General features: G+C 45.1%; 2 protein-coding genes across 6 annotated transcripts; both read right to left on the reverse strand.

The window, feature by feature from the left end:
• Positions 1 to 71,606: 71,606 nt before the first annotated feature.
• Positions 71,607 to 202,926, reverse strand: LOC137350555 (meiosis-specific coiled-coil domain-containing protein MEIOC-like). Of its 5 annotated transcripts, XM_068015214.1 has the most exons (9): positions 202,844 to 202,926; positions 172,442 to 172,507; positions 137,348 to 137,476; positions 125,518 to 125,687; positions 118,889 to 118,990; positions 100,810 to 102,634; positions 93,307 to 93,441; positions 81,437 to 81,617; positions 71,607 to 80,895 (listed from the first exon to the last, which is right to left on the reverse strand). In XM_068015214.1, exons 4-9 carry the CDS (start codon positions 125,664 to 125,666, stop codon positions 80,609 to 80,611), a joined length of 2,679 nt encoding a protein of 892 aa, XP_067871315.1. In that variant the 5' UTR covers positions 125,667 to 125,687; positions 137,348 to 137,476; positions 172,442 to 172,507; positions 202,844 to 202,926; the 3' UTR covers positions 71,607 to 80,608. The 5 variants fall into 5 exon arrangements, 4 of the variants coding, with proteins under 4 accessions (XP_067871315.1, XP_067871318.1, XP_067871326.1 ...); XM_068015217.1 differs by lacking the exons at positions 172,442 to 172,507; positions 202,844 to 202,926 and adding an exon at positions 172,320 to 172,426; XR_010969455.1 differs by lacking the exons at positions 71,607 to 80,895; positions 81,437 to 81,617; positions 202,844 to 202,926 and adding an exon at positions 99,747 to 99,943 and having other exon boundaries at positions 93,356 to 93,441; positions 172,442 to 172,552.
• Positions 202,927 to 224,260: 21,334 nt separating this feature from the next.
• On the reverse strand, positions 224,261 to 232,671 carry iba57 (iron-sulfur cluster assembly factor IBA57). The gene is made up of 3 exons (XM_068015226.1): positions 232,229 to 232,671; positions 226,623 to 226,969; positions 224,261 to 224,683 (listed from the first exon to the last, which is right to left on the reverse strand). Exons 1-3 carry the CDS (start codon positions 232,549 to 232,551, stop codon positions 224,286 to 224,288), a joined length of 1,068 nt encoding a protein of 355 aa, XP_067871327.1. The 5' UTR covers positions 232,552 to 232,671; the 3' UTR covers positions 224,261 to 224,285.
• Positions 232,672 to 249,074: the final 16,403 nt, after the last annotated feature.

Consider the following 249,074-nt stretch of genomic DNA (forward strand, 5'->3'; position numbering starts at 1 on the left):
AAAACTTTACTGTTAGACAATCACGAGTAGATTAAATTGTAAATGCTTGAAACACAGGAATATTGAGAAGTAAAGTTAATATACATAATAGTGAAGTTATACTGCAGGTTTGCGTGATATAATTTTTTCAGCAGCTCAATTTTATAATGTGGAGTTATCCTGCCCACTTAACATTATTCTCTAATCATAGGGATGTGCTCACTGTCCATCAAGAGATAATTCCACCCCTTGCAGCCCAATTCATCAAATCAGGGAAGGTTACCTGTGAAATAGGAGGAAATAGAAATATAGACTGTTGATCATTGCATTGTTTAACTTTGTTACGGTCACGTGGTGAGGGATGTCAGTGGTTCCCACTGTTCAATTCCCACCTGACCGCAGCAAGTATTTTTGTTATTAGGGTTTAACCCCTTTTTGTATTTTATTTGTCGAATAAACAGGCAGTGACAGGTTTTCTTGTAGGTTTAAAAACAGAAGATTAATTATTTATTGAGCAATAGGCCTTATCCTGAAATTGTCGCAGCCGCATCCACTCACATATTCACTCGTGCACACACACAAGAGATAGAGAGGAAAAGGGGTAAGTGGTTTGAGGTGAGGTATGGTTTCAGGGTTCATGGTAAACCTGTTGAATTTTCTCAGAGGTCAGTTTCTCTTTAGTTGCAGGCCTGGGGTGTTTGTAGATTTCCGTTGAAAGTTCAGTTTGAAGACAGGCGATCACTTGCAATTCTCTGCTGCTGAAGTTGAAATGTAGAATTCACAGCAGGGCGCCTTCCTTCTTGGCTTTCTGGATTTTCTCTCAGCTGGACAAGCTTTGGTGATGCTTTTTCCTGGGTCTCCAGAGAGCTAATTTTTAAGCTAGAAGTCTTTCACATCTTGCTTCCATTGGGAGATACAGATCTTTCTCCTTGTGACCAACAATGGCCCATGCTGTGACTACTTAACACCTTTGTTTCAGAAGAACCCTATCATTGCAGCAGCTTTTTCGGGAGCAGAGAGTGCGAGCAAGTGAGCTGCTGGGAAGGTCAGTTTAAAGTAAACTTAATTTCGTTTTGTTTTCGGCGGAGACCAGGGGGCTGCTGGGTAAGTAAAACCCTATATATTTGGGCCGTTTAAAATAACTTGCGTTTCATTGCAGCAGCTTTTTCGGGAGCAGAGAGTGCGAGCGAGTGAGCTGCTGGGAAGGTCAGTTTAAAGTAAACTGAATTTCCTTTTGTTTTCGGCGGAGACCAGGGGGCTGCTGGGTAAGTAAAACCCTATATATTTGGGCCGTTTCTGAACCCGAGACACTACAGCTGTAGCGTCTCCCACCCGCCCTCCTCCTCTAACCAAAAAAAAAGGACTCGGTGGTGTGTAGATAAGGTAAGGCTTTTTCTATTTCTCTTTTTTGTTTTATTGTGTTATTGGTTAAAAACTTTTCGTTCCTTTTATATTTAACTAAGTTTAAGCTTAAGATTAAAAATGGCAGGAGATCTCAGACCCGTGACATGCTCCTCTTGCTCAATTGGCCTAGTTCTCATTTGAAGAATTCACCTGTTTTTGTTTTGTTTCATCATTATCTCTATCTCTCTCGTCATCCAAGGAGCCTTGTTTTTGGTTTCCCTACCTTATGCCCTTGTTGAAATGTACCTAGTCTGTACCTGAAGCAGCTCTTCCTTAAAGGAGCATCATTCCATTACAGTTTTTCCTGTCAGTTTTTGGTTCCATTTTACCCTGGCTATATTCCTTTTCATTGCATTGAAAGTAGCCCTGTTCCAATCTAGACATTCTACGTTATATCATTCCTTGTTTTGCTGCATTACAAGTCTAAACCTTATCATACAATGACTACTCTTTGCTTTTTGCAGCGGCGACAGGGAGAGCGACGTGGCAGCTGGGTAAGTGAGTTTACAACTTATATAAACTTACCTCGTTGTTTTGGCGGTTTCTTTTTGCAGCGGCGACAGGGAGAGCGAGGTGGCAGCTGGGTAAGTAAGTCCTATATATTTGGGCAGCGGCTGAACCCAAGACACCTGTAGTGTCTCCCACCCGCCCTCCTCCTCTAACCAAAAAAAAAAGGACTCTGTGGTGTGCAGATAAGGTAAGGCTTTTTCTATTTATTTTTTTTTCCTGTGATTGGTGGAAACTTTTCGTTCCTTTTTCGTTTATCTAAGTTAAGACTAACTTAAGCTTAAGATTGAAAATGGCAGGAGATCTCAGACTCGTGTTATGCTCCTCTTGCTCAATGTGGGAGCTCAGGGACATGGCTGATGTCCCTGACTCCTTCACGTGCTGGAGGTGTGTCCAGCTGCAGCTCTTGTTAGACCGCATGACGGCTCTGGAGCTGCGGATGGACTCACTTTGGAGCATCCGCGATGCTGAGGAGGTCGTGGATAGCACATTTAGCGAATTGGTCACACCGCAGATTAGGATTGCTGAGGGTGAAAGGGAATGGGTGACCAAAAGGCAGAGAAAGAGCAGGAAGGCAGCGCAGGTGTCCCCTGCGGTCATCTCCCTCCACAACAGGTATACCGTTTTGGATACTGTTGAGGGAGATGGCTCACCAGGGGAAGGCAGCAGTAGCCAGGTTCATGGCACCGTGGCTGGCTCTGCTGTTCAGAAGGGCGGGAAAAAGAGTGGAAGGGCTATAGTCATAGGGGATTCGATTGTAAGGGGAGTAGATAGGCGGTTCTGTGGTCGAAAACGAGACTCCCAAATGGTATGTAGCCTCCCAGGTGCACGGGTCAGGGATGTCTCAGATCGGCTGCAGAACATTCTGAAGGGAGAGAGTGAACAGCCAGTTGTCGTTGTGCACATAGGCACCAATGATATAGGTAAAAAACGGGATGAGGTCCTACAAGCAGAATTTAGGGAGTTAGGAGCCAAGTTAAAAAGTAGGACCTCAGAGGTAGTAATCTCAGGATTGCTACCAGTGCCACGTGATAGTCAGAGTAGAAATGAAAGAATAGTCAGGATGAATGCGTGGCTTGAGAGATGGTGCAGGAGGGAGGGGTTCAGATTTTTGGGACATTGGGACCGGTTCTGGGGGAGGTGGGACTATTACATATTGGACGGTCTACACCTGGGCCAGACTGGAACCAATGTCCTTGGGGGTGCTTTTGCTAACGCTGTTGGGGAGGGTTTAAACTAATGTGGCAGGGGGATGGGAACCAAATGAGGTCAGTGGAGAGTAAGGATGTAATAACTAAAGCCTGTAAGGAACTAGATAATGAATTCAGCGTGACTAAGGGAAAGAGTAGGCAGGGAGCAGATGATGAAAGCAAAGGGACTGGTGGTCTGAGGTGTATTTGTTTTAATGCAAGAAGTGTAATAGGTAAGGCAGATGAACTTAGGGCTTGGATTAGTACCTGGGAGTATGATGTTATTGCTATTACTGAGACTTGGTTAAGGGAAGGGCATGGTTGGCAACTAAATATCCCAGGATACCGAAGCTTCAGGCGGGATAGAGAGGGAGGTAAAAGGGGTGGAGGAGTTGCATTACTGGTCAAAGAGGATATCACAGCTGTGCTGAAGGAAGGCACTATGGAGGACTCGAGCTGTGAGGCAATATGGGCAGAACTCAGAAATAGGAAGGGTGTGGTAACAATGTTGGGGCTGTACTACAGGCCTCCCAACAGCGAGCGTGAGATAGAGGTACAAATATGTAAACAGATTATGGAAAGCTGTAGGAGCAACAGGGTGGTGGTGATAGGAGATTTTAATTTTCCCAACATTGACTGGGATTCACTTAGTGTTAGAGGTCTAGATGGAGCAGAATTTGTAGGGAGCATCCAGGAGGGTTTTCTAGAGCAGTATGTAAATAGTCCAACTCGAGAAGGGGCCATACTGGACCTGGTGTTGGGGAAGGAGCCTGGCCAGGTGGTTGACGTTTCAGTAGGGGACTACTTTGGGAATAGTGATCACAATTCCGTAAGTTTTCGAATACTCATGGACAAAGACGAGAGTGGTCCTAAAGGAAGAGTGCTAAATTGGGGGAAGGCCAACTATACCAAAATTCGGCAGGAGCTGGGGAATGTAGATTGGGAGCAGCTGTTTGAAGGTAAATCCACATTTGATATGTGGGAGGCTTTTAAAGAGAGGTTGATTAGCGTGCAGGAGAGACATGTTCCTGTGAAAATGAGGGGTAGAAATGGCAAGATTAGGGAACCATGGATGACAGGTGAAATTGTGAGACTAGCTAAGAGGAAAAAGGAAGCATACATAAGATCTAGGAGGCTGAAGAAAGACGAAGCTTTGAAAGAATATCGGGATTGTAGGAGCAATCTGAAACGAGGAATTGAGGGCTAAAAGGGGTCATGAAATATCTTTAGCAAACAGGGTTAAGGAAAATCCCAAAGCCTTTTATTCATATATAAGCAGCAAGAGGGTAACTAGAGAAAGGAATGGCCCACTCAAGGACAAAGGAGGAAAGTTATGCGTGGAGTCAGAGAAAATGGGTGAGATTCTAAACGAGTACTTTGCATCGGTATTCACCGAGGAGAGGGACATGACGGATGTTGAGGTTAGGGACAGATGATTGCTTACTCTAGGTCAAGTCGGCATAAGGAGGGAGGAAGTGTTGGGTATTCTAAAAGGCATTAAGGTGGACAAGTCCCCAGGTCCGGATGGGATCTATCCCAGGTTACTGTGGGAAGCGAGAGAGGAAATAGTTGGGGCCTTAACAGATATCTTTGCAACATCCTTAAACACGGGTGAGGTCCCGGAGGACTGGAGAATTGCTAATGTTGTCCCCTTGTTTAAGAAGGGTAGCAGGGATAATCCAGGTAATTATAGACCGGTGAGCCTGACGTCAGTGGTAGGGAAGCTGCTGGAGAAGATACTGAGGGATAGGATCTATTCCCATCTGGAAGAAAATGGGCTTATCAGTGATAGGCAACATGGTTTTGTGCAGGGAAGGTCATGTCTTACCAACTTAATAGAATTCTTTGAGGAAGTGACAAAGTTGATTGATGAGGGAAGGGCTGTAGATGTCGTATGCATGGACTTCAGTAAGGCGTTTGATAAGGTTCCCCATGGTAGGCTGATGGAGAAAGTGAAGGCGCATGGAGTCCAAGGTGTACTAGCTAGATGGATAAAGAACTGGCTGGGCAACAGGAGACAGAGAGTAACAGTGGAAGGGAGTTTCTCAAAATGGAGACGTGTGACCAGTGGTGTTCCACAGGGATCCGTGCTGGGACCACTGTTGTTTGTGATATACATAAATGATTTGGAGGAAAGTATAGGTGGTCTGATTAGCAAGTTTGCAGACGACACTAAGATTGGTGGAGTAGCAGATAGTGAAGGGGACTGTTAGAGAATACAGCAGAATATAGATAGACTGGAGAGTTGGGCAGAGAAATGGCAGATGGAGTTCAATCAGGGCAAATGCGAGGTGATGCATTTTGGAAGATCCAATTCAAGAGTGAACTATGCAGTAAATGGAAAAGTCCTGGGGAAAATTGATGTACAGAGAGATTTGGGTGTTCAGGTCCATTGTTCCCTGAAGGTGGCAACGCAGGTCAATAGAGTGGTCAAGAAGGCATACGGCATGCTTTCCTTCATCGGACGGGGTATTGAGTACAAGAGTTGGCAGGTCATGTTATAGTTGTATAGGACTTTTGTTCGGCCACATTTGGAATACTGCGTGCAGTTCTGGTCGCCACATTACCAAAAGGATGTGGATGCTTTGGAGAGGGTGCAGAGGAGGTTCACCAGGATGTTGCCTGGTATGGAGGGCGCTAGCTATGAAGAGAGGTTGAGTAGATTAGGATTATTTTCATTAGAAAGACGGAGGTTGAGGGGGGACCTGATTGAGGTGTACAAAATCATGAGAGGTATAGACAGGGTGGATAGCAAGAAGCTTTTTCCCAGAGTGGGGGATTCAATTACAAGGGGACACGAGTTCAAAGTGAAAGGGGAAAATTTTAGGGGGGATATGCGTGGAAAGTTCTTTACGCAGAGGGTGGTGGGTGCATGGCACGCATTGCCAGCGGAGGTGGTAGACGCGGGCACGATGGCGTCTTTTAAGATGTATCTAGACAGATACATGAATGGGCAGGAAGCAAAGAGATACAGACCCTTCGAAAATAGGCGACAGGTTTAGATAGAGGATTTGGATCGGCGTAGGCTTGGAGGGCCGAAGGGCCTGTTCCTGTGCTGTAATTTTCTTTGTTCTTTAATTCAAAAATGTCTCTTGATGGGTTCAGGATAGGTGTAATTGACACCTCTTAGCTTTGGAATGTAATTTTCTGTCCTTTCCAGATTGTAGATGGCCATTTTGAAACACATTGTCCACTTTTTAAAAGAAAAGTCAATTTTAATAACTTCAGGTTGAGTTCTTGTATTTTCAATCTCTGCACTTTACGTGAGCATAACAACTTCAACAACTGGATATTAATGCCATTCATTAGAAGGCATTTGTCTTTTAAATTAGTGTAGGACCTAGCTGAAATGTGAATGAATAAAAATCCTCAATTTGTAGGACATGCAAAAAGTTACCATGCAATGTTTCAAGGAGAAAGCCATCTCCCATTTCTCAGGACAGCTACAGAGCAATGGGAAATAAATGCAATCTTGCCGGTCACCTCCATGTCCTGAGAACAAAAAAGATAATCACGGAACACTTGAGCAATTTTGAAGGGACACTTTTGGCACCTGGATGAGTTTTGGAATTATCTGCAGTATAATCTGATTAGGGTCTTGAAGATCATGGTGTACTGCGTGAAGCACAACTTCACCTTACAAAGATGCCTCCCTGAACCATATGCTATTCGTTGGGTGAAGAGCACTTGAGCCAGATGCAGGAAGATGTGTGTACATCAATTAGTATTCTGCCATTAGGTTGAACACTGCTACTCAGATCGTAGCTGCTCATTTATCCAGCTTCTTTTATTTCTTCTTAGAATCAGTTTTCCTACCAACAAAATAGCTTCTCTCAAACCAGGATAAGCAAATTATTTTGTCTGTTTTCATTTGCTCTATTACTTTGTCAAAGGCATAGGCCAAGTCTTACAGTGTTGACCAGTGACACAATTTGGCTTCAAGACCTTTGCCTCCCACACCAAATAAGTAGGCCTTACATCAGATACTGTAATTCTGTTTACTGCTACTGAGTCAGTCAGTAGATTGTTAAACTATAAATTCTGAGGCTGCTAGGTACTTAGGAATGGTTTTTGTTATTCTCTGTTTCAATGTTTGAAATTCCAACTTAAATAATTAGATAGAATGGTACCATAGAATCATATTTACTGAAGGAGACCATCAACCCATTGTGCCTGTGCCAGCTCTTTAAAAGATCTATCGAATGTGTCCACGCCTCTGCTCTTTCCCCAAAGCCCTGCAATTATTTCCTTTTCAAGTATATATCCAATTTCCTTTTAAGAGTTACTATTGAACCCACTTCTCCACCACAGTGCATTCCAGATCATGTCAACTCTTGCATAAAAAACTCTCATCTCCCACACGAAAGCAAAATACAACAGATCCTGGAAATCTGAAGTAAAAACAAAAAGTCAGGCAGAAAAGTCAATGACTTTCCAAAAGAACCTTTCTCCCCATCTCCCTGGTTCTTTTACCAATCTGTGTGCTTTGGATCCAGGCCTACCTGTCAGTGGAAACAGTCTTCACTATTTACTGTATCAAAACCCCTTATAGTTATCTTAGGTAGATTGTAACATTCAGTTTACAAAACTGCCACCATCATTAAATCATACGTATCAATAATTATTTCCAAACAACATATACTCTAATTGACTCCATCATTAAGAGTGTCACATTTTGGTATTCTGGATGTGCAAGGTCATAGAGTCATTTACTTCATGGAAGGAGGCCATGCTGACTCTCCTTTGAGCAATCCAGTCAGTCCCACTCCCCTGCTCGATCCCCGTAGCCCTACAGTTTATTTTCTTCAAGTCCCCATCCAATTTCTTTCTGAAATCATTGATTGTATCCACATCCACCGCCCTCATGGGCAGAGTTACCACTCACTGTGTAAAAAGGTTCTTCCTCATATACCCCCTGCATCTTCTGTCCAAAACCTTCAATCTCTGTCCCCTAGTCATTGTACCATCAGTTAGTGGGAACAGTTTTTCCTTGTTTAGCTTATCTAAGCCTGTCATGACCTTCTCCACCTCTATCAAATCTGCCTTCAATCTCCTTTGCTTGAGGGAGAAAAAACCCAGCTTTTCCAATCTAACCTTGTAACAAAAATTCCCCATCCCTGGAACCATTCTGGTAAATCTCCTCTGCACCCTCTCAAGGACCCCCATATCCTCCCTAAAGTCTGGTGACCAGAACTGGATGCAATACCATAGTTGGAGCCTAACCAGAGCTTTATAAAGGTTCAACATAACTTCCATGCTTTTGTACTCAATGCCTCTATTTATGAAGCCCAAGATCACATATGCTTTGCTAACTACTCACTCAATATGTCCTGCCACAATCAATGATTGATGCACATGTACCACAGGTCCCTTTGTTCCTGCACACACTTTAGAACTGCACTATTAAGTCTATATTACCTCACCCTATCCCTTCTGCCAAAATGCATAACCTCACAGTTCTCAGTATTAAATTCCATCTACCACTTGTCTGCCCATTCTACTAGACTATGTCCTGTTGCAGGAGGTTTAAATCATCCTCACCATCTGCCACTCCTCCAAGTTTGGTATCATTGGCAAATTTTGAAATTCTACTCTAGATTCCAAGATCCAAGTCATTTATATATACCAAAAAAAAGCAGTGGCCCCAGCACTGATCCTTGGGAAGCACCACTGTCTACCATCCTCCTGTCTGAAAAACAACCATTTACCACAACACATTTCTTGTTTTTATTTCAGATTTCCAGCATCTGCAGTATTTTGTTTTTATTATTCATTTACCACAACTCGCTGTTTTCTGTCCTTAAGCCAATTTTTTTGACCAATTGGTCACTGAGCCCCTATTCCATGAAGTTCAATTTTGTTAACCAACCTTTTACGTGGTATTTTATCAAACACTTTCTTAAAATCCATATAAACAATATCCACTGCATTCCCTGAATCAACCTCTGTTACTTGGTCAAAAAATCAATTAGATTAGTCAAGCATGAACTGCCTTTTACAAATCCGTGTTGGCTATTCTTAATCAACTCAAACCTCTCCAAGTGCCTGTTGATTATTTTCCCTGATTATTGTTTCTAAAACCTTACCCACCACTAATGTTAAACTAACTAGCCTGTAGTTGCCAGGACCGTCCTTATACTTTTTCTTGGATAAGAGTGTTACATTTGCCACTCTCCCATCCTCTAGCATCTGCCCCATATCGAGGGAAAATTGGAAGATTATGGCAAACCCTTCCGCTATCTCCACCCTCACTTCCTTTAGTAACCTGGGATGCAAGTCATCCAGACCAGGAGAGTATCTATTCTCAGCACCGCCAGCCATTCCAATACCTCCTCCCTCTTAAATTTTACCTTCTCAATTGCCTCTACTCTCTCTGCTTCTACTAATATTTTGTCAGATTCTTCTTCCTTAGTAAACACCGATACAGAGTACCCATTAAGTATTCTAACCTTGCCTTGTGCCTCGAAACATATATTACCCTTTTTGTCTCTAATAGGCCCCAATCCATCTCTTACTATCTGCTTACTGTTTACATGCCTGTAGAAGATTTTTATGTTAACTGCCATTTTATTCTCATATTCTCTCTTTGTCAGTCTTGTTTACCTCTTCACCTCCCCTGTCAACTTATTGTATTTGGCCTAGTTCTCATTTGAAGAATTCACCTGTTTTTGTTTTGTTTCATCATTATCTCTATCTCTCTCGTCATCCAAGGAGCCTTGTTTTTGGTTTCCCTACCTTATGCCCTTGTTGAAATGTACCTAGCCTGTACCTGAAGCAGCTCTTCCTTAAAGGAGCATCATTCCATTACAGTTTTTCCTGTCAGTTTTTGGTTCCATTTTACCCTGGCTATATTCCTTTTCATTGCATTGAAAGTAGCCCTGTTCCAATCTAGACATTCTACGTTATATCATTCCTTGTTTTGCTGCATTACAAGTCTAAACCTTATCATACAATGACTACTCTTTGCTTTTTGCAGCGGCGACAGGGAGAGCGACGTGGCAGCTGGGTAAGTGAGTTTACAACTTATATAAACTTACCTTGTTGTTTTGGCGGTTTCTTTTTGCAGCGGCGACAGGGAGAGCGAGGTGGCAGCTGGGTAAGTAAGTCCTATATATTTGGGCAGCGGCTGAACCCAAGACACCTGTAGTGTCTCCCACCCGCCCTCCTCCTCTAACCAAAAAAAAAAGGACTCTGTGGTGTGCAGATAAGGTAAGGCTTTTTCTATTTATTTTTTTTTCCTGTGATTGGTGAAAACTTTTCGTTCCTTTTTCGCTTATCTAAGTTAAGACTAACTTAAGCTTAAGATTGAAAATGGCAGGAGATCTCAGACTCGTGTTATGCTCCTCTTGCTCAATGTGGGAGCTCAGGGACATGGCTGATGTCCCTGACTCCTTCACGTGCTGGAAGTGTGTCCAGCTGCAGCTCTTGTTAGACCGCATGACGGCTCTGGAGCTGCGGATGGACTCACTTTGAAGCATCCGCGATGCTGAGGAGGTCGTGGATAGCACGTTTAGCGAATTGGTCACACCGCAGATTAGGATTGCTGAGGGTGAAAGGGAATGGGTGACCAAAAGGCAGAGAAAGAGCAGGAAGGCAGCGCAGGTGTCCCCTGCGGTCATTTCCCTCCAAAACAGGTATACCGTTTTGGATACTGTTGAGGGAGATGGCTCACCAGGGGAAGGCAGCAGTCGCCAGGTTCATGGCACCGTAGCTGGCTCTGCTGTTCGGAAGGGCGGGAAAAAGAGTGGAAGGGCTATAGTTATCGGGGATTCGATTGTAAGGGGAGTAGATAGGCGGTTCTGTGGTCGAAAACGAGACTCCCGAATGGTATGTTGCCTCCCAGGTGCACGGGTCAGGGATGTCTCAGATCGGCTGCAGAACATTCTGAAAGGGGAGGGTGAACAGCCAGTTGTCGTTGTGCACATAGGCACCAATGATATAGGTAAAAAACGGGATGAGGTCCTACAAGCAGAATTTAGGGAGTTAGGAGCCAAGTTAAAATGTAGGACCTCAGAGGTAGTAATCTCAGGATTGCTACCAGTGCCACGTGATAGTCAGAGTAGAAATGAAAGAATAGTCAGGATGAATGCGTGGCTTGAGAGATGGTGCAGGAGGGAGGGGTTCAGATTTTTGGGACATTGGGACCGGTTCTGGGGGAGGTGGGACTATTACAAATTGGATGGTCTACACCTGGGCCGGACTGGAACCAATGTCCTTGGGGGTGCTTTTGCTAACGCTGTTGGGGAGGGTTTAAACTAATGTGGCAGGGGGATGGGAACCAAATGAGGAGGTCAGTGGACAGTAAGGATGTAGTAACTAAAGCCTGTAAGGAACTAGATAATGAAGTCAGCGTGACTAAGGAAAAGAGTAGACAGGGAGCAGATGATGAACGCAAAGGGACTGGTGGTCTGAGGTGCATTTGTTTTAATGCAAGAAGTGTAGTAGGTAAGGCAGATGAACTTAGGGCCTGGATTAGTACCTGGGAGTATGATGTTATTGCTATTACTGAGACTTGGTTGAGGGAAGGGCATGATTGGCAGCTAAATATCCCAGGATATCGATGCTTCCGGCGGGATAGAGAGGGAGGTAAAGGGGTGGAGGAGTTGCAGTACTGGTCAAAGAGGATATCACAGCTGTGCTGAAGGAGGGCACTATGGAGAACTCGAGCAGTGAGGCAATATGGGCAGAACTCAGAAATAGGAAGGGTGTGGTAACAATGTCGGGGCTGTACTACAGGCCTCCCAACAGCGAGCGTGAGATAGAGGTACAAATATGTAAACAGATTATGGAAAGATGTAGGAGCAACAGGGTGGTGGTGATAGGAGATTTTAATTTTCCCAACATTGACTGGGATTCACTTAGTGTTAGAGGTCCAGATGGAGCAGAATTTGTAAGGAGCATCCAGGAGGGTTTTCTAGAGCAGTATGTAAATAGTCCAACTCGGGAAGGGGCCATACTGGACCTGGTGTTGGGGAATGAGCCTGGCCAGGTGGTTGACGTTTCAGTAGGGGACTACTTTGGGAATAGTGATCACAATTCCGTACGTTTTAGAATACTCATGGACAAAGACGAGAGTGGTCCCAAAGGAAGAGTGCTAAATTGGGGGAAGGCCAACTATACCAAAATTCGGCAGGAGCTGGGGAATGTAGATTGGGAGCAGCTGTTTGAAGGTAAATCCACATTTGATATGTGGGAGGCTTTTAAAGAGAGGTTGATTAGCGTGCAGGAGAGACATGTTCCTGTGAAAATGAGGGTTAGAAATGGCAAGATTAGGGAACCATGGATGACAGGTGAAATTGTGAGACTAGCTAAGAGGAAAAAGGAAGCATACATAAGGTCTAGGCGGCTGAAGAAAGACGAAGCTTTGAAAGAATATCGGGAATGTAGGACCAATCTGAAACGAGGAATTGAGAGGGCTAAAAGGGGTCATGAAATATCTTTAGCAAACAGGGTTAAGGAAAATCCCAAAGCCTTTTATTCATATATAAGGAGCAAGAGGGTAACTAGAGAAAGGATTGGCCCACTCAAGGACAAAGGAGGAAAGTTATGCGTGGAGTCAGAGAAAATGGGTGAGATTCTAAATGAGTACTTTGCATCGGTATTCACCGAGGAGAGGGACATGACGGATGTTGAGGTTAGGGACAGATGTTTGATTACTCTAGTCAAGTCGGCATAAGGAGGGAGGAAGTGTTGGGTATTCTAAAAGGCATTAAGGTGGACAAGTCCCCAGGTCCGGATGGGATCTATCCCAGGTTACTGAGGGAAGCGAGAGAGGAAATAGCTGGGGCCTTAACAGATATCTTTGCAGCATCCTTAAACACGGGTGAGGTCCCGGAGGACTGGAGAATTGCTAATGTTGTCCCCTTGTTTAAGAAGGGTAGCAGGGAAAATCCAGGTAATTATAGACCGGTGAGCCTGACGTCAGTGGTAGGGAAGCTGCTAGAGAAGATACTGAGGGATAGGATCTATTCCCATTTGGAAGAAAATGGGCTTATCAGTGATAGGCAACATGGTTTTGTGCAGGGAAGGTCATGTCTTACCAACTTAATAGAATTCTTTGAGGAAGTGACAAAGTTGATTGATGAGGGAAGGGCTGTAGATGTCATATACATGGACTTCAGTAAGGCGTTTGATAAGGTTCCCCATGGTAGGCTGATGGAGAAAGTGAAGTCGCATGGGGTCCAGGGTGTACTAGCTAGATGGATAAAGAACTGGCTGGGCAACAGGAGACAGAGTAGCAGTGGAAGGGAGTTTCTCAAAATGGAGACGTGTGACCAGTGGTGTTCCACAGGGATCCGTGCTGGGACCACTGTTGTTTGTGATATACATCAATGATTTGGAGGAAAGTATAGGTGGTCTGATTAGCAAGTTTGCAGACGACACTAAGATTGGTGGAGTAGCAGATAGTGAAGGGGACTGTCAGAGAATACAGCAGAATATAAATAGATTGGAGAGTTGGGCATAAAAATGGCAGATGGAGTTCAATCAGGGCAAATGCGAGGTGATGCATTTTGGAAGATCCAATTCAAGAGTGAATTATACAGTAAATGGAAAAGTCCTGGGAAAAATTGATGTACAGAGAGATTTGGGTGTTCAGGTCCATTGTTCCCTGAAGGTGGCAACGCAGGTCAATAGAGTGGTCAAGAAGGCATATGGCATGCTTTCCTTCATCGGACGGGGTATTGAGTAGAAGGGTTGGCAGGTCATGTTACAGTTGTATAAGACTTTGGTTCGGCCACATTTGGAATACTGCGTGCAGTTCTGGTCGCCACATTACCAAAAGGATGTAGATGCTTTGGAGAGGGTGCAGAGGAGGTTCACCAGGATGTTGCCTGGTATGGAGGGCGCTAGCTATGAAGAGAGGTTGAGCAGATTAGGATTATTTTCATTAGAAAGACGGAGGTTGAGGGGGGACCTGATTGAGATGTACAAAATCATGAGAGGTATAGACAGGGTGGATAGCAAGAAGCTATTTCCCAGAGTGGGGGATTCAATTACTAGGGGTCACGAGTTCAAATTGAGAGGAGAAAAGTTTAGGGGGGATATGCGTGGAAAGTTCTTTACGCAGAGGGTGGTGGGTGCCTGGAACGCGTTGCCAGCGGAGGTGGTAGACGCGGGCACAATAGCGTCTTTTAAGATGTATCTAGACAGATACATGAATGGGCAGGAAGCAAAGAGATACAGACCCTTAGAAAATAGGCGACATGTTTAGAGAGAGGATCTGGATCGGCGCAGGCTTGGAGGGCCGAAGGGCCTGTTCCTGTGCTGTAATTTTCTTTGATCTTACCAAAGTGCTTCCCCAGAGACACTTAGTCCACCTAATTTCCCAGCACTAGATCCAGTAATTCCTCCTTTCCAGATAGACCGAGAACATACTGATCAAGCAAGTTCTCCTGAATACAATCCAGAAATTCCTTGCCCTCCTTTACTCTAAAATTATCCCAATCGATATTTGGGTAATTAAAGTCCCCCAATATTACCACTCTATAGTTCTTGCACATCTCTGTGATTTCCTTGCCGATTTGCTCCTCTATCTCTCACTATTTTGAGGTCTATAGAATACGCCTAGTTGGATGATCATGCCCTTTTTGCTCCCCAACTGTAACCAAATGGATTCTGACTTGCTGCCTCAAGGACATCCCCTCGTCCCAAAACTGCATTGTCTTCCTTAATCACTACTGCCACCCCACATCCCTTTTTTCATTCTCTATCTTTTCTGAACACTTTATATTTCTGTATATTAAGCACCCAGTCCTCACCATTTGTAAGCCACGTTTGCGTTATTGTCACCACATCATATTTGTGCTTGTAGCTCACATGCACTGTAATCCTGTCTTTGCATTCTTTGTAACGCTTCTCAGTCTTCAATCTAATATGGCACTACTCCCTTCTCTAGTACTGTCCAACACTCTCAAAATTTGCACCTTATTCCTCTTTTCTACTTTTATATGCTGGTGCCCAGCCACCTGCCAATTTAAACCCGTCCCTTTTGAATAGGTGCTTTCTGCCCCAGAACTGGTCCCAATGCCCCAAGAATCTGAATCTCTCACTCCTGCAACATGCCTCAAACCACGCATTGATTCTCCCTATCTTCCTATTTCTACTCTCGCCAGTGCATGGCATGGGAGTAATCTAGAGATTACTCCCTTCGAGGTCCCACTCTTCAACTTCCTCACTAGCTCCTGAAAATCTGACCACAGGACCTCAATATCTGACCTTGTATGCCATTGGTACCAATGTGGACCACAACTTCTGTTTCACTCCCTTCTCCCTGCAGAATATCCTGCACCCTCTCCATGATGTCTTTTACCCTGGCACCAAGGAGGTAACACACCATGTGGGACTCACGATGACAGTTACATAAATGTCTGTCTATCCCCCTGACTATGGAATCTCCTATAACAACTGAATTTCTAAATACTGCTGCTCCCTCCTGTAGAGTACCTTGCTTATTGTGCCATGGTCTGGACTGCCCTCGTTCAGGGTATCTTAACTCCCAGCAGTCTCCAATGCTGGGTACCTATTTGAGAATGGCACACACCCCGAAGACTCCTGCACCTCCTTCCTCTTCCTAGACTTCCGGATGGCCACCCACCTTGTATCCTGAACTATTCCTGTCTGTGGTGTGATCATTTCCTGGAAAGTACGATCCAGGAAACTTTCCTGCTCCATGTGACTCCAATTGCCCCTCAAGCTCGGAAATCCTGAGCTTGAGCTGAAGCAGCTGGAGACACATCCTATACATGTGGTCGCCCAAGACATGTGAAGTGTCCTGGAGTTCTCGCATGGTACAGGAATTGTAAGCAGCAGTAACCGCTGCTCATCCACGATCTATAAAAGAAAATTATTCCCTCTTTTAGAATATATTTGGTGCCTTGTTTAAACTATTAATCTTAATTAATGCCTCTAGACGTGCTCTGTGCTACTACTCTTATTAATTCACTTCCTGTTATGCTCACCTGAGCTCCTAATTTGAAAGACTGCCCTAATTTAGAGACAGAAAAAGAGAAATACTCACCAACCAATCACTTACCTGCTTTACTGTGATGTCACTCCTTCATTTTTTTTTCTTCTTGGTTTCCTCTCGCAGTGCTCTCTCTCCGCCATTGCTTTATTCCTGCAGTGCTCTTGGACCTTCCACTGTTCTCGCAGTGTGCTCTCTCTCTCACTCTCTCTACCACTTCCCGCCACCACTGCTTTATTCTCACTGTGCTGTCAGACCTTTAGCTGTTCTCACAGTACTCTCTCTCTCCGTCTGCTGCTGCTTTATCCCCGCAGTGCTCCCAAACATTCTGCTGTTCTCGCAGTGCTCTCTCTCTCTCTCTCCGCCACTGCTTTATCCCCACTGTACTCTCAGACCTTCTACGTTCTCACAGTGCTCTCCCTAGGTGTTGGACTATTTGTAGTCTCTTCTCTTTGGCCTCCTTGTCTCGAGAGACAGTGGGTAAGTGCCTGGAGGCGGTCAGTGGTTTGTGGAGCAGCGCCTGGAGTGGCCTTAAAGGCCAATTCTAGAGTGACAGACTCTTCCACAGGCGCTGCAGATAAAATTGGTTGTCGGGGCTGTTACACAGTTAGCTCTCCCCTTGCGCTTCTGTCTTTTTCCCTGTCAACTGCTAAGTCTCTTCGACTCGCCACTCTTTAGCCCCACCTTTATGGCTGTCCGCCAGCTCTGGTGATCACTGGCAACAGACTCGCATGACTTGTGGTCCATGTCACAGAACCTCATGTTGCGTTTGCAGACATCTTTAAAGCGGAGACATGGACGGCCGGTGGGTCTGATACCAGTGGTGAGCTCACTGTACAATGTGTCCTTGGGGATCCTGCCAGCTTCCATGTGGCTCACATGGCCAAGCCATCTCAAGTGCCACTGGCTCAGAAGGGTGTATATACTGGGGATGTTGGCCGCCTCAAGGACTTCTGTGTTGGAGATACAGTCCTGCCATCTGATGCCAAGGATTCTCCGGAGGCAGCGAAGATGGAATGAATTGAGACGTCGCTCTTGGCTGATATACGTTGTCCAGGCTTCGCTGTCATAGAGCAAGATATTTAGGACACAGGCTTGATACACTCGGACTTTTGTGTTCCATGTCAGTGCGCCATTTTCCCACACTCTCTTGGCCAGTCTGGACATGGCAGCGGACGCCTTTCCCATGCTTGTTGATTTCTGCATTGAGAGACAGGTTACTGGTGATAGTTGAGCCTAGGTAGGTGAACTCTTGAACCAATTCCAGAGCGTGGTCGCAGATATTGATGTATGGAGCATTTCTGACGTCCTGTCCCATGATGTTCATTTTCTTGAGGCTGATGGTTAGGCCAAATTCGTTACAGGCAGCCGCAATCCTGTTGATGAGTCTCTCCAGACACTCTTCAGTGTGGGATGTTAATGCAGCATCGTCAGCAAAGAGGAGTTCCCTGATGAGGACTTTCCATACTTTGGCCTTCGCTCCAAGATGGGCAAGGTTGAACAACCTGCCACCTGATCTTGTGTAGAGGAAAATTCCTTCTCCTGAAGACTTGAACGCATGTGAGAGCAGCAGGGAGAAGAAGATCATAAACAGTGTAGGTGCAAGAGCACAGCCCTGTTTGTAGTAACATTTTTGTAGTAAATTACTATAGTAATATTTGTAGTAATTTAGTAATATTTGTAGTAAAATGCCAATATTACATTAATTCAGATCACAAAAGGTCAAATCCTTGCAGATTCTGGAAAACGTGGTCTAGGAGTGTCCTTGATTGTTTGAGACAATGAAGGTTTGTTAAAAACATCCCAGTAAACATCTTGGAAAGCTCTGACCATTTCAGCCCAGCATTCTTGGAGCCCTGCAATGTCTCAAATAATGAAGAATTTTAATCTGTATTTTCCAGAAGTTGTTTCTTGATTTGAGCTGAGTGAGTTGAATTTAATGTAGTATTTAAATTTTTGCCAGCTGTGGCTCCAGCAGCAGCCTTCAGGTAAGTCCTGGAAGTAATGGTGGTGGAGGGGGGCATCAAGGGAAAGCGACTTTTTTATTCATTCATGGGATGTGAGGGTCACTGGCAAGGCGATGTATTTCAAAGTCAGGATGTTGTGTGACTCTGAGGGGAACTTAGAGGTGGTGGTATTCCCATGCACCTGCTGCCCTTGTCCTTCTAGGTGGTAAAGTTCGTGGGTTCATAAGTGCTGTTGAAGAAACAATTGCTGCAGTGCATCTTGTAGGTGGTACACACTGCAGCCATGATGTGCCAGTAGTGGAGGGAGTGAATGTTTAAGGTGGTGGATTGGGTGCCAGTCAAGCGGACTGCTCTGTCCTAATAGTGTCAAGCTTCTTGAGTATTGCTGGAGCTGCAATCATCCAGGCAAGTGAAGAGTATTCAACAACATTCCTGATGTGCCTTGTAGATGGTGGAAAGGCTTTGGGGAGTAAGGAGTTGAGTCACTCATCACAGAATACACAGCCTCTGACCTGCTCTTGTAGTCACATTATTTATGTGCCTGATGCAGTTATGTTTCTGATCAAAGATGACCCCCAGGATGTTTATGGTGAGGGATTCAGCGATGGTAATGACATACAATGTTCAAAAGAGGTTAGACACTCTCGTTGGAGACGGTCATTGTATGGTACAAATAATACTTACCACTTATCAGCTCAAGCCTGAATGTAATCCAGATCTTGCTGCATGCGGGCTTAGACTGCTTCATTATCTTAGAAGTTGCAAATGGAACTGAGCAATGTGCGAACATCCCCACTTATGATGGGGGGAAGGTCATTGACGAAGCAGCTCAATATGGTTGGCCTAGGACACTGTCCTGAGGAGCTCCTGCAGCAATGTCCTGGGGTAGAGATGATTGGCCTCCAACAATCACAGCCCATCTTCCTTTGCTCTAGGTATTATTTCAGCCAGTGGGAGTTTTCCCAATTCCCATTGACTTCAATTTTATCCAGGCTCCTTGATACCACACTCAGTGTGCTTTGATGTCAAAGACAGTCACATAGCTTTTGCTGTTTCTTGATATCATGTGGAATGAATGAAAACTGGCTATTGCGATGAGGGGGATCTCAGAAGGAGGCCAAGATGAACATCCCTGTGGCACCATTTTTTTTATTTCATTCTTTCACAGGATGTGGGCGTTGCTGGTTAGGTCAGCATTTATTGCCCATCCTTAATTGCCCTTGAGAAGGTGGTGGTGAGCTGCCTTGTTGACCCGCTGCAGTCCATGTGGTGTAGATACACCCACAGTGCTGATAGGAAGGAAGTTCTAGGATTTTGGCCCAGTGACAGAATGATGATATGGTTCCAAATCAGGATGGTGTGTGGCTTGGAGGGGAACTTGCAGATGGTGGTGTTCCTATGTGTCTGCTCCCTTGTCCTTCTAGGTAGTGGACGGGATGCCAATCGAGCGAGTTGCTTTATCCCTGATGATGTAAAGCTTCTTGAGTGTTGTTGGAGCTGCACTGATCCTGGCAAGTGGAGAGTATTCCATCACACTCCTGACTTGTGCCTTGAAGATGGTGGACAGGCTTTGGGGAGTCAAGAGGTGAGTTACTTGCTGCAGAATTCCCAGCCTCTGACCTGCTCTTGTAGCCACAGTATGTATATGGCTAGTCCTATTCAGTTTATGGTCAATGGTAACCCCCAGGATGTTGATAGTGGGGGATTCAGCGATGGTAATGCCATTTAATGTCAAGGGAAGATGGTTGGATTGTCTCTTGTTGGAGATCATCATTGCCTGCCACTTGTGTGGCGCGAATATAACTTGCCACTTATCAGACCAAGCCTGAATGATGTCCAGGTCTCGCTGCAGATGGACACAGACTGCCTCAGTATCTGAGGAGTTGCAAATGGTGCTGAGCATTGTGCAATCATCAGCGAACACCTCCATCTCTAACCTTTTGATGGAGGGAAGGTCATTGATGAAGCAGCTGAAGATGGTTGGGCCTAGGACACTACCCTGAGGAACTCCTGCAGTAATATCCCAGGACTGAGATGATTGACCTCCAACAACCACAACCACCTTCCTTTGTGCTAGGTATGACTCCAACCAGTGGAGAGTTTTCCCCTGATTCCATTGACTGCAGTTTTGCTAGGGCGCCTTGATGCCATATTTGGTCAAATCCTGCCTTGATGTCAGGGGCAGTCACTCTCACCTCACCATTGGCTGAATATGGTTGCCTTGCCGTTGCATTAGTGTAGGGCTTTGCCATCATTGAGGATGGGGATGTTCCAAGAGCCTTCTCGTTCCATCAGTTGTTGAATTGTCCATCACCATTTAAAACTGGATGTAACAGCACTGCAGAGCTTTGATCTGATCCATTGGTTGTGGGATAGAATCATAGAATTATACAGCACAGAAACAGGCCCTTCGGCCCATCGTGTCTGTGCCGGCCATCAAGCACCTATCTATTCTAATCCCATTTTCCAGAACTTGGCCCATAGCCTTGTATGCTATGGTGTTTCAAGCATTCACTTCTTAAATGTTGTGAGGTTTCCTGCCTCTACCACCCCTTTAGGCAGTGTGTTCCAGATTCCAACCGCCCTCTGGATGAAAAACTTTTTCCTCAAATTCCCTCTAACCTCCTGCCCCTTACCTTAAATCTATGCCCCATGGTTATTGACCCGTCCACTAAGGGAAAATGTTTCTTCCTATCTATCCTATCAATGCCCCTCATAATTTTGTATACCTCAATCAGGTCCCCCCTCAGCCTTCTCTGCTTTAAGGAAAACAACCCTAGTCTATCCAGTCTCTCTTCATAGCTGAAATGCTCCAGCCCAGGCAACATCCTGGTGAATCTCCTCTGCACCCTCTCCAGTGCAATCACATCCTTCCTATAGTGTGGTGACCAGAACTCTACATCTGTGGCCTAACTAGCATTTTATCTCGCTCCATCATAACTCCCTGCTCTTATATTCTATGCCTCAACTAATAAAGACAAGTATCCCATATGCCGTCCTAACCACCTTTTCTCTCTGTGCTGCTGCCTTCAATGATCTATGGACAATTACACCAAGGTCCCTTTGATCCTCTGTACTACCTAGGGTCCTACCATCCATTGTATATTCCCTCAACTTGTTAAGACCTCCCAAAATGCATCACCTCACACTTCTCAGGATTAAATTCCATTTGCCACTGCTCCGCCTATCTTACCAGCCCATCTATAACTGGCCTGTAATTAACTGGTTTATCCCTGCGACCATTCTTGAATAATGGTACCACATTCGCTGCCCTCCAGTCCTCTAGTACCGCTCCTATGGCCAGAGAGGATTTGAAAATTTGTGTCAGAGCCCCTGCTATCTCCTCCCTTGCCTCACATAACAGCCTGGGATACATCTCATCTGGGCCTGGGGATTTATTCACTTTTAAGCCCGCTAAAACAGCTAATAGCTTCCTCCCTTTCAATGCTAATTTATTCAAGTATATCTCTACACCTACATCGTCCTTCTCCATAGTGAACACAGCTTATCTTTGTAGCATGCTGCTTCTGCTGTTTATTTTATCATACTTGTCGTCCTGATTTGTAGCTTTACCAGGTTGGCAACTCATTTTTACATACATCTGATGCTGCTGCTGCATGCTCACTCCTCACTGAACCAGGGTTGGTCCCCTGGCTTGATGGTAATGGTAGAGTCAGTATATGCCAGACCATGAAATTACAGATTGTGCTGGAATACAATTCTGCTGCTGCTGATGGCCACAGCACTTCATGGATTCCCAGTTTTGAGCTGGTAGGTCTGTTCTGAATTTATCCCATTTAGCACGGCGGTAGTGCCACACAACACGATAGAGGGTGGCCTCATTCTGAGGGCAGAACATCGTCTCCACGAGGACTGTGTGTTGGTCACTCCAACTAATGATGTTAGGGAGAGATGTATCTGCAGCGGGTAAATTGGTGAAGCCAAGGTCAAGTAGGGTTTTTCCTCATGTTGAATCTCTCACCAGGAGCAGGCAAGCCCAGTCTGGCAGATATGTCCTTCAGGATTCAGCTAGCTCAATCAGCATCAGTGCTTACAAGCCACTCTTGGTAATGGGCATTGAAATTCTCCACGCAGAGTACATTCTGTGACCTTGCTATTCTCAGTGCTTCTCCCAATTGGCGTTCAACATGGAGGAGTATGATTCATCAGCTGAGGGAGAGCAGTAGGTGGCAATCAGCAGTAGGTTTCATTGCCCATGTTTTACCTGATGCCTTGAGACTTCATGGGTTCCAGAGCTAATTTTGAGGACGCCCAGGGAAACTCCCCACTGTCTATGCCACTGTGCCGCCATTACTGGTGGGTCTGTCCTATTGGTGAGACAGAACATAACCAGGGATAATGATGGAGGAATATAGGACGTTGGTAGAAAGGTATGATTCTGTAAGTATGATTAGATCAGCCTGATGCTTGACAAGTCTGAGCAACAGGACTCCCAATTTTGGTATGTCCCCAGATATTAATGAGTAGGACTTTGCATGGTCGTTTGGGTGGATGTGCCTTTGTCATGTCTGAAGCCAATTTCTAGGTCAATGCCAGATGGTCCGTCTGATTTTATTCCCATTATAGTTTTTCGTAGCAGTTTGATGCAACTGAGTGGCTCACTCAGCCATTTCAGAGGGCAGTTAAGGGTCAGACACATTGCTGTGGGTTTGGAGTCACATATAAGCCAGACTGGGTAAGGACAGCAAATTTCTTTCCCTAAAGAATATTACTGATAAATTAATGCCAAACATTAGTGCAATGTCTTACACTAAATGCTAGTCGATATTTGTTAAGCAAATATACACATAAAATAATTTTACTTTTATTGTGTGCAAGGAGTCTTCTACTTAAAAAAAACTTGAACTGGGCTTAAAATAACCTAAGCAATGAACATATGAACTAGGAGCAGAAGTAGGCCACTCAGCCCCTTGAGCCTGCTCTGCCATTCAATAAGATCATTGCTGATCTGTAACCTCAACTTCACATTCCCACCTACCTTGATAACCTTTCACCCCCTTGCTTATCAAGAATCTATCTACCTCTGTCTTAAAAATATTTAAAGACTCTACTTGCACTGATCTTTGAGGAAGAGCGTTCCAGAGACTAACAAACCTCTGAGAGAAAAAGTTTCTCATCTCTGTCTTAAATGGGTGACCCCTTACTTTTAAATAGTCACCCCTAGTTCTAGATTCTCCTGCAAAGGGGAACATCCTTCATCTTTTCCACATCTACCGTGTCAAGACCCCTCAGGATCTTTATGGTTCAATCAAGTCTCCTCTTCTAAATTCCAGCGGATACAAGCCTAGCCTGTCCAACCTTTCCTCATAAGACAATCCACCCATTCCAGCTATTAGTCTAGTAAACCTTCTCTGTACTGCCCCCAATGCATTTACATCCTTCCTGAAATAAGGAGACCAATACTGTACACAGTACTCCAGATGTGGCCATACCAATGCCCCGTATAACTGAAGCATAACATCCCTGCTTCTGTATTCAATTCCCCTCGCAATAAATGATAACATTCTATTAGCTTTCCTAATTACTTGCTGAACCTGCATTTTAACATTTTGCGATTCTTGCACTGAGACACCCAGATCCTTCTGCATCTCAGAACTCTGCAATCTCTCACCATTTAGATAATATGCTATTTTATTCTTCCTGGCAAAATGGACAATTTCACATTTTCCCACGTTATACTCCATTTGCCAGAACTTTGCCCACTCACTTAACCTATCTATATCCCTTTGTAGCCTCCTTATCTCCTCCTCACAACTTACCTTCCTACCTATCTTTGTGTCATCAGCAAATTCAGCAACCAGACTGTCAGTCCCTTCATGGGAGTCATTTATATAAACTGTAAAAAGTTGAGGCCCCAGCACTGTTCCCTGCGGCACACCACTCTTGCCAACTAGAAAATTACCCATTTATGCCCACTCTGTTTCCTGTTAGCTAACCAATCTTCTGTCCATGCCAATATGTTATCCCTACACCATGAGCTTTTATTTTCTGCAATAAACTTTGGTGTGGCACCTTATCAAATGCCTTCTGCAAATTTAAGTACAATACATCCACTGGTTCCCCTTTATCCACAGCGCATGTTACTTCTTCAAAGAACTCCAATAAATTGGTTAAACATGGTTTCCCTTTCAAAAAACTGTGTTGATTCCGCTTGATTATTTTGAATTTTTCCAAGTGCTCTACTATAATGTCTTTAATAATAGCTTCTAACATTTTCCCTAAGACAGATGTTAAGCTAACTGGCCTGTAGTTTCCTGCTTTCTGTCTCCCTCCCTTTTTGAATAAAGGAGTTACATTGGTTATTTTCCAATCTAATGGAACCTTCCCCAAATCTAGGGAATTTTGGAAAGAACTGCTCTCTTGATCAGCTTATTATTAGTTTAACAAGGAAAGAGACAGTAATGAAAGGAGCAAGCAGTAAATATTAGGGTAGGGGAACATCTTGGACACAACAATCACATCAGAATTAAATTTCATACAAAAACTGAAAAGAGAAAGAACTGTCAAAGATGGCATGTCGACTGGAAGAAGCAAATTTCAGTAAATTAAATGTGAGTTGGCCTAATATGGAAATAAAAATTAACAAATAAGATAGTACAGCAACATCAGAAAGTTTCAAACAGGACATGAGTGGGGTGCAGGCTCAAGATACTGCCACAGGAATTAAAGGGTGTGCAGAAACAGCTGGAGATCAACAGAGAAATTAAATTGAGAAAGAGGACTAATAATAATATAAAAGCAAACCAAGAGAAATGTAGAAAATAGAAAGGAAAAACAATTAGAAAAGAAGATTGGAGGAATGACTAGTGGGTAACACAAAAGGAGTTAGTGAAAAATTTCATAATCACATAAAATATAGCAATTGCTAGATTAGGGGTCGCCAACACGTTGATCGCGAGCTACTGGTAGCTCACGCAGCCTTTGAGTAGCTCACATAAAGCTCCTGACAATGCAGTCTGATTTCCGACGTCATCCTGCCAACATTAATCTGCACACAGATGTCACCATGCAAACTGACGATACAACAGGACAAGTGGGCAACCAGAAGGGGTTGAGTGAGGGGGGGAGCGAGCGGAGGGGGAGCAAGTGGAGGGGGGAGTGAACGGAGTGGAGGAACGAGCAGGGAAGGGTGTGAGCGGGAGTGCGGAGGAGTGGGGTGGTTCGTAATATTATTCCTTTATCAGGAGTCGTTCTCACTTTCGAAAAGGTTGGCTACCCTTGTGCTAGATGAAAAAATCCAAGATTCATCTAGTTCACCTTCTACCACCCTGATGGTTGTATGATGCAACAATAATGGAGTTATTAATGATGACAACAAAAATCAAAATAGTTTAATTTTAATCTACATATAGACTGGAAAAATCAGATGGGCAGAGGTAGCCTAGATGAGGAGTTCATAGAATGTTTTCAGGATAGTTTCTTAGAACAGCATGTTCTGGAGCCAACCAGAAACCAGGCTATATTAGACCTGGTATTGTGCAACGAGATAGGATTAATTCATGACTTCATTGTAAATATGCTCCTAGGCAGCAGCGATCAGAATATGATTGTATTTTACATTTAGTTTGAGGGAGAGAAAAGTGGGTCCAAGACTAGTATTTTAAACTTAAGTAAGGGCAATTATGAGAGCATGAAAGCAGAGCTAGCAAAGGTGAACTGGCAAATCAGGTTAAGGTATAGGTCAATAGAAATGCAATGGCAGACATTTAAGAGGATATTTCAGAATTTTTTTTTTTATTCATTCATGGGATGTGGGTGTCGCTGGCCAGGCCAGCATTTATTGCCCACCCCTAATTGTCCTTGAGAAGGTGGTGGTGAGCTGCCTTCTTGAACCGCAGCATTCCATTTGGGGTAGATACACCCACAGTGCTGTTAGGAAGGGAGTTCCAGGATTTTGACCCAGCGACAATGAAGGAACGGCGATATAGTTCCAAGTCAGGATGGTGTGTGATTTGGAGGGGAACTTGCAGGTGGTGGTGTTCCCATGTATTTGCTGCCCTTGTCCTTCTAGTTGGTAGAGGTTGCGGGTTTGGAAGGTGCTGTCTAAGGAGCCTTAGTGCATTGCTGCAGTGCATCTTTAGATGGTACACACTGCTGCCACTGTGCGTTGGTGGTGCAGGGAGTGAAAGTTTGTAGATCGGGTGCCAATCAAGCGGGCTGCTTTGTCTTGGATGGTGTCGAGCTTCTTGAGTGTTGTTGGAGCTGCACCCATCCAGGCAAGTGGAGAGTATTCCATCACACTCCTGACTTGTGCCTTGTAGATGGTGGACAGGCTTTGGGGAGTCAGGAGGTGAGTTACTCGCCTCAGGATTCCTAGCCTCTGACCTGCTCTTGTAGCCACGGTATTTATATGGCTACTCCAGTTCAGTTTCTGGTCAATTGTAGCCCCTAGGATGCTGATAGTGGGGGATTCAGCGATGGTAATGCCGTTGAATGTCAAGGGGAGATGGTTAGATTCTCTCTTGTTGGAGATGGTCATTGCCTGGCACTTGTGTGGCGCAAATGTTACTTGCCACTTATCAGCCCAAGCCTGGATATTGTCCAGGTCTTGCTGCATTTCTACACGGACTGCTTCAGTATCTGAGGAGTCACGAATGGTGCTGAACACTGTGCAATCATCAGCGAACATCCCCACTTCTGACCTTATGATTGAAGGAAGGTCATTGATGAAGCAGCTGAAGATGGTTGGGCCTAGGACACTACCCTGAGGAACTCCTGCAGTGATGTCCTGGAGCTCAGATGATTGACCTCCAACAACATTGCAGCAGCTTTTTCGGGAGCAGAGAGTGAGTGAGTGAGCAGCTGGGAAGGTCAGTTTGAAAGTAAATTTAATTTCCTTTTGTTTTTTCGGCGGAGGCCAGGGGGCTGCTGGGTAAGTAAAACACTATATATTTGGGCGGTTTAAAATAACTTTCCTTTCATTGCAGCAGCTTTTTCGGGAGCAGAGAGTGAGCGAGTGAGCAGCTGGGAAGGTCAGTTTGAAAGTAAATTTAATTTCCTTTTGTTTTTCGGCGGAGGCCAGGGGGCTGCTGGGTAAGTAAAACACTATATATTTGGGCGGTTTCTGAACCCGAGACACCACACTTGTCGTGTCTCCCACCCGCCCTCCTCCTCTAACCAAAAAAAAAAAGGACTCGGTGGGGTGTTTATAAGGTAAGGCTTTTTCGATTTCTCTGGTTTTATTGTGATTGGTAAAAACTTTTCGTTCCTTTTTCATTTAACTAAGTTAAGCTTAAGATTAAAAATGGCAGGAGATCTCAGACCCGTGTCATGCTCCTCTTGCTCAATGTGGGAGCTCAGGGACACGGCTGATGTCCCTGACTCCTTCACGTGCAGGAAGTGTGTCCAACTGCAGCTCTTGTTAGACCGCATGACGGCTCTCGAGCTGCGGATGGACTCACTTTGGAGCATGCGCGATGCTGAGGAGGTCGTGGATAGCACGTTTAGTGAATTGGTCACATCGCAGATTAGGATTGCTGAGGGAGAAAGGGAATGGGTGACCAAAAGGCAGAGAAAGAGCAGGAAGGCAGCGCAGGAGTCCCCTGCGGTCATCTCCCTCCAAAACAAGTATACCGTTTTGGATACTGTTTGGGGGAGATGGCTCACCAGGGGAAGGCAGCAGTAGCCAGGTCCATGGCACCGTGGCTGGCTCTGCTGTTCAGAAGGGCGGGAAAAAGAGTGGAAGGGCTATAGTCGTAGGGGATTCGATTGTAAGGGGAGTAGATAGGCGGTTCTGTGGTCCAAAACGAGGCTCCCGAATGGTATGTTGCCTCCCAGGTGCACGGGTCAGGGATGTCTCAGATCGGCTGCAGAACATTCTAAAGGGGGAGGGTGAACAGCCAGTTGTCATTGTGCACATAGGCACTAATGATATAGGTAAAAAACGGGATGAGGTCCTACAAGCAGAGTTTAGGGAGTTAGGAGCCAAGTTAAAAAGTAGGACCTCAGAGGTAGTAATCTCAGGATTACTACCAGTGCCACGTGATAGTCAGAGTAAAAATGAAAGAATAGTCAGGATGAATGCGTGGCTTGAGAGATGGTGCAGGAAGGAGGGGTTCAGATTTTTGGGACATTGGGACCGGTTCTGGGGGAGGTGGGACGATTACAAATTGGACGGTCTACACCTGGGCCGGACTGGAACCAATGTCCTTGGAGGTGCCTTTGCTAACGCTGTTGGGGAGGGTTTAAACTAATGTGGCAGGGGGATGGGAACCAATTGAGGTCAGTTGACAGTAAGGAGGTAGTAACAAAAGCCTGTAAGGAACTAGATAATGAAGTCAGTGTGACTAAGGGGAAGAACAGGCAGGGAGCAGATGATGAATATAAAGGGACTGGTGGTCTGAGGTGCATTTGTTTTAATGCAAGAAGTGTAGTAGGTAAGGCAGATGAACTTAGGGCTTGGATTAGTACCTGGGAGTATGATGTTATTGCTATTACTGAGACTTGGTTGAGGGAAGGGCATGATTGGCAACTAAATATCCCAGGATATCGATGCATCAGGCGGGATAGAGAGGGAGGTAAAAGGGGTGGAGGAGTTGCATTACTGGTCAAAGAGGATATCACAGCTGTGCTGAAGGAGGGCACTATGGAGGACTCGAGCAGTGAGGCAATATGGACAGAACTCAGAAATAGGAAGGGTGCGGTAACAATGTTGGGGCTGTACTACAGGCCTCCCAACAGCGAGCGTGAGATAGAGGTACAAATATGTAAACAGATTATGGAAAGATGTAGGAGCAACAGGGTGGTGGTGATAGGAGATTTTAATTTTCCCAACATTGACTGGGATTCGCTTAGTGTTCGAGGTCCAGATGGAGCAGAATTTGTAAGGAGCATCCAGGAAGGTTTTCTAGAGCAGTATGTAAATAGTCCAACTCGGGAAGGGGCCATACTGGACCTGGTGTTGGGGAATGAGCCCGGCCAGGTTGTTGAAGTTTCAGTAGGGGACTACTTTGGGAATAGTGATCACAATTCCGTAAGCTTTAAAATACTCATGGACAAAGACGAGAGTGGTCCTAAAGGAAGAGTGCTAAATTGGGGGAAGGCCAACTATACCAAAATTCGGCAGGAGCTGGGAAATGTAGATTGGGAGCAGCTGTTTGAAGGTAAGTCCACATGTGATATGTGGGAGGCTTTTAAAGAGAGGTTGATTAGCGTTCAGGAGAGACATGTTCCTGTGAAAATGAGGGATAGAAATGGCAAGATTAGGGAACCATGGATGACAGGTGAAATTGTGAGACTAGCTAAGAGGAAAAAGGAAGCATACATAAGGTGTAGGCGGCTGATGAAAGACGAAGCTTTGAAAGAATATCAGGAATGTAGGACCAATCGGAAACGAGGAATTAAGAGGGCTAAAAGGGGACATCAAATATCTTTAGCAAACAGGGTTAAGGAAAATCCCAAAGCCTTTTATTCATATATAAGGAGAAAGAGGGTAACTAGAGAAAGGATTGGCCCACTAAAGGACAAAGGAGGAATGTTATGCTTGGACTCAGAGAAAATGGGTGAGATTCTAAACGAGTACTTTGCATCGGTATTCACCGAGGAGAGGGACATGACGGATGTTGAGGTTAGGAACAGATGTTTGATTACTCTAGGTCAAGTCGGCATAAGGAGGGAGGAAGTGTTGGGTATTCTAAAGGGCATTAAGGTGGACAAGTCCCCAGGTCCGGATGGGATCTATCCCAGGTTACTGAGGGAAGCGAGAGAGGAAATAGCTGGGGCCTTAACAGATATCTTTGCAGCATCCTTAAACACGGGTGAGGTCCCGGAGGACTGGAGAATTGCTAATGTTGTCCCCTTGTTTAAGAAGGGTAGCAGGGATAATCCAGGTAATTATAGACCGGTGAGCCTGACGTCAGTGGTAGGGAAGCTGCTGGAGAAGATACTGAGGGATAGGATCTATTCCCATTTAGAAGAAAATGGGCTCATCAGTGATAGGCAACATGGTTTTGTGCAGGGAAGGTCATGTCTTACCAACTTAATAGAATTCTTTGAGGAAGTGACAAAGTTGATTGATGAGGGAAGGGCTGTAGATGTCATATACATGGACTTCAGTAAGGCGTTTGATAAGGTTCCCCATGGTAGGCTGATGGAGAAAGTGAAGTCGCATGGGGTCCAGGGTGTACTAGCCAGATGGATAAAGAACTGGCTGGGCAACAGGAGACAGAGAGTAGCAGTAGAGGGGAGTTTCTCAAAATGGAGACGTGTGACCAGTGGTGTTCCACAGGGATCCGTGCTGGGACCACTGTTGTTTGTGATATACATTAATGATTTGGAGGAAAGTATAGGTGGACTGATTAGCAAGTTTGCAGACGACACTAAGATTGGTGGAGTAGCAGATAGTGAAGGGGACTGTCAGAGAATACAGCAGAATATAGATAGATTAGAGAGTTGGGCAGAGAAATGGCAGATGGAGTTCAATCAGGGCAAATGCGAGGTGATGCATTTTGGAAGATCCAATTCAAGAGTGAACTATACAGTGAATGGAAAAGTCCTGGGGAAAATTGATGTCCAGAGAGATTTGGGTGTTCAGGTCCACTGTTCCCTGAAGGTGGCAACGCAGGTAAATAGAGTGGTCAAGAAGGCATACGGCATGCTTTCCTTCATCGGACGGGGCATTGAGTACAAGAGCTGGCAGGTCATGTTACAGTTATATAGGACATTGGTTCGGCCACATTTGGAATACTGCGTACAGTTCTGGTCGCCACATTATCAAAAGGATGTGGATGCTTTGGAGAGGGTGCAGAGGAGGTTCACCAGGATGTTGCCTGGTATGGAGGGCGCTAGCTATGAAGAGAGGTTGAGCAGATTAGGATTATTTTCATTAGAAAGACGGAGGTTGAGGGGGGACCTGATTGAGGTGTACAAAATCATGAGAGGTATAGACAGGGTGGACAGCAAGAGGCTTTTTCCCAGAGTGGGGGTTTCAATTACTAGAGGACACGAGTTCAAAGTGAAAGGGGAAATGTTTAGGGGGGATATGCGTGGAAAGTTCTTTACGCAGAGGGTGATGGGCACCTGGAACGCGTTGCCAGCGGAGGTGGTAGACGCGGGCACGATGGAGTCTTTTAAGATGTATCTAGACAGATACATGAATGGGCAGGAAGAAAAGAGATACAGAACCTTAGAAAATAGGCGACATGTTTAGAGAGAGGATCTGGATCGGCGCAGGCTTGGAGGGCCGAAGGGCCTGTTCCTGTGCTGTAATTATCTTTGTTCTTTGTTCTAACCACAACCATCTTCCTTTGAGCTAGATATGATTCCAGCCAGCAGAGTGTTTTCCCCCTGATTCCCATTGACCTCAGTTTTGCTAGGGCTCCTTGATGTCGGTTAAATGCTGCCTTAATGTCAAGGGCAGTCAATCTCACCTCACCTCTTGAGTTCAGCTCTTTTGTCCATGTTTGAACCAAGGCTGTAATGAGATCAGGAGCTGAGTGGCCCTGGCAGAACCCAAACTGAGCTTCACTGAGCAGGTTATTGCTAAGCAAGTGCCGCTTGATGGCACTGTTGATGACACCTTCCATCACTTTACTCATGATTGAGAATAGGCTGATGGGGCGTTAATTGGCCGGGTTGGACTTGTCCTGCTTTTTGTGTACAGGACATATCTGGGCAATTTTCCACATTGCAGGGTAGATGCCAGTGTTGTAGCTGTACTGGAACAGCTTGGCCAGGGGCGCGGCAAGTTCTAGAGCACAGGTCTTCAATACTATTGCCGGAATATTGTCAGGGCCCATAGCTTTTGCAGTATCCAGTGCCTTCAGTCATTTCTTGATATCACGTGGAGTGAATCGAATTGGCTGAAGTCTGGCATCTGTGATGCTGGGAACTTCAGGAGGAGGCCGAGATGGATCATCAACTCGGCACTTCTGGCTGAAGATTGTTGCAAATGCTTCTGCCTTATCTTTCGCACTGATGTGCTAGGCTCCCCCATCATTGAGGATGGGGATATTTGTGGAGCCACCTCCTCCAGTTAGTTGTTTAATTGTCCACCACCATTCACGGCTGGATGTGGCAGGACTGCAGAGCTTAGATCTGATCCGTTGGTCATGGGATCGCTTAGCTCTGTCTATTGCATGCTGCTTACGCAGTTTGGCATGCAAGTAGTTCTGTGTTGTAGCTTCACCGGGTTGACACCTCATTTTGAGGTATGCCTGGTGCTGCTCCTGGCATGCCCTCCTGCACTCTTCATTGAACCAGGGTTGGTCTCCTGGCTTGATGGTAATGGTAGAGTGGGGGATATGCCGGGCCATGAGGTTACAGATTGTGGTTGAGTACAATTCTGCTGCTGCTGATGGCCCACAGTGCCTCATGGATGCCCAGTTTTGCACTGCTCGATCTGTTCGAAATCTATCCCATTTAGCACGGTGATAGTGCCACACAACACGATGGACGGTATCCTCAATGTGAAGGCGGTACTTCGTCTCCACAAGGACTGTGCGGTGGTCACTCCTACCAATACTGGTTCATGGACAGAAGCATCTGCGGCAGACAGATTGGTGAGGATGAGGTCTAGTATGTTTTCCCCTCGTGTTGGTTCCCCCACCACCTGCTGCAGACCCAGTCTAGCAGCTATGTCCTTTAGGACTCAGCCAGCTCAGTCAGTTGTGGTGCTGCCGAGCCACTCTTGGTGATGGACATTGAAGTCCCCCACCCAGAGTACATTTTGTGTCCTTACCACCCTCAGTGCTTCCTCCAAGTGGTGTTCAACATGGCGGAGTACTGAGTCATCAGCTGAGGGAGGGCGGTAGGTGGTAATCAGTAGGAGGTTACCTTGTCCATGTTTCACCTGATGCCATGAGACCTCATGGGGTCCGGAGTCGATGTTGAGGACTCCCAGGGCTACTCCCTCCCAACTGTCTACCACTGTGCCACCACCTCTGGTGGGTCTGTCCTGTCGGTGGGACAGGACATACCCGGGGATCGTGATTGCAGTGTCTGGGACATTGTCTGTAGGGTATGATTCCGTGAGTATGACTATGTCAGGCTGTTGCTTGACTAGTCTGTGGGACAGCTCTCCCAACTTTGGCACAAGCCCCCAGATGTTAGTAAGGAGGACTTTGCAGGGTCCACAGGGCTGGGTTTGCCGTTGTCGTTTCCGGTGCCTAGGTCGATGCCGGGTGGTCCGTCCGGTTTCATTCCTTTTTATTGCCTTCATAGCAGTTAGGCACAACTGAGTGGCTTGCTAGGCCATTTCAGAGGGCATGTAGGAGTTAACCACATTGCTGTGGGTCTGGAGTCACATGTCGGCCAGACCAGGTAAGGACAGCAGATTTCCTTCCCTAAAGGACATTAGTGAACCAGATAGGATTTTACAACAATTTACAATGGTTTCATGGCCATCATTAGACTAGCTTTTAATTCCAGATTTATTAATTAAATTCAAATTCCACCTTCTGCTGCGGTGGGATTTGAACCCATGCCCCCAGAAAAATACCCTGGGTCTCTGGGTTACTAGTCCAGTGACAATACCATTACGCCATCGCCTACCCGGAATACACAGAATAGATACATTTCAATGAGAATGAAAAATGCCAAGGGTTGGACCTGCCTTCCATGTTTAACTAAAACAGTTGAAGATAGTATCAAACTTAAAGAGAAAGCCTATAATTGCACAAAGATGGGAGGCAGGTCAGAAGATGGGACAGAATATAAAGAACAGCAAAGAATGACTAAAAGATTGATAAGTAAGGAAAAATTAGAGTACAAGAGAAAGCTAGCTAGAAATATAAAGACAGATGGTAAGAGTTTCTATAGATATTTAAAAAAGAAAAATTAACATAGTGAGCACTGATCCTATAGAAAGTGAGTCTGGGGAATTAATGAGGGAAAATAAGGAGATGGCAGTTGAATTGAACAGTTGTTTTTCATTGGTCTTCACCATAAAGGATGCAGGTGTCATGCAGGCCCCCATCTGCCAAGACTGAGGCACACATTTGTAAACCGTGGCGCGGAGTCAACTCCCCCTTGGCCCCTTTATTCCCTTCACCCACTTGATCCTGGCCGTCACATGGGACTAAGTCCTCTTAATTCAGGCTCAGGCTGAGTGTTCTGGATATCGGGGTTACAGGAGATCCACCCTCCACCTAACCTTAGTACAAAGAGGAGGAAACTCAGTCCTTTCTTTAACTACCAATTTACTTTATTCACGTTGTTGTACAATGTAAGAATAAGGCTTATACACTTGGTAAGACAAAAGCATGCAACTCAAACTGGGTTATACAGTTAATAACAAAGCTAGCTAGAATTGATAAGCACACCCACTAGGTTCCTCTGACCTTTCCCTAACCTAGTCACAGAAAACAAAGGATAATACCCGAATTAGGGGAGAGCTGACGGTGGCCAGGCGTTCCGTTCTCTCTCTCTTTTACGTCGCCGCCACGTTGCTCACGTAGGGTCTTCCACTTCCGCGATGGTTGGTCTCCGGAGTGTCTCGCTGGCTCTATGCCTGAGATTCTCCATACTTATTCTCTTTCTTATCTCTTCAAGCTGTGCTGTTTCTTTCCGGTTGGTTTAGGCCTGCTCACCTCGTTCATATCTCCTCCTTATTGGCCCCAGACCAAAGACCCCGGTATCACACCGTGTCCAAATAAGGCTCTATTCCTGTGATCTCTCCCTTGTCTTGTCACATAAATTAATTAGTTCAAACTAGTTTTTACCAGCACAGGCCAGTGTCTGAGCTCAGGTTACTTTAGTTCATGAACTATCCAGCAGTTTGCAACAGATTCTGTACTTCTTGCAGCCCCTGGCCAACACATTATTTCGCCACATAAACATGAAAACTTAAAATTGTGGCTGGGAAGAAAAGAGGGCCTATCACATGGAATTTCCAAGACCCTGACTGGAAAGACATTTGCATGCTGGCAGACAGCGTTGGAACAAAGGACCCAGTCCCTGATTCTCCAATATACAGAAGACCTGGTCAGGCCAGTTTAGTCACATGACTAACTGGCTGTTTGAATTTGAACTTGTTGACAGAAAGAAACGCAGAAAGATGTTCGCTCCTGGACTGGAAAAGACCTCTCTACTGTCTGCTCTCATCTCATTCTCACCAGCTTCAGAAACCACTGAAGACAGGTAAACTCAAAGAGAAAAAAGTCTCCTACGTGAAAAAAGTTTGAGAAGAATACTGGGCCCCAACGAAAAGTAAGAGCTGTCTACAATCAAAGAGTCTACGGCAAGCTGGAAACTCAGTAACAGTAACAAGAACCGCACCCCCCCCCCCCCCCCCCACCCCCGAGACTGCCTCAAACTTCTCTACTTTATTTTTCTTCTGCTCTTCTCTGTCCCTATTTGTATGTGCGTATTGCACATGCATGCTAGCGTATTTGTAGGTGGTAACTGAATTAGAGTTTAAGTTTAATAAAATTTCACTTTTCTTCTTTAAACCTAAGGAAGCCTGTTTATGATCATTTCTTTGTCTTATAATTGGAAAGTGGTGAACAAGGATTCACCAAGGGGGAGCTCAAAACACAGTGTGTTTAAAAATTAAACCCTGTTACAATAAGACCAGATGAAGAAATTAAAAGACCTCTAGAATACCTTTCTCACCTAGTGTACAGAAATTTGGGTGCTAGCAGCTGGAATTTTACCCACAGCCGAACAAGAAAAATTGGAAGTGGGAAGCCAAATTGTTCCCAATCAAAAAAAAGAGCAAGATTAATACAGGTTTTCTTGTGGCTGTGTGTGATTGAATACTAACATGACTGCTACTAAAGCAAGTAGGTCTCCAAGCCAGGGTGAAGTAACTTGGGATAAGTTAAAAGCACTGTCTATGGAGGAGTTGAGAAAAATGGCTGAGCAGTATGGGATCACTGTACGTGGCAAGGCTAGGAAGTCTGAACTCCTAAGGCCATAGAGGAACCTTGAATTTGAGGAATGAGAGAGGGAGAAAGAGAAAGCCTTCCAGAAGGAATGGGAAGAGAAAGCGAGAGCCTTCCCAAAGGAACATGAAGAGGAAGAAAGACAGGAGATGGAAACAGAGAGGAGAGAGAGAAAGAAAGAATATTCCAGAAAGAATCTGCAGAGAGAGTGCCGAGGTGGCGTGAGCTAAGTAGCGGACGACAGGGTAGCCCCAGTGAAAACATAGCCAATATGGAGGAGCAGAATTCAGGGCTCAGTACAAAATTGCTGAAACTCGCCCAGCTAATTCCAAAATTCAATGAGGAAGATGTGGAAGTGTTTTTTGTGTCTTTTGAGAAACTGGCAAGGCAGCTAAAATAGCCAGCTGAGACCTGATCTCTCTTATTGCAAAGCAAACTAACCGGAAAAGCCCATGAGGTTTATTCCTTGTTGCCAGATGAGAGTTCATCAAGCTATGAACTGACCAAAAATGCTATCCTCGGGGCATATGAATTAGTACCCGAAGCCCACCGCCAAATGTTTAGAATCCTCAAAAAGCAAGCTAATCAAACTTATCTGGACTTTGAACGAAGTAAGCAGCTGGCTTTTGACCTTAGAATACACTCAGCTCTGAGACTCTCAGAGAAGTAATTCGTTAGAGGAATTTAAAAACTCTCTCCTATTCTCAATAAAGACCCATGTAGAGGAGCAGTGGGTTCAGGGAGCCCGGCAAGCAGCCGTTCTGGTCAATGAGTTTGATTTAATTTATAAGTCGGTTTCCCAGGGGAGAATCTTTCCTAATCACCCCAACAAATCCAAAAAAGACAAAGGGTGAGAAGGTGATATCCGCTCAGGCAATCCTGGAAGAGAAAGGAAAGCAGGAGACACAGGGGGCCCTCCTCCAGCCAAAAATGAAGGTGCTGTGATCAACAGTGAGACTCAGAGACCTGTGTGCTTCCATTGTAATAAGGCAGGGCATTTAAAAGCTGACAGCTGGAATCTAAAGGGGAAACTGGTAGGGTTAATCAGGGCACACCCACTCAGTGAAGATGGGACCCTGATGCAAAGCACAGCAGAACAATCTGTGGCTTTAACTGCAGTAAGAGTGTAACTCAGGAAGCTTACTACTGCCAGTGCAGGAAAAGTTAATAGGATTCCTGAAGGTTCTCAGGGTTTTGTGTTTGGAGGGAAAGTAACCCCATACCCCTCAAGTGGGGCCAGCAAGCCCATAGTGATTTGCAGAGACACAGGGGTGACTGGATCCCTTTTACTGGGAAAAGGCCTGACCTTTCCTCCAGAGAGTGCAGTGACACCAAAATGGTGGTGAATGGTATTGGAGGGCAGTGTATGCCTGTACCTGTACACCGGGTGCACCTGGAGTGCGACCTAGTTTCGGGATTGGTGACCGTAGGGATTGTCTCTAGTTTGCCTGTAGATGGAGTTGACCTGCTTCTAGGTAATGATCTGACGGGTGAAGGTGGTAGCCACCCCCCAGTAGTGAAAGAAAGACCGCAGGAGGTCAGAGAGACAGGGCAGTGGCAGGAGACGGTCTTCTGTAGTTTCCCTGAATGTGTAGTGGATCAGGCCATGATCAAACCAGCTCCCCCAGAGGAGACTGCATTGACACTGCAGGCAGAAGACTGCCTGTCCGAGACTTTATTTGGAAAATTAGGAGACCCAGGGAATGAATTAAATGTATTTTCCCTAGCTGAGGCTCAGCGAGCCGACCCAGTATTGCAAGAGTTAGCACAGGCTGCCCAGTCTGAAAGTGAAGCAGAGGGAGCTCCTGACTGCTAATATTTAAAGAATGAGGTACTGATGAGGAAAGGGAGTTCTCCTCACAGACCTGAGAGCAAGGAGTGGACAGTAGTTCACCAGTTAGTGGTGCCACAGAGGTAGCGGGGAGAAATATTAAGAAGGGCCCACAAGACTACAGTGACTGTACATGCCGGTATACGAAGACCAAAGCCCGCATAAGACAGCAGTTTGACTGGCCAAAACTCCACAAAGATGTGGTGGAGGACTGCAGGAGTTGCCACATGTGCCAGGTTGAGGGGAAACACCAACCTACAGTGAAACCTGCACCCCTAAATCCTGTACCAGTGTTAGGAGGACCCTCCAGCAGAGGGCTGGTGAACTGTAAGGGATGCCCGCCGAGAACAAAAGGGGACAGGCAGGCACACGGCTGGCAGAAGTTTAGAAAGAGAAGGGGAAATAGCGACCAAGAGGGCAAGTTAAAGGAAGTCCAGGAGGAATCCTAGATGAAAACCTCTACTGTCCAGTCAACCAACCCTGGAAAATGTGAAAAGTTAGACCCCATATCCTCCTATGTAAATACAGACTCTAGAAGCACCCCACCAGAGTTGCTAACAGCATTTACTGGAACCTGCAGAGACAAAGAGAGACCTCTAGGGGGCACAGAAACCATGAGGGTGATGCCTCACCTCGTCGAAGTGTCATAGGAAAGTGCAGTCAAATCTGCACAAATACCTGCAGGTAGGAATGTCCCAGAGAATAAAGGGGATATTAACAAAGAATCCTCCCCCACAGTCAGAGGAAAAGGGAATCACTCATCCCCTGAAGTCAGAAAGCTGTTCGCTCCTGGAATGCAAAAGATGTTTCTCCTGTTTGCTCTCATCTCATTCTCACCAGCTTCGGAAACCACTGAAGACCCATAAACTCAAAGAGATAAAAGTCTCCTATGTGAACAAGGTTTAAGAAGAATACTGGGCCCCAACCAAAAGTAAGAACTGTCTATAATCAAAGACTCTACAGTGAGCTGGAAAAACAGTAACAAGAACCCCCTTCCCCCCGAGACTGCCTGAAACCTCTCTACTTTATTTTTCTTCTGCTCTTTTCTGTCCCTATTTGCATGTGCGTATTGCATTTGCAAGTGCATATTGCATATACATGCTTGTATGGGGCGTGGTGTATACTCATAGGTGATAACCGAATTAGAGTTTAAGTTTAATAAAATTTCACTTTTCTTCTTTAAACCTAAGAAAGCCTGTTTATGCTCATTTCTTTGTCTTATAATTGGAAAGTGGTGAACTAGAATTCACCAAGGGGGAGCTCAAAACACAGTTTGTATAAAAATTAAACCCTGTTACAATAAGACCAGGTGAAGACAGTAAAAGACCCATAGATGCCTCCCGCCCCCCCCCCCCCCCCCCGGGTCGTAACACAATTAACATCCCGGAAATAGCTGTAAATCAGGAAATGGAAAGGAGTGAGGAACTCAAGAAAATTACAATCACCAGGGATGTAGTACTGAGCAAATTGTTGGAGCTGCGGGCTGACAAGTCCTCGGGTCCTGATGGACTTCGTCCTAGGGTCTAAAGGAAGTGACTAGTGAGATAGTTGATGCGTTGGTTTTAATTTTCCAAAATTCCCTAGATTCGGGGAAGGTTCCATTAGATTGGAAAATAGCCAATGTCACTCCTTTATTCAAAAAGGGAGGGAGACAGAAAGCAGGAAACTACAGGCCAGTTAGCGTAACATCTGTCTTAGGGAAAATGTTAGAAGCTATTACTAAAGATGTTATAGCAGGGCACTTAGAAAAATTCAAAGTAATCAGGCAGTCAATATGGTTTTGTGAAAGGGAAATCATGTTTAACCAATTTATTGGAGTTCTTTGAAGAAGTAATGTGCTGTGGATAAAGGTGGATGTACTGTACTTGGATTTGCAGAAGGCATTTGATAAGGTGCCACATCAAAGTTTATTGCTGAAAATAAAAGCTCATGGTGTAGGGGGTAACATTTTGGCATAGATAGAAGATTTATCTGGCTAACAGGAAACAGAGAGTGGGCATAAATGGGTCATTTTCTGGTTGGCAAGATGTAACAAGTGGTGTGCCACAGGGATCAGTGCTGGGTCCTCAATATTTTACAATTTATATAAATGACTTGGATGAAGGGACCGAAGGTATGGTTTGCTGATGACACAAAGATAAGAAAGTAAGTTGTAAGGAGGACATAAGGAGGCTACAAAGGGATATAGTTAGGTTAGGTGAGTGGGCAAAGATCTGGCAAATGGAGTATAATGTGGGAAACTGTCAAATTGTCCATTTTGGCAGGAAGAATAAAAAAGCATATTATCTAAATGGTGAGAGATTGCAGAGCTGTGAGATGCAGAGGGTTCTGCGTGTCCTCGTGCATGAATCGCAAAAGGTTAGTATGCAGGTACAGTAATTAATTAGGAAAGCTAATAGAATGTTATCATTTATTGCGAGGGGAATTGAATACAAAAGTAGGGCATTTATGCTTCAGTTATACAGGGCATTGGGGAGAGCACATCTGGAGTACTCTGTACAGTATTGGTCTCCTTATTTAAGGAAGGATGTAAATGCACTGGAAGCAGTTCAGAGAGGTTAAATAGACTTAATGCCTGGAATGGGCAGGTTGTCTTATGAGGAAAGGTTGGACAGGCTAGGCTGGTATCCGCTGGAGTTTTGAAGAATACGAGGCGACTTGATTGAAAGTGGCTTACTCCTGCTCCTAATTCATATGTTCATATGTAAAGCAAGGATAGGGTTGATTACATAATGAAGGAAAGGGCAGGATTGGACACTAAATATTCCTGGATACAAGATGTTCAGAAACGACAGGGAAGAAAAAGAGGAACTGAGGCACTATTGATTAAGAAGAATATTGCAGTGCTCAAAGGTGAGGTGCCCTGAAGGGGTCAAGACAAGAATCTATTTAGCTTGAGTTAAGAAACAATACAGGTGCCACTACACTACTGGATGTATTCTGTAGGCCACCAACTAGTGGGTAAGATACAAAGGAGTAAATTTGCCAGGAAGTTAGAGAGAGGTGCATGAACTATGGAGTAGTGATAATAGGGGCTAATACAGACCATAGATAATAGTGTAAAGAGAGAGGAAGAATTTCTGAAGTGTGTTCAGGAAAACTTCCTTGATAGTACTTCTTCAACCCAACAATGAAAGAAGCTTTCCTGGATCTGGTTCTGGGGAAGAGGTGAGAACATTTACCTGGGCCATATCCCAACGGGGATCATTGTATCATAAGGTTTAGATTAGCTGTGGAAAAGAATAAGGAGCAATCTAGTGGGTTGAGAACAGATATGGCCCAGGTAAACTGGAGTCAAAGATTGGCAGGCAAAACCGTAACGGAATAACGGGCTGCCTTTAAATAGGAGATGGTTCAGGTACAGTTGAGGTGTATTCCCATGAGGAGGAAAGGTAGGACAAACAAAGCCAAAGCTCTCTGGATGATGAAGGAGGTATAGTGTAAGATGAAGCAGAAAAAGTGGGTGTATGACAGATGTCAGGTTGATAATATAAATGAGAACCAGGCTAAAGTTAAATTCAGAGGGGAAGTGAAAGGTAAATAAGGGGAACAAAGAGAGTATGAGAATAGACTGGCAGCTAACATAAAAGGGAATCCAAAGTCTTCTATAGGCATATAAATAGTAGACATATAGTAAGAAGAGGAGTGGGGCCAAATTAGGAGACCTGCACATGGGGGAAGAGGGCATGGCTGAGGTACTAAATGAGTATTTTGCATCTATCTTTATCAAGGCAGAAGATATTATCAAAGTCACAGTAAAAGAGGAGGTACTGGAAAGGCTGACCTGGCTGTACTTAAAGTAGATAAGTCATCAGGTCTGCATGGAATGTATCTGAGGATGCTGAGGGAAGTAAGGGTGGAAATTGTGGATGTACTGGCCATAATCTTCCAATCCTCCTTAGAGGACTGGAGTTAATGATAAACCCAGCAACTAAAGGCCAGTCCGTTTAACATTTGTGTTGGGGAAGCGTTTAGAAACAATAATTAAGGACAAAATTAACAGTCACCTAGACAAGTGTGGGCTAATTAAGGAAAGCCAGCACAGATGTGTTAAACGCAAATAGTGTTTAACTAACTTGATTGAGTTTTTGTAATGGGGTAACAGAGAGGGTTGATGAGGGAAATGCAGTTAATATAGTGTATATTTCAAAAGGCAATAGAAAAGCTGTCATATAATAGGCTTGTCAGCAAAGTTGAAGCACATGGAATAAAAGGTGTAGTGGCAGCATGGATATGAATCTGGCTAAAGTATAGGAAACAGGGTAATGACGAACGGTTGCTTCTTGGACTGGAGGAAAGTATACAGTGGTGTTCCCCAGGAGTCCATACTAGAACTACTGCTTTTTGTCATATATATTAAGACGTGGACTTCAGTGCACAGGACAATTTCAAAATTTGCAGATAATACAAAACTTGGAAGTGTCGTCAACAGTGACGAGAATAGTGATAAACTTTAAGAGGGCACAGACAGGCTTGTGGAATGGGCGAACATGTGGCAGATGAACTTTCATGCAGAGAAGTGAGAAGTGATACATTTTGGTTGGAATAAAAAGAAGAGGCAATATAAGATAAAGGGTACAATTCTAAAGGGAGTACAGGAACAGACACACCTGGGGATATACGGGCACAAATCATTGAAGGTGGCACTGCAGTTTGAGAAAGCGGTTAAAAAGTGTCAGGAACCTGGACTTTATAAGTAGAGGCATAGAGTACAAAAGAAAGGAAGTAATGATGAACCTTTATAAAACATTGGTTTGGCCACAACTGGAATATTATTTCCAATTTTGGGCACTTTAGGAAAGATTTGAAGGTCATAGAGAGGGTGCAGAAAAAATATACTAGAATGGTTCCAGGGATGAGGGATTTCGATTGCGTGGATAGATTGGAAAAGCTGGGGCTGTTCTCCTTAGCATAGAGAAGGTTGAGAGGAGATTTGATAGAGGTATTCAAAATCATGAGGAGTCTAGACAGAGTAAATATAAATAAACTGTTCCCCACACCTGGTCCAATTTTTTATTTCATGCCCATTTCTGCAACTCTTATCCTTTCTTTCCTTTAATTATCTTTGTCTTTTCTGGCAGATGTGGTTATTTACCTTTTTTCCCTTACCTGCTGATGCCAGCCTTTCTTTTCTTCCTGTCAGCTCTGTGCCTCATGTGCCATACTCCTCACAAACACTGAAAGCCATCTTTTCTGCTTGAATTTTCATCTGAAAAAAATTCACAGCTCTGATCCATTAAGCTGTCTTATTTTAAATTTGGCAAATATTTCTCAATAATTTCCATTAGCTCAAAAGTTTGGACTACAAGCTAAAAGGGGAAGACTCTGTATGGTTGCTTTTCTGACCCATTCTCAAAAAAGGAGGGAAAACATTTAAATAAAATTGCATTTTTATAAGATTATATCTCTTCTAAGCAGGAATTTTGAATGCAGTGATCAAAAATACTGGCTTTTACAAAGACTGGCTTTATTGACCAATTGGTGTCAGCCCACAGTCTCCAAATAAATCTAATGAATTTTTTTTTTCTTTCATTCACTCATGGGATGTGGGTGTCGCTGGCTAGGCCAGCATTTATTGCCCATCCCTAATTGCCCTTGAGAAGGTGGTGGTGAGCTGCCTTCTTGAACCGCTGCAGTCCATGTGAGGTAGGTACATTCCCAGTGCTATTAGGAAGGGAGTTCCAGGATTTTGACCCAGCGACAGTGAAGGAACAGTGATATAGTTCCAAATCAAGATGGTGTGTGACTTGGAGGGGAGCTTGTAGGTGGGTGGTGCTCCCATGAATTTGCTGCCCTTGTCCTTCTAGTTGATAGAGGTCGGGGGTTTGGAAGATGCTGTCTAAGAAGCCTTGGTGCGTTCTACAGCTGTAGAATTTCTGTTGACCTGATATGGAGTGCACTCTCTTTTCGCCATAGGTGCATTCTTCACTTAGCCAATTCCAGAAAGTTTAGGGACAAGTTGGCAAAGCCAAGGCTTAGGAAGCTTGAAGTATGAACTGAGATTCTGCTGAATTAAAACCATTCAGTTTATTACCAGCATTGGTAAGCTTCTCACTGCTTGTCCAGCTAGGACCAGACCAACCAGTAAAGTACCTGCTTGAAGAGTTGAACTGAGTTGAAAGAAACATACGAATTAGGAGCAGGAGTAGGCCGCTCGACCCCCTCGAGCCTGCTCCGCCATTCAATAAGTTCATGGCTGAACTGATTACTCCACATTTCCACCTACCTCTGATAACCTTCCACCCCCTTGCTTATCAAGAATCTATCTACCTCTGCCTTAAAAATATTCAAAGACTCTGCTTCCATTGCCTTTTGAGGAAGAGAATTCCAAAGACTCACAACCCTCTGAGAGAAAACATTTCTCCTCATCTCTGTCTTAAATGGGCAACCCTTATTTTTAAACAGTGACCCCTTGTTCGAGATTCTCCCACAAGGGGAAACATCCTTTCCACATCCACCCTGTCAATCTTATATGTTTCAATCAAGTCGCCGCTTAATCTTCTAAATTCCAGCGGATACAAACCTAATCTGACCAATCTTTCCTCGTAAGACAGCCCACCCATTCCAGGTATTAGTCTAGTAAATCTTCTCTGTACTACCTCCAACTGCCTTTACATCCTTCCCTAATTAAGGAGACCAATACTGTACACTGTACTCCAGATGTGGTCTCACCAATGCCCTGTATTAGAGCATGGCTACCCGACCAAGACCCGACAACGTGTCGGGTCCCATCACTCTTTCAGGTCTGGCATTCGGGCTCGGCTTGGTTCTGGCTGGGTTGGACACACTCTATCACCACCTTCGGTACTTGGCTCCAATCTTAATGTACTTTTTAAACAACCTTTCAAGTCCAGGTACAGTTTTTGTTGCTTACCTGCACAGGCTTAATAAGTGAAAAACGGAAGCTAGGTTAACTGAACATTCTGGTGGTTGGGTCGGGTCGGGTTGGGCGCGGGACAAAATGAAAGGACTCGAGCCCGGTCGGGCTCGGGAGATGTGGTTCTGTCGGGCTCGAATCGGGTTTCATTTGCCGACCCGAGCCGGCCTTTACCCTGTATAACTGAAGCATAACCTCGCTACTTTTATATTCAATTCCCCTCATGATAAATGATATTTCTAATTACGTGCTGTACCTGCATACTAACCTTTTGCAATTCATGCACTAGGACACCCAGATCCCTCTGCATCTCAGAGCTCTGCAATCTCTCACCATTTAGGTAATATGCTTTCTTTTTATTCTTCCTTCCAAAGTGGACAATTTCACACTTTCCCACATTATACTCCATTTACCAGGTCTTTGCCCACTCACTTAACCTATCTATATCCCTTTGTAGCCTCCTTATGTCCTCCTCACAACTTATTTTCCTACCTATCTTTGTGTAAGATTCAGCAACCATACCTTCGGTCCCTTCATCTGAGTCATCTATATAAATTGTAAAAAGTTGAGGCCCCAGCACAGATCCCTGTGGCACACCACTCGTTACATCTTGCCAACCAGAAAATGACCCATTTATGCCTAATCTCTGTTTCCTGTTGGCTAACCAATCTTCTATCCATGCCAGTATGTTACCCCCTACACCATGAGTTTTATTTTCTGCAATAACCTTTGATGTGGCACCTTATCAAATGCCTTCTGGTAATCTAAGTACAGTACATCCACCAGTTCTCCTTTATCCACAGCACATGTAAATCCCTCAAAGAACTCCAATAAATTGGTTAAACATGATTTCCCTTTCACAAAACCATGTTGACTCTGCCTGTTTACCTTGAATTTTTCTAAATGCTATAACATTATATTTTATTTATATTTAGAGATACAGCACTGAAACAGGCCCTTCAGCCCACTGAGTCTGTGCCGACCATCAACCACCCATTTATACTAATCCTACACTGATCCCATATTCCTACCACATCCCCACCTGTCCCTATGTTCCCCTACCTATACTAGGGGCAATTTATAATGGCCAATTTACCTATCAACCTACAAGTCTTTGGCTGTGGGAGGAAACTGGATCACCCGGCGAAAGCCCACGCAGACACAGGGAGAACTTGCAAACTCTGCACAGGCAGTACCCAGAATTGAACCCGGGTTGCTGGAACTGTGAGGCTGCGGTACTAACCACTGTGCCACCCAAATCTTTAGTAAGAACTTCTAATATTTTCCCTAAGACAGATGTTAAACTAACTGGCCTGTAGTTTCCTGCTTTCTGTCCCCCCTCCCTTGCCAGAAATGCCTGGAACGTTAACTCCAAGTATGTTCCTGACAAATTCCATCTCACACATCATTGATGAAAACATTGACTACCATCAGTGGACAGTGGAAAATTGTACCTCTTTCAAGAGCTATAGAGTCATGCTCCCTCTGTGGGGGAGTCTAGAACTAGAGGCACAGTTTAAAAATTAGGGGTCTCCCATTTAAGACTGATATGAGGAGAATTTATTTCTCTTAGAGGGTCGTTAGTCTGTAGAATTCTCTTTCCCAGAGAGTGGAGGCTGGGTCATTGAATATATTCATGGCTGAGTTAGATTTTTGATCGACAAGAGAGTCAAGGGTTATTGGGGGGGGGTGGTGGGAGGTGCAGACAAGAAAGTGGGGTTGAGGCCACAATCAGATCAGCCATGATCTTAACCAAATGGAAGAGCTGGCTCGAGGGGCTGAGTGGCCTACTCCTGCTCCTAATTCTTGCATGTTCAATCAGTTTCTACAATACAATCTTGGAGCTAGAGTATACATCCCAGATGAAATTAACTCTCATAGCTTCCAGGTTCAAGAGGGCTGATTAAGACACTAGTTGGAAAGTCTGTCAAAAACTAATGAAATGTAGGTGGGTTTTCTTTGAACCTTAAAATGCTGATCTGAAAAATGCTACAATGTCATCCAGCTGAGAGCAATATCCAGCCTGTTCCTTTCTCAATATTCAGTATGTCCCGAAACAGCCTAAAGAATCTGATATTCTGAAATTCCTTTGTAGTTCTCAGACCATTGGGGTGGAATTTTATAAGATTAGTCCCTTAGAGGGTGAGACTGGGGAATTAATAATGGGAAACGAGGAAATGGCAGAGGCTTTGACAAGTATTTTGTATCCATCCTTACAGCAAGACACAAAAATCATCCCAAGAATAGTAGAAAATCAGAAGGAAAAAGAGGGAGGAATTTAAAACAATCACTATCACGAGAAAATAAGTAAAGGGAAATTTTTTTTTTATTCATTCATGGGATGTGAATGTCACAGGCTAGGCCAGGATTTATTGCCCATCCCGAATTGCCTTTGTGAAGGTGGTGGTGAGCTGCCTTCCTGAACCGCTGCAGTCCATGTGAGGTAGGTACACCCACAGCGCTGTTAGGAAGGGAGTTCCAGGATTTTGACCCAACAACAATGAAGGAATGGCGATACAGTTCCAAGTCAGGATGGTGTGTGGCTTGGAGGGGAACTTGCAGGTGGTGGTGTTCCCATGCATCTGCTGCCCTTCTCCTTCTAGTTGGTATAGGTCGCAGGTTTGGAAGGTGCTGTCGAAGGAACCTTGATGAGTTGCTGCAGTGCATCTTGTAGATGGTAAACAATGCTACCACTGTGCGTCGGTGGTGGAGGGAGTGAATGTTTGTGGATGGGGTACCAATCAAGCGGGCTGCTTTGTCCTGGATGGTGTCAAGCTTCTTGAGTGTTGTTGGAGCTGCATCCATCCAGGCAAGTGGACAGAATTCCATCACATTCCTGACTTGTGCCTTGTAGATGGTGTACAGGTATTGGGGAGTCATGAGGTGAGTTACTTGCCGCAGGATTCCTAGCCTCTAACTTGCTCTTGTAGCCACGGTATTTATATGGCTACTCCAGTTCAGTTTCTGGTCAATGGTAATCCCAGGATGTTGATAATGGGGGATTCAGCAATCGTAATGCCATTGAATGTCAAGGGGAGATGGTTGAATTCTCTCTTGTTGGAGATGGTCATTGTCTGGCACTTGTGTGGCGCGAATGTTCTTCTTCTTCTTTGGCCTCCTTGTCTCGAGAGTCAATGGGTAAGCGCCTGGAGGTGGTCAGTGGTTTGTGAAGCAGCGCCTGAAGTGGCTATAAAGTCCAATTCTAGAGTGACAGACTCTTCCACAGGTGCTGCAGATAAAATTGGTTGTCGGGGCTGTTACACAGTTGGCTCTCCCCTTGCACTTCTGTCTTTTTTCCTGCCAACTGCTAAGTCTCTTCGACTTGCCACACTTTAGCCCCGCCTTTATGGCTGTCCGCCAGCTCTGGCGTTAACTGGCAACTGACTCGCATGACTTGTGATCAACGTCACAGGACGTCATGTCGCGTTTGCAGACGTCTTTAAAGCGGAGACATGGACGGCCGGTGGGTCTGATACCAGTGACGATTCAGCGACGGTAATGCCATTGAATGTCAAGGGGAGATGGTTAGATTCTCTCTTGTTGGAGATGGTCATTGCCTGGCACTTGTGTGGTGCAAATGTTACTTGCCACTTACCAGCCCAAGCCTGGATATTGTCCAAGTCATGCTGCATTTCTACACGGACTGCTTCAGTATCTGAAGAGTCACGAATGGTGCTGAACATTGTGCAATCATCAGCAAATATCCCCACTTTTGACATTATGATTGAAGGAAGGTCATTGATGAAGCAGCTGAAGATGGTTGGGTCTAGGACAAAGAGTCCTTTGGGTCTGCAAAGAGATGTAGATAGATTAAGTGACTGGGAAAAAATTTGGCAGATGGAATATAATGTGGGAAAAGTGAGGTTGTCGACTTTGGCAGGAAGAATGGGAAAGCAGAATATTATTTAAATGGAGAGAGACTGCAGAATTCTGCAGTATAGAGGGACCTGGGTGTCCTTGTCCATGAATCACAAAAGTCAGCATACAGGTACAGCAAGTAATTAGGAAGGCAAATGGAATGTAGGCCTCTGTTGCAAGGGGGGTGGAGTATAAAAGTAGACAAGTCTTGCTACAACTGTACAGGGCATTGGTGAGCCCGCACTTAAGAGTAGTGTGTATATTTAGGGAGGGACTTACTTGCATTGGAAGCGGTTCAGAGAAGGTTCGCTAGGCTGATTCCTGGGATGAGGGGTTTGTCTTATGACGAAAGGTTGAGCCTATACTCATTGGAGTTTAGAACATTGAGAGGTGATCTCATTGAAACGCATAAGATTCTGAGGGGGCTAGACAGGGTAGATCGGGGTATCCAACCTTTTTGTTTGAAAGGCCACATTTTTGTCCTACATAGGGGACTGGTGAGCAAATTTCAGAAAGTAAACGACATTAGAAATGTATTTTACTATTAATCAAAGCAACAAAAATATGCACTTTTGTGAACAAGCTTTAAATGAGAAGACTAATTTATTCTTACTTTCTCATCACTATTTTGAATACTGATTCGTTGAGATACCAGGCATTGTTCTTGCTTTCATAAGTAGTCAATGTTTGCCCGCACACTTGATGTAGCGATCTGGATAGATCCATCTGTCAGACGTGATCTTGATCTTGCCGTGACGCTTTTCATTCTCTCCAGCCCCCGCTCTTTCTCTCTTCCCCCCCCCCCCCCCCCCCCTCCCTCCACACCCCCTGCAACCCATCTCTTTCTGTGTCTATCGCTCTCCCTCTGCTCCCTGGGCCAGTGCTGGTTTAAAGGGCTGCCTCACTCTCTCTCTGTGCTCTCTCAGCGCAACTCCACTCCGCACCTCTGGCTGTGTGTTGGCCTGTTTCCTGCTTTCCTCTCAGCCTCCCTCTCCCCCGCAGCAGCTGTTTTCATTCACTCGCTCATTCCCTGAACTGCCCGAAACAGCAGGGGTGGATGATGCCAGTGCGCCTGTGCTGCACGCCACCAATCAGCACTCACCCACCTGGGCAGCCCACTATCAGTCACACAGGATTGACAGGCTGGATAGAAACCCTTGCTGGGCTGGATTCTGGCCCATAGGCTGTATGTTGGACAATCCTGGGATAAATGGCGAGTATGTTTCCCCTTGTGGGGGTAATCTAGAACTAGGAGGCACAGTTTCAAAATAAGGGGTCTTCTATTTAAGATGGAGGTGAGGAGGAATTTCTTCTGTCAGAGGGTCGTTTGTGTTTAGAATACCTCTTCCCCAGCAAGCAGTGGAGGTTGTCATTGAACGTATTTAAGGCTGAGTTGGACATGTTTTTCATTGACAAGGGAGTCCAAGGTTATGGGGTGGGGGGCAGGCAGGAAAGGAGTTAATGCCACAATCAGATCAGCCAGCTATTTATTTTCTTTTAGAGATACAGCACTGAAACAGGCCCTTCGGCCCACCAAGTCTGTGCCGACCAACAACCACCCATTTATACTAATCCTATATTCCCTACCACATCTCCACCATTCTCCTACCTACACAGATTTAATCGAGATAAAAAAAGAGAATCTCTAATATCTTGAAAGAAGTAAACTCATAACAGATGTAGTTTTAGTTTTTAGTTTTAGTTTTAGAGATACAGCACTGAAACAGGCCCTTCGGCCCACCGAGTCTGTGCCGACCATCAACCACCCATTTATACTAATCCTACACTAATCCCATATTCCTACCACATCCCCACCTGTCCCTATATTTCCCTACCACCTATCTATATAGGGGCAATTTACAATGGCCAATTTACCTATCAACCTGCAAGTCTTTGGCTGTGGGAGGAAACCAGAGCACCCGGCGAAAACCCACGTGGTCACAGGGAGAACTTGCAAACTCCGCTCAGGCAGTACCCAGAACTGAACGTGGGTCGCTGGAGCTGTGAGGCTGCGGTGCTAAACACTGCGCCACTGTGCCGCCCAAAGGGTGAGTGCCTCTTATTGAATGACGAGCAGGCTCGATGGGCCGAATGGCCTACTCCTGTTCCTATTTCTTATGTTCTTATGAGACCAATGGAAGTGGGGCTGCAGACAGAAACAGGAGGGAAAATCCAACAGGTTGCCATGAGATGGGCAGACCAACACGTTCCTGTCTCCGGGCGATCTTGCCAGAGGCAGGTGAGCAACGGAAGCAGCTACCTGCCTGGCAGTGGCTTGTAGCCCATTAGTGGCAATTAACTGGCCACTTGCAGGCAGATTATGGATGCTACCAGCATCTTGTAGGCACAGACGGACCCCATGCTGCAGGCAGCCTTCTGGTGGCAAACCCCAGGACCAGTGAGGCCTCCATTATTTAAGCCTGCCCTCAGAGCTGCGTCTGCCATTGGGCTACAGATGCAGCCACAGGCCATCCTATGGAGGAGGTCCTCTTAATTGGCCACCTTCACGAAGATTGTGCAAGCAGGCAGCCAGGCACCACTAGCAGGGTCAGGACGCACTTTCAGTCCCGACCTCAGAAAATCTTCAACGGTGGTAAGATTCCACCCTTGGATAGAAATCAAAAATACAGGATGTAACATTGAGGCTATGCATGTCTCAAACAGAATCCTATTCAGCCACAAAAAGCAAGTCACTTTTCACAAAAATCATTGTAGACATTCCCCACTGATGCTTTAATTAGTTAGCATATCACTCACAAACTGCCCTACCATTAATAAGTAACAGAGTTCACTTCCTAGACATGGAGGCAGAGGGCATGGCTGAGTACTGAATGACTAATTTGCATAATAAAATCAAAATACTGCGGATGCTGGAAATCTGAAATAAAAACAAAGTGCTGGGAATACTCAGCAGGTCTGGCAGCATCTGTGGAGAGAGAAGCAGAGTTAACGTTTCAGGTCAGTGACCCTTCTTCAGAACTGGCAGATATAAGAAATGTAAAAGATTTTAAGCAAGTAAAGCGGGGTGGGCAAGAGATAACAAAAGAGAAGGTATTGATAGGACAAGGTCACAGAATAGCTGACCAGAGGTCATGGAGCAAAGGCAAACAATATGTTAATGGTGTGCTGAAAGACAAAGCATTAGTACAGATAGGGTGTTAATGGACTGAAAACTGAACAGCCACAAGCACAAACATGATAAAAGAGTGGGTAGGCACAGTAGAAACAAACTAAAATAAAATAAACACAAAAAAATAGAAAAAAGAAAAAATAACTAAAGATAAAAGTTAAATGGGGGGCCCATCTTGCTCTGAAATTATTGAACTCAATGTTTGTTTGCACTGGCGTGCTGACTTGGGTTGCATTAGAGTGCTAAAGTGGGAGTTTTGTGACTGAGGTAATTAAGGGTTAGTTTTATCTTAAATCTAATCTGTCTTTTATTTAGCAAATTAACTTAACAGTTGCTGTTTGGGTTGGAGAAGGTGAGTTTTAGACCAGCTTTAAACAGAGTTCACTCAGGCTCTGCTTGCAGCTGCACTTTGTTAATTAGATAATTGGCTTAACCAGTTTTCAGGGGCTAGAGTCAGACAGCATAAAAGTGGGCCATCTTACAGTGCTGACTTTGTTTGCAATGGAGTGCTGACTTGGGTTGCATTAGAGTGCTTAAGTGGGAGTTTTGTGACTGAGGGAGTTCAGTGAGGAGGGAGCGAGGAGCTCCTTTCATTTCCTACCTGTCCTCAAAGAGCGAGGGGATATGAGTGTTTCCAAAGAGCACAGCTGACTGGTGAGTAAGTCCTGGTGGGTATTTTTCAAGCTAGATTGAATTGTAAGTCATTGTTTTAGCAAGACTAAGTTGATTTATTTTTTATTATAATAGTCTTCTAAAGTTTTAAATTTAAAGGGTTTAGTCATGGCAGGAGAGCTTAAAGCCGTGGTTTGCTCCTCTTGCTGCATGTGGAAATCCGGGAACATTTCTAGTCCCCGGGACCAGCATGTGTGCAGTAAGTGTGTCCAGCTGCAGCTCCTGGAAGCTCGGGTTTCAGAGCTGGAACGGCGGCTGGAAACACCATGGAGCATCCACGAGTCTGAGAGCATCGTGGATAGCACGTTTAGAGAGGTGGTCGCACCGCAGCTGAAGGGACTTGAGGAAGGAAGGGTATGGGTGACTACCAGGCAGTCCAAGAGAATCAGGCAGGTAGTTCAGGAGTCCCCTGGGGTCCCACTTGCAAATCTGTATTCCATTTTGGAGGCTGATGAGGCTGGTTCCTCCCGGGAGTGCGGACAGAGCCAAACTTCTGGCACCACAAACAGCCTGTCTGCACAGGAAAGGGGAAAGAGAGGAAGAGCAATAGTAATAGGGGATTCTATAGTCAGGGCCTAGAGAATCAATGGCATCACTGAGTTCTGATTTGGTTGGCTGTATGTCCAGCTCATCCATGACTGGTAGAGGCTGGGCTGCATTGAGGGCAGTCTGAGTGACAGCATTCTCCCTGGAGTACAGTTCTAGGTAGTGCTCAACCCAGCGGTCCATTTGTTTGTGTTGGTCAGTGATTATGTCCCCTGATTTAGATTTGAGGGGGGCGATCTTCTTGATGGTTGGCCCAAGAGCTCTCTTCATGCCATCATACATTCCTCTGATGTTTCCGGTGTCTGAGGCCAGCTGAATATGACTGCAGATGTGTTGCCAGTAGTCGTTTGCGCAGCGCCTGGCTGTTCTTTGTGCAGTGCTTCTGGCTGCTTTAAGTGCTGCGGATGTTAAATCGCTGGGGGCTTTCTTGTAGTTCAACAGTGCAATGCGCTTAGCGGCTATGACAGGTTCCAGCTCTTCATTACGAGATTGAAACCAGTCTGCATTTCTCTTTGCACTTTTGCCGTAGGTGGTCAAAGCTGACTCATAGATGGCGCCTCTGATGTGCGCCCACTTGGTCTCAGCATCCCCTGTGGGAGTGTTTTCAAGGGCTGTTACAAGTGAATTTAGAAATTTTTGTAACAGCTGTGGATGAGAAATTCTGCTCGTGTTGATGCGCGGGTGGCCCTTCTGCTTGGAATGATGCAACTTCTTTGGTTTGAGTCTAACCTTGCTGCACACCAGGGAGTGGTCGGTGTCGCAGTCTGCACTGTGGAAGCTGCGTGTGATTTGAACACTGTTTAAGGCGGCTCGCCTTGTGACAATGAGGTCTAGCTGGTGCCAACGACGCGATCTTGGGTGCCTCCATGAAACCTGGTGACAGGGTTTAATGTGAAAGAGCGAGTTGGTGATGCAGAGGTTATGATAGGTACACAACTCAAGCAGTCTCTGCCCGTTCTCATTCATCCTTCCAACGCCATAGCGCCCAAGGCAGGAGGGCCACGAGTCATGGTCGGCCCCAACCCTGGCATTAAAGTCCCCCAGCAGGAATAGGTGTTCGGTGTTGGGGATGCTGCTAATGATGTTATGGAGTTGCTCGTAGAACTGGTCTTTAGCTTCAGGTGGGGAGCAGAGTGTTGGAGCATAGATGCTGAGTAGGTGTACTGGACCAGAGGTGGTGAGCAGTCGGATGGACAGTATGCGTTCCGAGCCATTTGAGGGAGGCTCTATCATGCTGAGCAAGGAGTTTCTGATGGCGAAGCCCACTCCATGCTGTCTTGGTTCTTCAGGATCCCTGCCCTGCCAGAAGAAGGTGTAGTCTTGCTCTGCTAGAGATCCACTCGCGGGGAGGCGAGTCTCCTGAAGTGCTGCAATATCTACATTGAGTCTACTGAGCTCGTTGTTAATGATGGCGGTCGTCCGAGAATCATTGATTTGTGTAAGGTCTTCCGACAGGCCAGGACACATAGTTCTGACGTCCAGCTTGCAAAGCGAAGGGCTGGTGCCTTCTTTCCTTTTTTCGTGTTGTTTGGTGCGGTGTATCAGTCCACCTTTTGGGCAATGACCCTGAGTTCCAAGCACCCATTGAAGCAGGTAGACTGTGGCGGGACAGAACCTTATTGACCGGGGGCTGCCCGGCTAGCCAGCGGAAAAGCCCCTGGGAAGGACAGCATTACCCCTGAAATAATCAAGAGTGCCAAGCCTGCTATACTCTCAGCACTACATGAACTGCTGTGCCTGTGCTGGGACGAGGGAGCAGTACCACAGGACATGCGCGATGCCAATATCATCACCCTCTATAAAAACAAAGGTGACCGCGGTGACTGCAACAACTACCGTGGAATCTCCCTGCTCAGCATAGTGGGGAAAGTCTTTGCTCGAGTCGCTCTGAACAGGCTCCAGAAGCTGGCCGAGCACGTCTACCCTGAGGCACAGTGTGGCTTTCGTGCAGAGAGATCGACCGTTGACATGCTGTTCTCCCTTCGTCAGATACAGGAGAAATGCCGTGAACAACAGATGCCCCTCTACATTGCTTTCATTGATCTCACCAAAGCCTTTGACCTCGTCAGCAGACGTGGTCTCTTCAGACTACGAGAAAAGATCGGATGCCCACCAAAGCTACTAAGTATCATCACCTCATTCCATGACAATATGAAAAGCACAATTCAACATGGTGGCTCCTCATCAGAACCCTTTTCCTATCCTGAGTGGCATGAAACAGGGCTGTGTTCTCGCACCCACACTTTTTGGGATTTTCTTCTCCCTACTGCTTTCACGTGCGTTCAAGTCCTCTGAAGAAGGAATTTTCCTCCACAAAAGATCAGGGGGCAGGTTGTTCAACCTTGCCTGTCTAAGAGCGAAGTCCAAAGTACGGAAAGTCCTCATCAGGGAACTCCTCTTTGCTGACGATGCTGCTTTAACATCTCACACTGAAGAGTGCCTGCAGAGTCTCATCGACAGGTTTGCGGCTGCCTGCAATGAATTTGGCCTAACCATCAGCCTCAAGAAAACGAACATCATGGGGCAGGACGTCAGAAATGCTCCAGCCATCAATATTGGCGACCACGCTCTGGAAGTGGTTCAAGAGTTCACCTACCTAGGCTCAACTATCACCAGTAACCTGTCTTTAGATGCAGAAATCAACAAGCGCATGGGTAAGGCTTCCACTGCTATGTCCAGACTGGCCAAGAGAGTGTGGGAAAATGGCGCACTGACACGGAACACAAAAGTCCGAGTGTATCAAGCCTGTGTCCTCAGTACCTTGCTCTATGGCAGCGAGGCCTGGACAACATATGTCAGCGAAGAGCGACGTCTCAATTCATTCCATCTTCGGTGCCTCCGGAGAATACTTGGCATCAGGTGGCAGGACCGTATCTCCAACACAGAAGTCCTCGAGGCGGCCAACATCCCCAGCTTGTACACCCTACTGAGTCAGCGGCGCTTGCGATGGCTTGGCCATGTGAGCCACATGGAAGCTGGCAGGATCCCCAAGGACACATTGTACAGTGAGCTCGCCACTGGTATCAGACATTGATCACAAGTCGTGGGAGTCAGTTGCCAGTGTTCGCCAGAGCTGGCGGGCAGCCATAAAGACAGGGCTAAAATGTGGCGAGTCGAAGAGACTTAGTAGTTGGCAGGAAAAAAGACAGAGGCGCAAGGGGAGAGCCAACTGTGCAACAGCCCCGACAAACAAATTTCTCTGCAGCACCTGTGGAAGAGCCTGTCACTCTAGAATTGGCCTTTATAGCCACTCCAGGCGCTGCTTCACAAACCACTGACCACCTCCAGGCGCATATCCATTGTCTCTCGAGATAAGGAGGCCCAAAACAAAAAAAAAAGAATAGTCAGGGGAACAGATAGGCGCTACTGTGGCCATCAACGTGACTCCAGGATGGTGTGTTGCCTCCCTGGTGCCAGGGTCCGGGATGTCACTGAACGGCTGCAGGGCATTCTGAAGGGGGAGGGTGATAAGGCAGAGGTCATGGTACATGTTGGTACCAATGACATAGGTAGAAAGAGGGAATGAGGTCTTGCATCAAGAATTCAGGGAGTTAGGCAGTAGACTAAAAAGCAGGACCTCTCAGGTTGTAATCTCTAGATTACTCCCAGTGTCACGTGCTAGTGAGTATAGAAATAGGAGAATAGCACTGATGAATGCGTGGCTTAAGAGTTGGTGCAGGAGGGAGGGTTTTAGATTCCTGGACCACTGGGACCGTTTCTGGTGAAGGTGGGACCTGTACAAGCGGGGCGGTCTACATCTGAACCAGAGGGGGACTAACATCCTTGCTGGCGGGTTTGCTAGTGCTGTTGGGAGGAGTTTAAACTAATTTGGCAGGGGGAGGGGACACAGACTCCTAGCAGAATAGGGACACAGCTAAACACAGGAAAACAAACAAGTCAGAGGGAATACAGCGGAAGTAAGTTTCAAGGGAGTAAGACCAGGATGGAAGGCCTCTACTTTAATGCCAGGAGTATTACAGGTAAAACGGATGAGTTAAGGGCAAGGATTGGCACGTGGAATTGTGGTATAGTAGCCATCACGGAGACATGGCTGAGGGAGGGGCAGGATTGGCAGCTCAATATCCCGGGATATAGAATCTTCAGGCGAGACAGAGGAGGGGGTAAAAGAGGAGGGGGCACTGCAATATTAGTTGAGTCAGTTACTGCAGTAAGGAGAGATGATATCTTGGAGGGGGCATCAAATGAAGCTTTATGGGTAGAGTTTAGGAATAAAAAAGGGACAGCCACATTGCTAGGTGTTTATTATAGACCCCCAGATAGTCAGCGGGAAATTGAGGAGCAAATATGTGCACACTTCGCAGAGGTGTATAAAAATAATAATAGGGTAATTATATTAGGTGATTTCAGCTTTCCCAACATTAATTGGGATAGTCATCGTGTTAAGGGCTTAGATGGAGTGGAGTTCTTAAAATGTATACAGGAGAACTTTTAGCTCAATATGCAGAGGATCCAACAAGAGAGGGTGCAGTGCTGGACCTAATTCTAGGGAATGAAGCCGGACAGGTGGTTGATGTGGTGGTGGGGGAGCATTTTGGTGATAGCGACCACAACATGGTACAATTTAAGCTTGTTATGGAGAAAGAAATAGACAAGTTGCAAAAAAAGGTTTTGGATTGGGGGAGAGCGAATTTTAGTAAAATAAGGCAGGATCTGGCCAAGGTAGACTGGAAAGAGTAACTTGTCGGGAAATCTACAGAAGAGTAATGGGGGGCATTCAAAAAGGAAATGGGGAGGGTATAGGCCCAACATGTTCACTCTAGGGTAACAGGTAGGAGCAACAAGCCCAGAGAACCATGGATGACCAGAAACATTCAGGGTACGATGAGAAGGAAAAGAGAGGCTTTTAGCAAATACAAGGAGAGCAAATCAACGGAAGCATTAGTGGAGTACAGAAAGTGTAGGATGGAGCTTTATTTATTTTATTTTTATTTTATTATTTAGAGATACAGCACTGAAACAGGCCCTTCGGCCCACCGAGTCTGTGCCGAACAAGAACCACCCATTTATACTAACCCTACAGTAATTCCATATTCCCTACCACCTATCTACACTAGGGACAATTTACAATGGCCAATTTACCTACCACCTGCAAGTCTTTGGCTGTAGGAGGAAACTGGAGCACCCGGTGAAAACCCACGCGGTCACAGGGAGAACTTGCAAACTCCGCACAGGCAGTACCCAGAATTGAACCAGGGACCCTGGAGCTGTGAGGCTGCGGTGCTAACCACTGCGCCACTGAGCCACCCCTAAGAAATTGCTTAAGAAAGCAATTAGGAGAGCAAAGAGGGGATTTGAGAAATCTCTGGCTGGTAAAAGTAGGGAAAATCCCAAGATAATCTATAAGTATATCAATGGGAAGAAGATAACCAGGGAAAGAGTAGGACCCATTAGGGACCAAGGGGGAAGTCTGTGGGTGGAACCAGAGGACATTGGTCGGGTGTTGAATGAATACTTCACATCTGTCTTCACCCAAGAGAATGAGGATGTAGATATGGAACTCAGAGAGAGAGACTGTGAGGTTCTTGAGCAAATTGTCATAGGGACTGACAAGGTATTGGAGGTTTTGGAAGGCTTAAAAGTAGACAAATCTCCAGGTCCGGACGATTTGTGTCCCAGGATGCTGTGGGAGGTGAGGGTGGAGATTGCAGGGGCTCTGACCCTAATTTTTAATTCCTCTCTGGCCACGGGGGAAGTGCCAGAGGACTAGAGAACAGCTAATGTGGTCCCACTATTTAAGAAAGGTTGTAGAGATAAGCCAGGGAACAATAGACCAGTGAGTCTCACGTCAGTGGTAGGGAAACTATTGGAGAAAATTCTGAAGGAGAGAATCTATCTCCACTTGGAGAGGCAAAATTTGATTAGGAATAGTCAGCATGGCTTTGTCAGAGGAAGGTCATGTCTAACAAATTTGATTGAATTCTTTGAGCATGTGACCAGGTGTGTAGATGAGGGTAGTGCAGTTGATGTAGTTTACATGGATTTCAGCAAAGCCTTTGACAAGGTCCCACTTAGGAGACTTATCAAGAAAGCAAATGCACATGGGATACAGGGTAACTTGATAAGGTGGATTCAAAATTGGCTTAGCTGTAGGAGACAGAGAGTGATGACAGACGGCTGTTTTAGCGACTGGAAGCCAGTGTCCAGTGGCGTACCACAGGGATCTGTGCTGGGTCCCCTATTGTTTGTCATTTATATAAACGACATCGATGACTATGTGGCGGAGTGGGGGGGGGGGGGGGGGGAGGGGGGTAGGATCAGTAAGTTCGCAGATGACACAAAGATTGGCCGAGTGGTTAACAGTGAGGTGGAGTGTCTTAGGTTACAGGAAGATATAGACAGGATGGTCAAATGGGCAGAAAAGTGGCAGATGCAATTTAACCCTGAAAAGTGTGAGGTGATAAACTTTGGAAGGAGGAATGTGACACGGAAGTATTCAATGAATGGCCTGACACTGGGAAGTTCCGAGGAACAAAGAGACCTTGGCGTGTTTGTCCATAGATCTCTGAAGGCAGAAGGGCAGGTTAATAGGGTGGTGAAAAAGGCATATGGGACACTTGCCTTTATCAATCGAGGCATAGATTACAAAAGCAGGGAGGTCATGTTGGAGTTGTATAGAACTTTGGTAAGGCCACAGCTGGAGTACTGTGTGCAATTCTGGTCGCCACATTATAGGAAGGATGTGATTGCACTGGAGGGGGTGCAGAGGCGATTCACCAGGATGTTGCCTGGGATGGAACATTTAAGCTATGAAGAGAGGTTGGATAGGCTTGGGTTGTTTTCACTGGAGCGGAGAAGACTGAGGGGTGACCTGATCGAGGTGTACATGATTATGAGGGGCATGGACAGGGTGGATAGGGAGCAGCTGTTCCCCTTAGTTGAAGGGTCAGTTACGAGGGGACACAAGTTTAAGGTGAAGGGCAGGAGGTTTAAGGGGGATTTGAGGAAGAACCTTTTTACCCAGAGGGTGGTGACGGTCTGGAATGCACTGCCTGGGAGGGTGGTAGAGGCGGGTTGCCTCACATCCTTTAAAAAGTACCTGGATGAGCACTTGGCACGTCATAACATTCAAGGCTATGGGCCAAGTGCTGGCAAATGGAATTAGGTAGTCAGGTCAGGTGTCTTTAATGCATCGGTGCAGACTTGATGGGCTGAAGGGCCTCTTCTGCACTGTATTATTCTGTGATTCTGTGAATGTTCAGTCCGGCAGTCTGTAGTGTGCCTAATCAGTAAATGACATGCTGTTCTTTGAGCTTGCGTTGATGTTCACTGGAACACTGCAGTAATCCCAGGACAAAGACGTAAGCATGAGGGCAGGGGGGAGTGTTGAAATGGCCAGCAACCGGAAGCTCAGGGTCCTGCTTTCGGACTGAGCGGAGGTGTTCTGCAATGCGGTCACCCAGACTCCGTTTGGTCTCCCCAATGTAGAGGAGACCACACTGTGAGCAGCGAATACAGTATACTACATTGAAAGAACTACAAGTAAATTGCTTCTTCACCTGAAAGGAGTGTTTGGGGCCTGGGATAGTGAGGAGCGAGGAGGTAAACGGGCAGATATTACACCTCCTGCGCTTGCAGGGGAAGGTGCCGTGGGAAGGGGACGAGGATGAGTTGACCAGGGTGTCGGGGAGGGAACAATCCCTTCGGAATGCTGACAGGGGATGTCTTTGGTCGTGGCATCACGCTGGAGGTGGTGGAAATGGCAGAGGATGATCCTTTGGATATGGAGGCTGATGGGGTAGAAAGTGAGGACAAAGGGAACCCTGTCGCGGTTCTGGGAGGGAGGAGAAGGGGTGAGGGAAATACTCAGTGGAGGAAAAAGGAAGACATATCAGAAGCGCTATCATGGAAGGTAGCATCATCAGAGCAGATGCGTCGGAGACGGAGAAACTGGGAGAATGGAATGGAGTCCTTACAGGAGGCAAGGTGTGAAGAAGTGTAGCTGAGGTAGCTGTGAAAGTCGGTGGGCTTATAATGAATATTAGTAGACAGTCTATCCCCAGAGGTGGAGACAGAAGTCGAGGAAGGGAAGGGAAGTGTTGGAGATGGACCATGTGAAGGTGAGAGAAGGGTGGAAATTAGAAGCAAAGTTGATAAAGTTTTCTAGATCGGGGCGGGAGCAGGAAACGGCACCGATACAGTCATCAATGTACCGGAAAAAGAGTTGGGGAAGAGGGCCTGAGTAGGACTGGAACAAGGAATGTTCGACATAGCCCACAAAAAGACAGGCATAACTAGGATCCATGCGGGTACTCACAGCAACACCTTTTACTTGAAGGAAGTGAGTGGAGTTGAAGGAGAAGTTGTTCAAAGTGAGAACAAGTTCAGCAAGGCGGAGGAACGTGGTGGTGGATGGGGACTGTTGGGCCTCTGCTCAAGGAAGAAGTGGAGAGTCCTCAGACTGTCCTGGTGGGGAATGCAGGTGTAGAGAGATTGGACGTCCATTGTGAAGAGGAGGCGGTTGGGGCCAGGAAACTGGAAATTGTCAAAATGACGTAGGGCGTCATAAGAGTCCTGGACGTAGGTAGGAAGAGACTGAACCAGCAGAGAAAAGATAGTCAAGATAGGAAGAAATAAGTTCAGTGGGGCAACTACAGGCTGACACAATGGATCTGCTGGGACAGTCCTGTTTGTGGATTTTGGGAAGGAGGTCCAGTCATAGTCATAGAGTTTTGCAGCACAGAAACAGGCCCTTCGGCCCAACGCACCTGCACCGACCTTCAAGCACCCGTCCTAAGTAATCTCATGTCCCCGCACATAGCCTGTAGCCATGTAGGTTATGGCATTTCAAGTGCTCATCTAAATACTTCTTGAATATTGTGAGTGCTCCTGCCTCTAACACTCCTTCAGGCAGTGTTCCAGATTCCAACCACCTTCTGGGTGAAAAGATTTTTCCTCAAATCCCCTCTAAACCTCCTGCCCCTTATCTTAAATCTATGCCTCCCCCCCCCCTAGTTATTGACCTCTCCGCTAAGCGAAGAAGTTTCTTCCTATCTATCCTATCAATGCCCCTCATAATTTTGTATACCCCAATCAGGTCCCTCCTCAGCCTTCTCCGCTCCAAGGAAAACAACCCCAGCCTATCCAGTCTGTCTTCATAACTGAAATGCTCCAGCCCAGGCAACATCCTGGTGAATCTCCTCTGGCCCTCTGTACTTCCTAGGGTCCTACCATCCATTGTATATTCCATTGCCTTGTTAGACCTCCCAAAGTGCAGCATCTCACGCTTCTCAGGATTAAACTCCATTTGCCACTGCTCCGCCGATCTTACCAGCTCATCTATATCGTCCTGTAGTCTAAGGTTTTCCTCCTCACTATTTACGACACCACCAATTTTCATGTCGTCTGCAAACTTACTGATCATATCTCCTATGTTCTTTGGCCTCCTTATCTCGAGAGACAATGGGTAAGTGCCTGGAGGTGGTCAGTGGTGTGTGGAGCAGCGCCTGGAGTGGCTATAAAGGCCAATTCTAGAGTGACAGGCTCTTCCACAGGTGCTGCAGAAAAATTTTCTTGTCGGGGCTGTTACACAGTTGGCTCTCCCCTTGCGCCTCTGTCTTTTTTCCAGCCAACTGCTAAGTCTCTTCGACTCGCCACACTTTAGCCCCACCTTTATGGCTGCCCGCTAGCTCTGGCGAACGCTGGCAACTAACTCCCACGATTTGTGATCAATGTCACAGGACTTCATGTCGCCTTTGCAGATGTCTTTAAAGCGGAGACATGGACGGCCAGTGGGTCTGATCCCAGTGGCGAGCTCGCTGTACAATGTGTCTTTGGGGATCCTGCCATCTTCCACGCGGCTCACATGGCCAAGCCATCTCAAGCGCCGCTGACTCAGTAGGGTGTATAAGCTGGGGATGTTGGCCGCCTCGAGGACTTCTGTGTTTGAGATACGGTCCTGCCACCTGATGCTAAGTATTCTCCGGAGGCACCGAAGATGGAATGAATTGAGACGTCGCTCTTGGCTGACATACGTTGTCCAGGCCTCGCTGCCATAGAGCAAGATACTGAAGACACAGGCCTGATACACTCGGACTTTTGTGTTCCGTGTCAGTGCGCCATTTTCCCACACTCTCTTGGCCAGTCTGGACATAGCAGTGGAAGCCTTTCCCATGCGCTTGTTGATTTCTGCATCTAGAGACAGGTTACTGGTGATAGTTGAGCCTAGGTAGGTGAACTCTTGAACCACTTCCAGAGCGTGGTCGCCAATATTGATGGCTGGAGCATTTCTGACGTCCTGCCCCATGATGTTCGTTTTCTTGAGGCTAATGGTTAGGCCAAATTCATTGCAGGCAGCCGCAAACCTGTCGATGAGACTCTGCAGGCACTCTTCAGTGTGAGATGTTAAAGCAGCATCGTCAGCAAAGAGGAGTTCCCTAATGAGGACTGTCCGTACTTTGGACTTCGCTCTTATATATCCTATATTCACGTCTAAATCATTAATGTACACGACCAACAGTAAGGGTCCCAGCACCGATTCCTGCAGTACCCCACTGGTCACAGGCCTCCATTCACAAAAACAACCCTCGACCATCACCCTCTGCCTCCTTCCACTAAGCCAATTTTGAATCCAATTTGCCAAATTACCCTGGATCCCATGGGCCTTTACTTTCTTAACCAATCTCCCATGCGGACCTTATCAAAAGCCTTACTGAAGTCCATGTCGACTACATCAACTGCTTTACCCTCATCTACACATCTAGTCACCTCCTCAAAAAATTCAATCAAATTTGTTAGACACGATTTCCCCTGGACAAAGCCATGCTGACTATCCCTGATTAATCCCTGCCTATCCAAGTGGAGATTAATCCTGTCTCAGAATTTTTTCCAATAATTTCCCTACCACTGATGTTAGACTCACCAGCCCATAATTACCTGGCTTATCCCTGCTACCCTTCTTGAATAATGGTATCACATTCGCTGTCCTCCAATCCTCTGGTACCACTCCTGTGGCTAGAGAGGATCTGAAAAATTGTCTCCTCCTTTGCCTCACATAGCAGCCTGGGATACATTTCATCTGGTTCTGGGGATTTATCCACCTTTAAGCCTGCTAATACTTCCTCCTTTTCAATGCTAATTTGATCAAGTATATCACAATCCCCATCCCTGATCACTAACACCTACATCATCCTTCTCCATAGTGAACACAGATAAAAAGTATCATTTGAAGCCTCACCTATGTCCTCTGGCTCCACACACAGATTGCCTCTTTGATCCCCAATGGGCCCCACTTTTTCCCTGGTTATCCTCTTGCCCCTAACATACTTATAAAACGCCTTGGGATTCTCCTTTATCTTGCCCACCAATGTTTTTTCATGCCACCTCTTCGCTCTCCTAATTACTTTTTAAGTACTCCCCTACACTTTCCTCAAGGGCCTCTGCTGTTTTCAGCACTCGGAATCTGCCATATGCCTCCTTGTTTTTTCCTTATCCAATCCTCTATATTCCTTGACATCTCGTGTTCCCTTGACCTGTTGGTCCTACCCTTCACCTTTACAGGAAGGAACATGCTGCACCTGAACCCTCACAATTTCCCTTCTAAATGACTCCCACTGGTCTGATGTAGACTTTCCTATAAGAAGCTGCTCCCAGTTCACTTTGGCCAGATCCTGTTTTATCATATTGAAATCTGCCTTCCCCCAATTCAGTACTCTTATTTCCGGTCCTTTTCCATAAGTACCTTAAATCTTACAGAGTTATGGTCACTATCCCCGAACTGCTCCCCCACTGCCACTTCTACCACTTGTCTGGCTTCATTCCCTAGGATTAAGTCCCGTACCGCCCCTCCTCTTGTAGAACTCTCTATGTACTGGCTCAAAAAGCTCTCCTGAATGCACTTGAAGAATTCCGCCCCATTTGAGCATGTTGCACTAATACTATCCCCTCTATTATAGGGGAAGTTAAAATCCCCTACTATTATTACCCTATTATTTTTGCACCTCTCTGAGATTTGCCTCCATATCTGCTCCTCTACCACTGCCTGACTGTTGGAGGCCTGTAGTACACTCCCAGCCAAGTAATAGCCCCCTTTTTGTTTTTACGTTCTACCCATATAGCCTCATTTGAGGAACCTTCTAAGATATCATCCCTCCTTACTGCAGTAATTGTCTCTTTAATCAACAGTGCAATCTCACCTCCTCTTTTACCATCTCCCCTATCACGTCTGAAGTATCTATATCCTGGGATACTGAGCTGCCAGTCCTGCCCTTCCCTCAACCATGTCTCAGTGATAGCAATAATATCATATTCTCATGTGTTAATCAACGCCTTCAATTCATCTGCCTTACTAGTCAGACTTCTTGCGTTAAAAGAGATACAATCCAGCCTTGCATTATTTGCCTGAGCCTTAACAGGTCTACATTTACTCTGTCCTCTGGACTGACTTAGCTTTACATTTATATTTAGCTGTGCATCACCCCCTACTGTGCTTCCACTCTGTATCCCACCCTCCTGCCGAATTAGTTTAAACCGCCCAACTCCCCCACCCCCACTACAGCACTAGTAAACCTCCCAGCAAGGATGCTGGTCCCGTTCTGGTTCAGGTGCTATCCGTCCATCTTATACAGATCCCACCTTCGCCAGAAACTGGCCCAGTTATCCAAGAATCTAAAGCCCTCCCTCCTGCACCATCTCTCCACCCATGCATTCATCTGCTCTAACCTCCTATTCATATACTCACTAGTTCGTGGCACTGGAAGAAACCCAGAGATTACAACTATTGAGATCCTACTTTTTAGATCTGCTGCCTAGCTCCCTAAATTCTTTTTGCAGGACCTCATCCTTCTTTCTACATATGTCATTGGTACCAACGTGGACCACGACCTCTGGCTGTGCAACCCCACCCTCCAGAATACTTTGTAGCCAGTGATATCCAAGACCCTCGCACCAGGGAGGCAACATACCATCCTGGAATCACGTCTGTGACCACAGAAACGCCTATCTGTTCCTCTAACCATCGAATCCCCTACCACTATTGCTCTCTTGTCCCTTTTTCTCCATCCCAGCATAGCTGAGTTAGCCATGACATTCCGGTCATGACTCTCAGTGCACTCTCCAGAGGAACCCTCTCTCATTGGTACTCAGAACTGAATACTGGTTAGAAAGTGGATGTCCTCTGGGGACTCCTGCACTACCTGCCCTGACTTCTTTGTCCGTCCGGCAGCCACCCAGTCACCTGTGCTTGCCTAGGCACCTGGCTTGACTACCTCCTGAAATGTGCCGTCCACATAGTCCTCCACCTCGCAGATGCGCCAGTAACTCCAGCTGCCGCTCGAGCTCCAAAACCCGAAGCTCAAGCTTCTGCAACCGGAGACATTTTCTGCAGACATGTTCGCCAAGGTCACATGGCACGTCCACGACTTCCCACATTGCACAGGAGGTACATTCTGCTTGGCCAAGCTGCCCTGCCATTACTTACTTTTACAATGAAAAAAAAACTTGCGAGTGTAAATAACTTAGCAGCTATTTACAATCAACTTTTATCCCCTGCACCTTTGAGGCTGAGAAAGAAAAAGAGCAAAGAGCACCTTCCAACGCCCCCAGCCAATGAAAATACCCACACTTACAGCCTCACTCTATGCAAACAGCACTAGTATAGCCAGTAAATACTAAAAATTTACAGGTAGCTATCCTAGGGCTTTAATTTAAAAGGAACCTTTTTTTTAACTCCAATCAATCTCAATTATTCCCAGGCAATAACAGCTGCCGCCCACCAACCAATCAGCGCACAGATGTCACTATTCGTTTTTTTTTACACTAAATCCAAACAGAGCGTGCGCAGAAACAGTCAGAGAGTCTGCTGCTGCCCCGGATATCAGGTAGGTGAAGGGCCTTGAGCCCCATTCTTTACTTATCGGTTTTCAGCCCTGTTCCTTTCAGGTCCGCCGCTGCCCTGGTAGAAGCAGGCCGTCTGGGGTTGCGGGACTATGAAGTTGGAAGTTGTCGAGGGAAGATCTCCAGAGGAGATGAGGTCAGTGACAGTCCTGTGGACAGACTAATTTGCATGTCTTTACCAAGAAGTGGCTCCCGAAGTCATGGTGAAAAGGAGGTAGTTGAGGCACTGGATGGGCTAAAAATTGATAAACAGGAGGTATTAGAAAGACAGGTTATACTTAAAGTGGATTTGTCACCATGAACGATCGGATGTATCTGAGGATGTTGAGGGAGGTAAGGGAGGAAATTGCAGAGACACTGGCCACAATCTTCTAATCCACCTTAGATGCAGAGGTGGTGCCAAAAAACAGAAGAATTGCAAAAAAGGGTGTAAGCCAGTTATTGTAACCTTGGAGGTGCAGAAGTAGAAACATACAAATTAGGAGCAGGAGTAGGCCACTCAGCTGAGTATCCGGAACAAAATTAAGTCACTTGGACAAGTGTTGATTAAATTAAGGAAAGCCAGCATGGATTTGTTAAAAGCAAACTGTATTTAACTAACTTGATTGCATTTTTTTAAGGGTTGCTATGGGCAATACAGTTAATATTGTGTATGTAAACTACTACCAAAAGGCATTTGCTAAAGTGCCATGTAATAGGCTTGTCATCAAAGTTGAAGCCCATGGAATAAATGGGCCAGTGGCAGCATGAATACAAACTGGTTAAACGACAGGAAACAGCACAGTGGTGAACAGTTGTTTTAAGGACTGGAGGGAAGTATACAGTGGAGTTCTCAAGGGATTTTTAAAAAAATTCATTCATGGGATGTAAGCGTCGCTGGCCAGGCCAGCATTTATTGCCCATCCCTTAATTGCCCTTGAGAAGGTGGTGGTGAGCTGCCTTCTTGAACCGCTGCAGTCCATGTGGGGTAGGTACACCCATAGTGCTGTTAGGAAGGGAGTTCCAGAATTTTGACCCAGCAACAGTGAAGGAACGGCGATATAGTTCCAAGTCAGGATGGTGTGTCACTTGGAGGGGAACTTGCAGGTGGTGTTCCCATGTATATGCTGCTCTTGTCCTTCTAGTTGGTAGAGGTCGCGGGTTTGGAAGGTGCTGTCTAAGGAGCCTTGGTGCATTGCATCTTGTAGATGGTGTACACTGCTGCCACTGTGCGTCGGTGGTGAAGGGAGTGAATGTTTGTAGATGGGGTGCCAATCAAGCGGGTTGCTTTGTCCTGGATGGTGTCGAGCTTCTTGAGTATTGTTGGAGCTGCATCCATCCAGGCAAGTGGAGAGTATTCCATCACACTCCTGACCTGTGCCTTGTAGATGGTGGACAGGCTTTGGGGAGTCAGGAGGTGAGTTACTCCCCTCAGGATTCCAAGCCTCTGACCTGCTCTTGTAGCCATGGTATTTATATAGCTACTCCAGTTCAGTTTCTGGTCAATGGTAGCCCCTAGGATGTTGATAGTGGGGGATTCAGCGATGGTAATGCCATTGATTGTCAAGGGGAGATGGTTAGATTCTGGTAATGCCATTGATTGTCAAGGGGAGATGGTTAGATTCTCTCTTGTTGGAGATGGTCATTGTGTGGCGCGAATGGTACTTGGCACTTATCAGTCCAAGCCTGGATATTGTCCAGGTCTTGCTGCATTTCTACACAGACTGCTTCAGTATCTGAGGAGTCACGAATGGTGCTGAACATTGTGCAATCATCAGCGAACATCCGCACTTCTGACCTTATGATTGAAGGAAGGTCATTGATGAAGCAGCTGAAGATAGTTGGGCCTAGGACACTACCCTGAGGAACTCCTGCAGTGATGTCCTGGAGCTCAGATGATTGACCTCCAACAACCATCTTCCTTTCCGCTAGGTATGACTCCAACCATGGGAGGGTTTTCCCCGATTCCCATTGACCTCAGTTTTGCTAGGGCTCCTTGATGCCATGCTCGGTCAAATGCTGCCTTGATGTCAAGGGCAGTCATTCTCACCTCACTTCTTGAGTTCAGCTCTTTTGTCCATGTTTGAACCAAGGCTGTAATGAGGGCAGGAGCTGAGTGGCCCTGGCGGAACCCAAACTGAGCGTCACTGAGCAGGTTATTGCTAAGCAAGTGCCGCTTGATGGCACTGTTGATGACACCTTCCATCACTTTACTTATGATTGAGAGTAGGCTAATGGGGCGGTAGTTGGCCGGGTTGGATTTGTCCTGCTTTTTGTGTACAGGAATACCTGGGCAATTTTCCACATTGCCGGGTAGATGCTAGTGTTGTAGCTGTACTGGAACAGCTTGGCTACAGGCACGGCAAGTTCTGGACCACAGGTCTTCAGGACTATTGCCGGAATATTGTCAGGGCCCATAGCTTTTGCAGTATCCAGTGCCTTCAGTCGTTTCTTGATATCACGTGGAGTGAATCGAATTGGCTGAAGTCTGGCATCTGTGATGCTGGGGACTTCAGGAGGAGGCCGAGATGGATCAAACTCAGCACTTCTGGCTGAAGATTGCTGCAAATGCTTCAGACTGATCTTTCGCACTGCTGTGCTGGGCTCCCCCATCATTGAGGATGGGGATATTTGTGGAGCCACCTCCTCCAGTTAGTTGTTTAATTGTCCACCACCATTCACGGCTGGATGTGGCAGGACTGCAGAGCTTAGATCTGATCCGTTGGTCATGGGATCGCTTAGCTCTGTCTATCGCATGCTGCTTACGCAGTTTGGGCATGCAAGTAGTCCTGGGTTGTAGCTTCACCAGGTTGACACCTCATTTTGAGATATGCCTGGTGCTGCTCCTGGCATGGCCTCCTGCACTCTTCATTGAACCAGAGTTGGTCTCCTGGCTTGATGGTAATGGTAGAGTGGGGGATATGCCGGGCCATGAGGTTACAGATTGTGGTTGAGTACAATTCTGCTGCTGATGATGGCCCACAGCGCCTCATGTATGCCCAGTTTTGCATTGCTAGATCTGTTCGGAATCTATCCCATTCAGCACGGTGATAGTGCCACACAACACGATGGACGGTATCCTCAATGTGAAGGCGGGACTTCGTCTCCACAAGGACTGTGCGGTGGTCACTCCTATCAATACTGTCATGGACAGATGCATCTGCGGCAGGCAGATTGGTGAGGACGAGGTCGAGTATGTTCTTCCCTCGTGTTGGTTCCCCCACACCTGCCACTGACCCAGTCTAGCAGCCATATCCTTTAGGACTCGGCCAGCTCGGTCAGTAGTGATGCTACCGAGCCACTCTTTGTGATGGACATTGAAGTCCCCCACCCAGAGTACATTTTGTGCCCTTGCCACCCTCAGTGCGTCCTTCAAGTGGTGTTCAACATGGAGGAGTACTGAGTCATCAGCTGAGGGAGGGCGGTAGGTGGTAATCAGTAGGAGGTTACCTTGCCCATGTTTGACCTGATGCCATGAGACTTCATGGGGTCCGGAGTCGATGTTGAGGACTCCCAGGGCAACTTCCTCCCTACTGTATACCACTGTGCCACCACCTCTGCTGGGTCTGTCCTGCCGGTGGGACAGGACGTACCCGGGGATGGTGATGGCAGTGTCTGGGGCATTGTCTGTAAGGTATGATTCCGTGAGTATAACTATGTCAGGCTGTTGCTTGATTAGTCTGTGGGACAGTTCTCCCAACTTTGGCACAATCCCCCAGATGTTAGTAAGGAGGACTTTGCAGGGTCGAGAGGGCTGGGTTTGCCGTTGTCGTTTCTGGTGCCTAGATCGATGCCGGGTGGTCCTTCCGGTTTCATTCCTTTTTATAGACTTGGTACTAGGACCACTTCTTATTTTGGATATATATTGACCTAGACTTGGGTGGACAGGGCAGAATTTCAAAATTTGTAAATGACACAAAATTTAAACTGTGTGGAGGATAGCGATAGCAACACATGAAATAGGAGCAGGAGTAGGCCATTAAGCCCCTTGAGCCTGCTCTGCCATTCAACTAGATCGTGGCTGATCTTCTACCTCAATGCCATTTTCCTGCTATATCCCTTGATATCTTTAATATCTAGAAATCTATTGATCTCTGTCTCGAATATAAATGGACCAAGAGGATGTGGACAGGCTTGAAGAAAAGGTGGACACATGGCAGATGAAATTTAATGCAGAGAAGTGTGAAGTAATTTTTTTTAGTTGGAAGAACAAGAAGAGGCAATATAAAATAAAGGGTACAAGGGTAAAGAGGATGCAGGAACAGAGACCTGGGGGTATATGTGCACAAATCATTCAAGGTGGCAGGACAGTTTAAGAAAGCAATTAAAAAGGTATATGGGATCCTGGGTTTTTATAAATAGAGGCTGAGAGTACAAAAGCAAGGCAGTTATGGTGAACCTTTAAGACACGGTTTGGTCCTCAACCGCACTTTAGGAAGGATGTGAAGGCTTTAAGAGAGTATTCAGAAAAGATTTATGCAAATGGTTCCAGGGTTGATGGACTTCAGTTATGTGGATATATTGGAGAATCTGGGGTTGTTTTCCTTAGAGGTTCAGAGATTATCAAACTACTACATTAAGGTTTTCTATCTGTGCAGTACATTCCATCAGTTTTCCAAACTCCAGACAGCTGGGTCCCTGCTGTAGCCTTTTCAGTTAACTCAGTATACTGCTCCTTTCAGATTCTCAAGAATGTAGTCAATGGTTGTTGGAAAGAATACATGTGTTTGAATTTGCTTTCAAATAGTATAAATAGGAACTAGAAACCTCAGAAATGCTCACAGACCACCTGTTAAAAAGCACTGGTGAAAAGACTGTCAATCTGACAATTCAAAATACATTATAAACTGAAGTGAACACTGATAGTGGTCCTCTAAAGTGAAAATATCCAGTTTTCAAAAATGTAACTTTGTTTAAAGTTTAAAGTTTGTTTAAAGTTTAAAGCCTTCTGCTTTGTATTTGCAGGAAATGCAAGTTTCATACCCAAGAATAAAAACAATCAAAAAGGTTAACAACTAATTTAAACTTTTATTTTTTCCGGTAATGTGCTAATTTTCAATTTTTAAACAGAGCTCCAAAGCTGTTACACGTCCCAGTTAAATATAAACTGTAACATTAAAATAACTCAGCATTTGAAAGCCATGGCTGACTGCAATAAACAATAATTTAATTGTTAGCAAGACTGAATTCAGCAACATTTGTAACAAAAGAGCATTGTTTTAAGTGATTCACAAAGACAGTACAATTATAATTAAACGGCATTCATTAACAGAACTTTATGATTGATCTACACAATGTGAATTGCTGACTTCTCCTCTGAAAGTCTGTGATCAATATTTTCAGTCTTTGTCCTTTCTTTTGAGATAAGTAATAACTGAACTTAGATCAGACCACATGTTGTACATCTGTGGAACATTTCTAGAGTAGAGCAACCCAACCACATGATTCTGTCAACAGGAACTAAAATATCAAACTTTTGCCATAACATTTATACAGCAGCAATATAGGTTATTTTCTTCCCATTATATCCAGTAAATGACAGCATCTTCTAGTAAACACTGTTGTCCTGTAAAAGCAGATATCATGACCATCTTTTCTAAAACCTCACTCTCACAAGAGAAGTCTGCAATTGCACATTGGTCTTAAGTCTCTGTACCCCTCTACCTTAAGAAAACAATGGAATTCCTATTATATGCAAACCATATAGGTATTTCAGAAATCCAGTGATTTAGAAACATGCTCATTTCCTGTTTGTCTCTGGCTAAAACAATTTAAATAAAAATGCCATTTAAAAAAACAATTAGTTGCATTGGCTGAAGACTACATCGCCCAAGGAAAGTGCAGAGAAAAGATTAACTATTCAAAGCTCAAATTATTTGGCTTTTGAAAATTGTTCCCCTTTGTTGATGCAAAGCTAACAAATTATGATAATTAATTTGCCCTATATATAAATTAGATGTTATTTGTGGGGTAAACCTATCTTTCCTCAGGCAAACCAAATTTCCTGTATGTTGTATTTAATCTAACATTGGTGATCAAGGCAAAAGACATGATTAAGCATATGACATTAAAAAACTTGGAAACACTGAAGTACCATGAATGCTTTTAAGTTTTCAATTGGGGCAGAAAAGTGTTGAGAGTTAACCCCTTATTGTTTAATGAACAAATTCACAGTCAGAACTAAGAAAAGGAAAAGTATATAAGCGCTTCATGACATTCTAGCACCTAAAAACTATTAAGTTGTTAGCAAATTTCACACTGACATTATGGATAACATACTCTTCATTTGATGAGAATACAGTTTGTCGATTATTGCATAAGTTACATTCCATGCCATTAAATACCAGCAAATGCTGATTGATTTCACAACGGTACCATTAAGCAACAGTGCCTCATGCCTTTTACTGAGCCAGACTAATACAAATACATTTAAAGAAATTAGCATGCTACACATTGTCATACATTATATAACTGACTTTGTGAACTGCTAGCAGAAACTAACAATATTTTAACTACCAGTAATAACAAGTGCAATTATAAAGCTGCTGAATCCAACATACATAGTTCACCATTTGAAAGAAAATATAATCAGTAAAAGGCACATTACCATATTTAAAATACACATCAAAATGATTTAGAAAGATTACACACACCATGAATACAAATTAACATATATAACCCAAAAAATAATCTACAATGCCCAATACATTCATTACTAGAGCACAATCCAGTATGGCTACAAAAATAAATTTGTGTAAACAAAATCTAAGATTTTCAAAAATGCACGAGCAAATCATCTTTTATTCCCTTCGTTATGTAGGTCACATTGCCGTACATTTAAATGTGTGTACGGTTTTAATGCTTTATTAAAATCTGTAGCAAACTATTTCCATAAAATTTATACCAAAAATGAGAACTGTAAACCTATTATACAAAGGCATGTTGCAATCTAAATTATAAAAAGGCAGCACTGATTACTGTGGATTTTGACTGCAAACCATTTTCCTTTATAAATTCATAAAGGTTGTAAAGTTACATGTGGGCCATGCTAATCAGAAAGGCAAAATGTATTCATTCTTTTGTAGAGATGAATATATTCTGGAATGTTTCAACAAATTCAATTTGTGATTTCCAAAATTCACTTTCCAACTGGAAACTTTCTCTCCTTCAATGATCCGAAATTAGTGAGTCACAAGTAAATTTAAATACATAAAAAATTAGGCAATTCAGAATGGAAGTGCTCTACAGTATTGATTTATATTGAAGAAACTGAAATATAAGTGCACTTTGGATGTGCGTAGTCTATAATATTAATGTGACTACAAACTTTCACTGAAGACTGGATGGTAAAGTTCCCACGTCTGTGAATGAAAGCCCATGATTTTCTGTCAACTAAAATAAATGGGCTGGCAAATGTATTCCAACCAACACATAATTTTGAGATGTTTGTTTTTTTTTCCATTGTTGAATTAGGAATTGCTATGAGTGGATACCATAAATATAATAAAAAGAAAAAAATCCTGGCAAGATTGAATATTTTATTATTAGCCCAATTCTTCCTAACTACTGACCCGGGGGTGGGGGGAGGGTGGGGGGAGAAGACCTGTATTCATGGTACATCAAATAAATGCAAATGATATTCCTTCAATAGGAAATCAAGTCCCCAACATAGAATGCTTCCCTACACAATTTATACAAGAGCAGAAATTCAAGAGCTCAGCAGTGAAATAGTTGTAAGAGTTACTTATTTAATATTTTAAAAAGGCATTTTGTTTCATTAGCAAACCAACAATCTGTACAGAACGTAAGCTGCAAATTGCATAGTTTTGGTTTTATTTGTTATGGGGTGGGAGGACCAAGGTGGTTTAGGAAAGTAATTTTATCAGTGTTTTGAAGGTTGACTGCATTTTTGGAGCATGGTCAAATATAAAGGCAATCTAAAAAGTATTAAAACATACATAGTCTGATCTCATACCATATTTATATAGTGTAAGTCAAATGATGACAGCTGTGTTTTATTAGCATCTAACATCAATCTTAAAACAGCTACTTAATGACAAAATGCCTTTGAAGCTGTGGTTCAGTTAGTACCACTCTTGCCTCTGAGTCAGAAGGTAGTGGGTTCAAGTCCCACTCCGCTGACTTGAGCACAAAAATCTAGGCTAACACTCCAGTGCAGTACTGAGGGAATGTTGCACTGTCAGAGGTGCTGACTTTCAGATGGGGCATAAACTGAGGCCCATCTGCTCTCTGGTGGTCGTAAAAGAACCAGTGGTACTATTTGAAGATCAGGTGAGTTAGGTCTAGTGTTCTGGCCAATGTTTATGCCTTATCAACATTATCTGGTCATTGTCACATTGTTGTTTATCGGATCTGGCTGCTGCATTTTCTATAATAGTGACAACACTTCAAAGTACTTCATTGACTGTAAAGTGCCTGAGGTCATGAAAGACGCTATATAAATGCAAGTAAATCTTTAAAACTGGCAATTAATACTGGTTGCACACAAATCATGGGTTTTTGACTAGAATAAAATCTATGAAAAACTGTATTTTCACATTTCAGCAATTCCATTACTACAGTACTTCTTTTCAACATAACCAATGAAATGATGTGCTCTTTAGTTAAACTAGAGTTGACTGCATTAGTAAATATTAAGTTATGAGAGCTTAACAAAAGCCTAAACGCTCAAACTCACTTTGTATCACCATTTAGTCAGAAGATAAAGCTGCTCTCAAATGATACAGATGAACAAATCATTTGGATTAAGTAAACTTTGTTGACGGGAAGCTACAGAGCATTTATTATTTCCCTTCAATTTTCAAAGTTAAAAAGTATTATTAACTCAGCACTAATTTGTTAACCAGGTTTCATAATCAAAAATATGATACCAATATTCAACTTCTTACAGTGGAGTGTTACACATCTTAGTGATATAAAAAAAAACTAACTTGTATTTATATAGATCCTACAATGACTTCAGGTCATCCCAACAATGAATTACTTTTGGAGTGCAGTCACTACTCTTTCGTAAGCAAACATCAATTTATACATTTATAGTTTATTAATTAATTTGTTCTAATACAAAATGGTCTACAAATAGTTAATGCTTGTGTCCGTATGCATTGTTACATTTTCTTGTATGAACATATCTAAAAAGCTCTATACTGCAGTTTTGTGAAAGAAAGATGTATGAAATGCAATTCTATTCTGAAAGTGTTAATACTGGTGGTTTAATTAGACTACAGATACATTTAACAAATGTAAAAATATTTAAATCAAAACTCAATTTGCATATGCTAACTGCCTATGAAATGAAGTTTAAAGATCTAGAAATAATATGCATTCCATACAAGAATCTTTTAAAGTGAAAATGTAATACGAAATCATATTTGGGAAGCTATTCAGACCATCATTTCTTGTTCATTTCAATTGATTGTTGGTTGCTTGTAATTGTAGATCTCAATATAATTAAATCCAAAGACTGTCAATGCTGCCTTTTTATTTTTATAATTTTATGCTTATGCAGAACTAATGTAATTTCCGTGGGTGCTATTATTTTGCCTTCAAATATAATCTCATAGTTAGCATCGTCCCAAAGAGATTCCTCCCTGAGCCAATCTTTCCAAATACAAACTATGAATACTACCTGGTTTATAATACCATTTTTCCAAAAATAAGATCACATGGTAATTTTCGTTAAAAGCATTAAATTGGCAAAAGTGTTTAGTGTAACATGGAGGAAAAAACAATTTTTGACCTATGTTAATAGTCCTATAAATATCTTAATCCTTCTCTACATTCACAAAGCTTTAAAATGCAAGATTTCAGATTGTCTAAGCCCAAGTATGAAAACTAGCATATGACTAGCTTAATGTAATAGAATGTCTCTACAGTCACAAAATGATTCCAGAATTCTAGAAATAAATCAAGTTAAACAAAAATAGCTTTGGTAACCTAGTACTGTACATAGTTAGATTTGTGAAAAATACTTTGCACATACAACCCAAAAAACTAAATATTAAATATATATTTCCTGAGTAAACAGTTAATCTGATTATTAGGAAGGTTTGGCAAGAATAATCATTAATACAGTACATTAGATACTAAATCTGAATTTAAATTAAAATTGAATCAATATTAAAATAAATATATGGAATGCTTTAACGATTATAATCCCTTAAACTGATATTACAAAAAAAAATCAATTTTGTCTTCATTAAGTGCATGCTACATCAAATATAGGTACTACTTTTATTTCCCCACCACAGAGGGTTAGTAAATCTAAGAACTAATCCTGAGTAACAATTCTTTTCCTCAATTTTTTATACAAATTACAGACTTAAAATGAAATTACTCAGTTATGTAGCACTCATACTCATTCAGTCTTTTAGTTCTGAAATGCAGTGATGATGACTACATTACAAACATTGCACTATGGGAAATATCAGGCTAAACACGTTGGATTATTCCTCCTCAGTGGAGCAGTTTATAATTATAGTAAATCCCTCAACAGACCAATTCAAATTAAGCACCCAACAGTAACCCATCTAAAGGATTCTGGTGGATACATTTTTCAAATGAGCAAGTAAAACTTTTATTCCTAGATCTGCACCTAGCTCTGTTGCCTAGACCTTAATATATAGATAAATGAAAGTTGTCACCAGTTTTCTAATTCAACAGCCTCATCAACCCAGGTATTACAAAACATGATTTTTTTTTTTGAGTAGATATACATTAATGCAAGGAAAAACAACTGTTTAGATTGGGAGCATGGGTTCCAAACTAGGGCAGTTCAAATGCCTCTTATTGATAGCACAGTGCAATAACATGCCATTAGTCACTTTTGCCCAACATCTTATTCAAGAGATTCATTTAATATTGGCCTAATTTGCATTATGACACCAAGTGTGGTTTAAAGTTTGCTTCAACAAGTGCTTTACACTTTAGTGTGGAATGCCTTAACTTGGATTTTTTTTTTTACCTTGTCTAGCAAAGCGTGCAAACAAGGCAATCATTAAATTGGTCATCTACCAGGACACTAGAAAAAGTTTTTTTTTAAAAATAGAGATGAGTCAAGTAGGTAAGATTCCTTGTGAATGCTATTTGTAACAGCAAACAAATTTATAAAGAATACACCTACAACTTTTCTAAGAGCAAACAGAAAATCCTCTCCCCACATGCACTAAGGACAATTCGTTGTTTTAACAAAAAGTAAAATAGTTTTAATGCCTATTCATTTTTAAGTTTTTAAAATCAATTTTCAGTAAAGTCTGCTGATTTGCATTATTCAATATTACATTACAGCAACAAAACTGTTACTTTGCTGAATCAAAAGCAATTTTTAAGGAATTCTCCTGTAAAATCCTTAAGACAAATTGGAAAAAGGTTTTTTCATTATTGGTGAAAGGAGATGGGTGTTACTGCTAGGATTTCAATTCGATGCTCGTTCTCACCGCTGTTGGGATATGGGTAGGGGAAAGGATGATACAGACAAAAGATGGCGGTACATTTAGCAAGATTCTTGTTTCCCCCGCCCACCCCAAACACAGTGTTTAACATAATGCATATTCAGATATTACACATTCACTTTTTCTTCTGAGAGACAGTACTCCAGTCAACTTGCATTTAAAATAAAAATAATTGGAAAAATCTGGTCTTCAGATTCCATAGCTGATCACTGCACTCTACAGAAGCCAGCAGAAATGCTGCAACTTGTGAAGCACACCATGATGAAATATATGGTCAATGAGGGAAAGAATGTCAGTTAAGATGCTACCGAATTTTACTTGTGGTTAACATGCTACTACTTAATGAAGATTCATGTTCATGAACTGAGAGAAACTTTTTTGATGAAAATTTCATTTGTATAGTGATTTTTTTTCTTCTGAATCCATTTGGCATATGTGGTACTTGTGAAATTAGAAAAGCTAACAAATGTATAGTGCACAGCTGATTGCTACCTAGTGACTGTTACTGGAGGTGTATGTGTAGATTCTAGTTAAGTACAGGATCAAACTTGACTGCAATAGTTCTGCAGTTAGTTAAGTAGCTCATATGCACATGGACAAGATATCATGGACCATGAATGTCCATAGTATCATGAATCATTACCTCAAGAGGTGTAATGTTATATAACTAACAAAGCTTAAAAACAGAAAATATATTTTCTTTTCTGGAATATGTGCATTCTAGAAGAACTTTAATCATGAAATAGCTGTAAATACTGCACTGGTTTGGTTCATGGGCTGTTAACCACAATCACACGTTACGTGAAAATATCGTTCTTTACAACCTCTCTACCTTTTCTGGAGTCCAAACACATAAACATACCTGTTTGTGAAGTGAGCTCAAAGGCTAATAAAAGTTATGATGTACGTTTAAATGTTTGAGGTATGAAACACACATATAGGGTTGCATGTACAATTCTTTCAGTTTGTTCATCTGAGAAAAGAAACCTACTCACTCACCAAGTTAAAAACTGGATGACTGTTTTTAAGTGCTTGACATAATTAAGTAAATTGTTCTTGGATGCACAGGCACATAACAGTGTATTTTTTTAGCAAATAATTTCAAACAGAATTGTTAAATATATCTTATTGTAACTTTGCAACACCATAACCAACCAGTGAGATATGACAATCTTGTTAGCTTATTGGAAAGGCAAGTACTCTTTTTTGAAATAGCCCTGTTTTTGGTTCTGAGGATTTAATCTATCATTACAATCTGATTTAGTCATGTGACTACAAAATAGAGTTAAAAGATAACATTTAAATTATAAGTAATTGAAAGTACTCAATTATCTAGACAGTTTTAAAAAAAATGTACAAATATAAGATTCCAATCTTGTTTTTCCAAACTTCTTCAAACCTCCTTATTATGATCAGTATCACAATACAATGGAAAGTGGACAGTACTGCTCCAAAGTTTCAGACCTAAACTAAATCTAGGATTTGACCAGGGTATATAACAAGTAATTAATAAAAGAGAAGGTTGTGACAAATTCTATAACAATGCATAGAATTTCAGCTAGAATGGGAAAATAAATAGCCCATTGAATATATAAATCGTGCACTTCAGTGCCATTGCTTTTTTTTTGCAAAATTCAGTATTACAATTGGTCTTATTGTGTGTTAAGCCTCAGTTAGACAGGTCTAATGACAGTTATTAAACCTCATCAGGACTGAACATTTTTTCAATTTCTAATAATTTTTCATAATCTTAAGTAATTAATATTCTACATAATTGCAAAGCATAAAAGAACACACTTCATTGGATTTTTGAATAAATTCAACTCAGTAGAAATTATATTGTAGTTTGGAAAATAAAAAAGGTAAATGACTGGAATTCTTTACAGGTCTCAAATATGACAAAATCAGGCCAAAATGGGTGCTACATAAAACTGCAAACAATACTGTATTCCCTTAGTATTGTCACAGCAGCTCAATATTTTTCACCTCATTCACTAAAATCTGAATTCTTGTTTCAGCAGTAAGGGGGAAAAAAACAATTATTTGGTTTCTCTTTTCTTCCACACAAGATTTGGTGCAATCTCCTGAACAGCATGGTTACTATCTGATGATATTAACATATACCAAAGCCAGTTTCAAACAGAAATAAATTGGCCAATATCCTGATGCAGCAGAATTAGCCCATTACAGCACCAGGATTTCACAGAAGTGGTTATCAAATATGATATTTTCATACTGTACTGAGATCAAATGTCACTTTTCAGGTTTTCAGAAATTGATAAGCAATTAACTTCTTTCCACATCACTCTTCCTCTCTCTTCTCAGATATACAACTTGCCCTTACCATTCAGATTACCAAGTTAATTTCAAATTTAGGGAAACTATTTTTTAAACACATGTGGCTCATCATTAATCCTAGAAGTTCACACAATGCAACAGATACTGCAAAACTCCTTTAAACACTTCATCCACAGTTCGAAACATTCCATAGCAGAATTCACAAAACAGAACAACAGCTGCATTTTAAGCTATCATTTTTTCAACACCCTTCTCTCTTACAATCACCTTCTATCTTTATTGCTGCATATCCAGCATGGTCAGATTCAGGCTTCCCCAGCATTTTCTCTTCAGTGAATCTTTTGTCTTCATTTTTGACAGCACCCCCTTGACACAGCTCCTTTAGTGCTTTTTCAATTTCAACTTGTTTGACTAGTGTGCCCAGAGAACTTTTTGGCAAGGTCATCTGCAGTCCACACCAGAGGGCTGTACGAGCCTTGCGTGTTGACATAGTTAAATCCTTTATGGCAGCTGCCAGAGCCAAAACATCTGTAAACAGAAACAGGCAATGAATACACTGTCGTAGAAAGTAAGAGAACTAACTCAAAGCTAACTCTGGACAAGATCAGTATACATCACAGTGGCTAAATGACAGAGAGCAAGACAGTTCTTAAGGGATCAGTCAATACATTCAAATATCAACACATATTTAGTGCACTTTCACGTGTAGAAAACTTCTTGGTCCAACATTTACATGCTGTAGGGGAATAGTAAATACATTTTATATTGTATTTTTATTACTGACTAGAAAGCTGTTAACTAACAGTCTGTCTATTTTATAGTGCTTTATGAGCTAACCATAAGAATACCTTAGCTTTTGATATGCCCAAAGTTGTAACGGGAGGACTATCAGAGCCAATGTTTCTTAGAGGATTAGATTCTTAGATGATGTGCCAAATGGGGTGACAGTGATGTCCTATTTGTATGGGAAACTGAATAAAGGCTATTTTAAACAACAGAAGTCAATTCTCTTTTGCTTAAATTCCACTCATCACATACACCAGAAGCGAATATATTAGCAACTGCTTACCCTTGTCATCATTGTAGCGAGGTGCTCCTTGTCTCTGACGATTTGCAGCATTAATTATTTCATCTTTACGACGTGCTTGTGTGAAATGGATGGCTTCCAAATGGCAATTGAGAGTTGAAGATATATTAGCATGAACAGGAGAACTTCGGAGACGTTCCATTTTGCCAAGCAAAGTCAAGACCTGCCATTCAAATCAAACATTAGCTAAAAAGACAATTTTCTTACAGGCGAACGTAACTATGCTAACCACTGCAATGATAGGTACATGAAATTCCTCTTTGATCTCCAATTCTCAAAAAGTAACTTGGAAAATACAATCATTGCCACTCCAGTGCCTAGGTTGATGCCGAATGCTCCACCAGGGTTTTTTATTCTTTAATTTTTCTGTAGCAGTTTGATATAACTGAGTGGCTTGCTAGACCATTTCAGAGGGCAGTTAAGAGCCAACCACATTGCTGTGTGTCTTGAGTCACATGTAGGCCAGATTAGGTCAGGACGGCAGATTTCCTTCTCTGAAGGATATTAATGAACCAGATGTGTTTTTACAACAATCTGGTAGTTTCATGGTCGTCAATACTGAGACAAGGGGTAACCCCCAGGATGTTGATGGTGGGGAGTTCAGCAATGGTAATGTTGTTGAACGTCAAGAGAAGATGGTTAGATTCTCTCGTTGGAGATGGTCATTGTCTGGCACTTGTGTAATGAATGTTACTTGCCACATACCAGCACAAACCTGAAAGTTGTCCATGTCTTTCTTGTTGCATGCGGGCACGGACTGCTTCAGTGTCTGAGATGTTGCAATTGGTACTGAACGCTGTGCAAGCATCAGCAAATATCCCCACATATGACCTTATGTTGGAGGGAAGGTCTTGATGAAACAGCTGAAGATGGTTGGGCCCAGGACGTTTCCACAGAAGAACTCCTGAGGCTATATCCTGGGGCCTCCAACAACCACAACCATCTTCCTTTGTGCTAGGTATGATTCAAACCAGTGGAGAGTTTTCCCCTTGATTCCCGTTGACTTCAATTTTGTTAAGGCTCCTTGATGCCACACTGGGTCAAATGCTGCCTTGATGTCAAGGGCAGTCACTCTCACTTCACCTCTGGAATTCAGCTCTTTTGTCCACTGACCAGAAACTTAATTGGACCAGCCATACAAATACTGTGGCTACAAGGGCAGGTCAGAGGCTGGGAATTCTGCAGCGAGTAACTCATCTCCTGACTCCCCAAAGCTTGTCCACCATCTACAAGGCATAAGTTAAGAGTGTGATGGAATACTCTCCACTTGCCTGGATGAGTGTAGCTCCAACAGTACACTAAAGCTCAATACCACCCAGGACAGAGCAGCCCACTTGATCGGCACCCCATTCACATCTTAAACATTCACTCCCTCTACCACTGGCGCAAAGTGGCAGCAGTATGTACCATCTACAAAATGCACTGCAGCAACTCGAGCCTCCTTCAACAGTATGGGAACATCGCCACCTGCAAGTTCCCCTCCAAGTCACACACCATCCTGACCTGGAACTGTATCGCCATTTCTTCACTGTTACTGGATGAAAAACCTGGTACTCCCTCCTTAATAGCACTGTGGGTGTACCTACATCACATGGATTGCAGTGGTTCAAGAATTAGCTCACCACCACCTTTTCAAGGGCAATTAGGGGTGGGTAGTAAGTGCTAGACTTACCATCCAACAAATGAGTTAAAAAAAAAAACATTTCAACAGATTTCTGTGGAAATTCATCCAAATCACTGTCAAGCACTACATGGAAAGGATTACACACATGGAGAACATTAGAGCGTGAAGAAATGAACAGGTGAAATAGAAGAATTTGGTTAACTTGCTGAAAGTTTGAGACAAAATTGCAGAGGCTCTGGCCATAATCTTCCAATCCTCCTTTGATGACATGGTGGTGCCAGAGGACTGCAAATGTTACAACCCTGTTTAAAAAAGGGGAGAGCAATAAACCCAAAAACTACAGTCAGCCTAACATTGGTGGTGGGGCAATGTTTAGAGACAATAATCAGGAACAAAATTAACAGGCATTTGGAAAAATATGAGTAAATAAGTGAAAGTCAGCACAGATTAGTTCAAGGCAAAACTTGTTTGACTAACTTGATCAAGTTCATTGATGAAGTAACAGAGAAGGTTGATGAGGGTAGTATGATTATGACTCTATGTTATGTATATTGGCTTTCAACAGATGTTTGACAAAGTACAACATAATAGATATATTAGCAAAATTGAAGGGACAGTGGCAATATGGATACAAAATTGCAGGACTAGGACCATTGCAATTTTAAAAAATATATTAATGGCGTGGACTTGGGAATAGATGGCATAAATTTGAAACTTCAAAATGTAGTAAAACAATAAGAAGGATAGTGACAGACTTCAGGAATATGTAGACAGACTGGTAAAATGGGCAGATAAATCGCAGATGAAATTTAATAAAGAGAAGTGTTAAGTGATACATCTTGGTAGGAAGAATGAGAGACAATATGAACTAAATCAGGGTTGTCCAACCTTTTCGGGGGGAGGGCCGCATTACGAGTTTTGCTCAGCCCAGAGGGCCGGAGAGCAAATTTCAAAAGATAAAGGCATTAAAAATTTATCTTACTAATAAAAACAACAACAAATGTGCATTTTCACGAAGAAGCTTTAAATGAGAAGACTAACTTATTGACTTACTTTCTCATCACTATATTGAAAACCGATTTAGTAACATAGCTGGCATTGTTCTTGCTTGCATAATTGATGTAGTGAAGCAGATTATTCTGGATAGATGCCCATCTTTCAGGAGAGACCTTGACCCCTCTCCCCCCCACCTCTCCACGTGCTGAGTGTGTGTGTGAGTCCCGTTCTCTCCCACCCGCCCTCAGGACCAGGGGACAGAGATTGAAAGTTTTGTGCAAAAGATGCAGGGCAAATGTGAGGAAGCACTTTTTTTTTTGCAGCGGGTGGTAATGGCCTAGAACCCGCTGTTCACGAGGGTGGTGGAAGTGGAGACGATCAATGACATCAAAAGTTGGGTGGCCACCTGACAGAAATAGACTTGCAGGGCTATGGGTATTGAGCCAGGTAGTGGGACTGACTGCAGAGGTCTGTGGAGAGCCGGCTTGGGCTCGATGTCGGAGGTGTCGTCTTTCAGATGAGATGCTAAACTGAGGCTCCATCTGCCTTCTCATGTGGATGCAGAAGATCCCATGGCACAATTGTGAAGAGGAGCAGCGGAGTTATCCCTAGTGCTCTGGCCAATATTTATCCCTCAATCAACACAACTAAAACAGGACTGGTCACTATCTCATTGCTATCTGTACAAGTTTTCTGTGCACAAATTGGCTACTGCGTTTCTGACATTACAGCAGTGACGACACCAAAAGTACTTCATTGGCTTCATAAAGCACTTTGAAACTTCCAGTGGTTGTGAAAGGCATTATATAAATCCAATAACAAGTGTGAGGTGCATGGATGTTTTTATTATCAAGATTATTACTTCCTGGTGCCAGTCCAAAAATTATCAAATCGATCAAGTTAAAATTCACAATTTGCCATGGTGAGATTTGAACGCATGACCTCTGGGTTACTAGTCCATTACTATAACCACTAAGTACTGTGCTGGGGCTGGTGTTCTAGCGAGCCACATAACTAGGGAAGTAGAGAGGGTTTTAAACTAAATAGTGGGATCAAATTTGGGAAGATGCGATAAATCAAAGAGTAGAGACAAGGCAAGAGAGAAAGGTATTAGTATGGGAAATAATAAACAGACAGTGACAAGAAGGGATAGAGAGTACAAGTCTAAGAGTAAATCAGCAGTCAAGACTAGATGTTACCAAAATAAAAGGACAAATCTAAAGGCTCTGTATCTGAATGCACATAACATTCGAAACAAAACTGATTAAACAAGTACAATCTGATAGCCATTACAGAGGCATGGCTGCAGGATGACATAGATTGGGACCTGAATATTGAAAGGGACATGACTTGTAGGAAGGACAGGAAACTAGGCACAAGTGGAGGATTGGCTCTGTTAATTAATGATGGTATTAGCACATTAGAGAGGGATGACCTAAGTTCAGGAAACCAGGGTGTAGAAGCAGTTTGGATAGAGATGAGAAATGATAAAGGTAAGAAGTCACTTGTGGGAGTGGTGTACAGGTCCCCTAACAGTAATCATATGGTAGGACAGAGTATAAGGGAAGAAATAATGGGAGCTTGTCAGAAAGGTACAGCAATAATCATGAGGGATTTTAATCTACATATAGACTGGAAGAATCAGATGGGCATAGGTAGCCTAGATGAGGAGTTCACAGAATGTTTTTGGGATAGTTTCTTAGAACAGAATGTTCTGGAGCCAACCAGAGAGCAGGCTATACTAGAATAAAAGCAAAATACTGCAGATGCTGGAAATATGAAATAAAGACAATAAATGCTGGAAATACTCAGCAGGTCTGGCAGCATCTGGAGAGGAGAGTTAACGTTTCAGGTCAGTGACCCTTCATCAGAACTGGCAAATATTAGAAATGTAAAAGCTTTTAAGTAAGTCAAGTGGGGGTGGGGCAAGAGATAACAAAAGAGCTGTTGATAGGACAAGGTCACACAGAATAACTGACCAGATGGTCATGGAACAAAGGCAAACGGGATGTTAATGGTGTGCTGAAAGACAAAGCGTTAGTACAGAGAAGGTGTTAATGAACAGAAAACTGAACAGCCTGGCCCTAAGCACAAACATGAAAAAAGTGGGTAGGCACAGTAGACACAAACTAAAATAAAATAAACACATAAAAAAGGAAAAAAAGAACTAAAAATAAAAAGGGGAACCCATCATGCTCTGAAATTATTGAACTCAATGTTCAGTCCGGCAATATTCGATGCTCACAATGTGGTCTCCTCTACACTGGGGAGACTAAACGCAGACTGGGTGACCACTTTGCAGTCCAAAAGCATGACCCCAAGCTTCTGGTTGCTGGCCATTTCAACACTCCCCCCTGCTCTCATGCCCACATCTCTGTCCTGGGATTGTTGCAGTGTTCCAGTGGAGGAAGAATAAAAAAGCATATCATCTAAATGGTGAGAGATTGCACAGCTGTGAGATCCAGAGGAATCTAGATGTCCCAGTGCATGAATCGCAAAAGGTTAATATGCAGGTTCAGCAAGTTATTAGGCAAGCTAATAGAATGTTATCGTTTATTGCGAGGGGAATTAATACAAAAGTAGGGAGGTTATGCTTCAGTTATACAGGGCATTGGTGAGACCACATCTGGAATACTGTGTACAGTATTGGTCTCCTTATTTAAGGAACGATGTAAATGCATTGGACGCAGTTCAGAGAAGGTTTACTAGACTAGAACCTGAAATGAGCGGGTTGTCTTATGAGGAAAAGTTAGACAGGCTAGGCTTGTATCCGCTGGAGTTTAGGAGAGTAAGAGGTGACTTGATTGAAACATAAGATCCTGAGGGGTCTTGCCAGGGTGGATGTGGAAAGGATGTTTTCCCTTGTGGGAGAATCTAAAGCTAGGGGTCACGATTTAAAAATAAGGGGTCACCCATTTAAGACAGAGAGGAGGAGAAATCATTTTCTTTCAGAGGTTTGAGTGTCTTTGGAACTCTCTTCCTCAAAAGGCAGTGGAAGCAAAGTCTTTAAATATTTTTAAGGCAGAGGAAGATAGATTCTTGATAAGCAAGGGGGTGAAAGGTTATCGGGGTAGGCAGGAATGTGGAGTTGTGGTTACAATCAGATCAACCATGAATGGCAGAGCAGGCTTGAGGGGCCTACTCCTGCTCCTAATGCATATGTTCGAAAGTCCCGTGTTTCTAACTTACAGGCTTCACTGTACGTTTGTTTTTCTGTTCAATGCGGAACCCCCATAAAATCTTTTGCATTATCATTTCAACCATTTTGATTAAAAAATCCAACATTTAAAAGCAACTTTTTTCCAACTTCTTCTTGTGGTTAAATGGTCACAAATGTTCCAAAACTTACACATATTCGGCCGTGGGATGTGGGCATTGCTGGCTAGGGCAGCATTTATTGTCCATCCCTAATTAATCTTAAAGTGGTGGTGAGCTGCCTTCTCGAACCGTCTTTGGAATGTAGATACACCAACGATGCTGTTGGGAAGGCAGTTCCAGGATTTTGACCCAGCGACAGTGAAGGAATGGGAATATCGTTCCAAGTGAGAATGATGTGTGGCTTGGAGGGGAACCTGCTGGTGGTGGTGGTTTCCATTCATCTGCTGCCCTTGTCCTCCTAGGCGGTAGAGGTCATGGGTTTGGAAGGTGCTGTCAAAGGAGCCTTGGTGAGTTGCTGCAGTTCATCTTGTAGATGGTAAACGCTGCTGCCACTGTGCGTCAATGATGGAGGGAGTGAAGGTTGAGGGGAATAGATGGGCTGCCAATCAAGTGGACTTTGTCCTGGATGGTGTTGAGCTTCTTGAGCGCTGTTGGAGCTGCACCCATCCAGGCAAGTGGAGAATATTCCACCACACTCCTGATTTGTGCCTTATAGATGGTGGGCAGGCATTGGGGAGACAGGAGGCGAGTTACTCGCCGCAGAATTCCCAGCCTCTGACCCGCTCCCGTAGCCACAGCATTTATATGGCTACTCCAGTTCAGTTTCTGATCAATGGTAACCCCCAGGATGTTGATAGTGGGGGATTCAGCGATGGTAATGCCACTGAATGTCAAGCGGGGATGGTCAGATACTCTCTTGTTTGAGATGGTCATTGCATGGCACTTGTGTGGCACAAATGTTACTTACTACTTTTCAGCCCAAGCCTGGATGTTGTCCAGGTCTTGCTGCATATTGACATGGGCTGCTTCAGTATCTGAGGAGCCGCAAATGGTGAACTTTGTGCAAACGTCAGCGAACATCCCCATTTCTGACCTTATGATTGAGGGAAGGTCATTGATGAAGCAGCCAAAGATGGTTGAGCCGAGGACACCAACCACAGAACACCTGCAGTGATGTCCAAGAACTGAGATGATCTAACCTCCAACAACCACAATCATCTTATTTTGTGCTAGGTATGACTCCAACCAGTGAACAGTTTTCCCCCTGATTCCCATTGACTCTAGTTGGCTAGGGCTCCTTGATGCCATACTCGGTCAAATGCTATGTTGATGTCAAAGACAGTCACTCTCACCTCACCTCTGGAGTTTAACTCTTTTGTTTGGACCAACGCTATAATGAGGTCAGCAGTTGAGTAACCCTGGCAGAACCCAAACTGAGCGTCACTGAACAGGTTATTGCTGAGCAAGTGCTGCTTGATAGCACTGTAGACGAAGCCTTCCATCACTTTGCTGATGATCAAGAGAGGACTGATAGGGCGGTAATTGGCCGGATTGAACCTGTCCTGCTTTTTGTGCACAGGATATACCTGGGCAATTTTCCACAATGCTAATTAGATGCCAGTGTTGTAGCTGTACTGGAACAGGCTAGGGGTGTGGCTAGTTCTGGAGCACAAGTCTTCAGTAACATTGCCGGAATGTTGTCAGGCCCCATAGCCTTTGCAGTATCCAGTGCCTTAAGCCGTTTCTTGATATCACTTGGAGTAAATCGGATTGGCTGAAGTTTACATCTGTGATGCTGGGGAACTCAGGAGGAGGCTGAGATGGATCAGCCACTCGGCACTTCTGGCTGAAGGTGGATCAAATACTTCAGCCTTGTCTTTTGCACTGATGTGCTGGGCTCCTCCATCGTTGAGGATGGGGATATTTGTGGAGCCTCCTCTTCCTATCAGTTGTTTACTTGTCCACCACCATTCACGACTGGATGTGGCAAGACAGCAGAGCTTAGATCTGATTCGTTAGTTGTGGGATCGCTTAGCCCTAACTAATGGCATGCTTCTTCTGCTGCTTGGCATGCAAGTAGTCCTATGTTGTAGCTTTACCAGGCTGATACCTCATTTTTAGGTATGCCTGATCCTGCTCCTGACATGCACTCCTGCACTCTTCATTGAACCTGGGTTGGTATCCTGGCTTGATGGTAATGGTAGAATACACTGGGCCATGAGGTTACTGATTATGGTTGAATACAATTCTGCTGCTGCTGATGGCCCAGTGTCTCAAAAATGCCCAGTTTTGAGTTGCTAGGTCTGCTGAAACCATAGAAGAGATATGGCACAGAAAGAGGCCATTCAGCCCATTGTGTCTGCGCCAGCTGAAAAAACTAGCCACCTATTCTAATCCCACCTTCCAAGACCTGGTCCATAGCCTTGCAGGTTGCAACACTTCAGGTGTAGATCCAGGTACCTTTTAAATGAGTTGTGGGTTTCTGCCCAATCTGGGCAATGAATTCCCAGCCACCCACCATTCTCTGGGTGAAAAAGTTTTTCCTCATGTCCCCTCTAATTCTTTGACCAATCACCTTAAATCTGTGCCCCTGGTAATTGCCTCTCTGCTAGGGGAAACAGGTCCTTCCTGTCCACTCTATCTGGGTTCCTCAATTTTCTGTTCAAAATCTATCCCATTTCGCACAGTGGTTGTGCCACACAACACGATGGTGGGTACCCTCAATGTGAAGATGGAACTTCGTCTGCACAAGGACTGTGCGGTGGTCACTCCTACCAATACTGTCATGGACAGATGCATCTGCAACAGGTAGATTGGTGAGGATGAGGTCAAGTCATTTTTTCCCTCTTGTTGGTTCCCTCACCACCTGCCGCAGGCCCAATCTAGCAGCTATGTCCTTTAGGACTCAGCCATCTCAGTTAGTAGTGGTGCTCCTGAGCTACTCTTGGTGAGGGACATTGAAGTACCCCACCCAGAGTACATGTTGTGCCCTTGCTACCCCCAGTGCTTCTTCCAGTTGGCGTTCAACATCGAGAATCACCGATTCATCAGCCAGGGTGGGGGGGGGAGGGGGGGAGGTCGGTGGTAACCAGCAGGAGGTTTCCTTGCCCATGTTTGACTTGATGCCATGAGACTTCATGGGGTTAGAGTCAATGTTGAGGGCTCCAGGGCAACTCCCTCCCGACTGTGTACCGCTGTGCTGCCACCTCTGGTGGCTCTGTCCTGCTGGTGGATGGTGGTGTCTGGGACATTGCAAGGTATGAATCCATGAATATGACTATGTCATGCTGTTGCTTGACCAGTCTGTAGGGCAGCTCTCCAAATTTTGGCACAAGCCCCCAGATGTTAGTAAGGAGGACTTTGCAGGGTCGACAGGGCTGGGTTTGCCGTTGTCGTTTCCGGTGCCTAGCTCGCTGCCAGGTGGTCCATCTGGTTTCATTCCTTTTCTTAGACTTTGTAGCCGTTTGATGCAACTGAATGGCTTGCTAGGCCATTTCAGAGGAAATTTAAGAGTCAGCCACATTGCTGTGGGTCTGGAATCACATGTGGGCCAGACAGATAAGGATGGCAGATTTTCTAAAGGACATCAGTGAACCAGATGTGTTTTTACAACAATCGACAATTGTTTCACCACTAGACTAGCCTTTAATTCCAGATTTATTAATTGAATTCAAATTCACCATCTGCCATGGTGGGATTCGAACCCATGTCTCCAGAGCATTGATCTTATTTATTTATTTTATTTATTTAGAGATACAGCACTGAAACAGGCCCTGAAGGACTTCTTCCCCCCTCCCCTATAATTCACTGAGCTATTCACAATAAGAGCAGAGAATGTTAGAAATATACTGCAGGTGCATGAGGATCTAAAGAAAGAGGAAAAAGACAAGTTGTTCCTGGTGGGGCCCTTTGTCAGACTGATGAGGATAACAATTCTGACAAAGTCTCTCACTTAGGTAAAGCCTCTTTTCTAATGCAGATGGACTTGCCATATATTTTCAGCATTACCTATTTTTAGTTCTTATTTTTGGTGTTCACAGTTTCATCTCTCTCATAACGTCATAAGATGGGAACAGCTCTACAAAATATCTTCTCCCAGTTTCCCTCTAACCAACATTCTAAATCATTAAATAAATGACTCAGGGTACCATTGAGTACTGATAGCTCCCTTTAAAATAATCACAAATGCAAGGTCACTCACGAATATTTTTTTAAGACCTGTTAGATGATTGTGCTGAGACTTACTAACAAGCATGTACTTGAAGGCTATGGTATGACACAAGTATAAAGTGCTTCCAAAAACATGTCGGATGAAAGTCCTTCATGTTTTTGCAGGTATTTCACTCTGAGAATAAAGTTTAAGTAAAACTCTATGTACAGAATAAAAATCTAAAATTCCCAATAATAATATTACTTAATCATTTTGCTGAGAAGGGGACAGAAGTGTATAAATGATATAATAACTTATAATAAGCATAGTTGGCATTCGCAGCTTTTCTTCAAAGCCTACAGGAATGAGGAAGCTCTGTTCGCAGCTCAGTGATCAAGTGAAAACTGTAATAAAATTTAACATTTAGCATAAAAATATGTACATATATTTTGATAAATAAAATGGTGCATTTAACAAAACAATTCAGTCACCAAAATGAAGTTAAATAAAAAATCTGCATTAGAATTTGATTGAATTTGCCGAAACCCTTGATGTGAATTTTTCACCTTTATCACTATTTGTTAGTGATAAAGATGCTCCTAGTATCATATTATTTTCATACGAACATACGAATTAGGAGAAGTAGATCATCCGGCCCCTCAAGCCTGCTCCGCCATTCAATAAGATCATGGCTTATCTGTTTGTGTTTCAAATTCTACACTCCAATCTACCCCCGATAACCTTTGATTCCCTTGCCTAACAAGAATCTATCTACCTCCGCCTTAAAAATATTCAATGACCCTGCCTTCACCACCTTCTGAGGCAGAGAGTTCCAAAGTCACACAACCCTCAGAGAAAAAAATTTCTCCTCATCTCTGTCCTAAAAGGGCAACCCCGAATTTTAAAATAGTACCCCCTAGTTCTGGACTCACCCACAAGAGGAAACATCCTTTCCAATCAACTAAAGAGCAAGATTGTAGATATTAGTATTCCAAGGAAAAGCACTGCAGCAGAAAGGTCCAAGATAAATTGCTACACTATAGTATACAGTTCAACATGGGATTCTTACAAAAGAATTGTAAGTGCTAGAGATTAACGGAAGTGCCTATTTGCAAAATTACAAAGATGAAAGAAGCACAGATGTTGGGGGAAAAAGAAAATGGAGAGTCATCACTAAGACAACCTCTCATATCTCCTAGTATCTACCTCAGTTGTTTTAGCAGATATCTCAGCAGTTTGCCTGGCTTTCCTCCTACATGATCCAGGGAGATCAGGGAAGAGAAAAAAACAAAATCCAAATTCCTTGCCCTCCTTCCCTCAGACAGAGCCACACAAGTGGCCTCCTGCCCTGATGAACAAGTCTGCCCCTGCACAGATGTAGGTGGGGCAGTCTTTGGCGAGGCCGTTAGAGGCTCCAAAACCCAGAGGATGTCCATCATGAGCCTCTCGTATGTCAGAGCAGGGGAACAAATTGTACTACAGGAACTAATAAATTTGGGCCCATAATTCTACAGTTCTGTGGCCACAGAAAAGAAAGGAAAAAAATGAATGCAGAAAATATTTTGGTATTACCGAAGGTTTTTTTTTCATACCCAGTTCAAAGAGGCAATAGGAGTGGTCTATAATCAGGTTGCTTCCCTATCCTTTCGACTGCATAATAGTGTGTGATTGAGTAGAATCGAAGGCCTTGAAATTACAATGTACATTAACAAATGCTTAGTATGTATCTGATATCCCTTTGTGCCTATTTTAACAGAATTATTTAAAATAAACATACTTTTTAAGAAAGTGAACAAAGTAATTTGAAATGGTATGTTAATGTTCTACTGCGTAATTAAGGCCTGAGAGAATAGGCAAAACAACAAAAACAAATTGTGGTAAAGAAATTAAACACAAAACAAACACTAGTAAGACCAAACGTACCCTAGCTTGTTCACGTAACTGATCAACAATTAAACGATCTACTCTTGAGGGATTGGACGGCAGGCGAGGAATAGGAGTATTGTTTGAACTGGACACTCGCTTTCCAGGAAAATTTCTTGCAAGCTCAGCTTCAGTCTGTAATAAAAATAAAATAAAAGTGAAGAATGAGATCAATGTTTTAAATTGGTCTTCCTGGCGTGCCCATTACAATTTTGTCGAGAAAGTGTTGATGAATAGGTTCACATCGTATGTGAACATTAATGATCTGGACTTAAGCATTAAAGAATATCAAAATTTGCAAATGATATGAATTAGAGAATTGGTAAACTATGAGGAACACTCTAGTGAACTGCTGAAATGTGGGAAATTCAGTTAGTATATTTTTGATAAAAGAAGAGAGAATGGAAACATACCCCAAGATAAAAATTCTCAATATACAGAGGAACAGAAAGATCTAAAGCCAGATCTCTAAAAAGGTTTCAGGTAGAAAAGACCATAAAAATAGTAAAGTGGCAAACTGAGTCCTAAATACAGGGGCACTAATTATACATGCAAGGAGGTAATAGTGAATATATACAGGACATTGGGTGGACCACAATTGGAATACCGTTTCATTGTCTATGCACTCTGGCTGCCAGTTTACAGAGAATCAAACAAAGCATTGCCTAGGTGGCTTAACGTCACGCTCACATGCAGCCAAGTGCTCTATTGCTCTTGGTTAGCTAGGGAATGCAGGTGGGCCCCAAGAGGGAAGATGGAGAAACGGCATAAGGCAGTGGGAGATCTTCTCAAGGCGCACCCACTTCTCAGCCCTTGCCCTCCTTCCCTTAGACAAGTGGCCTCCTGTCCCGATGACTGAGTCTGCCCCTGCACAGATGTAGGTGGGGCAGTATCTGGCGAGGCCTTCAGAGGCTCCAAAACCCAGAGGATGTCCACCATGAGCATCTCATATGTCAGAGCAGGGGAACAAGCAGCCTACCTCCAAGGGTGTGACTGTGATGGTTGGCAGGGTGACTATAGTAAGGAGGTTTGTTGGGTGGGGAGTGTGAGTCGAATAGGGACCTTGATGGAAAGCTTGCAATGCCTCAAGCATACTTTTCAACTGAAGCGTGCCTCAATGAGTTTGTTGTGGGCTTCTCCAGCAGCCAGGTGTACAGCTACAGGTACCAGCCTGATGTGCTCCCCCTCCTCCTCAGACGATTCAGGATGCTTTCCACCTTCTTCTTGGTCAGCCCAGTCCTCACTGCAGCAGCATCTTGTGAAGGGCTCAGCAGACCACAACAATCCTGGAGACCCTTGCTGGGGCATATGGAAGGGCATCACCAAATCCATCAAACCACTGGAACCTCATCTCGAGTCAGCAAATGGCCTGCTCTATTGTTGTCCTGGTGGCGTCATGCTCCAGCTGTACCTCTCCTGTGCCTCTGTGGTAGGGTTCCTTACTGGGGTTAGTAACCAGGTCTTGATTGGGTCTCCCTCGTTTTCCAGGGAACCAACCACTGAGGCTGTTTGGTGGAGAGAAACCTGTGGTAGATGAGACTCAAAGATGAAAGTCATGGCAGCTAGCTGGATACCTGACACAGGCTTGCATGATGCTCTTGCACATTAAGACGTGAATCCAGGATGGTGAGTCGCCTCCCTGGTTCCAGGGTCAAGAATGTCACTGAGCAGCTGCAGAGCATCCTGAAGGGGGAGGGTGAACAGCCAGCAGTCGTGTTCCACATCGGGACAAACGACATAGGTAGGAAGAAGGATGTGGTTCTGCAGTCAGAATTTAGGGGGCTAGTTAAGAAATGAGCATGCAGGACCTCAAAAGTAGTCATCTCCGGATTACTCCCAGTGCTACACGCAAGTGAGTATAGAAATAGAAGGATAAGACAGCTGAATGCGTGGCTGGAAAGATGGTGCAGAAGGGAGGGCTTTAGCTTCTTGGGACATTGGGACGGATTCTGGGGGAGATGGGGCCTGTACAGGCCAGACTTAGTCCCTTGCAAGTGTTATTGGGGAGGGTTTAAACTAGTTTGGCAGGGAGATGGAGACCTGAGGGTAGACTCAGTCAGGAGAAAATCAGAAATAAAAATGGAGGGCAGAAAATTAATGGAGGAGTCTAGAAGACAGAGAAAACAAAGGTTAGAAAATTTTTAAAAAGTTTGGCAGTGCTCAAGAGTATCTATTTCAATGATAGGAGTATAGCAAATAAAGCAGATGAGCTGAGGGCACAGATAGACACATGGCAGAATGATATCATAGCTATTACAGAAACATGGCTTGACAGGGGACAGGAAGACGAGGGAGGAACCCTACCACAGAGGCACAGGAGAGGTACAGCTGGAGCCATGACACGACCAGGACAACAATAGAGCAAGCCATTGGCTGGTTCAATATGAGGTTCCAGTGGTTTGATGGATATGGAGATGCCCTTCCATATGCCCCAGCAAGGGTCTCCAGGATTGTTGTGGTCTGCTGAGCCCTTCACAAGATGATGCTGCAGTGAGGACTGGACTAGGAATGGCAGCTCAATGTTCCTGGTTACAGAGCTTTCAGACATGATAGGGAGGGGGATAAGAAAGGAGGGGAAGTGGCAATTCTGTTCAATTAAACTACTACAGCTGTGAGAAGTGCTGATATGTTGGAAGGTGCATCAAATGAGGCCATATGGATTGAGCTAAGGAACAAAAAAAGGGCAATCACACTGCTGGGAGTGTACTATAGACCCCCAGTCAGAGGGAGATAGAAGAGCAGATATGTAAGCAAATCTCTGAGAAGAACAATAGGGCAGTAATAGAAGGGGATTTTAACTAACCCAATATTAACTGGGATAGTTTTAGTGTGAAAGGAATTGAGGGAGCAGAATTCTTGAGGTGCATTCAGGAGAACCTTTTTGGCCAGTATGTAGCAAGTCCAACTAGAGAGGGCGCAGTTTTGGACTTAGTTTTAGGAAATGAAGCTGGACAGGTGGAAGGAGTGGCAGTGGGAGAGCATTTTGGTGGTTGTGATCACAATTCAGTCAGTCTTAACACAATTATGGAAAAGGACAGAGATAGAACAGGAGTTAAGAGTTCTCAATTGGGGCAAGGCCAATTTTACTAAACTGAGGAGTGATTTAGCAAAAGTGGACTGGAAAATGCCACTTGACGGTAAATCAGTGTCAGAGCAGTAGGAGGCATTCAAAGGGGAGATTCGAGGGGTTCAGAGTAAATATGTTTCCACAAAGAAAAAGGGTGAGACGGCCAAATCTAGAGCCCCATGGATGTCAAGGAGCTTACAGGGTAAGATAAGGCAGTAAAGGACAGCTTATGTCCGACACTGAGAACTCAATACTACAGAAAGCCGAGAGGAGCAGAGAAAGTGGAGGGGTGATATCAAAAAGGAAATCAGGAAAGCAAAGAGCGGGCAAGAAAGAATATTAGTAAGCAAAATCAATGTGGATGAAAAGATGTTTTATGAATACATTAAGAGTAAGAGGGTAACTAAGGAGAGAGTAGGGCCCGTAAAGTACCAAAAAGGTAGCCTGTGTGTAGGGGCAGAAGATGTTGGTATTGTTCGTAATGAATACTTTGCATCTGTCTTCACAAAGGAGGGGGACGATGCAGACAGTGTAGTTAAGGAAGAGGGGTGTGAAGTACTGAATGTGATAAACAGAGGGAGAGAGGAAGTGTTAATGGGATTAGCATCCTTGAAAGTTGATAAATCACCAGGGCCGGATGAAATGTACCGCAGGCTGTCAAAAGAAGCGAGAGAGGAAATAGTGGAAGGTCTGACCAGCATTTTCCAGTCCTCATTGGATACAGGTGTGGTGCGGAGATTTGGAGAACTGCTAACGTTGTACTTCTGTTTAAAAAGGGAACGAGGGATAGATCAAATAATTACAGGCCAGTCAGTCTAACCTCAGTAGAGGGCAAATTATTGGAATCAATTCTGAGAGACAGGATAAACTGTCACTTAAAAAGGCACAGGTTAATCAAGGATAGTCAGCATGGATTTGTTAAGGGAAGATCTTGTTTGACCAACTTGATCGAATTTTTTGAAGTAACAATGAAGATAGATGAGGGTAGTGCAGTTGATGTGGTCTACATGGATTTTAGCAAGGCTTTTGACAAGGTGCAACATGGCAGACTGGTTAAAAACATAAAATCCCATGGGAACCAGGAAAATGCAACAAGGTGGATACAAAATTGGCTCAGTGGCAGGAAAGAAAGGGTAATTGTTAACGGGTGTTTTTGTGACTGGAGGGCTGCTTCCAGTGACGTTCTGCAAGGCTCAGTACTGGGTCCTCTGCTTTTTGTGGTATAAACGATTTGGATGTAAATGTAGGGGCATGATCAAGATGTCTGCAGATGACACAAAGATTGTCTGTTCGGTAGATAGCGAGGAGGATAGCTGTAGGTTGCAGGAAGATATTGATAGTCTGATCAGATGGGCAGAAAAGTGACAAATGGAATTCAACCCGGAGAAGTGTGAGGTGATGCATTTGGGGAGGTCAAACAGTCAAAGGAATACACGATTAATGGGAAAATACTAAGAAGTGTAGAGGAAGTGAGGGACCTTGGAGTGAATATCCACAGATCCCTGAAGGCAGCAGGACAGGTCGATAAGGTGGTTAAGAAGACATATGGAATCTTTCCTTTATTAGCCGAGGTATAGAATATAAGAGCAGGGAGGTTTTGCTGGAACTGTATAATTCATTGGTTAGGCCACAACTTGGAGTACTGTGTGCAGTTCTGGTCAGCTCATTACAGAAAGGATGCAATTGCACTAGAGAGGGTACAGAGGAGATTTACAAGGATGTTGCCAGGTTTGAAAAAATGCAGCTATGAGGAAAGATTGGATACACTGGGGTTGTTCTCCTTGGAACAGAGAAGGCTGAGGGGACATCTGATTGAAATGTACAAAATTTTGAGTGGCCTGGATACAGTGGATATGAAGGGCCTAGTCACCTTAGCAGAGAGGTCAGTGACTAGGGGGCATAGATTTAAAGTGATTGGTAGAGAAATTAGAGGGGAGATGAGGAAAAACATTTTCACCCAGAGGGTGGTGGGGTTCTGGAATGAAAGAGTAGTTGAGGCAGAGAGCCTCAACTCATTCAAAAGGAGTCTAGATATGCACCTCAAGTGCCTTAATCTGCAGGCTATGGATCAAATGCTGGAAGGTGGGATTAGAATGGGTGGATCGTTTTTCGGACGGCACAGACACGATGGGCCAACTGGCCTCTTTCTGTGCCTTAAACCTTCCATGATTCTATAATGGAGTGAAAGCCCTTCTGATTAACAAAGACATCTGGCTGATCTGATTGCACTCATGTGGCATTCACCCACAAACCCGTGGAAAGCCTGTGAATGAAGCACCCTCTGGATGTGTCTCACCTTATCTGTGTCAAAGTGAATATAGTTGGAGACCTTGGCTATCAAGGCATTGGTGACCTGGGTAATGCAGTTGTGGGCTGCAGATTGTGAAATCATGCAAATGTCGCCAGAATACTGGAAGGAGCTGGACGCAAAGAAATTGAGGGCTGTGATGACATTTGACAGCCACAGCCAAAACTTGGCCACCTCCTTCTCTTGGCAGAGGTTTGCTTCAGAGACTACGGATGTCTCTGACTACCTGCCACAAGAGCCTGGGCCTTCTGAGGTACTACTGTTCAGACATTTGAAAGTTACTGCACAAAGCTGCTGTTCCCAAAGAAATCTGTAAATTCAGTCTGAAAGAACTACTACAGTCAGTGCTAACATTACACTGTGGCTAACCACAAGCAAAGGTCCATTTATACTGTTGCTATCAGATCACTTCTCGGTAACAATGACTTTCCACTGTGCACTCGCCTCCTCCAACCTGGCAAGATGTTGAAACAACGTGGAACTTGGGCACTGGCTAAGAATGTCAGAATGTAGGATTAAAGAAGCTCTTGACTGCCTTTTTAACTGTCTTTGTTGGTTTCCCAGCAGATACAAGGGGGTTCCCTGCTGACCTCGGAATTCTCCCAGGGAAAGTCAGAAGAGAGCAAGATGATGTCAGGATGCCGACCTGACGTCACTTTTAAGGGATTTAACTCACTGCACACACCAAAATCTGCCTCACCTTGGAAAGTTCCACCCAGAGTCTGCAAAGGGATAGAAACAGGTTATGTGAGTGGGCAAGAAGGTGGCATAAAGTGAGAAAATGTGAGGTTATTCACTTTGGAATAGAAAAACAGATTTTTAAAAAAACATTTAATAGTTTCGCACCAGTTCAGAGGAATTTGGGTATCCTTGTACACAAAACACAAACATTAACACACAGGTACAACAAGCAATTAGGAGGAAAAATGGTATTTTTACCTTTATTACATGGGGATTTGAGTACAGATAGGAAGTCTTGCTGCAACTGTACAGAGCTTTGGTGAAACTACACCTGGAGTACTGTGTACAGTTTTGGTCTCTGTACCCAAGGAAATATATACTTGCCTTAGATGGATTGCGACAAAGGTTTCACAAGATTGATTCCTGGGATGGGAAGATTGTCCTATGAGGAGAGATTGAGTAGAATCGTCCTATACTCTCTGGAGTTTAGAAGAGCGAGAGGTGATCTCATTGAAACATATAAGATTCTGAGAGGTCTTGACAGGGTAAATGCTGAGAAGCTGTTCCTCTTGCTGGAGAGTCTAGAATAGGGGGGGCGGGAGGACAGTCTTCAGATAAGGAGTCAACCATTTAGGACTGAGATGTGGAGAAATTTCTTCACTCAAAGATGTGAATTTTTAGAATACTCAAATTATTGAACATACTCAAGGCTAAGATCAATAGAATTTTGGATTCTAAGGGAATGAAGGGATATAGGGATCGGGCAAGAAAGTGGAGTTGAGGTCCAAGTTCAGCCATGATCTTATTGAATGGCGAAGCAGGCTCAAGGGGCCATATGCCCTACTTCAATCCTATTGCTTCTATTCTAGAAGGTCAAGCCTTGACAGGTTAATTAAATAGATTATCATCTAACAGGACAGCGAGGAAGTTTAAAACTATTAGAGGATATGAGTAAAAGTACTTGAAGTATCTAAAGGTAACTTTCACTGTAATGAAAAGGAACTACTGTCTGTTAATGTTACTATAGCTTTAATTAGCTCATTATTAATGAGAACCAACTCTAATGTACATGATCTCAGCTCTCAAAATGCTTGAAGCATTTCAAGTTTTAAGCATTTAAGTCAAAGCACTTTGAAAAATATTTACGTTAATGCAATACTTTCAATAATATTTTCCAGTTATTAGGCTAAATTACAGATATTCGTTTCAAGTTCTGCAAAACCAAACTATCACAATTAAATGGTATTTTGTTTTAAACTGCTGTATGCAGCTTGGCAAAGGAAAAGAAATATTCTTAAACTCTACCCTTACCCTTTTCCAGTATCCTCTATTTGAGTATCTTGCAATGCCTTTCCCAGAAATGATTTAGTGATTCATTCTGGCATGTGCAAAAACAAAAAATAAACAAATAACACAAATAGAAATGTAATTACTGTAAAGTCTTTACCTTTTTTCTCTCCTTTTCCAAAGCCCGCCACTGCTCATAACACTCCTCCAGTCGAATGTGAAGTTCATTAGCTGGGCCACTACGATTCTTCATAGGTCTATACTTGGAAAAAGGTGGTGGAAATCCAAAGTAGGGTGTGGTCATATCTCCGCCAAAAAGGTCATTCATAAAAGGATGCAGCTGATTAAAGTCATCATAATGAAAAAAGTCAATTAGTTCAGGGAATGGAAATGCTGAAGGAGGAAAAGGAAAACTGGTTGAAGAAAATCCATGTGGACCAAATTGGGAAAAGTTTTGATTTTGCTTAAAATCAGGCATCATAAATGGGAATGGGGGTACAAAAGAATGATTAATGAAATCAGACAAATTGCTACCATCCTGTTCTTGTTTTCTACAGTAACTATTATACTGTTGGTGATTTTGACCAAAAGGTCCAGACTGCAAAGGATGTGGATATCCATTTTTCCGTCCTCTTTTATCATCTCTGTTGTTAGCACCATTGTGTCCATGCTTGTTAGGAAATCTGAAGTATTTGGCTGACTCATCATTACAAACATTGCGATGTGCTGTCCAGTTGGTACCAAAGCCAGTGGACTGTTTTCGATACTGATCATCTCTGGTGCCAGAAGATTCAATCGGCAATGTTGTACTAGTCTTCTTTTGTTCTTGTAGCTGAACACCAGCATTGGATGATCCCCAATCGCTAATCGTATTGCTAGGAAACTCCGGGCATCCATTTTGCCTTAAGGATTCCAATGGAGCTGCCGGAGGATAATAGGTAGGTTGAAGGACACCAGAAATTGGTAACTGTGCTGGAGACCCACTACTTACAGCAGAAATAGTTGATGTTTGTGAGCTTGTTGAAATGATTATCCCACCTTTTCTATACACTGGACTAGGCTCACCAGAGGAACTCAACACGTTGCTATCAGACCACAACAGGCTGCTTTGGGAAGAATGAGGGCTATAGTCACTACTCTGTGGCATATTTGTCAAATTAGCATACTCAGATGACCTATGAAGGCCATCTAAACAACTGTGATGCAGCTTTTCACACTGATTCTCAAAACTGCCCCGTAAAATATCAGTATGGTTTTCCTGTTTTGGGAAGTCTAAAGCAGATGTTAGGTTCATGTCAGCAACAAAGCCATTCTGCTTGGAAAACTGCTGCCCATGGAAGTTCATTTGTGAAACAGAAGAGCTATTTTTAAGAGAAGTGGTATTGAAGTCTTCATATCCCTTTTCAAACGGTTGTTTTTCCTGCAACACCTTGCCCCACTGTTCACCAACATGTGAGCCGTAACTATTTTCAGAATTCCGGCTGCAATCTTTAATCCCAAACGTTGCAAATTTATTCTCTCTAAATCGGTCAGTTTTGTAGTGCTCCTTGCGTGTGTTTGCATTATTAATACTACAGTTATTACGGGAGTTAAGTGTAGTAAAATCAGAAACTCCCCTTTCTGCTTCCTCATAATTTCGTAAGCAGCAATCAAATTCCTTGGTCTGTAAGGAGAACCTTTCTTTATGAGGCATAGTATTGTTTCTCACAGATGATGAGACATCACTGGGTTGAGAATCACACTGATTGGTATCCTTATTAATCATAGACATCCATGGTTCTGCAAGATTAAAACCTTGAAAACCTTGATAAAGTTCATTAAATTTTCCCTTTTCAGCTAATGCCTGAGAGTTTTCTTCATAGTATTCAGAAATGCCTATACCATTTGAAATTCTATTGTGATCCATGTTATTTTTCAAAGCTGTTCCAGTGGCATCCCCATTTGCAGTGGACCAAATTGACTGAAACAACCTAGAGGATGAACCCCTGCGGAAAATACAACAATTACAACTGAAAAACATTACCTTTATGAAGCAACAGCATGGACTTTACAATCATTGTCAGTTTACTTAGTTGAAGCTTACAGCATGAAAATTGTACTTGAATTTACTTACACCTTCCAGCAATATAATAAAGTCAGGTTATTGCTGAGGAGGCATATACGAAAGAATGTTTCTCATGGTAGCAGCTGCTGAAAGAAAAGGATGATATAAATTCCAATAAAAACAGATTTAAAAAAAAACAAAACTAATTCTTTCATGGGATGTGAGCATCGCTGACTAGGGCAGCACTTGTTGCGCCCATCTCTAATTGCCCTGGAGAAGGTAGGGGTGAGTCACCTTTTCGATTCGCTACAGTCCATGTGCTGTAGGTACACCAATAGTGCTGTAAGGAAGGGAATTCCAGGTTTTTGACCCAGCGACAATGAAGCAACAGCAATATAGTTCCAAGTCATGTATGGCCTGCGACTTGGAGGGGAACTTGCAGGTAATGGTATTCCCATGTGTCTGCTGCCCTTGTCCTTCTAGGTGGTTGAGGTCACAGGTTTGGAAAGTGCTGTCAAAGGAGGCTTGATGAGTTGCTGCAGTGCATACTGTAGATGGTACACAATGCTGCCACTATGCGCCAGTGGTGGAGGGAGTAAATGTGAAGGTGGTGGATAGGGTGCCGATCAAGCAGGCTCCTTTGTCCAGGATGGTGTTGTTACGAGCAGGTCAGCAATATGTCTAGGGGTCTCTTGCTGTCTTCACCTAGTCTTATTGTAACAGGATTTAATTTTAAACAGTGTTTTGAGCTCCCCCTATGTGATTCCTTGTTCACAGGTTCCAATTACAAGGCAAAGAACTGATCATACACAGGCTTTCTTTGGTATAAAGCAGAAAGAAGAAATTTATTAAAACCTTAAACTTAAAACTCTAATAGGGAACACGCCTACGGATATACGACACACTCAGGCTAGCATGCACACACAATATAAACATGCAGATAGGAACAGAAAAGAGCAGAAGAAAAGATAAGTAGAACAGTTTGAGGTAATATCTCGTTACTGTTTCTTGAGCTCACTGTAGTCCTTGATTGAAGATATGGTCTTGCAATTCGTTGGGGCCCAGCAATAATCTTAAAACTTTGCTCACGTGGCAAACCCTTCTCTTTTTGAGTTTCATGTGTTTTCACAAGATTCAATTCCGTGGGAAGGGATGAAGGCAGGCAGACAGACAGGCAGGAGAGGAGATGTTCTCCATCCCAGGAGAAAGTCATTACTCCATGACCACATGGCTTTGTCTCCCTGGCAATTCCTTTGTTTGGGAGTTCAAAAATGTTGCAACAGCCAGTCATGTGACCAAAACTGGTCTGACTACTTCTGTGTATTGGAGGAACAGGGATTGGCTCCCATTGTTTCCACACTGTCTGGTACCATGCAAATGTCCCTCCAGTCAGAGATTGCAATTTTTAAAGTTTTAATGTTCATGTGGCGAAATAATGTGTACCTCAGTCTTGGCAGGTGGGGTTTGCCTGACAGTGTCAAGCTTCTTGAGTATTATTGGAGCTGCACTCATCATGGCAACTGGGAAGTCACAGAGTATATACAGCACAGAAACAGGTCCTTCGGTTTGTGCCTTGTAGATGATGAGTCACGTAAGTTACTCGCCACAGAATTCGCAGCCTCTGACCTGCTCCTGTAGCACCCTAATGGAACCTAAACTGATCATTAAGCAGGTTATTGCCGAGTAAGTACCGTTTGATTGCACTGTCAATGACACCTTCCATACGTTGTTGATGATTGAGAGTAGACTGATGAAGCGGTGATTGGATTGTCCTGATTTTTGCAGACAGGACATACCTGGGCAATTTTTCACATTGTTGGGTAGATGCCAGTGTTGTAGCTGTACTAGAACAGCTTGGCTAGGGGCAGTTAGTTCTGGGGCACATGTCTTCATTCAGCACTACAGTCAGGATGTTGTCAGGGTCCATAGCCTTCAGCCATTTCTTGATTTCATGTGGAGTGAATAAAATTGGTTGAAGACTGGCATCTATGATGTTGAGTACCTCAGGAGGAGGCAGAAACGTATCATCCACAGTGTACGTCTGACTGAAGATGGTTGCAAATGCTTCAGCCCGTCTTTTACAGTGGCACGCTAGGCTCCCCCTAATTGTTGTAAAAACCCATCTGGTTCACTAACATCCTTTAGGGAAGGAAATCTCTTTACCTGGTCTGGCCGACATGTGACTCCAGACCTACAGCAATGTGGTTGACTCTTAACCATGCTCTGAAATGGCCTAGCTCAGTTCAAGGACTATTAGGGATGGGCAATAAATGCTGGCCTAGTCAGCGACACACAAATCCCACAAAACGAATTTAAAAAAAGAGGTTTGGGATGTTTGAGAAGCCTTCTATTAGAATCACAGAAAGATTAAGGTGCAGAAAGAGGCCGCTTGCCCATTGTGTCTGTGCTGGCTGAAAAACTTCCACCTATTCTAATCCCACCTTGCAGCATTTGGTCCGTAGCCCTGCAGCTTACAGCACTTGAGGTGCATATCCAGACTCCTTTCGAATCAGTTGAGGGTCTCTACCTCAACTACCCTTTCAGGCAGTGAGTTCCAGATCACCACCACCCTCTGGGTGAAAAAGTTTTTCCTCATCTCCCCTCTAATTTTGCTACCAATCACTTTAAATCTATGCCCCTCATCACTGACCTCTCTGCTAAGGTGGATAGAACCTTCACCTCCACTCGATCCAGGCCTCCCAAAATTTTGAGCATTTTAATCAGATCTCCCCTCAGCCTTCTCTGTTCCGAGGAGAACAACCTCAGCCTTTCCAATCTTTCCTCATAGCTCTTACCTTCCGGTAGAGGACTGGAGCGGAGCTCTTCCAGCGCGCCGGAGATTTGGAAAAAAAAGGCAAACAGTGACATCAGAGGAGAGCTGCAAGGTGACTGTTTGGTGAGTAGCAGCTGTTAGAATATCTTAAAAAAATAGGGGGAAAGTTTTTTTTTGTTGGAAAAAAAATCTCTGGTGATAAGGTGCGTACTACTAAAGTGTTTTTTTTTAAAGGACTTTAGATTGAAGTGGGTAGAACAAGGCCCCTAGTATAATTAGTATTTTTTAATTAAGGGAGTAACTAATTAAACTAAGGGTAAGTCACGACAGGAGAGCTCAGCCCTGTGATATGCTCCTCCTGCGCTATGTGGGAAATCAGGAACGCATCCAGTGTCCCTGATGACCATGTGTGCAGGAAGTGTATCCATCTGCAGCTACTGGCTACCCGCATTATGGAGCTGGAGCTGCGGGTGGATTCACTGTGGAGTATCCGCGATGCTGAGGATGTCATGGATAGCACGTTTAGTGAGATGGGCACACCGCAGGTAATGGCTGCACAGGCAGAAAAGAGATGGATGACCACCAGACGGAGTAGTAGGCGCAGGCAGGTAGTGCAGGAGTCCCCTGTGGCCATCCCCCTCTCAAACAAATATACCGCTTTGGATACTGTTGGGGGGGGGGTGGTGGATGACTTCCCAGGGGAAAGCAACAACAGCCAAGTTTGCGGCACCACGGAGGGCTCTGCTGCACAGCAGGGGAGGAAAAGGGTTGGAAGAGCAATAGCGATAGGGGATTCTATCGTAAGGGGTGCAGATAGGCGTTTCTGTGGCCACAAATGAGACTCCAGGATGGTATATTGCCTCCCTGGTGCTAGGGTCAAGGAAGTCTCGGAGTGGCTGCAGGACATTCTGAAAGGGGAGGGTGAGCAGCCAGAGGTCGTGGTCCATATTGGTACTAACGACATAGGCAGGAAGAGAGATGAGGTCCTGCAAAGTGACTATAAGCAGTTAGGCAGAAGGTTAAAAAGCAGGACCTCTAGGGTTGTAATCTCAGGATTACTCCCTGTGCCATGTGCTAGTGAGGGTAGGAATAGGAGGATTAGGCAAATGAATGCATGGCTGAAGAGCTGGTGTAGGCGGGAGGGCTTCAGCTATTTGGATCATTGGGATCTCTTCTGGTGCAGAGGTGATCTGTACAAGAAGGACGGGTTGCATCTAAACTGGAGGTGGACCAATATCCTTGCGGCGAGGTTTGCTAGTACTACTCGGGAGGGTTTAAACTAGTATTGCAGGGGGGTGGGACCCAAAGTATTAGTGTCTCCGATGAGATAGTTGAGGCAAATGTAGAGGTTAAAGCAAGCAAGTCCAGTAGGCAGGCTGGGCAGGGGCAGGACAGGGAGCGTGGAAGGTCCGGTAGGCTAAACTGCATTTACTTTAATGCAAGAAGCCTTACAGGTAAGGCAGATGAACTCAGAGCATGGATCGGTACATGGGATTGTGATATTATAGCTAATATGGAAACGTGGTTGAGGGATGGGCAGGACTTGCAGCTCAATGTTCCGGGGTACCGATCCTTCCAGCGTGACAGAGGTGGAGGTAAGAGAGGAGGGGAGTTGCCCTATTGATTAGGGAGGACATCACAACAGTACTTAGAGAGGATATCCCGGGGGGAATGTCCAGCGAGGCCATATAGGTAGAACATAGAAATAAGAAAGGGGTGATCACTTTGATGGGATTATGCTAGAGGCCCCCCAACAGTCAGAGGGGAGTGGAGGAGCATATATGTAGGGAAATCACAATTAGGTGTAGGAATTATAGGGTTGTAATAGTAAGTGATTTTAACTTCCCTAATATTGACTGGGACTGCCTTAGTGCTAAGGAATCAGATGGGGAAGAATTTGTTAAGTGTGTCCAGGATAGTTTTCTGAAGCAGTATGTGGATGGCCCTACTAGAGAAGGGGCTACATCCAACCTCCTCTTAGGAAATGAGGATGGGCAGGTGGTTGATATGTCAGTGGGGGTGCGCTTTGGGACCAGTGACCATAACGCTATTAGCTTCAAGATAGTTATGGAAAAGGATAGGACTGGTCCACAGGTTGAGGTCCTAAATTGGGGGAAGGCTAATTTCGATGGCATCAGACAGGAACGCTCAAAAGTTGAATGGGAGAGGCTGTTTACAGGTAAAGGGATGTCTGGCAAGTGGGAGGCTTTTAAAAGTGAGATAGGAAGAGTTCAGGGCCGGCATGTTCCTGTTAGATGGAAGGGCAAGGCTGGCAAGTTTACGGAACCTTGGTCGATGAGGGATATTGAGGGTCTGGTCAGGACAATGAAGGCGGCATATGTCAGGTATAGGCAGCTGGGATCGAGCGAATCCCTAGAGCAGCATAGGGGATGTAGAACTACACTTAAGAAGGAAATTAGGAGGGCGAAAAGGGCCATGAGATTTCCCTGGCAGAGAAGATAGAATCTTTTAGGATTCTCCTTTATAAGTATATTAAGAGTAAAAGGGTAGCGAGGGAGAGAGTAGGTCCTCTTAAGGATCAGTGTGGCAATCTATGCGTGGAGCCAAGAAAAATGGGCAAGGTCTTAAATAAATATTTCTCGTCCGTATTTACCGTGGAGAAGGTCATGGAAGTTCAAGGGAGGGAACACCGATATCCTGGAGCATATCTACATTACAAAGGAGGAGGTGTTGGAGGTTTTGAAGTGCATCAAGGTGGATAAATTCCCAGGCCCTGACCAGGTGTATCCTAGGATGCTATGGGATGCAAGGGAGGAGATTGCTGGGGTTCTGGCAGAGATTTTTGTATCATCGTTAGCCACGAGTAAGGTACCGGAAGAGTGGAGGATTGCTAATGTTGTGCCTTTATTTAAGAAGGGCAGCAGGGATAAGCCAGGGAACTACAGGCCAGTGAGCCTTACATCAGTGGTGGGAAAGTTATTGGAAGGGATTCTGAGAGACAGGATTTATATGCATTTGGAAAGGCATGGTCTGATTAGGGATAGTCAGCATGGCTTTGTGCGTGGGAAATCATGTCTCACGAATTTGATTGAGTTTTTCGAGGATGTCACCAAGAGGATTGACGAGGGCAGGGCGATGGACGTTGTCTACATGGACTTTAGCAAGGCCTCTGATGAGGTCCCGCATGGTAGGCTGGTCCAGAACGTTCGAACACATGGGATCCAGGGTGAGCTAGCAAATTGGATACAAAATTGGCTTGGTGATAGGAGGCAGAGGGTGGTAGTGGAGGGTTGTTTTTCAGATTGGAGGCCGGTGACCAGTGGTGTGCCGCAAGGATCGGTGCTGGGCCCTCTCTTGTTTGTCATATATGTTAATGACTTGGATATGAATATAAGGGGCATGATTAGTAAGTTTGCAGATGACACCAAAATTGGTGGTATAGTGGACAGTGAAGAAGGTTGTCTAATGTTACAACAGGATATCGATCAACTGGGAAAGTGGGCGAGGGAGCAGCAAATGGAATTTAACGCAGACAAGTGTGAAGTGATGCATTTTGGGAAGTTAAACCAGGGCTGGACATATACAGTGAATGGCAGGGCCCTGGGGCGTGTTGTTGAGCAGAGAGACATTGGGGTGGAAGTACATAGTTCCCTGAAAGTGGCAACACAGGTAGACAGGGTGATGAAGAAGGCCTATGGCATGCTTGCCTTCATCGGCCGAGGCATTGAGTACAAGAGTTGGGACGTCATGTTACAGTTGTACATTACGTTGGTTAGGCCGCATTTGGAGTACTGTGTGCAGTTCTGGTCGCCGCACTACAGGAAAGATGTGATTAAGCTAGAGAGGGTGCAGAAAAGATTCACAAGGATGTTGCCTGGTTTGGAGGGCTTGAGTTATAAAGACAGATTGGATAGGCTGGGTCTGTCTTCCCTAGAGCGAAGGAAGCTGACAGGGGACATGTTAGAGGTATATAAAATTATGAGAGGCATAGATAGGGTAGATAGCCAGAGTCTGTTTCCCATGGTAGGGGTGACTAAAACTAGAGGGCATAGATTTAAGGTGAGAGGGAGGAGGTTTAAAGGGGATCAAAGGGGTACATTTTTCACACAAAGAATAGTAGGTATCTGGAATGAGCTGCCTGAGGTGGTGGTGGAGGCAGGAACAGTAGCAACATTTAAGAGGCATCTGGATAGCTCCTTGAATGAGCAAGGCATAGAGGGATTATGGAATTAATGCAGGCAGGTGGGATTAGTATAGATAAGCATTATGGTCGGCATGGACACAGTGGGCTGAAGGGCCTGTTTCTATGCTGTAAGACTCTATAGCTGCATTTTTCCAGCCCTGGCAACGTCGTCGTAAATCTCTCAGCAGGTCTAGCAGCATCTGTGGAAAGAGAAGCAGAGTTAACGTTTCAGGTCAGTGACCCTTCATCGCAGTTCCGATGAAGGGTCACTGACCCGAAACGTTAACTCTGCTTCTCTTTCCACAGATGCTGCCAGACCTGCTGAATGAGTCCAGCATTTCTTGTTTTTATTATATATTTCCAGCATCCGCAGTATTTTGCTTTTATTATTATGTCCTCCTAAATCCCCTCTGTACCCTCTCTAGTGTAATTACATCTTTGCTGTTAGTTGTTTAATTGTCCACCACCATTCATGACTGGATGTGACAGGACTGCAGTTTTGATCCGATCCTTTAATCTGATCACTTTGCTCCGTGTATCACATGCTGCTTACACTGTTGGCATATAGTCCTGTGCTGTAGCTTCACCAGGTTAGCACCTCATTTTTAGATATGGCTGGTGCTGTTCCTGGCATGCTCTCCTGCACTCCTCCTTGAACCAGGGTTGATCCCCTGGCTTTATGGTAATTGTAGAGTGAGAGATATGTCGGCTTAGAACATAGAACAGTACAGCACAGGCCCTTCGGCCCACGATGTTGTGCCGAACCTTTAACCTACTCTAAGATCAAACTACCTACATACCCTTCATTCTACTGTCATCCATGTACCTATCCAAGAGTCGCTTAAATGTCCCTAATGTATCTGCTTCTACTACCACCGCTGGCAGTGCATTCCACGCACCCACCACTCTCTGTGTAAAGAACCTACCTCTGACATCTCCCCTAAACCTTCCTCCAATCACCTTAAAATTATGCCCCCTGGTGATAGCCCTTTCCGCCCTGGGAAAAAGTCTCTGGCTATCCACTCTATCTATGCCTCTCATCATCTTGTACACCTCTATCAAGTCACCTCTCATCCTTCTTCGCTCCAATGAGAAAAGCCCTAGCTCCCTCAACCTTTCTTCATAAGACATGCCCTCCAGTCCAGGCAGCATCCTGGTAAATCTCCTCTGCACCCTCTCTAAAGCTTCCACATCCTTCCTATAATGAGGCGACCAGAACTGGACACAATATTCCAAGTGTGGTCGAACCAGGGCTTTATAGAGCTGCAGCATAACCTCGCGGCTCTTAAACTCAATCCCCCTGTTAATGAAAGCCAACACCCCATACGCCTTCTTAACAACCCTATCAACTTGGGTGGCAACTTTGAGGGATCTATGGACGTGGACCCCAAGATCCCTCTGTTCCTCCACACTGCCAAGAATCCTGTCTTGAAGCCTGTATTCTGCATTCAAATTCGACCTTACAAAATGAATCACTTCACACTTTTCCAGGTTGAACTCCATCTGCCACTTCTCAGCCCAGCTCTGCATCCTGGCAATGTCCCGTTGCAACCTACAACAGCCCTCCACACTATCCACAACTCCAGCAACCTTTGTGTCATTGGCAAACTTACTAACCCAGCCTTCCACTTCCTCATCCAAGTCATTTATAAAAATCACAAAGAGCAGAGGTCCCAGAACAGATCCTTGTGGAACACCACTGGTCACCGAGCTCCATGCTGACTACTTTCCATCTACTACCACCCTCTGACTTCTATGGGCCAGCCAATTTTGTATCCAGACAGCCAACTTTCCCTGTATCCCATGCCTCCTTACTTTCTGAATGAGCCAACCATGGGGAACCTTATCAAACGCCTTGCTAAAATCCATATACACTTCATCCACTGCTCTTCCTTCATCAATGTGTTTTGTCACATCCTCAAAGAATTCAATAAGGTTTGTGAGGCATGACCTGTCCCTCACAAAGCCATGCTGACTATCTCTAATCAAACTATGCTTTTCCAAATGATCATAAATCCTCTCTCTCAGAATCCTCTCCAATAATTTGCCCACCACCGACATAAGACTAACTGGTCTGTAATTCCCAGGGTTATCCCTGTTCCCTTTCTTGAACAAGGGAATAACATTTGCCACCCTCCAATCATCTGGTACTACTCCAGTGGACAGTGAGGACGCAACGATCATCGCCAAAGGCGCGGCAATCTCTCCCCTCGCTTCCCTTAATAACCTTGGGTATATCCCGTCTGGCCCCGGGGACTTATCTATCCTCATGTCTTTCAAAATTTCCAGCACATCCTCCTTCTTAACCTCAACATGTTCGAGCATATCAGCCTGTTTCACGCTGTCCTCACAAACGACCAGGTCCCTCTCACTAGTGAATACTGAAGCAAAGTATTCATTAAGGACCTCCCCTACCTCCTCCGACTCCAGGCACAAGTTCCCTCCACTATCCCTGATCGGCCCTACCCTCACTCTGGCCATCCTCTTGTTCCTCACATAAGTGTAGAACGCCTTGGGATTTTCCTTAATCCTACCCGCCAAGACTTTTTCATGCCCCCTTCTAGTTCTCCCAAGTCCATTCTTCAGTTCCTTCCTGGCTACCTTGTAACCCTCGAGAGCCCTGTCTGATCCTTGCTTCCTCAACCTTCAGTAAGCTTCCTTCTTCCTCTTGACTAGCTGTTCCACATCTCGTCATCCAAGGTTCCTTCACCCTACCATCCCTTCCTTGCCTCATCAGGACAAACCTATCCAGCAGTCGCAGCAAGTGCTCCCAAAACAACCTCCACATTTCTGTCATGCATTTCCCTGAGAACATCTGTTCCCTATTTAAGTTCCCCAGTTCCTGCCTAATAGCATTGTAATCCCCCTCCCCCAATTAAATATTTTCCTATCCCGTCTGCTCCTATCCCCCTCCATGACTATAGTAAAGGTCAGGGAGTTGTGATCACTATCACCGAAATGCTCTCCCACCGATAGATCTGCCACCTGGCCTGGTTCGTTGCCAAGCACCAAATCCAACATAGCCTCCCCTCTAGTCGGCCTATCTACATATTGAGTCACCCATGACAACACCTGACAAAATCTGCTCCATCCAAACTATTTGCACTAAGGAGGTTCCAATCAATATTAGGGAAGTTGAAGTCACCCATGAGAACAACCCGGTTACTTCTGCACCTTTCCAAAATCTGCCTCCCAATCTGTTCCTCCGTGTCTCTGTTGCTATTGGGGGGTCTATAGAAAACTCCCATAAAGTGACTGCTCCTTTCCTGTTTCTGACTTCCACCCATACTGACTCAGTAGACAAACCCTCCTCGACGACCTCCCTTTCTGCAGCTGTGATACTATCCCTGATTAGCAATGCCACTCCCCCACCTCTTTTACCTCCCTCCCTATTCCCTTTGAAACATCTAAACCCCGAAACATCCAACATCCATTCCTGCCTCTGTGATATCCAAGTCTCCGTAATGGCCACAACATCGTAGCTCCAAGTACTGATCCATGCTGTAAGTTCATCACCCTTATTCGTGCGTTAAAATAGACACACTTCAACCCATCATACTGGCTGCAACTTTGCCCTGTCAACTGTCTAACCTTCCTCACAGACTCTCTGCACTCGGTATCTGCCTGTTCAACAGCTACCCCATCCACTGATCCGTAGCTCCGGTTCCCATCCCCCTGCCAAACTAGTTTAAACCCTCCCGAAGAGCTCTAGCAAACCTCCCACCCAGGATATTGGTGCCCCTCCAGTTCAGATGCAACCCGTCCTTCCCCAGAAGGTATCCCAATGATCCACATATCTGAAGCCCTCCCTCCTACACCAGCTCAGTCGCCACGTGTTCAGCTGCACTCGCTCTCTGTTTCTAGCCTCACTAGCACGTGGCACCGGTATCAATCCTGAGATTACTACTCTGCTCGTCCTGCCTTTTAGCCTCCAACCTAACTCCCTATATTCACTCTTCAGATCCTCATCCTTTTTCCTAGCTATGTCATTCGTACCGATGTGTACCACGACTTCTGGCTGCTCCCCCTCCCCCTTCAGAATCCTGTAGACTCGATCTGAGACATCCCTGACCCTGGCACCCGGGAGGCAACATACCATCCGGGAGTCTCATTCGCGACCACAGAATCTCCTGTCTGTTCCTCTAACCATTGAAGCTCCTATCACTATCGCTCTCCTATTCTCCCCCCTTCCCTTCTGAGCCACAGAGCCAGGCTCAGTGCCAGAGACCTGGCAGCTGTGGCTTTCCCCTGGTAGGTCCCCCCCCCCAACCGTATCCAAAACGGTATACTTATTATTGAAGGGAACGGTCATAGGGGATCCCTGCACTGTGCGCCTATTCCCTTTCCCTCCCCTGGCTTGTGGTTGAATACAATGCTGCTGCTGCTGATTGTCCACAACACCTTGTGGATGCCCAGTTTTGAGCTGCAAGATCTGTTTTGAATAAACCCCATTTAGCTATGGTAGTTCCAAACAATACAAGGACTGTGTGATGGTCACTCCTCGCAATGATCTTGCGCAGTAAAAACATGTCATATTCCTAACTTTTAGGATACGCACCTTATTCAATGTGGACTCTTTGAAATTAACTTTTCCTTTTAAAAAGTGGATAATGTGTTGCAAAGATGGCTGCCGAAGGTCAGATGACCTGGCCTGTGTATTCAAAAACTGCCTCACAAGGACAAAAGGACGCATTCCAGACTAAGAGGTGTTATCTACACCCATCCTGAAACCAAAAAGGGGCATTCCTGAATTAAGTGGGTTCTTCTGAGTCAAGGAAAGTGTGAAGTAGCTACATTGTAACAGAATGGCAACCACCTAGACATCAATAGTTAACCATGGATGCCACATCCTGGTCCACACAGTGGTCCAGGAGAGAAGACCACGTGTCAACTGACAATCATGCTAATGTGATGGATTTTGACCTTAAAAGACATCCCTCTGGAGAGAAAGAGGTGGCAGAGCGGTAATGTCGCTGGACTAGTAATCCAGAGGCCCAGGTTAATGCCCTGGGTACATGGGCTCAAATCCCACCATTGCAGCTGGTGGAATTTAAATTCAATTAATTGATAAAAATCTGGAATTGAAAGCTACTTAAGGTAATGGTGCACTGAAACTATCATCGATCATCATAAAAACCCATATGGTTCGCTCATGTCCTTTAAAGGAAGGAAATATGCCCCCTTATCTGATCTGGCCTACATGCGAGTCCAGACCTACAGAAACGTGGTTGACTCTTAACTGCCCTCTGAAATGGCCCAGCAAGCTACACCCCATGAAATTTTTTTTTAAATCACAGCAACATCACAGAAAGCAGTCCAGCCAGTAGCTGTGGAAAGAAGTCCAGACAGGCAACGAAGGAGCCCTGCTGCTAATTCTAAACTTCAACTTGCTGCAGCAGAGAACTTAAAGTAACCAACAACTGGAGTCTGAAGTCTTAACCACCAAGATTTACAACACCTCAACAAGTTCAAGACTACAAACACGCAGGACTGCACCTTTAAAAGAGACTGTCCTTCCAGATTTACCATAAACCATGAACACCTACCTCACTTTAAACCACTTATCCTTTTTCTCTCTATCTATTCTTGTGTGTGTGTGTGTGTGTGTGTGTGTGTGTGTGTATGAATGTGCGTGGATGAGGGTGCAATCATTTCAGGAATTGTGTAAAAATACATTATGTTACGACCAGGTGCGGAAAGGATCTCAGGCTCCCTTTCGCCCCTTCTCTGGTTTGACCGCAACAAGGTTTATCTTTTTTTTAAACATAGTGATTTAACTTACCACCCTCAGTGAGCACTTGCTCCTGTTCCTCTGATATAAATTTGCAAATGAACCAGACAGGTTTTCTTGAGTTGAAACAAGAAAGATGTAAGTTTATTAACCTTATCACACTAATCTGGTTAAAATTACTAAAATACGCAACACATCCATGCTCACATTCACACATAGGCACACACACACAAATAGATTACAGAAGGAAAAAGAGTTGGGAGATTGTCGTAGAGTCCTTAATAGAATTTAAATACTGAATCTCAGCCCCAGAGTCTTTAGTTGAAATTGTAGTCCTGAAGTCCTCACTGGGCCACACACGGTTCAGGCTTCTCAGCTTCTGGAACGCAGAAGAGGGGCTTTATCCTTGTCCCCTGGTTGCTGACTGTAAGGATCTGTTAGACTTGTCTTCCACTAGCTGCAGCCTGAGGCTTCTCAGGGTCCCTACTGGAGAGGGAGAGGCCAGACAGATGTTCCCTTTCTGGATCTCAGTTACTGTCTGACTTCTCAGTCACCATTATAAATCTCCAGAGTGGCCCAAGCAGTCATGTGATGTGACCACCTCTGTGTTTGAATAAGCAACTTCTGGAATGATCTTGGAAATTCAAGGGCTCTCCCCCTAGCTCAGACAAGCTTGATAGAGGGTGCTTGGCTCTTTCAAAGATAATGGGTGCTGATGGCTTTTGATGACCCCCATTGATAAGGATATCCCAGTTAAGTAAATCAGAGAGCACCCCCATTGCTCTGGCTAGGCTGAGTAATTACATCTGTCTCCAGCCTGCTCCTTTGGGTTTTTTTCATATGCAAATTGTGCGTGGCCATTTTGGCTGCTAGTTGTTCTGTTTTAAAAGTTATTTGTAACAATGTCGAGTAAATGTCTCAGGCAAAGTTCCATATGATGAAACTTTTGAAGCAATTGTTATCTTTTGTTTAACCTACGAGAAAACCTTTCACTTGTCTGTTTATTTGACCCTAAAAACACGCAGGGGCTAACTCATCACTTTAAATAAAACACGATTGCAGTCAGTTGGGAATTGAACAGTGGGAACCACCCGCACCCCTTACTACCTGTCCATAACACAATACTGTCATGGACAGTTGCATCTGCGACAGGTAAAGTGGTGAGGGAGAAGTCAAGTAGGTTATTCCCTCTTGTTGGTTCTCTCACCCCTGCCACAGGCTCAGCCTGGCAGATAGGTCCTCAGGACTCAGCCTGCTTGGTCAGAAGTGGTGCTACTGAGCCACTGGGGCATTAAAATCCCCCACCCAGATTCTAAGCCCTTGCTATCCTTAATGCTTCTTCCAAGTGGTGTTCAATATGGAGCAGTAAGATTCTTTCGCTGAGGGACAGCAGTAAGTGTTAATCAGCAGGAGGTTTCCTTACCTCTGTTTGACCTGATACCGTGAGACTTCATGGGGTCCAGAGTCAATGTTGAGGATTCTCAGAACACTGTGGTGATGGAGGAGTCTGGGACATTGGACTTAAGTTATGATTCGGTGAGTATGATTATGTCAGGCTGTTTCTTCACCAGTCCATGGGACAGCACTCTCAATTTTGGCACACGTCCCCATATTTTAATAGGGAGGATATTGCAGGGTTGGACTAGGCAAGTCATCTCCAGTGCCAAGGTCAATGCCTGGTGGTCTGTCCAGTTTTATTCTTTTTCAACTTTTCTGTAGCGGTTTGACATAACTGAGTGGCTTGCTAGGCCATTTCAGAATGGAATTAACAGTCAACCATATTGCTATGGGTCTGGACTCACATGCAGGCCAGACTGGGTGAGGCAGCAGATTTCCTTCCCTAAAGGGCATTTTTATGACAATTCAGTAGTTTCAATGACAGCATTACTGAGACAAGCTTTTTATTCCAGTTTATTTTTAAATTAATGATGTTATGATCGACTGCTTGAGACAAAGCCCCCAAATCAAAATATATGGTTCTGATTGTCGTGGGAGAAACGCACTGTTGATTCAATTCCGCCCCTCCACAGATCACCTAACATATCACTTTAAACTTTCGAAATTAAAGAAAACCACAATCAAATTGACCATCTATTAATCTCCGAATGAGGTGAACCAAACCAGGTGTCTTTAAATCAACAAATTAACTGTTTAATTAGAAAAATGAAATTCTTAAACACTACTAAGATATAAATAACATTTAAAATAGAAAAATTAGTGTCTTTGCAGATTTACGCTCCTGCCGAAGTGAAATCTTCCAATGTGGAACAGTCCAAGGTTGCTCGAAGTCCTCACAGCAGCCCGATGGGGGAAAAGAAAATGGCCAACATCTGAAAAGCAGCTCATCTTTTCTCCAGTGATGACCTCAGCCGATCAACAACTCGCAAACACTTCAATGAATCAATTTAGTTTTAGAATTTTGAGAGGTGAAAAAGTGATCAGTCTAAAATTCACCTTCCTTCACCTTCCTTCAGTTTAAACTATCAGAGAACTCTGTTAGGTTCATGCTGGTCCAGCAGTCTGTCTGTGTCTGTGAGTTAGAACAGTCTGTTTCTACTATAAGCCAGTTCAAAATTAAATTGTAACATTGTACCTCTTGAAAGTCAGTCCCTGGCTGTATCCAAGGGCAACCTGAATGCACATTTGAAGCTGGCTGGTACTTTCATTCTGAGTGGCTATATCCTGGGGCAACCAAGATGCACTTTCCTTGCTCACTGTCCTTGGAGCTTGTTGCCTTAAAGCAGTACTGATCCTTATAGCCTCAAAGGCACCCCGCATACTTCCCGGGAAAAAAAAAACAGGATCATAATGAATTGAATCTAAAATCCAACAGCTGCTGTGGTGGGACTTGAACTAGTATCTACATAGCATTAGCCCGGGCCTCTGGATTACTAGTCCAGTTTGCCACTGTTCCCCTAATATAGTATAACACAGAATTTTTTTTTTTTTTTAAAGTGATTCCGACTGCTATGAAAATCACTTTACAATATCAATAGGGAAGGTTCTACAGCAACGTAGCTTGAACCACCATTGCAGAACAGTTTTAAGAACAGGTCATTAAGGATACAAATTGTTTTTTGTTCATTCATGGGATGTGAGCATGGTTAGCAAAGTCAGCATTTATTGCCCACCCCTAACTGCTCTCAAGAAGGTGGTGAGCCACCTTCTTGAACCGCTGCAGGCTATATGGTATAAGTATATGCACAGTGCTGCTAGGAGAGGGAGTTCCAGGATTTGACCCAGTGACTATGAACATTATACCAATGCAAGAAAGTTTTGGTGCACATCAACACAGTAGTGGCCGCATGACTTAGCAGTCTACTGAGCACACTAAAACCATGTTCCTAAGACCCAGACTAGGAGGCTATCCTAATGGTTTGAGGTCACACCAAATGCAGTGCAACTCCAGCCTACAAATACTAAATGTGAAGTGCCGTTTTCAAATTCAAAACACAAACTTCAAAACTTATAAACAAAGCAGCAATAAAATGCAGCAGATGCAGCCCAAATTTCACGTGCATCTGTAAATCAGTGAAATTGGACTTACCAATCGGAAAAGGAATCTGGTTTATCAGGCTCATCCAGTATGCTGGAGACCAGTCCAAATAAGTCAGGTGTATTTCCAGAATCCGATAAACTAAACTGGGCCCTGAAGTAAGAACATTTATTTTATACATTTGAAAAGAAACACTACTGGAATATTAGGACTTCAGTTTATTTTTGGAAAGATAGCCAGATATGTTTGCAACATAGAAATGTACAGGATCGGAAATGACTGGTAGTCCATCTCTCTGGTGCTCAATTCAAAAAAGACACTCTCAAACTACTGAATATTTTCCTCTCTCAAATAAAGTCGAGAAATGTCTTGAAATTGTTGAGATTACATGGCATCACGGTCTCCCTGGGCAGATTGTTTCATACCTGTTTGTGAAGTAATTAAATCTAAACTGTTCATCTTCGGTGCTCAAGTACGTGCCCACAGTTGAGTTTGTCAGTACATCAAATTATTTCCCAGAGTTCAATAGCTATCACAGAATTGGAACAGCGCAGAAGGCGGCCATTCAGCCCATCATGTCTGCACCAGCTCTCCACAAGAGCAATTCACTTAGTGCCATTCCCCCGCCTTCTCCCCGTAACCCTGCATATTCTTCCTTTTCATCTAACAGTCTAATTCCCTTTTGAATGCTTCAATTAAACCTGCCTCCACCACACTCTCAGGCAGCGCATTCCAGACCTTAACCATTTGCTGCATGAAAAAGTTTTTCCTCATGTCGCTTTTGCTTCTCTTACTCATTACTTTAAATCTGTGGTATCTCGTTCTTGATCCTTTCACGGGAGGAAACAGTTTCTCTCTGTCTATTAAATCACCTCAGCCTTCTCTTCTCCAAGGAAAACAGTTCCAACTCCTCCAATCTATCTTCATAACTTAAGTTCCTCATCCCTGGAACCATTCTTGTTAATCTATTTTACACTCTCTCCAATGCCCTCATATCTTTCTTAAACTGCGGCGCCCAGAACTGGACACAATACTCCAGCTGAGGCCGAACTACTGTCTTATACAAGGTCAAGATAACTTCCTTGCTTTTGTACTCTATGCCCCTATTAATAAAGCCCAGGATACAATATGCTTTATTAACTGCTCTCTCAACCTGTTCTGCCACCTCCAATGAATTATGCACATATACCTTCTGCTCCTGCACCCCATTTAGAACTGTACCCTTTATTTTATATCATCTCTCCTTGTTCATCCTACCAAAATGAACCACACTTCACATTTCTCTGCACTGAACTTCATCTGTCACCTGTCTGCCCATTCCACCAACTTGTCTATGTCCTTTGGCAGTTCTACATCATCCTCCTCACAGTTCACAATGCTTCCAAGTTTCGTATCATCTGCAAATTTTGAAATTGTGCCACATACACCAAAGTCTAGGTCATTAATATATATCAGGAAAAGCAAGAGTCCCAACACTAACCCCTGGGGAACTCCACTACAAAGCTTCCTCCAGCCCAAAACCACTACTCTTTGTTTTCTGTCACTCAGCCAATTCTGTATCCATGTTGCTACCATCCCTTTTATTCCATGAGCTATACTTTCCTCACAAGTCTGTTGGGTGGCACTATATCAAAAGCCTTTTGAAAGTCCATGTACACCACATCAACCCGTTCTGTTACCTCCTCAAAAAACTCCAACAAGTTAGTTAAACATGATTTTCCCTTAAACCCATGTTGGCTTTAATTAACCCACATTTGTCCATGTGACTATTAATTTTGTCCCAATTATTCTTTCTAGAATTTTCTCCCCCACCGAAGTTAAACAGACAGGCCTGTAGTTGCTGGGCTTAACTTTACACCCTTTTTTGATAAAGTCTGTAACGTATGCAATTCTCCAGTCCCCTGGCATCACCCGAGTCTAAGGGTGACTGAAAAATTATGGTCAGTGCCTCCACGATTTCCACCTCCACTTTCCTCAGTATCCTTGGATACATCTCATCTGGTCCTGGTGCTTTATCTACTTTAAGTACTGACAGCCTAATACGTCATTCTTACCAATTTTAAACTCTTCTAGTGTCTGAATTACCTCCTCTTTCACCATTTCCTGGGTTGCATCTTCTTCCTTGGTAAAGGCCGATGCAAAGTATTCATTTAATACCTCAGCTATGCCCTCTGTCTCCATGCGTAAACCCAACTCCTCCTTTTAACACCCTTTTACTATTTATATGTCAATAGAAAACTTTGGGATTTCCTTTTATGTTAGTTGCCAGTCTCTTTTCATGCTCTCTCTTTGCTTCTGTTGTATGCTTTTTCACTTCCCCTCTGGATCTTATATATTCAGCCTGGTTCTCAATAGTATTTTCTACCTGGCATCTGTCATAAGCACACTTTTTCTTCTTTATCTTAATCTCTACCTCTTTTGTCATCCAGGGAGCTCTGGATTTGTTTACCCCATCTTTCTCCTTCAAGGGAACATACTTTGACTGTGCCCAAACTATCTCTTCTTTGAAGGTAGCCTATTGTTCAGCTACCATTTTTCCTGCCAAATGTTGACTCCAATTTATTCGCCCCAGCTCCATTCTTAACCCACTGAAGTTGGCCTTCCCCCGGTTAATTATTCTTACTCTGGATTGTCCTTTGTCCTTTTCCATAGTCACAAATAGTAACAATCCGTTAACCCTAGCTTCCTTGGTCTCTCGTTGTAACTCAGATCTCTCCTCATCTCAGTGTCAGCTGAGCTGGCCTCCTCTGTATCAACGTCATCACGGATGGCCCATCTGAATGATCATAGTTGTACATCTGTACTCCTTGTTTGCTTGGTCAATACAAGTTCACTGTTGTCTTCTAGAACTGTCCGTAAACCCAAGTTAATGTTAGGAACATAGGAGCACGAGTAGGCCATTCAGCCCATTGGGGCTGCTCCGCCATTCAATACAATCATTGCAGATCATCCACTTCAATGCCTTTTTCCCACACTATCCCCATATCCCTTTATGTCATTGGTATTTAAAGTAGCGATTGACAGATTTCTAAACACACTCAATGACTGAGCTTCCACAGTCCTCTGGGGTAGAGAATTCCAAAGATTCACAACCCCGAGTAAAGAAATTTCTCCTCATCTCGGTCCTAAGCGGCTTCCCCCTTATCTTGAAATTGTGACCTCTGGTTCGAGACTCCCCAACTTGGGGAAACATCTTACCTGCATCTACCCTGTCTATGCCTTTAAGTATTTTGTAGGTTTCAATGAGATCACCTCTCATTCTTGAAAACTCTACAGAATACAGGCCCAGTTTCCCCAATCTCTCTTCATAGGACAGTCCCGTCGCCCTGTGAACTAGTCTAGTGAACCTCTGTTGCACTCCCTCTATAATATCCTTCCTTAGGAAAGGGGACCAAAACTGCACACAGTACTCGAGCTGCGGTCTAACCAAGGTTCTATACAATTGAAGCAAGACTTCACTACTGCTGTACTCAAATCCTCTTGTGATAAAGGCTAACATACCATTAGCCTTCTTAATTGCTTGCTGCACCTGCATGTTAGCTTTCAGTGACTCATTGAAGAGGACACTCAGATCCCTTTGTACATACAGAAGTATGGGATTGAAGGTGAATTAGTGCTTTGGATCAGAAATTGGCTAGCTGAAAGAAGACAGAGGGTGGTGGTTGATGGTAAATGTTCATCCTGGAGTATAGTTTCTAGTGGTGTACCGCAAGGATCTGTTTTGGGGCCACTGCTGTTTGTCATTTTTATAAATGACCTGGATGAGGGTGTAGAAGGGTGGGTTAGTAAATTTGCGGATGACACGAAGGTCGGTGGAGTTGTGGATAGTGCCGAAGGATGTTGTAGGTTACAGAGGGACATAGATAGGCTGCAGAGCTGGGCTGAGAGATGGCAAATGGAGTTTAATGCGGAAAAGTGTGAGGTGATTCACTTCGGAAGGAGTAACAGGATTGCAGAATACTGGGCTAATGGGAAGATTCTTGGTAGTGTAGATGAGCAGAGAGATCTTGGTGTCCAGGTACATAAATCCCTGAAAGTTGCCACCCAGGTTAATAGAGCTGTTAAGAAGGCATATGGTGTGTTAGCTTTTATTAGTAGGGGGATCGAGTTTAGGAGCCACGAGGTCATGCTGCAGCTGTACAGAACTCTGGTGCAGCCGCACCTGGAGTATTGCGTGCAGTTCTGGTCACCGCATTATAGGAAGGATGTGGAAGCTTTGGAAAAGGTGCAGAGGAGATTTACTAGGATGTTGCCTGGTATGGAGGGAAGGTCTTACGAGGAAAGGCTGAGGGACTTGAGGTTGTTTTCGTTAGAGAGAAGGAGGAGAAGAGGTGACTTAATAGAGACATATAAGATAATCAGAGGGTTGGACAGGGTGGATAGTGAGAGCCTTTTTCCTCGGATGGTGATGGCAAACACGAGGGGACATAGCTTTAAGTTGAGGGGTGATAGATAGAGGACAGATGTCAGAGGTAGTTTCTTTACACAGAGAGTAGTAGGGGTGTGGAACGCCCTGCCTGCAACAGTAGTAGACTCGCCAACTTTAAGGGCATTTAAGTGGTCATTGGATAGACATATGGATGAAAATGGAATAGTGTAGGTCAGATGGTTTCACAGGTCGGCGCAACATCGAGGGCTGAAGGGCCTGTACTGCACTGTAATGTTCTATGTTCTATCTACACTTTCTAATCTCTTACCATGTAAGAAATACTCTGCATATCTATTTCTCCTACCAAAATGGAAAACCTCACATTTTTCCACATTATATTCCATCTGCCATGTTCTTGCTCACTCACTAGGTTGTCCAAATCTCATTGAAGCCGCTTTGCATCTTCCTCACAACACACATTCCCAATGAGTTTTGTCATCTGCGATCTTGGAAATATTACATTTGGTCATCCAAATCATTGATATATATTGTGAACAGCTGGGGCCCATGTACTGATCTGTGCAATACCCAATAAGTCACAGCCTGCCAACGCGAGAATGACCCGTTTATTCCTACTCTCTGTTTTCTGCCTGTTAACCAATCCTTAATCCATGCCAGTACATTACCTCCTATCCTATGTGCTTTAATTTTGCTAATCAACTCCTGTGGGGGACATTTTCAAAAGCCTGCTGAAAATCCAAGTATGCTACGTCCACCCACTCCCCTGTATCAATTCCATTAGTAACATCCTCAAAAAAGTTCAATAGGTTCGTCAAACATGATTTCCCATTCATAAATCCATGTTGACTATGCCCAATCAGATCATTATTATCCAAGTGTCCATTTATCACATCCTTTAGAATAGATTCTAACATTTTCCCTACTACTGATATAAGGTCAACAGGTCTGTAATTCTCTGTTTTTTCTCTCCCTCCCTTCTTAAATGGTGGGGTGACATTTGCTACCTTCCAATCTGCAGGAACAGTTCCAGAATCTATAGAACTTTGGAAGATGATCACCAAGGCACTATCTCCATAGCGAACTCTTTTAACACACTGGGATGCAGATCATCAGGTCCTGGGACTTATTAACCTCCAGCCCCATTCATTTCTCCAATACAACCTTCCTACTAGTACTAATTTCCTTCAATTCCTCATTCTCCCTAGTCCCTTGGATCTCAAATGCTCTAATGTTTTGGGGTTTGTTTTTGGACTTTCAAAACCATTAAAAAAAAATTAGGAAAAATAAAGGTCAACAGTTCACTGAATAGCAGAGGAAAAATTGTTGGCATTTAAGAAAAGTTGTATACGATATGTTATTAGTATTCATTTTCAATGCATTATATTGAGTGCAAAAAGCAAAAGTACTATACTAGGATTCTCAAATGATTTTTTTCTTCATGAAAAACTTGAAAAACTACATAATAAAAAAGACTTTCATTTCAAAAGCACTTTATTACAACTCAAACTTCTCTAAGCACTTCACAAAGAAATAATTATTTTGAAATGCAGTGCCTGTTATGCAAGCAATGGGGAAGCATTTTATGTAAAGTAAAATGATTCCAAAAGCAACAAGAATAATTAACAGTTAATCTGTGGTTAAGTGGGCTGAATTTCAACTCAGGTTTCATAAATCCCACATGCCAAAGACTTGCAGGTTGATAGGTAAATTGGCCATTAGCAATTGCCCCTAGTGTAGGTAGGTGGTAGGGAAATATAGGGACAGGTGGGGATGTGGTAGGAATATGGGATTAGTGTAGCATTAGTATAAATGGGTGGTTGATGGTCGGCACAGACTCGGAGGGCCGAAGGGTCTGTTTCAGTGCTGTATCTCTAAATAAATAAATAAATAAAGACCCCAGTATCCAACTCATTGTACCTCCCAGTTCCAACTTGACTTCCTTATTTGTGCTCATCAATATTAGGAATACTGTCCACATCTAGCATTCTCAGTTCTAGTAAATAAAAGTTAAATATACACAGCAAACTCCACCAAGCACTATAACTCAGACCCCATCTCAGAAGAGTATCCCTGCTACAGCAATGTAACATAGAATACTACCTAGTCCCCATCAGGTTCAATATTGTTTGAATAGTATAATGAGACGTTCCACCTCAACACAAAAGGTGATCAATTAAAAAACTAAACAGCAAAAGTGTATTGATCCTAGCTAGAACACACTTAACACAACACTATCTAAACTGACTTGAATACTCAGCAGTCCCCTGAAGACCAGTGAAATGGTTTTTACCTCTGTTTAGGGCCATCATGAAAAGAAACTGAAGGTACACCATCATCAGCAAACACAGACCAATGGCTGTATAAGATAGCTGGATCCACAGAAGGAGTCGAACTGCTGATGCCACTCAACAGAGAAGTTGAGAAAAGCTGCTGTTCCATGTTATCTCCTCACTAATTTACCTGTTGGGTAATTATAACTGTTATTACAGAAACTGTTCATAGGTTCACCAGTTCCACACACACTAAATGAACACCAAACCATTGCACATTCTCTTAATATACATGATCATTGTCAAATATATCTTCATGCATACATTCATTTGAAAATTGAACAAAAACAGATAACCTCACAATCTTCAAACAGTTCATCTCTACAAAGGGGGAAAATTAGAGATATTCCAAAGCAATAGGATAAGGTTAAAACTAATTTTAGTATCTGCAAATCATGTAAGATGCAGGAAATTCGATGGATTGAAAGCCAGGGCAGTAAATAAAATAAAATGGCAGTTCTGTCCTTTATTATAATTTCTAAACTCTAAAGGAGAAATTTTATGCTGGCAGCAGGGGTCTTGATGTCGGCAGAAACCGACACCAAGATCCCTACATTGCCTCTTTCCCAGAAGGCCCACCAAATTTTGTCCCAATTAGGCACGTAAGTGGACAGCAGGAGGCCTTCCACAGGATTCAGGACCCCGTCACCGGAAGTTCCGCCCTTGGAGATGGTTCCCCCCCACGCCCCACAATGCCTGGTCACTTGTTCAGGCACCAAGTGCCTTTGAACAACGGACACACCCCATCCCCCCCACAGAAGCTGGGAAGCAGCTCACACAGTTTTTCGTGCTGTGCTCTCCATGCGGTGACAGGGCCACCCGCCACACAGGTGATTGCAGCTGTAGCGGGAAGAGGCCTCCTCCTGAGGAGCCCAACATCACAGATGCCAATCTTCAGACAATTCGATTCACTCTATGTGATATCAAGAAATGGCTGAAGGCATTGGATACTGCAAAGGCTATGGGCCCTGACAACATTCTGGCAATAGTACTGAAAACGTGCTCCAGAAATAGCCACGCCCCTAGCCAAGCTGTTCCCAGTGCAGCTACAACACTGGCATCTACCCAATCACATGGAAAATTGCCCAAGTATGCCCTGCACACTAAAAGCAGGACGAATCCAACCTAGTCAATTACCGCCCTATCAATCTACTCTTGATCATCAGCAAAGTGATGGAAGACGTTGTCGACAGTGCTGGTAAGTGGCACTTGCTCAGCAATAACCTGCTCACTGATGCTCGATTTGGGTTCCGCCAGGGCCACTCAGCTCCTGACCTCATTAGAGGCTTGATCCAAACATGGACAAAAGAGCTGAACTCCAGAGGTGAGGCGAGAATGACTGTCCTTGATATCAAGGCAGCATTTGACCGAGTATGGCATTAAGAAGCCCCTGCAAAACTGCAGTCAATGGGAATAGGGGCAAACTCTCTGCTGGTTGGAGTTGCACCTAGCACAAAGGAAGATGGCTGTGGTTGTTGGAGGTCAATCATCTCAGTTCCAAGACATCACTGCAGGAGTACCTCAGGGTTGTATCCTAGGCCCAACCATCTTCAGCTGCTTCATCAATGACCTTCCCTCCATCATAAGGTCAGAAGTAGGGATGTTTGCTGATGATGCACAATGTTCAGCAGCATTCACGACACCTCATATAATGAAGCAGCCCGTGTCCAGATACAGCAAGACCTGGACAACAACATTGATAAACTGGGAAAGTGGGTAAAGGATTGGCAAATGGAATTTAACGCAGACAAGTGCGAAGTGATGCATTTTGGGAAGTTAAACCAGTGCAGGACATATACAGTGAATGGCAGGGCCCTGGGGAGTGTTGTTGAGCAGAGACACCTTGGGGTGCAAGTACATAGTTCCCTGAAGGTGGCAACACAGGTAGACAGGGTGGTGAAGAAGGTGTATGGCATGCTGGCCTTCATCAGCCGAGGCAGTGAATACAAGAGTTGGGACGGCATGTTACAGTTGTACATGATGTTGGTTAGGCCGCATTTGGAGTATTGTATGCAGTTCTGGTCGCCGCACTACAGGAAAGATGTGATTAAGCTAGGGAGGGTGCAGAAAAGATTCACAAGGATGTTGCCTGGTTTGGAGGGCTTGAGTTATAAAGACAGATTGGATAGGCTGGGTCTGTTTTCCCTGGAGCGAAGGAGGCTGAGAGGGGACATGTTAGAGGTATATAAATTTATGAGAGGCACAGATAGGGTAGATAGCCAGAGTCTGTTTCCCATGGTAGGGGTGACTAAAACTAGAGGGCATAGATTTAAGGTGAGGAGGAGGAGGTTTAAAGGAGATCAAAGGAGTAAATTTTTCACACAAAGAATAGTGGGTGTCTGGAATGAGCTGCCTGAGGAGGTGGTGGAGGCAGGAACAGTCGCAACATTTAAGAGGCATCTGGACAGGTACTTGAATGAGCAAGGCATAGAGGGATTTGGAATTAATGCAGGCAGGTGAGATTAGTATAGATAGGCATTATGGTCGGCATGGACGCGGTGGGCCAAAGGGCCTGTTTCTATGCTGTACGACTCTATAACATCCAGGCTTGGGCTGATAAATGCTAAGTAACATTCACGTCACACAAGTGCCAGGCAATGACTATCTCAAACAAGAGAGAATCTAATCATCTCCCCGAGATGTTCAATGGCATTACCATCACTGAATCCCCTATCAACTTCATAGTGGGGGAGGGCGGTTTAGATGGGGGGCTTACCATTGACCAGAAACTGAACGAGCCACATAAATCCTGTGGCTACAAGAGCAGGTCAAAGGCTGGGAATTGTGCGGCAAGTAACTCACCTCCTGACTCCCCAGTGCCTATCCACCATCTACAAGGCACAAGTCAGGAGTGTGATGGAATACTCTCCACTTGCCTGGATAAGTGCAGCTCCAACAACACTGAAGAAGCTGGACACCATCCAGGACAAAGCAGCTTGCCAGCAATCTAGCAACCCATCTACCATCTTCAACATTCACTCCCTTCACCACCAACGCACAGTAGCAGCAGATGCACTGCAGCAACTCACCAAAGCTCCTTTGAAAGCACCTACCAAACCCACACCCTCTACCAACTAGAAGAACAAGGGCAGCAGAGGCATGGAAACACCACCACCTGCAAGTTCCTCTCTAAGCAGCACACCATCCTGACGTGGAACTATATCGCCGTTCCTTCACTGTCGCTGGGTCAAAATCCTGGAACTCCCTTCCTAACATCACTGTGGATGTACCTACACCCCAACGGCTGCAGCGGTAATGATCAAACAAGGAGAGGGAAAAGAGGGAAGCCCTCTGACCCCTCCTCCCTGACCGTAACAAACTGCAGCATCAAGAATTAATTTTTTTTGAACTAATGCTATACTTAGGTTGTTGGCAAATTTTGTTTTTTTTAAATTCATTCAAGGGATGTGAGCATTTGTTGCTCATCCCTAATTGCCCTAGAGGAGGTGGTGGTCAGCCACCTTCTTAAACCGCTGCAGTCCATGTGGTGTAGGTACACCCACAGTGCTGTTAGAGAGTTCCAGGATTTTGACCCAGTGACAATGAAGCAACAGCGATATATTTCCAAGACTGATATAGATAGGTTGAGTGAGTAGGCAAAAATCTGGCAGATGGAGTATAATGTGGGAAAATGTGAAGTTGTTCACTTTGGCAGGAAGAATAAAAAAAGCAGAGCGTATTACTTAAAACTGAGAACGACTGCAGAACTCCGAGGTGCAGAAGGATCCAGGTGTTCTAGTGCATGAGTCACAAAAGGTTAGCATGCAAGTACAGCAAGTAATAAAGAAGGCCAATGGAATGCTATCCTTCATTACGAGAGTAATTGAAAATAAAAGTAAGGATATTATGCATCTGTTATACAAGGCATTGGTGAGACCACATCTCAAATACTGTGTGCAGTTTTGGTCTCCTTATTTAAGGAAGGATGTAAATGCGTTGGGAGGCAGTTCAGAGGAGGTTTACTAGATTGATAGCTGGGTTGTCTTATGAGGAAAGGTTGGACAGACTGGGCTTGTTTTCACTCAAGTTTAAAAGAGGGGGAGACTTGATTGAAGTTTATCAGATCCTGAACGGTCTTGACAAGGTGGATGTGGAAAGGATGCTTCCTCTTGTGGGGGAGTCCAGAACTAGGGAACATGGTTTTAAAATTAGTGGTCGCCCTTTTAGGACAAAAATGAGAAATATTTTCTCTGAGTGTTGTTAGACTTTGGAACACTCTGCCTCAGAAGGTGGTGGGGGTCATTGAATATTTTTAAGGCAGAGGTAGATAGATTCTTGTCAGGCAAGGAAATCAAAGGTTATCGGGGTAGATAGGCGTGTGGAATTTGAGACATTAACAGATCAGCCACGATTTTATTGAATGGTGGAGCAGGCTTGAGGCCAAATGGCCTGCTTCTGCTCCTAATTCAGGAGCAGGATGTAAGTCAGGATGGTTTGTGTCTTGGAGAGGAACCGGCAGATGATGTCTGCTGCCTTTGTCCTTAACTGACCAAGGCTGCAGGGTTGGAAGGTATTGTCGAAAGAGGTTTGGCGAGTTGCTGGGACGAATCTTGTAGATGATACACACTGCTGCCACTGTGCGCCAGTGGTGGAGGGAATGTTGAAGGTGGTGGATGGGATGCTGATCAAGCGCGCTGCTTTTTCCTGGATGGTGTCGAGCTTCTTGAGTGTTGTTGGAGTTGCACTCATTCAGGCAAGTAGAGAGCATTCCATCACACTCCTGACTTGTGCCTTATAAATGGTGGACAGGCTTTGGGGAGTCAGGAGGTGAGTTATTCATTGCAGAATTTCCAGCTTCTGGCCTCCTCTTGTAACCACAGTATGACTGGTCCAGTTAAGTTTCCGTGCAATGCTAACTCCCAAGATGTTGATGGTGACGAATTCAGTGATGATAATGTTGTTGAATATCATGGGGCGATGGTTAGATTCTCTCTTGGTGGAGATGGTTTTGCCTGAATGTTGTCCAAGTCTTGCTGCATGCAGACATTGACTGCTCCAATATCTCAAAAGTTGTGAATGATGCTGAAATCAGCAGCAAACATTCCCACTGCTGACCTTATGATGGAGGGAAGGTCAGCGATGAAGCATCTGAAGATGGTTGGGCCTAGGACACTAACAATGAGGAACTCCTGCAATGATGTCCTGGGGATGAGATGATTGGCCTCGAATAACCATTACTATCTTCCTTTGTGTTACATATGACACCAACCTTTGGAAGGATTTCTCTCGTCTTCAATTTTGCTGGGACTCCTTGATGCCACATCAAGTCACATGATGACTTGATGTCTTGGGCAGTCCCTCTCACCTCATCCCTGGCCATGTTTGGACCAAGGCTGTTTTGAGGTCTGGAGCCAAGTGGCCCTGGCAGAACCCAAACTAAGCATTGGTGAGCAGGTTATTGCTGAGAAAGTGCCGCTTTATAGCACTGCCAACAACATCTTCCATCACTGTTGATGACTGAAAGTAGACTGATGGGGTGGAACTTGGTGGGATTGGATTTGTCCTGCTTTTTGTGGACAGGAGCTAACTGGGCAATTTTCCACATTGTCGGGTAGATGCCAGTGTTGTAGCTGTACTGGAAGAGCTGGGGTAGGGCTGCAACTCGCTCGAAGACTGGTTGTCATGCAGGCACCATCGGCCAAGAATGAGCCATATTCATTCTGCCATATGAACATTGATTTTAAACTGTTGCTGGAAAGAGGAGAAGGCCTGTTACAAGGGCTGCCAGACACTTAGCTGAAAAACATTTGCATACTAACAGACAGTGCTAGTGGAGACAAAGGACCATTCCCAGACACATTCAACCCACAATGGAGTTTGATCACCAGGCATTGAAGATGCAAGAGACTGCCAAGGTGATACAATCCACAAAAGCCCGGAGTGGTTAAACCAACTGGTCACATGACTAACTGACTGGTCAAGGGTTTTTTGAACTAGCCACAGAGTTTTTGAACTCCGGAAAGACAGTTTGCTCCTGGACTGAGAAGACCTCTCCTGTCTGCTCCCATCTCTTTCTCACAAGCCTCTGGACCTACTGAGGACACAGGAACTTCAAGAGAGAAAGGTCTCCTACACTGAACAAGGTTTAAGAAGAATACTGGGCCCCAATGAAAAGCAAGACCTACCTACAATCAAGGACTTTACAACGAGTTCGAAAGAACAGTAACAAAACCATCTTCAGATATTGCCTCAAACTTTTCCACTTTATTTCCTCTGCTCTTTTCTGTCTCTATCAGCATGTGTGTATCGCATATGCATGCTAGCGTGGGCGCGTTGCCTATCCGTAGGCGTTAAACGAATTAGAGTTTAAGTTTAATAAAGTTCAATCTTTTTTCTTTAAACATAAGAAAACCTGTTTGGCTAGTTTCTTTGCCTTATAATTGGAAGTCAGTGAACAAGGATTCACTAAGGGGGAGCTAAAAACACGGTGTGCTTAAAATTAAAATGTTACGATAAGACCAGGTGAAGGCTGAGAGGGAATCCTAGAACCCTTCCTCACCTGGTCATAACAGAAATTTGGGGGATAATGTCCTGGATTTTACCCACAAACGAGAGAAATTGCAAGTGGGAAGCCAAATTGTTTCAATCAAAAAGAGCAAGATTTCAATATAGGTTTTCTTGTGGTTGTGTGTGACTAAATGCTAACATGTCTGCAACTGAAGCTAGTAGCTCCCCAAGCCAGTGTGAAGTAATTGGGATAAGTTAAAAGCACCGTCTATGGAGGAGTTGAGAAAAATGGCTGAGCAGTGTGGGATCACTGTACATGGCAAGGCGAGGAAGTCTGAACTCCTCAGGCTAGTGGCCAACCATTTTTCACTTGAATCTGAAGAAGCAGAAACAAGGTTCGAAATAGACTCTGACAGGGTATTGCTAGCAAAGATACGATTGGAACAGAAGAAACTTGAATTTGAGGAAAGAGACAGAGAGAGAAAGAACCTTCTAGAAAGAATGCTAAGAGAAAGAGCTGAAGCGGCTTGAATTAACTAGGGGGTGACAGTAACCCTAGTGAAAGCACGGCCAATATGGAGGAGCGTAATTCCAGGCTGGGTATAGAATTGTTGTTAAAACTATATCAACTAATCCCAAAATTCAATGAGGAAGATGTGGAAACATTTTTTGTGGCTTTTGACAAACTGGCAAGGCAGCTAAAATGGCCAGCTGAGACCTGGCCTCTTTTATTCTTCTTTCTTCTTTGGCGTCCTTGTCTCGAGAGACAATGGGTCAGCGCCTAGAGGTGGTCAGTGGTTTGAGCAGCAGCGCCTGGAGTGGCTATAAAGGCCAATTCTAGAGTGACAGACTCTTCCACGGGTGCTGCAGATAAAATTGGTTGTCGGGGCTGTTACACAATTGGCTCTCTCCTTGCACTTCTGTCTTTTTTCCTGCCAACTGCTAAGTCTCTTTGACTCGCCACTCTTTAGCCCCGCCTTTATGGCTGTCCGCCAGCTCTGGAGATCACTGACAACTGACTCCCACGACTTGTGGTCAATATCACAGGACCTCATGTCGCGTTTGCAGACGTCTTTAAAACGGAGACATAGACAGCCGGTGGGTCTGATACCAGTGACAAGCTTGCTATACAATCCGTCGTTGGGGATCCTGCCATCTTCCATGCGGCTCACATGGCCAAGCCATCTCAAGCGCCGCCGGCTCAGTAGGGTGTATATGCTGGGAATGTTGGCCGCATCTTTTATTACAAAACAAGCTAACCAGAAAAGCCCATGAGGTTTATTCCCTGTTGCAAGATGAGAGTTCATCAAATTATGAACTGACATAAAATGCTATCCTCGGGGCATATGAATTAGTACCCGAAGCTTATCGCCAAAAGTTTAGAACCCTCAAGAAGCAAGCCATTCAAACTTACCTGGAGTTTGAATGAAGTAAGCAGCTGGGTTTTGACTAGTGGTTGAGGGCTCTTAAAGTACAGCTCAGCGATGAGAATCTCAGAGAAGTAATTCTGTTAGAGGAATTTAAACACTCTTTTCCACTCTCCATAAAGACCCATGGAGACGAGCAGCGGGTTCAGAGAGCCTGGGAAGCAGCCGTTCTAGCTGATGAGTTTGCTTTAATTTATGTCCGTTTCCCAGGGAAGAACGTTTCCTAGTCACCCCCACAAATCCGAAAATGACAGAGTGGGATGATGATAGGAGCCCAAGCAGTCCTGGGAGAAAAAGAAAAGCAGGAAACACGGGGGTCCTCCTCTAGCCAAAACGGAAGGTGCTGTGAGCAGGAGTAAGACCCGGAGACATGTGTGCTTTCATTGTAATAAAGCAGGGAATTTAAAAGCTGACTGTTGGAAACTAAAGGGAAAACTTGTAGGGTTGATCAGAGCACATCCGCTCATTGAAGTAGGGAAAGCAATTAGAACAAGCTGTGGCTTTAAATGCAGTAAGAGTGAGACCCAGGAAGCTTCCTACTGCCAGTGCACGAAAATTTAATAGGATCCTGAAGGTTATCAGGGTTTTGTGTTTGAAGGGAAAGTAACCCCATACCCCTTGCAAGCAAGCCGATAGCAATCCTCAGGGACACAGGGGCGACTAGATCCCTTTTACTGGGAAAAGGCCTGACTTTTCCCCCCAGAGTGTGCAGTGAACACCAAAGTGGGGGTGAATGGTATTGGAGAGCAGCATATGCCAATACCAGTACACCGGGTGCACTTGGAGTGCGACCTAGTTTCGGGACCGGTGACCCTAGGGATCGTCCCTAATTTGCCTGTGGACAGGGTTGACCTACTCCTAGGTAATGATCTGGCAGGGGCAAAGGTGGTAGCTTCCCCAGTAGTGAAAGAAAGACCACAGGAGGTCAGAGAGACAGGACAGGGCAGTGGCAGGAGACGGTCCCGTACAGTTTCCCTGAATATATAATGAATCAAGCCATGTTTATTGGGATGCCAAAAAAAGGCAGTTTAAAGCAACACTGCTACCAAGAAAAGACAGGCTGTAATAAGACTTCGAATTTATGAATGAATGTGAGTGACAGAGAGAAAGACACGCATGTTTTTTCCTGGATCTTATATTTTCTCTCTCGAACCTTTTTAATGAAATGCGTTCTCCAATTGCATTTCATTCCGCTGGGTGTAGAGGTGTCATGCAAGCTCCCAACTGCCAAGAATGAGGCATATTAATTTTGTCATATCAACATTGATTTTAAACTGTTGCTGGGAAGAGAAGGCCCGTTACAAGGGCTTCCGACACTTAGCTGAAAAACATTTGCATACTAACAGCCAGTACTTGAGGAGACAAAGGACCATTCGCTGACGCATTCAACCCACAAAGGAGTTTGATTACCAGACATCGAAGGTGCAAGGAAGATCATTCCAAAGACTGATAAGGTGATACAATCCACAAAAGCCAGGACGGTTAAACCAGCTGGTCACATGACCATAGGCAAAGAATATAAGAGCAGGGAGGTTATGATGGAGCTGTATAAAACGCTAGTTAGGCCACAGCTGGAGTACTGTGTGCAGTTCTGGTCGCCACACTATAGGAAGGATGTGGTTACACTGGACAGGGTGCAGAGGAGATTCACCAGGATGTTGCTTGGGCTGGAGCATTTCAGTTATGAAGACAGACTGGATAGGCTCCATCCAGTTTTATTCTTCTTCAACTTTTCTGTTAGCAGTTTGATAGAACTGAGTGGCTTAATAGGCCATTTCAGAGGGCATTTAAGTCAAACACATTGCTGTGGGTTTGGGGTCACAAGGCCAGACCAGGTAAGGGTGACAGGTTTCCTTCCTTAAAGGACATGAATGAATCAGATGGGTTTTTACAACAATCTGGTAGTTTCATAGTCACCATTACCGAGTCTAGCTTTTTATTCCAGATTAATTGAACTTAAATTGCACCAACTGTCATGTCTCTGCAGCATTTGTCCGGGCATCTGGATTACTAGTTCAGTGATATTACCACGACAGCACCATTCCCTTAATTAAGACTCTTAATGCAGGATAACCTAAGGTGGGATCTACAACTTCATGCACTGAAGTGAATTCCTGTAAATTGCCTACTCAATAATGGGTAATATAACATTCAGATTTTCAAGTTAATCATCCTCATCTTCGTGAGCTTAGGGCCAGGAATTACATGCACAAGCATGCAACCTAAATAAGAAAAAAAATTAAGTACAACTCCCTTTTCCTTGAACAACCTGAAACATTAACCTGGTTTCTCTCTCCAGCTGCTACCTGACCTGCTGTGTATTTCCAGCATTTTCTGTTTTTATTTCAAGTTGGCAGTATCTGCAGTATTTTGCTTCTGTAATAATGTTATTAATTGATTAGCCCTCTGATTTCCCTACTCAGACAAACTAATTTTTATTGCGCTTCTTCTGCATTTCAAATTTTTATAGTACAGTTATGTTGTTACACTAATACAATGCACTGCAGGCCACCAAATTAAACAGGAATTGTAATATGATGCAAAATTAACGATTGCAATTGTTGTTGCCACATTAGCAATTGTACACAATAGTGAAAGGTCACTGACCTGAAACACTGGGCTGAAATTTACCGCAGGTTTCGGGACCCCAATGTCAGGTGATAAGCAGGTCTACAGGCCACACTTACCTGCAGCGGGACTTGCTCAGTGATTTTACCTAATTGCTGCCTGTAAGGCCCCCCCGTCCAAATATGGACGGTTGGCAAAATCCCTCTGATTGGACTTGCTGCTCTGAAGCCTCAGCAGCACCACTGGGAGAGGTGGTTGTTGCTGAGACAGGCAGGAGACTCGAGCCCTCAACAGGTTAAGTACAAAAAAAAAGAAAAATTCGGCAGAGGGGAAAACCCGCCGGGAGAATGACGTGGCCACGGGAGCTGCGTTCTCTGCCTGCAGCCCCCACTTTGGGCAATGGAGCCTACAGCTCCGATAGCCCTCCCGTGCCATTACAGGAGGCCTCTGCCATTAAGCTGGTGGCCTCCTCACATGGCTGGGGGCGGCGGTCATCCTGCCATCGACAAAATGCCACCGGCCCCATAAAACAGCCCTTAATAAGGCCTTTAAGTTTGCAAATTGTTTACCCACCACCTTGGAACGGGCAGCTGTTCCGCATCCCACCCCAGCGCTGGGAAAGTGCCGCTGCAGCAGGACTGCGTCGGGGGTCGTCGCAACGTGGCTCCTCGCTATTTTACTGGCCCTCCACCACACCCCTCAGTAAAATCCTGTCCATTAACTCTTTCTCTCTTTATAGATGCTGCCTGACCAGCTGAGTATTTCCAGCATTTTCTGTTCTTCATTTCAATTTATAACATTCTTGTGTACCTTCCAGCAGAATTTTACAATTGGCCGAGCTTGACCTGGGAATAAAGTCTTTTGCTTACTGTCTAGACAGAAAATTGTGTACAGGATAAGAAAAAGGAAGAGGGGAGCTGTGGCGCTTAATTTTTTTTCCTTTTCGGTTGCATGATTTTAATTCTTGTATATAAAATTGTGAACCTTGATTACACTGGTACAAATACAAAAGTGAGCAATAATTTGTCATCTTGTGATTGTATCCAAGACAAGATAAATTTGATGTGATACTCTGCACTATGTTAGAATTATTAGAATTTTTAAATGCATAACTTTTCTGAAACAGACTACAAAAAGTTAGAAATTTGATTTGTACCATTTTCTACATATATACTACACAAGTACAGATACATGGAAGTCTTTTATTACTTCAATAAAACATGAAAGGCAACAAATGCTAATTAAGCAAGTTATTCTCTTATTTTAAAATAACCTACATCCCGTAACAGCCAGTGTAAACTTCAAAACGGCTTTATAAATTATGGTACAAAATGGTGTTTTACCTTACCTGTGATTAATGACAACTGAAGGGGGAAGCTGAACTGACCAACTTCTTGCTGAGAAATTCAGATCCTTTTTCCACATCAGTACCATTGCAGTCGACATAAGAACTTAGAAACTTTGAAGTGGCCTCAGGCTAAAAATATAAAACAAATTGCATTTTGGATACCACATTAAATTTCAACAAACAAGCTTCTGAAAGTACATTCATGGCTAGATATTGCCAAGTACCAATTAGCATTGTTAACGTTTCAGGTCTGTGACCTTTCATCAGAACTGGCAAAGGTTAGAAAAGAACTATAGAAAAATTACAGCACAGAAGGCGGCTCTTCAGCCCACCTTGTCCGTGCCAGCTGAAAAAACTAGTCGCCCAATCTAACAGCACCTTCCAGCACGTGGTCCATAGCCTTGCAGGTTACAACACTTCAGGTGCATGTCCAGCTATCTTCTAAAAGAATTGAGGGTTTTTGCCTCCACCAATATTCCTGGCAGTGAATTCCAGACACCCATCACCCTCTGGGTGAAAAAGTTTTTCCTCATGTCCCCTGTAATCCTTCCACCAATCACCTTAAATCTGTGCCCCCCGGTAATTGACCTCTCCACGAGGGGAAACAGGCCCTTTCTGTCTACTCTATCTAGGCCCCTCATAACCTTGTACACCTCAATTAAGTCACCCCTCAGCCTCCTCTGTTCTAAGGAAAACAACTCTAGCCTATCCAAATCTTTCCTCATATCACAACTTTCAAGGCCTGGCAACATTCTTGTAAATCTCCTCTGTATTCTCTCCAGAGTTATTATGTCCTTCCTGTAATATGGTGACCAGAACTGTACGCAATACTCCAGCTGTGACCTAACCAGTGTTCTATACAGTTCCAGCATGGCATCCCTGCTTTTGTATTCTATACCTCAGCCAATAAAAGAAAGCATTCCATATGCCTTTTTCACCACTCTATCTACCTGTCCTGCCACCTTCAGGGACCTGTGGACATGCACAAGGTCTCTCACTTCTACCCCTCTCAATATCTTCCCGTTTATTGTATATTCCCTTGCTTTATTTGCCCTCCCCAAATGCATTACCTCACACTTTTCTGGATTGAATTCCAGTTGCCACTTTTCCGCCCACTCAACCAAACCATTGATATCTTTCTGGAGTCTACGGCTATCCTCTTCACTATCAACTACATGGCCAATTTTTGTGTCGTCAGCAAATTTCCCAATCATGCGTCCCACATTTAAGTCCAAATCATTAATATATACAACTAACAGCAAGGGACCCAGCACTGGGCCCTGTGGAACGCCACTGGAAATCGCTTTCCATTTGCAAAACATCTGTAGACTACTACCCTTTGTTTCCTGGCCCTGAGCCAATTTTGGATCCAACCTGCCACATTCCCCTGTTTCCCATGGGCTTTCATTTTACTGACCAGTCTGCCATGCAGGACCTTGTCAACTGCCTTACTAAAGTCCATGTAAACCACATCCACTGCACTACCCTCATCAATCCTCTTTGTTACTTCCTCAAAAAAAATTAATTAAGTTAGTAAGACATGACCGTCCCCTAACAATTTCATGCTGACTATCCCTGATTAATCTGTGCCTTTCTAAGTGGCAGTTTATCCTGTCCCTCAGAATTGATTCGAACAATTTACCCACCACCAAGGTCAGACTGACCGGCCTATAATTATTTGGCCTTTCCCTCACACCTTTTTTAAACAATGGTACAACGTTCGCAGACCTTCAATAGTCTGGTACCTTGCCTGTATCCAGTGAGGATTCCAAGGTGATCCTCAGTGCATCCACTATTTCCTCCCTGGCTTCCTTTAACAACCTGGGATGCAATCCATCCGGCCCAGGCGATTTATCCACTTTCAAGAATTAGGGTTTAAGCAAGGGGGTGGGCGGGGGGAGGGGAGAGAGAGAACAAAAAGGAAGGTGTGTGATAGGCCAGAGGGCAGAAGAGATTAAATAACAAAGCTGTCATGGGACAAAGCTAGAGTGTGGTGACAGACAAAGCATTAATCCAGAGAGACTGTTAATGGCAGAATAATGAGCAGCTTTGTCTACATGAAAACCAGGCGCATGGTTAAAAAAATAAAATTTTACAATATAGAAAAATATTTTTAAAAAGGCCAGTCATGCTCTGAAATTACTGAACTCAACGTTCAGTCCGTAAGGTTGTAGAGTGCCTAATCGAAACATCAGGAGCTGCTCTTCGAGCTTGTGTTGATGTTCAGTGGAACACTGCAGCAGGCCAAGCATAGAAATGTGAGCATGAGAACACGGGGTGTGTGTTGAAATGGCAAGCAACTGGAAGCTCGGGATCACGGTTTCGGACTGAGCGGAGGTGTTCCGCAGCGCTGTCTCCAATCTGCGTCTGGTCTCCCCAATGTAGAGGCGACCTATTGTGAGCAGCGAATACAGTATACTAAATTGAAGGAAGCACAAGTAAATCGCTGCTTCACTTGGAAGGCGTGTTTGGGGCCTTGTTCGGTGAGGAGAAATGAGGTAAAATGGCAGGTACGACACCTCCTGCAATTGAATGGAAAGGTGCTGTGGCAAGAGGATGAGTTGTCGGGGCTGAGGGAGTAGTGGATCAGGGTGTCACGGAGGGAATCATCCAAGGGCCAAAGACAGCTCTGGAGTCCCCCAATGATATAACAGTGCAGGAGCGGAACAACCCATTCCACGTATTCTCCAATTATGACTGGACAGGATGAAACCAGTCATAGAGTTATACAGCACAGAAACAGGCCCCTCAGCCCATCAAGCATCCTTATTCTAATCCCATTTTCCAGCACTTGGCCCGTAGCCTTGTATGCTACGGCGTTTCAAGTGTTCATCTTAATACTTAAATGTTAGGAGTGTTCCTGCCTCTACCACCTCTTCAGGCAGTGCGTTCCAGATTCCACCCAACTGCGAAGTGAAAAAATCTTTCCTCAAATTCCCTCTAAACCTCCTGCACCTTACCGTAAACCTATGCCCCCTGGTTACTGACCCCTCTGCTCAGGGAATAAGTTTCTTCCTATCTAACCTATCAATGCCCCTCATAATTTTGTATACCTCAATCATATCTCCCCTCAGCCTTCTCTGCTCTAAGGAAACAACCCTAGCCTTTTCAGTCTCTCTTCATAGCTGAAATGCTCCAGCCCAGGCAACATCCTGGTGAATCCGCTCTTCACTCTCTCCAGTGCAATCACATCCTTCCTATAGTGTGGTGACCAGAACTGTGCACAATACTCCAGCTGTGGCCTAACTAGCTTTTTATACAGCTCCATCATAACCTCCCTGCTCTTATATTCTATGCCTCGGCTAATAAAGGCCTTCATAAACAGGTTACCTACCTGTGCTGCTGCCTTCAGTGATCTATGGACAAGTACACCAAGGTCCCTCTGACCTTCTGTACTTCCTAGGGTCCTACCATCCATTGTACATTCCCTTGCCTTGTTAGTCCTCCCAAAATGCATCACCTCACAGGTATGTCTCATGGACAAGATAAACTCAGAAGATTTGAGGTGAGAAAGGAGAGAAACTAGAGAAAGATGAGAATTCAAAGTTAGGGTAGGGGGAAACCTTCAGGGGAAGTTTGGCCTGGTGAGCTAGGGGAAAGAAGCGAAATAGTGGAGGCAGCTGAACAGATGGTCTCAAACTTAATGAATTATAGAATCATAGATTGGTTATAGCACAGAAGGACGCCATTCAGCCCATTGTGTCTATGCCAGTTCTCTGCAAGACCAACTTAGCTAGTCCACTACCCAGCCTTTTTCCTGTAGCCTTGCAAATTTTTTCTAATCAGGTAATTATCTAATTCCCTTCTGAAAGCCACAATTGAATCTACCTCCACCACAATCTCAAGCGTGGTTGACTCTTAACTGCCCTGTGAAATAGCCTAGCAAGCCACTCAGTTCAAGGACAATTAGGGAAGGGCAATAATGCATGCCTAGTCAGCAATGCCCACATAGCACAAAAAAATGAATTAAATAAAGTGCATTCCAGATACTAACCACTCACTGCATAAAAAAAGTTTTTCCTCACATTACCTTTCATTCTTTTGCCATTCAACTTAAAATCAGTGTCCTCTGGTTCCTGACCCTTTCGCCAATGCGAACAATTTCTATCTACTCTGTCTAGACCCATGATTTTGGACACCTCTATCAAATGCCCTCTCAATCTTCTCTTCTCTAAGGAGAGCAGTCCTAGCTTATCAATCTACCTACATAACTGAAGTCCCTCATCCCTGGAACCATTCTCATCAATCTTTTCTGCACCCTCTCTAATGCCTTCACATCCTTCCTAAAGTGCAGTGCAGTTCAGGCCAGACCAGTGTTTTATAAAGGTTCACTATAACTTCCTTGCTTTTGTATACTATGCCTCTATTTATAAAGCCCGACCCCAAATACTTTATTAAACGCTTTCTCAACCTTCCATGCCACCTTTGTTCAATGATTTGTGCATATATGCCCCCAGGTCCCTCTGCTCCTGCATCGTCTTTAGAATTTATTTTATAATGCCTTACGTCATTCTTCCTACCAAAATGTATCACTTCATACTTCTCTGCATTAAATTTCATCTGCCACTTGCCCTTCCATTCCACCAGCCTGTCTATGTCCTCAAAGTCTATCACTATCCTCCTCACAGTTCACAACACTACAAGGCTTGTGTCATCAGCAAATTTTGAAAGTGCCCTTGACACCCAAGTCTCAGTCATTAATATAGATCAAGAAAAGCAATGGTCCTATACCAACCACTGGGGACCCCCACTATATACCTTCCTCCAGTCTGAAAAACAACGATTCACCACTACGCTCTGTTTCCGAAGACTCAGGCAGCTTTGTATCCATGCTGCCACTGTCCCTTTAATTCCATGGGCTTCAACTTTGCTAACAAGCCTGCTATGTGGCACTTTATCAAAAACCTGTTGAAGTTCCAAGTACATCTTGTCAACTGCATTGTCCTAATCCATCCTTTCTGTTATCTCATCAAAAAACTCAATCAAGTTAGTTAAACACGATTTGCCTTTAACAAAGGCATGCTGGCTTTCCTTACTTAATCCATATTTGTCCAAGTGACCGTTAATTTTGTAACAGATTATCATTTCTAAAAATCATCCCATCACCGAGTTTCATCTGACTGTCCTGTAGTTGCTGAATGTATCATAGAGTCATAGAGTTATACAGCACAGAAACAGGCCCTTCAGCCCACTGTGTCCACACCAGCCATCGAGCCAATCTATTCTAATCCCATTTTCCAGCACTTGGTCCATAGCCTTGTATGCTATGGCGCTTCAAGAACTCATAGATACTTCTGAAATATTGTGAGGGTTCCTGCCTCTACCACCCCTTCAGGCACTGTGTTCCAGATTCCAACCATCCTCTGGGTGAAAACATTTTTTCTCAAATCCCCTCTAAACTTCCTGCCCCTCACCTTAAATCTATGCCCCCTGATTATTAACACCTCCACGAAGGGAAAAGGTTTCTTCCCATCTACCCTATCTATGCCCCTCATAATTTTGTATATCTCAATCAATCTCAGCCTTCTTTGCTCTAAGGAAAACAACCCTAGCATATCCAGTCGCTCATCATAGCTGACCCCTAACTATACTGTCCCCTACAACTTTTTTCTCCCTCCACTTGAATGGCTTCCTGCCCAGGCAACATCCTGGTGAATCTCCTCTGCAACCTCTCCAGTGTAACCACATCCTTCCTACAGAGTGGTGACCAGAACTGTACACTGTACTCAGCTGTGGCCTAACTAGCGTCTTATACAGCTCCATCATAACCTCCCTGCTCTTATATTCTATGCCTCGGCTAATAAAGGTAAGTATCCCATATGCCTTCCTAAACACCTTATCTACCTGTGCTGTTGCCTTCAGTGATCTATGGACAAGTACACCAAGGTCCTTCTGACCCTCTGTACTTCCTAGAGTCCTACCATCCATTGTATATTCCCTTGCCGTGTTCGTCCTCCCAAAATGCATCACCTCACATTTTTCGGGGTTAAATTCCATTTGCCACTGCTCTGCCCATCTATATCGTCCTGTAATGTAAGGCTATCCTCCTCACTATTCATGACACCACCAATATTCGTATCCTCACAGCCGAGCTTCGGCTCAGAGTCAATGAACTGGAGTCCAAGCTGCAGACATTGCGACATATCAGGGAGGGGGAAAGTTATCTGGACATTTTGTACCAGGAGGCGGTCACACCCCTTAGGATAAGGTCTTCTGATTTGGTCAGTGGTCAGGGACAGGAGATTGTGGCTGCAGCTGAATCAGGTAAGGTAAGGGGATCCAGAGGGCAGGAGCCTCAGCCTTTGAGATTGTCCAACAGGTTTGACGTTCTTTCAGCTTGTTTGGATGAGAGTGGGGGCTGTAGGGTGGATAAGCAACCTGACCATGGCACCATGGTACAGGAAGCCATACAAGTGGAGGGAGAAAAAAGGAATGTAATGGTTGTAGGGAACAGTATCATTAGGGGGATTGACACAGTTCTCTGCAGAAAAGAGCGAGAGTCCAGACGGCTGTGTTGCCTGCTCAGTGCCAGGGTTCGGGACATCTGCTCAGGGCTGGAGAGGAACTTACAGTGGGAGGGAGAGGATCCAGTCGTCAAGGTCCATGTAGGTACCAACAACATAGGCAGCACAAGGAAAGAGATTTTGCATAGTCAGTATGAGGAACTTGGCACCAAATCTCTGGATTATTACCTGAGCCACCTGCAAATTGGCATCGGGCAAATAAGATTAGAGAAATTAATGCGTGGCTCAAAGACTGGTGTGGTAGAAGTGGGTTTCGGTTCATGGGGCACTGGCACCAGGACTGGGGAAAGTGGTGGTTGTACCATTGGGACGGTCTACACCTGAACCGTGCTGGGGCTGGTGTTTTAGCGAGCTACATAACTAGGGAAGTAGAGAGGGTTTTAAACTGAATAGTGGGGGCAAGGGATCAAATTTGGGAAGATATGTTAAATCAAGGAGTAGAGACTAGGCAAGAGAAAAAGGCATTAATATGGGAAATGATAAACAGACTGTGACAGGAAGGGACAGAGCATACAAATCTAAGAATAAATCAACAGATAAGGCTAGAGTTACAAAAATAATAAAAGGACAAAACTAAAGGCTCTGTATCTGAATGCACGTAGAATTCGAAACGAAACAGATGAACTGAGAGCGCAAATAGAAATAAATAAGTACGATCAGATAGATATTACAGAGACATGCTGCAGGACAACGTAGATTGGGAGCTGAATATTGAAGGGTACATGGCATCTAGGAAGGACAGGACGCTAGGAAAAGGTGGAAGGGTATCTCTGTTAATCAATGATGGTATTAGCACTATAGAGAGGGATGACCTAAGTTCAGGGGACCAGGATGTAGAAGCAGTTTGGGTAGAAATGAGGAATCATAAAGGCAAGAAGTCACTTGTGGGAGTGTTGTACAGGCCACCTAACATTAACCACACTGTAAGATGGGGTATAAAGGAAGAAATAATGGCAGCTTGCCAGAAAATGTATAGCAATAATTATGGGGGATTTTAATCTACATATAGACTGGAAAAATCAGATGGGCAGAGGTAGTGTAGATGAAAAGTACATAGAATATTTTCGGGATAATTTCTTGGAACAGTACGTTCTGGAGCTAGAGAGGTGGCTATACTAGACCTGGTATTGTGCAACGAGATAGGATTAATTAATGACCTCATAGTTAAGGCGCCCCTAGGTAGCCGTGATCATTGAATTTTACATACAGTTTGAGGGAGAGAAGAGTGGGTCCAAGACTAGTATTTTAAACTTAAATAAGGGCAATTATGTGGGCATGAAAGCAGAGTTAGCCAAATGAACTGGCAAATCAGATTAAGGGATAGGTCAATCGAGATGCAGTGGCAGACATTTAAGGGGATATTTCAGAATACACAGAATAGATACATTTCAACAAGAAAAAATTCCAGGGGTGGGACCGCCATCCGTGGTTAACTAAAACAGTTAAAGATAGTATCACACTTAAAGAAAAAACAAATTATAATTGCACAAATATGGGAGGCAGGCCAGAAGATTGGACAGAATATAAAAAACAGCAAAGAATTACTAAAATATTGCTAAGGAAGGTAAAATTAGAGTACGAGAGAAAGCTAGCTGAAAATATAAAGACAGATAGTAAGAGTTTCTATAGATATTTAAAAAAGAAAAGTTAACAAAGTGAGTGTTGGTCCTATAGAAAGTGAGTCTGGGCAATTAATAATGGATAATAAGGAGATAGCAGATGAATTGAACAGATATTTTGATTCGGTCTTCACTATTGAGGATACAAGTAATATCCCAGTATTAACTGCAAGTCAGGACATGGAAAGGAGGGAGTAACTCAAGAAAATTACAATCTCCAGGGAAGTGGTACTGAATAAATTGTTGAAGCTGTGGACTGATAAGTCCCCGGATCCTGATTAACTTCATCCTAGGGTGTTAAAACAATGGCTAGTGAGATAGTTTATGCGTTAGTTTTAATTTTCCAAAATTCCTTAGATTCAGGGAAAGTTCCGTTAGATTGGAAAATAGCTAATGTAACTCCTTTATTCAAAAAGGGAGACAGAAAGCAGGAAACTACAGACAGTTATCTTAACATCTGTCTTAGGAAAAATGTTAAAAGCTATTATTAAAGACGTTCTAGCAGGGCATTTAGAAAAATTCAAGGTAATCAGGCAGAGTCAACATGGTTTGTGAAAGGGAAATCATGTTTAACCAATTTATTAGAGTTCTTTGAGGGAGTTACATGTTCTGTGGATAAAGGGGAACCAGTGGATGTACTGTACTTAGATTTTTAGAAGGCATTTGATAAGATGCCACATCAAAGGTTATTGAGGAAAATAAAAGCGCACGGTATAGTGGGTAACATATTGGCATGGATAGAAGATTGGCTAGCTAACAGGAAACAGAGAGTAGGCATAAATGGGTCATTTTCTGTTTGGCAAGATGTAACGAGTGGTGTGCCACAGGGGATCTGTGCTGCGGCCTCAACTTTTTACAATTTATATAAATGACTTAGATGAAGGGACCAAAGGTATGGTTGCTAAATTTGCTGATGACACAAAGATAGGTAGGAAAATAACATGTGAAGAGGACATAAGGACCAAGGGATATAGATACATTAAAGTGAGTGGGCAAAGACCTGGCAAATGGAGTATAATGTGGGAAAGTGTAAAATTGTCCACTTTGGCAGGAAGAATAAAAAAGCATATTATCTAAATGGTGAGAGATTGTAGAGCTCTGAGATGTAGAGGGATCTGGGTGTCCTAGTGCATGAATTGCAAAAGGTTAGTATGTGCAGGTACAGCACAATGAGGAAAGCTAATAGAATGTTATAATTTATCGTGAAGGGAATTGAATACAAAAGTAGGGAGGTTATGCTTCAGCTATACAGGGCATTGGTGAGACTACATCTGGAGTACTGTGTACAGCATTGGTCTCCTTATTTAAGGAAGGATGTAAATGCGTAGGAGACAGTTCAGAGAAGGTTTACTGGACTAATACCTGGAATGGGTGGGCTGTCTTACGAGGAAAAATTGGACAGGCTAGACTTTTATCCGCTGGAATTTAGAAGAGTAAGAGGTGACTTGATTGAAACATAAGATACTGAGGGGTCTTGACAGGGTGGATATGGAAAGGATGTTTCCCCTTGTGAAAGAATCTAGAACTAGGGGTCATCGTTTAAAAGTAAGGGGTTGCCCATTTAAGACAGAGATGAGGAGAATTTTTTTCTGTGAGGGTCGTGAGTCTTTGGAATTCTCTTCCTCAAAAGGCGGTGGAAGCAGAGTCTTTGAATATTTTTAAGGCAACGGTAGACAGATTCTTGATAAGAAGATGGAAGGTTATCAGGGTTAGGTGGAAATGTGGAGTAATCAGTTCAGCCAAGAACTTACTGAATGGTGGTGCAGGCTCAAAGGGCCGAATGGCCTACTCCTGTTCCTAATTCATATGTTCGTATGTACGAATGTTCGTACCCTTTTTTGAACAAGGGTGTAATATTTGCAATTCTCCAGTCCTCTGGCACCTAGTTTCTAAGGAGGATGGGAAGATTATGGCCAGTGCCTAATTTGGTATCATCTATATATTTGACCACCTTGCATCAAATTTCGGAATCCAGGCCAATTATGTAACTGAGAAACGGTAGTGGTCCCAGCACTGAGCCTCGAGACACTCCACTTCATACTTTCCTCCCGTCTGACGTAACCCCTTTAACTACAACTCACTTTTTCCTATCTTTCAGCCAGTTTGTTATTCATTCCAATATTTACCACAGCTTTTCAGTTTAATTAATAGTTTTTGCATGGAATTTTATCTCATCACACAATTTATCTCCGTGGAATCTCCCTGCTCAGCATAGTGGGGAAAGTCTTTGCTCGAGTCGCTCTGAACAGGCTCCAGAAGCTGGCCGAGCGCGTCTACCCTGAGGCACAGTGTGGCTTTCGTGCAGAGAGATCGACTATTGACATGCTGTTCTCCCTTCGTCAGATACAGGAGAAATGCCGTGAACAACAGATGCCCCTCTACATTGCTTTCATTGATCTCACCAAAGCCTTTGACCTCGTCAGCAGACGTGGTCTCTTCAGACTACTGGAAAAGATCGGATGTCCACCAAAGCTACTAAGTATCATCACCTCATTCCATGACAATATGAAAGGCACAATTCAACATGGTGGCTCCTCATCAGAGCCCTTTCCTATCCTGAGTGGTGTGAAACAGGGCTGTGTTCTCGCACCCACACTTTTTGGGATTTTCTTCTCCCTGCTGCTTTCACATGCGTTCAAATCCTCTGAAGAAGGAATTTTCCTCCACACAAGATCAGGGGGCAGGTTGTTCAACCTTGCTCGTCTAAGAGCGAAGTCCAAAGTACGGAAAGTCCTCATCAGAGAACTCCTCTTTGCTGACGATGCTGCTTTAACATCTCACACTGAAGAATGCCTGCAGAGTCTCATCGACAGGTTTGCGTCTGCCTGCAATGAATTTGGCCTAACCATCAGCCTCAAGAAAACGAACATCATGGGGCAGGATGTCAGAAATGCTCCATCCATCAATATTGGCGACCACGCTCTGGAAGTGGTTCAAGAGTTCACCTACCTAGGCTCAACTATCACCAGTAACCTGTCTCTAGATGCAGAAATCAACAAGCGCATGGGTAAGGCTTCCACTGCTATGTTCAGACTGGCCAAGAGAGTGTGGGAAAATGGCGCACTGACACGGAACACAAAAGTCCGAGTGTATCAGGCCTGTGTCCTCAGTACCTTGCTCTACGGCAGCGAGGCCTGGACAACGTATGCCAGCCAAGAGCGACGTCTCAATTCATTCCATCTTCGCTGCCTTCGGAGAATACTTGGCATCAGGTGGCAGGACTATATCTCCAACACAGAAGTCCTTGAAGCGGCCAACATCCCCAGCTTATACACACTACTGAGTCAGCGGCGCTTGAGATGGCTTGGCCATGTGAGCCGCATGGAAGATGGCAGGATCCCCAAAGACACATTGTACAGCGAGCTCGCCACTGGTATCAGACCCACCGGCCGTCCATGTCTCCGTTATAAAGACGTATGCAAACGCGACATGAAATCGTGTGACATTGATCACAAGTCGTGGGAGTCAGTTGCCAGCATTCGCCAGAGCTGGCGGGCAGCCATAAAGACAGGGCTAAATTGTGGCGAGTCGAAGAGACTTAGTAGTTGGCAGGAAAAAAGACAGAGGCGCAAGGGGAGAGCCAACTGTGTAACAGCCCCGACAAACAAATTTCTCTGCAGCACCTGTGGAAGAGCCTGTCACTCCAGAATTGGCCTTTATAGCCACTCCAGGCGCTGCTTCACAAACCACTGACCACCTCCAGGCGCGTATCCATTGTCTCTCGAGATAAGGAGGCCCAAAAGAGAAAGAACACAATTTATCACAATCCATTTGGGTTGTTACTTCCTCAAAATATCTCAAAGAGATTGGTCAGGCACAACCTTCTCCTTTTGAATGCACGCTGACTATAATTAACTAGGTCATATTGTACATAGGACATTCAGGCTTACTCCTTAAATCCAATCCATTATTTTACATGGAATGGAAGTAAAACTAAGGAGTCTAGTTGTTTGTGGCTGTTTTGTCACCCTTTTTGAATATGGCCACCACGTTCACCTGAATCAAATTTACTGGTGCTTCTCCAGTATCCACTAACTCTCATATATGATGGGCTATGCCTACCAAATCTCCTCCCTAGTTTCTCTCAGCACTGTTATATGACCTATCCCTAGGGATTTATTTGTTTTGAGATGAATTATTTCATATATCATGACACCATGAAAAAGGTTATCCTAATGATAATCAGAGAGGGAACATGGCTCAAGATTCTCCTGGAGAATACAAGTGAAACAGAACAATTATCTAGGTGAATTGTGAGGATACTAAAAGACATAATTACCAGCTCCAGGTATACAAAATTGTTCAGGGTTATACTGTTCCAATAACAAAAGGCAAAAATTCATATCAGCACTGTAAAAGTCTCAAAAGCAAAATACTATGGATGCTGGAAATCAGAAAAAAAAACAGAAAATGCTGGAAAATCTTAGCAGGTTTGGCAGCATCTATGGAGAGAGAAACAGAGTTGCGACCTTCTGCAATCCTGCATCAATTCCTTCCAATACAGACTGGCAAAGAGCCAGGAATGATAATGTCCCTCTAGTGGCAGAAAACAACAACTGCAGCATTTCAACTCAACAGATTTCACAACTTTGGCACGTCCGTCCGTATCCACTGAAAGCAGGCTAAATATGTTTCTTTGTTCAGTGCTGGCACTGACTAGGTGGTATACTTGACTAGCATATCAAATAGAATAATAAGGTAGAAAAACTTAACATCTCTTTAAAAGGGCACCTTTGCTGATAATGCAACTACTAGGTGGTGTACTACTGGCACATGCGCAAATGTAGCCTCAGCGACTGAAAGGTCACCTGTCTGCGATATCTCAGACAGCTGCCAGTAATAAAGAGGCACTGCTCAATTTGACACAAAAATAGCAAATTAAACTCAAAACCCCTCACCTCTCAATGGCCACCTCCACCCCCCCTCAATCAACAGTACCCTGCTCCCTCCACGACTGCCACCTCAAACGCCATTTTCACTTCCCTGCTCCCCCCCCGCACCCACCCCCCCCCCCACCCCCCCATGACCGTTGCTTCAATCTCCACTTACTCTTCCCTGCTCCTTCCCGCACCTGTCTGCTCCATGTCCCTTCCTGAGTGCTCCCCCCAGTTGGCTGCTCGTTCCCCCCCCCCCCAATGGTGCGTGGTGATGTCATAACATGTGACATCAGCGCACTCGTGTGGATTCATCCTGTAAGCCAACAAGTATTCAGCTGCACTGATGACGTCGGCAACCACGCTGCACATGCTCCATGCTTTCATTGCAGCAGCTTTTTCGGGAGCAGAGAGTGCGAGCGAGTGAGCAGCTGGGAAGGTCAGTTTAAAGTAAACTTAATTTCCTTTTGTTTTCGGCGGAGACCAGGGGGCTGCTGGGTAAGTAAAACCCTATATATTTGGGCCGTTTCTGAACCTGAGACACTACAGCTGTAGCGTCTCCCACTCGCCCTCCTCCTCTAACCAAAAAAAAGGACCCGGTGGTGTTTAGATAAGGTAAGGCTTTTTCTATTTCTCTTTTTTTTTAATCGTGTGATTGGTAAAAAACTTTTCGTTCCTTTTTCATTTAACTAAGTTTAAGCTTAAAAATGGCAGGAGATCTCAGACCCGTGACATGCTCCTCTTGCTCAATGTGGGAGCTCAGGGACATGGCTGATGTCCCTGACTCCTTCACGTGCAGCAAGTGTGTCCAGCTGCAGCTCTTGTTAGACCGCATGACTGCTCTGGAGCTGCGGATGGACTCACTTTGGAGCATCCGCGATGCTGAGGAGGTCGTGGATAGCACGTTTAGCGAATTGGTCACACTGCAGATTAGGATTGCTGAGGGAGAAAGGGAATGGGTGACCAAAAGGCAGAGAAAGAGCAGGAAGGCAGCGCAGGTGTCCCCTACGGTCATCTCCCTCCACAACAGGTATACCGTTTTGGATACTGTTGAGGGAGATGGCTCACCAGGGGAAGGCAGCAGTAGCCAGGTCCATGGCACCGTGGCTGGCTCTGCTGTTCAGAAGGGCGGCAAAAAGAGTGGAAGGGCTATAGTCATAGGGGATTCGATTGTAAGGGGAGTAGATAGGCGGTTCTGTGGTCGAAAACGAGACTCCCGAATGGTATGTAGCCTCCCAGGTGCACGGGTCAGGGATGTCTCAGATCGGCTGCAGAACATTCTGAAGGGGGAGGGTGAACAGCCAGTTGTCGTTGTGCACATAGGCACCAATGATACAGGAAAAAAACGGGATGAGGTCCTACAAGCAGAATTTAGGGAGTTAGGAGCCAAGTTAAAAAGTAGGACCTCAGAGGTAGTAATCTCAGGATTGCTACCAGTGCCACGTGATAGTCAGAGTAGAAATGAAAGAATAGTCAGGATGAATGCGTGGCTTGAGAGATGGTGCAGGAGGGAGGGGTTCAGATTTTTGGGACATTGGGACCAGTTCTGGGGGAGGTGGGACTATTACAAATTGGACGGTCTACACCTGGGCCGGACTGGAACCAATTGTCCTTGGGGATGCTTTTGCTATCGCTGTTGGGGAGGGTTTAAACTAATGTGGCAGGGGGATGGGAAGCAAATGAGGTCAGTGGAGATTAAGGATGTAGTAACTAAAGCCTGTAAGGAACTAGATAATGAAGTCAGCGTGACTAAGGGAAAGAGTAGGCAGGGAGCAGATGATGAAAGCAAAGGGACTGGTGGTCTGAGGTGTATTTGTTTTAATGCAAGAAGTGTAGTAGGTAAGGCAGATGAACTTAGGGCTTGGATTAGTACCTGGGAGTATGATGTTATTGCTATTACTGAGACTTGGTTAAGGGAAGGGCATGATTGGCAACTAAATATCCCAGGATACCGATGCTTCAGGCGGGATAGAGAGGGAGGTAAAAGGGGTGGAGGAGTTGCATTACTGGTCAAAGAGGATATCACAGCTGTGCTGAAGGAAGGCACTATGGAGGACTCGAGCTGTGAGGCAATATGGGCAGAACTCAAATAGGAAGGGTGAGGTAACAATGTTGGGGCTGTACTACAGGCCTCTCAACAGCGAGCGTGAGATAGAGGTACAAATATGTAAACAGATTATGGAAAGCTGTAGGAGCAACAGCGTGGTGGTGATAGGAGATTTTAATTTTCCCAACATTGACTGGGATTCACTTAATGTTAGAGGTCTAGATGCAGCAGAATTTGTAAGGAGCATCCAGGAGGGTTTTCTAGAGCAGTATGTAAATAGTCCAACTCGGGAAGGGGCCATACTGGACCTGGTGTTGGAAAATGAGCCGGGCCAGGTGGTTGACGTTTCAGTAGGGTACTACTTTGGGAATAGTAATCACAATTCCGTAAGTTTTAGAATACTCATGGACAAAGACGAGAGTGGTCCTAAAGGAAGAGTGCTAAATTGGGGGAAGGCCAACTATACCAAAATTCGGCAGGAGCTGGGGAATGTAGATTGGGAGCAGCTGTTTGAAGGTAAATCCACATGTGATATGTGGGAGGCTTTTAAAGAGAGGTTGATTAGCGTGCAGGAGAGACATGTTCCTGTGAAAATGAGGGATAGAAATGGCAAGATTAGGGAACCATGGATGACAGGTGAAATTGTGAGACTAGCTAAGAGGAAAAAGGAAGCACACATAAGGTCTAGGCGGCTGGAGAAAGACGAAGCTTTGAAAGAATATCGGGATTGTAGGCGCAATCTGAAACGAGGAATTAAGAGGGCTAAAAGGGGTCATGAAATATCTTTAGCAAACAGGATTAAGGAAAATCCCAAAGCCTTTTATTCATATATAAGGAGCAAGAGGGTAACTAGAGAAAGGATTGGCCCACTCAAGGACAAAGGAGGAAAGTTATGCGTGGAGTCAGAGAAAATGGGTGAGATTCTAAATGAGTACTTTGCATCGGTATTCACCGAGGAGAGGGACATGACGGATGTTGAGGTTAGGGACAGATGTTTGATTACTCTAGGTCAAGTCGGCATAAGGAGGGAGGAAGTGTTGGGTATTCTAAAAGGCATTAAGGTGGACAAGTCCCCAGGTCCGGATGGGATCTATCCCAGGTTTCTGTGGGAAGCGAGAGAGGAAATAGTTGGGGCCTTAACAGATATCTTTGCAACATCCTTAAGCACGGGTGAGGTCCCGGAGGACTGGAGAATTGCTGATGTTGTCCCCTTGTTTAAGAAGGGTAGCAGGGATAATCCAGGTAATTATAGGCCGGTGAGCCTGACGTCAGTGGTAGGGTAGCTGCTGGAGAAGATACTGAGAGATAGGATCTATTCCCATTTGGAAGAAAATGGGCTTATCAGTGATAGGCAACATGGTTTTGTGCAGGGAAGGTCATGTCTTACCAACTTAATAGAATTCTTTGAGGAAGTGACAAAGTTGATTGATGAGGGAAGGGCTGTAGATGTCATACACATGGACTTCAGTAAGGCGTTTGATAAGGTTCCCCATGGTAGGCTGATGGAGAAAGTGAAGGCGCATGGGGTCCAAGGTGTACTAGCTAGATGGATAAAGAACTGGCTGGGCAACAGGAGACAGAGAGTAACAGTGGAAGGGAGTTTCTCAAAATGGAGACGTGTGACCAGTGGTGTTCCACAGGGATCCGTGCTGGGACCAGTGTTGTTTGTGATATACATAAATGATTTGGAGGAAAGTATAGGTGGTCTGATTAGCAAGTTTGCAGACGACACTAAGATTGGTGGAGTAGCAGATAGTGAAGGGGACTGTCAGAGAATACAGCAGAATATAGATAGACTGGAGAGTTGGGCAGAGAAATGGCAGATGGAGTTCAATCAGGGCAAATGCGAGGTGATGCATTTTGGAAGATCCAATTCAAGAGTGAACTATACAGTAAATGGAAAAGTCCTGGGGAAAATTGATGTACAGAGAGATTTGGGTGTTCAGGTCCATTGTTCCCTGAAGGTGGCAACGCAGGTCAATAGAGTGGGCAAGAAGGCATACAGCATGCTTTCCTTCATCGGACGGGGTATTGAGTACAAGAGTTGGCAGGTCATGTTACAGTTGTATAGGACTTTGGTTCGGCCACATTTGGAATACTGCGTGCAGTTCTGGTTGCCACATTACCAAAAGGATGTGGATGCTTTGGAGAGGGTGCAGAGGAGGTTCACCAGGATGTTGCCTGGTATGGAGGGCGCTAGCTATGAAGAGAGGTTGAGTAGATTAGGATTATTTTCATTAGAAAGATGGAGGTTGAGGGGGGACCTGATTGAGGTGTACAAAATCATGAGAAGTATAGACAGGGTGGATAGCAAAAAGCTTTTTCCCAGAGTGGGGGATTCAATTACAAGGGGACACGAGCTCAAAGTGAAAGGGGAAAAGTTTAGGGGGGATATGCGTGGAAAGTTCTTTACGCAGAGGGTGGTGGGTGCATGGAATGCATTGCCAGCGGAGGTGGTAGACGCGGGCACGATAGCGTCTTTTAAGATGTATCTAGACAGATACATGAATGGGCAGGAAGTAAAGAGATACAGACCCTTAGAAAATAGGCGACAGGTTTAGATAGAGGATTTGGATCGGCGTAGGCTTGGAGGGCCGAAGGGCCTGTTCCTGTGCTGTAATTTTCTTTGTTCTTTGTCAGAAGATACAGTTTTTCAGGATATATGGCTTTCCATGCCCCCAGATCTATATATGGCTTGCCCAATAACTGAAAATGCCAGAATCAGCACCATTGTTTTTTCTTCTTTTTCTCCAATGATAAAACCAAGACAATCGAATTTGGAGGCAGTGTTTTCTCAAAATACAGCAAAAATGAAAGGGCTATATGAAAACTTCCAGCCATTGTTATTTTTGTCCCTCTGTCAGAACGTCATCAACCTCATGACAGTCTTGGTCCAAACTCCAACAAAAGGGCTGAATTCCAGAGGTGAGGTGAGAGTGACTGCCCCCAACATCAAGGCAGCAATTGACAAAGTATGGCATCAAGAAGCCCGAGTAAAATTGACGTCAATGGGAATCCGGGGAAAAACTCTCTGTTGGTTGCAGTCTTACTCAGAACAAAAGAAGCAGGTTGTGGTTGTTGGAGGTCAATCATCTCAGTCCCAGGACATCACTGCAGGATTTCCTCAGGGTAGTGTCCTAAGCCCAACCATCTTCAGCTGCTTCATCAATGACTTTCCCTACATCATAATGTTATGGACACGTGGAAAAGGGTGTGGGCAGTTCCCACTGTTCGCCTCCCAAATGACCACAATCGTGTTTTTTTAAATGTTACGTGAGCCAGAGTGCCTTTCGGGTCAAATAATCAGACAAATTAGCTTTTTTATTAACCTACAAGAAAACCTAACTATTTATTTTTACGCAAATCCCAAAATGATAGCTCCCTCACCCACGCACACATTCACAAAAATAGATCAGACAGGTAGATTAGATAGAGATAGTGAGCGGGATAGATAGATAGAGACAGAGTGAGATAGAGATAGAGTGAGAGAGAGAGAGAGACAGATAGACAAGAGATATAGATAGTTTGAGTTCTGCCAGGGCCACTCAGGTCCTGACCTCATTGCAGCCTTGGTCCAAATGTTGACAAAAAAGCTGAACTCCAGAGGTGATGTGAGAGTGACTGCCCTTGACATCAAAGCAGCACCTTATTTATTTATTTAGAGATACAGCACTGAAACAGGCCCTTCGGCCCACCGAGTCTGTGCCGACCAACAACCACCCATTTATACTAACCCTGCAGTAATCCCATATTCCCTATCACCTCCCTACACTAGGGGCAATTTACAATGGTCAATTTCCCCATCACCTGCAAGTCTTTGGATGTGGGAGGAAACCGCAGCACCCGGCGAAAACCCATGCAGACACAGGGAGAACTTGCAAACTCCGCACAGGCAGTACCCAGAATCGAACTCAGGTCTCTGGAGCTGTGAGGCTGCGGTGCTAACCACTGCGCCGCCAAATATGACTGAATTCTGACTGAATATGACATCAAGAAGCCCTAGCAAAACTGGAGTCAATGGGAATCAAGGAGAAAACTCTCCACTGGTTGGAGTCTTAGCACAAAGGAAGATGGTTGCGGCTGTTGGAGGTCAATCATCTCAGTCCCAGGACATTAGTGCAGGAGGTCCTCGGGGTAGTGTCCGAGGCCCAAACATCTTCAGCTGCTTCAGTTGGCATGGATTAAGGATTGGTTAACAGGCAGAAAACAGACAGTAGGAATAAATGGGACATTCTCACGTTGGCAGGCTGTGATTAGTGGGGTACGGCAAGGATCAGAACCAGCTGGTCACAATATATATCGATGATTTGGAGTTGGGGACCAAATGTAATATTTCCAAGTTTGCGGATGACAAAACCCGGTGGGAATGTGTGTTGTGAGGAAGATGCAAAGTGGCTTCAACGGATTTAGACAGGCTAAGTGAATGGGCAAAAACATGGCAGATGGAATATGTGGAAAAATGTGAGGTTATCCACTCTGGTAGGAGGAACAGATGTGCATAGTATTTCTTAAATGGTAAGAGATTAGAAAGCGCAGATGTTCAAAGGGACCTAGCTGTCCTCGTCAATAAGTCACTGAAAGCTAACATGCAGGTGCAGCAAGGTATGTTAGCCTTTATCACAAGAGGATTTGAGTACAGGAATAGCGAACTCTTGCTCCAATTGTATGGAACCTTGGTTAGACCACACCAGGAGTACTGTGTGTAGTTTTGGTCCCCTTACCTTAAGAAGGATATTATTGCCATAGAGTGAGTGCAACAAAGGTTCAGCAGATTGTTCCCGGAATGGTGGGACTGTCCTTTGAAGAGAGATTGGGGAAACTGGGCCTGTATTCTCTATAGTTTCAAAGAATGAGAGGTGACCTCATTGAAACCTACAAAACCCTTTAAAGCATAGACAGTGTAGATGCAGCCAAGATGTTTCCCCTGATTGGAAAGGTTAGAACCAGGGACACAATTTCAAAATAAGCGGGAAGCCACTTAGGACCGAGATAAGGAGAAATTTCTTTGCTCAGAGGGCTGTGAATCTTTGGAATTCTCTACCCCAGAGGGCTGTGGAAGCTCAGCCATCGAGTATGTTTAAAGCAGAGATTGACAGATTTCTAAATACAAATGACATAAAGGGATATGGGGATAGTGTGGGGAAAAGGCATTGAAGTGAATGATCAGCCATGATCGTACTGAATGGCAGAGCAGGTTTGATGGGCTGAATGGCCTACTCCTGCTCCTATGTAAAAAAAAAGGTACTGAGCATTCGTACAATCATCAGCGAACATTCCCACTTCTGACCTTATGATGGAGGGAAGGTCAATGATGAAGCAGCTGAAGAAGGTTGGGCCTAGGACACTATCTTGAGGAACTCCTGCCAAAATGTCCTGGGGCTGAGATGATTGGCCTCCAACAACCACAACCATCTTCCTTTGTGCTAGCTATGATTCCAACCAGTGGAGAGTTTTCCCAATTCCTATTGACATCATTTTAGCTAGGGCTCCTTAATGCCACACTCAGTCAAATGTTGCCTTGATATCAAGGGCAATCACTCTCACCTCTGCTGTCGAGTTCAGCTCTTTTGTCCATGTTTGGACCAAGGCTGTAATGAGGTCAGGAGCTGAGTGGCCCTGGCAGAACCCTAACTGAGCATCAGTGAGCAGGTTGTTGCTGTTTAAGCGGTGTTTGATAGCACTGTTGAAGACATCTTCCGTCACTTTGCTGACGATCGAGAGTAGACTGATGGGGCGGTAATTGATCGGATTGGATTTGTCCTGCTTTTTGTTGTCAGAACATCCCTGGGCAATTTTCCACATTGTCAGGTAGATGCCAATCTTGTAGCTGTACCGCAACAGTTTGGCTAGGGGTGTGGCTAGTTTTAAAGAACAAAGAACAAAGATAATTACAGCACAGGAACAGGCCCTTCGGCCCTCCAAGCCTGCGCCGATCCAGATCCTCTCTCTAAACATGTCGCCTATTTTCTAAGCTTCTGTATCTCTTTTCTTCCTGCCCATTCATGTATCTGTCTAGATACATCTTAAAAGACTCCATCGTGCCCGCATCTACCACCTCCGCTGGCAATGCGTTCCAGGTGCCCAAGTAGCACAAGTCTTCAGTCCTACAGCTGGGATGTTGTCAAGGCAATAGCCTTGCAGAGAGTTGGCATGGACACAATGGGTCAAATGGCCTCCTTCTGTGCTCTAACCATTTTATGAACATCTGCTCTACCCATCTGAAAAGACAATGCCAACTTCCATAAGACATTATACAATTTATCCAGTGAATAGATGAACAATGCAGGAGTAGAAATATCCCAGTTTCAATCGCTGGACAATGCTGAGTTAGCCAATTCAGGTAGGAGCATCTCAATGTCCAGGCTTCCTACTCTTGATTGTTGTACAGTGATATTAAAAGCAGAATTTTAACTGCCAAAGGAAGGTGTATTCGTGTGTGGGCAGGTCATTAATGCACTGATAAATAGCATCTGGTCAGAACCCAATATGATCCTGCCCTCTTCCAAGTTTAATGGTGAGCAGAAAACCCCCATGAAGCTACCGGGAAAATAATTAAAATGTCTAAATTCCCAATTAACCCAGGATTTAACCTAGAGCTCTGCCTTTAACAGCCAGTGTAGGGGTTTCCTGAACTGTGTGGAACTTGCCAGGGTCAACCAGGCAAGAGCACAGGGGAGTGCTTTTACAGAGAAATGACAAGCTGGGAAGCCTTCAACAAATGAAACTGAATAGCTGTGGTCCTACCCATGTGAGAGGCTGCTGCTCACAGCACAAAGAGTATGCTTTCCCTGCTTGACAGGTGATTTACAACTTCTTGGAAGTCATTTCACCTCTTGGACTTAGCTCACCTTGATCCACACTTCTCTGCTGTCAACCTTCACTGCAGCATGGGAGAAGCTTATGCAGTTTCACCTTGGACTTCTGATGAGGAGCAAAAGGAGCAGCAACACCAGCAGCAGCAACAACTGCCTTCTCCTCAGGCAAATGCCACTCCACAGGATAGAGGGGATAAACATAGAGATCCACCTTGAAGGAGGAAAGACCCCCAACACAGAGTCTACAGGCAGAGGATCAGCTCTCTCGACGTGCGAGCACCAGTGCCTCAGGAGGCTTAGGCTGTCATAGCTGATGTCTGAAGCCTCCTGGAAAAAGACCTCCTTCCCAGTGGACCAGGTGGACATGCACTGCCATAGTCATCAAGGTGACTATCACTTCAGCAGCCCCCTGCCACCAGCTCCCATTCTCTGCCTCTCCCTGGATTTTTTTGCTCCCTTCTCCCACAAGGAGAGAAAGCAGACAGTTGTGAGAGAAATGGATTGGGTGGGGGGTGGGGGGTGGGTAAACAACATTTGTGGAGAGTGACTGTGAGGCATGAATGTGTAATGACACAAAGATGAGGGTGAGGATCAGACTTGGCTGTTCAGATGGGAAAGGACAAGGGCAGTAAGCACATGGAACGACACCAGCTCTCAGTTCCGCTCCAAGTCACACACCATCTTGACTTAGAAATATATCTCCGTTCCCTCATTGTCTCGGAGTCAAAATCCTGGAACTCCCTCCTGTGTAGCACTGTGGGAGTACTTTTATGACACGGACTGCAGTTCAAGGAGGCAGTTCATCACCACGTTCTTAAGAGCAATTGGATATGGGCAATAAATATTGGCCTTGCCAAAGATGCCCACATCCTATGAATGTACTTTAAAAAATTGAAGAGTGCTTATAAGAACATTGAGTGAGAGCAGGTTGAATAATTGATGCTCACTATTGAACATGAAAGCCAACTTGCCATATTCAATAAGCCAGCATACCATGGCTATGGTTGCCAGCTGGTTCTCGTATCAGACGAGCAAACAAACATATGAAAATAATAGGCAGGAAAATATGAGTTGGTCCATCAAGCTTGTCCCAGACAGTCAAGGTACAAGTGAACATCATGATGAATTGCAGTGGATGTAGAATACATGAATTTTTAAAAACATTATATAGAGACAGCGCAAAGATATTGGCACATATAATTGAGGGAAGGTGACCACATGGATAAGGAGATGGTTGGAAGGCAGAAAAAAAGTAGCATAGAGAAAAAAGTTTCTCAGACTGGAGAAAAGTGGAGAATGGTTTTCAAAACACTCTTAATTACCATGTATAAACAAATGATCTGGACTTAGGAATTTAGGGCATAATATTGAATTAAGAATGAAGAAATACATAGGTACAGTGCAGGACGGGAAGATAGGTTGCAGATATAGCTCAATGCCGCAAATGTGAAGTAATATTTCTGGAAGAAAAAAAAAGAAATACACCTTAAATATTAAAATGAAATGGAATACAGAAATAGAAGAACATGTAGTCAGATCACACATTAAATGTGATAGCACAAGTAATTAACATCAATTCGGACAGCTGGTGCAGACATGATGGGCCAAATGGCAGCCTTCTGTGCTGTAACAATTCTGTGATTCTGTTATGGACAATGGATTCTTCGATTTTATATAAAGAGGCATAAAGTACAAAAGCAATGAGGCAGTATGAATTTGTACAAGATTATACTTAGCTCACAGTGAAGATACTGCACATTATTCTGGTCATCTCTTATAAGAAGGATATAAAATAATGGAATAAGGTGTAGATTCATTTATATGTTACCAGGGAAAATTACCAATGTCCAGGCAGCGAGGCCTGGACAACGTATGTCAGCCAAGAGCGACATCTCAATTAATTCCATCTTCGCCGCATGGAAGATGGCAGGATCCCCAAAGACACATTGTACAGCGAGCTCGCCACTGGTATCAGACCCACCGGCCGTCCATGTCTCCGCTCTAAAGATGTCTGCAAACGCGACATGAAGTCCTGTGACATTGATCACAAGTCGTGGGAGTCAGTTGCCAGCGTTCGCCAGAGCTGGCAGGCAGCCATAAAGGCGGGGCTAAAGTGTGGCGAGTCGAAAAGACTTAGCAGTTGGCAGGAAAAAAGACAGAGGCGCAAGGGGAGAGCCAACTGTGTAACAGCCTCGACAAACAAATTTTTCTGCAGCACCTGTGGAAGAGCCTGTCACTCTAGAATTGGCCTTTATAGTCACTCCAGGCGCTGCTCCACAAACCACTGACCACCTCCAGGCGCTTACCCATTGTCTCTCGAGATAAGGAGGCCAAAGAGAAGAGAATGTGAATGAGAATGAGGGATAGACAGAGATCATGATTATGAAGAATTATGACAAGGTAAATAGTACCAGATTGTTTCCACTGGTCAGCAAGATGTAACAGGGCACACATTTTATGACAAAAAGAATGAAGGGGAGGCTAGAAAAAAAATTCTTCACAACAAACCATTGATGAAACCAAGTTCATAAATGCTTTTAACAGAGAATTAGATTCTTGCATGTAAATATAAATGTAACGCAGGAGAAAATTCTGATGGACTGAATGAAATGCTTTGTGCTGTACCTTTTAAATTATAATAATGATGTGTGTTGAGAAATTATTCCACTCACTCAGACATCATTCAGGGAATTACAACCAAAGTGAAACTACAAGCTCAGGCTTTTTTTTAAAAAAGAGGTGAGCGCTATTTTAAATATAGTTTGAATGAAGATATTAAGTCTAAGTTATTATTGTGAAATGGAATATTAGATGCTATTGTATAAAGGCAAATGCAAATACGGTGGAAAATGATGGATAAAAGGACTTGGATCTTTTGGAGCAATTTGGTTGGTTCTCCTTCCCTCTGGTCATTTAAGATTGTTTTCCCAAGTTCTTAATTTTTCATTGATACTTCAGAAGCCACCTTCCTCACTCTTGTTTCATACTTTTCCTACCACCACAGTTCTGACATGCTGCCGCCTTACTTCTGAGACAGACAGCGACAGGCTAGAAGTGCACACTAATATGGAACACTTAATTATATGCATACACATATGTATATTAGGAAAATGACACTTTAGGGGTTACACCAGGTATGCTTAACTATTTTCAGCAAAAGCATATGTTACGAACATACGAATTAGAAGGAGTTGGCCACTCAGCCCCTCGAGCCTGCTCAGCCATTCAATAAGATCATGGCTGATCTGATGTAACCTCAACTTCACATTCCTGCCTACCCCCAATAATCTTTCACCCCCTTGCTTATCTAACTCTGCCTTAAAAATATTCAAAGACTCTGCTTCCACCGCCTTTTGGGGAAGAGAGTTCCAAAGACTCTCAGTCTTCTGAGAGAAAATTTTTCTCATCTCTGTCTTCAATGGGCGACCCCTTATTTTTAAACAGTGACGCCTAGTTCTCGATTCTCCCACAAGGAGAGACATCCTTTCCACATCCACCCTGTCAAGACCCATCAGTATCTTATATGTTTCAATCAAGTCGCCTCTTACTCTTGGAAACTCCAGCGGATACAAACCTAGCCTGTCCAATTTTTCCTCATAAGACAACCCGCCCATTCCAGGTATTAGTCTCGTAAGTCTTCTCTGAACTGCTTCCAACGCATTTACATCCTTCCTTAAATAAGGAGACCAATACTGTACACAGTACTCCAGATGTGGTCTCACCAATGCCCTGTATAACTGAAGCATAACCTCCCTACTTTTGTATTCAATTCCCCTCGTAATAAATGATAACATTCTATTAGCTTTCCTAATTACTTGCCATACGTGCATACGACCCTTTTGCAAATCATGCACCCAGATCCCTCTTCATCTCAGAGCTCTGCAATCTCTCACCATTTAGATCATATGCTTCTTTTTTATTTTTCTTGTCAAAATGGACAATTTCACATTTTCCCACATTATACTCCATTTGCCAGATCTTTGCCCATTCATTGATCCCTTATGCAGCCTCCTTATGTCCTCTTCACAACTTAACTTTCCTACTAAGGTAGATAAGTCCCCAGGGCCTGATGGGATCTACCCCAGAATACTGAGGGAGACAAGGGAAGAAATTGCTGGGGCCCTAACAGAAATCTTTGCATCCTCATTGGCTACAGATGAGGTCCCAGAGGACTGGAGAATAGCCAATGTTGTTCCTTTGTTTAAGAAGGGTAGCAAGGATAATCCAGGAAACTATAGGCCGGTGAGCCTTACATCAGTGGTAGGGAAATTATTAGAGAGGATTCTTCGGGACAGCATTTACTCATTTGGAAACAAACGGACTTATTAGCGAGAGGCAGCATGGTTTTGTGAAGGGGAGGTCGTGTCTCACTAATTTAATTGAGTTTTTTGAGGAAGTGACAAAGATGATCGATGAAGGAAGGGCAGTGGATGTTATCTATATGGACTTCAGTAAAGCCTTTGACAAGGTCCCTCATGGCAGACTGATACAAAAGGTGAAGTCACATGGGATCAGAGGGGAGCTGACAAGATGGATACAGAACTGGCTCGGTCATTGAAGATAGAGGGTAGCAGTGGAAGGGTGCTTTTCTGAATGAAGGGATGTGACTAGTGGTGTTCCGCAGGGATCTGTGCTGGGACCTTTGCTGTTTGTAGTATATATAAATGATTTGGAGGAAAATGTAGCTGGTCTGATTAATAAGTTTGCGGACGACACAAAGGTTGGTGGAGTTGCGGACAGTGATGAGGATTGTCAGAGGATACAGCAGGATATAGATCGGTTGGAGACTTGGGCGGAGAAATGGCAGATGGAGTTTAATTCGGACAAATGTGAGGTAATGCATTTTGGAAGGTCTAATGCAGGTGGGAAGTATACAGTAAATGGCAGAACCCTTAGGAGTATTGACAGGCAGAGAGATCTGGGCGTACAGGTCACTAAAAGTGGCAACGCAGGTGGATAAGGTAGTCAAGAAGGCATACGGCATGCTTGCCTTCATCGGTCGGGGCATAGAGTATAAAAATAGGCAAGTTATGCTGCAGCTTAGAGTATTGCGTGCAATTCTGGTTGCCACACTACCAGAAGGACATGGAGGCTTTGGAGAGGGTACAGAAGAGGTTTACCAGGATGTTGCCTGGTCTGGAGGGCATTAGCTATGAGGAGAGGTTGGATAAACTCGGATTGTTTTCACTGGAAGGACGGAGGTGGAGGGGCGACATGATAGAGGTTTACAAAGTTATGAGCGGCATGGACAGAGTGGATAGTCAGAAGCTTTTTCCCAGGGTGGAAGAGTCAGTTACTAGGGGACATAGGTTTAAGGTGAGAGGGGCAATGTTTAGAGGGGATGTGCGAGGCAAGTTCTTTACACAGAGGGTGGTGAGTGCCTGGAACTTGTTGCCGGGGGAGGTGGTGGAAGCAGGTACCATAGAGACGTTTAAGAGGCATCTTGACAAATACATGAATAGGATAGGAATAGAGGGATATGGACCCCGGAAGTGCAGAAGGTTTTAGTTTAGACAGGCATCAAGATCGGCGCAGGCTTGGAGGGCCAAATGGCCTGTTCCTGTGCTGTACTGTTCTTTGTACCTATCTTTGTGTCATCAGCAAATTTAGCAACCATACCTTCGGTTCCGTTATCCAAGTAATTTATATACATTGTAAAAAGTTGAGGCCCCAGCACTGATCCCTGTGGCACACCATTCGTTACATGTTGCCAACCAGAAAATGACCCACTTATGCCTACTCTCTGTTTCCTGTTCGCTAGCCAATCTTCTGCCCATGCCAAAATGTTACTCCCTACACCATGAGCTTTTATTTTCCTCAATAACCTTTGATGTGGCACTTTATCAAATGCCTTCTGGAAATAAGTACAGTACATCCACCGGTTCCCCTTTTTCCATAGCACGTTACTTCTTCAATGAATGCCAATAAATTGGTTAAACACAATTTCCCTTTCACAAACCATGTTGACTCTGCCTGATTATCTTGATTTTTTCTAAATGCCCTGCTATAACGTCTTTAATAATAGCTTCTAACATTTTCCCTATAACAGATGCTAAGCTAACTGGCCTATAGTTTCCTGCTTTCTGTCTCCCTCCCTTTTTGAATAAAGCAGTTACATTCGTTATTTTCTAATCTACTGGAACCATTCCCAAATCTAGGGAATTTCGGAAAATTAAAACCAACACATCAACTATCTCACTAGCCACTTCCTTTAAGGCCCTAGAATGAAGTCCATCAGGTCCCGGGGACCTCTCAGCCTGCAGCTCCAACCATTTGCTCAGTACCAATTCCCTGGTGATTGTAATTTTCTTGACTTCCTCCCTCCTTTCCATTTCCTGATTTACAGTTATTTCTGCAATGTTACTTGTATGCTCTGTGGTGAAGACTGATGCAAAACACCTGTTCAATTCAGCTGCCATCTCCTTATCTGCCCTTATTAATTCCCCAGACTCACTTTCTACAGGACCAACACTCACTTTGTTAACTCTTCTTTAAATATCTATCGAAACTCTTACTATGTCTTTATATTTCGCGCCAGCTTTCTCTCGTACTCTAATTTTTCCCTCCTTAGTGACAACAAAGAACAATGCAGCACAGGAACAGGCCATTTGGCCCTCCAAGCCTGCGCCAATCTTGATGCCTGCCTAAACTAAAACCTTCTGCACTTCCGGGGTCCGTATCCCTCTATTCCCATCCTATTCATGTATTTGTCAAGATGCCTCTTAAACGTCTCTATGGTATCTGCTTCCACCACCTCCCCCGGCAACAAGTTCCAGGCACTCACCACCCTCTGTGTAAAGAACTTGACCTTTTAGTCGCTCTTTGCTTCTTTTTATATTCAGTCCAAACTTCTGACCTGCTACCCATCTTTGCACAATTATATGCTTTTTCGTTAAGTTTGATACTATCTTTAACTTTTTTAGTTAACCACAGATGGTGGGTCCTCTCCTTGGAATTTTTCTTTCTCGTTGGAACATATCTATTCTGTGTATTCTGAAATATCCCCTTAAATGTCTGCCACTGCATCTCTACTGACCTATCCCTTAACCTGATTTGCCAGTTCACTTTTGCGAGCTCTGCTTTCATACCCTCATAATTGCCCTTATTTAAGTTTAGTTTCTTAAAGTTTTTTCTTAGTACAAATGTCTAAGTATATCTTAGTTCAGACTGTAACAGGATGAGGTTGTTCCAAATAATTTGAAAACATATTAGCTCAATTTAAGGAGCCCTTTGTATAAAAGTTTCACATAAAAACTATTTTTTTAAATTTCAGAGAGCAGTCTACTTCAGGGAAAGATGTAAAAAGAGTGACGACAGCACATTTAGTTTGGTTATTTTTTCTGAGGATTGGAGTGGCAGTGGCAAGGCCAGATTTTAATTGCCCATCCCTCGCTGCTCTGAGAGATGGTGGTGGACAGTGGTTGGGGTTGTGGTGGGGGGGGAAAGAAATACTTTTTGAAATCACTGTTTGTACAACTGTGCTATTTCAGAGGGTACTATAAGTCAACCACAGGGTCTGCACAACAGTTATGCATTGTATTCAGGAGAACTTCCTCAATCAGTATGTTCTCAGACAAATGAGAAAGGAGGCATTGCTGGATCTGGTGCTTGGAAATGAGGTGGGCCAAGTGTCTGTGGGGGCGCACTTAGGTAAGAGCGATCATCATAACATAAGGTATGCAATGCAGAAAAGTAAGGAACACAATAAGGTAGAATGTCTAGATTGGAAGAGGGCTAATTTCAACGCAATGAGAAGGGAACTAGCCAGGATAGAATGGAAACAAGGACAGGCAGGAAGAGCTGTATCACATCAATTGGTTATCTTTAAGAAAGAGATGCTTCAGGTACAGGCTAGGAACATTCCAACAAGGGTGAAAGGTAGGGGAACCAAGAACAGGGCTCCTTAGTTGACCAGGGAGATAGAGATGATGATGAAACAAAAAACCAGATCAGGTGAACGCATCAAGTGAGAAACAGGCCATATACAATAGGTTAAGAGGGGAGGTGAAGAGGAAAATAAGACTGGCAAAGAGAGAATATGAAAATAGAATGGAAAACAACATAAAAGGGAACTCGAAGATCTTCTACTGGCACGTAAATAGTAAATGAAGTAAGGAGGAGGAGGGGCCTACTGGGGACAGAGAGATTAATATATGCTTAGAGGCACAGGACTAGGCTAATATATTTAATGAGTACTTTGTATCAGTGTTCACTAAGGAAATGGAGGCTGACAAAATATCGGTAGAAGCAGAGAGAGTAGAGGCAATGGAAAGGATAAAAATAGAGAGAAGGGAGAGACTAGAAAGGTTGGCTATGCTTAGGGTAGATAAGTCACCTGGTCTGGATGGCTTGCATCCCAGTTTGCTAACAGAAATGGGGATGGAGATAGCGGAAGGGCTTGCCATAAACTTCTAATCTTCTCTGGATTTGCGGGAGGTGCCAGAGGACGAGAGAGTAGCAAATGTGACATCCTTATTCAAAAGAGTGCAAGGACAGTCCTAGAAACTACAGGCCAGTGAGTTTAAAATCAGTGGTGGAAAAGGTTTTAGGAACAATAATCAGGGAAAATAGTATCGGACACTTAGAGAGGTTTGAGTTAATTAAGGATAGCCAGCATGGATTTGTAAAAGGCAGATCGTGCTTGACTAATCTAACTGAATTCTTTGATGAAGAGAAGGGAAGGTTGATGAAAGGAATGCTGTGGATATTGTTTATATGGATTTTAACAAAGCATTTGATAAGGTACCAGATAAAAGGCTGGTTAATAAATTTGAGGCTCATGGAATAGGAGGGTCAGTGTCCAACTGGATAAAAAAATTAGCTTAAGGACAGTAAACAGCGAGTTGTAGTAAATAGTTGCCTTTTAGACGGAATGGAGGTAGACAGTGGTATTCCCGAATGGTCAGTGCTGGGACCACTGCTTTTTTGCTATATATAAATGATTTGGATCTTGGAATACAATGTATAATCTCAAGATTTGCTGACAATACCAAACTTGCAGGTGACGCAAACTGTGAGGATGATATGAACCGCCTGCAACAGGATATAGATAAGCTAGCATAATGGGCAGACAGGTGGCAGATAGAATTTAATACAGACAAGTGTGAGGTGATGCATTTTGGCAGAAGGAATAGGGAGAAGCAATATACTTAATGGCACGGTTCTAAAGAATATGCTGGAACAGAGGGACCTAGGGTGCATATGCATCGATCTTTGAAGGTGACAGGATATATTGAGAGAGTGGTTAGTAAAGCATATGGGATCTTGGGCTTCATAAATAGAGGCATTGAGCAGAAAAGCAGGGAGATTATGCTGAACCTTCATAAAGCTCTGGTTAGGCCCTAACTGGAGCATTGCGTCCAATTCTGGTCACCACACTTCCGGAAGGATGTGAGGGTCCTTAACAGAGTACAGAAAAGATTTACCAGAATGGTCCCAGGGATGGAGGATTTTAGTCACAAGGTTAGGTTTGAAAGACTGGGTTTGTTCTCCTTAGAACAAGGGAGATTTAATAGAAGTGTACAAAGATTATGACAGGCTTCGTTAAGTTAAGCAAGGAAAAACTGTTCCCGTTAACAAATGGTACAAGGACTAGGGGATACAGATCGAAAGTTTTGCGCAAAAGATGGAGGGGGAATATGAGGAAGCACTTTCTTACGCAGTAGGTGGTAATGACCTGGAACTCGCTGACCACTAGGGTGGTGGAAGCAGAGACGATCAATGACTTCGAGGGGAAGATGGATGGCCACTTGACTCTATGGCCAAACTGGACAGGGGTATCAGTTTCCCTGAAGGACATCAATGAACTATTTGGGTTTTTAATGACAATCCTAAAGCTTCCTTTTCTTCCCATGCCCCCCACCCCCAACTTTGAATTCATAACCTCTGAATTGCTGGTCCAGTACCATGGCTACTTCACTAACAGTGCTCTCTTCTTTCTATTGAAAATTTTGAAACAAAAGATTCAACTCTGCAGCTGTGCTTGCTATTTCACAACATCAAGACCAACCTATGCCCATACTTGCATTTAATTGGCACAAATTCAAAAAACAGCAAAAAAAACTAAATGTAGATCCCAAACAGCACCATTTAAAAAAAAAATTTGAAGACAAATTTTTCAGAGCAACAGCAATTAATCTCAATATGTGCCTATTTACATTACTTTCCCAGAGAGAGAAGTTGAGCAAGGGCAAGATCAAATTCCTGGTGAGCAAACTTGGACCTTAAAAGGATAAACCAACTTAAAACACAGATTTACCCATAGTAGCAGAGAATGTTTCCTCAAAGAACTCTTTCACACTGAGACAGAAAAGGGTTATCAAGATATTAACACTCTTCAACTTATAGAAAGCATCATGCACTACATGATATAATTTTCTGTCATTATAAAACTGAATATCCTCTGATTTACCATCTGCAACACAAGAGATATAGATGTAAAATAAATTATTTGAGTACCATACTTCAGTAAAACTGAGGTTTAACATTAAGACAATAAATTTACTAACAGTTTTTTCTCCATATATTCACCAGGGGAAGCATGACTTTCACAATTAATGATAATCCAAGTAAAATTAACAACCAACATAAATACTATGGGAAGTCCTAATGAGCTAAAAGGGCTTAAAAACAAAAATAAATCTCCTGAGATGATAGCTTCTTAACTCAGGGGACTAGGAACCACAATGCCTGAGATGTTTGACATGATAATAGTCATTACAAAGGCGTCAATAAATATTGAAGAGATCTTGTTGGACTGGGAAGCAAGCAAACCTGATGTCTTTTCTCAAAAACTGACAAAGACTGACCCATTTTTTCATATCAATGTTTGGAAAATAACAATCATCGGGAAAAGCTGAAAATTGCTTGTAGAATAGCAGCCAAAATGCATTCAAAAGGAGAAAATGCAGACTGCCGGTACAATTTTGAAGGGAGTGCAGGAATAGGAAGACCTGGGAGTTCACATGGCTATGAAAAAAGCATATGAAATTCTGGGCTTTATAAATAGAAACAGAGCGCAAAAGCAAGTTAGTCCTGCTAAACCTTTATAAATCATTGATTAGACTTCCGCGTCCAATTCTGGATATCACATTTTAGGAAGAATGTCATGGTGCAGAGGAGCTTTACTAGAACGGTACCAGGGATGAGGGACTTCAGTTGTGTGACAAGACTAGAGAAGCTGTGACTGTTCTCCTTAGGTTTTCACTAGTTTTCTGCCTTCACTTCCCTACCCTGAAGTCCATTTAATTTGCTGGTTATAGTCATAATTTGGTTTTCACCAGTCTTCTGCCATTTGTCTTATAGCCAAGGTTTAATTACAGATTCACCATAATTTAGCGACTTGGTGAAGAAAGAGTTCTATATCCAAGTCTGCAAATGACACAAAGTTCCAGAGGGACACAGACAGATTGTGTGTCCCCAAAACAATGGCAGGAGTTCGATTTGAAGAAGCGTTAGGTCATCCACTTTGGATTTGAGAAAGACAAAGAAGAATATTTTCTTTATGGTGAGAGACTTGGAGCTGTGGAGTGAAAAAGGAAAATGCACAGGTAGAAAACATAATCCCGAAAGCTAATGGAATATTTGCCTTTATCTCAATGGGGGTAGAAATCAAAAATTGAGTGTGATCCTTCAATTGTACTGCCCTTGTAAGATGGCATCTGGAATATGGCAGCTTTGCACACTGAACTTCAAGAAAGAATACAGTGCAGATTCACCAGAATTATGCCAGAGCTTAAAGGGATAAATTAGAAGGACAGGTTGCATAAACTTGGCCTTTAGTCCTTGTGCTTAGAAGACTGAGGGGTGATCTAACTGAGGTGTTTAAAATAAGGGATTTGACAGAGTAGACACAGAAACTATGTCCTTTGATGGGGGAATCCAAAACAAGAAGGAATAATCTTAAAATTAGAGCTAGGCCATTTATGAGTGAAATCAGGAAGCACTTCTGCGCTCAAATAGAATGGAAATCAAGAACACGCTCCTCAAAAATGTTATGGATGTAGATCCATTGAAATTTTCAAAAGCAAAATTGTTTAGATTTTTGTTAAAGCTATCAAGGAATAGAGAGCAAAAGCAGATAAATGGAGTTGAAGTACAGAAAAGCCATGATCTAATGAAATAGAACAGGGCTGAATATTTCTATGCTGCCCTTTGCTTGAAGAATTAGTTTATGATGCAGCTTGTACACCAGGAGCAGCTCATGAATAGAATTAAAATATAAATAAAACAATTTAAACTGTAAGCTTTCAAGCTGCATTTTGACCTAGCAAAATCAATCATCTAGATCCTGGATGTACAAGATCAGTGAGAAGGGTCTTTCTAACTGCTTGCGACTGTTCCGACCCCCAGTATGTACCAAGATGACCGTGGAGCACATCACTGAGCATCCTCAGTTTGCTTGAGGCCTTCTAAGAAGACTAGGAAGTTGCCTGCCTTGTCGATATTGATAATTAAATCCTTGCAGAAGCTCAACGCTCTGCTTTTCTTTCCACAGATGCTGCCAGATCTGCTGAGTCGTTCCAGCATTTTTTGTTTTTATTTCAGATTTCCAGCATCTGCAGTATTTTGCTTTTATTTGATAATTAAATCGTTATTTAACATTATCTGTATGTTGTTTTACTTGTGGACGTGCATACCTTCACCTGTATTTGTTCTGATCGAATTGGTCTACACTACCCGTCCTGACATTGCATATTACAAGCAGCATTCCGCCGATCTGTTTGCCCTCCCATTAAGTTGAATATGTTAATAAGTGCACAACTTTATTCTACCACTTGTTCTCAATATATATTTAATAGATACTTTTGTGTGCATTTAGGTTATTAAGTTTAAATCAGCAGTTATTCGTTACCTGCAAAAATGTATTATGATGACAGCTTTCTGTCTGCAGTAAGTTCCTCAGAACATCTAAGTAGTTAGGCCAACTCGAATGGGAAAGATTTTTTTTTGCCATTCTGTCTTTCCACATTTGCTGGCAAATATCTTGCGAACCCAGTGTTGCACAAACGTGCATTCAAGGAAAAAAATCATTGGGCGCGCACACACAAACTGTTAATAGCGCCCAAGAACGCTGGAAAGATCGGAACCTTACATTTATGGCGGTGTTGCTTGATCAGTCACGTTTACGTAATCTTTGCCGTGCAGACCAATCTCTTGCTGGCTAAAGAGCGGGAGAAAACCTAAACATCGTCCTCAGAAATAATTTATACTCACTTGAGGCGAGATCAGTAGTATTTAGGTCGTCACTTTTTTCACAATTGCGACACCCATTTGCATGTCCTGCCAAGGAAACGGGTCACCATTAGTTCGACACCTTCTGGGTTGCTAACAGGAAACGCACTTTCAACCGTGCAAATAACAGGAAATGGATTACTAATTCTTCACATTTTCCTTCCTGTACAATGACGTCTTTGTTCACCAACCAGTGCGATACGTTTTCCAAGAAACATATTTAGGACTGCAAATCGATCGCTAGCATTGTATCAAAACATCTGAAAACAGGCAAATACTATACAGTTCTAGTGCCGAATGACCTTCAAGACAAAATTACAAGTAGCAAAATATTACAGATTCTGGAAATTTGAAATTAAAATAGAAAATGCTGGAAATATTCAGCGGGCCAAGCAGCAACATAAGACCAGCGGAAGGTAGGGTTAACGTTTCAGACCGATGACCTTTCACAGAACCGAAGTGACCGCTGAGTGTTTCCAACATTTTCTGATTTAATCTCAGAAATTTTAATTCTGTTTTCGTGTTTCGATATTAAGACATCTAAGAAATAGGTCAGAATTGGCTTCGCTGATTAAAAAAAGTTATAAATATATATGCAGAATCCCAGCCTTTAATGGATGATGCGTCGCACTAGGGAATGTTATAATTTAACACATAAAAAGGGTAAAAATTGAGTGAGTCTTGAACTTTACTTGAAGAGTCTGTATTAATATCTAAAGCACCGAAAAGCCTACATTTCATTGCTATAGTCCCTATTATTCACCCTATAGTTCATACGGCTTACATTACCTGGACTGTAACTTTGGCATAACTCAACTTTTGAAGGATATTCATAAATCTTGACCTCCCATAACGAAGTTGTCGAAAGATTCCCGTTAATGGGATAGAACGGAAAACGGAGTAACCGAGCTGCACATTCAAGCGAGGATTACAACAACTAGAAATAGCCATCTCTGAAATGCCTTAATAAATTATGCCACCGGAATGGTACATTCTGGAGGCACGGAAAGATGGAGTTATGAATGAAACTGCATTACATTAAACTCGCATGCAGTAATCAGCCTAAAAGTTGCTGCTCATTATGCAGCATTTGGTAAATGGAAATCGAGAGATCACATACTTATTCCAGTGCAGTAACATAAATAATTTAATGTAAATATCCATTTAATAATCTATATTTATGCTTTATTGTAAATAAATGTAGCACTGTAAAAATACTTACATACATCTGTACGACAGTCTAGTGGTTATGGTGTTGTATTGGCTACAAGCTCAAATCCTAGCGACTATGGAAGCTTAACCTACACCAAGTTCCATTCACCCTTCATTGGCTCCAGTCCAGGTCTCGTAACACCTCGATTTTAAAATTCTTGTGTGTTCAAATCCCTCCATGGTCTTGCCCGCCATGTCATTGCAGCCTCCTCCTGTCCTACAACCCTCCAAGATCACCAAGCTCCTCCAATTCCCGATCTTCACAGCTCCACAACTGGCTATAGTGCCTTCTTCAGCCTAGGCCCTAAGCTTTGGCATTCCCTCAGTAAACCTCTCTTGGAGAAGCTTGAGGGACTAAAATCTGACAAGTCCCCAGGACCAGATGGCCTATATCCTAGGGTTCTAAGAGATAGTTACAGAGATAGTGGATGCGGTGGCTATGATTTTCCAGAATTCCTTAGATTCAGGAATGGTCCCGTCAGATTGGAAGTTGGCAAATGTTATGCCACTTTTCAAGAAAGGAGGTAGAAAGAAAACAGGGAACTACAGGCCAGTTAGCCTGACAAAAGTCGTTGGGAAGATGCTGGAAACTATTATTAAGGAAGTCTTAACATTGCACTTGGAAATGCATAGTATGATTAGAACAAGTCAGAATGGTTTTACTATCGAGGTGTTACTGGACTTGGACTGGAGCCAACGAAGGGTGAATGGAACTTGGTGCAGGTTAAGCTTCCATAGTCCCTATTTGGTGTTAGCTCAAAGATATTTTCATAGCTTGCAATGCTAGGATTTGAGTTTGTAGCCAATACAATACCATAACCACTAGACTATCGTACAGAAATACATTCATAAGTATTTTTACAGTGCTACATTTATTTACAATTAAGCATAAATATAGATTAAATGGATATTTAAATTATTTCTGTTACTGCACTGGAATAAGTATGTAATCTCTCGATCTCCATTTACCAAAGGACGCATAATGGGCAGCAACTTTTACAGTGATTACTGCATGTGAGTTTAATGTAATGCAGCTTCATTCATAACTCCATCTTTCCGTGCCTCCAGAATGTTTGACAAATTTATTAGAGTTTTTTGAGGATATAACTGGTTGGGTAGATAAAGGGGAACCAGTAGATGTAGTATACCTGGATTTTCAAAAGGCATTCGATAGGTGCCACATAAAAGATTAATAGGCAAGATAAGGGATCATGGTGTTGGGGGTAATATATTAGGATAGAGGATTGCTTAACAGACAGGAAGCAGACAGTGAGCATTTTTTTTTATTCATTCATGGGATGTGGGCGTCACTGGCCAGGCCAACATTTATTGCCCATCCCTAATTGCCCTTGAGAAGGTGGTGGTGAGCTGCCTTCTTGAACCGCTGCAGTCCATTTGGGGTAGGTATACCCACAGTGCTGTTAGGAAGGGAGTTCCAGGATTTTGACCCAGCGACAGTGAAGGAACGGCGATATAGTTCCAAGTCAGGATGGTGTGTGACTTGGAGGGGAACTTGCAGGTGGTGGTGTTCCCATGTATTTGCTGCCCTTGTCCTTCTAGTTGGTTGAGGTCGCGGGTTTGGAAGGTGCTGTCTAAGGAGCCTTGGTGCATTGCTGCAGTACATCTTGTAGATGGTACACACTGCTGCCACTGTGCGTCGGTGGTGGAGGGAGTGAATGTTTGTAGATGGGGTGCCAATCAAGCGGGCTGCTTTGTCCTGGATGGTGTCGAGCTTCTTGAGTGTTCTTGGAGCTGCACCCAACCAGGTAAGTGGAGAGTATTCCATCACACTCCTGACTTGTGCCTTGTAGATGGTGGACAGGCTTTGGGGAGTCAGGAGGTGAGTTACTCGCCTCAGGATTGCTAGCCTCTGACCTGCTCTTGTAGCCACGGAATTCATATGGCTACTCCAGTTCAATTTCTGGTCAATGGTAGCCCCTAGGATGTTGCGGCATTTTCAAGTTGGCAGGCAGTGAATAGTGGGGTGACGCAAGGATCAGTGCTGGGGCCTCGCTCTATATTAATGACTTTGATGAAGAGACAGTGTAATGTATCTAAGTTTGTTGATGATACAAAGCTCGGTGGAAAGGTAAGCTGTGGGGAGGATGTATAGGGACTGCAAAGAGATATAGACAGGTTAAGTGAGTGGGCAACAAGATGGCAAATGGATAATAATGTAGGGAAGCGTGAGGTTGTTCACTTTGGTCGTAAAAATAGAAAAGCAGAATATTTTTTAAAAGGTGTGAAACTGGTAAGTGTTGATGTTCAGAGGGACTTGGGGCACTTGTACAAGGAACACCACAAAGTTAACATGCAGGTGCAGCAGGCGATTAGGAAGGCAAATGCCATGTTGGCCTTCATTGCAAGGGGATTGGAATACAGGAATAAAGAAGTCTTACTAAAATTGTACAGGGCTTTGGTGAGACTGCACCTGGAATACTGTGTGCAGTTTTGGTCGCCACATTTAAGAAAGGATATACTTGCAGTGGAGGCAATGCAGCAAAGATTTGCTAAGTTGTCCCCTGGGATGAGGGGGTTGTCCTATGATGAGAAGCTGAGTAAATTGGGCCTATATTCTCTGAGTTTAGAAGAATGAGAGACGATCTAATTGAGACGTACAAGATTCTGAAAGGGCTTGATATGGTCGAAGCTGAGAGATTGTTCCCACTGGTCAGGGAATCTAGAACACAGGGACACAGCCTCAGGATAAGGGGTCAATCATTCAGGACTGAGATGAGGAGAAATTACTTCACTCAAAGAATCTTTGGAATTCTCTACCCCAGAGGGTTGTGGATGCTCCATCATTGAATACATTTAAGGCTGAGATAGATAGATTGTTGGTCTCACAGGGAATCAAGGGATATGGGGAGCGGGCAGGAAAGTGGAATTGAAGCCAAGAACAAAGAACAGTACAGCACAGGAACAGGCCACTCAGCCCTCCAAGCCTGCGCCAATCTTGATGCCTGCCGAAATTAACACCTTCTACACTTCCGGAGCCCATATCCCTCTATTCCCTTCCTATTCATATATTTGTCAAGATGTCTCTTAAACGTCGCTATCGCATCTGCTTCCACCACCTCCCCTGGCAGAAAGTTCCAGGCACTCACCACCCTCTGTGTAAAAAACTTGCCTCGCACATCCCCTCTAAACTTTGCCCCTCGCACCTTAAACCTATGTCCCCTAGTAACTGACTGTTCCACCCTGGGAAAAAGCATCTGACTATCCACTCTGTCCATGTCGCTCATAACTTTGTAAACCTCTATCATGTCGCCCCTCCACCTCCGTCATTCCGGTGAAAACAATCCGAGTTTTTCCAACCTCTCCTCATAGCTAATGCCCTCCAGACCAGGCAACATCCTGGTAAACCTCCTCTGTACCCTCGCCAAAGCCTCCACGTCCTTCTGGTGGTGTGGCGACCAGAATTGCACGCAATATTCTAAGTGTGGCCTAACTAAAGTTCTGTACAGCTGCAACATGACTTGCCAATTTTTATACTCTATGCCCCGACCGATGAAGGCAAGCATGCCGTATGCCTTCTTGACTACCTTGTCCAACTGCGTTGCCACTTTCAGTGACCTGTGGACCTGTATGCCCAGATCTCTCTGCCTGTCAATACTCCTAAGGGTTCTGCCATTTACTGTATACCTCCCACCTGGATTAGACCTTCCAAAATGCGTAACCTCACATTTGTCCGGATTAAACTCCATCTGCCATTTCTCCGCCCAAGTCTCCAACCGATCTATATCCTGCTGTATCCTCTGACAATCCTCATCATTATCCGCAACTCCACCAACCTTTGTGTCGTCTGCAAACTTACTAATCAGACCAGCTACATTTTCCTCCAAATCATTTATATATACGACAAACAGCAAAGGTCCCAGCACTGATCCCTGTGGAACACCACTAGTCACATCCCTCCATTCAGAAAAACACCCATCCACTGTTACCCTCTGTCTTCTGTGACTGAGCCAGTTCTGTATCCATCTTGCCAGCTCACCTCTGATCCCGTGTGTCTTCACCTTTTGCACCAGTCTGCCATGCGGGACCTTGTCAAAGGCTTTATTAAAGTCCATATAGACAACATCCACCGCCCTTCCCTCATCAATCATCTTAGTCACTTCCTCAAAAAACTCATGATTGTATTGAATGGCGGAGCAGGCTCAATGGGCCATATGATCTACTTCTGCTCCTATTTCTTGTGTTTTCACTCTCTCGTCTCCTTAAAACATCTTTTTGACAAAGCTTTTAGTCACATGGCTCCGCGTCAAGCTTGTCTGGTAGCGCTCATGAAATGCCTTGGGATGTTTTATGCTATGTTAAAAGTGCTAATATAAATACCAATTATTGTTGTTTGGTTGTAGTAAAAACCCAATGCCTTTCAGGGACTAACAAATGCCACCTCCAGCTGGTGTGGTCTACATGAGAATCCAGTCCTACATTATGTGGTTGACTCTTGACGCATTCAGAAACCAGGAATAGGCAATAAATACTTCCCTGCTAGTGTCACACACTATCCCCTCTACCCCCTCTCTCTGTCCCCTCTCTCTGTCCCCTCTCTCTCCCCCCTCTCTCTGTCCCTTCTCCCCCCCCCTCTCTGTCCCCTCTCCCCCCCCCTCTCTGTCCCCTCTCCCCCCCCTCTCTCTCTGTCCCCTCCCCCCCCTCTCTCTCTCTGTCCCCTCTCCACCCCCCCTCTCTCTCTGTCCCCTCTCCACCCCCCCTCTCTCTCTCTGTCCCCTCTCCCCCCCTCTCTCTGTCCCTCCTCCACTCTCTCTGTCCCTGTCCCCTCCTCCCTCTGTCCCCTCCCCCACTCTCTCTCTCTCCGTCCCCTCCCCCCTCTCTGTGTCTCTCCCTGTCCCCTCCTCCCTCTCCCCCCTCTCTCTCTCCCTGTCCCCTCCTCCCTCTCTCTGTCCCCTCCCCCTCTCTCTCTCTGTCCCCTCCCCCCTCTCTCTCTCTATACCCCCCCTTCTCTGTCTCCTCTTCCCCCCCCCTTCTCTGTCGCCTCTCCCCCCCCTTCTCTCTGTCCCCTCTCAACCCCTCCCCCCCCCCTGTCCCCTCCCCACCTCCCTCTCTCTCCCTGTCCCCTCTCCCCCCCCTCTCTCTCCCTGTCCCCTCTCCCCCCCCCTCTCTCTGTCCCCTCTCCCCCCCCCTCTCTCTGTCCCCTCTCCCCCCCCCCCTCTGTCTCCTCTTCCCCCCCTTCTCTGTCTCCTCTCCCCCCCCTTCTCTGTCTCCTCTCCCCCCCCTTCTCTGTCCCCTCTCAACCCCTCCCCCCCTCTCTGTCCCCTCCCCACCTCCCTCTCTCTCCTGTCCCCTCTCTCCCCCTGTCCCCTCTCTCCCCTGTCCCCTCTCTCCCCCTCTCCCCCTGTCCCCCCTCTCCCCCTGTCCCCTCTCCCCCTGTCCCCTCTCCCCCTCTCTCTCTCTCTGTCCCCTCTCCCCCTCTCTCTCTCTGTCCCCTCTCCCCCTCTCTCTCTCTGTCCCCTGTCCCCCTCTCTCTCTCTGTCCCCTCTCCCTCTGTCCCTCTCTGTCCCCTCTCCCCCTCTCTCTCTCTCTCTCTCTGTCCCCTCTCCCTCTCTCTCTGTCCCCTCTCCCCCTCTCTCTCTCCCCTCTCCCCCTCTCTCTCTCTCTCTCTCTCTCTCTGTCCCCTCTCCCCCTCTCCCCCTCTCTCTCTCTGTCCCCTCTCCCCCTCTCTCTCTCTCTCTCTCTCTCTGTCCCCTCTCCCCCTCTCTCTCTCTCTCTCTCTGTCCCCTCTCCCCCTCTCTCTCTCTCTGTCCCCTCTCCCCCTCTCTCTCTCTCTGTCCCCTCTCCCCCTCTCTCTCTCTCTCTGTCCCCTCTCCCCCTCTCTCTCTCTTTGTCCCCTCTCCCCCTCTCTCTCTCTTTGTCCCCTCTCCCCCTCTCTCTCTCTTTGTCCCCTCTCCCCCTCTCTCTCTCTGTCCCCTCTCCCCCCCTCTCTCTCTCTGTCCCCTCTCCCCCCCTCTCTCTCTCTCTCTCTGTCCCCTCTCCCCCCCTCTCTCTCTCTCTCTCTGTCCCCCCTCCCCCTCTCTGTCCCCTCTCCCCCCCTCTCTCTCTCTGTCCCCTCTCCCCCCCTCTCTCTCTCTCTCTCTCTGTCCCCTCTCCCCCTCTCTCTCTCTCTCTGTCCCCTCTCCCCCTCTCTCTCTGTCCCCTCTCCCCCTCTCTCTCTGTCCCCTCTCCCCCTCTCTCTCTGTCCCCTCTCCCCCTCTCTCTCTCTCTCCCCTCTCCCCCCCTCTCTCTCTCTCTCCCCTCTCCCCCCCTCTCTCTCTCTCTCCCCTCTCCCCCCCTCTCTCTCTCTCTCCCCTCTCCCCCCCTCTCTCTCTCTCTCCCCTCTCCCCCCCTCTCTCTCTCTCTCCCCTCTCCCCCCCTCTCTCTCTCTCTCCCCTCTCCCCCCCCCTCTCTCTCTCTCCCCTCTCCCCCCCTCTCTCTCTCCCTCCCCTCTCCCCCCCTCTCTCTCTCTCTCTCCTCTCTCCCCTCTCCCCCTCTCTCTCTCTCTCTCTCCCCCTCTCTCTCTCTCTCTCTGTCCCCTCTCTCTCTCTCTCTCTGTCCCCTCTCTCTCTCTCTCTCTGTCCCCTCTCCCTCTCTCTGTCCCCTCTCCCCCCCCCCCTCTCTCTCTCTGTCCCCTCTCCCCCCCCCTCTCTCTCTGTTCCCTCTCCCCCCCCCCTCTCTCTCTGTTCCCTCTCCCCCACCCCTCTCTCTCTGTTCCCTCTCCCCCCCCCCTCTCTCTCTGTCCCCTCTCCCCCCCTCTCTGTCCCCTCTCCCCCCCTCTCTCTCTGTCCCCTCTCCCCCCACCTCTCTCTGTTCCCTCTCTCTGTCCCCTCCCGTCTCCTCTCCCCTCTCCCCCGCCCCTCTCTCCTCTCCCCCCCCCCTGTCCCCTCCCCACCTCCCTCTCTCTCTCTGTCCCCTCCCCACCTCCCACTCTCTCCCTGTCCCCTCCCCGCGCTCTCTCCCTGTCCCCTCCCCCCTCTCTCTCCCTGTCCCCTCCCCGCGCTCTCTCCCTGTCCCCTCCCCCCTCTCTTTCCCTGTCCCCCCTCTCTCTCTCTGTCCCCCCTCCCCCCTCTCTCTCTCTGTCCCCCCTCCCCCCTCTCTCTCTCTGTGTCCCCCCTCCCCCCTCTGTCTCTCTGTGTCCCCCCTCCCCCCTCTGTCCCCTCTCCCCCCCCCCTCTCTCTCTGTCCCCTCTCTCCCCCCCCTTCTCTCTGTCCCCTCTCTCCCCCCCCCCCTTCTCTCTGTCCCCTCTCTCCCCCCCCCCCCCTTCTCTCTGTCCCCTCTCTCCCCCCCCCCCCTTCTCTCTGTCCCCTCTCTCCCCCCCCCCTTCTCTCTGTCCCCTCTCTCCCCCCCCCCTTCTCTCTGTCCCCTCTCTCCCCCCCCCCCTTCTCTCTGTCCCCTCTCTCCCCCCCCCCTTCTCTCTGTCCTGTCTCTCCCCCCCCCTTCTCTCTGTCCCGTCTCTCCCCCCCCCTTCTCTCTGTCCCCTCTCTCCCCCCCCCCTTCTCTCTGTCCCCTCTCTCCCCCCCCCTTCTCTCTGTCCCCTCTCTCCCCCCCCCCTTCTCTCTGTCCCCTCTCTCCCCCCCCCCTTCTCTCTGTCCCCTCTCTCCCCCCCCCCCCTTCTCTCTGTCCCCTCTCTCCCCCCCCCCTTCTCTCTGTCCCCTCTCTTCCCCCCCCCCTTCTCTCTGTCCCCTCTCTTCCCCCCCCCCTTCTCTCTGTCCCCTCTTCCCCCCCCCCTTCTCTCTGTCCCCTCTTCCCCCCCCCCTTCTCTCTGTCCCCTCTCCCCCCCCTCTCTCTGTCCCCTCTCCCCCCCCCCTCTCTCTGTCCCCTCTCCCCCCCCTCTCTGTCCCCTCTCCCCCCCACCTCTCTGTCCCCTCTTCCCCCCCCCTCTCTCCGTCCCCTCTCTCTCTCTGTCCCCTCTCCCCCCCCCTCTCTCTCTGTCCCCTCTCTCCCCCCCCCTCTCTCTCTGTCCCCTCTCCCCCCCCCCTCTCCCCCCCCCCCTCTCTCTGTCCCCTCTCCCCCCCCTCTCTCTCTGTCCCCTCTCCCCCCCCCTCTCTCTCTGTCCCCTCTCCCCCCCCCCTCTCTCTCTGTCCCCTCTCCCCCCCCCCCCTCTCTCTCTGTCCCCTCTCCCCCCCCCCTCTCTCTCTGTCCCCTCTCCCCCCCTCTCTCTCTCTGTCCCCTCTCCCCCCCTCTCTCTCTCTGTCCCCTCTCCCCCCTCTCTCTCTCTGTCCCCCCTCTCTCTCTCTGTCCCCCCTCCCCCCTCTCTCTCTCTGTCCCCCCTCCCCCCTCTCTCTCTCTGTGTCCCCCCTCCCCCCTCTGTCCCCTCTCCCCCCCCCCTCTCTCTCTGTCCCCTCTCTCCCCCCCCTTCTCTCTGTCCCCTCTCTCCCCCCCCCCTTCTCTCTGTCCCCTCTCTCCCCCCCCCCCCTTCTCTCTGTCCCCTCTCTCCCCCCCCCCCCCTTCTCTCTGTCCCCTCTCTCCCCCCCCCCTTCTCTCTGTCCCCTCTCTCCCCCCCCCCCTTCTCTCTGTCCCCTCTCTCCCCCCCCCCTTCTCTCTGTCCTGTCTCTCCCCCCCCCTTCTCTCTGTCCCGTCTCTCCCCCCCCCTTCTCTCTGTCCCCTCTCTCCCCCCCCCCCTTCTCTCTGTCCCCTCTCTCCCCCCCCCCTTCTCTCTGTCCCCTCTCTCCCCCCCCCCTTCTCTCTGTCCCCTCTCTCCCCCCCCCTTCTCTCTGTCCCCTCTCTCCCCCCCCCTTCTCTCTGTCCCCTCTCTCCCCCCCCCCCTTCTCTCTGTCCCCTCTCTCCCCCCCCCCCTTCTCTCTGTCCCCTCTCTTCCCCCCCCCCTTCTCTCTGTCCCCTCTTCCCCCCCCCCTTCTCTCTGTCCCCTCTTCCCCCCCCCCCTTCTCTCTGTCCCCTCTCCCCCCCCTCTCTCTGTCCCCTCTCCCCCCCCTCTCTGTCCCCTCTCCCCCCCACCTCTCTGTCCCCTCTTCCCCCCCCCTCTCTCCGTCCCCTCTCTCTCTCTGTCCCCTCTCCCCCCCCCTCTCTCTCTGTCCCCTCTCTCCCCCCCCCTCTCTCTCTGTCCCCTCTCCCCCCCCCTCTCCCCCCCCCCCTCTCTCTGTCCCCTCTCCCCCCCCTCTCTCTCTGTCCCCTCTCCCCCCCCCTCTCTCTCTGTCCCCTCTCCCCCCCCCCTCTCTCTCTGTCCCCTCTCCCCCCCCCCTCTCTCTCTGTCCCCTCTCCCCCCCCCCCTCTCTCTCTGTCCCCTCTCCCCCCCTCTCTCTCTCTGTCCCCTCTCCCCCCCTCTCTCTCTCTGTCCCCTCTCCCCCCCTCTCTCTCTCTGTCCCCTCTCCCCCCCTCTCTCTCTCTGTCCCCTCTCCCCCCCTCTCTCTCTCTGTCCCCTCTCCCCCCCCCTCTCTCTCTGTCCCCTCTCCCCCCCCCTCTCTCTCTGTCCCCTCTCCCCCCCCCTCTCTCTCTGTCCCCTCTCCCCCCCCCTCTCTCTCTGTCCCCTCTCCCCCCCCCCTCTCTCTCTGTCCCCTCTCCCCCCCCTCTCTCTCTGTCCCCTCTCCCCCCCCTCTCTCTCTGTCCCCTCTCTCCCCCCTCTCTCCCCCTGTCCCTCTCCCCCCCCCTCTCTCTCTGTCCCTCTCCCCCCCCCTCTCTCTCTGTCCCTCTCCCCCCCCCCTCTCTCTGTCCCTCTCCCCCCCCTCTCTCTGTCCCTCTCCCCCCCCCTCTCTCCGTCCCTCTCTCCGTTCCCCCCCCTCTCTCTCCGTTCCCCCCCCTCTCCCTGTACCCTCTCCACCCCTCTCTCTCTGTCCCCTCCCCCCTCTCTCTCTCTCTCTGTCCCCTCCCCCCCCTCTCTCTCTCTCTGTCCCCTCTCTCCCCCTCTCTCTCTCTCTGTCCCTCTCCCCCCCCCTCTCTCCGTTCCCCCCCCCTCTCTCTCCGTTCCCCCCCCTCTCCCTGTACCCTCTCCACCCCTCTCTCTCTGTCCCCTCCCCCCCTCTCTCTCTCTCTGTCCCCTCCCCCCTCTCTCTCTCTCTCTGTCCCCTCCCCCCCCTCTCTCTCTCTGTCCCCTCTCTCCCCCTCTCTCTCTGTCCCCTCCCCCCCCCTCTCTCTCTGTCCCCTCTCCCCCCCCCTCTCTCTCCGTTCCCCCCCCTCTCTCTCCGTTCCCCCCCCTCTCTCTCCGTTCCCCCCCCTCTCTCTCCGTTCCCCCCCCTCTCCCTGTACCCTCTGCCCCCCTCTCTCTCTCTCTCTCTGTCCCCTCTCCCCCCCTCTCTCTCTGTCCCCTCTCTCCCCCTCTCTCCCCCTCTCTCTCTGTCCCCTCTCTCTCTGTCCCCTCTCTCTCTGTCCCCTCTCTCCCTGTCCCCTCTCTCCCTGTCCCCTCTCTCCCTGTCCCCTCTCCCCCCCCTCTCTCTCTGTCCCCTCTCCCCCCCCTCTCTCTCTGTCCCCTCTCCCCCCCTCTCTCTCTCTGTCCCCTCTCCCCCCCCTCCTCTGTCCCCTCTCCCCCCCCTCTCTCTCTGTCCCCTCTCCCCCCCTCTCTCTCTCTGTCCCCTCTCCCCCCCTCTCTCTCTCTGTCCCCTCTCCCCCCCCTCCTCTGTCTCCTTTCCCCCCCCTCCTCTGTCTCCTTTCCCCCCCCTCCTCTGTCTCCTTTCCCCCCCCTTGTCTCCCCCTCCCCCTTGTCTCCCCTCTCAACCCCTCCCCCCTCTCTCTGTTCCCTCCCCACCTCTCTCTGTTCCCTTCCCACCTCCCTCTCTCTCCCTGTCCCTCCCCCCTCTCTCTCCCTGTCCCTCCCCCCTCTCTCTCCCTGTCCCCTCTCTCCGTCCCCTCCCCCCCCTCTCTGTCCCCTCTCCCCCCCCCTCTGTCCCCTCTCTCTGTCCCCTCCCCTCTCCTCTCCCCCCCCCCCCCCTCTCTGTCCCCTCTCCCCCCCTCTTCTCTCTGTCCCCTCTCCCCCCCTCTTCTCTCTGTCCCCTCCCCCTCTTCTCTCTGTCCCCTCTCCCCCCCCTCTCTCTCTCTGTCCCCTCTCCCCCCCCTCTCTCTCTCTGTCCCCTCTCCCCCCCCCTCTCTCTCTGTCCCCTCTCCCCCCCCCTCTCTCTCTGTCCCCTCTCCCCCCCCCCTCTCTCTCTGTCCCCTCTCCCCCCCCCCCTCTCTCTCTGTCCCCTCTCCCCCCCCTCTCTCTCTCTGTCCCCTCTCCCCCCCCTCTCTCTCTCTGTCCCCTCTCCCCCCCCTCTCTCTCTCTGTCCCCTCTCCCCCCCTCTCTCTCTCTGTCCCCTCTCCCCCCCCTCTCTCTCTGTCCCCTCTCTCTCTGTCCCCTCTCCCCCCCCCCTCTCTCTCTGTCCCCTCTCTCTCTGTCCCCTCTCTCTCTGTCCCCTCTCCCCCCCCTCTCTCTCTGTCCCCTCTCCCCCCCCCTCTCTCTCTGTCCCCTCTCCCCCCCCCTCTCTCTCTGTCCCCTCTCCACCCCCCCCCCGTCTCCATTCCCCCCACCCCCGTCTCCATTCCCCCCCCCCGTCTCCATTCCCCCCCCCGCCTCTCTGTCCCCTCTTCCCCCCCCCCCCTGCCCCCCCGCCTCTCTGTCCCCTCTTTTCCCCCCCACCGCCTCTCTGTCCCCTCTTCCCCCCCGCCCTCTCTGTCCCCTCTTCCCCCCCCGTCCCCACTCCCCCCCTCTCTCTCTGTCCACTCCCCCCCTCTCTCTGTCCACTCCCCCCCCTCGTCCCGTCTGTCTGTCCCCCTCCCTCCCACCTCTTTCTTGCCGTCTCCCTCCCCTCCCACCTCTTTCTTGCCGTCTCCACCCCCTCCACCTCTTTCTTGCCGTCTCCACCCCCTCCACCTCTTTCTTGCCGTCTCCACCCCCTCCACCTCTTTCTTGCCGTCTCCCTCCCCCCACCTCTTTCTTGCCGTCTCCCTCCCCCCACCCTCTTTCTTGCCGTCTCCCTCCCCACCCCCCCACCTCTTTCTTGCCGTCTCCCTCCCCGCCCCACCTCTTTCTTGCTGTCTCATTCCCCCCGCCTCTTTCTTGCTGTTTCCCTCCCCACCCCACCCCACCCCACCTCTTTCTTTTTTCTGTGCCCTCTCTCTCTCTATCTGCTCCCTGCTCTGCTGGTTTAAAGGGCTGCCTGACTCACTCACACTTCCCACCACCACCCCAGGCCAGGCTGGTGCTGGTTTAAAGGGTTGTCTATCTCACTCCCTCTGCTCCCTGGGCCGGTGATGATTTGAAGGGCTGCCTGCCTGACTCACTCGCTCGTTTTCTCTCTCTCTTTCGCTCCCCATGTTCCCTCAGCGCCTCGCCGCCCCGCGCCTATTCTGCGTGCTGACCCGCTTCCTGCTCTCCCCTCAGCCCCTCTCTCCCTTTCCCCCACAGCAGTCTTTCCCGCTCGCTGCCTAAACCGTGCTGGGATCGGTCAGACCTATTTTTGCATGGTTGTGTGGTTGTGCCGTGAATCGCTAATTAGCACTCACCTGGTCCAGGCAGACCGCTGCCATTCACAGACAGTGGCCACAGACAGGGTGGGATTGAAACTTTGGCAGGCCACAAGAAGCCAATGGCATATTTCTAAAACCCAAATGTCGGAAATCTGCCATTTGGCAGAAATATCTCATCCCTGGGAAGAAACCGCAGTCAGCATCAAGCACTGAGGAGAGAGTTGTCCAGCACAAACACAACAGGATTATCGAAATTCTGAATGATTAATGTCTACGTTGAAGTCACAGTAAGTACGCAGGTGGAGCTCTGAGGGTGGGCAAATAGGTTGAGTAAAAAGGGGTTCTTTAACAAGTTCGGAGAGCCTGGAGCGAAGGAGCGCAGACCTAAGGAACTCAGGTGCAAAGCAACAGAGCGCAAGAAGCATGAACATCAGGGAGCAAGGTAAAAGTAACTAAAAGTGGCATCAGCACAAGGGAAGATGCTGATCGATGAGTAGCTGGAGTTTTTAAAAAATAAGTTGTTAATTCATCCTTAGTTTATTTGTTAAGTTTAGTTTGTCTAATAAATAGAGGCATGGCAGTGTACCCCAGTCCTTTGGAATGCACATCCTCTTCCATGTGGGAACTCCAAGATAATTCTCGTCTCCTGGATAACCACATGTGCAGGAAATGTTATCAGCTGGAGCAGCTCAAGGTCCGGCATTCAGAGCTTGAGCAGCAACTGGCGTCACTGTAATGCATCTGCAAGGCTAAGATCTGCATAGATAGCACATTTCTGGATGTGGTCACACCACAGCTTAAGGATATGTCATAGAGTTTTACAGCACAGAAACAGGCCCTTCAGCCCAACGCGCCTGCAGTTGGCCCATAGCCTTGTATGTTATGGTGTTTCAAGTGCTCATCTAAATACTTTTTTAAAAATAAAATAAAATAAAAAAATAAATGTCGTGAGTGTTCCCGCATCTACCACCCCTTCAGGCAGTGTGTTCCAGATTCCAATCACCCGCTGGGTGAAAACATTTTTCCTCAACTCCCCTCTAAACCTCCTGCCCCTTACCGTAAATCTATGCCCCCTAGTTATTGACACCTCCGCTAAGGGAAAAAGTTTCTTCCTATCTATCCTATCAATGCCCCTCATAATTTTGTATACCTCAATCAGGTCCCCCCTCAGCCTTCTCCGCTCCAAGGAAAACAACCCCAGCCTATCCAGTCTCTCTTCATAGCTGAAATGCTCCAGCCCAGGCAACATCCTGGTGAATCGCCTCTGCACCCTCTCCATTGCAATCACATCCTTCCTATAGTGTGGTGACCAGAACGGTACATTGTACTCCAGCTGCGGCCTAACCAGCGTTTTATACAGCTCCATCATAACCTCCCTGCTCTTATATTCTATGCCTCGGCTAATAAAGGCAAGATTCCCGTATGCCTTCCTAACCACCTTATCTACCTGTGCTGCTGCCTTCAGTGATCTATGGACAAGCACCCCAAGGTCCCTCTGTACTTCCTAGGGTCCTACCATCCATTGTATATTCCCTTGCCTTGTTAGTCCTCCCAAAGTGCATCACCTCACACTTCTCAGGATTAAACACCATTTGCCACAGCTCTGCCCATCTTACCAGCCCATCTAAATCGTCCTGTAATCTAAGGCCTTCCTCCTCACTATTTACGACACCAATTTTCGTGCGGTCTGCGAACTTACTGATATGCAAACAGAGAAAGAACTGGGTGACTGCCAGGCAGTCAAGGACCACCTAGCAGGTAGTGCAGGAGTCCCCTGAGTCTATCTCGTTATCCAACCAGTATTCTGTCACGAATACCTTTGACAGGGAAGGTTATCTGGGGCGTGCAGCCAGAGCCAAGTCCACAGCACCACAGCTGGCCCAGCTGTATAGGGAGGCAGAAGGAAGATTTCAAAAGCAATAGTGAAAGGGAAACAGACAGGAGTTTCTATGCCTCAGATGCAAATACAGGATGGTACGTTGCCTCCCAGGACCCAGTGCCAAGGACATCAATGAGTGGCTACAGAGCACTCTGAGGGAGTGGGTGATCAGTTAGAGCGGTCGTGGTCCATATTGGTACCAACAACATAGGTAGGAGGGGGCCTTGCAGGAAGATTTTAGGGAGCTAAGAAGTGAGCAGACCTCAACAGTAATAAATTTCAGATTACTTCCGGAGCCACACACTAGTGAATATAGAAATAGGAGGATAGAGCAGATAAATATGTAGCTGGAGAAATGGTGCAGGAGGGAGGGCTTTAGATTTCTGGGATAGTGGGACTGGTTCTGGGGGAGGTGGGACCTATACAGGTCAGACGGGTTGTGCCTCAAAAGCCAGGACCCATGTCTGCACAGGCTGGTTTGCTAGTGCTGTTGGGGAGGGTTTAAATTAACTTGGCAGTGGAATGGGAATCAGAATGTAGCAATAGAAAGGAAAAACAAGGTGCACAAAGGATGGGGAGAAACAGATAGCACTAGAGTAAGAAATAGTAAGGTGGAGTCAGAATAAGAGGGAATGAAATAAGATATAAATTAAGTTTACTGTGCAAGCATGTAAACGCACAAAGTGTGGTAAATGTGGTTGGGGAGCTGGAGGCACAGATAACCACACGAAAGCATGACATCATGCAATAATGAAGACCTGGCTCCTAAAAGAGCAGAACTGGAGACTAAATATTCCTGGATACAAGGTATTCAGGAAAGATAGGGAAGGAAAGAAAGTAGGAGAGGTGGTTTTATTGAGTAAGGAGAATATTACAGTACTGGAGAGAGAGGGCATCCTAGAGGGGTCAAGAACAGAATTTATTTGATTAGAGATAAGAAACAAAAAAGAGGTACCATTACACTACTGGCTGTATTCTATGGGTCACCAACTAGTAGGAAGCATAGAGGAGCACATTTTCAGGGAAATTAGAGAGATAATGGGGAACTTTAATTATCCTAATATAGACAGATAGTATTACTGTAAAAGAGCAGAGAGGAGGACAAGTTTTTGAAGTGCATTCAGGAGAATTTTCTCTTGATCAGTGTGTTTGCTGCAAAACAAGGGAAAAGGCACTGCTGGATCTGGTGCCAGTTCTGGGGAATGAGATGGATCAAGTGTCAGAAGAAGAACATTTAGAGGGACAGTGATCATTGTATCATAAGGTTTAGGTTAGCTATGTAAAAGGACAAGGAGCAGTCCAGAGGAAAAGTAATTAATTGGGGGAGGGCCAATTTCAGTGGGGTGAGAAAACATCTGGCCCAGGTAAACTGAGTGAAAGATATAGCAAAACTGTAACAGAACAATGGGCTGCCTTAAACAGGAAATGGTTCGGGTACAGTCAAGGTACATTCCCACAAGGAGGAACGGTAGAGCGAACAAAGCCAGAGCTCCCTGGATAGGGAGAGAGAAAGATGAAACGGAAAAAGGGTGAGTATGTCAGGTTAATAATACAAGTGAGAACATGGCTGAATATAGATACCTCAGAGGTGAAATGAAAAAGGAAATGATAGTCAAAGAAAGAATATGAGAAGAGACTGGCAGCTAACATAAAAGGGAAATCAAGTCTTCTACAGACATACAAATAGCTAAAGGGTAGTAAGAGGAGGAGTGGGCCAATTAGGGACCAAAAAGGGCATCTATGCATGGAAGCAGAGGCATGGCTTGAGGTACTAAAGGACTACTTAGCATTTATCTTTACTAAGGAAGATGATACCGCCGAATTAATAGTGAAAGAGGAGGTAGTTAAGAAACTGGATGGGCTAAATTTGATGAAGAAATATTAGAAAGGCTAAGTCACCAGGACCAGACACATTTGAGGATACTAAGGGAAGGGAGGAAATTAGAGGCACTGACTATAATCTTCCAGTCCTCCTTAGGTACCAGGGTGATGCCAGAGGACTGAAGAATCGCAAATGTTACACCTTTGTTCAAAAAAGGATGCAAGGATAAACCCAGCAAATACTGGCCAGTTAGTTTAATCTTGTTAATGGGAAAGCTTTTAGAAGTGATAATCCAGGGCAAAACTGTCAATTGGAGAAGTGTGGATTATTTAATGAAAGCCAGCACAGATTTGTTAAAGGGAAATCATGTTTAACTAACTTGATTGAGTTTTTAGATGAAGTAACGAAGAGGTTGATGAGTCATAGAAGCACAGAAGGAAGCCAGTCCGCCCATCAAGTCCATGCCAGCTCTCTGTAGAACAATCCAGTCAGTCTCATTCTTCTGCTTTATCCTGCAAGTTTCTTTCCTTCAAATGCCCATCTAATTTCCTTTTGAAATCATTCATCGTCTCCGCTTCCAACATCCTCATAGGCAGCAAGTTCTAGACTATTACCACTCAATTCCTAAAGTTGTCTCACATCCACTCTGCTTCTCTTGCCCAAAACCTCAATGTGTCCCTCTAGTCCTTCTACCATCAGCTAATGGGAACAGCTTTTCTTTGTCTACTTTATCTAAATCGGTCATTATCTTGTACACCTGCATCAAATATCCTCTCAACCTTCTTTGCTCCAAGGAGAACTACCCTCGCTTCTCCAACCTAACCTTGTAGCTAAAATCCCTCATCCTTGAAACCATTCTGGCAAATCTCCTTGGTATCCTCTCAATGACCCTCACATCCTTCCTACAGTGCAGTGGCCAGAATTAGATGCAATTCTCTAGCTATGGCGAAAACAGCTTTATAAACGTTCAGCATAACTTCCCTGCTTTTGTATTCAATGTGGCTATTCATGAAGCCCAAGATCCCATATGCTTTGCTCACTACTCTCAGTATGTTTTGCTACCTTCAAAAAGCTATGCACATGAATCCCTAGGTCCCTCTATCCCTACACACTCTTAACTACTGTACCATTAAGTCTATCTTGCCTCTCCCTATCCCTTCCGCCAAACTGTATCACCTTATATTTCTCTGTATTAAATTGCATCTGCAGTTGTCTGCCCATTCTGCTAGCCTATCTATCTCCTGTTGCAGGACATGAGGGTAGTGCAGTTGATGTGGTGTACATGAAATTCTGAATAGCCAGTTCTGCTAAAGATGCTTTCATCCTAATTCTGCCTGTCTTTAACCCCTTCCATTGTTTAGAGGCCTAGATCCAGTACCTGGACCATTTTGAAATCTGGCAATCACTGAATCCTCTATTCTTTGAGTCACCATTTGTTTCATGAAAGCTGAAGGAAATGGCGGTTTCCTCAGGAAATTTTTCATGGCAGCAGATATCTGACCCAACAGGGTCTCTCTCTGAGAACCGAACAGCAGTAAGAACCAGGAATGTGTCCATATGAGACATCTTAGCACAATCCAGCAATTAAAACTCTAGTATTGATCCAAGGACTCCTAAATTGAATTTTGTCAATTTTTTATAAAACCTGTTAAAGTCCATGATATACTCCTCCAGGGAATGACTATCTGTTTTTCAAAGCCTGTCAAAGTTTGACCATGTCTCATAGATGATCTGTTAAATGCCTTTCTTGTAAATTTCATCCAAAAATTCTAAAAAGGTTCAACCTTCATCACTATCCAACTGATGGGCATTCAGCTCACAAAATGCTTTACTTCTGATTTTACTTCTGGTAAGAAGTGACACCACCAAGGCCATACCTTCGAGTTAGAGTCATTACGGCTCAGGGAGAATCCATTCGGCTCATCCAGTCAGTGTTTCCTCTTTTGTAGGGACATAACCCATACCCACATATCTACTTCATTCTTCCACTGGTCATAGGGTTCAAACTCCAAGAACAGTAGAGGGTAATCATACCCCAACAATTTCCACTTGCTTTCTGCCACTTTTCACAATGGCTACTAGCACTGTAGTTTTCTGTCTGAATTTTTTTTTCTTAGCTTCCGTCACTTCTGGGCAACCATACTCTGCTACCACATTCTATTCCCGAAAGCCAACTGGTAAAGGATAGAACTGGAAGCGACCTTTATACACTTTAATATTTAGTTACATAATTACCCATTACAAGCATACACCTCCTAACTCAAGAACCACAGTTTTAATATGTCTATTTATATAGGCTCAAGTGAAATCCAAGTTAATACCCACCACCCGCATACAATTAAACACATTTAATATACAACCATCATCTTCAGTCCCCATCATTCCTTTGCCACTGACTTCAACCCCTTCACTCGTCCGTCTTGGGTTAAACAAAACCATTCATAATCTAGGTGCTTTTGTTTGATCTCAAGCTATGCTTCAAGCACCACATCCTGTCCATTATCAAGATTGCTTACTTCCAGCTCTGTTATATTTCCCACCTCCATTGCTATCTCAGCACCCCATCCCACTGCTGAATCTCCTGCACCTATTTTTGTTGCTCCTAGACTCAAATATTGCAATGTTTTCTTTATTTGCTTCTCTCTTCCACCCTCCATAAACTCCAATTTATTTAAAATTCTGCAACATGTCTTCACAGTAGAAGACACAAGTTCCATACCAGAAATGGACAGTAACCTAGGGGCTAAAAAGTGTGAGGAAATTAAGGAAATTCATATCAGCAGAGAAAAAGTATTGGAGAAATTTACAGGACTAAAATCTGAAAAATCTCCAGGACCTGATGGTCCCCACCCGAGGGTTCTAAAAGACATAGTTGCAGAGGTAGTGGATGCGCTATGATTTTCCAAAATTCCTTACAGTCCCATTAGATTAGAAGCTGACAAATGTTACACCACTTTTCAAGAAAGGAGGGAGAGAAAAAAAGGGAACTACCAGACCAATTAGCCTATCAGTCATTGGGAAAATGCTGGAATCTATTATTAAGGAAGGCTTAACAATGCACTTAGAAAAGCACAGTATGATTAGAATAAGTCAACATGGTTTTACTAAAGGGAAATCCTGTTTGACAAATTTATTATGAGTTTTTTTGGGTATGTAACTAGTACAGTAGATAAAGGGGAACCAGTAGATGTAGTATTTCCAAATGAATTTGCAAAAGGCATTTGATAAGATGCCACATAAAAGATTAACAGGCAAATAAGGGCTCATGGAGTTGGGGGTTATATATTAGCATGGAGAGAGGACTAGTTCAGACAGAAAGCAATGAGTGGGCATGAACAGGGTATTTTCAAGTTGGCAGGCAGTAAATAGTGGAGTGCCGCAAGGATCAGTGCTGGGGCCTCAGCTATATTAAATGACTTGGATGAAAAGACATGTATCTAACTTTGTTGATGATATAAAGGTAGGTGGAAAGGTAAGCAGTGGGGAGGACTGAGTTCATTGTGGGACATTTTGCTGGTGCTGTTAGGGAGGGTTTAAACTAGTTTGGCAGGGGGGATGGGGACCTTATGGTAGACTCAGTTGGGACAAAATCAGAAATGAAAATGGAAGGCAGAAAATTAATGGATGAGCCTGGAAGACAGAGGAAATAAAGGTTAGAAAATTTTTAAAAAAAGAGTTTGGCAGTGCTCAAGGGTATCTATCTCAGTGCAAGGAGTATAACAAATAAAGCAGATGAACTGAGGGCACAGATAGACACGTGACAGTATGCTTTCATAGCTATTAGAGAAACATGGTTTAAGGAGGGACAGGAATGGCAGCTCAACGTTCCTGGTTACCAGGTTTTCAGAGGCCATAGGGACGGGAATAAGAAAGGAGGGGAGAGTGGCAATTTTGGTCAAAGAAACTATTACAGCTGTGAGGAAGGATGATATGTTGGAAGGTACATCAAATGAGACCATATGGATTGAACTAAGGAACAAAAAAGGGGCAATCACACTACTGGGAGTGTACTATCGACCCCCAGTCAGAGGGAGATAAGAGCAGTTATGTAGGCAAATCTCTGAGAAGTGCAAGAATAGGACAGTAATAGGGGATTTTAACTACCGCAATATTAACTGGGATAGTTTTAGTATGAAAAGAATTGAGGGAGCAGAATTCTTGAGATGCATTCAGTAGAACTTTTTGCCGGTATGTAGCAAGTCCAACAAGAGAGGGTGCAGTTTTAGGAAATGAAGGTGGTCAGGTGGAAGGAGTGGCAGTGGGAGAGCATTTTGATGGTTGTGATCATAATTCAGTCAGTTTTAACATAATTATGGAAAAGGACAGAGATAGAACAGGAGTTAGAGTTTTTAATTGGGGCAAGGCCAATTTTACTCAACTGAGCAGTGATTTAGCGAAATTGGACTGGAAACAGCTACTTGAAGGTAAATCAGTGTCAGAACAGTGGGAGGCATTCAAAGGGGAGATTCAAGGGGTTCAGAGTAAACATGTTCCCTTAAGAAAAAGGTGAGACAGCCAAATCTAGAGCCCCATGGAGCTTACAGGGTAAGATAAGGCAGTAAAGGAAAGCTCATGTCCAACATGGAGAACTCCATACTACAGAAAGCCGAGAGGAGCATAGTAAGTGGAGGGGAGAAATCAAAAAGGAAGTTAGGAAAGCAAAAAGATGGTATGAAAGAATATTGGCAAGCAAAATCAAGGTGAACCCAAAGATGTTTGATCAATTGTCACGAAGACCCCCACCTGCCAAGAATGAGGCATATTAATTTCGTCAAATGAACATTAGTTTTTAAACTGTCGCTGGAGTGAACAAATGACTTGTTTAAAGAGATCACCAGACATTTAGCTGGAGGACATTTACATACCAAGGGACAGTGCTTGGAGAGACAAAGCAATTACTCTCCGATCCAATTATTTTTTTTTAGTAAAACTAAAGACGTCTGAATTCTTCAGTAAATTAAAATCTAAGGTTTTTAGATAAAAGCTAAGTAAAATCATTACAGTTAACTTCCTTATAAAATGAAGTCAGGGGATGCAGAAAAGATTCATGAGAATGGTTCCAGGTATGAGGAATTTTGTGGATAGAGTGGAGAAGCTAGGGCTGTTCTCCTTGGAGTAGAGAAGATTAAGAGGAGATTTGATAGAGGTGTTCAAAATCATGAGGGGTATCTACAGAGTAGATAGGGATAAACTGTTTCCATTGGCAGAAGGATCAAGAACCAGTGGGCACCAATTTAAAGTGATTGGCAAAAGGAGAAATGGCGACATGAGGAAAAACTTTTTTTTTTTAAAACACAGCGAGTGGTTAGGATCTGGAATGCATTGCCTGAGAGTATGGTGGAGGCATATTCAATTGTGGCTTTCAGAAGGGAATTGGATAAGCACCTGAAGAGAAAAAAGTTTGCAGGGCTACAGGTATAGGGCGGGGTAGCGAGACTAAGTGAGTTGCTCTTGTAGAGAGCTGGCACAGACACAACAGGCCAAATGGCCACCTTCTGTGCTGTAACCATTTTATGATTCTATGACGATTTTAAATTTCGAGATCAATTGATAGACTTTTGTTAACTAAGGGATATGGAGCAAAGGCATATACAGAGTTAGGCTGCAGATCAGCCATGATCTCATTGAATGGCAGAACAAGCTTGAAGGTCGAAATGTCCTGCTACTGTTTTTATGTTCCTTCCTTCCATACTGCCTGCCTTGCCCATCACTTTTGTTCTTGCTGACATACATAAAAGATTCTGAAAGTGCTTGACAGGGTAGACACAGAGGTTGCTTGCCCTGGTTGGGAAATCTAGAACTTGTGGGCACATTCTCAGGATAAGGGGTTGAGATGAGGAGAAATTTCTTCCTCAAAGGGTTGTGACTCTTTGGGATTATGTACCCCAGAAGGTGGTGGATGCTTCATCATTGAGTATAATTAATGCTGAGACAGACAGATTTTTGGACTCTCAGGGAATCAAGGGATACGGGGAGAAGGCAGGAAAGTGGAATTGAGGCAGATCAGCCATGATCATATTGAATGGCGGAGCAGGCTAGAGGGGTCGTATAGTCTACTCCTGCTCCTATTTCTCATGTTGTTATGTACATTGGCCCCCTGTACTCCTAAACATTCAATTCAAATCCTTGTTCTGGTCTACAAATCACTGCACGGGCTTGCCCACCCTATTTCCGAAAACTTCTTCAGCCTGTATTGCCGACTACATTCTCCTGACTAAACATTTTGTGCAAGCCACTCCTCCCCCACCCCAACGCCATTCACTTCAAACCAATATTGGCAGCAGCCTTTCACCACCTTGATCCTAGTCTTTGGAAAGTTTTGTTATCTGTTTCTCTCTCCACAAATGCTGCCAGACCTGCTGAGTATTTCTTGTAGGTTTAAAACAGAAGATTAATTATTTATTGAGCAATGTGCCTCATCTCGAAATTGTCACAACTGCATCCACTCACACATTCACCTGTATACACACACACAAATAGAGGAAAAGGAGTAAGCGGTTTTAAGTAGAGTAGGTTTCGGGGATCAGGGTAAACCTGTTGAGTTCTTTCTGGAGTCAAGTTCTCGTTGGTTGTAGGCTTCTCTCTTGGATGAAAGCTCAGTTGAAGACAGTGGATCACTTCTAATTCACTGCTTTTTTTTAATTTCCAAAATATACTTTATTCATAAAAATCTGTAAAAAATACATTACCAAACAGTTTCAAACAGCACCAAGTCATAAATTACAAACAGTGCAAAGGAGGTCCGTTTCCTTCAATACAATCACGAGTTGCCTCACAACCCTTCCATTTCATTGTCGTATCAGATAAATTTTTACATTTTACAGCAGACAAAATTTTCCCGATACAGTTCGAGGGGTTTCCCATGGATCCAGCCCCTCAGTTCAGCTTGGTGGGTGGACCTTACACATTGATCTTTCCCCATTGAGCCTCTGCTGCGGATGACCCAAGCTTTAGTGCGTCCCTCAGCACGTAGTCCTGGACCTTGGAATGTGCCAGTCTGCAACATTCGGTCGTGGACAACTCTTTGCGCTGGAAGACCAGCAAGTTTCGGGCAGACCAAAGGGCGTCTTTCACCGAATTGATAGTCCTCCAGCAGCAGTTGATGTTTGTCTCGGTGTGCGTCCCTGGGAACAGCCCGTAGAGCACAGACTCCTGTGTTACAGAGCTGCTTGGGATGAACCTCGACAAAAATCACTGCACCTCTTTCCACACCTGCTTTGCAAAGACACATTCCAGAAGGAGGTGGGCAACCGTCTCTTCCCCACCACAGCCACCGCGGGGGCATTGTGTGGAGGGGGAGAGACTTCGGGCGTGCAGGAAGGATCTGACGGGGAGGGCTCTTCTCACCACCAGCCAAGCTACATCTTGGTGCTTGTTTGAAAGTTCTGGTGATGAGGCATTCCGCCAAATGACTTTGGCGGTCTGCTCGGGGAACATTCCGTGAAGACCGCTGCCTGATGGATCAGTGGTGAAAGGTGTTTTCCCGCAGAAACTGCTCCACGAAGGATAGGTGGTACGGCACAGTCCAACTGAATGGAGCGTTCCGCGGCAATGTGACCAGGCCCATCCTTCGCAACACCGGGGACAGATAGAACCTCAGCACGTCGTAACGCTTGGAGTTTGAATACTGGAGGTCTACACACAGCTTGATGCAGCCGCACACGAAGGTGGTCATCAGGATGAGGGCAACGTTGGGTACATTTTTCCCGCCCTTATCCAGAGGTTTGAACATCGTGTCCCTCTGGACCCGGTCCATTTTAGATCCCCAGATGTAGCGGAAAATGGCTTGGGTGACCGCCATAGCGCAGGAGTGGGGTATGGGCCAGACTTGCGCCACGCACAGCAGCGTGAGCGCCTCGCACCTGATGACCAGGTTCTTACAGTAAATGGAAAAGTCCTGGGGAAAATTGATGTACAGAGAGATTTGGGTGTTCAGGTCCATTGTTCCCTGAAGGTGGCAACGCAGGTCAATAGAGTGGTCAAGAAGGCATACGGCATGCTTTCCTTCATCGGACGGCGTATTGAGTACAAGAGTTGGCAGGTCATGTCACAATTGTATAGGACTTTGGTTCGGCCACATTTGGAATACTGCGTGCAGTTCTGGTCGCCACATTACCAAAAGGATGTGGATGCTTTGGAGAGGGTGCAGAGGAGGTTCACCAGGATGTTGCCTGGTATGGAGGGCGCTAGCTATGAAGAGAGGTTGAGTAGATTAGGATTATTTTCATTAGAAAGACGGAGGTTGAGGGGGGACCTGATTGAGGTGTACAAAATCATGAGGCTTTTTCCCCAGAGTGGGGGATTCAATTACTAGGGGTCACGAGTTCAAAGTGAAAGGGGAAAAGTTTAGGGGGGATATGCGTGGAAAGTTCTTTACGCAGAGGGTGGTGGGTGCCTGGAACGCGTTGCCAGCGGAGGTGGTAGACGCGGGCACGATAGCGTCTTTTAAGATGTATCTAGACAGATACATGAATGGACAGGAAGTAAAGAGATACAGACCCTTAGAAAATAGGCGACAGGTTTAGAGAGAGGATTTGGATCGGCGTAGGCTTGGAGGGCCGAAGGGCCTGTTCCTTTGCTGTAATTTTCTTTGTTCTTTACCCACAATGGAGAGAGATCGCTGCCCCCACATGCTCAGCTTGTGTTGTACCTTGGCTACCTGCTCCTCACTGCTGCATAAGTAAAGATGTAGAATTTTAAGCAGGGCTGCCTTCTGGCTTGCTGGATTTCACCCAGCCCCTTAGCTGGAAACAAGCTTCTTTGTGATGCTTCTTTCTGGGTGTCTCTCTCCAGGGAGTTACTTTGAGATCAAATAAGGTCTTCACACCTTTGACTCTGTTGGGAGATGTGGATCTCCCTCCCTGTGGTGACCGACAATGGCCTAGGATATGGCTACTTCACACCTTCTTTGATTCAGAAGAACCCATTCAATTCAAAAATGTCCCTGATGGGTTCAGGATGAGAATAATCTGGTTATGATGTTTCCACTTTATACCTTCTTTGTTTTCAGAAGAACCCATTCAATTCAGGAATGTTTCAGGATGGTGTAATTGATCCCTCCCAGCTCAAAAGGAATTCCTTTGCCCGTCAGACAGTTTGGATATACAAACGCCAGGCCATTTACCTTCAGTGGCCATGTTTAACAGCATAGTCCATTTTTTAAAAAGGTAAAGTCAATTTTTATAACTCTTCAGTTTTACTCCGTATTTTTGTTCATCTTCGCACTCAGTGTATGGCTGACACTAATTTGTCTGTCTTTTATACGCTTTCCCTGATAATGATCGCCCATTATATTTTCTGGAAGCAAATCACCCAGAAACCCAAAAAATAAATAAAACTCAGACAGGCCGGATTAAATAATAAAATGTTGGATGCTCCAGCTCCAATGTCCGTCTCATCTAAACACCTCCTGTAAATGAACAGGAGTCTGAAGCCTGGATTTTGTTTTGATATCAGAATGGCTACAGGCAGGTTATTGAATCAGAAGTGCATAGTTTACACCCAAATTTTCTAGAATGATTCCTAGTGCAAAATTGAACAGATCTAAAAGCAGACTGTAGCGAGAGAGGAAAATAGTATACAAGTCAAATTTAATGGGACAGAGACAAATAAAGCAGAGAGTTACAGTAGGGAGATAAAAATTCGGAAAACCTGTGGAGGCATCTTAACACATTATGAGCTTTTGTCAAGTGGTATTGGTAGATTAGTGATAGGCCAGAAGATTGGGAAAATTTTAGAAACCAGCAAAGGATGATCAAAAAAAAAGAGCGAGAAATTAGAGTATGAGAGTAAACTAGCAACAAATATAAAAACAGACAGTAAGAGCTGTCTTGTCTTATACTTGTCATTCTACAAGTATATGAAAAGGAAGAGAGTAGCTAAAGTAAAGTTCATCCCTTAGAGGAAAAGACCTACGAATTAATAGGAAACAAGGAAACAGCAGAGATTTTGAACAAGTGTTTTGTATCTGTCTTCACAGTAGAAGACACAAAAAGCAGCCATCCCAACAGCAGAAAATCAAGAGGCAAAAGAGAGGGTGGAATTCAAAACAATCACTAGAGAAAAAGTACTTGGAAAACTAATGGGTCTAAAGACTGACAAGTCCCCTGGACCTGATGGCCTGCATCCTAAGGTCTTAAAAGAAGTGGCTGCAGAGATAGTGAATGCATTGGGTGCAATCTAAAATTCCCTAGATTCTGGGAAGGTCCCAGCAGTTTGGAAAACCGCAAAGGCAACACCCCTATTCAAGAAAGGAGGGAGACAGAAAGCAGGAAACTATAGGCCAGTTAGCCTGACGTCTGTCATTGGTAAAATGCTGGAATCTATTAATAAGGAAGTAGTGGTAGGCCATTTAGAAAATCAGAATAAAACCATTTTGACTCTGCTTGATTGTATGAAAGGGAAATCACGTTTGACAAATTTATTAGAGTACTTTGAGAATGTAACAGGCAGGGTGGATAAAGGGGAACCAGTTTTATGTGACACCTTATCAAATGCCTTTTGGAAATCCAAAAGGCATTTGATAAGGTGCCACATAAAAGGTTACTAAACAGGATAACAGCTCATGGTGTTGGGGTTAATATATTTGCAAAATTCGCATGGATAGAGGTTTAGATAACTAAGAGGAAACAGAGGGTCAGGATAAATGCGTCATTTTCAGGTTGGCAAACTGTAACTAGTAGCATGCCACAGGGATCAGTGCTGGGGCCTTTTTACTATCTATATTAATGACTTGGATGAAGGGACAAGAGTGTATTCTAGCCAGATTTGCTAATGATACAAAGATAGGCAGGAAAGCAAGTTGTGAGGTGGACACAAAGCTTCTGCAAAGAGATATAGATAGGTCGAGTGAATGGACAAAAATTTGGCAGATATAGTATAATGTGGGAAATGTGATGTTCTCCACTTTGGTAGGAAGAATAGAAAAGCAAATGATTTAAATGGAGAGAGACTACAAAATGCTGCAGTACAGTAGGATCTGGGTGTCCTCAAACATCAATCACAAAAAGTTAGCATGCACATACTGGGAAGTCAAATGGAATGTTGGCCTTTATTGCAAGGGGCATGAAGTATAAAAGTGGGGAAGTCTTGCTACAACTGTACATGGCATTGGTGAGACCACACCTAGAGTACTGCATACAGTTTTGGTCACCTTACTTAAGGAGGGATATGCTTGTATTGGAGATAGTTCAGAGAAGGTTCACAAGGCTGATTCCTGAGATGAAGGGTTGTCTTATGAAGAAAGGTTGAGCAAGTAACGCACCTCCTGACTCCCCAAATCCTGTTCACCATCGAAGGCACAAGTCAGGAGTGTGATGGAATACTCTCCACCTGTCTGGATGGGTGCAGCTCCAACAACACTCAAGAAGCTCAACACCATCCAGGACAAAACAGCCCGCTTGATTGGCACCCCATCTACAACATTCACTCCCTCTACCACCGACACACAGTGGCAGCAGTGTGTACCATCTACAAGATGCACTACAGCAACTCATCAAGGCTCCTTAGACAGCACATTCCAGACCCACCACCTCTACCAACTAGAAGGACAAGGGCAGCAAATGCATGGGAAGACCACCACCTGCAAGTTCCGCTCCAAGTCACACAACATCATGACATGGAACTATATCGCCGTTCCTTCACTGTCGCCAAGTCAAAATCCTGGAACTACCTTCCTAACAGTACTGTGGGTGTACGTACACTCAAAGGACTGCAGCGGTTCATGAAGGCAGCTCACCACCACCTGCTCAAGGGCAATTAGGAACGGGCAAAAAGATGTTTGCCTAGCCAACAACGTCCACATCCCATGAACATCTAAAAAAAAAAGGAAAGGGAAGCCAAGGTGCATGCATGAGCCTGTAGATATGATGGAGCTCATGGGAGCATGCTATTCAGCATCTTAAGCTTGTTCCACCATTTAATTAGATCATGGATGATCTACACCTCAGCATTTACACACCGAAGCTCCATACTCCTTGATACCTTGAGCTAACAAAAATCTCTCAAAGTCTTGAAAGCATTCACAGCCTTTCATCAGCTTACAAGAACAGTGACCCTCTGTGCAACTCAACAATACCATCCTCACAGGTTAGCACTGCAGCATACCCACAAGTACAGCAAATTGCAAACTACAACTGACCCTTAATGTCACTGCATATACCACTCAATATTACATTTGGAGACTTCCAACAAATGCGTTGCAAAGGAAAAGTGGTGGTTGAAAGCAGGAAAAAGTGCCAGCATGACCAGATGAAGAATGCCATGTTAAATTACAAGGCGGTAGAAAAAGAGGAGGAGGGGGGGGGGAGGGGGGAGGAGTGATAGCCCTCTATTGGTTGTAATAGTCAAACACAATGGAAGAGGGAGTGAGGTTCTTTACCAAGTACAAGATGATTAGAGTTGGAAGAAGAAAAGTTAGCCAAAAAGATCGGACTAGATATTTCTAGTAATTACAAGAGACAGGAAGGAATCGGAGACGATTGGAGGAACAGGTAGACAGCAATTGATAGCAAATGATTTATTAAAAACTATTTCAAAGATGTCAGCTCAATGTGACTCAGTGGCAGCATTCTCGCCCAAGTCAGAATGTCAATGGGCTCAGGACTCACTCCACTGACTTGTGTACTTGAGCTCCGTGTTGCACTGTTGGGGGCGAATCTTTTCGATAAGACATTTAAACTGAGGCCCGCATCTTCTCTCTCAGGTGGACACAAAAAAAATCCCATATCACTGTTTGAAGAGGAGGAGCAGGGGCATTCTCCCAGTGTCCTACCCAATATTTACCCCTCAAGAAACACCGGTAAGCCTGGTCATTTACCTCATTACAGTTTGTGACATCTCACCGTGTGTAAATCGGTTGCTGTCATTTGGTATCAAGCTGTCCTCATAAATTCGCCCTTTTAAGTTAATTAAAAGTTGCTTGGTCAAAGAATACTGAACTTGAAATGATCAAGAGATTAGAAAACTCCATTAACATTCAATGTGGCAAACAGCACGAAGTGAAACAGTACAACTGGAACAATGCTTGCACCTTAAAAAAATATTTATGTATATAACCAAATAAAACAAAAAAGCCACTCACCGTCAACAGTGACCGAAACTATTTACTTCTCTACGGTGCGTACGACCTGCTCCTGCCACCATCTCTCAGGCTCTACTCTGCCCTCAACTGTCACCAACAGACAGCTCGCCACGCGGCTTCCCGCGCTCAGCCCGCGCCACATGACAACCCGCCGACGTCACCGCCGCAACGCCAACGGCTGAGGCGCCAGTGCGCGCTGACGTACCTACCCCTCGCTCCACGAGAGCGCACAAATATTATCGACAACCGAGGCGCGCAGTCATTGGTTTTCCGAATTGAAGAAACCCCGCCCCCCCAGTTTATGTACCTGGCTGAGCGCGGACGGGAAGAGGAACTGGATGATTGACAGCCTAGTTCACCAATGGCTTCCCTCCCACTTGAATGGAATAGAGGGTAGAATGGAAGGTGAGATAATTGGTGCAATGCTTTGGATCTACTTTTTTTTGGCTGTCAATTTACAATGAAGAAATAAATCATCAATAATAATCAATTAAACCATACCTGACCCCTTCTTTTTCAAAACAAAAGGAGCACAGACAAAATATTGCTTAGAGGCTTAATGAGTACTTTATACAGTGTTCACTAATTTTGTAGGATGGACTGGAATCACTGATCCTCAGCTACACGCAGCTCTCACTGCTGGCTCCAAGCGCCACTCCACAATACACTGTCTTAGCCTTTTTGTTAATTCATTCATGGAATGTGGGCATCACTGGCTAGGCCAGCAATTATTGCCCATCCCTAATTACCCTTGGGTGGTGATGTGCCTTCTTGAACCACTGTAGTCCACGTGAGGTAGGTACACCCACAGTGCTGCGCAGACCAGAAAGAGAAAACAGTGGGAGCAGAGCTTTAAAAAGCACACCAAAAGGAACACAGTCGGAGACCACAGAGAGAGAAAACAGTGAGAGCAGAGCTTTAAAAAGCGTGCCAAAAGGAAGAGTTGGAGACCAGAGAGAGAGAGGGTATTTTAAGACAGTAAAAAGAGAAAAAAAAGAGTGACATCACAGGAGAACCACAAGTTCATTGGTTGGTAAGTAACTGCTAGTTTGAATTACCTATTCTAAGTTGATTTCAGATTAATGGTGAATAGGAGAAATATTTTACAGGTTAAAAACTAAAGATGTCGGAATTTTAAAAACAAATTAAAATCTAATTAAACAAAATAGAGATGCAGGGCCAGGCGATGTGTTGTACCTGCATGATGTGGGAGCTGGTGGACCCCATTGTGGTTCCTAGTGACCACATCTGCAGCAAGCATTGGCTGCTCGAGGAACTCCGGCTCAGAGCCAGGTATGTTAAGGTGGCCAGCAGCAGCACTGATGTCAAGGACCCATTTGGGATTTGGACCAGCAAGCGGCAGGTCAAGGTGACCTTGAAGGTCGATGCCAATGGAGCCATCATCCACCCTCCCTCCAGCTTCACTATCGGGGGAAGTCGAGGCTTCTTGGTCTACGCTGGGCAGCCCAGAGTTTGTCGCACCTGTGGCAAATCTGGTCACGTGACAGTTAACTGCAGCACGGTTGTCTGCAAGAAGGAAGGCCATCAGATCAAGGACTGTAAGCAGAGTAAGTGTTGCAACTTGTGCAGTGCGGCAGGCCACCTCTACAAAACCTGCCCCAAACGCTGCCTCAGTTATGCTCAGACGGCAAGGTCCAAGGAAAGGCCGGGAGAAGGAACGACAAAGGCATCCGGTGCTGGAAAGGAGACAAGCAACCTTCTCCGCAGCGAGGAAAGTCTACCTGACAAGGAGAAGAAAGGGGAGGCAGCTGAAACCAGCGACACAGCACCTACCCTGCGCCTGGAAACCCCTCCTCCACAGACAGAATCAATGGAGAAGGAGGTAGCAGATGGACAAACAGGTCAGTGGCAAGTGGTACAAAGGAAAACCACAAAGAAAAAAATCTCCAAAAGCGGAACAGGCCACCACCCAAACCAGTGGCAAGAGGAGGCTACCATCTGAGACAGACTACGGCAGCTCCTCCTCATTGGACGAGGAAGTGCTGGAACGACGGCACCTTCAAAAGAGGTGGCAGAACTCAAAGGAGCTGGAAGATAAAGCCCCCCAGCCCCCAGGCACTGGAAGCTGTGATGGGCCTGGCGTGCCCCAAACCCAAAGCGCCACACCTAGCGACATGGCCAGCGCATCCCACCTCCGGAACACAGAGAGCAAAAACACATCCGGGAAGCAGGGAGCAGTGATGTTTTCGAGGAGGAACAGAGGAGAACAGCAGAGGACAGCCCAATCCTTGCTGCCTACAAGACACCCGATGTCACCCCAGTGGAACAAACCCTGCATGAAAAACCAGGAGGGGTTTCTGAGCCCAAAGAACGTGAAACAGCTTGCGTACACTATGGGTGGGACTAGCAAGGACAAATGGTACAGGAAGCAACGACTAATTTTTTTAAAAATGGGTATAAGGATTGCTTCAATTAATGTGCGCAGCATTAAATCCACTACGTGATGTGTTCCAACCTTGGATTACCTCGCCAAGGTCAAAGCCGACCTACTGTTTCTGCAGGAGTGTGGAAGACCACACCTCAGCACCTACAGGCAATGGTTGCGATGGTGGTCCCACGGGCCATCGATCTGGTCAGGGGGAAATGATTCCCGTTTCTCTGGCCTGGGTATTCTGCTGCGGGGAGGTAACGTCACCATCTCCGAAGTTAACGAGGTGGTGGGTGGTCGCCTCCTCGTAGCAGATGTAATGTACAACAATGCTCTGCTCCGGTTGATCAACGTGTACGCCCCGGTTCAATGCAGCGAGCGGCTGACTGTCTTCCAGCAGCTCCCACTGCTGCTGGCGACGTCCAGGCCGGTCATCCTAGGTGGTGACTTCAACTGCATCATCAACGCAGCTGGATGATCCGGCAGAGATGACAGCAAACTGGACGCTACGTCCAGATTCCTAATAGAAACAGTACAAGATGCCAAACTGCACGACGTCTTCAACAAACCTGCAGACGGAGCGCAGCGTAGATACACATGGTCAAGAACGGACGGGTCTGCCCATTTCAGGATTGACTTCCTGTTTGTGTCCCGTGCTGTCACGGTCAGATACACCGACGTCAAGCCGGTGTTCTTCTCCGACCATTGCCTCTTACTGGCTGACTGTCACTTACAGGACGACCAGTGGGTTGGCAGGGGGTTATGGAAGTTCAATGCAACACTGCTAACCCCAGAGAACGTTGAGGAACTCAGAAGGGATTACAAAGGTTGGAGGACCGTGAAACCCCTCTTTGAGTCTCCAGTTCACTGGTGGGAGGCGATCAAGCAGAACATCAAGAGGTTCTTTATCTTCAAAGGTGTTCAAAGGGCGAGAGAGAGACAGAGAGAAATGTCCCGACTCCAGAGAAGTATGCAAAATCTGCTCCGGCTGCAGAAGATGGGGGTCGAGGTCAAGGAGGACCTCCATGAGGCGAAGAGCCAGCGGGTCTCGCTCTTTGCCATGGAGGCTTCCAAGATCATCTTCCGGTCCAGCGTCTGTTCCATTGAAGAAGATGAGATGTGCTCGTGTTACTTCTTCCAAAAGGTACACACAGAGAGCTCTGTTATCAGCAGCCTGAAGGAAGAGGATGGCTCGGTAACCTCTTTGCAGTCCGACATACTAAGGATCAGCAAATCCTTTTATGCTGGGCTGTATGACGCGAAGCCCACAGACAGCAGAGCCTCCCAGTCCTTCCTGTCATCTAACACAGAGGTCATGGATGACAGCCTGAGGGAGAGACTGGACAAGCCGCTAACTCTGGACGAGTTGACAAAGGCAGTCAAGTCCTTCGAGACGAGTAAAACTCACGGAAGCGATGGCTTACCGGTTGAGTTTATTTTATTTTATTTTATTTTAGAGATACAGCACTGAAACAGGCCCTTCGGCCCACCGAGTCTGTGCCGACCAAGAACCACCCATTTATACTAACCCTACAGTAATCCCATATTCCCTACCACCTACCTACACTAGGGGCAATTTACAACAGCCAATTTACCTATCACCTGCAAGTCTTTGGCAGTGGGAGGAAACCGGAGCACCCGGCGAAAACCCACGCAGGCACAGGGAGAACTTGCAAACTCCACACAGGCAGTACCCAGAATTGAACCCGGGTCCCTGGAGCTGTGAGGCTGCGGTGCTCACCACTGCATTGTATTCGGCCCTGTGGGACTGGGTCAGCCCGGACCTGCTGGAAGTATACGAGAGAATGCTCCTGGCCAGCAGTACATCAGAATCCATGAGGAAAGGCATCATCACCCTCATCTACAAGCGGAACGGGGAGAGGGCAGAAATCAGAAATTGGCGGCCCATCTCACTGCTTAATGCTGACTACAAGATTCTGTCCAAAGTCATAGCCAGTCGAGTCAAGTCTGCTCTGGAGTTGGTGATCCACCCTGATCAGACCTGGACTATACCCGGCAGGAAGATCTCTGATTGTATCCCTGAGTATCACGAGACTATCACCTATGTACGGGCCAGGAGGGTGGACACCTGCCTCATCAGCCTGGACCAGGAGAAGGCTTATGACAGGATATCGCACACCGACATGATGGACGTGCTTTGAACTATACAGTAAATGGATAAGTCCTGGGGAAAATTGATGTACAGAGAGATTTGGGTGTTCAGGTCCATTGTTCCCTGAAGGTGGCAACGCATGTCAATAGAGTGGTCAAGAAGGCATACGGCATGCTTTCCTTCATCGGACGGGGTATTGAGTACAAGAGTTGGCAGGTCATGTTACAGCTGTATAGGACTTTGGTTCGGCCACATTTGGAATACTGCGTGCAGTTCTGGTCGCCACATTACCAAAAGGATGTGGATGCTTTGGAGAGGGTGCAGAGGAGGTTCACCAGGATGTTGCCTGGTATGGAGGGCGCTAGCTATGAAGAGAGGTTGAGTAGATTAGGATTATTTTCATTAGAAAGACGGAGGTTGAGGGGGGACCTGATTGAGGTGTACAAAATCATGAGAGGTATAGACAGGGTGGATAGCAAGAAGCTTTTTCCCCAGAGTGGGGGATTCAATTACTAGGGGTCACGAGTTCAAAGTGAGAGGGGAAAAGTTTAGAGGGGATATGTGTGGAAAGTTCTTTACGCAGAGGGTGGTGGGTGCCTGGAACGCGTTGCCAGCGGAGGTGGTAGACACGGGCACGATAGCGTCTTTTAAGATGTATCTAGACAGATACATGAATGGGCAGGAAGCAAAGAGATACAGACCCTTAGAAAATAGGCGACATGTTTAGATAGAGGATCTGGATCGGCGCAGGCTTGGAGGGCCGAAGGGCCTGTTCCTGTGCTGTAATTTTCTTTGTTCTTTGTTCTTTCCAAAATGGGGTTTGGGGAGGGAATCTGCAATTGGATCAAACTGCTCAACACCAACATCAGTAGCGCAGTCTCAATCAATGGGTGGGAATCAGAAAGTTTCTCGATCCAATCTGGAGTCAGACAGGACTGTCCTCTCTCCCGTCTGGTTTGTTTGCTGTATTGAACCCTTTGCTGAGTCTATTAGGAAGGATGTGAGCATAAGAGGGGTGACAATCCCAGGCAGTGGAGGCACTCAGGTTAAAACCTCCCTGTACATGGATGACGTCGCCGTCTTCTGCTGGAACCCGCTGTCTGTGCGCAGACTGATGAGCATCTGTGACCAGTTCGAACTGGCCTCGGGCGCCAAAGATAACCACGGCAAGAGCGAGGCCATGTTCTTTGGGAACTGGGTTGACCGATCCTTTGTCCCCTTCACCATCAGGTCAGATTACCTGAAGGTGCTGGGGATATGGTTCAGAAGGGCCGGGGCGTGCACCAAAACCTGGGAGGAGCGAGTAGCCAGGGTACAACACAAGCTGAGCATGTGGGAGCAGCGATCTCTCTCCATTATGGGTAAGAACCTGGTCATCAGGTGCGAGGCGTTCACATTGTTGCTGTACATGGCGCAGGTCTGGCCCATACCCCACTCCTGCGCTGTGGCGGTCACCCGAGCCATTTACTGCTTCATCTGGGGATCCAAAATGGACCGGGTCCGCAGGGACACCATGTTCAAACCTCTGGATAAGGGCGGGAAAAATGTACCCAACATCGCCCTCATCCTGATGACTACCTTCGCGTGCGGCTGCATCAAGCTGTGTGCAGACCTCCAGTACGCAAACTCCAAGTGTCACTACGTGCTGAGGTTCTATCTGTCCCCGACGTTGCGAAGGATGGGCCTGGTCACATTGCCGCGGAACGCTCCATCCAGTTGGACTGTGCCATACCACCTATCCTTCGTGGAACAGTTGCTGCGGAAAAACACCTTTGACCACCAATCCATCAGGCAGTGGTCTGCACGGAATGTCACAGAATAATACAGTGCAGAAGAGGCCCTTCGGCCCATCGAGTCTGCACCGATGCATTAAAGACATCTGACCTGTCTACCAATCTCATTTGCCAACACTTGGCCCATAGCCTTGAATGTTATGACGTGCCAAGTGCTCATCCAGGTACTTTTTAAAGGATGTGAGGCAACCTGCCTCTGCCACCCTCCCAAGCAGTGCGTTCCAGATCGTCACCACCCTCTGGGTAAAAAAGTTCTTCCTCAATTCCCCCTTAAACCTCCCGCCCCTCACCTTAAACTTGTGACCCCTCGTAACTGACCCTTCAACTAAGGGGAACAGCTGCTCCCTATCTACCCTGTCCATGCCCCTCATAATCTTGTACACCTCGATCAGGTCACCCCTCAGTCTTCTCTGCTCCAGTGAAAACAACCCAAGCCTATCCAACCTCTCGATAGCTTAAATGTTCCATCCCAGGCAACATCCTGGTGAATCGCCTCTGCACCCCCTCCAATGCAATCACATCCTTCCTATAATATGGCGACCAGAATTGCGCACAGTACTCCAGCTGTGGCCTTACCAAAGTTCTATACAACTCCAACATGACCTCGCTGCTTTTGTAATCTGTGCCTCGATTGATAAAGGCAAATGTCCCATATGCCTTTTTCACCACCCTATTAACCTGCCCTTCTGCCTTCAGAGATCTATGGACAAACACGCCAAGGTCCCTTTGTTCCTCGGAACTTCCCATTGTCAGGCCATTTATTGAATACTTCCGTGTCACATTACTTCTTCCAAAGTGTATCACCTCACACTTTTCAGCGTTAAATTCCATCTGCCCATTTGACCATTCCGTCTATATCTTCCTGTAACCTAAGACACTCCACCTCACTGTTAACCACTCAGCCAATCTTTGTGTCATCCGCGAACTTACTGATCCTACCCCCCACATAGTCATCTATGTCGTTTATATAAATGACAAACAATAGGGGACCCAGCACAGATCCCTGTGGTACGCCACTGGACACTGGCTTCCAGTCACTAAAACAGCCGTCTGTCATCACTCTCGGTCTCCTATAGCTAAGCCAATTTTGAATCCACTTTTAACAAGTTACCTTGTATCCCATTTGCATTTGCTTTCTTGATAAGTCTCCCATGTGGGACCTTGTCAAAGGCTTTGCTGAAATCCATATAAACTACATCAACTGCACTGCCCTCATCTACACACCTGGTCACATGCTCAAAAAATTCAATCAAATTTGTTCGGCATGACCTCCCTCTGACAAAGCTATGCTGACTATTCCTAATCAAATTTTGCCTCTCCAAGTGGTGATGGAGAAAATTCTGAAGGAGAGAATCTAATAGTTTCCCTACCACTGACATGAGACTCACTGGTCTGTAGTTCCCTGGCTTATCTCTACAACCTTTCTTAAATAGTGGGACCACATTAGCTGATCTCCAGTCCTCTGGCACCTCCCCCATGGCCAGAGAGGAATTAAAAAGTCTCCAGGTCCGGACGATTTGTGTCCCAGGATGCTGTGGGAGGCGAGGGTGGAGATTGCAGGGGCTCTGACCCTAATTTTTAATTCCTCTCTGGCCATGGGGGAGGTGCCAGAGGACTGGAGAACAGCTAATGTGGTCCCACTATTTAATGTCCTCAAGGCCCTACAGGAAAAGGAGATGGTGGATCCTGTCGGATGGTTCCCCGAGCAGACCGCCAAAGTCATTTGGCGGAATGCCTCATCACCAGAACTTTCAAACAAGCACCAAGACGTAGCTTGGCTGGTGGTGAGAAGAACCCTCCCTGTCAGATCCTTTCTGCACACCCGAAGTCTCACCCCCTCCACTCAATGCCCCCGCGGTGGCTGTGGTGGGGAAGAGACGGTTGCCCACCTCCTTCTGGAATGTGTCTTTGCAAAGCAGGTGTGGAAAGAGATACATTGGGGATTTTGTCAAGGTTCATCCCAAGCAGCTCTGTAACACAGGAGTCTGTGCTCTCCAGGCTGTTCCCAGGGACGCACACCGAGATAAACATCAACTGCTGCTGGAGGACTATCAATTCGGTGAAAGACGCTCTTTGGTCTGTCCGGAACTTGCTGGTCTTCCAGCGCAAAGAGTTGTCCATGACCGAATGTTGCAGACTGGCACATTACAAGGTCCAGGACTACGTGCTGAGGGACGCACTAAAGCTTGGGGCAGCCGCTGCAAAGGCTCAATGGGGAAAGACCACTTTGTAAGGTCCTCCCACCAAGCTGAACTGAGGGGCTGGATCCATGGAAAACCCCTCGAACTGTATCAAGAAATTTTTGTTTGCTGTAAAATGTATATGGCATGAAAAATGAAATGGAAGGGTTGTGAGGCAATTCACTCCTGTACTGAAGGAACTGACCACCTTTGCACTGTTTGTATTTTTTGACTTGGTGCTGTTTAGAACTGTCTTGCCATGTTTTTTTTTTTTAAAACAGATTTTTATGAATAAAGTATATTTTGGAAAAAAATGAGCTGGAGTCTGAGCTTCGGACACTGCGACACATCAGAGAGGGGGAGAGTTACCAAGATGCTGTGTTTCAGGAGACAGTCACACCGTGGTACAGGGAGCCATTCAAGTGGGGGGAGAAATGAGAAACGTAGCTGTAATTGGGGATAGTATAGTTAGGGGCATAGACACCTGTTCTCTGTGACCAGAATCAAGAGTCCTGAAAGCTCTGTTGCATACCTGGCGCCAGGGTTCAGGAAATCTCATCTGGGCTGCAGAGGAACTTGGAGTAGGAGGGGAAAGATCCAGTTGTTGTGGTCAACGTAGGTACCAACTATATAGGTAGAACGAGGACAGAGGTTCTGCTGAGGGAATATGAGCAGCTCGGGGCTAAATTAAAAAACAGAACCAAAAAGGTAATAATCTCTGGATTACTACCTGAGCCACGAGCTAATTGGCACAGGGTCAATAAGATTAAAGAGGTAAATGCATGGCTCAAAGATTGGTGTGGAAGAAATGGGTTCAAATTCATGGGGCACTAGCACCAGTACTGGGGAAGGAGGGAGCTGTTCCGATGGGACGGGCTCCACCTGATTCATGCTGGGACCAGAGTCCTGGCGAATCGCATAACTCGGGCTGTAGATAGGACTTTAAACTAAATAGTGAGGGGCAGGGTTCAGTTGCATGGAAAATTAGGAAGTCAAAGTTAAGAGTGCTGGTTAGTGATGAGGCTGATTGTTACCAGAAAATAAAAGAAGGGACAGAATGTATGAACGACATATTGGACCAAGGAATCGTACAAGAGTAGGGAAATTTGATAACAGAACAAACTTAAAGGCTTTGTATCTGAATGCACGAAGCATCCGGAATAAAATTAATGAGTTAATAGCGCAAATAGAGACGAATGGGTATGATTTAGTGGCGATTACTGAGACACGGTTGCAGGAAAACCAGTTTGGACATTGAATATCTAAGGGTACTCAGTATTTCGGAAGGATAGGCAGGAAGGAAAAGGAGGTGGTGTAGCTTTGTTAGTAAAGTAAGAGATGAGTGCTGTAGTGAGAAACGATATAGGCACTGGAGATCAAGACGTAGAATCAGTCTGGGTAGAAATAAGAAATAGCAAGGGAAAGAAGTCCCTGGTGGGAGTAATCTATAGGTCCCCAAACAGTAGTTCCACAGTGGGGGACAGTATGAACCAGGAAATACTGGGGGCTTGTAAGAAAGGTACAGCAATAATCATGGGTGGTTTTAATATGCATATAGACTGGATTAATCAAATTGCCATGGGTAGCCTCCAGAGAGAGTTCATTGAATGTATTGGAGATTGTTTTTTTGGAGCAATATGTTGTGGAACCAACCAGGGAGCAGGCTATTCCAGACTTGGTATTGTGTAATGAGGCGGGATTCATTAATGATCTCATAGTTAAGGATCCTCTAGGGAAGAGCGATCATAGCATGCTAGAATTTCAAATTAAGTTTGAGGGTGAGAAACTGGAGTCCTACACTAGCGTTCTGGAGCTAAAGGAAATTTCATAAGCATGAGGACAGATTTGGCCCTAGTGGACTGGGCAGGAAGACTAAAAGGTAGGACAGTTGATGAGCAGTGGCAGATGTTTAAGGAGATATTCAATTCCTCCCAACTAAAATATATTCCAGAGAGGAAAAAAGATTGTAAGAGGGGGAAAAACATCCATGGCTAAGCAAGGAAGTTAAGGATGACAAAGACAAAAATTAAGGCATACCATATTGCAAAGGCAGAAGATTGGGAAACTTTTAAAGATCAACAAAGTGTTACTAAAAAAGTAATAAAAAGAACAAAGGTAAATTATGAAAGAAAACTAGCACAAAATATAAAAACGCATTGCAAAAGCTTCTATAAGTATATAAAAGGGAAGAGAGTAGCTAAAGTGAATGTTGGTCCCTTGGAGGATGTGACTGGAGAGTTAATACTGGGGAACACAGAAATGGCGGGGATACTAAATCAGTATTTTGCCTCAGTTTTCACGGTGGAGAACGCTAGTACCATCCCAATAGTAACAGGTAATGCAGAGGTTATAGAAAGGGAGCAACTTAGAACAACCACCACCACTAGGGAAAAAGTACTGAGCAAACTATTGGGATTGAAGGCAGACAAGTCCCCAGGGCCTGATGGCCTACATCCTCGGGTCTTAAAGGAAGTGGCAGCAGAGATAGTGGATCCATTGGTTATAATATTCCAAAATTCACTGGATGCGGGAAGGTTCCAGTAGATTGGGAAAATGCTAATTTTTCAAAAATTATTCAAAAACGGAGGGAGGCAGAAAGTAGGAAACTACAGACCAGTTAGTTTAACATCTGCCATTGGGAAATTGTTAGAATCCATTATTAAGGAAGTAATAACAGGACATTTAGAAAGTCAAAATGCAATCCATCAGAGTCAGCTTGGTTTTATGAAGGGTAAATCGTGTTTGACTAATTTGCTAGAGTTCTTCGAAGCTGTAACAAGTGGATAATGGGGATCCTGTAGATGTCGTATATCCGGTCTTCCAGAATGCATTTGATAAGGTGCCGCACGAAAGGTTAATACACAAGGTAAGATTACATGGGGTTAGAGGCAATTTATTAGCTTGGATAGAGGATTGGCTAACCAACAGAAAACAGAGAGTCGGGATAAATGGGTCCTTTTCTGGTTGGCAAGATGTAACTAGTGGGGTGCCACAGGGTTCGGTCCTCGGACCTCAACTATTTACAATCTATATTAATGACTTGGATGCAGGGATAGAAGGTACTACAGCCAAATTTGCAGATGACACTAAAATAGGTGGGACAGTAAGTTGCAATAAAGAAATAAGAAATTTACAAATGGATATGGATTGGTTAGGTGAATGGACCAAAATTTGGCAGATGGAGTTTAACGTGGATAAGTATGAGGTTATCCATTTTGGTCGGAAGAATAGAAAGGCAAATTATCTAAATGGAGAGAAACTTCAGAGTGCTTCGATGCAGAGGGATCTGGGTGTCCTCGTTCAGGAATCGCAGAAAACTAGTATGCAGGTACAGCAGGTAATAAGGAAGGCAAATGGAATGTTGGCATTTATTGCTAAAAGAATGGAGTATAAAAGTAGGGAAGTGTTGCTGCAACGGCGCAAGGCATTAGCGAGACCGCACCTGGAGTATTATGTACAGTTTTGGTCCCCTTACTTGAGGAGGGATGTAGTTGCATTGGAGGCTGTTCAGAAGAGGTTCACTGGATTGATTCCAGAGATCAGGAGTTTGTCTTATGGAGAGGTTGAGCAGTTTAGACCTTTACACTCTAGAGTTTAGAAGAATGAGAGAAGATCTAATCAAGGTATATAAGATGATTAAGGGAATTGACAAAGTAGACGTAGAGAGGATGTTTCCTCTTGTGGGGCAATCTAGAACGAGAGGTCATAGTTATAGGACAGTTATAGTTATAAAATAGAGATGAGGAGAAATTACTTCTCTCAAAGGGACACGAGTCTGTGGAATTCACTACCCCAGAGTGCGGTGGATGCCAGGACAATAAGTAAATTTGAGGAGATAGACAGGTTTTTAATTAGTAATGGGTTGAAGGGTTATGGAGAGCGGGCAGGAAAGTGGAGTTGAGGCCGAGATGAGATCAGCCATGATCGTATCGAATGCGGAGCAGGTTCGAGAGGCTGAATTGCCTGCTCCTGGTTCTTATGTTAGGGAGTTCCAAGATTTTGACCCAGTGACAGTGAAGAAATGGTGATATAGTTCCAAGTCAGGTTGTGTGGGGCTTGGAGAGGAACTGCAGGTGGCAGTGCGCCCATGCATCTGCTGCCCTTGTCCGACTAGGTGGCAGACAGCGTGGGTTTGGAAGATGCTGTTGAAGGAGCCTTGGTGAGTTGCTGCAGTGCATCTTGTAGATGGTACACACTGCTGCCACTGTACATTGGTGGTGGAGAGAGTGAATGTTGAAGACAGTGGATGGGGTGCCAACCAAGCGGGCTGCTTTGTCCTGGATGGTGTCGAGCTTCTTGTGTTGTTGGAGCTGCACCCATCCAGGCAAGTGGAGAGTATTCCATCACACTCCTAACTCTTGCCTTGTAGATGGTGGACAGGCTTTGCGGAGTCAGGTGGTGAGTTACTCACGCAGGATTCCTAGCCTCTGACGTGCTCCAGTAGCCACGGTATTTATATGGCTACTCCAGTTCAGTTTCTGGTCAATGGTAGCCCCTAGGATGTTGATAGTGGGGGATTCAGCAATGGTAATGCCATTGCACCTGCCCCTCCAAGATCAGCAGCATGCAACTCTGAAGGCTGACACAGCTGACAAAGATAAGTTCTACACAAATCTCCGTGAACTCATCCAGAATGCCCCTCCCAAGGACAAAATTGTCATTCTTGGCAATTTCAACGCCAGGGTGGGCTGTGACAGGCTGGCATGGAAGGGAGTGCTCGGAAACTGTCAAGATAACAGACTTTTACTCTTGGAACTCTACAGAAAAGCAGCTGTCAATAACCAACACCTTCTTTCAACAAAAAGATTGTTTCAAAAACACATGAATGCATCCCCACTCTAAACACTGGCACTTGATAGATTACATCTTGGTGCGTCAGTGAGACCTAAAGGACGTCCTGCATACTCGAATCATGCCCAGTGCTGACTGTCATACAGACCACCGCGTCGTTCATTCAAAGCTGAACTTCCACTTCAAGCCTAAGCCCAAGAACAGGCCTAGAGAAAACCTGTCAAAGAAATTTCAAGTCAGCAAGCTGCAAACCTCATCTTGCAGAGACAGATATCAAGCAACTTTACAGACTAGACTGGAACATCCTGATCTCACTGCTGATTCCACTCCAGAAGAACTCTGGGAACACGTCAAAGCTCAGTACTGGATACTTCCAACAAGGTCATCGGACCCAGCACCAAGAAGAACAGGGACTGGTTTGATGAAAATGACAAGGAAATTCAAGTTCTGCTAAAAATATAAAGGTCAGCTCATCAGGCTCACCTGGCTCAGCCAAGAGAAAAAGAAAGCCTATCGTCAAGCACCCTTTAATGTAAACTGAGGAACATCCAAAATGACTGGTGGATCGCACTTGCGGAAAAAAATCAACTGTATGCTGATACTGGCGACATAAGAAGTTTCTATGAAGCACTAAAATCTGTCTATGGACCAGCACATCAAACCCAAATCCCCTGAGGAGTGCTGATGGCAAGATCCTACACACCAACAAGGAGTCCTGGATCGCTGATCTTTGAAACTCTGTAGCACCAGGTGCACAGTGTATTATACTGCCATCAATCGCATCCAACAACAGCCTGTCAAAGAAGTACTGGATGAGAGCCCAACTCTGGAGGAAACTGTGATTCCCACCAACCAGATGAAGAATAACAAATCTCCCAGAGCCGATGGAATTCCACCCGAAGCCTTAAGCATTGTGGCCCTGCCCTATACACCAAGCTCCATGAGTTTTTCACGGCCTGCTGGGAACAGGGCAGGATTCCACGCGATCTTTGTGATGCCGTTATCATCACCTAGTACAAAAACAAAGAAGAAAAATCAGACTGCTCCAACTACCGTGGGATCACCCTCCTTTCTATTGCTGAGAAGATCCTGACTAGAAACTTCTGAACAGGCTTGTGCCTACCATTGCAGAAGAAAACCTCCCAGAGACACATTTTGGTTTCAGAGCAAACAGAGGCATCACAGACATGGTATTTGCACTCGGATAATTACAAGTGTCAGGAGCAAAACAAAGCCTGTACGAGACTTTCGTAGACCTCACCAAGGCATTCGACACTGTGAGCAGAGATGGACTTTGGAAAATCCTGGCAAAACTTCAATGCCCACCCAGGTTCCTGGCAATGGTGAAGCAGTTTCATGAAAATCAGTACAGACAAGTCAAGCAAAACAGCGACCTCTAAAGTCCCTTCCAAATCTCCAATGGCATGAAGCAGGAATGTGTGCTCGCCCCAACCCTATTCACCATCTTCTTCAGCATGATGCTGCAGCAGGCAAAGGAAGACCTTAAGGATGGAGTTTATGTACCATTCCGCACTGAGGGAGGCCTTTTCAACCTCAGGCGTCTTCAGGCTCACACAATGCAACAAGAAAAACTCATGCGTGAACTTCTTTTCGCCAATGACTGTGCTCTCCTGGCCCACAGTCAGTCAGATCTGCAACGTATAACAATACATTTTTCCAAAGTAGCACAACTCTTCGGACTAAAAATCAGTTTAAAGAAAACTGAAGTCCTGCATCAGTCTGCACCCCAAGAAGAATATAGACCACCAAGCATTGTCATTGAGGGAACCGAGCTGAACACCGTCAAGCAATTTACTTATTTGGGGAGCATCATCTCGTTTGATGCCACCAGAGTCAAGGAAGTGGACAATAGGCTCTCAAAAGCAAACAGCTCATTCGTCAGACTCTACAAACGTGTGTGGAGCAACCACAGCATCAGAGCAGGGACCAAATTCAAAGCGTACAAAGCCATCATCCTCACCACCCTTCTGTATAGCATCGAGTCATGGGTCCTATACTGGCGTCATGTACGCCTTCTAGAGCACTTCCATCAGCGCTGCCTCCGCAGCATCCTCAAGATCCGCTGGCAGGACCGCATCACAAACACTGAAGTCCTGGAAACAGCCAACATCACCAGCATCGAGGCCATCCTTCTACAAAACCAACTGCGTTGGGCGGGTCACGTTGCCTGGATGGACAACAGTCGCCTGTCCAAGATCGTGTTGTATGGAGAGCTGACCACAGGTAAAAGGAACAGCGGGGCCCCTTGCAAACATTTCAAGGACTCCCTGAAGAAGTTCCTCTCTGTGTACCACATCGACCATTGCCAGTGGGAAGCGCAGGCCATAGATCGCAATGCCTGGAGATGCTACATCAAAAGGGCTACAGACATCTTTAAGACTGAGCAAAGAACCAGCATGAAAGAGAAAAGGAAGATAGATCCAATTACCCCCAGCAACAACTACACCTTTACTTGTACCCGCTGTGGGAGAATCTGCCAGTCACGGATAGGCCTGACTAGCCACCAGCTGGCCTGCAACCGATGACTACAACCTTCCCAAAGTCTTTGTCTGTGAAGAAATACCAGGAAAAGACTAAGGAAGTGGAATCTGACAAAATATCAGTAGAAGCTGGGAGAGTAGAGGCAATGGATAGGGTAATTATTGAAGGGGGGTGTACTAAAAAGGCTTGCTTACCTAGGGTAGATAAGGCACCAGGTCCGTATGGCTTGCATCGCAGGTTGCTAAAGGAAGTAGGGCTGGAGACAGAGGAGGTGCCATAGGATTAGAGAATAGCAAGTATGACACCCTTATTCAACAAAGCATGTAATGACAGTCCTAGCAATTACAGGCCAGTTAGAATCATAGAAGGTTTACAGCACAAAAAAAAGCCACCAGGCCCATTGTGTCCGCACCGGCCAGAAAATGAGCCACCCAGCCTAATCCCATCTTTCAGCATTTGGTCTGTAGCCCTGCAGGTTATGGCATTTGAGGTGCATATGCAGACACCTTTTAAATGAGCTAAGGCTTTCTGCCTCTACAGCCCTTTCAGGCAGAGAGTTGCAGACCTGTACCACCCTCTGGAGTGAAAAGCTTTTGCCTCATCTCCCCTCTAATCCTTCTATCAATCACTTCTATCAATGCCCTCAGTACTCTATGCTGAAGTAAATAGGCCCTTCATGTCCACTCTATCCATGCCCCTCAGAATTTTGTACATTTCAATCAAATCTCCCCTCAGCCTTCTCTGTTTAATGGAGAACAACCCCAGCCTATCCAATCTTTCCTCATAGCTGCATTTTTCTAGTCCTGGCAATATCCTCGTAGATTTCCTCATTACCCTCTCTAGTGCAATTACATCTTTTCTGTAATGAGGTAACTAGAACTGAATGCAGTACTCAAGTTGTGGCTTAACGATTTATACAGTTGCAGCATAACCTCCCTGCTCTCATCTTCTACACCTCAGCTAATAAAGGAAAGGATTCCATATGCCTTCTTATCCACCTTATCGACCTGTCCTGCTACCTTCAAGGATCTGCGGACATTCACTCCAAGGACCCTCACTTCCTCTACACTTCTCAGTATTTTCCCATTAATCGTGTATTCCTTTGCCTTCCCAAATGCATCACCTCTCACTTCTCCAGGTTGAATTCCATTTGCCACTTTTCTGCCCACCTGACAAGTCCATCAATATCTTCCTGCAGTCTACAGCTATCCTCCTTGCTGTCAACCATACAGCCCATTTTTGTGTCGTTTGCAAACTTCTTGATCATGCCGCCTATATTTATGTCCAAATCGTTAATATACACCACAAAAAGCAGGAGACCTAGTACTGAGCCTTAGAAACATAGAAAATAGGAGCGGGAATAGGCCATTCGGCCCTTCGAGCCTGCTCCGCCATTCATTATGATCATGCTTGATCATCCAACTCAGTAACCTGTTCCCGCTTTCCCCCCCCCCCCCCCAATATCCTTTGATCCCTTTCGCCCCAAGAGCTATATCTAACTCCTTCTTGAAAACATACAATGTTTTGGCCTCAACTGCTTTCTGTGGTAGTGAATTCCACAGGCTCACCATACTTTGGGTGAAGTAATTTCTCCTCATCTCAGTCCTGAAAGGTTTACCCCGTAGCCTTAGACTATGACCCCTGGTTCTGGACTCCCCCAGCATCGGGAACATCCTTCCTGCATCTACCCGGTCAAGTCCTGTTTGAATTTTATAGGTTTCTATGATATCCCCCCTCACTCTTCTGAACTTCAGCAAACAGAATCCTAACCGACTCAATCTCTCCTCATTCATCAGTCCTGCTATCCCAGGAATCAGTCTGGTTAACCTTCGCTGCACTCCCTCTATAGCAAGAACATCCTTCCTCAGATAAGGAGACCAAAACTGCACGCAATATGCCAGGTGTGGCCTCACCAAGGACCTGTATAATTGCAGCAAGACATCCCTGCTCCTGTACTCGAATCCTCTCGCTATGAAGGCCAACAGACCATTTGCCTTTTTTACCACCTGTTGCACCTGCATGCTTACTTTCAGCGACTGATGTACGAGAACACCCTGGTTGCGTTGCATATTCCTTGTTTATAGCCGTTCAGATAATAATCTGCCTTCCTGTTTTTGCTACCAAAGTGGATAACCTCACATTTATCCACATTATACTGCATCTGCCATGCATTTGCTCACTCATTCAACTTGTCCAGATCACCCTGAAGCCCCTCTGCAACCTCCTCACAACTCACCCTCCCACCCAGTTTTGTCTCATATGTAAATTTGGAGATATTACATGTAGTTCCCTCATCTAAATCATTAATATATATTGTGAATAGCTGGGGTCTTAACACTGATCCCTGCAGTACCCCACTAGTCGCTGCCTGCCATTCGGAAAAAAGACCAGTTTATTCCTACTCTTTGTTTCCTATCTGCCAACCAATTTTCTATCCATCGCAATACACTAACCCCAATCCCATGCGCTTTAATTTAACACACTAATCTCTTATGTGGGACTTCGTCAAAAGCCTTCTGAAAGTCCAAATAAACCACATCCACTGGCTCCCCCTCATCAACTCTACTAGTTACATCCTCGAAGAATTCTAGTAGATTTGTCAAGCATGATTTTCCTTTCGTAATACCATGCGGACTCTGTGATTTTACCACTGTTCTCCAAGTGCTCTGCTATAAAATCTTTGATAATGGACTCTAGAATTTTCCCCACTACCAACGTCAGACTGACTGGTCTATAATTCCCTGTTTTCTCTCTACCTCCCTTTTTAAATAGTGGGGTTACATTAGCTACCCTCCAATCTGTAGGAACTGTTTCAAAGTCTTGAATCTTGGAAGATGACCACCAATGCATCCACTATTTCTCAGGCCACTTCCTTAAGTACTCTGGGATGTAGATTATCAGGCCCTGGGGATTTATTGGCCTTCAATCCCATCAATTTCCCCAACAACATTTCTCTACTAATACTGATTTCCTTCAGGTCCTCCATCTCACTACAACCTGTGTTCCCCAACATTTCTGGTATGATATGTCCTCCTTTGTGAAGACAGAACCAAAGTATGCATTTCGTTGGTCAGCCATTTCTTTGTTCCCCGTAATAAATTCCCCTCTTTCTGACTGTAAGGGACCTACGTTTGTCTTCACCAATCTTTTTCTCTTCACATACCTATAGAAGCTTGCGGAACAGCACTGGAAACAGCCTTCCGGTCACAAAAACATTCGTCAAAAATTACTCTTTCCTGCAGCTCAGCCACTTTAGTAACCAGCTTACCACCTTTCCCATGATCCCATGAGCTTTTTTTTTTTTAAAAACCAGTCTGCCATGTGGGACCTTGTCAAAAGCCTTGCTAAAATCCATATGGACCATATCAACTGCACTACCCTCATCAATCCTCCTTATTACTTCAAAAAATTCAATCAAGTTAGTCAGAGAAGATCTTCCTTTAACAAATCCATGCTGACTATCCTAGATTAATCCATACCCTTCTAAGAGACAGTTTATCCTATCTCTCAGAATTGATTAAAATAATTTGTCCACTACTGAGGTTAGACTGACTGGCCTGTAATTATTCGATCTATCCCTTGCTTCCTTTTTAAACAATAGGTGCAAAATTAACAGTTCTCTAATCCTTCAGCACCATACCTGTATCCAGTGAGGACTGCAAAAGTCATAGAGTCAGAGTTATACAGCACAGAAATAGGCCCTTCTGCCCATCATGTCCTTGCCGACCATCAAGCACCTAACTACTCTAATCCCATTTTCCAGCACTTGGCCCGTAGCCTTGTACGCTATGGCGTTTCAAGTGTTCATCTAAATACTTAAAGGTTGGGAGTGTTCCTGCCTCTACCACCTCTTCAGGCAGTGCGTTCCAGATTCCAACCACCTCTGGGTGAAAAAATGTTTCCTCAAATCCCCTCTAAACCTCCTGCCCCTTACCTTAAATCTATGCCCCCTGGTTATTGACCCCTCCGCTAAGGGAAAAAGTTTCTTCCTATCTAATTCATCCATGCCTCACAATTTTGTATACCTCAATCATGTCTCCCCTCAGCCTTCTCTGCTCTAAGGAAAACAACCCTAGCCTATCTAGTCTCTCTGCATAGCTGAAATGCTCCAGCCCAGGCAACATCCTGGTGAATCTCCTCTGCACACTCTTCAGTGCAATCACATCCTTCCTATAGTGTACTGCCCAGAACTGTACACAGTACTCCAGCTGTGGCCTAACTAGTGTTTTATACAGCTCCATCGTAACCTCCCTGCTCTTATATTCTATGCCTCAGCTGATAAAGGCAAGTATCCCATATGCCTTCCAAACCACCTTATCTACCTGAGCTGCTGCCTTCAGTGATCTATGGACAAGTACACCAAGGTCTTTCTGACCCTCTGTACTTCCTAGGGTCCTACTATCCATTGTATATTCCCTTGCCTTGTTAGTCCTCCCAAAATGCATCACCTCACACTTCTCAGGATGAAATTCCATTTGCCACTGCTCTGCCCATCTATATTGTCCTGTAATCAGAGGGAGAGAGAGACCGACAAGGCGGGGGGTGGGCGGAAGAGAGACCGACAGAGAGAGAGAGAGAAAAAAAAGCTTGGAAGGTCTTGAGATGCGCAGTAATGCAATTCAGGTTAAAAAAAATTCTGCAAACTAACTGGGTCCGTAGCCTGTAGCTTTTCAGTCAGATGGGGAAAATGTGTCCAGCAACTTTGGACACCGGACGCCAGGATTGCTTGCTTGTGCCAGCAATACATTAAAACATTAAGTTTTCCCAATTTTTTTGTGTGCTCAGATTAATTAATTTTAGACATCCAGTACCAATAAAGAACTTTCAGGTATATCAGAGTTTGTGCACAATTTCCCTTCACTCAATTCCACCAATTTACTGAGACCAATCTCAGAAGACCAACCCTCAACTACACATGTAACTTTTTTCAGTTTCTAGGTCATCCCATGGCCACAGCGAGATTGATAAAGCCAAATGTACATATCCACAAAAATTTGGTCTACGAGTTGGGTGGGTAAGAGAACAAAGCAATGAGACAAAATACAATAAACTAACACACAGCTATCATATGAAAATTTGACAATATCTTTTCATGTGATATGTAGAGTTAATCCTATTCTTCATATAGTACATGTCTATTTCCCTCAAGTGGTCATCCAACTTCCTCTTCAAGTCATTGTCTCCGCTGTCCACAAGGGTGTTGGAAGCAAGTTCCAGGCCATTACCACCACCCCCCCCCCCCCCCCCCCCCCCCCCCGAGTAAAAAAGGTTCTCCCTCACATCACCCCTGCATCTCTGGTCCAAAACCTTCAATCTGTGTCCCCTAGTGCTTGTACTATTGGTTAATCATAGAATCTTAAAAAGGGTACAACTTTTCCTTGTCTAATTTAATGTATTTCACTGGGTCAGCACTTAAGTTGCGCCAAACTCTGTCAAGAAATGATTTCCTCAAGGTTAAAACCAGTTCTCAGGTGATATTGATAAGATTCCTGTCGACAACCAAATTATAATCCTATTCGACACTCATCCCAGCAAATCTTACCAGAGGATCGTCATAAGGTAAAATTCCCATATTGGATTAAAGAAAATGTACACAAAACACTTTATAAATCTGTTTCCCTATTTAGGAAAATATTTTCCACAAAAATATAGTGCTCATTACAAAACATTTATTTTATTTATTCTTTTCATCATTTGGCCACCAATCTGGAACTGATGCCTTCAACTGCACACGAGCATTGCCTGTTGTGCGCAGATGAAGTGGTTCATTTGCGAAGGCCAGTCGAATCATGGCTAAACCAACATTACCCTCATAGCTTCGGAGCCTTCCAGCCGATTTTCCAGATTCGGTCACAATCTGCATGTTTTCAGGAACGCTGCCAGGTGACAAAGGGTTATCCAGCTGGATTGGCATCAACCTTTTCCTAATTACGCCCGTGTAGTGAGTCCGAGCTGTTAACTCTTGGCCAATATAACAGCCTTTGGTGAAACTGATCCCATTCATATAAACTAAGTTTGATTCCAGAGGTATTGCTACTCCAGATGGAAGGTCCTTCACACCTTCTGCAATTCCTTAAATAAATTAAGACAAGAGACAGCTGAGCAATATCACCATCTGTCCAGTGATACGTACAGTTCAATTCATTTGTTCTTATACATGCAAATAAGCAATATTTATTCTTAATCATATTCAATGGCTCAGCACCCAGCTGCCCAATGTTCTCACTGAAGTAACAATCAAAATAACACTCAACCTATGGTCCCCTTTAGAGGGATGACTCATTTGTGTCCAGTTCCTTGAGACACATGAACCTTTCAAAGACAAAAAAATGTCCAGAATTTGGCATGGTCAGTCTAATGATGCAACCAGGTTTTCATTTTGACCAGTTAATATTTGGTAAGCATGGAATCCATTACCACACTTGTGTACGTTCCTTAATGACCATTCCAGAGACTTTTGGCTCAAATTGGAAAAACCTAAGAAACACAAGGGTGTGCAGGACTACTGCTGTATTATACCCAGCCAAAACAACACAGCTTCTACAACTGCTTACCAGATATGACTACCATAATTATTTGGGCATTGGCTTGCAGGATTATGTGGAACAGAATAGAAGAATCCCTGCCCCAGGGACAGCTCCATTTCTCCATGCATTAGTGATCAAGGTCGGCTGGCCAATCACCAAGCACGCCCTGAAGTTCTGCAGACCCAAGTGGTTCAGGTATGGATGGTCAGGTATGCCCAAGAATGGACTTAACTCCAAACATTATCGGCAGGCAGGTCATCTTGAAGCAACCCCAAACCCAGAGACCCTGCTTACAGAGGAGGATAATTATTAGCTGGTCATGAGACAACGAATCACTGCAGGCTTGAGCTCACGTTAGGCGGACAGAAAGCATCGGAAACTTCTCAAGCAGCACGATGAGCAACATAACTCACCACATTGCCATCTAAACAAGCAGAGCCACACAACTTATTATATCTGAACCCCACCCACCCCTCAGAATTTCCTCATCAGTACAAGACAAATATGTATCCTTAATGAAGTGGAAGGATCTACACTATCGTGCCAGGCACCATGTTGTAGCTGTCCAGTGCCATGTACCAGGTTAACCCATCAATAACTGGTTAATCCAGAGCCTTGTTGAAGGGCTTTATTAAAAAGGCATGCCCTTCATGAGGTGAAGCTGCCCGTCCCAAGGCATTCAGTGATAGGCCAGCATATGGAAAAACCCGCTCTCCGAGCCCACTGCCCTTTCTGCTGTAAATCCACCTCTAAACTTGGCCTTGGATCTCACATGCAGGCCAGAGGAAGTCATAGAGAGATATAGCACTGAAACAGGCCCTTCGGCCCACCGAGTCTGTGCCGACCAACAATCAGTATCACAGCAGGAATGTAATAAGTTTGAAGACTTTCCCCTCCCTCCCTGATATAAAAATACAGTCCAATGCGTGTTGGGTCAGCTAATCTCAGAACCAGAATGAGAAGCATAATACTGCTGGATCATACAAAATAGATGTTCTACAAAAAAAAAAGTACACAATTTCAGACAAAATTACATTTTCAGTACTAGTAAAACAATCTGAATTTAGGGCTTTGACATCATAACTAATTACAGTCACCAGTACAGATAATCATCCCATCATGCTGAAAGAATAACTGGTTAAAAGATCACCCCCTTCATAAGTGTACAGCAAATTTCAATTTATTTGCAAATACACAGCAAAAATAGTAAGTTGTGTGGGGGAGCACATTGCTTCGATTGTGTTCCTCACTGTGGTGAAAGTAACACACTGTTCCACCCTTCAAATAAACAGAAAAATTTGGAAAATATTTTTCATGGTTTCTCTTTTACATGGACTGCAGCTCACCACCACCTTCTCCAGGGCAATTAGGGATGGGCAATAAATGCTGGCCTAGCCAGCGATGTCTATATCCCATGAACGAATATAAAAATATCACACCAAGGGGTTTCAGGCTAGTTTCAGTTTGGGAGGTAAGATCCTTACCTAACTTATACCGATGTCTATGGTAGTCCTGGATATCGCCTAGATGACTTCCTGGGACAACGTCTAATGGGTTGACAAACTTGCTCAACACCAACCGCCATCCCATGGCATCAGTTCTAGGATCATGTGTGCATACCACCACCTTCTTTGCATTTAGTTCTAAAGCACTGCCAGTTTTGGTTAACTGTTCAAATGGGAGTATTGTCCACAGGGAAAGATCTGGACAAGGGGCTATGTCCACCTTTCTTCTAATCTTATAAACTTTTAAATGCTTCTGAACACCATCAAGCAGTGTGGCATCACATTCCAGGAGAATGGTTGGCTCTTCATCTTGGCTTTTGTGCAATCTGGCATTTAAAGGAACAGAACATTACATTTTCTAAAAACTGACACAGCCATTTTGCCAACAACATAAATGCATTAAAATAATTCACTTTTGCAAAACAACTATTTGTGACTATCGGAGTTCTGCAAGGATCAGTGCTGGGGCTTCAGCTATTTACACTCTATATCAATGACTTAGACGAAGAGACCGAGAATAATGGATCTAAGTTTGCTGATACAAAACTAGGTGGAAATGCAAGCTGTGAGGAGGACAGAGGCTGTAAAGAGACAGGTTAAGTGAGTGGGCAACAAGGTGGCAGATGGAGTATTATGTGGGCATTTGTGAGGTTATTCACTTTGGTCGTAAGAAAAGTAGAATTTTTTTTTTTTTAAAAGATGTGACATTTGTAAATTTTGATGTGCAGAGAAACTTGGTGTGCTCAGACAAGGAACACAAAGTTAGCATGCAGGTACAGCAAACAATCAGGAAGGCAAATGGCATGTTTGCCTTCATTGCAAGGGGATTGGAGTACAAGAATAAAGAAGTCTTGCTACAATTGTATAGGGCTTTGGTGAAACCACATCTGGAGCACTGTTTGCAGTTTTGGTCTCCATATCTAAGGAAGGATATACTTGCATTCAAGTAGTACAGTGAAGGGTCACTAGATTGGTCCCTGGGATGAGAGGGTTGTGCTACGATATGAGGCTGAGTAAGTTAGGCCTATAGTCCCGAATTAAGAATAATGAGAGGTGATCTCATTGAAACTCAAGATTCGGAAGGGGGCTTGACAGGGTAGGCACAGAGGTTGTTTCTACTGGCTGGGGAATCTAGAACACGGAGGCAGGAATAAGGGGATGATCATTTAGGACTGAGGAGGAGAAATTTCTTCACTCAAACGGTTGTGAATCATTGGAATTCTCTACCCCAGAGGGTAGTGGTTGCTCCATTGTTGAAAACTTTTAAGGCTAGGATAGACAGATTTTTGGTCTCTCAGGGAATCAAGGGATATGGGGAGCGAGTGAGAAAAATGGATTTGAAGCAGAAGATCAGCATGATCATATTGAATGGCAGAGAGATTCGACAGGCTGTATTGTCTAGCCCTGCTCCTATTTATGTTATGTTCTTAATGTCTTTTGGAGTTTGGCATAAGTTAAGAATTATATTTTAAAATGGATTTAAATCTCAAGATCTTAACTCTCAAATAAAAAGCAAAACAACTCGACTAGAAAGATGGTGATAGGGTCAGATGAAGAAGAGGGACAGGAGGAGGCTCATGGAGCAGAAAAGCCAGCATAGACAAGTTGGGACAAATTACACAGTTCTGTGCTGGGCATTCTATGTAATTCTGTGACAGACAGGGTGCTTAGTGTATCGCAGATTCATAGTTAGCATGCATAATAGTTTTACAACATTTTTAATTTCTACACATATTCTGATCCAGACGATGTATATAAAGCAACGTTAATTCAATTTGGCCTGATAATCTTTATATTATTACACCTGTAAACCATGTCATAAAAGTCCTCGTTAAATAAACTAAGGCAAATGGACAATGATGCTTTCCTGTCTGATGCAGAAGTTCACTCATGGTCTGCACTACTAACCTGCGGCATTGGTAGAACATGCATTAGAATTATAGAATGATGAGCAGACAAGGAGGCCATTTGGCCCACTGTGCCTGTGGTAGAGCTATCCAATTAATGCCACTCCCCTGCTCTTTCCTCATAGCCCTGACATTTTTTTTCCTCAAGTATTTATCCAATTCTCTTTTGAATGTTACTATTGAATCAGCTTCCAACACCCTTTCAGAATGCATTCCAGGTCACAACTCCTCATTTGATCCAAGTGTTTCATGCTGCTTTTGGTTCTTCGGCAATTACCTTGAATCCGTATTCTCTGGTTATCGACCCTGTTGCCACTGGAAACTGTTCACCTGGATTTACTCTATTAAAATTATTCATTATTCTGAACACTACCACTCACCTCTTAACCCTCACTACTCTAAGGAGAACAAGTACAGCTTCTCCAGTCTTTCCACATAAATGAAGTCCTTCATCCGTGGTACCACACTAATAAATCTCTTTTACACCCACTCCAAGTCCTGGATATCCTTCCTAAAGTATGGGACCCAGAATTGAACAATATACCAGCGGAGGCCTAACCAGTGATTTATAAAAGGTTCCTATACACAATCTCTCAAATTGTCGACTTGATCAAAACATTTCCTAAAGTATCAAATATAGTGTGGGCACTACTCTTGAACAAGCTCAAAGACATAAAACACTGACAACACACTCAGTGTTTTATGCATCTAACAGTTGACAACATCTCTCACTTTGCAGGTTACTGTAGATGTCATGAAGAAACCCAAGCTGGGGAAGTTGGGAAGATACTGGGTCCTCCAGCACCACTGGCTGGAGATTTTAATTACCATGTGACATGTTTATCCAAGTATTTTCCACTACAGTCCCTGCCCCTTATAGTATTGATGTGAACTCAATTTGCCTACTACGGGGTGGACATCAAAACCAAAAAAGAAACATTTTTTTTTAAATTAAAAAAGGGAAATCGCACTGACCAACTGACTTTAATTGTTGTTACCTCCAGAATCTAATTTCTCCTCATCTCAGTCCTAAATGATCGTTACTTCAATGAGATGCATACAGCTGATCAAAACAGCTTACAGAACCGAACGCACCTGAAATCAGCCTTTTAAATGGGTAATGGGTGCATGGTAGCTATTTAGTGAACTGCCCAAAATAGTTACTTAAGTTATAAGCTGCGCCTTTTAACTGACTCTTACGGAAATGTCAATTTGTTAGTGCCATTTTCCTAAGATAGGCTGCCGTGGCGAAATGTGGACAGTGCAAGTGGCAGGGTCTTTCAACTTGGAAATTTATAATGGAGAAAGTCAATCAGAAATGTGTACAGATTAAAGATTTTTTACAATGTTATATAGAAATGAAAAACAAATGAAAATAAGGAGAATATATGACTTTAAAATGGGGCTGCATTAAAGATGGATTCATTAAGGAAAGCCAGCATGGATTTTTTTTTTTAAAAGATAAATCTTGTTTAACAACTTAATTGAATTTTTTGAAGAGGAAAAACGGTTGATGAGGTACATAAGGACTTCCAAAAGGTGTTTGATAAAGTGCCACATAACAGGCTTGCCAACAAAGTTGAAGCCCATGGAATAAGAGAAAATCACAACATGGATATAAAGTTGGCCAAGTGACAGGAAACAGACAGCAGTAAATGGTTGTTTTTCAGACTGAAGGATAAAGTGGTATTCCCCAGGGTTCGGTGTTAAGACCACTGCTTTTCTTGATTTATATTAATGATGTAGACTTGGGTGTACAGGGCAGTTTTAAAATTTGCAGATCATAAAGGGATAGACTGAAAGAGGACATAAGCAGACTGGTGGAATGAGCAGACATGTGGCAGATGAAATTAATGCAGAGTTAGACACAACGAGCCAAATGGCCTCCTTCTGTGCTGTAACTATTCTATGATATTATAAGTGTGAAGTGATACATTTTGGTAGGTAGAATGAGGAGAGACAATATAAACTAAAGGGTCAAATTCCAAAGGGAGTACAGGAACAGACACACTCAGGGCTTTATGTGCACAAAGGTGTTGAAGGTGGCAGGGCAGGTTGAGAAAGTGATTTAAAAAGCATATGGAATTCTGGGTTTTAGAAATAAAGGTATAGAGTACAACAGCAAGGAAGTTACGCAGAACCTTTATAAAACACTGGTTTGTCCTCAACTGAAATACTGTGTCCACCTCTGGGCACCACACTTTAGAAAGGATGTGAAAGCCTCACAGAGGATGCAGAAAAGATTTACAACAATGATTCAAGGGATGCGGGACTTGAGTTACCTGGATAGATTGGAGAAGCTGGGGTTGCTCTTCTTAAAGGAAAGTGGAGAGGAGTAAAATAAAATCAAAATACTGCAGATGCTGGAAATCTGAAATAAAAACAAGAAATGCTGGAAATACTCAGCAGGTCTGGCAGCATCTGTGGAGAGAGAAGCAGAGTTAACATTTCAGTTCAGTGACCCTTCATAAGGTTGAGAGCAGATCTGATAGAGGTGTTCAACATCATGACAAATCTAGACATAATAGATAAGAAACTGTTCCCATTGACAAAAGGGTTGACAACCAAGGCGACATGAGAATTTATTTTTACGCAGCGAGTGGTTACAATCTGGAATGACTGTCTAGGACTGGTGGAGGCAGATTCAATCATGGGTTTTAAAAGAGAACTGAATAAACACCTGAAGGGGAAAAAATGGCAAGGCTACTGTGAAAGGGCCGAGGAGTGGAACTAGCTAAACTACTCTCCCAGAGAGCTGGCATGGGCAACTGGTTACAGCACAGAGAGCCATTCTATGTTTCTATGAATTAAATAAGCACACTGAATAGCTCACAGCCTCTGACTGGCTTGATTGGAAAACAACACTCAGTCTTGTTTATCATGTTACAAATTTCCATATGTTAAAAGCATATAGGATCTTTGGCTTTATGAAGAGGCACAGACTACCAAAGCAAAGAAGTTATGCTAAACCTTTATAATACACTGATTATGCTTCAGCTGGCATACTGCATCTAATTCTGAGCACCACACTTCAGGAGAGATGACAAGACATTGGAGAGAGTGCAGGGACTTGAGAAGCTGGAACTGTTCTCCTTGGAGCAGAGGTTGACAGAACATTTAATAGGAGATGCTCAAAATGATGCGGTTTTGATTGAATAAATTGGAAGAAACTTACCACTGGTAGCAGGGTCAATAACCAGGGAACACAGATTTAAGGCAAAAGAATGAGAATTTTATTTTCCCCAGAGAATTACAATCTGGAATGCACTGCCTACAGATGGAAGCAGATTCAATCATAACTTCCAAAAAGGAATGGGATAAAATAGAAACCACAGGATGACACAACAAAGGTCATTCAGCATATCATGCCTATGCTGGTTCCTTGGTAGTTATCCAATTGATCCCACTCGCCTTCTCTTTTCCTATAGCTTTGAATATTTTTCCCTTCAAGTATTTACTCAATTCACTCCTGAATCCGCTTCCACCAACCTTTGAGGCAGTGCATTACAGATATACTGGAAAAGGAAACTGCAAATTTATGGGGAACGAGCAAGGAAATTGAAAGAACTATCCAGTTAGCCCCAAGAGCTGGCAAAAGCACGATGGGCAGAACGGCCTCCTTCTGTACAACATAAGACCTAACAGTCACTTTACACTCTCCCCCTCCCCCCAACCTACCTGTAGAGAATCACATCGAACATGGTTCTCCCCTGTAAGTTAAGTAGGTGACAGTACATTGCCTCCCGGGTTCCGCTCACCACAGCCTCCACGTCGTTCGTAACTAGGCCCTGCAAGAAGACGCCAGCGTCCTGGCCCTGCAGCCGCAGCAACTGCCGGTGGGTCAAGTCATAGCAGCGGTAGCGGGCGGCAGTTAGCCCAGTGTCGGTGCAAACGCGCCGCTCCCATCTCGCTACTGCGGTGATCCGTCTACCGGCCGCTTGTAGCCGCAGTAAAACCCCTAATGTTCGGCAACAGCCGGCCGGAAAGCAGGGCAGCAACATAGTACAGAAACTGTACTCAACACTCACTTCAACTGCAATAAGAAACCCCAATCCGGCGCCAGCCTAACCAGCAAGCAGAGGAGCAGTGCTACAATCCCTGCAACATCGACTCCTGCCGACTGAATGTCATGGAGCACAGGGTGGGTGTATGTAATGTTAGACCTCCCGGTACATCGCCTCCTGCCGACTGAGTGTCATGGAGCACAGGGTGGGTGTATGTAATGTTAGACCTCCCGGTACATCGCCTCCTGCCGACTGAGTGTCATGGAGCACAGGGTGGGTGTATGTAATGTTAGACCTCCCGGTACATCGCCTCCTGCCGACTGAGTGTCATGGAGCACAGGGTGGGTGTATGTAATGTTAGACCTCCCGGTACATCGCCTCCTGCCGACTGAGTGTCATGGAGCACAGGGTGGGTGTATGTAATGTTAGACCTCCCGGTACATCGCCTCCTGCCGACTGAGTGTCATGGAGCACAGGGTGGGTGTATGTAATGTTAGACCTCCCGGTACATCGCCTCCTGCCGACTGAGTGTCATGGAGCACAGGGTGGGTGTATGTAATGTTAGACCTCCCGGTACATCGCCTCCTGCCGACTGAGTGTCATGGAGCACAGGGTGGGTGTATGTAATGTTAGACCTCCCGGTACATCGCCTCCTGCCGACTGAGTGTCATGGAGCACAGGGTGGGTGTATGTAATGTTAGACCTCCCGGTACATCGCCTCCTGCCGACTGAGTGTCATGGAGCACAGGGTGGGTGTATGTAATGTTAGACCTCCCGGTACATCGCCTCCTGCCGACTGAGTGTCATAGAGCACAGGGTGGGTGTATGTAATAAAAGCAAAATACTGCAGATGCTGGAAATCTGAAATAAAAACAAGAAATGCTGGAACCACTCAGCAGGTCTGGCAGCATCTAGATTAGAGATATAGCACTGAAACAGGCCCTTCAGCCCACCGAGTCTGTGCCGAACATCAACCACCCATTTATACTAATTCCATATTCCTACCACATCCCCACCTGTCTCTATATTTCCCTACCACCTACCTATACTAGGGGCAATTTATAATGGCCAATTTACCCATCAACCAGCAAGTCTTTTGGCTGTGGAAGGAAACCGGAGCACCCGGAGGAAACCCACGCAGACACAGGGAGAACTTGCAAACTCCACACAGGCAGTACCCAGAATTGAACCCGGGTCGCTGGAGCTGTGAGGCTGCGGTGCTAACCACTGCGCCACTGTGCCGCCCTAGAAAGAAGTGTCTGTGAGTTGGCGTTGAGCTTCTGCAAGGTAGAGGTCGGTACGCCATACAACAATAGCACCACCCTTGTCTGCAGATTTGATGACCATGTCGGGGTTCGACCTGAGAGAATGGAGTGCCTCAAGTTCAGAGGGGGACAGGTTAGAGTGAGTGAGGGGGGCAGAGAAATTAAGATGACCAATGTCTCGCCGACAGTTTTCAATGGAGAGATCAAGAGCGGGTAAGAGGCCAGGGGGAGGGGTCCAGGTAGAGGGAGACTGCTGGAGGCGGGTGAATGGGTCCGCTGGTCAGGGGGAGGACTCCTGGTCAAAGAAGTGAGCCCGGAGGCGGGGGCGATGGAAGAAGAGCTCAACGTCGTGCTGAGGGCGAAATTCATTGAGGTGGGGATGTAAGGGGATAAAACTGAGACCTTCGCTGAGTACAGAATGTTCAGCATCAGAGAGGGGGAGGTCAGAGGGTATAGTGAATACACGGCAAGGGGTCAGATCAGAAGGGGTGGGGTCAGAGGGAAGTGAAGCGGAAGGAGGATCTGGAGGAGCATTCGTCCCCATCAGCTGCTGGAGCTTGCGTTCCTTGACATCTGAAAGGAAGAAAAAAAGTTTTTTGTTAATGCGTCGGATGAGACGAAGGATGAAATGAAACTGCGGAGTAGAGCAGCTTTGAGACAAAGTGAGGCGGTGCTGCCAGAGCGAGAGGTTCAGCGTGTGCATGTGGCGGCGCATGGCACTGAGTGTGGATCTCAGGATGCGGCGAGAATAGCAGTCCGAGGAACGTTGTATTTCTCGGAGATACCTGTAATCCTGGGTGGATTCAAAACATGGGTGAAACTGCAGTTGGAATCCACATGGAATAAGTTGGAGCCGGAGACAGTCACTGAGGAAGGAGATGTGGCTGTGAAAACGAGTTTTGGTAGGACCCCGAGCTTCCGGTTGCTTGCCATTTCAACACTCCCCCCTGCTCTCATGCTCACATCTCTATCCTGGGCTTGCTGCAGTGTTCCAGTGAACATCAACGCAAGCTTGAGGAACAGCATCTCATTTACCAGTTAGGCACACTACAGCCTGCCGGACTGAACGTTGAGTTCAATACTTTCAGAGCATGTCGGGCCCCCCCATTTTACTTTTATTTTTAGTTATATTTTATTTTTTTCTTTACATTTTTTACAATTTTTTTAATGTTTATTTCATTTCATCTTAGTTTGTTCAGTTTGCTTACCCACTGTTTTTTTTCATGTTTGTACTTGCTGCTGTTCAATATTCAGTCCGTTAACACCCTATCTCTACTAATGTTTTGTCTTTCAACACACTATTAACATATTGTTTGCCTTTGCTCCATGACCTTTTGGTCAGCTATGTTGCCTTGTCCAATCTACACCTTCTCCTTTGTTATCTCTTGCCCCACCCCTGCCTCACTTGCTTATAACCTTTGACATTCCTAATATTTGCCAGTTCCAAAGAAGGGTCACTGACCCGAAACGTTAACGCTGCTTCTCTTTCCACAGATGCTGCCAGACCTGCTGAGTGGTTCCAACATTTCTTGTGTGTATGTAATGTTAGACCTCCCAGGACATCGCCAAGTGCACCGTGTGTTAAAATCCATGGCTGCGTTTGCTGACCACAAGGTGGCAGCACTGGCACGTGCAAATGCAGCCTCATCAACTGAACCGTCACTGTATGCACCGACTCAGGCAGCTGCCAGTAATAAAAATGACGCTGTTCAATTTGTCACAAAAACGAATTAAACCCAAGCCTAATGACTGCCATCGCCCTCCATCCCACTCCCAACAGTATCCCGCTCTCTCCTGCCATCGCTGCTTCTCTTTGCCGTTCACTCTCCACCTCACCACTGCCTCCCCTGCAGCTCTCCACCTCGCCTTTGCCTCCCCTCAACCACTCACTCCCCGCCTTGCCACTTCCCTACCTCGGCTGCTCGCTTCCCCGCCCCCCCAACCAGCCTCTTGCACCCAGACTCGCCACTTTCCCCATCTCGGCGGCTTGCTCCCCACACCACCCCGTCATCCCTCGGTCGTTCGCTCCACCCTCAGCAGCTGGTTCCCCATCACATCTCCCAGCTGCGCGGCGAGCGAGCGAGCGTCCAAGGGTGGGAAGCAGCGAGGCCAGGAGCAAATAGCCAAGGGGGAAGTGGTGATGCGGGCAGGAAGCGAGCAGCCGAAGTGGGATACTGTTGAGGGGGAATGGAGGTAGTGATTGCAGCCATTGAGGGGTGAGGCAACATTCAGACATCATAACGTCTTGTGTTATTGCATGGTGATGTGGATGCACACATGCGCAGATTCATACTGGCAAGTTGGCAAATGTTTGGACGTACTGATGATGTCGGTGATCACACTGCACATGATCTGTGTTGTCAGGAAACACTCCATAAAATCATAGGCCTCATAAGGGGAGGCGGTGGCGTAGTAATATCGTCACTGGACTAGTAACCCAGAGACTCAGGATATTTCTCTGGGGACATGGGTTTGAATCCCACCGCAGCAGAAGGTGGAATTTGAATTTAATTAATAAATCTGGAATTAAAAGCTAGTCTAATGATGGCCATGAAACCATTGTCGATTGTTGTAAAAACCCATCTGGTTCACTAATGTCCTTTAGGGAAGGAAATCTGCTGTCCTTACCTGGTCTGGCCTACATGTGACTCCAGACCCACAGCAATGTGGTTAACTCTTACATGCCCTCTGAAATGGCCAAGCAAGCCACTCAGTTGTACCTAACCGCTACGAAGTTAATAAAAAGGAATGAAACCGGACGGACCACCCGGCATCGACTTAGGCACCGGAAACGACAGCGGCAAACCCAGCCCTGTTGACCCTGCAAAGTCCTCCTTACTAACATCTGGGGGCTTGTGCCAAAGTTGGGAGAGCTGTCCCACAGACTAGTCAAGCAACAGCCTGACATAGTCATACTCACGGAATCATACCCTACAGACAATGTCCCAGACACTGCTATCACCATCCCCGGGTATGTCCTGTCCCACCGGCAGGACAGACCCACCAGAGGAGGTGGCACAGTGGTATACAGTAGGGAGGGAGTTGCCCTGGGAGTCCTCAACATCGACTCCGGACCCCATGAGTTCTCATGGCATCAGGTGAAACATGGGCAAGGTAACCTCCTACTGATTACCACCTACCGCCCTCCCTCAGCTGATGACTCAGTACTCCTCCATGTTGAACACCACTTGGAGAAAGCACTGAGGGTGGCAAGGGCACAAAATGTACTCTGGGTGGGGGACTTCAATGTCCATCACCAAGAGCGGCTCGGTAGCACCACTACTGACCGAGTCCTAAAGGACATAGTTGCTAGACTGGGTCTGCGGCAGGTGGTGAGGGAACCAACACGAGGGAAAAACATACTTGACCTTGTCCTCACCAATCTGCCTGCTGCAGATGTTTCGGTCCTTGACAGTATTGGTAGGAGTGACCACCGCACAGTCATTGTGGAGACGAAGTCCCACCTTCACATTAAGGATACCGTCCATCGTGTTGTGTGGCACTATCACCGTGCTAAATGGGATAGATTTTGAACAGATCTAGCAATGCAAAACTAGGCATCCATGAGGTGCTGTGGGCCATCAGCAGCAGCAGAATTGTACTCAACCACAATCTGTAACCTCATGGCCCGGCATATCCCCCACTCTACCATTGCCATCAAACCAGGAGACCAACCCTGGTTCAATGAAGAGTGCAGGAGGGCATGCCAGGAGCAGCACCAGGCATACCTCAAAATGAGTTGTCAATCTGGTGAATCTACAACACAGGGTTACTTGCATGTCAAACTGCGTAAGCAGCATGCGATAGATGGAGCTAAGCGATCCCATAACTAATGGATCAGATCTAAGCTCTGCCACATCCAGCCGAGAATGCATGGTGGATAAATAAACAACTGACTGGAGGTGGTGGCTCCACAAATATCCCCATCCTCAATGATGGGGGAGTCCAGCACATCAGTGCGAAAGATAAGGCTGAAACATTTGCAACAATCTTCAGCCAGAAGTGCCAAGTTGATGATCCATCTCGGCCCCCTCCTGAGGTCCCCAGCATTACAGATGCCAGACTTCACCCAATTCGATTCACTCCGCGTGATATCAAGAAACGACTGAAAGCACTGGATACTGCAAAGGCTATGGGTCCTGACAATATTCCAGCAATAGCACTGAAGACCTGTGATCCAGAACTTGCCGCGCCCGTAGCCAAGCTGTTCCAGTACAGCTACAACACTGGCATCTGCCCTGCAATGTGGAAAATTGCCCAGGTATGTCCTGTACACAAAAAGCAGGACAAGTCCAAACCGGCCAATTACTGCCCCATCAGTCTTCTCTCAATCATCAGTAAAGTGATGGAAGGTGTCATCGACAGTGCTATCAAGTGGCACTTGCTTAGCAATAACCTGCTCAGTGACGCTCAGTTTGGGTTCCGCCAGGGCCACTCAGATCCTGACCTCATTACAGCTTTGGTTCAAACATGGACAAAAGAGCTGAACTCAAGAGGTGAGGTGCCTTGATATCAAGGCAGCATTTGACAGTGTATGGCATCAAGGAGCCCTAGCAAAACTGGAGTCGTCAATGGGAATCAGGGGGAAAGCCCTCCGCTGGCTGGAGTCAAACCTAGCGCAAAGGAAGATGGTTGTGGTTGTTGGAGGTCAATCATCTGAGCTCCAGGACATCACTGCAGGAGTTCCTCAGGGTAGTGTCCTAGGCCCAACCATCTTCAGCTGCTTCATTAATGACCTTCCCTCCATCATAAGGTCAGAAGTGGCAATGTTCGCTGATGATTACACAGTGTTCAGCACCATTCGCGACTCCTCAGATACTGAAGCTGGGTCAAAATCCTGGAACTCCCTTCCTAACAGCACTGTGGGTGTACCTACACCACATGGACTGCAGCGGTTCAAGAAGGCAGCTCACCACCACCTTCTCAAGGACAATGAGGGATGGGCAATAAATGCTGGCCTGGCCAGCGACGCCCACATCCCATGAATGAATGAAAAAACACATTGCCACCTGCAAGGGGAGCCGGGCTGTGTGTCATTGAGCACAGGATGTGTGTTTGTATGTATAAATAAAATCACACACCACCAGGGACATCGCCACATGCCGGGAGCCGACTGGGTGTCACGGAGCACAGGGGGTGTCTATATAATCATACGCCTCCCAGTACATCGACACCTGCACAGGAGCCGACTCTATGTCACAAAGCACATGGAGTATGTGTATATAATCAATCATAGAGCTCCCAGGATATCGCCACGTGCAGCGGAAACAAGTGAGCGTCATTAGGCCAACAAAAATAGAAACTGCTGGAAATACTCAGCAGACCAGGCAGCATCTGTGGAGAGAAAAACAGTTAACATTTCAGGTCAATGACCTTTTATCAGAAAGTTCTGATTATATGTATCATAGAACACCAGGGTCTGTGTCACAGCATCCATTGGGTGTCAGAAAGCCCAAATGTGTGTGTAATAAGGCACTGCTGTGTTTCATCAAACCCCAGGATCATTAGGCCATAGGAGTCCACAGTGTGGGTCACACAGCTCAGTTCCTGTGCATCCGTTATGTGTGTAATAGAATCCAATGTCTGTGTTTCCTCACAGTCTGCATGTGTAATAGAGTCCAAAGTCCCTGTGTGCTGTCATTGGGATTTAAAGCATTTCTCATTGATTTTCAGGGTCTGTGAGTCACAGGGACTGCTGTGTATCATATCGTTCTCCAGTGGTTAATGTCATGGAGTGTCTGTGTGTTATAGGGTTCTACTGTGTGTGCCAGAGAACCCAATGGCTTTGTGTTATGGAGCCCCACGACATATGCATCTGTGTCTTAGAGCCTTACTGAATGTATCATTGAGCCCCGTTGAGTATGTATCATTGAGATCTGCTTGGTGTGTGTCCACTAACTATATTATAGAGCAGTGTTCTTTAGAGTTTCTGGTGGGAAACTTTCCACTGGCAGGAGAGTTGGTAACTAGAGAACTCAGATTCAGGATAATTGGCAAAAAAAATCAGAGGGGAGATGAAGAGAATTTTTTTAACAGAGTTGTTGTGATCTAAAATTCACTGCCTGAAATGGTGCTTGAAGCAGATTCAGTAGTAGCTTTCAAAAGGGAATTGGATATGTACTTAAAAGGGAAAATTTTCAAGGCTGTGGGGAAAAGCAGGGGAGTGGGACTAATTGCATATCTCCTTCAAAGAGCTGGCATAGGAATGATGGGCCAAAGGGCCTCCTTCTATGCTGTAAGATTCTATAATAGAGGAAGTGAGGGACCTTGAAGTGAATGTCCACAGATTCCTGAAGGTAGCAGGACAGGTCAATAACATGGTTAAGAAGGCATATGGAATCCTTTCCTTTATTAGCCGAGAGGTATAGAATATAAGAGCAGGGAGGTTATGCTGGAACTCGATAAGTCATTATTTTGGCCACAACTTGAGTACTGTGAGCAGTTCTGCTCACCTCATTGCAGAAAGGATGTAATTGCACGAGAAATGTGCAAAGGAAACCCAACCCCAGTCCGAATGCCGGACCCGGAAGCCCGACATGACCCGGCCCGTACTCGACACGTGTCGTCGGATCCCATCGGGGTCGGGTCAGGTAGCAGGCCTTTACATCAGTACATGGGTCCCGATGACATGTGTCGGCTTGGTGCCGGGTCGGGTCTGACTTCCGGGTCCGGCATTCAGGCTTGGTCGGGTTTCCTTTGCACTTCTTTACGAGAGGGTTCAGAGGAGATTTACAAGGATGTTGTCAGGATTGGAAAAATGCAGCTCGGAGGAATGACTGGATAGGCTGGGGTTGCTCAGGGGTTGGAACAGAGGAGGCTGAGGGGAGATTTGATTGAAATGTACAAAATTGTGAGGGGCCTGAATAGAGTGGAGGTGAAGGGCCTATTTATCTTAGCAGAGAGGTCAGTGACTAGGGGGCACAGATTTAAAGTGATTGGTAGAAAGATTAGAGGGGAGATGAAGCAACATTTTTTCACCCAGAGGGTGAAGGGGGTCTGAAACTCACTGCCTGAAAGGAGAGTTGAGGCAGAGACCCTCAACTCATTCAAAAGGAGTCTAGATGTCCACCTCAAGTGCTGTAACCTGCAGGGCTACTGACCAAATGCTGGAAGGTGGGATTAGGCTGGGTGGCTCGTTCCTTGGCCGGCACAGACACAATGGGCCAAGTGGCCTCTTTCTGTGCCGTAAACTTTCTATGATTCTATGAATCTGTATTGAGCAAGTACTGTCTGTTAACAGGACAGCACCAATTACCTTTTGACATGTCTTGTCTGATGTTATATTTTGAGCTGCCTAAAGGGGGCAGATGTGTCCTTTTAGATAACAGTTGTCATCCAAGTGATATTCACATCACAAGATCATAAAAAAATGTATTGATATCGCAGCTTTCACTATCTCAGGACATCCCAATGCACTTTACAGCCAATGAAGTATTTTTCAACTGTAGTCACTGTTATAATGTGGGAATCGACCAAAAACATCAGTGAGATAATGATCAGATAATCTATTTTAATGATACAAATAACAAAGAACAAAGAACAGTACAGCACAGGAACAGGCCATTCGGCCCTCCAAGTCTGCGCCGATCTTGATGCCTGTCTAAACTAAAACCTTCTGCACTTCTGGGGTCCGTATCCCTCTATTCCCATCCTATTTATGTATTTGTCAAGATGCCTCTTAAACGTCACTATTGTACCTGCTTCCACCACCTCCCCCAGCAGCAAGTTCCAGGCACTCACCACCCTCTGTGTAAAGAACTTGCCTCACACATCCCCTCTAAACTTTGCCCCTCTCACCTTAAACCTATGTCCCCTAGTAACTGACTCTTCCACCCTGGGAAAAAGCTTCTGACTATCCACTCTGTTCATGCCGCTCATAACTTTGTAAACCTCTATCATGTCGCCCCTCCACCTCCGTCGTTCCAGTGAAAACAATCCGAGTTTATCCAACCTCTCCTCATAGCTAATGCCCTCCAGACCAGGCAACATCCTGGTAAACCTCTTCTGTACCGTCTCCAAAGCCTCCATGTCCTTCTGGTAGTGTGGCGACCAGAATTGCATGCAATATTCCAAGTGTGGCCTAACTAAGGTTCTGTACAGCTGCAGCATGACTTGCCAATTTTTATACTCTATGCCCCGACCGATGAAGGCAAGCATGCCGTATGCCTTCTTGACTACCTTATCCACCTGCGTTGCCACTTTCAGTGACCTGTGGACCTGTACACCCAGATCTCTCTGCCTGTCGATACTCCTAAGGGTTCTGCCATTTACTGTATACTTCCCACCTGCATTAGACCTTCCAAAATGCATTACCTCACATTTGTCCGGATTAAACTCCATCTGCCATTTCTCCGCCCAAGTCTCCAACCGATCGATATCCTGCTGTATCCTCTGTCAATCCTCAACACTATCCGCAACTCCACCAACCTTTGTGTTATCCGCAAACTTACTAATCAGACCAGCTACATTTTCCTCCAAATCATTTATATATACTACAAACAGCAAAAGCCCCAGCACAGATCCCCCCTGCGGAACACCACTAGTCACATCCCTCCATTCAGAAAAGCACCCTTCCACTGCTACCCTCTGTCTTCTATGACCGAGCCAGTTCTGTATCCATCTTGCCAGCTCACCTCTGATCCCGTGTGACTTCACCTTTTGTACCAGTCTGCAATGAGGGACCTTGTCAAAGGCTTTACTGAAGTCCATATAGATAACATCCACTGCCCTTCCTTCATCAATCATCTTTGTCACTTGCTCAAAAAACTCAATCAAATTAGTGAGACACGACCTCCCCTTCACAAAACCATGCTGCCTCTCACTAATAAGTTCGTTTGTTTCCAAATGGGAGTAAATCCTGTCCCGAAGAATCCTCTCTAATAATTTCCCTACCACTGACTTAAGGCTCACCGGCCTATAGTTTCCTGGATTATCCTTGCTACCCTTCTTAAACAAAGGAACAACATTGGCTATTCTCCAGTCCTCTGGGACCTCACCTGTAGCCAATGAGGATGCAAAGATTTCTGTCAAGGCCCCAGCAATTTCTTCCCTTGCCTCCCTCAATATTCTGAGGTAGATCCCATCAGGCCCTGGGGACTTATCTACCTTAATGCTTTGCAAGACACCCAACACCTCCTCCTTTTTGATAATGAGATGACTGAGACTATCTGCATTCCCTTCCCTAGGTTCATCATCCACCAATTCCTTCTCTTTGGTGAATACTGATGCAAAGTACTCATTTAGTACCTCGCCCATTTCCTCTGGCTCCACACATAGATTCCCTTCTCTGTCCTTGAGTGGGCCAACCCTTTCCCTGGCTACCCTCTTGCTCTTTATATACGTATAAAGAGCCTTAGGATTATCCTTAATCCTGTTTGCCAATGACATTTCATGACCTCTTTTAGCCCTGCTGACTCCTTGCTTAAGTTCCTTCCTATTGTCTTTATATTCCTCAAGGGATTCGTCTGTTCCTAGCCTTCCAGCCCTTACGAATGCTTCCTTTTTCTTTTTGACTAGGTTCACAATATCCCGCATTATCCAAGGTTCCCGAAACTTGCCAAACTTATCCTTCTTCCTCACAGGAACATGCCGGTCCTGGATTCTAATCAACTGACATTTAAAATACTCCCACATGTCAGATGTTGATTTACCCTCAAACAGCCGTCCCCAATCTAAATTCTTCAGTTCCTGCCTAATATTGTTATAATTAGCCTTACCCCAATTTAGCACCTTCACCCAAGGACTACTCTTATCCTTATCCACAAGTACCTTAAAACTTATGGAATTATGGTCACTGTTCCCGAAATGCTCCCCCTACTGAAACTTCGACCACCTGGCCGGGCTCAATCCCCAATACCAGGTCCAGTACGGCCCCTTCCCTAGTTGGACTATCTACATATTATTTCAAGAAACCATCCTGGATGCTCCTTACAAATTCTGCCCCATCTAAGCCCCTAGCACTAAGTGAGTCCCAGTCAATATAGGGGAAGTTAAAATCACCCACCACTACAACCCTGTTACCTTTACATCTTTCCAAAATCTGTCTACATATCTGCTCCTCTACCTCCCGCTGGCTGTTGGGAGGCCTGTAGAAAACCCCCAACATCGTGACTGCACCCTTCCTATTCTTGAGCTCCACCCATATTGCTTCGCTGCACGACCCCTCCGAAGTTTCCTCCCGCAATACAGCTGTGATATTCTCCTTAACAAATATTGCAACTCCCCCACCCCTTTTACATCTCCCTCTATCCTGCCTGAAGCTTCTAAAGCCTGGAACATTTAGCTGCCAATCCTGTCCTTCCCACAACCAAGTCTCTGTTCTTTGCAACAACATCATTGTTCCAAGTACTAATCCAAGCTCTAAGTTCATCTGCCTTACCTATTATACTTCTCACATTGAAACAAATGCACTTCAGACCACCAGTCCCGCTGTGCTCCGCAACATCTCCCTGCCTGCTCTTCCTCTTAGTCTCACTGGCCTTATTTACTAGTTCCCCCTCATTTATTTCACTTGCTGTCCTACTGCTCTCATTCCCAGCCCCCCGCCACACTAGTTTAAACCCTCCTGAGTGAGGCTAGCAAACCTCGCAGCCAGGATATTTGTGCCCCTCCAGTTTAGATGCAACCAGTCCTTCTTGTACAGGTCCCATCTGTCCCTGAAGAGATCCCAATGGTCCAGATATCTGAAACCCTCCCTTCTACACCAGCTGTTCAGCCACGTGTTTAGCTGCACTATCTTCCTATTTCTAGCCTCACTGGCACGTGGCACAGGGAGTAATCCCGAGATTACAACCCTAGAGGTCCTGTTTTTTAACTTACTACCTAACTCCCTAAACTCCCCCTGCAGGACCTCGTCACTCTTCCTGCCTATGTCGTTGGTACCGATGTGTACCACAACCTCTGGCTGTTCACCCTCCCCCTTCAGAATGCCCCCTGTCCGTTCAGAGACATCCTTGACCCTGGCACCAGGGAGGCAACATACCATCCTGGAGTCTCTTTCACGTCCACAGAAGCACCTATCTGTGCCCCTGACTATAGAGTCCCCTATAACTATTGCTCGTCTGTGCTTTGTCCCTCCCTGCTGAACAACAGAGCCAGCCGTGGTGCCACTGCTCTGGCTGCTGCTGTTTTCCCCTGATAGGCCATCCCACCCAACAGTATCCAAAACAGTATACTTGTTAGAGAGGGGGATAGCCACAGGGGATTCCTGCACTGACTGCTTGCCCCTTCTAGCGGTCACCCATCTATCTGCCTGCACCTTGGTTGTAACCACTTCTCTAAAACTCCTGTCTATGACGCTCTCTGCCACCTGCATGCTCCTAAGTGCATCCAGTTGCCACTCCAACCGATCCATGCGGTCTGTGAGGAGCTGCAACTGGGTAGACTTCCTGCAGATGTAGTCGTCCGGAACGCTGGAAGCGTCAAGGACCTCCCACATCTCACAGGTGAAGCACTTCACCCCTCTAACTGATATTTCTAGCACTAATTAATAAATTAATTTAAGATAAATAAATACTTATTAAATCCTTACTAAATTGTTATAACTATATGGTCCCTAGTGCTAGATTCCTAATATAAATATTAAATGCTAACTAAATACAGTAATCTCCTTCTTCTGGTTTAGTTACTCTACTTATTAATTAGTTAATTCAGGTTTTAATCAATTTTTATCAATGTTTTATTTTCAAATTCAGTAAAAAAAAATTCCCTACCAGCCAATCAGGTCACAGCTTTCCTGTGACGTCACTTGCAGTTTTTTTTTAACCAGAGGTAAGTTTTTTATACTTACCGGTCTGGAACTCTGCTCTCCGAGTCCTCTCCCAGTCAGCTGTGCTCTTTGGAAGTTCTGGGCTCCCCTCACTCTGAGGACAGGTAGGAAATGAAAGGAGCTCCTTGCTCCCTCCTTACCGAACTTCCTCACTTACCAAACTTCCACTGTAGTACTCTATTGCAACCCAAGTCAGCACTGTAAGATGGCTCACTTTTATACTGACTCACTCTAGCCCCCTGAAAACTGGTTTAAACCAATTCTCTAATTAACAAAGTGCAGCTGCAAGCAGAGCCTGAGTGAACCCTGTTTAAAGCTGGTCTAAAACTCACCTTCCCCAACCCTAACAGCAACTGTTAAGTTGATCTGCTAAATAAAAGACAGATTAGATTTAAGATAAAATTAACCCTTAATTATCCTCACTTACCAAACTTCCACTGTAGCACTCTATTGCAACCCAAGTCAGCACTCCAGTGCAAACTGGATGTTGGTTGATGGATAAATATTGGCTGGGAGAGATCACCCTTGCTCTATTTGGAAATAGTGTCACTGGATCTTTTATATCAGCCTGAGAAGGCAAATGGGGCTTCAGTTAAACATCTCGTTCAAAAGACAACACTTCCAACAATGTAGCACTTACTCAGTACTGGACTGAAGAGTCAACCTAGATTTTATACTCAAGTGCCTGGAGTGTGACTTGAACCCAGACCCTTCTAAGTCAGAAGTAAGAGGGCTACCCGCTGAGCCATAGCCAGCACCTACCTTCTAGCCCCAAACAACGCTTCTTTGACCCTGTAGTGTGGTTGATTCCTGTGGCCGATGCTAAATGGAGATGACGAGCCAAGTTGCTGAAAGTGAAAGGCAGGTTTCAGCCCACTGCAGTCCCAAGAGAAATTGTGTTCTGATATAAATCTATTCCATCTACCCCCCCCCCACAACAGGACTGCCTCCAGCAATCCTATTTCAAAATTAAACCTCCCAAATTGAAGGTGAAGGTGAGAATGACATGACTGGGGTCGGATTTTATTTTGTTGAAGTGGGTGAGTTTATTTTGAGATGACTGACTCGCTATTGGGATGGGTTTGCTAGGAACTTGTTTGTTTGGGGAGCAGATATGTTTCATGATACTGCCAGTGCTACCTATTAGTTTTAAAAACAATGCTTAGAATACTTGCAAACTGACAGACCGCCCTCCTACCACCAGGTGGCTCCCCTTCCCAGAACATGGAGGTAGCGATCACCAATGCTGCTACTTCCAAACATACTTTACAACAGTGACTGCACTTCAAAAGTACATCATTGGCTATGAAGCATATTGAGATGTTCTGAGTTGGTAAAAGGCGCTATATAAATGCAAGTTTATTCTATGTCAGTCTTTTTTTAATCTAACTTTTTAAAAAATTTCCAAAATATACTTTATTCATAAAAATCTGTAAAAAATATATTACCAAACAGTTTCAAACAGCACCAAGTCAAAAATTACAAACAGTGCAAAGGTGATCAGTTTCCTTCAATACAATCATGAGTTGCCTCACAACCCTTCCATTTCATTTGTCATGCCATATACATTTTTACATTTTACAGCAAACAAAAATTTTCCCGATACAGTGCGAGGGGTTTCCCATGGATCCAGCCCCTCAGTTCAGCTTGGTGGGGGGACCTTACACAGTGGTCTTTCCCCATTGAGCCTTTGCTGCGGCTGCCCCAAGCTTTAGTGCGTCCCTCAGCACGTAGTCCTGGACCTTGGAATGTGCCAGTCTGTGACATTCGGTTGTGGACAACTCATTGCGCTGGAAGACCAGCAAGTTTCGGGCAGACCAAAGGGTGTCTTTCACCGAATTGATAGTCCTCCAGCAGCAGTTGATGTTTATCTCGGTGTGCGTCCCTGGGAACAGCCCGTAGAGCACAGACTCCTGTGTTACAGAGCTGCTTGGGATGAACCTTGACAAAAACTCCCACTGCATCTCTTTCCACACCTGCTTTGCAAAGACACATTCCAGAAGGAGGTGGGCAACCGTCTCTTCCCCACCACAGCCACCACAAGGGCATTGTGCGGAGGGGGTGAAACTTCGGGTGTGCAGCAAGGATCTGACGGGGAGGGCTCTTCTCACCACCAGCCAAGCTACATCTTGGTGCTTGTTTGAAAGTTCTGGTGATGAGGCATTCCGCCAAATGACTTTGGCAGTCTGCTCGGGGAACCATCCGACAGGATCCACCATCTCCTTTTTCCGTAGGGCCTTGAGGACATTCCGTGCAGTCCCTCTTTAATCTAACTGCGATTGCAGAGACAAACCACAGACAGAGGTAAAAAGAGGAGTGATAAAGAAAAAAGGAAGACTTGCATTTATGTAGCACCTTTCATGGTCACTGGATGTCTCAATGCACTTTACAACCAATGAAGTACTTTTGAAGTGCAGTCACTATTGTAATGTAGGAAATGCGGCATCTAATTTGCACACACTTCTTTGAGGAAGTGACAAAGTTGATAATTCTTTGAGGAAGTGACAAAGTTGATTGATGAGGGAAGGGCTGTAGATGTCATATACATGGACTTCAGTAAGGCGTTTGATAAGGTTCCCCATGGTAGGCTGATGAAGAAAGTGAAGTCGCATGGGGTCCAAGGTGTACTAGCTAGCTGGATAAAGAACTGGCTGGGCAACAGGAGACAGAGAGTAGTAGTGGAAGGGAGTTTCTCAAAATGGAGACGTGTGACCAGTGGTGTTCCACAGGGATCCGTGCTGGGACCAGTGTTGTTTGTGATATACATAAATGATTTGGAGGAAAGTATAGGTGGTCTGATTAGCAAGTTTGCAGACGACACTAAGATTGGTGGAGTAGCAGATAGTGAAGGGGACTGTCAGAGAATACAGCAGAATATAGATAGATTGGAGAGTTGGGCAGAGAAATGGCAGATGGAGTTCAATCAGGGCAAATGCGAGGTGATGCATTTTGGAAGATCCAATTCAAGAGTGAACTATACAATAAATGCAAAAGTCCTGGGGAAAATTGATGTACAGAGAGATTTGGGTGTTCAGGTCCATTGTTCCCTGAAGGTGGCAACGCAGGTCAATAGAGTGGTCAAGAAGGCATACGGCATGCTTTCCTTCATCGGACGGGGTATTGAGTACAAGAGTTGGCAGGTCATGTCACAATTGTATAGGACTTTGGTTCGGCCACATTTGGAATACTGCGTGCAGTTCTTGTCGCCACATTACCAAAAGGATGTAGATGCTTTGGAGAGGGTGCAGAGGAGGTTCACCAGGATGTTGCCTGGTATGGAGGGCGCTAGCTATGAAGAGAGGTTGAGTAGATTAGGATTATTTTCATTAGAAAGACGGAGGTTGAGGGGGGACCTGATTGAGGTGTACAAAATCATGAGAGGTATAGACAGGGTGGATAGCAAGAAGCTTTTTCCCAGAGTGGGGGATTCAATTACAAGGGGACACGAGTTCAAAGTGAGAGGGGAAAAGTTTAGGGGGGATATGCGT

This window comes from Heterodontus francisci, chromosome 2, assembly GCF_036365525.1.
Source record: "Heterodontus francisci isolate sHetFra1 chromosome 2, sHetFra1.hap1, whole genome shotgun sequence".
NCBI classification, from domain to species: domain Eukaryota; kingdom Metazoa; phylum Chordata; class Chondrichthyes; order Heterodontiformes; family Heterodontidae; genus Heterodontus; species Heterodontus francisci.

Excerpts from the sequence above, each read along its gene's own strand:
- iba57 (XM_068015226.1), bottom strand. The coding sequence starts at position 232,551 with ATGTTGCTGCCCTGCTTTCCGGCCGGCTGTTGCCGAACATTAGGGGTT. Across the intron at positions 226,970-232,228 it reads TTCGATGTGATTCTCTACAG|ATTGCACAAAAGCCAAGATG; the intron begins GTAGGTTGGGGG and ends TTTAAATGCCAG. Across the intron at positions 224,684-226,622 it reads TAGACATCGGTATAAGTTAG|GAATTGCAGAAGGTGTGAAG; the intron begins GTAAGGATCTTA and ends AATTTATTTAAG.
- LOC137350555 (XM_068015214.1), bottom strand. The coding sequence starts at position 125,666 with ATGGAACAGCAGCTTTTCTCAACTTCTCTGTTGAGTGGCATCAGCAGT. Across the intron at positions 93,442-100,809 it reads TGGAAAAGGAGAGAAAAAAG|ACTGAAGCTGAGCTTGCAAG; the intron begins GTAAAGACTTTA and ends TTTTTATTACAG. Across the intron at positions 80,896-81,436 it reads TCGCTACAATGATGACAAGG|ATGTTTTGGCTCTGGCAGCT; the intron begins GTAAGCAGTTGC and ends TTCTGTTTACAG.